A 288,358-nucleotide genomic window follows, 5' to 3' on the forward strand; every position below is an offset into this window, starting at 1 on the left:
AGCACTAAACCAGAGGTATGAAGTCACAGACTTTATGCTCCTACAACTGGATGGAGGATGGAAGATAAGAGAAAGGGCCATCCAGGCTGCGGAGCTGCATATCTTTTTTCCCTGCCTTGCCTCAGTTCCCACGTTTTGCTGTAATCCGTTCCTGGATTTCCATATGCTTTGTTCTGTGCTTCTGATTCCTTGATTCCAGTCTTGCTCTTTGCTTCAGTTCTATTTACTTTGTAAGGTGTGTCCCACCCGTTTGTTCTGTTTGTCTCAATCAGCAGTCTAAAAGTATGTCCTCCTTGGTTTTGTGTTTAGATTCAATGTTTGGTTTCAGCTTATTAGTGATTCAGTAAGCAGGGTTTAGCGTTAGGACCCACCGAATATTGGAGTACTTTGGCGTAGTGGTGGGCTAAGCATACTATGGCCATATGATGTGACAGAATCTCCAATTGTTATCACATAGTCCTAGGCTAGTTCTTGTATTCATGTTTTTCTGTCTCTTATGTACCTTTGCCCTCATTTCCCTGAATCATCTGAGAATTTCGGTTCCTCTCTCCTTTCCCCATGTCCCAGTTAAGCTGTCCTATCCTTGCTTAAAGGAGAAACGTCCGAGGATTATGGCTCCTCACTCCATCCCCTGTGTTCTTTGCCTTGTTCCCTGTCCTTTGTTGCGCCCTGTATCATGTATGTCTTGTCTGGTTATGTTTCTTGCTCGGTCTCCCTGTTCATTGCTCTGTCCTCCTTGCTTGCTAAGCTTCTGTTGATACTCTGCTTAGCTTCCGTACTCCCAGCCTGCAGCATCCTGCAAATGATTCTAGTGCTATGTCTCATGCCTGCTCCAGGGCTCTTGCAGGATATCACTAAGTTCTGCTTTGTTCGGGACAACATCAGCTGCTATGTCAGGGTGCTGGTATGTGGCTGTACGACCCTAGATGCCCACCCAGGAGAGTGCAGTCGCCCTGCTCCAGGCCCTGTCCAACTCCGCTACTGCGCAATAACTCCTGAACACAATCTTTGGGCACTCTGGGTCATTACAGTTGTCTGTATAGACCCAGTTCATGACAAAGAGAGAGGGAGAAAGGGGTATAAGGGCAGTATATATATATATATATATATATATATATATATATATATGTGTGTGTGTGTGTGTGTTTGCAAGCTGGTGTGTGCAAGGTCAGTGTGTGTGTGTGTGTGTGTGTGTGTGTAAGAGCAGTGTAGGTATGTTTGTGTTTGTAATGAGGGCACTGTATGTGTGTGTAAATGCAGGGGTGTGTGAGGATAGTGTATGTGTATATGTGTGTTTATGGGCAGGTGTGTGTAAAAGCAGTGTATGTGTATATGTGTGTTTATGGGCAGGTGTGTGTAAAGGCAGCATGTATGGGCAGTCATGTGTAAGGTCAGTGTATGTGTATAAGTGTGTTTATGGACAGGTGTGTGTAAGGGCAGTGTCAATAAAATAACCTCTGTGAAACAACCAGGCAGTACAAGAGTCTGCCGCTCTGTCTCTGCACTTATTTGTCAACGCTTTCAAGAGTTTTCACTCTTTCTTAGGTCTGAAGCAGTACCTGAGAAAAAGAGGAACAATTTTGAAAGCTTATCTTTAAAGTATTATGTTAATCCAATAAAAAAGGTATCATTGCATACTGCAATACTCTGATATTTTGGCATCTTATTTATATATATTTATTTCGTTTTTTTCAGTGGCATGATTTAGTGGTAAAACTGCTTTCTCACCAGAAGGGATGTTGATCAAAAAGAAATTGAAAATCTGTTACAGAATATCTAGCCCTGGATTAGCCATATAGCTGTTCTTACAGGATCCAAAGGGGGGACAGCTTTAATATAGCCTTTGTCACCAAATAGCTCCCCAACAATATTTAAGTATGCAATGCCTGGTTACAGCATACACCTTTCCTAAAATGCCATTTTATTGTATTTTTTAAGAATATAGTGTGATACCAAGTACAGTTTTGTGCCAAGGGTCTGTTGAGATGTAAAACTGACACTGAAAACATTATAAACTGCCCTGAAGTTTTATTGAATAAGAACTGCCCTGGTGATTTTCCTTTTCTTCTTATGGGCATATCTGGGAACTTTATACAGCTGGCCTGCTGGGACTAGAGTTGGCAATGAAGGTTAAAAAAGCACTCTTTGCAATAGTGGGTTATAGCAAAACCTAAGGGCACATAGTGATGCCAGCAGAAGTGATGTCTCAGGTAGCTGTGAAGAAAAAGAGCAAAATCATTTATAAAATGACTTTCAGTCACTGTAATTGAGACAAATATGCTAAAAGTAGATACGGATTACCTAAAAATTACCTTGAAATTAATTTGATGTTAACCCTTATTTTTCTGAAAACTTCAAACAAATCTTTTTGTTTTCATGCAACATGGCTACATCCAATAGCATAACCTCCAGCATTATTTCAGATTATTTTTTTTAATTAGACACAGTAGTTTGACTGTATAGGTTCAGTTTGTGGAGATACATACCAACAAGTTAAAAAAAAACACAAATCAGACCCAAGTATATACACAAAGGGCCAAGCTCTTCTGTTCTTCACAATTAGTATTCACCAAGCTTATGAAAGTCTTAACAGCCCAGGTATATTTTTTCATTGTTTCATAAGATTGACCTTTTAGGAGGTCCCTGTCACCCCCATGGGTACAGCCATTTGAAATTCTGTATGTAAGTTTTACACATGAAAAGTGTTACTGCACAAACAAGGCTCAATGACCTGTGGTAGCAATGAAGCTTGAATGAATAATGAAGCTTATACATTAGATGAGCTAATTCTACAAATTCAGTTGAAACACCTTGGACAGGCCGATGGTTCTCCAGAAGGTTTATGGAAGGCTGAACAAATCAGGACAACTTCAAACATTATAGACTAAAATGAGTAAGAGGCCCCAACAAAAATGGGCAATACAAGAATTGATGTAGTTATGATAAACTGGAGATTATAAAATATAGGCTACTCTATGAATCTTCATCAAAATATATTTTCAGACTGCAATCTTTTAAATGTAACTAAACTCCCTTTTAAAAGTGTTGTTTCACCTACCCCATTGTAATTAAATGAAGAATTAACCTAGTACTATTGAATGTCCAAATCCTTCACAGACATATTTTTTATCATAAAGTAAATTCATAATTAGTTCATATTTTTTTGGCTGTAAACACTGGTCATGTGATACAAAATGTGTTGCCATAAAAAACTTCATAAATGTGCTTGTGTTGTTTTAAAGTGATCCAATCTCCAGAGAAAATAATAAAATGGTCATTTGCTTATCATACTATAGAGTAGAATTAGTTTGTCTAAGTGGAATAGCAAATTTAAACACCAGTTAAACACATTCAGATATAAATATTTTCCTGCAGCTCTAGAACCAATGCACCTGTTAAATGCAGAATAACTCAAACACTCTGCAGGCAATCAAATAAGACTATTAATATAACACCATAATTGGTTCACAGTTAACGGACAGAAATAGGATCTTAGTACATCTCTGAGTAGTACTGTTTACTGAAATAGAAACAAATTTAACATGTATGGTGTGGCAGAATAATTATTATTTTCTGCACTTTAAAGTGGCTTACTTTTTACCATTTCATTTTCAATATTCTGGTTTTAATATAAAGTAACCATGAAAACATTCTTCTTATATTGAAACTAGACCTACCTTTTGTTTACTGCCCATATTTGTAGCAGACATGACATGTGACACTGTCACCGTGATACTGATCTAAAATCCAACCATGCCCAATTATCCACCATTGTTATCTCTTTGCCATTATGAAACTTTTGCACCGTCCACCAACCTAAATAAAAACAAAAACTAAATAAAAATACAGAATATAGTTCAAGTCACTGTATAATGGTTGTTTAATTGTTGTCACAAATTTTGGAAGAAGTTGGACGTAAATGGCTGCATAAAAAAGTGGTAGCGTGCCCTTTGTGAAATAGACTAGGATAGTGATGGTTCCTCTTTGAGATGGAAACAAATTCGGTTAAGATGATACATTTAATGGAGAACTGAATTGCATTAGATTTTGAGCATTTAAGACTACTTAGGTCTTTTTAGGTATATTCTTCAAGAAGCATTCAGGAAGGTGTCACTGAGTAACAACAGGCTAGCCATGACATGCATAACTGATAATCCCTCTACTACAAGCTACAAATGCCTGTCCATCAAAAGAAGTAAGACATCCAAAATATACTGCTTTTAAAGCTTCTAGCATTGTGGAACTGGGTCATAAATGTCTAGCTTGTTCATTAGTATTCTAATATGAAGAAATACTGTAACAGGGTTGATGCATATTTTATAATATACTCGCTGTTAAGAAAATATGTTTTGGTATCCATTGTACATATGTATAATACATATGAAATTCAAATTTCTGTCCCTTGGTAGTGCACCTATGCATATAATTTATTGTAGACTGAGGAGGCACATCCATATAGGAAGATAAAGCAGCCGCTTGGGGCCCTAAATGGTTTAAGGGTACCCCTCAGAGGATGTGGGAAAGGTGAAGGGCAGATCCTCTTAAGTTTATTACTAAGATGGGGCCCACCTAAATATAGGGACCCTATGTTAGCACTCCTGTGTTCCAATGGCACATCGTGTTTGCTAATCAGGGTTTAAAAGGCTTATTGATCATTAGAAAACCCTTTTGCAATTATGTTAGCAAAGCTACAAATTTCCTTGTTTTCCATAAAAGTAGCTTAGTGACCCTTAACTTTTGAATGGTTGTGTGTGTGTGTGTGTGTATATATATATATATATATATATATATATATGTTATAGGTCACATTGAAGGTGGAAAAAGTTCTGACATGATTTATCTTTGTCTCATTCTTTAACATCACAAGAACCTAGCATTTTAACAGAGGTGTGTAGACTTCTTATATCCACTGTATATACATACACTCACTGGCCACTTTATTAGGTATACCTGTTCAATTGCTTGTTAACAAATAGCTAATCAGCCAATCACATGGCAGCAAATGTATTTAGGCATGTAGACGTGGTCAAGACACTTTGCTGAAGCTCAAACAGAGCATCAGAAAGGGGAAGAAAGGGGAATTACATTGCTTCCAGTGTGAATTGCATTTCTGCCAATGTGATTTACCTCGATGCCCCTAAAAAACAGTAGCCATTCTATAGGGGAGGGGACGAGCGGAAAGGCCACCTCCCCTGGGCCGGGGACTGCCAAGGCAGCGGCACGATTGTGCTCTCCCCAACCAGCCCTGCTCATCGGGCGCCCCCGTGGGCAGTGTGCACCCAGGCACCATTGGCGCTGGTCTGGGGAGGAGGTGTCCGATGAGAAGGGTTGGTTGGGGATATCACAACCCCCCTCTAACCGTTCCAACATTAAGGAGCGCAAGGCCTCGGCTTCCATTCTCCCTAATCACTACACGTCGGCAAATGATGCAGAGGATTTTACGTCATCTCGCCGGTCTGCATCAATAGCCGGTGCATAGTGATGAGGGAGCAATAAAGCAGAGGCCTGGAGTGACAGACCTCGTGCTCCCACCACAGGATGGAAGATAGGAGAAGATGGAAGATAGATGATTGAAGATGAGAAACGTAAGAGATGGGGAGAAAGGGGTGTAAGGACTGTTTATATGTGTGTGTAAGGGCTGTGTATATGTGTGTATGGGCAGTGTGTTTGTGTATCTGTGTATGGGCAGAGTGTGTGTGTATGGGCAGTGTAGGTATTTGTGTGTTTGTAAGCTGGTGTGTGTCTATATATATGTGTGTGTGTAAAGGCAGGGGAGTGTGAGGGCAGTGTATGTGTATACACGTGTATATGAACAGGCTTGTGTAAGGGCAGTGTATGTGTATATATGTGTTAATGGACAGGTGTGTGTAAGGGCAGTCATGTGTAAGGGCAGTGTATGTCTATATATGTGTGTGTGAACTGGTGTGTGTATGGGCAGTGTGTGGGTATGGAGAGTATGTGTGTGTAAGGGCAGTGTAGGTATTTGTATGTTTGTAAGCTGGTGTGTATGTGTGTATATATATGTGTGTAAAGGCAGTCATGTGTAAGGGCAATGTATGTGTATATGCGTATTAATGGGCACGTGTGCGTTAAGGGCAGTCGTGTGTAAAGGCAGCATATGTGTGTGTTTATGGACAGGTGTGTGTAAAGCAGTGCGTAAGGGCAGTGTAAATAAAACAACCTCTGTAAAAAAGAAAATAGCTGGGGGGCACAATTTTCCATTCTCTGGGTTGTCTAAGCGCATCATGCAGGCGTTCACTGGCTTCGGCGATGCGCATAGTCAACCTCCTCTGCCGGCACTTCCGCCAGTGCTGCTCTGTCGGAAGTGCCGGCAGCGGAGGTTGTCTAAGTGAATCGCACAGACGTCCGCCAGTCGGCCCCCCTTTGTCATATGCAGAGTGGCATATGATTATGAAATAAGGGGGGACCTTAAAATGGCTATTGGTTTTCAAAATTTCTGTTTATATATAATATATGCTTACTAACTGCATAATAGATATCAAAAATGTTAAAATACATGTATTCCTGTGTATTAGGTAAAATACTCTTTTACCATTCCACTAATGTGTATTTTTGCTTTCAAAATAATTTTTTCTTTAAAATAGCCCTAAACTTTTAGGGTGCGGCCTATATTCGAGCCAATACGATATATATATATATATATATATATATATATATATATATATATATATATATATATATATTAATGTTCTTTATATATATATATATTAAGCTTCTGATATTAAACTTCTTTGGTTGTATTTGTATGTTTCTCAAGGCAGACAGTTGTTGAAGAGCCTACAGTTCCTTAGAGTATTTCTCAAGAAGAATAAGATAATTTATACAGACATTAATCTATTCTGATTCATCCTGAGACATTCATTTACATATCTGGCAGGCCTCAGTGACACCGAATGGGTTATTCAAAATTTGCATGTATTCTGAAAATGCCATTGATGTATTTTTTATGCATTCTTCGTTTTGTTATTTGCATTAAGCATGTATGTTGAATGACTGGTTAACTTGAGTTTGCAATATGTATGCTGATCATTTTTCTTAATTTTGTGTATGCATGTTTTTTTTTATTTGGGTGAAAAACAAAGTATATTGCATTAGTCTTTCTTTATATTAGCACCAATTAGTTCTAGATCACAAGAAATTGCATGTTGTCAGAATATGAAATATTGAAGATGAGTTTCTTTGTACTGGCTTCATTTTATATTCCTTAACTTTTTTTACCTGTCATTATTCTCTTTAATTTGTTAAATATACCTTTATTTTTTCAGTACTTAGAATCTATGGAATTAATTTTTTTTCTGCATGTGGAGGAAGGGTAACAGAATAAATAAATACTAACAGCATCACATTTGGGGCTTTTTTTGGTCTTTATAAGTATGGCTTGTTGTCATATCACCTTTCATATTATTTTTCTCCAATATGAATTATTATTTTTTGGCACTAACGCTGACTACTGTATACATATATAATTATGCCCTAATAGTCTAAACATTATTGTACAAGCTGGCAATATTAGTAGCACATTTATCTTATAATGTTATGTTGCCAAAATACTACTATACAGATCCTAATGTAATTATTTGAGTTTCATGCACGATCAACACACAATGCTCCCTTTTAGGGAACTTCATATTCGTACTCACAAATGGTATGATGGTCTTCAGTGGTCCATTAAGGTCAACCATTGTGTTGAGAAGTAGAGATGAGGCTGACAGGCAATAGTAAAGGATTTCAGTATCGATATTTATACAGCGCTAAGAAAATGGAGGTTAGCCTGGCCCAGCATGCAATCTTTCTCTACAGAGAACAAAGAGCAGCAGGCTGTGCCATTTGCAACAGTGGGAAAATGTGGGAAAGGGACAAAGGGGATTAATTAAATTAGATAGGTATTTAACCTGGTCCTCAGGGCCAGGTTGGTATTGCGTGCTTTTTCTGCTTTGTTTCCCACCACTCATCTCATCATGACCGGGTAAAGAAACGCCAACAAAGTCTCAAGCTACACTAACGCTTCAGTCAATTTGATTCCCAGTGGTAACGCGGCCTTCCCTTCTCCAAAGGTTGCCAGCAAACACCCTCCACAGTTTCGATTCGGGCCAGCACTGGGCATTGACTTTGTGGTTGGGCCTGGCAATGGCATACGGCTGGGTGCAAGTATACCCCTCCACTGACAGTATCGGTCACTTTGTGGTCAGGCTTGTTTCTCAGGGCTGAATGGGGATTTTGCCAACTTCTCTGGCCCCGCCCCCCAGAGGAAGGAGGGGGGAGGCAGAGTTATGTGACACTCTTCTAGCTTCCTGTTCTCCTGCCGCTGGTAGAAGAGAAGCTGCTAGCGACCAAAGCACCAGTAAGCAGCCTGGCCCCAGCGGAGGTCTGATTAGAAGATGACCTCGATTATAAGACGAGGGGTATTTTTCAGAGCATTTGCTCCGAAAAAAACCTCGTCTTATAATCGAGCAAATACGGTAATAAAGAGACTTCATTTGCCACAATCCTCGATTTCATTGGGTTTATTGTATCAAAGTTATTTCACAATTAAGAACCATGCTAAAGGGTAGACTGCTTAAGATACTCATTGTTTTCTACTACGAAAAAATCTTGTTTTATATATGTTTCAGCTATTTAGGCTTTAAATTGCTCAACTACGGGGAAACCATAATATTTTGCAAGCTTAATCAAAAAGTTGTATAGTAGTTAAGTCCCATAATATTTTTGCTGTGCCCCATAGCACTATAGAGAGAAGCAGAGAACACATAGCTTAGCCAAGGGGCGAACTGATATGGTCAGAGGGCACAAGTTGAAGTACTTGGCATTTTAAATGGCCAATTTCAAATAGGAGAGTTTATCTCTAAATTGCTTTAAAGTGGCCCTACTACCAGTTAAGTTAATCACAATCTCAAAATTGTTTGTAAACAGTTAAAATTAACATTGCCAACTGGTTATAACATATTTAAACGTTCCTTTCTTCTGCTGTAAATTTAAAACATCCCACCATGCAATGCCTTACTGTTGTTCCTCATAGATGCTCACTCAACAACTTTTTCAAAGTTTGAAACATGGTGCAGAAAACAGTAAATATGAAAATAGCACCCATATAACCCCATAACATTAAGGAAATATTTTATTATAAAAAAAAAATTAAAAACTGCCATACAGACATTTCAATGATAGAGCATATTGGTAGTTCATGATTTTGATGAAAAAATCCACAAATATTGAATATTATTGAATAAACAGCAATGTCCTAAATGTTGAGGTTTAAAGTAGAACAAGGCAAATAAAGCAGAACAAGGCAAAGTTTGTAGTAGCTGGTACAGATAGCCACATGCCCATTCACACGTATTACCCTGGTGGTTTAGGTTGTGTTTAATTTATTATAATATTTTTAGTTAGCAGACAAAAATCTAACTTTTCCGAAATCAGATTCAGATAAATGCTAAAATAATGCATTTTCTTCTATGTACAAGATTTGATTATGGAAATAAATGATTATTATTTTTTGTTAATTAATAAATAATGTTTCCCAGGTTGACTTAAAACATATCATAATGTGCTTCTGTCTCCGTTGATATTGAACTCTGATATATTATTAATGACATTGCTTTTCGTAGCTAGCATAATTAAATGTGCTTTTAGGCGTTCCTATTCAAATAATGTTATACCGTAATTTCTGACAATTCTTTCTATGCGTCATTTCTGTCATTGGAATAATTAAAGAAGTGATAATGGCTTAATCTAATAGGTTGGTTTATACAAAAAAAAAACTTTTTTAAGGGTATATTTGGCAATTTAAGGCAGTTGTGATATATAAAAAATTTGTAAATACATTTTGGCATTTTTTTGTTCACTGCTGATGAATGTTGTAAACTATTTGGTAAAAATGTCCTATGGAGGAATCGTAGGTTTAGTAATGTATTCACTATATATTTGTGACACTATGTTCTTATTGTCCTATGTCTGTTCACATTTTTATAGTGTATTTGCTGAATTATTAAGAAGTAAAGGCCAATTTTGGGCCCTCAATGCTTTCTGAAGTGTGTTGTTTCTGATTCTTCTTCAAATTTCTGATTTCCCTCCTTAAAACAAACAAATTCATGTGTTATTATTATCCATGCACCAACATGAGAAATTGTCATATTCCGGTTAATGTAAATGCCAGTTAATTTCTTTGCAATTAATTTATTATGGTATTACTAATACACTTCAAAGGTACTTTATTTCTAAGCGATCATAAAGAAGTTTTACTTTACTGAGAATGTGGTAGATAAATGGAACAGCTTTCCAGCAGATGTGGTAGATGCTAATACAGTGAAACAATATAAACATGCATAAAGCTATCCTGAATTTAACACAAGATGAATGACCGATTGTCCTGGTCTTTAAATGGACAGACTAGATGGGCTGAATGGTTCTTATCTGCTGTGAAATTTTGTGTTTCTCTGATGGTGATGGCTGGATCCTCAGTTAATTCTCTATTTTTTTCTCTGATCATTAGACAGACGCCCTCTACACACAATCTGTGGAATTAGGTCTGTCCGTTGTGTAATCAAAGGAAGTGGTTGTTCTCACTGATAAGGTGCACAATACAATGTACACACATTTATTGGTGATAATGTACAATCGTTCTGGGTCATATCTCTTCCTTTTCACTGAATCGATTGCAATTGTGAAAAATATTACCGTAGGAAAAAAGCTATTTGTTTTCTTAACACATTTGAGAGTGAAATGAATGTTTTCTCTAGATGGAACAACACCAAATTATCAGACTCTTCAAATAGAGTCTTGTGCTTACACATTGTCCAAAATGTCCAGATATGTTCCTGTTAGATATTCGTTTGTCTTAAATATCTAAACTTTTCCATTACCAAAGAGCAATCAAGACCACAGCTTCTACATCTTCGTGAATAGGTTTATTTGTTAGAACAAAGTAGTATGCATACAGTACCAATTGATAAACAGATGGAGGTTGTAGGTACTGTAGGCTCTGTATTCATACAAGATGGAAGAGAAAGAGACTTTGCCCTACTAAGCATGAGTTTTTATACCCCTTTACATTAACAGTTATGGTATACCTTCTTACCTTCTTGCTATATATGCATAATATGGGAATTTTAGGAATCTTATTGAACCAGCCACTGGCATTCCACAGAAGACCCTCTAATAGCTACATCACGTGATTGAGAACACATCTTCCTAGCACTCATGTTGCATTCAGGCCTAAAGTGTGTATGTGTATAGGAAAGAATAAAAGCATCAAAATTATTTCTTACAGTCCCCTTCAGCATACCATGACATCTTGGACATTGCTATGTTTCCAACTTTGTGGGAACAGTTTGGGGAAGGCCCTTTTCTGTTCCAGCATGACTGTGCCCCAGTGCATGAAGCAACGACCATAAAGACATGATTGGATGAGTTTGGTGTGGAAGAACTTGACTGGCCCACACAGAGCCCTGACCTCAACCCCATTAAGCACCTTTGGGATGAACTTGAACGGAGATTGTGAACCAGGCTCTCTCGTCCTACATCAGTGCCTGAGCTCACAAATGCTCTTGGCAAACATTAGCACAGAAACATTCCAAAATCTTGTGGAAAGCGTTCCCCCAAAAAAAGTGGAAGCTGTTATAGCTGCAAAGGGGGATCAACTTTATTTTAATGTCTATGTATTTAGGATGTCATAAAAGTCGCTGTTGGTGTAATGGTCAGGTGTCCCAATACTTTTGTCCATATAGTGTACATCCTTTGCCAATGCACAATGTTACCGCCACCCTTTCATAGTTCCTACAGTTTACAGAAGTTTGTACTATTTTTTTTCCACATTACACCCATTCCATGCTGTATGCAGGGCAAGACAAGTTTGGACCATCTTGAAATCAGAGGGGAAAAAAAAATAATGATAATGACAATTAAAATTGTACAGGTTGGGTCCATCCACAGAGATATTAAATGTATCATTGATTTGTTTTAACATTTTGGAAAATGTTGCATATTTTATAAAGAATCTTAAAACAATAACATGGAAAATACTAAATACTGATAGTAAGATAATCCTGGCTTGTGCTTTGCTGCTTTTAGCCACCTCTCTTTCTTTCCAGTAAACTACTAGAGAAATTGACTAGGACATACAAGACATTCTGTTATTGAGGATTCCCATCAGACATCATGGACTGATAATACATTGCACATTTATGAATATCAAGTATATTTAAAGTAACTTCGTTGTTTTAACCCTTATAAAACAATGCAATTATTTTTATTGATGTGATTTGTGAGCCTGGAGTGGGATTAAAATATATCATAATGGTAATAATACTACAACCCTAGACGATATACAATATTTGTCAGTGCCACATTCCACTAGACCATGGCTGTCTGGTGCCAGATACCCCGTGGGGCATTGGGTATCGTATTGACGCAAGACGTGTATGTATGCATATCTATACCATGTTTTTTCTTGCAGGTAACTTCACAGCCTGAGTCTAACATATATATATATATGAATGGGAATAATTATGTGTTTTTTATGTAAATCAGTCAGCTTGTTATTTTAATGCATTAATATTCTGGAATAAAGTGGCCAGGTCCTTCTGAATCTTCAATCATAGATTAACTGTAAGTAAGCTGTTGTAATCAGGGCCTTGTCTATGTCTGTTTAAATTAGATTTTTTATGTATACAGTGCTACAGAATATGATGGAGCTATATAATAAAGAATAGTAATATTCTTCATCTATTGAATGACATATTTATAACACCAAGTTAGTTATGTCATTTCTTATGATGATGTAATAAACCCAAGAACAAAAAAAAATCTCAAATCATAGCAGTTTTTTTTTAAATCTTGGAGAATTATTAAGTAAAAGCATTCAAGATTTAACACAGTGTAGAAATATTGAGCAGTCACCACCCTATGCGTCAATCAGTTTCCAGGCCAATGACCTGGACTTAGCTGTCAAAAGTATCAATATTGCTCTCCATAATCAATGGGAACTGGTCTTTGGTGAAAGCATTAAAACACTGCTTTAAGGAATAATACAGCAAAATTCAGCATTAAACGTGTTCATATCATATTAATTTACATTTATAACTGCCAATCCAAAAAGCCTAAATGATAAAAAAAAACAACACAATATTCTCTCTAATGTAGAGCTGGAATAATATGAGTTGAAATGTGAGTATTATTTAGTGAGTAAGGTTATTAGTATTGAGCTGCATGTGTGATCTATTGATGGCTCCAGAGTGCACTGAAACACAGCAATGTATCATTAATTAGCTGGATTCAATATTGCCATGAAATACTAAAATAGTATTGGTTTACAAAACTTGTGACACTTCATATACATAGAAACATATCTGATCTGCCTGTTTTTCTTGATGTAGAGATGCAGACTTTATTATTTTTGGTCTTGACTTTAAATTATCTCTGTGTTAGCCTTTACTGCTTCTGATGGGAGTCAACTCCATTTATCTACCCCCTCACTAAAATAAATCTTCCTTATATTACATTTAAAACCCTGACCCTCCAGAAGACTATGGGTTCTTGTTCTCACATTTCTTATTTAAAATAAGCCCCACTCCTGTACTTTATTAAACCCCTTTATGTATTTAGATGCTCCTTTTAATTACCCCCTCTCTCTTCTTTCCTACTATACATAGTGAGGTCCTTATGATGAAATGTGGAGTGATACATTATTATTGTTTGAAAAAGCTACAATAATGAACATATGTATATCACTTGTGTAACAACTGTGTTGAAATTTAGTCTGTTTTGAAGCTTGTGAGACTTTTTGTGTAAAATAATGTAAAATAGTTGATATTGTTATATTTGCTAGCAGAACTAGTAATATGTACAATGTAAATAAATGAATTCATGAAAAGTGTGTGTATTGGATTCAATCTGCATTAATGTCTTGCAGGTTGTGGGAATCACAGCTCCAGAGAGGCGCTGTAAGTATCACAATAAGACAAGATGACAGAGGAGCTTTTTGGGCTCTGATGATCATCTGTTGTATTATCTGTTTCCAAGATATGTCATCATGGATTAATTGTGTTACAGGCAAGTAAATTACCTCCTGCTCTTCATCTGAGGATGAAAGCTGATCAGAACCCTCAAACTCTTTACTTTGATATATATTTCAGAAATAGATGTCATTTACTTGTGAACCTTCCCAGGGTGGGACCCCCACATGGTTATGGTTTTTCTGGATGTCAAGTAGAACTGTTGCATTTCAATAGTGACTCTGTTGCTGCTAAATCCTAGAACGCTATGGGGCAGTAGAGTTTTTTTACTGCAGCAACATAACCCAACAAAACAGCAGATGCTGCGGAAATCCATGAAATATAACTTACATGGAATAAAAATATTAGCAGAAAAAAATTGAGAGAGAGAAGAAAAAAATATATTGCAGCTACGTGATTGGGGGACAGAGTGAAAAAAAGATAAAAATATGGGAGAGAAGCAGTTAGAAGAGCAGACATACAGTACCTAGTGATGGAGATGACAGCTGCATTATAAAGACGTGGCAAGTCAATGACACATCATACATGTCAACCCAGATGAAGCATAAATGAACCTATGCCTTGTCTCTAGACACTGTACGAAGGTTTAGACCACCATCAGGCTTTCAGTTTGTCAAGTGACACACATTTGGCATGATGCCAACCATCCCCACAACAGAGCTAGATTATGTGAGTTCTTTTAGAGACCGCAGACCATCCTCCAAAGAGCCTGTGCTGTAGGAAAACTCAATGTGCCCTTATCTGTATGCACGTGATGGTCAAAGCCCATTCCGCATCTCATCGTTCTGCTCTAGAATCTAAGCAATAACCGTTGAGAAACAATGTATGTGTACACACAAGCACACTGCGCCAAGGCTTATCACTGAAATCCATGCTAGAGAAGGACCTCATTCCCAATTCATGATTATAGCAGCAGTGCTCAGTCTTCATGCCCTTGATGTCTGATGGTAACATCTCAGTAAGTTCACCAGGAGCCTGCTGCTGATGGCAATGCAGTGGTTGATCTGCGCTTCCAAGTGATATCTCCTCCACCTCCACCACCATCACCACCAAGAGCACCACAATCGTCCTCCTGTTGCCTCCACCTCCTGAGATCCTTTCCTGTTGTCCTCCTTCTCCTCATCCAGCCCAGAGCTGCCAATGCGCCAGGATAGAGAGATATCGGTGCCGGGGATGACGCAGAAGAGCGAGCTCCCCCCAAAAAGTGTTTCAGGACGAAGATGGCGGCAACTTAGCACAGGACCAAGATGACTGTGGCCATCAGAAGGCAAAACCCAGGGTATTCCGCCCAGTTTGCGAAGGAGAAGACGCCAGGCTGAATCCTCACAGCCACCAGTGTGATCTGCTGAAATCATTCTCCGGCTTGGCAGCTCGAGGAAGGGGGGAAAGGCTGATGAGAGCGCTTTTGTGGGGAAGGAGAGACAGCAGCACGGTCAGGAGGAAGAGAAGAGACATGCAGTCAGTGGGAAGTAGGATTTTCTCAGGAGTTCCATGGATAATCGCGATCTGACAATGCCTGGCTTTATCTCTTTATTTCCTCTAATTGGATGGATATAGCTGATCAGCAGCGGCAGCAGCAGCAGCACTGCGAGAAGTCAGATCCTGCCCTAGGCAAACGCTGTATAAGAGGGCTGGTGGTGGGGGGTGGTGGGGGAGCGCAAAGAAAGCTAAGGAAGAGCAGAAAAAAATAGCAAATCAATCCTCAAGTCAATGAATATTGTGGAAACACTGGAAAAGGAGCCCTCACGGTGGAGTCGGCCAGAGCAGTGCGTTCTCAAAATATGACCAGGGGTGCTTGGATGTGTCGGCAGTATGATGACAGCTTAAAAATCTGGTTTGCACCCCGGGAGAACGAAAAACCTTTTACTGATTCAGAGAGGGCTCAGAAATGGCGACTGTCTTTAGCATCTCTCTTGTTTTTCACAGTTCTGCTCTCTGATCATTTGTGGTTCTGCGCTGAGGCGAAATTGACAAGGACCAGAGACAAAGAGCAGGACACCTTATTGTCACCTAGCATGGCTGATCAATCTCCATCAATGGAAGGACATTCACTTTCACCTACCCTTCAATCATCTCAAAAGAGCCTCAGCAAAGGCAAAAAAGCTATTTTTCTAGGAAATTCTACCAAACCTTTGTGGAGGCTAGAAACGTGGTTCCCACAGCACAGCAGTCCATCTGGTCAATGTTTTAGTGTTGATGATGCTGAATCTGTCTGTAGGAACTTGAGTGATGGGGTGAAGGATCAGCCTACTCACTTCAACTTGAGAGATTTTTACCTTTCCTTTTGTAATTCCTATACACTTTCAGATTTGTTTTCTGGGTTCCAAAATCCGGACACTTACAACTGTACTAGGGACGTGGTGGAAAATGGGGATATAGCAGGGTGCAGAAAGTGTGTCCAAGAGTACCAGACATATGATCGACATGCTCAGGAGAAATATGAAGAGTTTGAGGTTTTGCTGCAGAAATATTTACAGTCGGATGAGTATTCTGTAAGATCCTGTTCTGAAGACTGCAAGGTAGGAAAACGGATTAATAGATTTTAATGCTTTGCTGGGGAATTTCTATTCTCCCCCTTTTTGGTTGCAAAATGATTTGCTGTTGGTGACATAGATGGGCTGACAATTGATGATAATCAGCCTAGAAAGTAATTCATTATTATGTATGAGCTACACATAGCCATGTTCCTTAGGAATGATCTGGACTCTGGACAACCATTGAGTGCTGCCTTGAATGTATTGTGGCTTAAGAAGGCTTCATCATGGCCTGAAAACTAGTGATGGGAATCTGGTGATGGTTTTAAGGCTTTAGAAATGTATTGATGTTGTTTTATTAATCAGATAATTCTGAATTGTGATATTATTGAATTGAGTGAGTTTGCTTTCCGGATAGCATTAGGATGTCCTCAGGTGGTGTGTTGCTCCATGGCATGTAGGACTTTTATAAGAGAAAGTGTCAAAGGCAAAGGGGAAAGGGGGCATTGACTGTTAACCATGTGACCTTTAAAGGGTTAATGTAGACATTGCTATGGTAAGATTACATCCCAATATGTGTTGCTTATTCAGCCATAGCACGAATGTCAATAAAAATGCAAAGCAGAGAAGGCACCACAGTCACTTAATTGAAACCTATTACAGGTGACAGTAAGGTACACAGGAACTGAGAACTCAGCAATCTGTGGCTTCATGGTGAATACAAATGGGATATTGCAGTCAGTGTGCCATGAGTGCTGATCTGTGCTATATCTTTACCATATCAATGACCTTCGATCTTTCATTATTAAACACAGGGAAGCCCTTGCTTGTGTGGTGTTCACACTGATCCTCTTTCTGTGGAACACATATTATTGCATGTAGCTCAAGGACTCTCAGGATTTACAGCTCTGTGGACTTACTGTAAACAGACACTGCAAGAAATGGACAATGATAGGCTTTAAAAAATCCTGGTCAGTGGGAACATTCACAATCTGATCATGTTGTAAATAGTTGCTGTCACCTATGAAGCTTCTACCTGATGCTGGAGTATTGATTTACACCAGAAAGTCATGGTGGACCAAGGAGCTGAGGCCCTGTGGATTAGGTTATCTCACTTCCACTTGCTTTACATACCCATTCTTTTTTTTAGTGGTGCTTGATGACATGTATTTTGTTTTGTGGTGACATGCAATGTAGCAGATGTGGAGCTGTGGACATTTCTCACATGGCACAGACCTTGATGTATAGCAGAGCAGAGGCTTGATACAGGAAATAATGGAGATTGTTTTTTCTGGCATGATGTATCTTCAGGAGGTTTGCCATCAAAGATGGTTAAGTTAGTCCTCCTAGTGACAAAAGGTTGTTTATAGTATGTGATATATACTATATAGCTTGTAGACATATTTTGATATGTGTGTCCACCCATCACCAAACACAAGTGTGTTCTTGTATATTGTGATTAGACACTGTAAATATTTTGCAGAAAGATATTTTTTAGCATTTGAAACACAGCTGAATGGTGCATGGCTCATGTGAATAAGTATTTGTTGTGTTAAGGCCTGCTTACTCAGTGTGTAATGAAACACAGGTGTAATAATGGGCATTTATCAACCTTTTAAACACAACTCTGCAGGTTTTCATTCACCAGTGTTATATTTTTTATTTGTGACTCGTTGTCATTTCAATTTTCCTTATGGTTCCTACATAATTCATCCGTAGATACCATTAATTGTGTGACATATTTTCCATTAGGTTAACTTCTATGATATTAAGGATGCTTTAGATGTGTATTTGGATTTCTGGTGCACATCTGATTGAACATAAGTATTGGAGAGTAGATTTCTTCAGTACGATTATTGGATAGTTGTGTTAAATAATACTACTTCTAAGTATAAATCACTGTGTGCTAGCTGTCCATGGTGCTGAAGGCTTTTAGAAGCATCATGTACAGGAAAAAAAATATATACATATGCAGGGGACAAGGGACTAGTGTTTATGTGTTTAAATGACTGTATTCAGTATCCTGATAAAATGTTTTTCATGACAATTATTAGAAAGTGCACTGTATTAAATCACTAACACCTTCTGAATGAGGCTTCCAAGCAGCTATCTAAACTAAGTTCAGTGATACAAGAATTACAGTGTAGAAGTGGTGCTTGGTGCAATTTTAATGCAGGGTGTTGGAAGAGTTACTTGGATTTAATGTGCATTTCTCTGACCTTGAAAAGTTATTTGAAACCCAGAAATTATAGTATCACACCCATGCATATTTATCTATTTCTACACTGGTTTGTACATGGGGCATCTACGTATTATGTAGGTTATTTTGTAAACAGTCTACATAGAGGTATAAGCATATTTTACTGCAGAAGGTATTCTATAATAAGCATGTAAGGAAATCACATATAATCACTTCTAATTGGGAAGTGCCATCACCTGTAAAGATCTAATTGAGATCTAATTGCATTTCCTATATTTCGTATACGTGCATTTCTAAAATAATTTAAATTAAGATATTTTTGGTAAAGTAGGATGGATAATCAAGTACAGAGAAATGTATGTGCAGTGTAAATCCAAAATAACTGTAAATAGCTTCCAAGTTTCCTTTGCTGATGTTCAGATTACAACATTTTAGTAATTACTATAATTCGATACCTTATATTATTTAATACCTGTGCAGCCAAGAACATATAGCCCATATACTCCTATTGATATCATGTTTACATTTCTAGTAGCTGCCATTGGCTAATAAATATGTAGGTTTAATGCGTTGAAGCATTGAAACCAAATCATGGTGTTTCATATAGTTTAGTTTAAATATGAATTTTATTGGGCCAACTTAAAGACTTCCTGCTGGAGGCACTGACGCAGCCGTGCATAATGTATGCATCTGGGGGATACGTTTTATAAAGTCTATCCATGTTATTATCCATATGATATAGCGCTAACCAACCCCCTACAATTTACAAGATTATAAACTAATTTTAATAAGAAGAAAGAATTCTGTTGTTTGTAAAGTGGTGTTATCACCATACCCACCGATATATGGCCTATTTGACCAATGAGCCTAATAATATACTGGTGTAAAACTGTGTGGGATTAAAACACACCAAGTGAATGGAGTCTAGATGGATAATTGATGTTCTTCCTCTAATGCCTACTTTTAAATGTTATCGTGATGCAACAATATGTTTTCGTTATATAAATAATCTCATGTTTAGTGTATCACTTTAAATGTGGTCATTATGGTTTAGAGTTTATCATACTTTACATTTGCTCCTGAGCTCAAGATTATTAGATGTTCACTTGCAACTTCCCAATGATATGAGGAACGACATCATGTCATTTTAAGTCAAATGAGAACTTTTTCACGTAAAAAACCCCCCCCTTGAATTTCCTTTAGAGAATAACTTGGCGACTTCTTTGTCTAACGCACTTTGTCTAACACTCAGCAATTAGAAATGAATGTGAAAAATATTTACTTAAGTACTTCTACGCAGTGAAATAAGAACTAGGAAGCTAATAAAAACATATTCTTTATAATTCATATGCTGATTATTTAATAAGGATTATATCATTTGATTGATTCACGCATACACTGATTCATTTTATTTCCTGTTAATATAAAACTATATCATTATAAAAAGACACTGTAAAAGCTTGATATTAAAGAGCTGAGACTAATGTAATATATTTCTGAAAACAAATTATAGCCGTTAATTAAATTACATTTTGATAATGTACTACAATACTGTGCTATAGTAAATGAGTCTTAAAAATGAAATCACAAACACCAATATTTAAAAATGCTTTATTGCAAATTGTCTTTATTAGGTCTGAACTATCATGGGATATATTAATTTATTCCTGCAAGCATCCAGTTAGGCAATTGGATAATAGTTATTCAAAATGAAGCTATTGTTTCTCTAACATAATTAGAAGGAAGGCATTGGTATTTATATGATGGTGATATTATATATATATGTATATATATATATTATATATATATATATATATATATATATATATATATATATATAATATCTTGACTGTGAAAGCTGTTCACATACTTCTGTTCACATGAAAATGGAATACAAAAGAAAGCCAGGTCCCTGAAGACTTAGCTTTTTGGTGTTAGGCTGTGCTTTTTTGCTGCCAGCACACTGTGAAGACTTTAGTGGGTCTGCTCTTCTGGGGTAGGTAAAGGGGACCCTAGAAGACCCCAGGCTCCTTGGGCTTCGGCCTGGGAGGGAACAAACTGGTACAATATTTCTCCATGGGGAGTGTGGCCCCAGAAGTGGAAGACCGAGGACCTGGACCTTACAACTTTTATCCACAGGTTTTTATATGACAGATGGAGAAGCACAAGTACCTCAGGCTTCAAGGGGGGGGAAATGGATACAGAAGAAAGCAAAATTGAAACCAAAATATGAAACAGATCAATACAGCGAAGACTGTTAAATTATTTTAGGTGTAATCAGTTACTTTAATGGGAGATTTTTTTAAAAAAAGCTTTATTTATATGGTAACTTGCAATTTACTCTAATAAAGGTATAATAGAATTATCTGAGCATTTATTTCTTGTCAATTTTATTAAGCTAATTCCCTGTTTCCTCCTTTCCAACACGTATAGTTTCTTAGTGGGCCTATAGAATCTCTGTGCAAGATCTGTGTTGTGCAGTCATATACTTTATGATCAATGTGATACAAGTGCAACTCAAAGCGAAACATTTTATATTTGTTACTTGTTTGTTCATTCATTAGGAAGCTCATAAATACATAGGTATCCAAGCAAAGCTCAGTTTGTACTTTCTCAGTAAGATTTAGCAAAAGGTGAGGTAAATTTTACATATATCTATATATATATATATATATATATATATATATATATATATATATATATATGTGTGTGTGTGTGTTATATATAGAAATGTGCCAAGGTTGATTCTTTGTATTGCATAATGAAATCAGTGAATGGGACAGTTTCACCCCACAATTTAGTATTTTTAAATATTTTATCATTTGTATAGCTAGATGCTATAACTCATGTTGCTATATTTTCACAATCCAAATGGCAGGTCTCTGATTACAGACTTCTGTTCTATAGGGTGAGACCTTCACCCATTCTGGTATTCTGTTATCGCCTGATTTTCATTATGAAGAGGTTTTACGATGCTTCTTTCTAATGTAGACAATGCCTCCCATTGCCTTCCTTTTGTTCTTCCTTTCCACCCCTAGCTACCTGTGCTGCTTTACATGGGATATGGGTAAAAGCTAACCTAACTTTACCATTTACCTATGTCCCACTCCTTAGTATCGAGGGAAGTGAAATACGGTAGTTTAGATCCCTTCACCAAGCTTGTTTGAAGCTTGTAACCCTGTTTTCCTAAGGAACGCTGTTGAACATTATAAGAAACCTTGGTTTCGTTTTTTGCCCATGGTGATGTCACACGTGATCTCTGCAGCAAATGTAATTTCATCAACCGATCACAGAAGCACTTAAAGTCTCCTCAACTCTGCTTTAAATTACCCAATGTAGCCAGCGTAGACATTTATTACATTCAGTTTGATCTGTTGTACATAGTGAAAGCGGTGATATGTTAATAGAGATTAATAGGTGTTCCAATTAAACTGAATATAAGGTGCAGTCTGGGAGTCACAGAAGAACATGTTACTGCAGGGCATTTTAGAAGATGCACAAAGTAAACATTGATCAGAGAATGATGCTTAATGGTGTCTCGATATTTAGACATGCCCTAAAGTGGGTTACTTGTATAGACACATTTTATGTATTTGTATTTATATATTTATGTTAAGCAATGCCCTAGGTTGGTTCCAGGGCAGCCCTCCTGTCATGCAAAATGCCTGTGTTTAAGGGTAAACAAGGCATTTTGCATGAATTAGAGAAATTAGGAAATGTAACTTTTTCTTAGGCCACATCCTGCTATATATAATGTTATCTGGAAACCTGACCAAACCCCATCATAAAATCCAAGTCAATGAATGCCAGATGACCTGTCCTGGGTGTCATAAAGTCTTCCAGGGACCAGATACTGGGGTCACACAGGGGACACAGCACCAAGCATCTTCAGAGTTATGATGTGAGAAATATGGTTACGTTTCCATAATAGAATCATAACATGAAGATGTTCTGTGCGCTGGCCGTGTGCTCTCCAGAACAATCGGAAACATGGCAGGGGGGGTTAGACAGCGCCTGAGAAATAACAATGGGCCGAACTAGCCATCAGGTAGATAGGGGGTGTTTGGTTTCGTTTTATGTTTTGTGTTTATTCCTTCCTAATTTTAATGCTGTTGTATACGTTCTTTTTTGTATGTTCTCTTCCTAATGTAATTTTTACTCAGATTAAATATAAATTATTCAATTCTGTCTTCATGCTCTAATTTTAAATCTTAGTGTTATTCCAGTTTGGACATTTTACCCTTTTTTTGAGTAAATTAGGGGGTTTTTTTGTATGTGGGCTATCTCAGTGGGTTAGTGAAGCCTCCTCATGTATTTTAAGACCATAAATAAAACTTGTGATGACAGCAAATACAGTTTTGGGGTCATGGGGTGAACAGGTTTGGAGTTAAGGTGTAGTTGCTGTGTGCCCTGCGTGCAGAGTAACGAGCAAGCCTGCGGACTGGGTTTTCTGTTAACTCTTTCATGCCCACACATCCCTACTGTGACAATGAGAGCTGGCAGTTAGTGGCTACCTATGGTATCAGTGACACCCCCACTTATCTCCGAAGCCACTGTCCATTCTATAGGGCACCAATAGATTACAGCTACCAGAATATGCTACTTTCGTTGGAGCGGTCAGTGCATATTGGATTGACCTTAGCAAGTCCAAAATGACAAGTGGGACCCTTAGATTGCTTTAGATGGCACCAAATTCAGTTTGAGGTATTTCAAGTTGTTTATTTGGTATTGCTTTTTTGTTTCAACATATACGGTAAATTGCATGTAATATTAATAGAACAGATAAAAAGGCAGAGGACCAATAACTATGTCCAAAGACTAAAATGCTAGGACAATAAATCCAGCACTTGTATTGCTTGATTGTAGTATTTTTTAAAAAAGCTAGATGATTTGATCCACATGTGCAACGTGATAAAAAAAAAAACCTAGTTGCCCTGACCTAGATGGTTTTCATATCAATTTACTGAAATCCATATTTCACCGAACAAAAAAACAGTTAGACATACATGCATGAGCACCAGAATATTTGTGTGAATAACAGTAGTGTGAAAGACCTTTTTAATGTAATTAATTCTAATTTTAAATGGTAATGCTTAAGCAAAGCGATAAGCATTGAAATTCCAGTCCAGTGCCATATTATTCATACCACAAACTGCAATAAAGAGCATTTAATAGAGTTTCTTCAGCAGTTGCATGATATTCAGTTTTCCACTGCATGTTCTGTTATGTCATGCTTACTTTTACATTTTCCAACATTTTTCCCCTTTAGAACAATATGTTACTCACTGCTGTTATCATTAAGGATTTGTAGTTAGGATTTGTGGAAGGTCATTACTCATAATGTATTTCGGCACATACAGTTTGTAATAATCAGTATAAATCACAAGGGCAATGGTGCTTATGAATGAATATCAGAATGCAAGGACCAGATAGAACTCATAGCACAATTCATAGCACAATGAATGTGATAGTTAACTATATGTTACATTGTAGTGAAAAAAAAACTGCTTGGTGAAAAATGATTAGCCTATGCAGTTCTATATGCTATTCTTATTATTTTAAGAGAAAGGCTTGTGCTATGCGTTTCAAAACCTGTTCTTCCATAACAATGTATAAAATGTTTCAGATGATGGTTATCTGTACCATATATCATCTATATAGCTTATTCAGATTTTTTTCTGCACTCATCAAGGTATAGCCTATATATTGCATTGCACACTGTCATATTAACCCATTAAGGGAACATTTTACACTATAGGTGTGTTTTTTCAATGTCTTTTTAAACCCAATATTATCTCATTTTTAGCTTACTCCAAAAAATTGAATTTTTTCTCAAAAGTCATGTTTTTGTGATTTTGCTTAGTAATTGTTCTAAAGGTTCAGAAGGTACGGAAAGGTGCAGAATATTTTTCATTCTTAACTTCCCCTCTTAAAATGGACCAGTTATTGCTTACCCTTTCTACAGGCCAAAATGCTATATGCACATCACAGGGTTCTTTGATATAATGGAGAGGGTTGTGGGTGAGAACACATGCATATGTAGCCCACTTGGCAGCCATGTTTATATTTTTAACCTATATACTGAATTAATGCCAGCATAGACGTCATAGAGGTTAAGATTTTAAATATATCTCCTATGCACAATATATAGGTGAAAAAATACCCCATACAAAGTAACATGTTGTAATTTTCACCAACAGGTGCGCTTTAATTGATTTTTGGAGCATTTGCAAGCAGCTTGCTGCAATGTATTAATTTAAAGTACAAGAGGGCTTTGAGTAGTTATTAAGATTCCCTTGTCAGGGCTTCATTGCAGAATAATGTCCGTGTTCACTGGGAAACTATCTTGTACTTAATATTGATTCATTGTAGCAAGTTGTACTATACAACACTATGCATTTGGTTAGTTCTGATGATACTTTTGTAGCATTGCTGGCAAACATCCCAGAAATCAACCAAGGAGGAAAATTAGACAAAAAAAAAAGATACTAATCTTTTTCATTTTCCCCCCAAAAACTTAATCCAAAGCAATGCATACACGGCATTTATCTGAATTGCAATGCAATGCTGGTATGTATTCAATTTGTCTGTGTTAAGGTGTCTTTAGACTCCTCTGCACATGTGCTGTATAGGTTTTTTTAAAAAAATCTTTTTACTGTGTATTACATTACTGGTAGTTTAGATCCACCTTCAAATTTCTAGACTAACTCTTGGGCTGTCTGGTAACTTTGAGTAAAAAGTATCTAAAATTCTAAAATATAGCACATTATATCACTTAAGTGAAGTTAGTTCAGCTGATCTCTATATAGCCTTCTTTAATATTAATAATATTAGAGGTGGTTAATTTCGAGTTTAGAGAGGTCATTGAACCGCTATGTTTTTTAATCTCCATTATAGTTAATTAATGTGTAGATGGCTTATTGAATCATGCCCTTTTTCTAATTTTGTTTCACTGTGAGAAACTTGCTGTAAAGCTGGCTTTGACACAGCAGGAAGGAAGGGAATGACTAAACTTCCGTTGCACTACTGTCAGTATGGAGTCAGCAATGCATTTGTCGCCAGGTAGACGTCTTCCTTCAAGTGGCTCAATGCACTGATTTTAACCCCTGATGTACCAGGTACATCGCTGATACTCACGAACCAGTCTTTACAAAATACCTAGTAGGTTGCAAATAGGTTAAAGTGAAATGCTCATTATGTATATATGTGTGCATGTTGAACAATGCATATATATATATATATATATCGTATTTTTTTGATTATAAGACAAGGTTTTTTTCAGAGCAATTGTCTTTTTGAGGTCGTCTTATACTCAGACCTCAAATAGAGGTTTGAGTATAAGACTAAGATCAAGATCCCCGCAGCGCTGCAGGGGACCTGGATCCTCCTCTCTGGTAACCTCTGCTGCTGGCACTTCTTCTGGGGCTTCTATGACGGAGCGCTGGCGTGACATGACCTTTCGGTGCTCTTTCATAGAAGCCCCAGCGGACGTGACGACAGCAGTAGAGGTTGTCTACGCGCATCGCGCAGACGTTCACCGGCTGCCAAAGAGGGGTATCCCCAGCAGAGCTGCAGGGGACCTGGATCCTCCTCCCTGGCAGCCAGTGAACATCTGCGGGATGCACGCAGACAAGCTGCGCTGCTGTCGGCACTTGACCTTCTGGTGCTCAGTCATAGATGCCCTGGTGGAACCAACAGGCAGCAGAGGTTGTCTTCACCCATCACACAGACGTCCACCGTCTGCCCCCACTAAACACCATGGAGTCTGAAGCATGGGGGACAAGTCTATGGATGTATCGGTAAGTTGGGGGCGTATAAGGCATTTCTGGAGGCAGAGTGGCATATTGGGGGTTAAAAAGCTTATCAGGAAGGCAGAGTGGCATAACGGGGATATAAGGCATATCTGGGGCAGAGTGGCATATAGGGGGATGTAAGGCATTTCTGGGGGGGGCAAAGTGGCATATAAGGGGGTATAAGGCATATCTGGGGGCAGATGTGCATAACTGGGGGGCAGGTTGGCAAATAAAAGGAAATAAAAACAAAAAAAATCATTTTTCTCATAATCATAGTTTCTATTAAATATGAAAAAATTGTTTGCATTAATTAATATTTACTTTGCTTTTTCTTTCTTTTCTAAATTAATATTTAATTGTTGGGGGGTCTTCTTATAATCAGGGTTGTGATATATATATTTATATATATATATATATATGTGTGTGTGTATGTGTGTGTGTCATATCCATAATGTCCACAGATGATCTATTCTGTCGTAAAATGAATTGAGGACATTATTAGTCCTGTAAAATATTACACATTCGTATAAAGAAACCTTTATCAGAGCCTCAGTACTCATATCCTTCCTGATAAAAACCCCATTCATACGGCACATATGTCTCTATTTACTAAGAGCTGTGTTACTATTTGTAAAACATGTTCTGGCACTAAGCCACAGCATGTGACAGAAGTTCCCCTCCACCACTTAGGTGCTTAATCCCCAAACAATCCCAAACAATTGTTGTTTCGAGCTTTGAACAAATATTTGTTTATTGTTTTTACAGTGATTGTACGCCTAGATATTAATATACCAATGTTTAACTAATATTTTATCTCAAGTCGATAGTTACGAGGAAACAAATCTCAGGGTAAATAAAAGATGTCACAGTACATTCGTTGTGCAGGATTTTCCTTTGTGTAGGGATTGCATTTTACTTTTTATCAGTCAATATATGTAGCGATAAGTTGATACGTTTTAAATAGCAAACCACAAACGCCTCTCTTTAAAAATGTGTTAAAATAAATCATATTTGGCTCTGGCTGTTTCTATTCTTTGAATTGAAAGTCTTTTAGTTCCCACGTAGCACCCATATACTAGTAGATATCCATCTGGACTGTAAAGAAGAAGCACAAAGCAATGGGTACAGACTGAGCCATCCTTAAATTAGGGCAAATCGGGCAAGACCTTATGATCAGGTGGGCTCTGAACTCCCACCTTTGCACCTTTGGAAGTTGTCAGCCATTCCTTGAGCGTTTTTAATGCAGTTGTTAGTTACAAATCTGTACAGATCTCTGGTCAGACCTCACCTAGAGTATTGTGTACGGTTCTGGAGATCTCATCTCCAGAAGGATACTGACATATTGGAGGACTATTGAAATCGTCAAGAGTTTGCAAGATATATAATTGAATAGCATAGATCAATTTAACAAAAGGTCAAATGAGCAAAAATACATAAGTTAAAAAGAATAAATAGAATGTATTATATTGTGTTAAGCATCTTGGCTTGCATGTGCCCTATAGATTATACATTTACCATATTCGCAATACACGGTTTATAAGCACACTGAAGCTGGTATGGGCCACGGCATGACCTTAGCTGTCCATGAGTGTGTTGCTGGTTTAGGCTGCATAATAGATCAGTCAAAAGATGAAAGGAGATCAGTGAAAAAAGGAGGAGAGAGGAATGTCACAGATGCTAGGCTTATTTGCATGTCCACAGCCAGAATCTGGTGTCTTGACAGAGTATTATGATTAAAAAGCTGAAATTGGATTGGGAATCCTGAGTGAGACGTGACAGGCAAACAATTACTTTTGGAAAACAAATCTAATTGCTATAGATTTCTGTGTAACAGATAAATGAGTGTTTTCAAGCAATGCTTTGTACATTTCTCAAAACCTTGGCTAATATTATAAATATGATCTGGAAGTGCCTTAGGAAACAGATTTCTGAACTTCAAGAGTGAGTCAGGTCTATCTCATTATTATATATGATGCATTTCAGAATACTTTTTTTTTATTATTCAGGGCTGGATTTGTACTCAGTTTGTTGTTTTTTTAAAACTCCCATCATCCTTTGCCAGCACAGTTGACGACTAAGCATTAAATAAATTACTAATGTTCCAGTAATGCAGTGTTTATTAATCATAGTGTTGCATATACAATAAACAACCAATATTAATTACTTGGTTTCTAACACAAATCAACAAACGCATGTTACCGCTTGTTAAATGGAGACAAGTAGTTAAGCGGAAGCAATTTACTTACTGCTATCTGCAATGCAGTCATCTCAAGACATGCTGGAAAATATTTGTGTATTCACCTTTATAATAATTTGACATACTTTATACAAAAGAAGAAATGCACAGCATATACACTATCGATCTCTAACATGCTATGTAATGAAAGCAATGCAGAATAAGACTAAAGCATGTTTATCCTCGTATTGATTTTGACTACATTATTAAACACACCATTTTACGGAGCTAAAGGAAGCCCAAGAGGTTTATTTTTTCTTCTTTCCTATATCTGTAAACTTGACCTGTAGCTAATCTTTAAATGAAAGGAATCCACAGCATTTTATGGTGCTGTAGTATTAAAGGCTCCTTCTCAAACTATACACATTTTTTTCAGTATGGAGAAGTAGTGGTGCAACTACACAGCAGGGATCCCATGTACTCAATAGTTTGCAACGTCATCCACAGCTGTCGTCCTCAATGAGTAGGGCCAGCATATGACATCATAGCTCGGAACTCCATGGCTTAAAGGTACCCAGTGCCTTTTAAAGCAGTCTACGGTCTATCCCATGCATGCACCAGCCTCTACTTATTTCTGGTGGGAGACTATTCCACTTATCCAGACCCTGTTAGTAAAGTATAGCTGCACGTGGTCAGTATCTCTCCAGATGTCCGCACAGATCTTTTTGTGTACTGCTCAGCATTCATAACTCCCACATCTCATTTGACTTAAATTATTATATCACTGCAGACATTCTTAACTAAAATAGCCATAATGCATCGGTAATGGTTTTACTAATACCATAGTTGCTTATACAAATTCATCTCAAGGAGATGCTGTTGCTATTGATGCATCCAATTAAAGGTGTTGTTCTACCTACTTTGGAACTAAATGCAATATTTAAAGCATAATTCCTTGAAATGATGAATACCCAGAAATACAGAAATTCAAAACTCATATGAAATGTTGCCTGATTCATAATTTTTGTAGGGAACACTTAAAGACCATGCGGCACAGATGTTCTATTTTGTTTATGTTTTGTTTTTCTGTAATTAAATCATCCAACCTCCTAAGATGTATTTGCTTATCATGCTGTTATTGTTTTGCTGAGTGGAACATCACGTTTAACTAGGAGTTCTAGAACAGAAAAGCTCATCATGTGTTATACTATCCAAGCATTTGTGAAAAGGTTCCAAATATAAGTAGTAAAAGGGGACCCCTCAGTGCCCTGTATGTATAATGCACAACATTCTTCAAGCATCCTGTAAAGTATGCAAGTATAGAATTATACATTTTAACCTAATATAGAAAATAATGTTATAAACTACAGATATTCATGTAATACAAAAAGGAAGCCAAAAACTATTTATACTATTTTTAGATAAATACCGTATTTTCCGGCGTATACGACGACTTTTTAACCCATGAAAATCTTCTCAAAAGTCGGGGGTCGTCTTATACGCCGGGTGCTCAAACTTACCGAGCCGGACTGGAGAATCACGATTCCCCACGAAGCCCCTAAAACTGTAGCATATCTCTAGGGGAGGGGCGAGCGGAGAAGCCGCCTCCCCTGGGCCGGTCTTCAGGGCCGTGCCGTGGTAGGTGCAAGATCGTGATCTCCCCAACTTGCCCTGATCAGCGGGCGCCCGATGAGCAGGGCTGGTTGGGGAGATCACAACCTCCCTCTAACTAGCCCAGCATTAGGGAGCTCGAGGTCTGGCACTTCAGACCTCGGCTTCCATGCTCCCTAATCACTACGGGCCGGCTATTGATGCTGCGCGCGGGGATGAAGTCATATCCTGGCACTCAGCGTCAATTGCCGGCGCGTAGTGATGAGGGAGCAGTAAAGCAGAGGTCTGAAATGACAGACCTCACGCTCCCACAACTGGATGGAAGATAGAAGATGAGAAAGGTAAGAGATGGGGAGAAAGGGGTGTAAGTGCAGTGTATGTGTATATATGTGTGTGTAAGGTCAGTGTATGTGTATGGTCAGGTGTGTGTAAGAGCAGTGTAGGTTTTTGTGTGTTTGTAAGCTGGTGTGTGTGTGTGTATATATATATATATATATATATATATATATATATATATGTGTGTGTGTGTAAAGGCAGGGGTGTGTGGTGAGGGCAGTGTATAAATGTGCATGTATGGACAGGCGTATGTTAGTATGTGTAGATATATATATATATATATATATATATATATATATGTGTGTGTGTGTAAGGGCAGTGTTTGTATATGTCTGTGTATGGGCAGTGTATGTGTATGGACAGGTATGTATAAGGGCAGTGTATGTGTATATGTGTGTTTGTAAGCTGGTGTGTACGTGTATATGTGTGTAAAGGAAGGGGTGTATGTCTATACATGTGTGTGTGGACAGGCATATGTTAGGGAGAGCTGACCCACCCAATCCAAGCAGGCTTTGTATACAACAACCAGCCAATTACCGGTAAGGTACATCGCTTGCTGTGATTGGCTGGTTGTTGTATACTTGGTAGAGGGGTAGTCGTATACGGCGAGTATAGCCCAAACTCTATATTTTAACTGGAAAAGCTGGCCTTATATGCCGGAAAAAAATACGGTAGTTTATAAGAAGCTGACTCCTGAGAGAGATGTTACTGTGCAGTTCAAATCGAACTGCTGGAATCAAACAACTACTCTGGAAAAGTAATTCAAGAATGACAGCTTCTACTCTGACATGTGTATATATATATATATATATATATATATATATATATATATATATATATGTTTAAATAGAACTCGTAGCTGACTAGGATCAGTGATAGTGATGTGGGAAGATATAGCTCAATGAATTCTTTAGAATGCAACAGAACTGTCTCAACCAGGAAGGGCATTAGCAAATAAGCAGCGATCTGGTTCCTTACTCACCATCTGCTCCAATGGTTCACCACTCAAATCTCGCTATTGAATGAGCCTGGAACAAAGAGACAATGTGTGGGATCAATAAAGTTCACAGGTGCAAGTGGCTTTATTGGTGCATTTCAGCTACTGTATTTAGAAGCCATTTCTTTAATTAAAACACGGGTCAATCTCTATATTGGAGTTTGGGCTTTTATAGAAGAAGCTTAATTTTGCTAGCAAAGTGACTCTAAATATAATCAGTATGAAAAAATATTAATAAACCAAATTGGTACCAACCTGGTTCAAACTGGTATTTTGGTCCACATGAGCATCCATACACATGTGCAAAGGTTCTCAAACTATGCGGCAATGGCCTTTGCAGCACCAGAGTCAGCTCCCTCACTGTTTATTCCAAACAACATGAATAAATACCCAAAATGAAAAAAGGTTGCAGAACATACAATACAGATATAGGTGGCTTATAATGAAAATACATCAAATAAAGAAATAAATGCTTTAATGATTAAGAAGTAATAATAAATCTGAAATAAATATTAAATACATACATACTGAATACAGAAAACATATTACATTAAAACAATGCTGTACAACAGCAAATAAATCCTGGCAAGAATGCAGCATGTATTGACTTCATAGTTTTGTGGAAAATAAGCTATTAAATATACATTTCCTATCCTTATGTGAATTCATAAGATGTTTGAATGTTCTGCTTTGAATTACATATGATACATGTTCCAGTGAAAGGCTAAATGGCCGCATAAACTGATCTTTTTTTCAAAATCCAATCTTTAAAAATTCATGTTTACTGCAACTGTCTTTAGAAAATTCCCTTCTGAACGCATTGCATTTGCTGTCACATAAAACCTGGTATTAGCTTGGTGTGCTTTCCTTGTCTCCTTAGAAACCACACTGAGAGATTTCCTGTAAAGGAAATTATCGTCCTACATTAAGTAAACTTACAGTTGCAACTGAATAGTGTTTTGACTGAATTATCAAAATTAAATTGCACACTACAGAGCAGTATTGTATCTTGGAAATGTATTATATATATATATATATATATATATATATAATTATAATATAAATTATATATATTTATAAATATATATATATATATTTATATGTATACTGTATATACGATATATAATGTATATATATATGATATATTGTAAATCTATATATAATTTACAAGCACTTATATGTTATATGTTGGACGAGAAGGATTATTGTGTTGCTTAGCTGAGAATTTTCCACTCTGTGTGAGGACAAGAGCAGAACCATTTTGAGAAATATTTAACTTATTATTTTAGTCAGCTAATAGCGAAATGGGCGGCAGTAGAGATCAAAATGGTTACAGTGAGACAAAAAGAAGCGCAAATGGTAAAGCGTTATAAAGTATGTGAACAGTGAGGATTAGTGACTGTAGAAAAATATGATCTACAATATTAAATTATGATTTAGACCAATACTAGGATGACTGTTATTCCCATAACAACAATGTTGATGTAATGTGGGGATAGATAGTAATTTTGACACATATATATATATATATATATATATAATCAATGTACTCTTGTAGAAATGTTTGTAAAATAAAAAGGAAAATAAAATGGTAAGAATGACATAATTCTTGGCAAATAGGGGCTGCACACGAACTGGAGTATTTGGTTAAAGTTAACCTTTTTCACTTTATGTTTATTTGCATTACTGCCGCACTTTTACTAGAAATGCTATAAGTTAGTTAAACACACAAAAAGGTTATTTGTATCAACTAAGCAGTAATAGTATGACAAATACATGTAGTGAGTTTAGTAATGTATTTCATACTGGTTAGGATAAGTTTAAATAAAAGTAACAACAAATTAAGGTTGATGAATTATAGCTGTCGCCACCCTCTGGAGTTTTGCAGTTTAATTTATGGTGTTGTGATTATCTCCACCACACTAAGATCTGGCTATATGCTAGATGGCTCTGGACTTATTTATTAGACCTTTTTACCCCAACCTAGAAAAAATCTATGTGCAAGTCCATCTTTAATAGACTTGTGCAGATGGACCAAAAACGATTCAGATGAACTTTCATTTAGCTTTTAGTCTATTCGTTTTCAGACAATGAATTTTAATTCCTGTCCTTTTAGTTTGGACAAAATTTGGAAAGCCTTTCAATTCAGAAACAAACCCATTGTCATTCACTCACTCTCTCTTACAGTCTCTCATGCTTTCTCACACTTTCTCACGCTCTCACAGAATCTCATGCTCCTTCTCAATGTCTCCATCTCCTTTTTTCCCGCAGCTGCTCTTCTTCTTCTTCCCTCCTTCTGCCTTCTTTCTTGGTTCGCTTTTCCCCACCATCCGCTGCGTTTACCAGGTCCCATGGAGAAAGTGAAAAAAATGAAATACAAACTAAAATTTGAAGCTCCTTGCTTTGTCTTTGTTTGTTCCATTGCTGGCCTCTCCTCCTTATCGGACATTTGTACAAATTAACAAAATTGACAAATGTCATTCAAATTAAAATTTGTACAAATCTGGATGCAAAAATCTAATCTTTACAGTTGCTGCAAAGGAACTCTCAAGAGACTCACTACATGGTGAGCAATAGCAGCTTTGTATGTGTCCATGCTAGCAGAACTAGCCCTTAAAAATGATTTTAAAACAATTTTATAATATATAAATTATAATTAATTCTAAAGTTTACATAACACCAATCTTGGAGCACTACAGAAGATTCTTACTTATTTTATTTGACCTATTTTAAACTTAATATCATCTAAAAAAAAACAGCATTATTTTTAGTAAAATTTATATATTCCAATAATTCTAACACTTATTCCTTTCCATATAGCATGCTGCCTTTTGGCGACTTTTAATGCTTCCAATTGCCATAGTGGTTATTTTAAAAAAAAATGTCATGGTAAATCTAAAAAGAATGCCAATAAATTGCATTATTTCCCTAAACTAAAATATGAATGAACATATAATTCTATCTAGATGTTAAGACCAAATTTTGGCAAAGTAAATCAATTATACTAGGTCCTCTAAATTACATCTTAAATCATTTGGCTGCGCCTTTCTAGTATTAATTAACTACTGGACTTTCAGGGTCTGAAGCAGTGACTGATTAGTAGCCAACCTTGCAAATGTGGTAGAATGTTTTTAACTCCCTTTTATTCCCTATAGACAGGGACTAGTGTTAATGAAACATCCTCAGTTTTCACAGAACTGCTTTGTTTTTCCTGAAATAAGTTATCTCATGGGATTTACAAACCATTTGAAACCACGCAGGTTTCAAATGAAACCACGCAGGTTAATAAGAAAATTTTCATTAATAAGAAAAATATGAAATAAGTTTTAAAAAAAAATGTCTGTTTTATGTTCATGAAACTACAAACCTCACAATATTGCGGTTATGATTTGATTTGAATAATGTTCTTTTGTATTAACACTTAAATGGAAGAAAAAAGCCACAGAGTTTTTAAAGAAAGCCCATAGAAATTTAGATGCAGATGCTTTTTTGACTGGCTGGGAGTATTTAAATAGAAATAATAAGTTCAGTGCAAAATTAAATTATATTTGGTTAATATTGCACAACTTGGCTTTCTTGTGCCATAAAGTTTTCCCAATGAGGTGAATATATTGTTGTTTTCAAAATATGTGCAGCAGAAATAGAACTAGATAATAACATTACTGTTATTAGATAAAATATCAGGTAAAATGGCATATAATGTATGCATTTGATTACAGATATCAGGTTTATAACTCAGTTTCCTATGGTGATGTTTTCTCCCCAGCCTCCACCATTCTAGCATGGCTTTCCACAAGATTTTGGAGCATTTCTTTGGGAATTTGTGCCCATTCAGCCAAAAGAGTTTTTGTTAGCTCAGACACTGATGTTGGGTGAGAAAGCCTGCCTCGCAATCAGCATTTTAATTCATCCCAATGTTGTTCAGTAGGGATGAGGTCAGGGTTCTGTGCAGGTCACTCGAGTTCCTCCACAGCAAACTATGTCTTTATGGACCTCGCTTTGTGTACAAGGGTAGCGTAACATGAAAGAGCCTTCCCCAAACTGGTGCCACAAAGTAGTAAGCATGAAATTGTCTAAAATGTCTATGCTGCAGCCAACACTTGACATTGCACATAATGATCTTCGGCTTGCGTGTAGCTCTACAGTCATGGAAACCTATTTCATAAGCCTCCCACCACACAATGCTTGTACTGATGTTGCTTCCAGAGGAGAGCAACTAAAATGGTGAATGGTCTACAGGGTAAGGCATAAAGCTACCCTGAATCTAAGACAGGACTGTGCTGATTAAGGTCTGAGTCTTTACATTAGGAAAAAATGGGCAGACTGATGGGTCAAATGGTTTTTATCTACCGTCAAATGTTATGTTTCCCATTACACTTATAAAAAATGTAACATATAGAAAACATTGATTTTAATAAAGTACCTTGGTTAAAGGACCAATTGAGTCACCCTATGACCATGTTGGACTTGTGGAAAAAGAAACCCTGGCACTTTAAAGCACATGGTGTGCAGTGGCAGATCTGCTCCTTGTGAAGCAGCAAAGTTAAGTGACCCATGCCATTTGGCACTGGCCCACTGGGCATTGGTCTGGTTTGATAGACGTCTAGGCCTGCCCTTCTGTCAAACCAGACCGATGCCCAGTGGGCCAGTGCCAGATGGCATGGGTCACTTAACTTTGCTGCTTCACAAGGATACTAATCTGGAAACTGTGCTACATGGGTATTTTTCATATGTAGAACTGTGACATGTATGATTTATGAAAAATGATCAACTATAAGTGTGAAAGGGTTAGATGAATATGAATTATAAATGTTTTATACACGCTGTGGAATGTGGAATTTTGCTGAGTTTTTTTTTGCAGCAAAATTGTCAGCTTTGTTAGATAAAGATTGGGATCTTCAAGTGTAGAGAGAGACACAACAGTTAAAAAAAAACTGACATGTTTTGATTTGCAGCTGTGTATTGATTGGTCTCCTGGTGTTTCAATCCAATGAGAACAGAGCAGTGAATTCAATCAAGAACCAAAAAATGTGCAAACCGAAGGAAACCAATGGTATCCTCTTTTTGGTCTACAAATGTGAAAAATTCATTGAGCAACAGTATTCATCGGCTTTTTTGAGACATATGCATATTCATATTTTTAAAGGACCAGTTAACGCTTAAACATTGTTGTCATGAACATGAAACATATTGTATAAGAAATATAATTGGGCTTTCTTGAACAAAAACTTTTCTAGTTTCATATATTTTTGGTGATTTCCTGAGAAAGATCTTTGAGCGGCATGGAAAACTACTACCCCATTATTTAAACATATTCAGGTATGTTGTAATGCTACATTTGCATGCTTAAGCATAGAAACACAGAATTGGACAGCAGATTATTGAGCTCATCCAGTCTGCCCATTTTTCTAAGGACTTAAAACCCGATCAGTCCTTGCTCTGGTTCTATAGTCAGGGTCGCTTTGTGCCTATCCCATGCATGTTTAAATTCCCTCACTGTGTTAGTCTCCATCACTTCTGCTGGGAGACTTTCCATATATCTACGACCCTTTTCTGTATAGTATAAGTTCCTTACATTGCATCTAAGCCTCTGACCCTCTAGTATTAGACTATGCCCTCTTGTTCTAACATTTCTCCTCCTTTCAAATAAACTTCCCTCCTGTACATTGTTAAAACTCTTTAAGTATTGAAATGTTTTTATTGCACCTCCCCTCTCTCTTCTATCCTCCAAGCTATTATTATCAATATTATTTATTGTTTTATATAGCACCATCATAACCCATAGACCTGTACAATGGGTAAACAGCACATTACAAGTAGTATATAACATAATAATTTGACTTACAGAATCATCAGGGGAAGAGGGCCCTACGAGTTTACAAGCTATACATATTAAGATCCCTTATTCTTTTCTGATTTTTATAATGCAAACTATCCAACGTTTTTGAATCCCTCCTCTGAACTCTCTCCAGTGTTTCAATTTCTCCAGAATTGCATACAATACTCTAAATGAGACCTGACCTTGATATGCCTCTCGTTAAATAGCCCAGAACTATGCTTGCTTTTTTCCAAAGCTCTACTGCATTGCTTGCTTATTTTTAAATCTTCTTAAAATAATTAATCCTTAATCCCTCTCTTCCATTGACAGAACAGTGCCCCCAATGCTATATTCTGCTTTATCATCATTTACTTAATCATTTGCCATTTGACTTATTCCACCAGGAAAGTCTACCTTGTTGCAGATATTTGTATCATCTTAAAACCGTACCTTGCCATTAAGACCTTCTGTAATATCACTACTTAAACTATTAAATGGTTAAATAAGTTTGCTAGTGGTTTTGCCAGGACACCCCAGAGCTCTCTTAGTAACTTTGGGTATATCCCATTGGGTCCCATGGATTTAGTTTGGAGAGTTTTAGAAGAAACGTATTTCTATGTGCTAGCAAGGGTCCCTCACCTTCACCTTGCGCTGTAAAAACAGAACAGAAGTATTTATTTAGATCTTTATCCACATTAATGTAACTACCTTCATTTGTCTTTCATTTAATGATTCCTGGTGTATTTCTTTATATATATATATATATATATATATATATATATATATATATATATATATATATAGTCGTATTGCCCTTTTTGTTAACCTGGCAATTTTCTACTCAGTGTTTGTTTTGTCGCATCTAATAGCGTGTTTTTCCTCCCTACGCTTAGCTTTACATTTGCTCCCAATTTTCTCATTTTGAGTCTGTTTTTAGTTCCTAAAAGCTACCCTCTTCTCCTTCAAGATATGTGTCACATCTGCAGAGTACCACAGAGTTTTCTACTACTATAAAGTGTCTATGCGTTCTGCGGCCATTCCTAAAACAAGACATTACAGCTTTCAGCCTAGATAAATGTGTAATTATTACGGTTACTTAGTGGGTATGTATGTGTATATGTAATTATGTATGTTTTATATATATTTTTAATGTATCCACATTATTTTAATAGACAAGATGCGCATCATTTCACAGACCTAAGCTGCCTGACATTTTACATTCATAAAAACGAATTCCATTAAGTTTCTGTCAATCCATCCAGTGTTAATTTGCCTAAAATGTAAACAGCCTTTCATAGTAGCGAAAAGAATGTCAGTTAAAGCTTTAAATCAATTGACCTGTTGTGTATTAGGTTATTAGTGTGACAGTGTCTTTGCGATTGCTAATGCCAATTACGTTGATTAAAATAAACATTAAGAAATATAGGTAAGCTCAATACATGGTATATCTTATGCATAACTGTATAATAATACATACCCATGTTCATAGCTTGGCCAAAGGCCCCCATTCAGTCTTCATTTGGCAACTGAGAGAGGTTGAAGCCAGGGCGGGTTAGTTCACATAATGGTGTAAAAGCAAGACTAGAGGCTTTGGGTGAAACTTTACTTACCAAATTCCATTCCTGTTTCCAGCCTGCAGGGAGACGTAAAATGAACTTTCTGCTCAGAAAATTGCACTTGAGAACAAATATTTTATATCTTTTGATAACTATAAAATGTATTAACAACATTTCCATTTACTAGCAGCAGATGTCTTGCTTTTTTGTAAGTAAAAAGAGTTCAGATACACTCCAGTGCCCCATGCTGCCTTGCCAATGAAGAATGCATATTATGGCTGGAGTGTCCCTTGAACCCTGCCACTGGATGCATCGAGAGTAGTCAGTTCTTCTGATTTTCAATGCTTGCCATATTTATTATTATGATATAAATGTAAATTACATTTTTCTACACGATATGTTAAATGCCGTCGACACTATATAGTATCAGTGTGCAAAAGTTGTTTTTCCCTTTTAGAAATAGCAATTTGCTCCATTCCATGGTGCATTGATACATTTAAACTTCTGATTTTAATAGAATTGTTCAATAGCACAAGAGAACCGCATGGTTTAATTATTTCTTCAGTCTTCAAAGAAGCCATAAATGAGTTTTACTTTGCATTTGGTAAAAAAAAAAAAAAAGCCAATTTGTTATTTTAAAGCTGTCATTAATTAACCAAGCTTCAAATAATTCTTTTTCTTACTGCAATTTTATAAATTGTTTAAATTTAGACATTTAGCTAGCACAGTAGGATTTCCTTTTTGTCAGCGATAAGGTCAAAGGGTTTACATTATTGCAAATGCAGATTTTTGGCTTATGTCTCTCTCTTACTCATGGTCTTTTGGAATGGTTTGTATCTGTCATCAAAATCTCTCGCTCTCTCTCCACAATAAACTACATTTTCCAACGGGCTATATTCTGACCGTACGCATCTGATCTTTATTTTTGGGATAGCAAACATTAATCTCACCATTTGCTTTTATTGGCTAAGGATTATAGAAGATGCTGGAGAGATACCTGTTGGAAATACCTGATTTATATCTTATGTCACTAAGTTTCAAATTAGGGAATTTGTAAATGTCACGAACCCCTTCTGTACAGTGCTAGTCAATATGCTATTTTAATGTGCAACCAGTCACTTGAGAAAAATCTTGATAACTTGCTTTATCTCATACCAGAGAGAGAAGAAACAATTGAAAACGGTATTGTCATACAATTCATTCAACCCTGATGTGTTTATAAGAAAGTTAATTGTGAGATACAGGGGTACCAAACTGCTACACTGCCAGGCTACAGCGCTGGGAACTGACTGGGTGAAAACAATGTTTCTTGGTGACTCCAGATGATGCTCCTCAATCTCCAGCTGGGGCAGCAGTATTTGGTCATCTCCACTCCCCAACTAGGTTCTTCCTATTGCCTAGTCTAGCTGGGGCTCTGTTTATGGCAAGCTCTGCCCCTGAGCATGGCATTACCAAGTTCCAGCCTCCTGAGACAGGTATATAATATGGTGACCACACTGAACTGTGCCCAATAACCCTTCACTTCCACTAAATGCTGTTTAATTGGGCAGGTGTTGTCTGTCTTCTAGATCCATGGGATCATAAGCTACACTTCTGCCTCTAAGCATGCCCTATGTGTGCAGGCATATATCCATAATGTGGCCACATATCTGTGATCTATGATCCTTGATGTATGGGCTGAAGGCCCGTTGTTCTTGCCTGCCCAGTGATTTTTTAGGTTTTGCTGCATATCACCTTCTATGCATATAGAAAAGTAAATGACCCATATATTTATAATGGAAAGCATATCAGTTGTATATGTTATTTTCAGCACTTTTGCCTTTTTGTGTAAAAGAAATCAGATTGCTGAAAAAATCTCAAGAAAAAGGGATTCTTGTCTGCAGTCAAATTCTATGCTTCCTAAAAAATGTCTTCAAAACCTTAATGTTTTCAGTGAAGACAATATTAATAGAGGGTAGTAGTTGATAATTTTAATAGTTGATTAAAGTGAACCCATCACGAAAAAGACATTCATATACTTTACAGGATTTTACGGTTTATCTCTATTTTCAAACAAAATTACATACACACATTTTGATTTGCCTGCCTCTGTTATAGACAGTGGACTGAATTCGATGCCAGAGATTAATGTAACATTAGCAATTCTGAAATGGATTGCAACAGAAAAGACTAAAGAAAACCAGTAATACATTTTATACCAGTTGATGATCTATAGTATGGATTGAGGGCTGGATTAGTAGATGGACAGACACCATCGTGTTTCAACAACAGGAAAGCCAAGGGTTAAAAGAATGCAAACCTTACCTTGGCATTTTTAAAAATATATATTTTATAAAATATATCTGATATATTTATCATTTTGATATATCTATATCATTTTGTTTCAAAGTGTAACATAACATTTTGTATTTTTTTGGAGTAGACTGCTCTTATTGCCTCATAAATGCCCTAAATAATAATTTCTTATATATATATATTACAGTCCGGTGTATATGGTGTTTAGGTAAACAGTAATACTCTAATGGATTGACCATGCCGTGGTAGATGTACCTGTATTGTGAATTGATAGAAGTGACACTGCAGAAAATGTGCATGCATTTTAATCTAGAAATTGTCTCTTGAAAATATGTGTTTATGGAACAATCTGCAAATGGTTCTAATGAATTGTTTTATGCATCGTCCAGTACAATTAACAATTTGAACACTGGGTCGCTGTTATTTAGAAACAAAATGCAAAGGGAATACAGCCTATTAAAGCTGAAATTGTACATAAATGTGATTCTTTCACAGAAAAATCGCATAGCAGCAAACAATGCCTAATGAGGGATACTGATTCAAAATACATTTCAGTAATGCATTGTTTTCTTACCCAGTATTTAATGATAAATTAAACCATGACAAGCTAGTGGTAAACATCAAATGTCTGCAAGAGATTTTGTGTGCTAATTAAACCAAAGACACTAAAAGACCAAAGGTTGTACTGAGTATAATAGGGCTGTCTAAAGGAGTTTTGAAATAGGCAGATCAAGTAGCTGTGTAGATTTCCAACATCTGGAGTGCTGGGAGCACTGCTTGTGAGCATAGTCCGCACCTGATGGTTGTGGAAGTGTTAGCACCAAGGATAGGGAGAGCTTTTTTTTTCTTCCAGTTTTGAATACAAAATTGCAGTTTATTTAAAATACAAATAATACAATAAATATAAAACTTCAACATAGGTATATATATATATATATATATATATATATATATATATATGAGATAGATATAAATAAATCCTTATTTTTAGATGAGTTAAGGAACCAGGATGAAGGTTTATCCCTTAATGAATATTCTCTGGTATAAATAATTTGATGGGTTGTCCGTCTAACTGGTGCTCCTGGGGAGGTCTGCATCACACTCCTCAGACCAGCTCGACCAGATGTGGGACCAACAGATGGCTTGACCTGGATGATCAGGAGGGGATGGAAACAAGCTGGAGCTGAGACAGATACATCTCCTCCTCGCCTTCCACCTTACAGATATCTGCAAGGACCTATGTATCTGCTGGGCAGCTTGGTTAACCAGAGTCGGGCTAAGGCTCTGTAGACAGCTCACCCATCTTTCTGTTCTCTTTTCCTTTATCCTAAACTAACATAGATTTATTGGCATGCGTAGCATGCAGTCCTGATCCCAAACAAAGTAGAGTAAGGAGTAATTTCAAAACAAATATAAAAGCCCTGAAATTTCATCACTGCCCTGGCACAATCAATGCCGTTCATTTACTATCTGATCTTAGGTTGTTTTTGAGACTGGAGACAAAAACACATATCAGTTATGGAAATATGTTCATCTGTACTCAATACTATTATATAATACTGTATAATGTATTTGCTTGGTTATAAGATGACCCCCCCCAAAAAAATTTGGATCTTAATGAAACAAAATAAAAAGTCTCTATTGGAATAAAAACAATGTTGTTCAGTTTCTATCACATTCTCTGTCAACCTGCTTTCCGCTCCAACCACTTGCCCCATGTCCCTGTCTCCTTTTTCTCTCTCCTCTTGTCTCTTCTTGTTCTTCTTTCTTTGTCCACTCATCACCGGTATCAGCTACTTTTATCTAGGTACTTCCTTTTTGCAGGAGCCCTCCAAGAAACCAAAATATTGCAGATGGATTCACAGAGAAAGAGAGGTTCAGAAACACTTCTCTTTCTCTGTAAATATGTCTGCGATATTCTGGCCCCATGGAATACTTCTGCCACAGGGACAGCCTCTCCCCAGTTCCTCCAATCAAGGGAGAAGTACATGGATAACCAAGAGGATACTGGGGAGTAGTGGATGAAGAAAAAAGGCAAAAGAAACCAGACAGAAGGACAAGAAGGGGCTAGAGAAGAAGTGGAGCTGCGGAAAAGGAGACAAGGACATGGAAACGGTCAGTGGAGACATTGAGAGAGAACATGAGTGAAAGTGTGAGAGAATGAATAAGAGCGAGAGGGAGTGTAAGAGAGCATTTGAAAGTATGAGAGATTGTGAGAGAGTGTGAGAGTGTGAGAGAACGTGAGTGTGAGTAACAAGCCCCTAGGCTTCTGAGGATCTGAAGTCTTAATAAAAGACAACCTCAATTATAAGATAAGGTTGTTTTTCCAGAGGAATTTTTCTGAAGAAACTCATCTTCTAATAAAGCAAATATGGTAATTGTCTTGTTTTGGGGTGTTTTTTGCCCACGTGCCAATGTTTTACTTAAAATGTTTACTTGAATACATAAATGTGCTGCCTACAAAATGACATAAAGACCTTTTGTACACTAAAAGTTGCACAATATTAAATTGTACTTCTATGTATGTTTTCAGATTGAAAATGCTGCATTGCATTGAAAAAAATCTTGATGCAATCTGCCATACAAAATTCACGTATGACCTTGTCATTCAGACATGCAAGGATCAATTTAAATATTGTTCATTGCATTTTACACAAACTAAACTTTGCGGCCAAATTTCATGTTTCAACTGATGTGTTTCACAAAGTAAAATGTTATTACAGAGTGTGGCAATCAAATGACAATTACTGTCAACTCTATGGTGATATGAAATGAAAAAAAAATTATCATTTCTGAGTCCGAGGCAGTAATTTGCAAATAGAAATGCATTTTTGGCAAGTTGAAAGAAAGAAAAGTATTAATGAGGATTGCTTATATCCTAACTCTAACTTTATTGAAACTTCCTTGATCAAACATGGAAAACAATTTAAACAATAACACAGAACAAAGCAGAAGGAGAAGACATTTTTAAAACAGATGGAACTTTTCTAGGATCTCATATTTTATAGTTCTTTATGCTAAATAAGCACATGAAAATGGTGCATCCACTGTGTTTACAAATAAACAATATATGTGTATTAAAAATGTGTATATCTAGAAACTCTCCAGGTTTAACCCAGAGTCTCCAAGTGAGCCCTACTATACCTAGGGCTCAGAGTCAGCTTCTATGGGCACGGGAGCCCACTCTCTGTCCATGTTTTTCCTCCTCTGTGCTCACTTTGCCTGCTCCCCACCACATTCTATCCCACTAAAGTCTGTCTGGGAGCAGCACCACACCTACGTGAAGCCACTTTCCCAAAAGAGAACTCGCTTGGAGCAGCCTACCTTGAAAAAATCCAAGGTATTGAAATGTCTATAAAACGGGAGCAGCAATCTAACTTCATTCTCTAACGATCTGCATCATCTCTATTTTTAAGTTGTGTATTGTTGTTGAATGGTGAACCTCTGTAATGGTGAAGTGAGGAGAAGAGAGATCATTTTTTAAACAGGAAAATGCTTATATGTGCTAGTTTCCCACCTTTTGTGAAAAATAGTAGATTAAGTAATGTAAGACGAAGTGCAAACAATGGTTCATGATGTCATGATAGTTCATTGTGACATATTGCATTTTTAGTAGCATTCGCAAAGTTTGTTCCTTGGAGTGTAAACCATAGGTTACTCCGTATACTGTGTAATGGTACAGCATAGGCTCTCATCTATGGTTTACCTTTGGATATGCATTCATATGTGTGACAATGAAACTGAAACATCTACTCCAACCATTTAACTGACATCACACATTCCGGTAGCTTCTTCTTTGGGAAATGATAAATATATTCCTATTCATTCTCACTTTTTCTCAGTGTAAAAAGCTTGTCTGGAAGCTAAATATTAAAAATGAAGAATTAAAATAAATAATGAATTTTATATAAGTCGCAGCAATAAATAATGAAACTTGGTGCTAGGAGGTTAACTTTTCTGTTCCAGTTAAAGCTCCGCTCACTTTCAAGCATGTTACGCCAATTTGTCCTTATCCACACGAGGTGTTAGTACTTACGACTTCTGGAGATAAAAATCCAGCCCTGTACATTATGCATGGTTTCCTGATCGATACCATGACATATTTATTTAGAAAATATTTTACCAGGAGAAATATGTAGACATTTCTCTCATGTTCCTCTATGCCCTGATAGTTATTGACCATTGTTAGAATAGTTTCCTGTGAATATGTTAATTGCAATAGAAAGAAAGCATACAATATATGCTGTACTCCAAAATACCTATAAAACTAAAGGCCACACAAACAGTGAGAATAAAAACTTTTCCTGGAAGAATGAGCTTGAGATAAGATGACCACTGTGGAATGTTTATCATTGGGATGAAACACAGTACTCAACACTGCTAGCTAGCTTTATAGATTTGTTCCCCTGTATAATATATTTGATATTGCCTTTTGGATAATACCTTTAGATCTCTCTTTTCCAGCTCTGCATGATGTTGTCAAAGCTTGTTGCTGGCTGCAAAATGGAAAAATACTGAAGCTGTGTTGACTCCTTCTGCTGAGATGATTTTGTGCTTTTGGGGAATGGTGTAATTTTCACCTCAGCATCCGTTTGTTCTAATTTTTCTTATAATGTACAATACTCTGTTACGTTTCTCAAAGGTGGATTTATATTTTTTGAAATAGGTTGTAGGAATGATAACAAAACACTGATATTTATTCTTCCCATAATTATGTTTTTAATTGTGCTGTCTAGCTTTTTATTTCCTGACCGGTGTTCAGAGAAATTCCAGTGAAAAAAAGAAATACTGGAAATATTATTTTAGTGTCAGGATTCCACCCTGTTAGCCCCGACGCTGTATTTATGTCTAGGTGTCATATCCGTTGTGGCCTCTAGAGGCCACCTGTCAGATCACAGTACCGTGTATGCTAATGACCTGACCAGCTGCATCTGCTCACCTGGGTGCAACCCTTCCCCTTAAATACCTGCTTACTCTTCCATTCTGGGCCTTTTGCATTGTGGTGTATCTGCCTTCTGCCTGGCCTTGCTCTCCTGCTAGCAGCACTCTGATTTGGATTACCCGTTGTGACCTGGCTTGCTTCTGACTCCATTCCCTGGTTCCTGATTTTGGCCCTTGACTCTCCTCTTGCATTCTGATTCGGCATTGATTTCATCCTTCTGATTCTGACTCAGCCTGCCTGACTACGTCTGTCCTGCCTGAGGCCTCCCTGCCTGTGTCCAGCCGTCTGACCTATCTGAGGGCTTCCAGCAATATGTCCACCCATGTGCCCTATTTGAGGGCTTCCAGCCGTATGCCCTGTCTGATTAGATATTTAATATAAATGGAAATTCAGGAAAATGATTTACAGAAAATACTTGGATTTACTTGTACTTGTACTTGTATATTATTTCATATTTATAAAAATTATATTTCCATGTCATAGTACACTTGTAATGCTTGCTGGGTTCAGTAAGGGTTATGGTACCAGGAGCATCAAAGAGGAAGGCCCTAGCTCCAATGCTTTGTATACTTCTTGTAGAAAATATATGCTTAAGTACAAGGGAGGCTGAGAATATCAATTTTTTATTAAATACAATAAGCTGTAAAACATATTACCGTTCCTATGGTTGTGTGTTTTTTTTTTTTAATTCACAAGAAACTCAGACTCTTACTGTGCATATGTAGGTGGGAGAACAGCAGCCCATTTGACCAGAGCTGACTCTAGAACATCTGGCAAAGCAAAGACACAAGTCAGCTCATCCTCGGGAGACTTCAGTTCCCACATTCATCTGTTAGATTGCCAAGAAGACCTACTCTTCTAGTAAAAACTGATTAAGATGGTTCCAGTTTTGGTTCCGGATTAGTTTGTCAATCTCCCCAGATTCAAAACCTCACACTTGTTCCTCTAGATATTCACCAGTTCCTAAATATATAAGCCAAACAGAAATTATTACTACGATTTACAAATATCACTCTTAAAGGGATCTTAAAACAAAAACAAGCCAAAAACAAGACAAGGATAGATAGGTTGACCTTTAAGACTTTATTTAGTGTTTTGTTCACCTAACACAGTTAAGACATGACCAGATTTACATCCCGAGTGTCTCTAGGCATAATGATGCTCACCACAAGAAAAAAAGGATTGTATAGCAAAGGCATACAGTGAAATTGATAGTAGATTGTAAATAGGTGGGTGGAGGTGGTCATAAATCAGTGGAACATCCAGGCCGGAAGGGGTGGCATAATAGCAACAACTTGTCCACAGAGATACACAAGGTGGTTAACCCAGAAATTAACTAGTAGCAGGCAAAAAACCTAACATTTAAAATTTTTTATATAAAATGGCCATTCATAATTATAAAATAAATATAGGAGGGGGTGGTGAAAATGAATAAATCTCAAATGCAATAACTGTAACCCACAGGCCCTATATTGAGCTTCCCACCCCATTTTCAGTGAGCTAAGGAACCAGGGGAGAAGAAACGCTAGCTATTAGCAAAGTGCCCTGTATATTAATTTCTTATACCCTAGCCTTAAATAAATAAATGCAATAGTTGCATACTACAACACCCTCCTATGTATTATTTATTCTTATATATTGTATGCTGATATATTTATAATGATTATAAGGAGATCTGACTCATTGTTATTTTAATATTTAGACGTGCTTTTGCAATGGAAATAAAGAGATACTATTGAAACAGCTCACAGTCCATGCAGTGTCAGCTAAACATACTGTGTACTAGTTTACCTATAATGTTAATTGTCAGCTTTTGGTATTCTAGGAAAATCTCTCAAAGAACGGGCTCACATAATGTTTATTTCCCAGTGACAGCTGCTAAGGTGCTCCCAAACGCAGCTGTCAGATTATTACCCCCTTTCAATGCATTTCCTTGTTTTTCCTTCTATTTAGAGGGGAAAAAAACATATCAAAGCATTCCCAGTGACTCTGTTATAATTGCACCCTCTGTTTAGAGTAATTGCTCATTCATTCAAAAGCTCTGCTGCAATATTTTGAAACAAATTGACATCATTCTAGTACTGCAGTTAATCAACTATTCAGTAAAAACAGAGCAAAGGAATATCTTTCTGCATTAGCAGCGGCGCCTGGTTTTATTTCAAATGTGTAACCTAAAGGCAATTTATTACTAACAAATAAAGTATTCCCAATTGAAAAACATATATTTTTTACATGTCTTGAAAGCTCTTTTATTATTAATCGCTAGCGCTCCCAACTCTGCATTTACCGCTGAAAAGTACTGTGCTAGAAATATACTTTTAAATATAGAAAATAGGAAAAAAATACATACATTTATGTATGGCAGCCGGAGACATGGTGATTTTGAAAAGAAGGTATGAGGTCCCTTTTTTGGCCATCACTCAGCATTGTATAATCTTGGGTTCCCAGCTTGCCGGCTGAGAAGCACACATGAATATCTAGCTAGGGTACGGATTTCAGTCTACTGCTAAAGGAACCTCGCTGTCTGCCAGGAATGACCTTGAGGGAAATCAGCACCGTCAACTATCCACACACTTAGCGTAGACTGTAGACACTAGTTTTCAATAAATGTTTAGGTAATGTTATTTATTCAATATATTGTACATTATACGGCATTTACATGAGAGTTGAACATTTCAATCCAATATTCAGCACATCAGCTGCATACTTAACTAGTCCTGACCCCGGGCAGCACTACCAGCCGCCCCCCCCCCCCCCGCCACCATTGTCGTCACCGAGGAGTGCCGTTATATGACGTCATCTTTTTCAGATGGAACCAATTAATTGTTAAGTATCTGGAAAACAGACTGATTTATGCATGAATGTGGTTGATACGTGTTTGTGTATGTCGCATGTATTAATAGCAGCATTTTTTTACACAAGCCAATTAATCACAAATTATACATTTTAGACAGGTAGAACTCATGATAATGCATGAATTATGTGGGGATCAAGATAATACTGGCAAAGGGTATAGATGACTGCATAAAGTTCCTTTTGTTCTTGTTCACTTGGCTGCTATATGAAGGTTTCACTCAAGATAGGAATACAAGTGTTATACATTTTTTATAACCCTGACAGCTAGCCAACCTTTTTTTGAAAGTATTAAATTGATCCACCAAAACGATTTTGGATTTTTGCGCTGGCAGCAACAGCACAGCCTAGTTATAAAATAAAAATCAGAAAAATAGGATATTTTCTTAAAACACTGCCATGTCTCACTTGGGAATATTGCATCTCAGACCCAAACATATATATTTGAATCTGACGATTGTTCTGAGGAGCCCTTGATTTAAGTATATCCACCATTATTTCTTAGATGTCCTGGTTAAAGAGATTTTCTATGTAAAAGTAAAAAGATGCTTTAAAACAAATTCACTTAACACTTGTTTGGGAAACACTTGCAACAATCCATGGTCTCCTAAATGTGTCCAGCTAAACATACTTGATGAAAACTATTTGTCAATATATTTGTCAAAAAAAATTCATTTTTGTTATTATATCTATATATTTATAACTTTCATCTATTTTATAGCTAAAGTATTCTTGTTAACCACTGTTAGGCTAGACAAAACAAAATTTTAGAGTGAATATATATATTTAATCACGACCGGCGACCCCCCCGGTTTTGTAGCAGTGGGATTGCTGCCCCCCTAGACCTAGTCAGCCTAGGCTAGAATACGTCACTGAGGACAAAGAATACAAGGAATATCAGAAGATAGGAAGCACTGGAGGGTGGAAAGAAGATTATTTATTGCAAATGCTTCTTGCATTTTATTAGCTTGAAGAATATAATTCCCCTAACTTTCACTCCACATTGCATAATAATCTGCAGGCAGAAACATCCAGTGGGCTATATCCTATTTTTTCTTGGAAAATGTGACGATTATGAAGGATCGTTTAGATGGGACTTAGCACCGACCACAGCTAATTACATTTACAAGGACGAGGAAAATTATTGGTACCTGATAATGTAAGAAATAATGTGTGGAATACCTTAACGTAATGCATGCCACATAAAGGAGCTCCAAAGCATTCTTATTTCCTTTAGGGTTTTTATGTGTTGTTTGTGAGCCAAGTCATGACTATTTTTGAATTACAAAGCAGAAATATCCAGTATTGCAAGAGAATGCAATCTTATCATGTAGATTTTATATGCAATGCTCCAGCAAGGCACATTTCAACAAAAAAAAGTCCAAAATGTTAGTCTTAAATATGCTGTTTCATCTACTCTGGTTGAATTTAACCCTTTTGGAACTAAAAGCAGCATTATGAGCATCATTCCTATTACTTCTGAACATCTAAACCCTTCCTTGAAATAATTCTGCAATCATGTAACATATTGCCTTGTTCATGTTTTCTGACAAGGACATTTAATTGTCATGTGTGCCAAAGCAGGCACTGATAGGGGGTTGCCATAGGAACTGAAAATTATTTTTAAACGCCTCTTTTTACATCATTAAGCCTTCATAGGGAAATGACGGATCTGCTAAGGTTTATTTGCTTAACATACTGGAGAGTGCAATTAAGTTCTTGAATGCAATGTTGTACAATATGTAGCTTATTATACAAATGTGTAATTTATAGTGTAAATGAGTTAGGTATCTGTACACATGCCCTGTTGTTACAATAATGGGGTTCGGGGAAAATAAAAAGGCCAACTGCAACGCTTTGGAAAGACATGCTTATTTGGCTAATACAGCCAGAACATATAATTTTGTAATAAACACAGCGATCAAGTAATGTAATGATTGAATTTCATAACAAGTCTATTTGTTATTTCCCTTGGTTGCTATTGTGTATCAGTAGCTGCAGTAATTGTAAAGTATGCATGAATTATTTCTTAGCTGCTTAGGGTTCCCTATTAGTTGTGACAAACTTGCTAATTAGATGTTAGAGGTCATCATCAATAATAAATGTCGTATACAATACATTCCAAGTAACCAGTTACTTTGAATAATTATTATTAAACACAGTAATTGGGTTTTAAAAAAATATAGCACATGGAACACACTAATCTAAAGGCAAAGAGCCAAGCTGTCTATAATTTTAAGATAACTGTTGTTATTCTTATTAATATGCTGATGTCACCATACCATCTGCTAAATGTTATTGTATATGACACTGTCAATCAAAACATCTTTGTCCAGGATCTAAATGTACGTAGATCAGTCATGAGTGTAGTAAACTTTCTGTATTTTTAGTTATCATTACACTTACAACGAATCACATTGTTGCATTTTATTTCTGTTGGTATCCCCTACACTAATAGAGTGTACCCAGAGCTATTCTGTGGTATTGATATTGCTTAAGAAAAAGCCAGATAGGGGATAGACAATTAGGTGTTAAACCTGACATAGGTATCATAGGGATTCATTATACAGGGCCAGCATAGGGCTTACTACGGGAAACTCTCATTGGGATTTTTTTTAATTAGTCTTCTGTAATTAAAGGGACACTCCAGCCATCATATGCACTTTAATGCATATGATAGCTGCGTGGTACCATTTAATTTTTGCGTGGTCCATTTTGCAAATGTGAGGAGGGATACTGCAGAACTATCCAAATGCATTTGGTGCTTTCACCACCCCCAGCTAAATGCCCTGTAGCAGATGCATTCAGCTGAATGGACCTCCCTGCATGTGATGAACTTACCTCCATTCAGCTCCAGCACTGGCCCTGGTGGACACTGCATGCAGAGGACCCCAGTGTGCATATGTAAAGTCTCCCTACTGATTTCAATGTGAGTACTTTCCTGCCACTGATTGACAGCTTCAAGCAGCCAATCAGTAGCATGAAATGTCAGATCATGGATGAAGACAGCTGCAAATTCTGTGTCAGGTTAGTGCTCTATTTTTATACATTTTTAGTTTGGGTACAGACTAAATGCTGATCTTTTGAATCAGTATTTCTTATTTCATATACACATAACACATTAATTAATATAAGTATAATGATAAGTATAACTATAATACAATATTCAAGGCTATATACACATATTATTTTTTACATAACAGCAATGTATATACTGTACAAAATAAATAACATTATATATGTATATATATATATATATATATATATATATATATATATATATATATATATACACACACACACATATATCTGTGTTATTTATTTTCTCACCAACAGTAAGCATACCCTATTTGTTATTTTGTTTCTGAAATGTGATTAATTTCCTCATTGTGGATAATCTCTTCCTTTCTACTTGAAGTGTCTTCATTTCTAATTAAATCTCATTAATTAAAGTTTAATAAGTGTCTGTATTACCCTTATTCAGCAGGTTAAGTATTTCTCATTAGCACAAAGTTTTGTTTTGTTCTTTAGAAAAATGGAAAAAAAAATGAGTAACTGAAGAATGTAATAGAAAAATATGCTATTTATTTAGTGGCATTTTCCAAAATTTCACAACATTCAAAATATTTATATTTGTTACATTTTAGGTTGGTAAGTAAAATGCACTGTGCAAAGCGCACTCGTGATTAAAACAGACATGTAATGCATTTACTGAAAAGTATTTAAAACTGCTTCTTGAAATTTCTGATACACAGGGCTGTTACCTTTCCTCAAACCAGCATTGTTTGAAGATGAATAATGTTTTAAGGATATTTATGGGCTGTTATAGATCTTTGTGCGCATATTGGCTGCCTACCTGGACAGTTTGTTATTTTATAGTGTTTGGGACATTAGGTCCTGCATCGCCAAGCTCTTGTGTCTGTGGTTAAAAGCGGCAAGTTTCATGCAAACCCTCCAGCCAACTTCAACTTTATTGCATAGGCATGTTTTACTTATACAGTATGATATCATATTTATATTTCAAAACTTTTTACCTTGAGAACTGTGGTCATCAGAAAGGTTCTAGTCAAGATATTTGCTCTGTCCTTAAATGTATTGCATCTAATTAGCCTACAAATAGAGTGCATCACTTGTTTTTAAGATACTCACCTTTCTGGCGAAATTCCTACCAGCCAAGCAAGATATGTAAGTCAGTGGGCAATGGTTGTGTGTCCTCATTATCCTTCAAAGTCTTACCTTAATAAGCCTTTAAAGTGTCTAGACTCTTGGTGTGTCCAGCCTTCACATCATTATCATGAAATACTTACTGGGAACTCAATACATCAATTCAGTAATATTTCAACAGCTTAACTATATCTCTAAAACTACATTCCATTCTACTTCTATTACATTACTACACATTGACAGACAGTTACTTATACCCAGATCAACTATAGCATCCGAAACTAAACACCATAAAAGTCTACAAGAATCACTCACAGCTAGAAGACAATAAAGACAACAATTACATTAGCACAGAAAGCTCATGGTGAACACTTGCTACATTACTAGGGGAAATAACAAATATATTCTAAAACAAATTAGAATTGTAATAAGTATATAATGGTTGTAATACTTATAATCGTATTATTATTATTCTTTATCGGCTGTTAAGTGGTGTAGAATCCTAAGTATTCCAAAAGAGAATCTTTATGTGTCATGCACAATATTTATCCAGCAAACATGACCTCAGTAGTGCCACGGAGAATCAGGGAGACAGAAATGTAGACTGCAATACATCTGAACATTGTGCCAGGATATCCTTGCAAAAATTGCTTTAGAAAAGAAATACATACTTGTTTATAGTAATCATTTTACCACAGCCAACCTCAACACATATTTATCATCTTGACACCATAGCAAATAGTGTTTCATCTCTCTTTTGGACTTCTCTCACTTCGTAGGCATCCTCATTAATTACTTCATAATTAAACGGTTAATAACATGACTCAACTGATTAACCTCAAACCATCAATAAAGTAGTATTTTCTGTCCAACGCTTGTTTATTATAAAATGTATCAATTTTTTTGTTCTTTGGTTCACATGGAAATCACAAGTGGAATAGACTGTTACCATTAAGAACGTAAGCTTACCAGGCCACTTAGATAGCTGATGTAGTAGATTTGAATCTGCAAAAATTAGCTAAAAGAGCATTTGTGAATATTTTCAAGTTTTCTGTCTAATGTGCTGTCATTGACCTTGGACTTTGATGGGTTAGAAATAGAGCAGTAAAACCATGAAATTAGTACATAGAAAATAAATTTATACTTTAATCATTGTGGTTATCTTTTAAAACAATATCATTATAAACACATTTAGATGTCCATATCATTATGTATTATGTCTAAAACCATCCACACAAATGTACATATCACCCTGTTTCTATGTATCGCATACTTCCAGCCAACATCTTCCCTTTCCTATTATCGTAACACCTTTTTTGAAGGCCGGTCTGGACTGGCCAGAGAGGAAACAGGGCAAAACTTCACAAGCCAACATAACAAGGTCCAAATCGTGTGTCTGGATTAACACAACATCTTTACATTGTACTATCAAGACCGTTTAGCGTCCTGCATAAGCATGTTCAGAGAGGGATGTATTTATGTAGATCTCCCACTACCTACCTCGTGTGTCCACCATCCTTTCTACTGAGTGAGGTGATATAGCATGGCGGAGCACCCAGTAAACGTCTCCTGTGTTGGTCCATTGAACAGTGGTGTTCTATGACCTGGTGACATAGCTCATTTTACAACACTACAGAGAGGACCTACTTGTGGCATCAGATGCATCACAGTCTGGAAGTATGGCATGATATGTATATAGAAAAAACTAATATACTTACGGAGCCACTTTCTTCTTTGGGTGTAGTTCTTATTCACTTTTTTCCTGGCACCTTGCATCCTTTTGTAAATGTATTTGACAAGCGTGTTTTCACTAGGAATTTGTTTTTCCATGCTCAGAAAAATAATTTTTACTCAGTCATTTTTCTAAAATTTTCAGGATGACAAAACAGGCTGAATGAAAATTTCTGCATCCGTGTGAACTTTCTTCGATGATTAATGTGGTTCAAGTGAAAAATATGAAGCTAGGAAAAAAGGATACGCTATTATATTTGACTCTGGGTTGGCTTCTATTACCTCGGATAAATGCATCTGCAAATGTTCATATAAACTGAAACAGAAATATCCGAGATTAAAAAAGATGAAAAGGAATATCTGTATTTAAAAGTCCTGGGATAGCCCAGTTTAGCTGGCAAAAGTGGAGGGTGAACAACAAAGTTCCCCTGCCCCACCCTTCGTGGGCCATTTGCCCCTTCACTATGATGCTGCTCAATGGGCTGGTTATAAGGGAGAGCTTTCATATGCCCAATGGGCTAATTTACCCTATGGGCTGCTACAGCCTTCATATGATGCATTAAGAGGAGCTGTGCGCTTTTAAGACATGGAGTGCCAGCAAATGTTCTCTGCAGTAAAAATGGTGGTCATGGAGGGGAGGCTTGAGGCTCTGCCCTGGGTAAGGCTTAGGGCAGCTCACAAGGTAAATATGTCCCTGAGCCTGAGGTCAATGTGGCATCCATCTGCAAGCTGGACTGAGCTCTGACTTCCCTATCTGCAGCTTCCCAATCTGCAATTACAACTGTAGTAATAAAATTAGGAGTGATTTATTAGGTGGTGAAATAGTAAATATATTTCAGTTCAGTTTAGACCTGCTAGGGTATTCGAAGTGTAAACTTGCTACACTGGCTATACAGGGTTGCATGCGAGTTAGAATGCTTCATGAATCCCCCCCCAAAATATATACATTTGACCCTTAGATTTCATGTGTCAGAGGCATTACATTGGCAGACATTTAACTGTAAAGGGCTACTTCAGTCATTATATGCATATGCTGGCTGAAGTTTTTGCTTAGGTTTGTGCATAAGTAATATATTCACCACTAGCAGGTTCCAGGGCTGGCTCATGCAAGAGTTCAAGAGTGCCTAATGAGACGCCCCCCCCCCAATATGCTTGCTCAGAGAGGGCTTCCATTGATTTCAAATTGGTTTCCAATAAAGGAAAGTGGAGGGGACTCTGCACTGCAACTCTGGAGTTGTTTTTTTTTTTTTTATATATATTTTTCTAACTGGTAAAGAATAAATATTATAGTACATACAGTGTACTTTAATATGTACTTTTCATTTGTTGACGTTTGACTGTGCCTTTAAGCAGCCACGGTGTCTTCTTAGTAAGCAAATCACTGAGGTACATCTTAAACAACAATTTTTAACTTGAAATAATACGTGATTATGAAAGAAAACAAGAGGGTTGTTGTGACTTGAAAAGAGATATGCTGCTTTCCCATATGTCCCCATTACAAGTACCATAGAAATGTATTTGTATCCCCTCCTACACTATACATGAAAGTTGCAAAGAGAATGTGGGTTTGATTTTGTTTTCTACTGTTGTAAGAAAACACCAAAGAAGAATTCCTCATCCTTGATAAGCCAGTCTGACAACACGAAAGGCATAATACTAAGAAAGCGGCTCTGGAATAAGAAAGCCGAGATCTGATAACTCATCCTGATGTATCAAAAATAAAATACCCAAATTTAGACAGTGCTTATTTTAGGAGATAAAAATAAAGTCACACAGTTACAGCCCTATAAAAAAAACTGCTTGAGGATTTGAGAGAAACACTTCTATTATTTTTCCCACCACCTTTATTTTGCTGAAAGCTTCCTGTAAAATAGAAGCTAAGATTAGTTACCATGTACTGGTGGAGATCTTAGTCATTTGGAATTTTGTGATAAAAGAAAGCCAGTCTCAATGCAACTACATAATTATTTCTACCTGCCTACTCTACCTGCTGTTTATCTAGTTGTATAATTAGATTTAACAGATAAGACCAAGCTTATCCAGGCTACAATTTCCTACCTAAAAAAAGTTCTAACAGATGGTTTCACCTGCTCCTCTGGATAAATGAGTTGGTATGTATATTTTAGACAATACTTAACCTCTTTGATACATTAGACCCGAAAACATTGCAAAAAACTATATTCCCAATTACCCCCTTATATTGTCCTCAATAACAATGTGTAAGAAGTGGGAGTGTTTATAAAATCTGTGAAAGTAAAATTCATTAGACGCCAATGGTTAAAACCAGTAAATCTATTAGTCCTTTAAAATTAAGAACAGATGTGGGCAAATACAAACTACTTGGAGGGTGCTAATTGTACTTGCATCAAAAACCACCTTTAATCATGTGGGAAAGGAAAAACAGTGTATGTACATTACCCAGAGCACTTCGTGGATCTAGATGAAACACATAATTGGGATGGCGGACTTGAGACAAGCCATCTTTTATTAATAACGCTAGATTGAAATGTGCTGAGGGTTTCTCAGAGCTAAGAATTACAATGTCCATCCAGGTCGGACTGGCCCTTGGTGAACAATTTTAGACTGGCATGGATAGGCAGGAATGCAGCAGGCTCCCAATAGATGTTATGTGAAATGTTCTCATTTGGCTGGACACAACTCACTATGTCCTTGAACCAGGAATGGTAAGAGTTTGAGAACCCAGACAGACAGGATAGGGAGTGCAGCATGATAATCCTGTTGTTTTTTTAATTAACCACAGGATCTATAAACAATTGTTAATGAGCACAATCATGTAGACACATATTTACATACAATCTCATGTATTTCTAAAAGGTATAAAAGTTGGCCCCTTCCAGCAATGATAAGACTCTGCCACGGACTAGCGCATGGTGTCTGGCGTTAGCCCTGCAACCCGTCTCGCGCTGTGAAGCTGTGTATAGCTTTGAAGGTCATTCCTCTTTCATTGCTGATTATTATGCATGTATTTTTATTTGGTTAATAAACTATATGCATGATTTCATCCATTGAGTGAAAGTGTCATCTCTGTAGCCTCTAACCTGTTAACCCCTGCCCGTCCACGCAGGTGTGGATTAAAACAGTACGTATGTAGTTAGGATGAGAATGTAAGTAAGTGTGTGTATGAGCATGAATGTGTTTGTGTGTGTTAGCATGGATGTCTATGTGTGTTTGTGTGTTAGCATAGATGTGTATATGTAAGTGATTGTGTGTTAGCATGACTGTATATTTGTAAGTGTTTGTGTGTTAGCATGAATGTGTATGTGTAAGTGGCGTGAGAATGAGCGTGTGTGTTAGCATGTGTTACCTATCAGTGCAACATGTGTTTAGCAGGTTATTTCTACTGTGGTGTCAGTGGGCTTGACCGGCTGGTATGTCTATTGTTTTGCTTTGTGATTTGTTCTACTACGGGACTACAGACCCAAATAAATGTCTATTATAATTTTTTAACAATAAACTACATGTTTGTCTCTTCTATGAAGGAGTGCCAGGGCTTTCTTACAATTTTGTTATCATGCAAGTGTGTAAGTGTCTGTTAGTGAGTATAAGTGTATGTTAGTATATGTGTAAGCATGTCGATTTGTGTGAGCATGAGTGTGTACATTTTTGTAAGTGTGTGTACATATATGAGCCAGTGTGGATATCGGGGAAGGCTGATGGGCCCACTTAGCTTTATTTGCCCCCCGGGCCAGAAAGAGACATCCACTCCACATAGAACCTACTGCAATTCACATACACAAGTACACAATGCTAGTTAATTTTCTAAAGTTTGTGTTTGCAAGTGAGTTTGCAGGAGAGTTGCAATTTTTAACTCACCCACTTCACCTTGTGTTATGAATGGCCAACCCCAGCAGGTTTCTCCTTTGAAAAACTTTGTTGTCCTAACATATAGTTATATTAGAGAGAATATTTCAAAATCACTCATGTAGGGCTCATCTACATGAAATGCTTACTGTGGTTGGCCCTTCATAGCACACAGTGAAGTTAGTGGATTAAAAAACCTCACACTCTCCCAGTTTAAGGAATAAATCCCAGAAAGGGCGGTAAACTAATACCTATTTAAACAGAAAATGTATTTAATTTATTCAATTTCTTAATGAACTCCTAACAAATGACTACTCTTGACTGCCCATCTCTAGGAAAGGTTAAACTGAATGAACCCAGGTCTACTCTGTGGTGATTAATTGTGTACATTACAATTAATTCATTAATTCTGTACATTGTGAATGTCGGCATACCATGTGGCACAATTAACTAGCTCTGCCTTTGGGCTATTAATTGTAATTATAAATAAATAGTAAGGTGCAAAGCTTTCATATGAACAGCTACATATTTTGCACATTAATCTGTAGATGCTATTTATCTGTTTTGCACATTGTATGCATTGTCTGTCAATTAAAGTAAAATATGTATTTGATTGAATGCCTTATTAGAAAATATATAGTATTTGTGACACACATCTAGTAATCTATATAAAATAGTGAATTGTTTTCTGCAGTCAATGTATTTAACTGACCCAATGGAGGGCTGGAATTTTTTTGTCTGAAGCTTTATTGTGCATTTTACTTGCAATTCCGTATACAGCCACTAGGCTGAGTAAAAAGGCCTACAGGAAGAATTTACTCACCTTTCTGTTTTCTTTATGTTCTCCTTATGTGTTTCTATGTATTATCTTTATGTTAATCTCTTGTGGAAAGTATAAATTGGATGCGTTGCTTCCATATTTTGCTTTATTAATGGGCCACTTGTCTAGGCTTTCCCATTGGATTGAATGTTGCTAATCCTTCCCTGCTCAAGCCTTACCCCTATATAATTTCAATGTGCACTCCTTCTCCCTTCTCTGTTTGCCTACCGTTCCTAGAGTGTGCCAGTGGTTAATGGTTCTCCGTGTGTTCTTTGTGGTTATGATATTGTATCCAGGGGCATTCCTTTTGATTTTTAAAGAAGGTTGTGATCTAATACAGGGCTCGACAAATCCCAGGCGCCAGGTCGCCATGGCGACAGAGAATTTTGTCCTGGCGCCTAGGTTTTGTCAGCCTCTTACATCCAGAAAAAATTGTGGATGTAAGAGGCTGAGTCACCACACGGGGGCGCTGCTGAAGCACAGCCACTCCGAGCCCGCCCCCGAGCCTGAGATCACTCCCACGGAGTGAGCCTGTAGGCTGAAAACGCGGTTGCTGGAAAAGCAGCAATCGTGTTTTCAGCTGCCACAGGCAGCCTCAGGGAAGGGGTTTGTGTGTTGATTGGGTCCCCACACAAGTCTGGGGACCTCACCCAACACCCCCCAGCTGCCTGATCGCTCCATGGGAGCGACAGCGCAGCGTTAACCCCTTCAATGCCGCGATCGCGGCATTTAGGGGTTAATTCCCGTTTTGGGGGCTTTGCTGCTGGTGGTCTGCCTGGAAGCCCAGGCAGACCAGCAACAGCAAAAACGAGCCCCCACAAGCCCTTTGATGACTCCTGTAGGTATGGAAGCCTACAGCAGTCATCAAAGAGACTCCCTCTGCAATGGCTGGTCCATAGACCAGCAATTGAGTCCCAGCTGCCAGAGGCAGCTTCAGGGACAGGGGAGAGGGTTCTTCGGTCTCCACATGAGTGTGGAGACCAGCCCCAACACCCCTCTGCTGCCTGATCGCTCCCTGAGAGCGACAGTGCAGCGTTAACCCCTTCAATGCCGTGATCGCGGCGTTTTAGGGGTTAACTCCCGTTTTGTAAGGGGCTCTGCTGCCGGTGGTCTGCCTGGAAGCCCAGGCAGACCAGCAACAGCAAAAAAAACGAGCCCCCACAAGCCCTTTGATGATTCCTGTAGGCATAGAAGCCTACAGCAGTCATCATAGACTCCCCCCTGCAGTGGCTGGTCTATAGACCAGCAATTGCTTCCCAGCTGCCAGAGGCAGCTTCAGGGACAGGGTGAGAGGGTTCTTTGGTCTCCACATGAGTGTGGAGACCAGCCCCAACACCCCCCTGCTGCCTGATCACTCCATGAGAGCGACAGTGCAGCGTTAACCCCTTCAATGTCACAATTGTGTATGACACATTCGTGGCATTGCAGGGGTTAACATTTGTCCCCACAAGCTTGTGGGGACTAAATATCTGTCAATGCTGTGCTCCAATGGAACATCAGCATCGAAAGAGTTAAAAAAATGAAAAAAATGTATTTAAAAAAAAAACCAAACAGCACTGACCTGAAAGTCCAGGGTGCTTCCAGGTCAAACGCTGTGAGTTTAGTAAGTGGGCTGATGATGATCGGATCCCTCCTGACCAACTGTTAGTTTAAAAAAATCCTGGCTCCTAACTTTTTTACCTGGCGCCTAGATTCACAACAAATTTGTCAAGCCCTGATCTAATACCATACTATACTATATTATACTGAGGGGATTTAATAAATTGTTATTTTTAGTATTTAGAATACTTACTCTGGCTTAAGTCTTCAGTTATGTTTGGTGCAATTCATCAGCATCTGTGATTCTGACAAGTTCATAGTAAAATGAATTGCTGGCTTTTTATACACATCATCTTTAAAACATTATGAGCTCCTAAAATATTGGAAAAAATCAGGCACGAAAAGATGGATATATCTATCTATGAGCTTATATAGCATGTAAACAGGGTAAACTTAAGGGTAGAGAGCAGGGTGGAGGATTGTCAAGAAGGTAAGAGACATTAGAAGGTGATGGTTAGGAATGCTTTGTTGACAAGCCAAGTTTTTAGTTCCCACTTGAAAGTGGAGTGGTCTTCTGTTATCCTGAGATAATTGTTTGTTGCTTCAGTGATAGCCAATGTAGTGTCCTCTTTTCAACAGATACATTATCTTCTGATTCTGGCTGCAGTAATTTGTATTGCCTGTAATGAAGAGAACTGTTAATCTGGCATGCCCACGTATAGGACGTTGTTGACTAAATGAGTAGATGAGATAGGACTAGCAATGTGATGACTGTTTTCAAAAAGTCAGACATTATATATATATATATATATATATATATATATATTTATATAGATATATATATGTGTGTGTGTGTGTTCAAATGGCTTCAAAATGTTTGTATGGAGTCAGATTGCTTTTGTAATGTCTGTGCCATTTTAGACATTAGCATGCCAAATTCTCACACTCTTCTGTAAATAAGACTACACGACAGAGATAGTGATAATTATATACTGACGTATGTGGAGGGTATAATACAAGGCTATTCTGTCATTTCAAGTGCCAGAAAAAACCCTATTGCCCTTCTTTGTAATTTATAAGATGGCATATTTCTTTTTTCTATTATGTTTCGGGAAGTATACCTGCAAAATGTATAATAGAAGAGTTAGAGTTGACCATACATCATAACAGATACATGTCCTCCAGTAACTCCCTTAATTTACAGTATTTTGCTACAAATGCCAGTCTCTGTGTGCAGTTACATGTCGTGGAATTGCAGGTCTGATAGAACAGACAGATGAACCATGTCTGGGTGGTTATCTTTCACGGCCTAACACAATGAATCATTTTGTTTCCTGAGATTAGCAAATTTTTACTAAGTATAATAAATAACTACTATAAACTCATTTTCCATATAAAAGATCCTTTTAAGTTTTTAACATAGAATAATCGAATGTGGTTTCACTGTTGTTTCTCTTCCAAAAGAGAATCCTTACCTAAAATTATAGATGTGTACTCTGTTAGCCTTGAAGTCATCCTAGTCCAATCCCATCTTAAGGTGCTCAAAGGTTATGGAAAGTTTGAAGTGCTGGTTATAGTTGTTTTGGGAAATAAGAAAATCACGCATCCAAAAAACAGCCACTATTACGGCCATAGAAATTTAGAAGTTGCGATATTGATTGTAATCTGAGTGCACACCCAAATGCTTTATTGCTTATTATCTAGCCAGGCTCACAGTCATGACAAGAAGGAACGGGTTCCAACCACTCAAGTAAAAGTGAATTAGATAAAAGTAATTTACTTTATCCACGCCTTGCATACCAGCATTTCAGTCCTCCTGGGACCCTTATCTGGAAGGATTCGCACCATGGATGCAATAAATTAAATTTATCCAATATATATCTGTTTAATAGCATATCAGGGTAAATTTGCCTTGTCATTGAACAGTTCATTTGGCTCAAAAATGCCTGTTTTTCTATTAGATATGTAACGCTGCGGAGTAGTTATTAATTTTGTTTTATTATTCTAAGTAAACATTTGTTGCAATCATTAGGAAAGCATGAGCCAGCTCTGTTGTTATTAGCAGCAGATCATACATGCAAATATCAGTAACCTATCAGGGGATTTCTTCTGCATTACCTCCTAACAAATGACATTTAATTAGTCTATTGTTGTGGAGTACTCTGCATTAAATTACTTTATTAATTAAATACTTTGATGACTTTACAGCCAAAGCATATGGAATAAACATGTTTTTTTTTATTTCGCAAGTTATTATATTTGTCTTCTGACAGACAAGAATAATACGATTTAGCATAAATAGTTCAAAGGGCAAATTACTGAATTGGTCATATTTACACTAATCTTGCATTGCACGTTTCGAGTGTGCAGTTAAATGCATAGAGAACATGAAATCTATTTTATTTATATAGCGATCCCTTGACCTCCTGGTGGGAAACCAATTGTCAACACTGACCACCTATTATATCTCTCGACTGGGCAGACGCTTCTTCCACTGTGACTACTTATTACATGTGTCTTGTGACATATGCAGTATATTATGGTAAAGGCCGAGACCAATATAACAGTAACCGTTCAGCATATCCTAAAACCCAGGGATTGGGGGAAGAACTGAGATCTGTGTCTGGTATGTGTTCTATTCTTGTTTATGGATAGATTATAGTCTTACATTAATTAGTTTCAAACAGCTTAAAACCTTCCTACCTAGTACCCTGAAAAGCACCATACTGCTTAGAGCCAGATATCTGACCCTTGTTTTAGATGTGCATATATTTACTATATGAAATGGAATTTATAGATAATTAATCAAATATAGTACCAATTAGCCCACTCCAATCTCTTAACACATGCACACAACATATGTGAAGGGTTCTTCAGGTAGCCATTAGATCAAAGGTAGCCAATTAGCCTCTGGCTTCCATTGAATCACCATGGTCCACATTGCATGTAGTATAGGTTGCTGCTATATACTCACTAATGTTTACTGATGCCTGCAGCAAGATCACACACATTGGCAGAAACCTAGACTGATAAAGGTTCATCTCTCTATATAAGTTAATATAGAAGAAGTTCTCATTGTATTTGTAGATTTAAATATTTTATTACAATTAGTGAGCCGTATTCATGGGTTAACTGTTTTTCTGGTTAACACGCATTTAGACAGGTCTTCCAATGACCAGTGACGTACATTTGAAGATTATTATTCACAGATTAGAGGATACACGGAATATATTAATGGAAATACAGTCTCTAGAGATATTGATTTATGCAAAAAAACCATGCAATTTTAAAAGGAAGGGTAAATGACAGATCAAAAGCTAAGAATGAATTCGAAGTCATGAACAACTGAAACTAAACAGAATGAAGAGGCAAATTATGCTGTTTGGAAAAATATTCATGCCTGAAGGACAGGCTAAACCACCAAGCAGTCTTCTTGATTGGTCTATCCTTATCAAAAATATCATTCATATATATATTTTCAGTTTATATTATGACACTTTCATATTCATGCTCTAAATTTTTTACAACAAACTGAACAGGTTTGCCGGAAATTGTAGTGAAAGCACACAGGTCATCAATTTTATGTGTACAAAATACTTAGAAAAACCACTCTCCTACAATAATCTAAAATAGAACTAGGAACTGCTTATGATGTAAAAACTAAATCTGTATTTTTCAGAAAGCTACCTGGGGTACTGTTGTCTCTCATTTCATGCAGGGCTCAAGAACCTCGGTTACAAGTAACCATCATTTTACATCAGCTTAAATCTTACATTCAATCATTGTATTGCCTTCTCCTTATTATGATGCTTTGCCATTTTCACTTCTACTTAAACAATGTCACTGCACTGTGTAATAGAAAGAAAAAAAAACTCATGTAATGGTATCCTGTGTCCTAATCTGCATGTCTTTTGAAGAAGAATTTGCATTTTAATGAATTCAGAACAGGATTGTTTAAGACATACTGTTATCGACATAAATGTATTTCATTTTGCTTGTTCTACTCTGTACGATAGTGGGGTTTTTTATAATTGTATTATGTATTTAACTTTTACTTTTTTTGCTCACCACAAGCATATTGAGTATGTGCCTTGTTGCTGTTCTCAGTTGCATGAGTGTTCCTGTCCTACACCGATGAGATCTTGCTGTGTCATTTTGACTTTAGATCCCTGGAAAGCAAAACCTCAAAGGCACTGTGTTCCTCTCCTAGCGCTAGAATTAGTACGGACTCTTTCCAGGAACGCACACTTGCACAGGCTGATACTCAGCTTCCTCAAAGACTACTCCATCATTGACAGTCTAGAGGAGCATGATTAATAACCAGTCCAAACTCTCCTGGTCCCCACAGTCCTTGGACATTTGTCATGTCCCTTTGCAACCTAACGCCAACCTCAGGTACTATTCTTGAAACAATACCACTAGTTTGTGCCGCTGGAATATTTTTATGCCATGATTACTGTTGCTCTTTGTATTTTGCATGATTGATGGTTTCAGGTGTACAATTTCTATTATTGACTGGACACAAATGCTATATATGTATACACTTGGTTATGAATCGAGGGCATTGCCATGTCCTTATCTGTGTGGCTTGACCTAGAATTCTTCTGGTGCATTGGAAGCTTTGTACTTGTGTGAATTTAGAGCAGGGTTGTTTTTAGACATGTTGGCATTTGTTTAATTTTGCTCTATAAAAGTATAGAAGTCTGCCATGTTTTTATCTTCTACAAAGCAGTATGCTATAACCAACTATATACTATACCACCCAGTGAATATTCCTTATGCTGCTAGCATAATTTATAAACACTATATGCAGTGCATGATATATTTCCTTTTATAAACCTCTGTTTGTTTTTTGTGTCTTTAAGTTCAGTTGCCAGTGGTTTACAATAAATCAATGCGTTGTCTAATAAAACTAAATATATTGGGAAAGACATTACATACAGAATTTAAAAAAAATTTAAAATCATGACACGTTTAATTACAAATTAAACAAAACAGCTGGACCGTACACTTTTAGGGCACACACTAACATGCTAAATATTTTGTTATAAAATAAATAAGTATATAAATAATTTAATGAAATGGTAAATTCCATACAACAGCCTCTAAGTGCTATTGAAAGTTAATAATAGCAACATCGTTCGAAACAGAATAAATGTTTTTAGTTTATGTTAATTAGGGATATCCCTAACATTTTACTTACATGGATAAAATAACTTTAGAGTAAAAACATTAAATAGCCTTAAGCCTTATTATTAAATTAAATTATCTGTCACTGGACGCAAAATATAATTTAACCATAAGGAAAATAAACATAAAAAATAGTAAATAGACCCTGTTCTTGTGGGTTTGTATTCTGATGAAGGACAGATACAATCTGATTGCCCTCCTAACATTTGTTTGTCCAACATTTTCTATAATATGTATGTATACATGCAATTCATATTTATGATTGCATCTCCATGAGGTAATGCTAAAGTGATTTACTTATTTTTCTTTTACTCAGTCCTTATATATTGTCTATATATATATATATATATATATATATATATATATATATATATATATAAACATGTGTGTTTAAATCCACTACAAATTAATAATGAATTTTCTTTTCTGTATAAACTATGTACATCTAGCACTAGGCCATTCTATTGGGAATACAAAAATAGATATGTCTTCTTCTGTAACTGAGAGTGAACAAAAAATGTATAGGAAATATAAAAGTATATAAGCAATTCATTAAAGCTAGTTGGAAGCTGACTATCCAACTTCAGGAAGTCCAAGGTTAGTAGATTATTATTGTTATTATATTTTTTTACTATTGTACTCCAATTTTGGTCAATTCTGCTAGTTTTTAAATGAGAGTATTGGATTAACAGGATAATATTCATCATGTATGCGACCTGCCAAGAGCATTGGGGAGCTCCTCTGTGGACAATTGGGTTAGAAGTGGAGTGGTTTCAGGAACATCCATTCTTGCTTGTCTCATCCTCAAATAAAGAGAATGAGCAGTACAGGTGTGCTTTGTAGTGCTTCGCTTCAGATCTCTGTTTCCTCCTCCTTTCTAGAAGTATTGATTGAGTTCCAGCACTGCAGATACCTTGGTTCTTGTGGCTCTATTGCAAGTTGAGAGATGCCCAGGTGGAGATGATACAGAGTAGCAGGATTGAAGGCTACATTTGGATACAGTTGTTCTGCTGAGCTGTCACACAGACAAAGTCCAGTCTTTTTGGGAGGTGGGGGGCACCAGAAGTTTTAGGCCCTTGAAAGAACAAAAACCTAAGCAAAACTGAGGTTGTATACCAAGTGTTAATTCAACTGCCAACACAACTCTTGTGTACACTTGTCTTGCAAAGTAGCAAATTACCGTAATACTCATTAATGTTTGAGTAGCTTTGTATTTAATGCAAAACAATATAAATTACAGTTGAGTTCATGAAAGTTTGTCAAGTTCAAATCAACGTCTGACATGCAAGAATTTCACAACAGCAAATGAGAGGGATCCAATAAAAAAAACATACGTTATAAAGAAAATAATGGGGCCCTCCTTTTTTTCCGCACACTAGGTACATTCATACCGGGCTAGACTCTTCTATCTCATGTGTAGGGGAAATGAGGGATCCAATTATATAAAATGGGATGGGATATGGCCGCCTATCTTCCATCCCTAATGCTGTGGTATAGAGGGGAGAAAACACAGAAGAAAAAAATAATTAAGAAAGGAATGATTCAAAACAACACACAGAAGCATATAATAGCATAAACATTGCATTTCAATACGTTGGACTTTGGTTATTTTTCTAATAGAAGGCAGTAAATTATATGGATGTACACTATATGGTGAATAGTACAGCTAACGCCACCTCTGTCTAGGGACTATTGATTTAACACTTTCCCTCTTGTACAGGAATGTTCTACACGATCTCTCACACTTAGCTTTTGATTTTTAAACGTAAAGGAAAATATTGTACCAGAAACCAGAACTTGTAATGCAACCTTTACAAGCTATCTGTATTGTCCATTTATCTAAAGCTCCAAGCATTATAATCCTGAAGATATGGAGACACACTGGGGGAAATTAAGTGATGCTGTGAAAGGTCACCAACAATTGTGACATTGTTCTTTTCTCCTAATAGCAAGTAATATCGTTTACATAGATTAAGTATTTTTTCTGGTTTTTTTTAAAAAAAAACTGTATTTGTTTACCTGAAAAAAATATTGCATTTGCTATTAACGTATTCATCTTATATGCTCTTAAAATGTTACTATCAATAATGTAAGGATGAAATGTAATGTACGCCGTGCTACAAACATGTTTGTTTCACCCATAAATGAACAGAAATAGTGGTAGCCTTTTAAAGCCTATTTTTGTTAGTGCGGGTCAAGACAATAAACAATAGCAAGACAGCTATGCAGTGGGAATCTTCTGCATTGAGCTGTGCAGATTGCAGAGGGTAATTCTCCATCCGTGGAACAATAGAATTAGAACAGCATTCACAGAGGATCTTGTTTTCCTTAGTATGACTTATGTTAAATACGTGTCGCTCAACATGAAACAATGACAAAAGCATATATGGAAGCTTGCATTCCGCCTCGTGGGAGTTCTTTCTTAAATTTATTTTAAAACAGATGGCAGATATTTACATGAAAGAGAAACAAACCATTGCTGTAATGATATAAATATCAGAGTGTGTATGTTTGGTTGCTTGTCAATGCTAATGTGAAGCAAAGCAGAGACCGCTTTCATAATTTGGGGATGACAGGGTCATGGTTACAGTAGTGTGCATGACTGCTTAGGGCCAGCTGCTACAGAAGGACCAATCCAACACCTTCGCCCACCTACCCGAAATAAAGACATGAATCACTGGTGTGGGTAAGGGCATTGGCCAAAGCTTTATTAACAATCCCCATAATCACAAAACAGTCACATTACCAATAACAACTAAGCCCAGCAGGCGGTTCCAAGAGTTCTGGCCCAGCAGGTGCCATCAGGCCGCCCGCTGGATCTGCCTCCCCAATGCCCATTTGGGCGCAGCTTCCAGATACCACCAAGTGTATGGTGTCTGAATGTGTGTGAGCATTTGTGAGTGTATAGTGTTGTATGTGCTACTGTATGGCTTTAGCCTGTGTGTGTCAGCATATGGTGTTTGCATGTGTGTCACTGTAAGGTGTTAGTGTTTATGAGCATATAATGTTAGCATGTGTGTATATCTAGTGTATGATGCCAGTGATTAGTGTTGTGTGTGTGTTAGCCAGTTGTGTTATAGTGCCAGAGGTGAGCCTACAGTTTGTGAGAGAGGGAAATAAGAGCAAGAGAAAGAATGTGTGTTTGTGTATGTATGTGTAAGTATAGGGTGTTAGAGTCAGTAGGTGTAGTTGTGTGATAGTATATGTCCATTTTAGTTATTAGGAGGGCTCTGAAGAAATACTGTACCCAAGTGTCACTAACACTTGGCTCAGCTCTGGACATACACATACTCGTATACCACAGCTTAACAACATGTGCTCACACACATACTAACACTATACACACTCTGTCACATACAGTAATAAACACTCACCCTAACACCATAGACATACACACATTCCCACACCATACACTAAAATGTTCTCACTCTAACACCACGTATACATACATATGTACATACACACCATCTTAGTCTCTTCCTCAACCATCATCCATGCAGCTCGCTTTGCCCCTGCATCTCACCTCACACAGAAACCTGCTTCACTGCAGCTCACAATCTCGTAGCACTCTCTGTGTGCTCACCAATTGTTTATTAAACATGATTCTATTTTCCTTGTCACCAAAAACTTTAGGAGACTCTTGTGTGGATCTGTCACTTTCTATAAATTACACATTATACCAATTCAGTACAGAAAATTAAATAAGATAATAGCATTAAAAGATCACAATAACCAATATGTATCAGAAACATATATTACGGGTATATTTTAGGGGGCAGCCACCCTAACTTCCTGTTCTTGAAATTTGCATGATCATCCCACTACATTAGAATGATGTTTCTTCTTCACTTTGGTGAAAACTGAGCATAAGCAAGAGGAGAAATTGAAAGAAGATAATTATTATGTTAGTTTTTACACATACCTCAGCTTTCCTAAAGAAAAATATCTACAATTTCTGAAGAAGAAAGAAGCACCAGATATATGTGCTGTTAATACGTTATTTTAAGCTAAGAAGGCAACAGTTCATCTCTAGCCAGTTTTAGACAATAGCTGTTATGAAAGCTCTCTTCTCATTCTAGGTGGCATGTGCATTCAATGCTCTTATACTCGGATGGTCATGTTTTCCATGTGCAAACTTCAGGTGCCATAAATCATAATTCTGACCACTTATCCATCCATTCCGTTCCAAAACAAATAGCTATTTTGAGACTAGCATGGCATTTATATAATTTATTTCAACGTTAAACGTATTTATAATATGTTTGTAGGCAATCGATGCCAATCACCGCAATGTATTTTCCACTGTATGTTTGGCATATCTTTTTTATTATTCCAAAATGACTTCTAACCTTTACTGTCATCAGTCTCAGATGGTAGTAAATGTCACATTTATACTGTCTTTACTCCAAATAACCCTTCTCTTTGCCATTCCTGACATCTCTTTAAGTCTAATCTCTGTGGATGACCTTGTGTCATTAGTACTGCTCTTGAGATGAAAACATCACTTGTACATTTCTTGAATGAAGGCAAAAAAACACATAACACATAAAGATAACAATTTCGTTTTCATATAAACAGCAGAGCATATAAGGAAATATAAGAAAAAAAATTAAACTTTTTTTTTAATTTAACAATGCTTCTTTCAATTTATTATTGAAATAACAGTGTTTTCTGGGTGCAGCAAGAGGCTTTTTGTAAAATATTATATAAAACAAGAAGTTACTTGTGGCATTCATGACATCCGAGCTGATATTTATCTACAAGCAATGTCAACATGGCATGTCTTGTCATCATATGGTATACTAGAGTAGCAAGATGGCCACTCACAGTGGATTTGGTTTGTAACTGCATGCCTTGATGAGCAAATACTACAAATGTTGATCGTTTCTTACCTCTCTATTTCAGTAGTCTGTATTTGAAATTTAAATTTACATTTCCCTTGTTTGAAGGAACAGTTGATAATATCTATCTATCTATCTATCTATCTATCTATCTATCTATCCATCTATCCATCTATCCATCTATCCATCTATCTATACCACTGACCCTTAACTATGGAGCCCTTGACAACTCTGCACCCCGTCATAGCTCTACCCTCCTATCCAAATATACCCCTAACCTCTCTATTATGACCCACATTTCTCTTCTACTGTCACTACCTCTTCTCACTCTTTCCCCCCATGCTGTACCCCTTCTGTGGAATTCACTTCCCCATCCCATCAGACATTCCCCCTTATACACAATTTTCAAAAGCTGTCTAAAAACCGCCACTTTGTTTGAGAAGCCTACCTCCAAACACACAACATCCAAATCAAGCCATCTGAACAACCAACAACCTCTACAGATCATCCTGACTCAACCAACTCATCCCCATCCAAGCAGTCCTTTCCTACTATTTCGTCTCCCCTCAACCACCGACAAAATTGTAAGGTCACATGAGCAGAGCCTCTTCATCTTTTGTACCAGTTTGCTGCTGTTTGTAATTTTAATTTATTTTACTGTTGTAATCAGCCTCCTGGGTCTTTACCTGGTTTGGCTGATGGCCACTCCAGGCCTGCTAGTATTTTAAATGGACAGACACTTTTGTGTTGGGGGTTTAGTAATAGAGGTTACTAGGCTTATCAATATTATTTATTGTTTTATATAGTGTCATCATATTCCATAGCTCCGTACAATGGGTTTAACAAAACTATTTATAATAGACTAAGGCATTTGGATGAAGAATACTATATTACACTAACTCATATTTTCTGCTGTACACTGCTAGCAAACCTGACCTATGTATTACTGAGTAATACCCCTTTAATGTATATGTACATAACCCCCCCTTATTTCAGTTGCCTCTCTTTTTGCAGTCAAATGTTACACAGTGTATATAACCAATGAAATGCGTATTCATTTTTCTCTTTCAATGCATAGTCAGAGCAGATAATTAGATTCAGGTGGATTTTCTAGTTGCTATAGAAATATGCATCTGAATAGGAACGTATTCTTTTTCAATATATTTTACTGTGAAATTACACAAAGCAAATATATTACAAGGAAGACTATTTGAAGATATATTCCTCACTATGAGTTCAGTTGTGTGAGGAGTGATTTTACTACACAGTTCTAATGTGTGACATGACTGAAAATAAGAATTCATTAGCTGAAGCTAATAGGAATGTTGTGGTATCATTCAATATACTGTTAATTCTGTTGCATGAAATTGCAAAGAAGAAAATATGTTCAGTGTCTCTCCCACACTTACAAATTTGCTAGTACAGGATACTTCATTAAACTGCAAACTATTTAGTTGATTTAAGGTAATTTTTTATTTTACAATGTTCTGTTATCTGGAAAAATAATAATAATAATAATAAAAATATATAAAAAATGTTATTTATTTATTGGCATTTCCCCAGGTTTACTGTGTTGCTTTGTAATGCTCCATAAGAAAGAACATGTGATAAGCAACTGTATAAATCTCAGGTGAGGGGTAGGAGGACCTTGTGTGGCAACTGTACCCTGGGGCGCTCTAATTCTGAAGAGTTTGGTAGCATTGGAAGGAATAAAAAAAGTGAAGCAGACTCAGTAAATGTTATGTATAAAATCCATGTATTTATAAATGCTGAAGCCTGCCCAACCTGCCCCTGACAACTCTTAAAGTGTTTTGTCGTGCTGCTTTGTCAGTGAAGGACATGGCATAGGTTAATTGAACAAACCACAGCTGAAAAGTATTGTCAAGTATAAAATCCAAATAAAAAAAGGGATTTCCCATATACCCATAACAAAGTATTTTAAATCATTTTAACAAATATAAGTTTGTAAAAACAATGTGTTATTCATATAATTTATATCAACCACTAGATATATAAAAACCATAACAAAATAAAAAAAGCATAACAAAAAACGCACATACATCCTCCGGTGCTGCGGGGAACTCTCCTCTCTGACAGCCGGGGAAGGTCTGGGTGATGGACGCAGACAACCCCCGCTGCTAACGGCACCTCCTTCCAGCTGCAGCGGAAGTTGCCTACGCGCATCGCATAGACGTCTACCCACTGCCCCGACTACACACCAATGAGTCAAATGCACCGGTAAGTTGGGGGGGTTGTTAAATGGGGGGCATAAGACAGGAGTATCCAGGTCCCCTGCAGCGCTGCGGAGAATCTGGATCTTAGTGTCACAGTCAGACCTCATTTAAGGTCTGATTATAAGACGACCCCGATTATAAGACGAGGGGTATTTTTCAGAGCATTTGTTCTGGAAAAAAACCTCCTCTTATAATCGAGCAAATACTTTAATAGTGCACTACATTGCATTGATTTACTTCTATATTAATAGAGTTCTTTGAGTACAGTCAATATAAATGTGTGTAATGTATCAATTGTTGTGGGCAATGTAATACTCTATGCATGTCCAGAAGGGGGTAAGAATTAACAAATTGTATTGCATGTTCTCTCTCTCAACAGGCACCTCAATAATTAGAATTTTGCACTAGAATTGCTCCAAGACTATCTTGCTTAATATGGTACCGGTCATACGATTTTAGTAGTTCAAAGGCATAAGAGGCATTTATCACAAAAATTAGGATGAGTTAATTTTGCAACATAATTTTCTGGATTATGACGCAATCACACCAAAAAGTGTGAAATAAAAGGTGACATGTCAGATGATTAACTGTCCTATATGTGAATGTATTGCATTGGCTAATAACATCATATGCTGACACACACATTCATGTTGACACCATACACTTATGCATTCCACACACACACATACTTACACCATAAACTACCACATACACTCCAACACAATAAAGTAAGACATACACACTTCCTATCAGCATGCACATTGTAACACCACACGCGCACAGACACACAAAATGCGTTGGGCTTCTTGGTTAGCAGGTGCCTGCTTTTCAAATGTAAAGGTATCTGGAGCTAGCCCTGCCCCCACAAAAAGCCTTTTTTCCCAGAAGAAGCAACAGATCTGGGTGGCATGCCCTGGGAAGCTCCCATGTATGAATCTTATTATGCTGTAACCAGCAATTTCAGACAGTCTTATGCCTGTGATGCAACATCTACATAAATCATCTACATAGTATCCAATGAAAACCATATTGCATTTGTTGTGTTCTGCAACAATTGGTAAGCAGCAGCGTAGTACCCAGATTGTAGATGTGTAAATATATGGTAAACTACAAACAAGGTCATCAATCAATTTTACATTATCATTTTTTCGCTTTCATTTTCTATATTTGCAAAACTATTATAAAATTATAAGTGCAGCAATGTAAGAGGCTTGCTGGATGACTGAGTGATTTATTTTCTCCCAGCGGGTCATTTCACTTTCATTTGAACAAGATGGCCAGTACAAAGACTTTATGCATTGGTTTATGAAGCATGAAGACCTCTTCAACCAAACAGATCTTTATAATAAATGTTAGGCTGTTTGCCCTGGTTTAACTCATGTCATTCATTCTATGTTTACAGTTTTTGTCATTTGTGATAACCAAATTGAAATCAAATAAATACCACAGGCATTTTATCCAATTCCCTTGCTTTTGTACATAATAATGCTCTATAATAATACTAAAAAATGGAATTGAATTTTATGTAATAAGGGTTCTCTTGAAATAAAATGTCTTCATGTACTTTGGAGCAATCAGTTAGATTATGTATAGTTGAGCATTATGAAGTGTAATTAAATGCAATGATTAAAAGTATAAATCATGATGGAACCAAATCTTAGTTAATTGTAGTTCTGGCCACTCTCTGACTCAGTTACAGCATTAACATGTTTTATAAGATACCCTTCCCCCTGGTGTGGAGAAGATGTTTCTGCCAAGTCAAGAACTATCGAAATCCAATGCATTTTTTCATCATTAAATGCCAGAAGGGCTAGCAGCATATTGTTAATCTGCATATGAATATTATATACAGTTTGGATTATGATGATGGAAGAAAGAGTAATGCATAAATTAAGTAAAATTGGTATCTATAAGAAATGTATACTGTTATTCTACTAAATAATGTATTCCTCAGCAATACATTTTTAGTAAGAATATATTATTGCAAATTGTAAGGTTGCAAGAACAGAGCCATCTTCTCTGTCTGTGCTAGTATGTCAGAATGTGCGTTAATCGTATTGTCGCATTGTATGTTCTGAATTTTTTTGTCATTTTTTTATCTGCCCTATTGCAATAGAATCGGATGGCGCTCCATAACTAAAATGTAATGTAATTAATACATCAAGATCATACAGCATAAATTGTAATATTTATAGTGTAACAATTTATTGTGTTTTGGTAGACAGACTTGCATGTCTGTGTATGTGACAAATGTGGCCATCCATGGTTCAACCATCCTTCAGGCAGTTTGTATTACCTCAGCTGTTCTATATTTACGGGATGATTAATAATAGGTAGAGTTAACGTTTAGTGACCATTTTAAGGTTTAAAGGTGTAGATGTAGAAGTATGTAGCCTCCACCTCTAGTTCTTACCTCCAGTCACAGTATGACATATCATGTGGTTTATTCCAAAATAGTTCAATTTTCATCTCGCTGACCTTACTATGCATTTTGAAAGGCCAGCTCCACCAAGCTTTTCATAATTCGAAAACATTATTGGTACTGCATACTAAATAGTTAAATCTGCCACATTCAATCAGCTTACTGATTAAATTGTGAATAATGCAACGCCAGCTCATCCCTTCCTGCAGAGGTTTTGGGGTGGACATTTGTAGCAAAGCTTAAGGCAGCTACAGGACTTATGGGGTTAATCAAGCTACCTGTGTACATTCGTGCAGAGTTTCTAATTGTGGTGGCTAGCGGTCACTCTGGACAACACCCCCCCACACACACACACACTGGTCTCTTTCCTAGTATATCCTTTAGTGCAATTGGTTGCTTTTTATAATTGGTTCCCTAGTTTGCCTTTAAGTGTATAATTGGTTCCCTGTCCCATTCTTTCCCTTCTCATTAGGGGATTTCTAATTGTTTAGAAACCCAATTAGAATGTTTTTGCCTGTTCTTAAAGCCCTGTGTGTTTGATAATACGGAGATTTTACTCTGAGGAACAGACTGGCTACCCGTCTTGTAGGCGAGTATTAGCAAGAGGAAGACGTCGACGACTTCCAGAGAAAGATTGGTCACCTTGGTTCCCGTTACAAAATTCATAATGCACATGGAAGTTGGACTGTTGGAACAATTACCCTGCAAATTCCACTTAGTGAAGTGTTACTCAAAAGTAATAAAGTAATCAATGGTTGTGCTCCATCCATCTCTCTAAGGCGTTTGAGTAAGTCATGGATTCCTGATTCAACATGGTGGGGTGAGTCAGTAGCTCAGATTAAGACTGAAACTGTTTCATCATTTACTAGAAATACATGTGATGTACACATGTTTCATGACACAGTATTACATTTAAAAGTATCTACATTTTATGTGGTCACTTTAAATTCTATAGAAACTATTTGGTTACATTTTATGCTGTACCACTCCAAAATATTACATGCTAGAGCTGATTTGCATGTGACCGTGTTTATAGAACTGGAACTTTTTATAAATTGTTCATTCATTTCCTATGTTACTAATGAATTTCAGTGTGTGATATACTGGGGAGATCAGCCTACAGTCACCCTGTTACGGTACCACCATATTACTAGACATATCAGTGGGATTGTCTCCTTAGCTGATGGTTGCCTATCTGCCCCAAATGACACAATAAAACAAGGGGGTGTACTTAAATGTGATATGACTCTCAAATCCAGTATAAAACACACTTTCCAGCTATAACGTGCTACGGAACCTCTATATTAGATCATCTAGAAGAGCTTTAAAGAATGTTCATAGAGCAGCACATGATTTGTAGAACTTTCATTCATGAGATCATACCACACAACTAAACTACTTTTGTAGGTTAAGAAAACATCCATATTTGGTATTTAAATTCCTCTGTTCTTGATTACTCAAAGTCTAGAACATGTGGTGCGCATTACAGAAAAACACACAATAAATGTAAATTCTTTCTATGGTGTCCATATAAATAACACTTACATGGTCTGTAAAACATCTTGCAATTTAAGAAGTTTTATACATATTGGTATGAATATACAAGATCTCAATACTATTTTAAATTATTTCCGAGGAAAAAAGCACTAAAATTTAGGAATAATTTTATGAATAAGGTGCAATTTAAATGTCTAATATCCATGTCCAGTTTTTTTACAAATAATTTTATAAATAAAGTGAATTATAGCAATTTGATATATTTCCCTTTCTGTATATCACACCTTTATACATTGTTTAAACAAAACCCATTATTGTAAAACAAACATTACAGCTAATTTAGTAAGTTACAGTGATAATCAGTATCTTAAATGAAACTCATAATACAAAGGGGCAGATTAAGTAGGTTGCCATGGTATCAAAACATCTGCAAAACAAAATCAAAGTAATGATTTAAAAAAATTGAGATCTCTTGGTTGTTGAATTTGTTTCCAGATGCACAGAACTATAAAAGAGCTAGTTTCCAATTCAAAATTATTTCAAGTTATTTTCAAAAATCTGCCAAATAAAGTTGTACTTAAACAGGACAATTTTTTTCTCCCCATTTGTAATAATACCGTATTTGCCCGATTATAAGACAAGGTTTTTTCCAGAGCAAATGTCTTCTAATCAGACCTCAAAAAAAATTCTGCTAGGGCCATGTTGCTTACCTGGCTTTGGTGGTCGCAAGCAGCGTCTCTGCTTCTAGCAGCAGGAGAACAGGAAGCTAGCACCGTCCTCACATAACTCTACCTCCCCCCTCCTTCCTCTGGGGGCGGGGCCAGAGAAGTTGCTCGCACAGCCGGGCCCCTGCAGAAGTCTTCGAGTGAGATCTGCAGTTCAGGTAAGGGGGTGGGGGAGGGTTTTTGTGATTAATGTGTGAAGTATGTGTGATTAATGGAATGAATGAGTATTTAAATGTTTGTGAATGAGTGTGTGTGTGATAGCATGGATGTGTAAGGGGGGTGGTGGTGGTAGCATGGCATAGGGAGGCTGTAATCCCACTACTATCATCCCCAGGTTCCAGCATGTACTGGCTGCTTTGGCTTGATAGGAGTGTGATTGCTGTTAGCAGTTATATATATATATATATATATACCTCCAGAAATGTGCTTTAACCCCCTATATGCCAGAGTGGCATATAGGGGTATAAGGCATATCATGGGGCAGAGGGGCATATAGGGGGTTAAAGGCATATCATGGGGCACAGTGGCATATAGGAGGGTATAAGACATTTCTGGAGGCAGAGTGGCATATAGAGGGTTAAAAGGCACATCATGGGACAGAGTGACAAATAGGGGGGTATAAGGCATTTCTGGGGGCAGAGTGGCAAGCCTGGGGGCAGATGTGCATAACTGGGGGGGCAGGTTGGCAAATAAAAGGAAATTAAAAAAAATATAGTTTTCTCAATCATAGCTTTTATTAAATATGAAAAAATAGTTTACATGAATTAATATTTACTAGTAAAATTTTTCCTATAGGGTAGTCTTATATTCAGGCTTTTTGTTTTTTTCCTAAATTAATATTTTGATTTTGGGGGGGTCTTATAATCAGGGTCGTCTTATAATTGAGCAAATACGGTAATAATAATTATAATAATAATAATAATTATAATTCTGAATATTATGTATTGTCACAAACGTATAAGAATGTTATCAACTCAATAGATTCATGCCTAGAATTGCTATCAAAAGTTAGCAGATCATAGAAATGTCTTATCCAGTCTTTCATACAATTTTGATAATACCATCAGATATCTATAAAACAGAAGCCTCCAGATCAATGCAATCACCTTTAAAGTAGTTGTTTGAACATTTTGCTGTATTACATTTTTTTGCTCACCTTTAATGATGAGTTATTATCTGATTTTACATGAGATAAGATTTTGCTTACATAGTTATAATTGGAGGTAAATGTAAAACATTTTTCCACATACGTACTGTTAACAAAACGTATAGGTTAAAAGTTACCCCATAGTTTTTCGATGACAGGCACACTTTGAATGAAAGATGATCCCCCTTATATTGTGAGGCTACTGATCTCCAAACACATTAGGATAACTTCATTGTCTCTCCTCTAGAAAAAAAAATGCTAAATGAGCTACATCCAAATTGGTATCAAAACATCATTTCGAATGTGTATTGTTTCATAAGCTGCGTTATTTTTTCATTCCCAATGTTTTCGGTGATTGCAATTGCATCGGCAAAATCTGCATGTCTATTGATGTGGATATTACTATGGCAGAGATTCTAAACAAATTCTGCGCTTTCCCTTTGAGAAATTGCTCATGTTGCATGTTAGAATACTAGATTATAAAAATCGATATTTTTATACCATTCTCTCAAATACTTACAACCGCATTAACATAACCTTAAAGCAGTGAATTGCAATTTTTCAATTAGTCTCTTAAGTGTCCTTAAGTAGATGAATGCGCCATTATGAGAAAAACAAGATCCACTCTTCCAAATTTCATTTCAGAAGTATAAAAAAACAACAATGATGATTTCTAATATAGATTATTTTTCTTCTCTTTTTTTTTGTAAGAAGAATGTGTACTTTCATTTACTGATTTAATAACCTCTGCCTTCTTAACAAAAGATAGGCAGAATGACACAAAAATCTTGGAAGGTTATAGAATATAGACATTAAATTGGCATTTGGATTATTAATGTTATAACAAATAAGCAGCAATGTTTAAGGGAATACAGCACATTAACCATTAAATATAAATTATGTATGTGTAATGAGTGGGAAAAATATCTATATTTTGGCACTTAAGAGTAATATTATCGGTATGGTAACAAACCTCCCAAGTTTGTTGGCATCACAAAGCTGTCCCGAGTTGCTGTCTTACTGTTCCACTTTCTCTTCTGTTCTTTTTTTTTCTGTTCTGTTCTTTCTTAACTTTTTTTTTCATTTAATCTTTTCCTTACCATATCTTCTTCCCTATCTTCCTAATTTTTTATCCTCTTTCTAACTTCAATTCTGCCCCACACATACATATACATACATATATACAGGGATATACTGTAACTATACAAGGTGCTTAGAAGCACATAAAACTAGTGTGGGATAGTTGAAAACACAGCTAGTAAAATATAACAAAGAATGGATAGTGCACATCAAAATAGGGTAGAAATATATACAATACTTTCCCTTAAAATTTTTAGGTCTGTTTCCCTTGAGAAAGCACAGAACAAAAACAAATTATATTGTAGTAAACCCCCCCCCCCCGAAATGTATGTCCATATATAGATGAAGTGACGGGTGCATGCCTTTGTTGTGATGTTAATGTGAGAGACAGAAACCCGGGATAAGGATATCATTAATGACTTAAAAAAATAAAATTAAAATGTCCAATTTTACATAAAAGTTTTAAGTTCGGAGTGGTAAAGTTGGAAAATCCCCAATAAAATGGATCACAGCAGTGCTACTGCGATTCTCAATTCACACTTTGGCTCCTCCCCGCTTGCTGCTTTATCAGATGCATGATTTGCCTATCTGGCTTTGTCCTTAAATAACCCACATCACAATATCCAGAATGTCTCTAAACACTCTTAAAGGTGCATAATATGGATAATGTTCATCAAGCATATACTGTACACATTTGTTTAAATACTGCAGAATTCATATTCTAAAAAAGAGAATGTTTATAAATAGGTAAAGAGCCTCCAAAAGGAAAAAAAACAATAAAATATGTAATACCTGTTGTACATGACATTGAGTTGATATGAAATATATTAAATATTAAAAAAAATAATTAAATACTCAATATAAGCAATACAAAATAAACAATAACAAACAAAATAAAAAATAACATTCTAAACATAAAATACTAAAATATATATTGATTGACATATCTTCTTTTCTTTTTTTTGTTTTCCCCCATTTTATCCTTACCTCAGTTTCTGCCTTTCACTACAAAGACATACACCAGTACTTCATGTGCTGTATACCGGATGGTTTAGGAGACCCCCATCCACTATACTCCTGAGGGTTGTTTGTTCCGTACCTGCCTACAAGAGCAGTGTCTGCTATGGATAGTGTGAGAGTCTTTCCCATTGCTATGTATATCTTTACATATTTTTTTGAATTTCCAGCATACCTGGGAACTTCTTTACTCCGGCTACCCGGAGCCTTCCCTTGCGGGATGCGGCCAGGACTGCCCACTGATGTTGGTGGGCGGTCCCGCTGATGTTAGGGGCATTCCCACTGATGTCAGTGGGAAACACCCCCATTTAAAGGGCAAATAAGCAAGGAGTGGGGCGTGTCAAGACTCCACTCCCGCAACACATATTTTCTTTTTTTGTCTGAAATATAGACCTTACATATAGATCTAAAATATAAATGTTCCTTAAAGCGTATCTGTCACTTTTCCTAAATATAACAGTCTGTAGTACAGGCAAAAAAAAAAACAATATTATATACATACATCACTATATTTACTATTTTAAGTGCTATTTTTCTACTCCCTGCCCAAATAGCACCAGGCAGGGAAAGCATTCTGGGTCACGGATGTACCAGTTATGTGTTTGCTGGACTTTTTAAGGGTTGTCTTGGAGGTTAAATACAAAAGAAATCCCTTCTATAAACTATTCCGTACATGTAATGCAGTAAATAATTAGATGTAGGTATTCTGTAGCATGAGCAAAATGTAGACCATGTTTAAAACGTGGAGTAGAGGTTTGAGTTGGCGAGACCTATATTTAAGAATGGCCAACCTATGCTATTAAAAACAATACTTTGTTGGGAAACATATATATTGGCATATTTAACTACAACTAGTGTCTTGAAAAAGTTGTGTCTTATTTTCTATGGAATCCAGAACACAAGTTGTCCAATAAAGGAGCCATTGTTTAAGCTTATTAGGATGAAGACTTCTCACACTTACTGCAAACATTTCTATTACTTTTGCTATATCTGCAATTCCCCTATCTCAACCGATCAACAATAAAATTAAAATTAAATTAAAAAGGTGGGCAAAAACTTACTGAAGAGCTTCCAAACATAGGAAATATATTTGTAAGGGAATTCCCATGAAATTTGTTTTGGAGATGTAGTAGCAAGAGAAACTTGCTGAATGTTCACATTACTCATATGCTTTTATTTTAACCACTGATTTTATGTTAAGAGCAAAAGGTTTCATTTAAAATATATTGCAGTTCATACCTACCCAGCTCATCAAAAGACCTAATTACTTTGGCGTGCTCCAAAGTACAATTTAACGTTAAGAGTTGGATGAGAACCATGTCCTCTAATGAGACCTTCACAATGTGATCCTTAGAGAGTGAATTAGAGTCCCTCACCCCATTCAATCTTTATAATGATTTTATTTCATCTTAGAACTTGCTTTTACAAGCAGGCCACATATGCCTAGCAGAACATCAAAATAAAATGAAGCGCTACGAAGACTTCAAGCCGAAGAAATGGAATTTGAAATGGATCATTGTTAACATTGTTTACGGCACAATTTAGCGCATGATATGTTTACATAGTATGTTAGGACAATAGCAAACACATTAATACAACAAATGTTCATTATTTATGGCCTCTAACCCTTTGTGACACCACATGCAAATTCATGCTTATGGTGCTGGGTGGCAAAAAAGCTGGATTATTTGATGATGATCTTGCAAAATTACTGTATAGTATGTTTATTACCTTAGTTTAGCCTGATTTATAAGTACATTTTAATTATGTACATTTACATAATTGTAAGTGACAAAGTGTGTTTATGAAATAACACAATTTTGTTGGCGCTTTAATAATGGCCATTAACAGTGATTGTGGTAAATAAAAAGAAGAAAACATCATTTTGTTAACAATGTAAAAAAAAAAAAAAAAAAAAAAAAAAAACAGGCCATACATGGGAGTTATTTTATAACATCAGGCAATGAATAGAGAGAAACATAAACAAAAAACATAAAGAAAGACAACATCCTTTTTGTAGCATGAAATGTATGTTACCTTTCTGTTCATTGCAGTGTTTCTATAGCAATGTGAAGTCAACAGGATTTTTTTTTACAGAGCAGATCTAGATCTGCACTGGTCTGGAAGAACGAGAGTGTTTATTCACCAGGTAGGGGAGTGTTATTTCAATACCCAAACCCTGCAAGGCCAGCAGCCGTTAAATCTAGCGCAAATTAGAAAAGCTTCTTTGGCTTTGTGTTGGAAGTGCCTAGAAAGTTAATTCAGCTGATTTTTAAAATAATTGTACGCATTTTTGGTTATCAATACAAAGAATTCCATAACCTAAAATTAATTTTATCAATATCAATATTCTGTTTACTTTTACACTAGTTAGAGGCATAACATTTGACAGTTGGATCATATATTCAGCCAATTTGTGTCTATTTTAGAAATTCACATTTCATCGATCCACCAGATGGGCTCGTGTTAATCCTTATATTTTTTAAAAGAATATTATTAATGTATTAGCTATTACCAATTATTGTTAGAAGAATAATCACAAAATCCTATACATACATACATACATACATACATACACACATGCATACATACCTTGGACACTCTTATAAGCTTTTAAATGACTTCTCATACAAGACCCTCCAGGGAAAATCCAAAAAGGTGTATTCATTTTATTCTTTAGTAATTGTTCGTTTCCAGAAAACTATTTTCTTGAGATATCCTAAGAAATAACGTATAATCATATAATGGTATGTACTATACCGTATTTATCTGTGTTCTAGAAAAAGTGAATGCAAAAACTACCCCATGTGTGAATCCCAAACATATGCAATGGTCAAGTATGAGGTATAGGAACTAGACAAGCAATAGTGTCTAAATTAGAATCCCTGATTAATTTGATGTTTTTTCTGACCCCATTTCCAACTCAAAAGATTCCACAACAATCTAAATAAATTGCAAGTGATCTAACCTATGAGTCAAAAACTCGATCTACTATTGAAAGTTACAGCATTGTGAGCCTCAAGATGTTAAACATTTGACTATTTTCTATAAGTCTTTAGAAATATGGCAGGTTAAAAAAGAAGGAAAGGTGTAACAAAGAAACGGCTGAACTGTATCCCTACTCTGAAAATGATTTGCCGCAGACAAATAATTAGCTTGGATGCATCATCAATTACAAAGTGAAAATGTAGTTGCCTTCTCAACAACAACTGATAAACCGACTACATGTTTTGGCTTCTTGGAGTCAGCAGGTTGGAACACATCACATAAAATATATTGTTTGCTTTGTCATTTAGGAATGTATGTTGCATTTCACTTCTTTGATTAACTTTTCAGTGTCTCAGGGATAACCCCAGGAATGAATAAAACAAGAAGTCAGTTATCTTGGTTGAAATTATTGCTTACAGTTTCAGCAAAATTGTAATGTTGAAGTCATTTCAACAAGTAAAAAGATCATTTATCAAATAGACAGTACACAGTTTTATTCACCTTCATTGTGTTGTAGTGGATAATGAAAGTGAAAAACAGCCTCAGGAACATTAAGGAAGGGTCATAGGGGCTTTAGGAGTCCTAGGACTTCATGTGGGTCCTACCTGGACTATGAGGTTAAGACATGGAATATATTAATATTAAGAGAAACACCATTATTATCTTCTGTAGGGTTTGGCTATCCTTATTGCGGAGAATGGGTCCCATGGGTTACAAAGGTCCTACTCTTGACCTTTTTAAGGCTTAATTATAGATTAAGATGTTTCAATCTGTCCTTGGTGGATTGATGTAGGGACTGACAGAGCTGAAGTTCTAGCCTGATCATAAACTGTTGATCCATCACTGTCCCTGCTATTCCCTAAAGTGCTTGTGAAAATAGATAAATAAAGGTGAGATGTGTTTTACAGTGGACTGGCACCAACAACTGTATGCTTGCGGTGGATCCAGAGGTGTAGGTATGATCTAGAATAGATTGTCAAAGCTATATGCCCTAAGTGCTCTTAGCTTATAATAAGAAACTTGGCTCTGCGTTGTTAAAGCCAGTACTGGCACACAATTTAGGATTAAGGTGCCAAACAGATTGTATTACAAGCCAGAGAGGATTATATATAATAAACTGTCTCTCTTTCTTTCTCACTATATATATCAAGCAGCAGTAGCATTTAAATTTACCATGTCAGATCCTGGATATTTACCAGCAGGATAACATCGTGGATTAATGTTTTAGGCAAGCAGTTTGCTCATGAATTATTGTAAACCATAAATATGTTTGTTTTTTGTTTTTCTGAATCTTGGTTTCGCAAACCACTACAGAAACGCTTTCTAATATTGTATACAAAATAAATGACTTATCTATATAATGTCCGTCATAGTTTTAAATGTTATTACGATACCTAAATATATATATATTCTGCTGCAGAGGAGCTGAATTTAAAAAAAATGCAATTTTTTCCTTTTTTAATAAGCCAGTGTATTCCTATTCCCAGGTCCTGCAGAATAAGAATAAATTATTCATTTACATTATTATACATTTTCCTGTCTGACTGATGATCTTCATTGCTGCACCATACTTGATTTCCAGTCCAGTGCCTCAACTTCAGCACTGAAATATTAAAGAAAAGAGTCATAAATATACTGCAAGGAGGCACAAAATGCCCGAGGCAGTTAATCGAATGGAAAAGTGCATTTTTGTGATTTGAAATTAAAGCTAACCACTTTGTAAAAAATATCGTTAATTTATTTATCAAACCTATTACGTAATAATACTAGATAAAATAATAATAGAAAATAATGCTTAAATACCTCCTGTCATGAAAAAGGTGGTATTTAGGGTATATGTCATGTGTATCTGCTCAATACTCTCTTCAGTGACAGAGGTATGACCGCTGTAGGTGTGTATGTATATATGTACTGTATGTATATTAGACTTGTGCATTCAGATTAGTATACATTTTTATGAATTTTGGTTTGGATTTCTTTATTTATTTTCACTCGAGGCGTTAGTCGCATGCACGTTGCCAATGACAATGGCCAGGGCCGGACTGGCCCACCGGGATACCGGGAAATTTCCCGGTGGGCCGACAGGTCCGTGGGCTGGGACCAGGGGCGGGCTGGGCAGCCCAGGCTGCCCGAAATCTAATCTGAGCGGCCGCTGGGTGCTGATGCGGCCGGCGCTACTATAATACTTTTTTCTTAATTTAATATGGCAAGCTGGTCCGGCTTGCCATATTAAATTTTAAAAATGTATTACAGTATCGCCGGCCGGCCGCATCGGCACCCAGCAGCCGTGTGCGATGGCCGCCTAGTGATGGGAGCAGCGTGAGGGGTGAAAGCTCCGCCCCCTCGCACTGACCTTTCACCCCTCACGCAGCTCCCATCACTATGCGGCCATCGGATTGTTGGGAACGTAATCTAAACGGCCGATGCGTGCTGATCCCGCCGGCCGGAGCCACTTTAATACTTTTTTTTACTTAATATGGCGAGCCGATCCTGCTTACCATATAAATTAAAAAAAAAAGTGTTAAAGTAGCTCCGGCCGGCGGCATCAGAACGCACCGGCCGTTTAGATTACATTCCCAGCAGTCTGATGGCTGCATAGTGATGGGAGCAGCATGAGGGGTGGAAGCTCCGCCCCCTCGCACTCAGACTGCTGCAGCACCGGATGTCAGGAAAGAGAAGAGAACAGTGTGCAGCTACCAGAGGACGGAAGTCAAGAGAAATAGAAGGTGAGTAAAGTAATGTATTTTTTTGTACAAAATGTATAATATTTTTTTGTATGTGTTAAAAACAAAAAAAATCAGCATGTGTGTGTATGTAAGTGTGTCCCCCTATATGCCACTCTGCCTCCAGAAATGCCTTTTACCCCCCTATATGCCACTCTGTCCCATGACATGCCTTTTAACCCCCTATATGCCAGAGTGGCATATATGGGTATAAGGCATTTCTGGATGCAGAGTGACATATAGGGGATTAAAAGGCATATGAAAGGACAGAGTGGCATATAGGGGAACATAAGGCTTTTTTTGGAGGCAGAGTGCCCCATGATATGCCTTTTAACCCCCTTTATGCCACTCTGCCTCCAGAAATGCCTTATACCCCCTATATGCCACTCTGTCCCATGATATGCCTTTTAACCCCCTATATGGCAGAGTGGCATATAGGAGGTTAGAAGGCATATCATGAGACAGAGTGGCATATAGGGGTATAAGCCATTTCTGGATGCAGAGTGACATAGAGGAGGTCAAAAGGCATATCTGGAGGTATAGTGGCAAAAGGGGGGTTAAAAGGCATATCACGGGGCAGAGGGGCATATAGGAGGATTGAGGCATATCAGGGAGGCAGAGTGGCATATAGGGGATTAAAAGGCATATCATGGGGCAGAGTGGCATATAGGAGGGTATAAAGCATATCGGGGAGGCAGAGTGGCATATAGGAGGGCATAAGGCTTTTCTGGAGGCAGAGTGCCCCATGATATGCCTTTTAACCCCCTTTATGCCACTCTGCCTCCAGGAATGCCTTATACCCCCTATATGCCGCTCTGTCCCATGATATGCCTTTTGAACCCTATATGGCAGAGTGGCATACAGGGGGTTAAAAGGCATATCATGGGACAGAGTGGCATATAGGGGGTATAAGGCATTTCTGGAGGCAGAGTGGCATATAGGGGGTTAGAAGGCATATCAGGGGGGCAGAGTGGCAAGCCTGGGGGCAGATGTGCATAACTCGGGGGTAGGTTGGCAAATAAAAGGAAAAAAAAACAAACATGTCTCAATCATAGCTTATATTAAATATGAAAAAATAGTCTACATGAATTACTAAAGAAATAAAAGTTTCTTACCAGAATATCGTGAAGAATAATGTGATCACTGTTTTGTTCCACTGAACTTTTTCATCTAAAATGTTCGTAGCAAATGTTTTGATCCCATTATGTGTAATGTATTTCATTTATTAGGGCCTTTTAACACTTTTGCTTTCTGGCATTTTAATACAAATAATGAGATAAAAAGAATGGCGAATAGTGTGACTCGGGTGTGTATAAGGGGTGTGTGTGGTTAAAGAGCGCGACCGTGAGATAAACTATATGGGGCTGGTCTCCAAATTTTTCCAGGGCTGCTTTTCAGTCCCAGTCCGGCCCTGACAATGGCTATCAACATTGCTGTTGACATTGATCGTCGCCCCTGTCTCTGCTTTACATTGGCCTCTTAATCAGTGGGCCAGTTTGGGGAGATTTGAAATTTAAGCAGAACGTTTCTGCTATTGAAGTCTATGCCTACCCAATGCAGCATCTATTGTGCCTCTTACCCAGACTAGGCGTCCTTCAGAGGGATGTGCCTTAATCTAACATCATATTCCAACACTAGGTACTTATCACCCTCAGCACCAAGAAGTCAGGGAGATCTTGGGGATCTGCCCTGGGGAAGGCTTGGGAGCTGCACCCCACATAAATACTGCACCATGTGAGGAGGTTATTCACTGGTTATGTATTTTTTATTTAACCCTTGCATAATTTTCCTCAGTTTTGTAAACATTTTAAACACAGGCTATTTGTCTAGACTATGAAGAATAACTATTCATTGTGAGATTTGTGACCCACATGTAGTACAGTATTGCTAAAGGTGCTAGGTTATATTTTTAGGATTTATTTCTCTGGTAGCATCCTGTCCTATTAATTCACTTATGGATATTGCCTCTAGAATTGTCTGTCATACGTCAGACTGAGAGATCTGCAGTATCTATACCCATTAAGTATTCCAAAGTAATATGACTATAATTAGGAGTCAACAGGGCTATCTTTAAAAAATGCCTTTTCAACGTATTAGAAACATATAGGTAATATACTTGCCATTGTGTCCTGTGATTCAAAAATCTTTATGATATAAAATTCCTCATCTTAATTGTAAATTCAAATTCTCATATATATATGAAAGCATACAGGAAAGTATTGATAAAATTGAATAGGGTAATAAAATCTTACTTTTATAGCTACCTTTAATATTTTATTTTCCAGTGTGCTAGACACTAGCTTCATATGTTACAGAGGAAAATGTTGACAGATAATGAATGTCGATTAAACACTCGTAGAGATGTGATGCTGAATTGAGTGGAGATGTATAACTGAAATAAAGATTAATGATATACGTTGTAAAGATAACGTATGCCCACCCATTTTATTAATATCTGTCAACGTATTACATTTGATAACTTCACAAACTGTTCTAAGTGAGGCTAATAGAGTTATCGCTTCCCTCTGGGAAATACATTGTTTGCTTGGACCAGCCATGTGTAATAAAAAAGGAACATCTTCAAAAACATCTAAAATACTGCATAAATCAAAAGAGAGGAGAAAGTATAACATTAAAACTTTACTAATCTATTCCATTCTGCCTCTGAAAGTTGGTGAATTTCAGTTGCAGCTAATTTTGCTAGAATGCTCAGTGATTAATACAACGTGTTTCAGTTGAGCTCCCTTTAAGTCTAGGGAAAATGTCTTTGAAGTGATCATGGGGAAGATTATTTGATACACTGAAACTCAGAACAGCTTCTTGTGTATTGCATTGGTTTTCCTGAAGTAATGAGGGCGGCTACCAAGGAGGATCTTGTGGTGGTCAGCTTGGCCCCAAACCACGGTATTCAAAAGCCTAGCTAATTGATCAAAGGCATAGCATACCCTGAGCTGTAACAGTCATCATGCACCAAAATACCGTATTGGCTCGGATATAGGCCGCCCCCTAAAAGTTTGGTGCTTTTTTAAAGAAAAAGTTTTTTTTCTTTAAAAAAGCACCAAAAAAACATGCTGCCACTCTGTCCCCCCCCCCCGAGATATGCTGCCACTGTCCTCCTCTGCCCCCCCCCCCCCCGGCTTACCGGAGCAGACTCCCGGGTGTCTTCCGGGGCCGGCAGGGGACATCTACGCAATACGCGTATACAACTTCCGGTGCCGTTGTATACGTGTATACGTGTATTGCGTAGATGTCCCCCGCCGGCCCCGCAAGACACCCGGGAGTCTGCTCCGGTAAGTCGGGGGTGGGCAGAGGTAAAACGCATCGTGCGGACGGTCCGCACGATGCGCTTAGACAACCTCCCGTGCCGGCACCCCCCGTGGGAAGTGCTGGCAGGGGATTCTGTCTGAGCGTATCAGACAGTAGGATACAGGTCCCCTGCACCGCTGCGGGGGATCTGTATCCTAACCCCGCTGCCTGCCCGGCTTAAAGTGGGGGAAAAAAGTGCGGCCTATATTCGAGCCAATACGGTATATTAACAGCTTACAGCTGGTCAGATTGAACCCTTAATATATATGTTAAACTTTACTTAACAAAAATTTTAGAAACAAATTCAAACACAACTAACATAACAATGCAATAACAAAGTTTAGGTTAATATACTGGTATTTTCTTTAAAACCAAACATTTTATTTTAAAAGTTTCAGATAAAGAAATAATACCCTAAAGCAGGTGTGATGGTTCCATTTGCAGTTTTAATAAAGGCAAGAATTTAATTTGGTAGCTGTTAGTTTCAGAGTATATTTTTTCTTTTCTTACTTACCGTGACTTGTTGTGACATGTTTTCTCTTGGTGACACGCTATCTCTCATGACTTAAATCGGTTTTTAAAGCACAAGCCTGTTACAGGGGTTTCTGTTTGCAGTAGTTGTATAGTAGTTAACTGTATAAAGTCCACTTTAAGTATAATTTACAAGTTTTAACCCCTTAAGGACAATGGGCGGTCCCTAAACCTATTGAAAACAAAAATACATGTACGGGCTTTGTCATTAAGGAAAATTACATAATATTAATCTCAGAGACACTTCAATAATACAGGACTAGAAAAAAAAAGAAAGTTTATTTCTTGCAAGTAAACAAAAGCAGAGTTTTAAGAAAAAAAGGTGTCTGGTCACTGGGATTGAACTGAGCTGAATCTACTTGACCCAGGTATTGCCTATAGGGTTCTATTTATTTTTAACAAACACCTTTTCTCGAACCTCTTCCCCCCCAATAATAAAGAACATAATTAGTCTTTGGAATGTGTAAGCCACAGAGCTTTATTTAACATGTGAAAACACACTGTGACACTACAGTAAATTTATACAATGGGCAACTTGTCCTGTAACTCCCCCCACCCTCTGCCAATTTGGCCACATCTCCTCGTGACTTGACTGACCTGGTTACCAATTCCTCAATAACAAAAAAAACAATTAAACAGATTTGAACCACTGCTACCCAAAAACCAAAACACCTATTCCACATAAAAACAGAGAGGGTGGGTGGAATGCTCCAAATTACCACCTTTCACACCTACAGCCTTTCCATTGGTTAACCTTTTATTCACCTAAAACAAACCTATCCTGCTGCTCTTCATAGGCTGACCCTAAGTTAACTTTAAACATAACCGGGTCCGGAATTCCCACCAACTAGCTGTCTCTTCCTTCACCCTAATTCTAAACCTGGTCATGCCGCCCCTCCCTTCATTTTGGGGTCAGGTTCAGGCCACTGTATATGTAGTATATATTAAATTATTCCACTGACTGTAACAGCGCTACGGAATCTGCAGATGCTATATAACTACATTTTTGACTAAGATCGAGTGAGAGAGGGAAAGCTTGGTCCACTGGCCTTGATGCAGAGTAGGTACATGAAGATGAGGTGCTATTTTGGGAACCCTCTGGTTTTGTCTGTGGGGTCACTAGTTACTTGATTTTGAAATCACATGATTTTGGGGTTTTTTTCTACTGAAAAATGCAACAGTGAAGTAGGGTCCTTGAAGACTCTGCTTCTTTTTTTGGGGGGGCAGTGCTTTTTGGCCGCCTTCCTTCTTGAAGACTTTAGCGGGTCTCTCCTAAAAAAGAGAGCCTAGAATGTCAGGAGAAGTAAGAGGCTGCATAGTGCATTAAAAGGATGAGGCACCCGGGCTTACGGAAAGAATAACAATAATACAAATATACATATATATATATATATATATATATATATATATATATATATATATATATAATGTGTTTTTACTGTTTGATATTTTGTATTGGAAAAGTCTAATTACTTAAATACAAATTGGACTGGGGGACCTATGATTTCCACATCAATGAGAAATGACAGGATGTTATCTCAAGCTGTTATATGGGAGATAATTCACTTTTCACAGAACATTTGTGTAATTCCAATTGAATTAATCTTTAGGATATGTGTCATGTCTTGTTTAGAATATCATCTGCCTGCTGCTTTTAGTTCAGAGTAGGGATTTTGTTTACATCCCCCAGCCTACATCTGAGCATACAGACTCTACTTTTTTAAGCCAAATTTTGTTTGACTCTCGTATGTGCAGCATCAGCATGAATACGGACAGGTCACCATTAGAGAACAGCTCGGAACCAATAAAAATGTGCGTGTCTAAATTGTCTTATGTAGTAGGTTTCAATCAGGTTATTTTTTTTCAAAGAAGATTATCTGTGTCTCTTTTAAATGAAAGCCAGTGAATAGTTGTGTATAACAGATAGTATGATAACTGGATGACGTCAGTAGAAAGTACTACACAGCCCTTTGTGTTGGACATGCATTAAAGCATCTGCTAAACAGAGCCACAATGCCCCGTTAAGAACTTCAGAATATGTTATCAACTGTAGAAGTTGCAAATCATATGGGCTATATTTTTCTGTTAACAAATTACAGACACACCACCATCTATTCTTTATTTAGCTGAAATACATAATAGGCTCATATATATATATATATGTATGGGGGGGAAATCACCAAACAATGCAATTTAGAGCAAATGGCAACTTTGGGAAGCAAAGGAATTTAACTTTACTACAACCACTATGTCAATATGAATGTCACCGATAGTGCTTTTCTAATATCCTGTTGGCACGGACATATTAAAAACTATCCTACAAAATGAATCGCGGCATGGTAAGAACCATACCTTTTTAAAACCTCCACAATTATCTCTCTATTTCTGGTGTGTTTTCAAATGTTTGTTCGGAAAAAGAATAAACAAGATAATTATTATTTGTTCATTCTAATCAGGTTTAACTCACAGACACAATTAACAGAAATTAGAAACCTTTGTTTCAGCGATGCACAATTCTAAAACTTTATATATGTTAACATGAGTCAATACTGTAAAACAAAACATGTTTAAATTGGCCTCATGGTAGAACTTTACAAAAAATGAAAATAAACCGCTAGATTTATTTAATCCCTCTGAGCGAGTTAAGCTTTTAATGAGCTTTTGCACCATTGAGTTAGCTTTCTGAATGCCACAGTTTGACCACATCCACTCTTTTATTAAAGAAAGTAGCATTATTTGGCTCATTGTTTTGTAACCTTTACTATGAATCAAGAATATAATTTTAGTCTTGCTGGATACAATTTAAATCTACCAATTTCTAAAATAATGCAATTTATGAAAAGCAGATCTTAAACCTTCCAATTTGATTTTTCAAAGGGTTTTTTTTTGCATCTATCTAAGCATTGAATGGTAATAAAGAATAACAATTGTGTCTATTTTTTCATGTGTATCTGCATACTTTGGTTGAAATCTTTGTTGGAGAGACAATTCTGGAACAGCCCCACCTGTGACATCAATCCTCTAAGTCCCACCAGTCTTGTAATGTTGACGTATAGTGTGTGACTTAGTTCGTGAACTGAATTAACGCAACAAAATGCCACTGACAACAGACACTGAAAAACACAACTTCTTTTTTGTTTATTTAGTAATACAAAATAAAACATTGTCCATTCCACCAACCAAGATATGCAGTAAGAACGTTCTAGAAAGTTTCTGAATTATTATGATTGAAATTGAACTATTCTTATGAGAGGTTTCAGAATAAAAGTCTGGCATGTCTCACGGTCAATATAAGTCTAGGGGCTAAAAATCAACAAAAGCTAAAAGTAACCTGGGGACTACTGGGAATACAGTTATATGACATGACATACAAGCACACACTTCTTCATTGAGAAGCCAAGATTTCACGAAAAAGAGTAAAAAAAAGGCATAGTCAGAGACACAAACATCAATGAAACATTTCAAAAGAAAATCTGTCCTAATATAAAACCCCATTATGCCATTATACTTTTAATGGTGCATTCTGTGATAATTGTCACGACTGTCACTACTCCATCTGATTTCAGTGAGAACTCTTTCATGCTGAAAAAAATGGACTGAAAAGTTCAAAAAAACTATATTGGCATAAAAGTGACCAGTTTTAGTGTTTTACTAGTAACAGAATAAAAATCTGTTTTAAAAAATGTGCTTTTTTCTTTTTTAACAGTTCTAGTTTTTACATAATGTCATGTTTTCAAAGAACTGGATAATATCTATTTATATATGTTATATCCCTGTTATCTCAATCTTCTAAACACCTTGACTCCTTATCATACTACCTGTGTTAGTCCATTGTAAGCATATTGTAAGTGTATGCTGGAAGGGACTTCATAGCATTGCCATAAAAAATCAGCTCAGCTGACCTCATACAACCTATGTTACTGAATGCATCACCACGCTTAACTTTAACTTTTATTTACACATTTTAAACATTAAAAACAAGTGTCTGACCATAATTGTTACTGGTATTACCTATCCAAATCAGGGGGCAGCTGGCAGCATTCAGTCCAATAGTCAATGCCAGCTAAGTGACCCAGTACTAAAGCAGCTCAAAGCACATAATGAATACAGTACCCCGTCTTGATTATTCAGTCTGAAAGAGAACACTAACAAAAAAGGGAATGCATACTAATCCAGAAAGGATACAGTTAATTAGTGCATTGTTTCTTAAAGGTCCTGTTTTTGCTAGACACCCTGGTGGCTGTATGTGGAACTACAAGCAAAACCACAATAAGGCTTCAGGGCAAGTCAGTGGGACAATTGCCCCCACCACACCCCCTTGCCAGCCCTGTTATAATTTAAACAATCAGGATCATTAACCCATCTCTGATAGCAGCTGCCACATATTTATTATTTGTGTATCCTACATTCTTAAAAAAATAAAACAGAGGATAGTAATATGCCCTCTACAAATATAATATATATTTAATTGAAGCTAATTATTTAGGTTTGCAGATTAATTAATGGTTTGTATGACAGATTACATTTATGCTTGGTTATTATGCTTGGTTGAGTTTTATATATTTTTCGTTGCCAAAAATGCAACCTGCTAATTAATGCAAAGTGCCAAAAGTCATTCTGTAAAGCTGTGTTGTGTAGGTGTAGAACTGAGATGAGGATGGTTTGCAAATCAGGCCAGTTTATGGGCTTTGTTCACATTAAAGAAATGCATTTTCAAAACACTTCACTGCTACTTTATTACAGAACAGTCAGCTAAAGTATGTTTTAACATAAAACTTAATGTGTTTAGTTAATATTCTGTTGCTGAGAAATTAATCTTTGCATTATGCAGAACAAAAACTTTTATTTTTCTATCATAAGCTTGTTGCTATAACCACTATGACGTGCTTTGTCTATAACTGCTAAGTCTAGCTTTTAATATAAGTATAGGGAGCTAACATAAACACTATGCACAAGGTAAATGTAATTAAATGGTCTCCAGCATACTTTGCTTTTCGTAGTTTATCTCAACTTTCTATTCTGTCAGAATAAAAACTAGAGAAATCGTGGAGCATATGAAAAAAACAAATAATAGTGTAAAGTCTGAAAACACTTGGACCATAAGGACAGTTGCACTCACAAAATCCCATGAAAACACGTTCACCTGTAAAATATCTTTACTTCCATTGATTCTAAATGCATAAAGAGGAAACACCAATGAGGCATTATTACAGTTAAACTGTGAGTCTGAGAAAACTTCAGATCACGGGAGCAGCACGCCCACTTCCCCTCCAACTATGGCATGTGTCCTTCGTCTTCAGTGGGACCACTAACTGATGTTAGTGGGACTGCCCACTCATGTCAGCATCCCACAAGGTGGGGCTCTGGGTAGCCGGTAGGTATAGGGCGCTAGAATAATTAGGAACCATGAAAACCTTTAACCCTGGTCACAGATGTTATATTGCCATTATTGTTGGCTCATATTTGTGGAATCCTAGCCCGATAAATGCTTTGATGTCCCAGCCCTTGATAAATACTGTATCACCATTATGCCCCCCGCCTTGCATATATTTATATTCAATGTCTATGGCATAGGTTAAAATTCAAAACTTTAAGAATAAATCTGCCTCTCTATCACCCCCATTCTGTTCTTGGTGGGATGATGGGGGGGGTTAAATTAAATACACCCATACCCAACTTTTCCCCTTCCCACTGGAGTGAGAGGGGGGTTAAATATCAGAAAAAAAACTTTGGAGAAGTATGTTAAATCATAAGTTGTGGTATGACACGGAAGGTAAGCCTTGCATTTGGGAATATCCTGGTCAAATGAAGACACATCACAGATATGTGTGCAATAGTTTTCTTTCTCTGCTTAATCAAAATGTATTGTAGAACATGTGTAGCAGAAATGAATCTTTTAATTTCATTTAATGCATTTTTTTAATTACTTCTTACATAGCAGAATCGGAACTTAATCAACACCGACACTGCTCATATTAAAGTCTCATTTATATTAGTGGATCTTTTTCCATTTTATATCATCTTGAAACTGATTATTTCATAAGAATCATATTGTAATATTAAAGTAACAATATATTAATTACATTCATCCTTCTAATTTTGAGCCGATTTACAATTAAAGGGACCTAGTGAGAAAAGCAATGACAGATACATTTCAAACAAATGCTAAAGATTCTAATGATAAATAATTTAATTAATTAAACGTTAATAAGTTTTTATTAAGCAAAATATTTCCATGTATTATTAAATATTAAATATTATTATTAATGTTATTTATTATTATTTATTATTATTATTAAATATTTTTTTAAGCAATAATTGTACTAGCACTTCTAATAATTGAAATATATTTATAATCTATATAAATTAAAGTAATAATGTGGATTTATTGAAAAAACTGTAATATATATATATATATATATATATATATATATTTATATAAACACAAACATACTTATAGAACAAAGTCAGGGTAAAAAATAAGCGGACAACTGAGAGTCTTTGATGAAAAACAATAACAACTGTAAAAAATCAACAATATGCTATATGTGTTACAATGGCATACTGTATACTAGCTATAAATTAACATATTTCCAAGATTCCTTGTTTTCATAATGTTATATTTCTAGATTTCATATGTGTCTAATTTGGAGCTTCAGCAATTTTTACTTTTACTTCCTGTAGAAAATGTCCAGCCAGAATTATTTTCTTTGTCAGTCTGTGTGGCCCAAGAGTTTGGTTAAACACTGATCCAACACCCAGCTCCCTATCCATGGTCTTTGCAGCCGAGTAAGACATAGGTAGCATCTGCACTGTTATTATCTTCCACTATAAAAGTCCTATGGAAGATTTATGCAGCAGTCTGGCCCACAGGTTCTTATTTTGAGATGCAGACTAGGATCCCAATACAAGATGCCTTTTGTCGATAATTCACCTCAGGTAGCACTACCTTCACCAAAGTAAGGGTCTGAACAAGTGCAGCGCTGCCTTGGTCTATATCAGGCAAACCGGGACTGTGTAGGGAAGGTGACATATACTAGCTGCTGAGTACCAGTGGAATTAAATGTATTTTTTCTTATTAGGTACAGGTCCCTTATTATCTAAGTGGAGACAACCATTGATGACACCCCCAATCTCTCAAAAGCTCTGCTGAGGCTCAGTGGCTGTGAGCTGAGCACTAGTATGGAGGCAATCAGTGACAGGACAGGTCTATGGGGTAGGACCAGCACCAGAAGGCATAACACGTACTTGCAAAAGAAAAGAAACAGAATGAGACAAGAGAAAGCAGCACACAACAATGACTAGATTTTCACTTACTGAGTGGAGAATGTTTGGAGGACAGTTATTTTTCCAAGCATTAGTGAGACCGTGAGTCTCTTCATTAATATAAAATGTTTTGATGCTTCTAATGATTTCTCTCCTAATAGCAGTAATTGTATTTGTGGTTATACAGAGTCTTACTCATAGAAACACACTGTAGAGCAAAAGGGAACTGCAGGGTGGGGGCAATAGATTGTATGGAAAGTCATGTGAAAAAATGACATGATTTATTTGTTTAAATGCACAACTGGGGCAACCTTAATCATAGTTGTTGCAAAACAACAATAAAGTTCCTATTGATAGAAGATATAGGTTTGACACAGATTTGACCTGTATGCTACTCCACGTCATGTAGGTCTATTCACTAAAAAGTCAGGTTATCAGTCAAGTTGAAGGTGCTCGATGCACATGCTAGCACTCACAAGCAACTTGCATAGTCTGTAGTATACATGTTGCTGACGAGTACATGCGAGTTGCAGGTGATTTCATGCAGATTGAATGATTCCCTGATTTTGAAGGCCCCTTTCCATGCGCCAAAGATGAGGACTGAAAGATGGTATGGATTATCACTAGATTGTATTGAATAATAAGTAAAAAATATTTTTTACAGTTTTTTCCCCTTTGGGTGCTAATGGGATAGAATAATCGAAACATAGAATTTGGTGGCAGATAGGAACCATTCGTCCTGTCTAGTCTGTCCATTTTTCCTGATAGTCTTGTCTTAGATTCAGAAGAGCATCATCCCTATCCCTCACTGTATTAGCCTCTACCACTTCTCTTGGGAGACTGTCCCACTTATCTACATTCTCACAGTAAAGCAAAACTTCTTTACATTACATCAAAACCTCTGACCCCTTAGTTTTATGTATGACCTGTTGTTCTAACAGTTCTCTTTCTAGAAAAAAGCCCCTTCTTTGTTAAATCTCTATACGTATTTAAATTGATGGGTCGTGATATTACCTCTCTACTCTCCTGGTATCCAAAGGGTGCCCTGGATGGACCTCTTTCCCCTACTTTGAGGTGTAGGTGTGGGTAGGTGTAGGTGTGTGTGGGTAGTGGAGTAGATGACTAATCTAAAATACTATTAGGCAGGGGATGGGGATTATCTGTAGGTTCTATGCTTCCTGAGGGTATTTTATTTAACCACTAGGTTTGGGATTGTGGGTATGGGACTAGTACAAGATGGGCTTCATACATCCTATGAGTAAGTAAGTGGATGTAGGTGGGCTGTATTCTCCCAGGTCAAACTTGATACCTATAACATGGGGTATGGGAAGAGGGCTATTGTGGACTCCCTGTAGGTTAATCGGGTATATGTGACCACTGTTTTTTTTTCTTGTTTCATTAATTCATTTTTTTTCTTGACGTGTTAATTGATTGGGAGGATGAGTTGTATGTCTCCTTATATCTTCCTTATGATGACTTTTAAGTGACTTTTTCAATTTGACACTTTCTTCCAACTCACATTTGCAACTCACAAGAAACATGTGGGTTAATCAATATGCAGCTTGCTTGAGAAACAATTTGCATGAACTCAGCTCTCTGTCAGTTAGGTGTATATGAGTGCAAATGCAAGCTGACAATAAACAAAAGGTCGAATATGTTGCATACTTGCATTTTTTGCCAACTTGCATGCGCTCTCTGTTTAGTGAATAGAACTCAATAACTGGTTCAGGATTTTAAAATCTACTGCCTCCAGTGTTGTAAATTATTGCAGATTTGGTAATTTATCTTCCTATCCAAAATATCCCTAATACTGATTGTATCCCAATGCATTTACAAAAGGGGCACCATGAAACTTTAAATGGGCCACTTATTAAAGTGCATATAATGGCTGCAGTGTCCCTTTAAGTAATAATACACAAATGACCTGTTATTTTGGGTTGTGCTATATGTGAGATATTACATTGCTTCCTTCTCTATGTTATGCGTGATGATAATTTTACATAGAAACTGCGCATTTAAAAAAATGTCCAGGCAGTCTCGTATAACTTCCTAATGAGCAGACAGGAGAATTTCAATGTATTTTTCATTACAAAATCCTAGGATATAAGGGGACATTTGCATGAAATGCCTCTGGTAAATATTAGGACGGCAAAAATGATGCACTTTATTTTAAGCTAGCATTCCCTTACTATGACATTAAAAGCCGAATTGGTCAAGGTTTCATGAGTCACATGTACATTTAAAGCTGAAGCTCCTGACTTAAACTGTCACAGTTTTATACTGCTATAAAAAGTATGATAAAGCTTTTATGTCCATGGTTTTAATGCAGTAATGAATTCAAAGAGTGAAAATGCTAATTTTACATTTATCTAAAAAAAAAAAAAAAAACAACTTTCCTGAAAAGCTAATCAGAATTCTATTATTGTTTAGTATGTTTATTATCAGGGCTAAAACGCACACATATAAATAACACGCAGACTCGCTCTAACACCATACACATACATACATAAATGTTTAAACAATATTGTCATATAATGGAGTCGGTGGCTACGTACTAAAGCTGAGTGAAAAGGATAGCACTTTCTGCCTGGAGAAATTCTCGCGGGAAAATAATTGTTGCTGCATGTAAGTTTCTGTATAACTTACTGCACTTCATTTTAAGACGCTTGTCAGTGCTTTTGTAGAAAAAACTCCCAAGTAAAGCTGGAAAAGCCATGTCTATGTGCAAGGTCAGAGATTTTATTTATATTATAAAGAATTTTTTATATTATAAAAAAAGTCTTTTATATTATTCTATGGCATCTTAAGACTGCGTGATATGAATCTCAGGGAGAAAGAAACGGGTGCGAATAGCTGGGAATACTATGAGATCAAGAAAACCTATACAGGCTTTCTTAGATATTGTGTGGAGTATTTAAATGTTACTCATTTCGGACATCTGGCTCTGAAACGATTACTTGTCACGTTTCAGTAGCAAAATATCAGAATCCAATAGAACTTATTATAAAATCTAGCAGAAATAATTACCAATAACTCATTGCCGAATTACTGAACGTTCAATACTTATGTTAGATGATCATCATTACCATACTCCTCCTGGACACGGAAATAGGGAGAATATATTACTACTATTGATTAAAATGGAAAAAAGAACATTTTTATGTCTGCCTATAACATTGTAGGAGTGACCTATCCAATAGGTAAATCATTCCTTACTTTTTACTCATCTTGAGTGAAGACCCCAATAATGTGAATATATATGTATATTTATCTAACTGAAGCTAAGAAATGTGTTCATAACACATACAATTGAATAGGGAAATAAATCATTTTATCATACTCCCTATTTGTTTCTTTGACCCAACACGATAGATTTCATGCCACCTGTATGTTCCCATCACACCTCAATAGAATAGTTTTATTGCAGCGCTCTAAACATACAACTGTAGCAGTCATCACTAAATGCAGCAGTTGGTTTTTAATTGCTTATTGTATACTGTAGATGTAAAGCAGATCTGTCATACTTAGAAGCACAGATACACTCCCCATAACCCCAGTAACCCACATTCTAAAAAAACAATCAAAAGGTTGTCAGAACAGATATCAAGGGCTTGAACGACTACAGTCCAAATCCGTATGAAATTCTATATGAATATTTATATATATATATATATAACATTATGTAAAAGTGTGTGTGCTTGGAATATTATATATTTTACCTTCTGCTCTCTATAGATATGTTTATGTCTACATGATTAACAAATATAAATTTAACCTCAGTAGACAGACTTTTCAACTACTAGCATATAGATCAAGACTATCCATATAATATCACTGATCACTGATACAGAACATGATGCCGGTCATGATTATTAAGTCATTCAGGGGCCTAGTTCTGCTGGTCCAATGAAATCAGTTGATAGATCTCGTCAAACTGAAATTGGAGCAATTTTTAGTAAAGTATTGCCTCGTTTGATATTTTAATTGGTCTATTTAGTCTTTTCTTTAAAGGTTGACTGAATTCTAGTTAGCAGATGAAGAGGATTTGCAGAGGCCAACTTGTATGAGATGGACAAAATGCCAGCCTCGCATACCTTTGAATGGCAACTAAGATTTACTCTTGACCAAGAGTGAACATGCCTCACAATAGTCAGAAAAAAGAAAAAAAAAGGCCGGCCCTACAATGGAGCAGGGTGGGGCAATTGCTCCAGGCGGCACTTTTGAAGGGACGGCACTTTACTGCCCCAAGCGCCTTTTTTTTCGCTTACCAATTTGTCAGTACCCGCTCGGCGCCCCTCTCTCTCCTCTGCGAGCCCTCTAGCTCGGTCTCGGTGCCGGCTTGTAATGCTGAGCACCGGAAGATGGCGTCATTTCCGGCGCTCAGCATTACAAGCTGACACCAAGACCGAGCAGGAAGACTTGCCGCAGGACTGCTGAAAGGTAAGTACAAAGAAGGAGGAGGGGGATAGGGTAGATGATAGGGAGGGAGAGGAAGGGTAGATAAAGGGGGGGCGGCAGAGGAAGGGTAGATAATGGGGGGGGGCAATTTAAACTTCGCCCCAGGCGGCATTATGTCTTGGGCCGGCCCTGAGTTGATGTTACTTACAAAAACATCTTTGGAATTTATTAACTCTCAAAGTTGCTACAAGTGTGTTAAAATTGTGTGAAAATTAAAGAATATATGCATGACCTAGCTTCTTAGTGAATAAGCCCTACTGATCTTAAAATCTGTTAAACTACAACTAAGTCTGTTTAAAAACTACCATTCCCCAGACACTGATGGCTACAATGCTCACAAGCTTTTATTTTGAAATGATAGGTTTAACAATTAGTCCTAGACTTTGAAAAGTTACCAAACGATATATGTAAATTAATGTTTAATCAGTAATATTAAAAATGTTAAAAACCAAAAACTCTACATATACGTATTGAGTTCTTCATTGTGAACTTTTGAAATAATTATCTGGAATTTAATTAAATTTAGTAGTGTTTTTTAATTGAATTTCTTTCCACACCATTTCACATCATGTGGACTTGGGTATATACAGTAAATATATCCACACACCAGATAATTAAAGAGAAATTGAAAGGATTCTCTAGCCAAGGGCATATTGTGTATAATCTTAATATACAGTGTCCTGAACTTCTTATGGGATTTAAATGTTACTTTGCTTTTATATTGTGCATTATTATATTAAGAATAGTGTCTCAAAATCCAGTAAAAAAAAACATTCAAGATATAGGTAAAAACTGCAGTGCAATTACACCCTTTCACATATAGATGAGAATAGAAAAAAGGGGGCAGTCCCTGGCTATTTCAAAAATCTTTTGTGTGAATTTGGAGCAATTCTATTTAAAGTAGGGTGACCACATGTCCTGAATTGCCCGGGACAGACCCACAATTGGACTTTTAATATATAATGTATGTTATGTGTATGTAATGGTGTGTATATGTGAATCAGTGTGTATATTATATATATATATATATATATATATATATATATATATATATATATATATATATATATATATATATATATATATATATATATATATATAGTATAAAATGTATTTTATACTATATATAAATAAAATGTGGTCACCCTAATATAAAGAATCCAAGTATCAGAACATTATGCAGCATTTACACTTTACCTGTATCCTTTCTATGATCCTTTTATAAACACAGTCAACCATGGTTTTTGAAGGATAAGGTTTAAAACTAAGCTGATTCTACTGCTTTCTCAATGCTCATCTTGATAAAGCTGACGATCAGTGAATGTTTCTTGAGCAGTCTAGAATATCTGTCTTACTAAACTGGAAAAATATTACTAAATTAAAGTAACATAAAACTAATAATTAAATTATAGGATTACAATGTATTGTGAAGTAGAGAGAGGACAGGTTTTTATTTCCCATCTAAAATATTGACAATTACTAGTAGGACGTTTTAGGCTAGAAAACCGATATGAGTGTTTGCAATTGGGTGCATAGTTTTCAATGAGAATTTCTGTGTTGTCACCGTGGATGGAAGATTAATGAATAACCGCCATTGTATCATTTGGACTTTGCACTTGTAATTGAAAAAGAATCCTTGAGTTCCTGTTAGCATAATGTTACCGGTTTTAACTTTATGTGTATAAACTTTATTTGTCAATTGATTTCCTGATAAACATAATAAAATAATGTTGCTTTCACATGGTTGTCACAGGTGATGAGCATTCATCCTGAGCGCAAACAGTGTTTATATGAAGTTGATAATGAAATATGATATGCAGTTTCTGCATTGAAAGCTGCTTTAAGATAGTATATAACATGTGATGCTAGACTCGGAGACTATGTAATACATTTTCAGCGGGAGATAAGAGTCTGTCTTCACCTTGAGAATGAATGGTTTAGGATCAGCAAGACTCTCTGGGAGAAAACCTAACTTCAATGACTTCATTTATCAGTTTCGTTCTCATTAACGCTTAAAAGGTGCTCACCTATTCTTCTGAAATGAACACTTTTATAATTGAATGCGGTACTTAAATCATCACTCCTGGTACTGTTGGATCCCCAGACCCTTCCCCAAAATAATTATTTAATCATGTAAAGAGTTGGGTGATTTATCACTTTTTCAAGGAACGCGTAATTGTCATGTTGCACAAAAGCAGACACTGATAGATTGAAAAGATCCTTATAAATCTCAGTTGTTTTTGATATCATTAAGACTTCAGAGGAGGGAACAGAATTACAGATCATCCGGGATTTCTTTGCTCTTTTGTCTAAAATAAATAGCACCTCTGTTACTAATGAATAGAATGTGCATCCTTTTGGGAAAGAATTGTCAATAAAGCAGAATAACAGGTTATGTTTATACTCTTGTCTCATTTGAGACCATACTTCCTCCTTCTACCCATATCCTTACTTACAAAGCTTATTTTTATTTATTTGATGATGTGAAGATGACCTACTGATGCATGTGGTGTGAGCTCGGCCTTCCATATTGCCCCATTTCATCTCTTTTTTGCTGTATTCAGGCACTGTGAGGACCCTAAAATGCGTAATCAGAAATTTTTTGGGAGAATTTTAGAGAACTGAAGATCCTCAGGGATTTTACAATAAAAAAAGAGATTATTTTCTTAACCTATTACTCTTATGATTACACATCAATATAATGCACTAAAAGCTCGTTATCGACCAATCTGGGTTTTTTCGCAGCAAATTCTTATATTTTATATAATAACAATTGTGACACTATATTTGTAACTATACCCCAAAATTAACTTTATTAATAAATATTTTAGACTCGTTATATGTGTATAGAATTATGGTGTATTTAACTATAACCTGTCCCCCTGTGTAAAGAATGAATAAATGTAGTAGAGGGAAGAATTCCGTAAATGCTGCACTTTTTCGGTGACATCACTCTTATGTTGCTGTCCATTTTTCTGGGTTTTAAACAGCCTTGCATATAACTGTAAATCGTGATCATTGGTTTAAGCTGCATTGCTGTGACTCGCAGTTTCTGTATATGTGTTTCTCTCCCTGTAGGCACGATTTTATTACATGAGATAAAATGCATTGCTGGTTTTTTTTATATCAAGAAATTTGTATTGCAATGTATGGAAGAACTTGTATTCAATTACCAGATTCCTCTCGAGAGAGGGGTTTCTACCGTTCTAGAAATCAGTGGCCTGTGCTAGCAGAAAGAGCAAGCTCTTTCAACATAGACCAAGTTGCACAGTATAGGTACAAATTCAGTAATTAAAATATATAAAACTTGTCCAATCTCTATTTAATCAAATTGAAACCTTTATTAATGGAAAGAACATTATTAAGCATTCACAGTCTGAAAACATTCTGTAATGATGTCACTAAAATGCAACTACATAGGACTCATGTAAGGCACCAAAGACAAAACAAGATAAAATCAATTAAATGAATAACATATTTTATTTCCAATAAAAAGTTGTATCTTCATTTGTCTTATAGTAATATTAATTAAAACACATAAATTATTCTTTATATGTTAACATGGTTACAGTAGGTGTGATTCACGGTTACTGACAACAGTAAGTAAATGATGTTTAGAAAAAAAAAACATTACCGCTATGCCTACATCTGTAATAATGTAATTTCCTCGTTATTAATGGCTAAATTTATCATCGATAGTAATTCATGTAAAGCAGCTATTTTGAGTGTTTTTCTTCTATACTTAAATGTGAAACATAATGCTATTTTGTACATAAATATGTTTGGAAACAGTATAAACAATGGCAAATATTTCAACTATTTTTTGTACCTATGAGGTAAACTTCTAGCTGTAAGGAAAGCGTATATTGTTTTTAAATGATAATAATGTGGTTCTTAATATTTTACTGATTTAAAGAGTAATTACGAGGTTACAAATCTATCCATCACATGACTATGCAATTATTTTTTAATAATATACCATTTGCTTTTTTCTGAATTTTATATCGCATTACTGGTTATTAAAGAATATTATTTTGCCCATTCCTCCAATACCAAATAAAACCTTTACTATGACCACATTTGTTAAACAGACAGCTGTTGCCTTAGGGGTAATCCAAGCTCACTAATTTCCATCAAAAACATCAATAATTACTTGATTATTGGACCTCAATTGAGTCTGATATACTTCTCTAATCAATTGTACAGGTTTATTTTCCACAGCTTTTCCCTATTGGAACACAATAAGGGAAATAATAAAACTTTAATGGGAAATTCAATACAATCGTTGCTTGATGCATCAACAAATTGTTGAACATACTGTGTGATCTTGATTGTCTCAAGCACAAAGTTCCCGCTATGTGTATGTATATGTATACCAATTATTTGTAAATTAAACTAAATGTTATGGAAATCTATCCATATATAATGGATTCCACGTGTCTTAGTTTTATTTAATTCTAGTTATAATGGTATTTGTTTTTTTACAAAGATATCATGACAATGAGTGCACTATAGAACAGTTGGTGCACTATATACTAATAGTAAAAACGGTCAGCATTGATTGCACTAAAACATGAGCCTAGAAATGAAAACAGGAACACTTTCAATTAATTATGACAAGGTCCGTAAAGACACTCCCAGGCCTGATAAAGGAAAGGGTGGAGGTGTAGGCTTCCTACTCTCCCCAACTTGCACCTTTTAATCTATTTGCTCTGCTCCATCATACTTTCTCCTCATCTGAGATTCATGCCATTTGGTTATTTAATCCCATCTCTTTATGTATTGCTGTTGTATAAAGCCCCCCTGGCCTTCCTAATACCTTTCTTAACACTTCTCATTGCTTCCCAACTTCCTCTCTGTCATCCTTGGAGACTTAAACATCCCAGTAAATACCCTTTTGAGCCCTGTGGCATCACAAGTCTTTCCCATTACCTCCTCTTTTGGTCTCAAACAGCATACTAACTCCCCTACTCACAATTATGGTCATACCGAGGACCTTATTTTTTTCCTAACATGTCCTCTCTCCTTAACTTCTCAAATTCCCTTTCTTTCTTCCTGACCATTACTTCCTGTCCTGGTCTCTTACCTTGCCTCTTACCCATCCCCTTTCCTCGCAACAACCTTGTCTAACCAGAGACCTTAGCTCGCTTAATCTTCACAAATTCTCAGCTGATTTACTCCTTCTCCTCCCTCCCATTTCAAACATGTCATCCCCTAACCTCACTACATCTCTTTATCATTCCACCCTGATATCTGCTCTTGTAGCCCTAACAACTACTTGCTCTTCACGATGCTATTGTTTCCAACACGACACTAACCCAACACCTTCAACGCTGTTCACACACTGCTAAACATAGTTGGGGAAAGTCTCATTCTATGTCTGATTTCCCGCACTATAAATTCAAGCTACATTCTGACTGCTCTGCTTTTGCCCTTGCTTAGGAAACCTTCTTCACCTCCATTATCTCTTCCCTGTCTCATAATCTCAAACATCTCTTCCATTCTTTCAATCCCCTTCTTCGCCCTATCACAACTACCCCTTCCACTAAACTTAGGTCCTCCAATGATCTCCATCTGTCGTGTGCTTTGATTTCTAGTTCTTATGCACGATTACAAGATTTCTCAAAGTTTGCCCCTATCCTCTGAAATGCTCTCCCCCAACCTATCTGTCTTCCCCCTGCCTTCAATCCTTCCAAAAATCCCTCAAGACCCGCTTCTTTAGGGACGCCTACAAACTTACGCCCTCCCTCCCATCTTTGTTTGCAATACATTACATTTATTTATATAGCGTCAGCAGATTCCGTAGAGCTGTTACAATCAGTGGGATACTTTAAAGTCATACACAATAACAAACTGGTACCAATGGAGAAGAGGGCCCTGCTCTTGCGAGCTTACAATCCTCGGTGGAAGAGGGGGAAGTGAAACAATAGGAGAGTACTGCTTAAATGAGGATGAGTTTATAGGGTCCAGATGATCTGTTGAAGTTGTTGTACATTCAGATGGCTTGATTAGGAGGATGGCTGAGAGTGTTAGGAAGGTTCTATCCTTCTCTAAAAAGGTTGGTTTTGAAAGTTGCGTACAACGGAGAAAGGGAATTCCACAGAAGGGGTGCAGTGCGGGTGGAATCCTGCATACGGGAGTGAGAAGAGGTAATGACAGCAGAAGTGAGGCGCAAATCATGGGAGGAACAAAGAGGGCAGTCAGGGGTGTATAGGATAGAAGGGTAGAGATATAAGGGGGTGCAGAGTTGTTAAGGGCTCTATAGGTCAGGGTCAGAAGTTTAAATTTGATTCTGAAGGGTATGAGGAGCCAATGTAGTAATTTGCCCAGTGGAACAGCATATGAGGAATAGTGACAGAGAAAGGTTAATTTAGCTATAGTGTTGAGGATGGATTGGAGCGGCAAAAGACAAGAGAGGGGGGGACCAGTTAGTAGAGAGTTGCAATAGTCCAGAAGGGATATCACAAGGGAGAGGATTAATATTTTTGTTGTTTCTTGTGTGAGGAATGGGCAGATTTCAGACATGTTCTTCAGCCTCTTTATTACCTCTTGTGTACTATACCCCAATACAATACAATTGTAACTGTGTTCTACAAGAATGAAAAAATATAAAAACAGGGTACTTAGCTTTTTAACCCTCTATTCATTCCTCGGAACACATATGTGGTAGCTTCCCCAAGGACTCTTCCTTCAAAAAGCCCCTTATAACAGGTATATGGATAAAACAGAACACATTCTGGGGATACAGCTTTAAAAATACTCTGTAAAAAGAATAAAAACCACAAATGGTGCAATAATGTTTAAAAGGTTTAAAACAGCCCCCACTAGTTCCTACTACAATCTTGTGAGTGTGGCACAACTAGTGGGGGCTGTTTTAAACCTTTTAAACATTATTGCACCATTTGTGGTTTTTATTCTTTTTACAGAGTATTTTTAAAGCTGTATCCCCAGAATTTGTTCTGTTTTATCCATATACTATACCCCAATGCCTTAGATTGTAAGCTCATTTGCACAGGGCGCACCTATTTCTGTAAGTTGAATTGTTACGTTATTTACTTGTTATGTAATGTTTACCCATTATACAGCACTGCAGACTATGATGGCACTTTATAAAAAAGTAAATAACAATAATACTGAATTTATACTATACATACATTAAGTATACTGGATAGATAGATGTGATAGATAGATAGATAGATAGATAGATAGATAGATAGATAGATAGATGGATAGATAGATAGATGGGACAGATGGATAGATAGATAGATAGATAGATAGATAGATAGATAGATAGATAGATAGATAGATAGATAGATAGATAGATAGATAGATAGATAGATGGGACAGATAGATAGATAGATAGATAGATAGATAGATAGATAGATAGATAGATAGATAGATAGATAGATAGATAGATAGATAGATAGATAGATACGCTTTAAATATCCAAAATGACCTGGTTGCCCTGGTATTAACAAGTGGCTCTCTAAATTGTTTTGCTGATGATACTGGATTACGCATTTCCTCAAGCCGAAGGTTCTTCATCTGTAATCAATTGATGCTGTTTTAATGGTGATTCCCTGCTAATCACTATTGCAGTTGTCAGATAATAAAACTAGTTTTATTATGGCTACCAGTGCTAATCCTAAAATTTTTTGCTTTTTCTAGTGCCCTAGGAGCACTACGTTTCAGGAGACCTGGTGCTACATGCATTTGCTTGTAAACGTACAAAATGCAGTCTAAAAGACTGATTAGAATAAAAGAATAAATAGCATTTCTTCTCTTATTGAACTAGAGACTTAGTGAAAAATACCTTTGATATTCAGCAACAAGTTACCCATTAGAAAATGGAATGTGACTATATAATGCCCTTTCATCACACTTATAATATATTTATTCTTACTCTCTTATGATGCATACTAATATAATTAGTAAAACGAGGCAGCCATATTGTTTTATGAACACACCTCTTATGACCATTACTCATAATATTCATTCATTCATAAAGCATGCTATACTAATTGCAATTTGTTTAACGTAGAAAGTCCATATAGGTCAAAACATAATACGTAAAAGTGAATCAAATCAGCCAACCAAACAAAATACAGTTTTGTAAGGGAAGTGAATGGAAAGTGAAAGGAAATGCAGCTTAAAGGTAATAAGAGAACGGGTTTATTGTTTTCAGTCATTTATTGTGCTTGACTATTATCAAACAGATGGCATTGCCTGTGAGCGAGGTTCTTAGGGTCCTGTAAGCTAGGAGCAGGTGATGATAAATGGTTAGTAATTTCCAGTTATAAAAGGACAGTCAAAGAGGCTGCAATGAAATGAATAGAGTTTAAAATGGAACATTAGTTCAAGATTATTCTTCTTCTTTTCTCACGTCTTTAGAGTCAAATAATATACATTTTTGCAATAAATGATGAAAAAAGATAAGGTCATAAACAAACAGTAACAACTAATGGCTGGTGTACACAATCTTGATTTATGATTATGAAGCTAAAATGATAACCCTGCTACAACTTGCCACACATGATCTGTTGACTTAGATTCCCTATTTAAGGAGGTGAGGTTATGTAGCTAGGAATGACAGCGCTTGAACAGGTTCCTAGTGTGGGTGTTGGAAGTTAAGATGGACATGGAGGTCAGTAGTTTAGAAATAACATGGGAGTATTCTGACATAATAGCACCAGTTTAATGACTTGTAGTAACCTTAACTGAATTTGCAAACCACATCTTAATTGTCAACGGTGGATTATGACCAGTGGTTTTCTAATATAACCTTATCGCATTTTGATGCAAAGCTCCTAGAAATAACGACAGTCTTTAGGAAGTATGGCAGTAATTGAGACAAAAGGAGGTTTAATGGAGGCAGTGGAGAAATCAAAGCTGTTGATAACAGTAGTCTAGTAGTGGTTAAGTAATCAGAATAAGAAAAATGGGAACGTGGTAATGCAAACAGATGGGAAATATAGCAGGTTAGCTACTTGTAGCAGTAGTTAGTGGTTGCATGGTGTAAAACTGACTATAAATAAAATGAACAGAGTGGTGGGGGGAGTAAGAGCTTGTGGGAAAGTTATGAATTGCATGGAAGCCTTGGTTAAATAACAGGAAGTCTGGAATAGTGGTAAAAGAAAGCTTAATTAAACTGTAGGAGTATTCTAAGTAAAAAGGGAAAGGCGTTAACAGTTGTATATTTACTTTTGGCACTGGCCTAGGCCTTATCCAGGGCAATGCCGCCTGCTGCCCCATCCATGCCATTGTTCTTTCTACTGGGTGTGGGGATATGACTTAATGGAAGTACAGTTTGGAAGGATACTATGTCAACTTGCACAGCCTTCCATAGTGTTAATGGACCATTTGGGGAGATCACTGATCTCACTTTTAACCATCCCATTTATTAGTGGCATTACAGGGAGTCTGAACGGCCAGTAGAGCAATCAGGCTCACTTTTATGCGGAAGAGGGGTTGCTGCCTCCTGGGCCTCCGACCCTAGGCCAGAATATGCCACTTGAAGTTACAACAACAAATAGGGACAGAAGTGGACGGGGCAGGAGGGAAATAATGTGCATTCAAAATGGTAGACAATAGGTGAACAAAACAAAGTCCCAAAAAATACACATTTGATACACATGCATAATAAAAAGAAAGTGAATTATGAACCCGTTTGCAGGTCTGATAAAGTAATTTAAATTGGGTTGAATACCGTTCTTGCAAGATGCTTGTAAGACAGAAGCATGAAGCGAGTTGCAGTCAGGGGATGGTTTGTAGCATTCAGCCCATGAGGCAAATGCTACCTAGCTGGGATATAATTGCAGCCTTAAACCCTTGTTACTCTAGGCATCCTGGTGAATAAATTGCAGGTAGGTAATGGACTGAAAGGCTTAAATCAGAGCAGCCCATGTTGGGATTGTCCTTCTTCCCCCCTGGTTGCAAGGAGGATTTCTTTTCTTGTATGGTGCTTGTGGAAAATGGTGAGTTGCTGGAAGGAAAAATCAGGACTTTGTCGGAACTATGACACATCTTGTAAAAACAGTTACATTAAGTAATATTGCATTGCATGAAACATCCATGCCTGGCGTCTATGCCTTTTGGTCAAATACATATATAATAGCCGGTATAAGAAGTTTAAGCATTTCCTCTTCTTTACTGCCCTCAGTGAGTCATTGCTTTTTGAATTTAATTAAGACTTTTTGGGGAGATCCATGGTCCTTCTTCGCTATGGCACCAAATGTACCATAGTCTATCTAAACTTTACGAAATTGAAAATAAAAAAATGTATTTTCTTGAAAAACCCTGCATTAGAATAAGCCTTCGTAATATAAACATAATATTTGATCAAATGCAAATTTATTGAGGACCAGTATCAATCAGGACTACTAAGTTTGGCCCTCTCCTAGATTTGTGTAAATATCGATCCTAGTCACAGACAGTGCTAATGATGTTCAAGCCATAGAATCAATGGGCTGGATTGATATGAGAAATAATTCTGTGACAAGATGTCAATGTGATCTATGCATAGATTGTAATGTGAAAAAACGAGAGATAAACACAGATATATTGGACCAGATTCCTCAATTGAATTAACATATATCTTCTTTGTTTATTTCACTTTTTCATTGCAGTCTGTGCAAGGATTTATATTTGATTTCTTGCCTGTCTTTAGTGAAAGTTGATATGTTTCTTGAACCAACGTAGATGTAAAGTCACATAAACCTTTGGGATCAACTTTTTGGGTCCATCATCTCCATTGACTCCATCATCTTTATTTAATTACATTTAATTAATTGTATCTGCTACATTTAATTCAGCCTAGTGACTGCTCAATTTTTCCACATATTAGTGAACATACCTGGGAACGCTTCTATTGGGAGTCTCCAGGTGAAACACTGCTTCCCGGAGTCATTCTGTCCTTTCTCCAGACAGGGCCAAGAATGTCTGGGCCTAGCCACACCCCTGTGTGCAGCTAGCTCTGCTACATGGACAGCTAGCCCCACCCCTCATAGGGCTAGCCCCGCCTGCAGAACCCGTTAGGTCTGCCTCGTCGCGATGAGTTCAGGGCAGCCCACCATGGAACGTTCCCATAAAGTTGCTTACAAGAATTTTACTAAGCAAAAATAAATTCTTATTTGTATACAAAATTTTGTTTGTATAGCACAGAACAAGTTAAAACAAAAATTTGCTTTATGTATAAAACATAATGGATATTCCACCATACCACCATGTCTTTTAAACTGGCAGATTCATTATACCCCCATCATTGCCTATTTTGTTAACGTAAACATTTTAAAATGTATACAGTAGCCGTCATATTAAAATAAAGGTGTGGTCCAATGGTACCGCAGTATTAATTAGAAGTATTGTACATCATAATCCATTGTGATTTAAACGTGTACCACATTTGGCTTGGTTTACAGAAGTACAATCTGTGCTTTATCTCTATCACAGATTGTAAGGTTATTAACATAAATATAATTTATACTTTTTCGCTCAAATTAAAAGTAGTGCAGCTTTGTTGTATATTTTAAGAATTTAGAAAAAAAAATGAGCAATCAATATTAGGATCCCAAAAGAACACAGACATACAAAATAATGATAATCGAAAGTGTTTCAGCATATGGAGATGTAAAACACAAGCCTGAAAAATCAAATTAGCTAAAATAAATTCCAAATGGTAGCATTTTTTTTCCATTTTTTAACATACCTCTGTGCAACCATAATTCCCCTTTTCCATGTTTAATATATACACACAAATGATATATTGTTTTCTTTTTTCAAGGACAGATAGGGCTTTCTCTTTATACCACTTTTTTGTATAGGCTTTCATTTAGTATGAATAATACGTAAAAAAAAAAAAAAAAAAAAGGAAAAAAATAGAAAAAAATTGTTCCACAAATTAGGAGCCTCTAATAAAAATACCCCGGATTTATGTCAAAGAATCCCATGAGTAGAATAATATTCCACATGCATATTTTTAATCTTGCTGAGTCGGCACAGCTTCCATAGGCCTCCCCTGTAAGCGCCTCACTCAGCAGAGGCACGGTGGCAACAGGGTAATCTGCTCCCCCCCACCCGGTTTTATGCACCCCTGGACCTGCTGTATATACTTTTATATAAGTCTTTGTCTGCCACATGTATCTTTTTTAAAATTGTAACTTGTGTGAGAAAAATACCTTTGTGCATCTTGGTTCCCCTTAGCATATTGTAAGTTGCCGTCAAGCAGTAACTGTGAGTTTGATAAAACAATGCAGCTCAAGAAGTGTGTTAAAGCGTCACTGAGGATTAATTGAGTCTTTACAGCAGGAATAATGGACATACTAGATGGGCCGAATCGTTCTTATCTGCCGTCAAATCCTATGTTTCTATGTAATAGGAAACAAAGGTTTTCTTCACATAATGTCCTAGGAAGCAGATGTGATGTCAGAGCTAACAAATTAAATGTGAATAATGTAATGTAATGTTGACACATAGTAACAGAAGTGCTGGTTCAGTGCTAGGTTTCATGAGTTTATCTCAGAAACTAAAGGTTTGTGTTGTTTAATAAATCTAAATATACATATATCAAAACAAATATACCTGATGTGTTGTTAAATGTGTTACAATGTATTTTGGAATAAATTGTAACGATTTCCCAACAGGTTAAAGTTGTAGTTTAACCTATATATATATTATATCCGGCATCATGTTTGTATCTTGTGTGAAAGCAGTGCAACTGTAAGAATAGTTATGAATATGAATGTATGCCAGGATTATGAAATGGAACAAAAAAATCCAGCATTTTTTAAAGTAATGTAATATATGCAGTCAAGAGTTGAGGCTTTAAAGCAATTAGAGCACTATGAATTAATCAACATCACTTTATTTTTTTAAAGGTTATCTGTATGACATGCTCAGTATGTATTAATTTGTGCTATTTATTGAAGTCCGGATGGATAAAACAAATAGAATTAGAATTATACGAGCAAATGCTATTTCTAAGACCTTCTAGCAGAAGGAAATAGCTTTATAACAAAATTACATAACAGCTGTTATTGCTGGGGACTGTACAATAATATATTTTTTTTCCTTTTTCCGTCTGTCTCTGCTACCAGAGAGGGTTATTTAACAGTAGTGACTTCAAGGACATGAGATGTACATCATAGACCGGGAGAGGAATGCATATGAGAGCTTCTTCCATAACATAAAAATGTTATGTTAAAATTAAAGATGAAAAGATACACAAAAAATCCTCTAGAAGGTGACGTAAATGCCACAAATTAAAAATCTAATTAGAAATTAGGATATTAGATGTTTAATGGCCATAATCTTTGGACAGATTTTTAGATTTAGTATTGGTATTATGTGTGCACCTGTTGCTGCAACTGTCACATATCCTTTATGTGGACCTGTGAGATCTGTTACTTTGCATTCCCAATGGATGTTTCCTAATGCTGTGTGCAAGCCACGTACTTTGATCCATTTGAAATGTATTCCAAACGTGTTTTCGTGAATATGGAGAAATGAGAAAATGTACTAGTGCTGCGGTTATTTTTTTAAGCAATACCAACATAATACTACCAGTAATAATAATTATTATTACGGCAATAATAATAATAATAATATGGTAACATCCAGGATCTTTTAACAACCAACCTCTTAAATGATAGTGGAAAAAAGTAGCTTTATATTTTTAAAGAATAAACTAAGATTGAATTTATTGGTATTAACAGAATATTAATAATCCAGGATACACATTTTATTTAATATGTGAGATTTTAAACTATTTGACAGTTAGGCAACAACCTGTTTAAATTAGTACAAAGGATGAAAGGGGGGTTAAATATTTAATTATAATAGAATAAGCTATAAAACTATAACACATCCATAAATTGCAATGTTAATGGTAACAATCTCTGCCTTATATTTTCCTTAAAGCTTCTGATGCCAAATTCTCTGTAATAAACTCACCTCCATCTTCAGAGCTCCCATAAACAATGAAAAGAGTTTTCGTGAATAGGGAGAAATGAGAAAATGTACTAGTGCTGCTATAAAAGGTTATTTTTTTAAGCAATACCAACATACTACTACCAGTAATAATAATTATTATTACGGCAATAATAATAATAATAATAATATGGTAACATCCAGGATCTTTTAACAACCAACCTCTTAAATGATAGTGGAAAAAAGTAGCTAAGATAATTATGATTCATTACATCTGACTATTCCCTTTAGTTTTCCTTTTTCCATATTTCGCACGCACACTCTAGGGGAAAGAATGCAAATTGGTGACCTGTAAGAATTCTCTGATGAATCTCTACAAGGTCTCTGACTATCGTGAAAATCCAGTAAGAATAAATCTGTTGATTTGTGCCTTACCTTTTATAGTACACGGCAAGATATATTAGTAATTTATTCCAACACATTACAAAATATTTATAATCTTAATTAACATATTTTCATCAGCAATGGATAACAAGAGTTTTTGGTTTTTATATTGTAACTTTGAAAGACTGTACTGATCGAAAAAGTCTGAAAGAAAGCTGAATTTAGTCAGCAATGTAAAATGCAGATTTGAAGATTAGGAACTTGGCAAGTCATAGCTAAATACATCTGTTGGAGAGGCGAATAGTTGTACCTGCTCTTTCATCAACAGTGTCATTACATTAACCTTGTTTTCCAGCACACATTTTCACATAGTACTGCCCAGTACATGTAAAGTGCTGTCTTGCAGTATATGGGATGTGTAATCTCTTGTAATAGAACAAGTTAGTCATTTATGCATCTCACACACTGCAAGGTGGCGCTATGTCTGTGCTAGGGGCGTACTTTGAGTATCTGGCCCCTATGACGGATCCTGTATGTGACACCCCCTCCCCAATTTTAAAAATAAGATTAGCAAGAATATTTCACAAATTTGCAAACTGTTTGTCAACTAGGGTGACTACATATTATTTCTGCCATTCAGGGACACACTATGAAGCAGATGAGATTACACACACAGGCATATATGCAGTATATATGTAACACGAATAGCTAATCAGCCAATCACACGTCAAGACAACTTGCTGAAGTTCAAACCGAGCATCAGAATGGGGAAGAAATGGGATTTAAGTGACTTTGAACGTGGCTTGGTTGTTGGTGCCAGACGGGCTGGTGCCAGTATTTCCGAAACTGCTGATCTACTGGGATTTTCACGCACAACCATCTCTAAGGTTTACAGAGAATGGTCCGAAAAAGAGAAAATATCCAGTGAGTGACATTTGTGTGGATGATATTGCATTGTTGATTTTAGTGGTCAGAGGAGAATGGGTTTGAGATGATGGAAAGGCAACAGTAACTCAAATAACCACTCGTTACAACCAAGGTATGCGGAATATCATCTCTGAACGCACAACACGTCAAACCTTGAAGCAGATGGGCTACAGCAGCAGAAGACCATACCGGGTGCCACTCCTATCTGCTAAGAACAGGAAACTGTGACTACAATTCGCACAGGCTCACATTGGACAATGGAAGACTAGATGAACGTTGCCTGGTCTGATGAGTCTTGATTCCAGATGCGACATTCTGATGGGTCAGAATTTGATGTAAACAACATGAGTCCAACCCGGTACTAGCGAGGTATACCTAATAAAGCGGCCAGTGAGTGTGTGTGTGTATATATATATATATATATATATATATGTATACATACATATATACATACATATATACACTGTTAATTTGCTAAGTTTCCTGGATGTGGCTATGCAGACACTTAAAAAATTGCAGTTTAAATATTAAAGAAAACGTAGGCTATAATTCAATACACATCTATATACATACTAGCCAGCCCTAAGCAATAAACATTCAAGAAACTAAACTATCTACAGCATTCTAAAGTAATCACACGTACACGTCGTTTTTATGCTTTCCTATTTATTGGCTTACTTATCTATACAATCAGGTCTACACGTCGCTGACATGTTATTCTCTATTGTAAAGAAGATGGCCCAGATTTGATGGATTCTTCTATTTCTGGAGCACCCTAAAATTAACGGGTCTTCTTGCCAGCTTTGCCGAGTTTTTCGGCTAACACAATCAAGTCTACTCATCGCTGACATGTTATTCTCTCTTGTAGAGGAGATGGCCCAGATTTGATGGATTCTTCTATTTCTGGAGCACTCTAAAATTAATTGGTCTTCTTGCCAGCTTTGCTGAGTTTTTCGGCTAATTTTGGCCAGATTTTTTTAGCGGCCTTTATCTTCAGAGATTTCGATGCAGGTTTCTTCTCGTCGTTGAGGTGTTTAAAGATCCACTCGAGGTAGAACTGGGTCGAGGTGTAGACTCCAGGGTTTTGCTTCTGGCCACAGCCGGAGCCCCAGCTGGTTATGCCAACCACAGCATAAAACTTAGTTTTGTGGTTTTTGCACATCAAAGGTCCACCACTGTCACCCTGCGTGATTCAAAGAAAAGAAAACATTCCTTAATAAAGACTTTAAACAATTACCATTTCCCCAGCTGTTCCTCGGCACAGTTTTATAAAACAAGTACTGCCCAGGATGTTGAAAACATTAACAATGCATCATCGCTGAGTAAAAAAGATATGCGGGGGAAAATTGGCTTACCTGGCAGCTATCAATGCCTCCCTGTTCATATCCAGCACAGAGGTTGTAGTTACCCAAAGCTCCGTTATACCAGGTTGGGCTGTTGCAGCGTTCCACTGGAATCAGGTTCACAGGAGCTTCCTGGAGGATATCCGATGCTTCAGTGGCTGAAGAGAAAAAGAGTTATTTAATGCAGAGTTGGCCTCAGAAATCTTTGGACCAATAGAAACCTACAAATGGACTCCGTGCCATCTACCACCCCATGTGCCTCCCACCACACCTACAATGGGGCCATCTGCTCCCAAAGTCCAAAAAGGCACCAAAAGAGCAAAACGAGAAAGTCTATACATATGTACAAAATCTACGGATAAAGCTGTGCTTACATCCTTCCTCAATGACACCCCAGCCTGCGATGTAGCAGTCATCCATTTTACTCAGAATCGCCTGTTTGGCAGGGAGACACGCTGGCTGAGTGAAGTCGTCAAATATGATGGGCTTGTTCAGCTTAAGCAAAGCGATGTCGTTGCTCTCCGTTTTAGGATCATATTTCTCATGCTGAATCTTTTCTGTTATACTTCGGGTCTGAACCTTTGTCCCCATCTGTGATAGTTGGTTGGCGCCAAACACAAGTCTCCAGGAAAAATATTCACTGAATAATCCAAGGTACATTTTATTAGTTCTGTTACTTTTTCAAGCATTCGAGTTTTTTTTGTTATGTTATAAAGGAACGAGCCCCCACATAAAGTCAGGGGTTTGAGTTTCCACAAAAATAATTGTGTACTATTCATATATTCGGGAAATAAGCATATCCATGGTTTCTCCTAAAGAATAGATGACTAGGGGTCTGATTATGGGATTTATGTTAAATGTTTCTATTAAAAGATTCCAGTTAGTTGTAATGTAATATGCACTGGCCACTGTCTCCTAAACCATTCTAATTCTGCAGTTTCTGCCATAAAACAATTAAGTTACTTACTTGCCGATATCCTTAAAACAATGGGCAGCTGTCAGAACCCACGAAGGATTCAGGACGACACCTCCGCATAAATGAAAATACTCTTTGTCGATTTCCTCCTGGATACTCACTGTCCAGGGCCAGTTACCGGGCTCCGCATCCTTTCCCCCAACCACGCGGGAGCCACGGAAATCCTGCACTAGGGGTCTGTTTCCACAGACTGAAACGGAAAGGACAAGACATTTGAGAAACAGGAGATTTTGGTTTAAAGTAAAGTAACACGCAAAAAAATTTACTCCTTTATATTTTTAAAGAATAAACTAAGATTGAATTTATTGGTATTAACAGAATATTAATAATCCAGGATACACATTTTATATAATATGTGAGATTTTAAACTATTTGACAGTTAGGCAACAACCTGTTTAAATTAGTACAAAGGATGAAAGGGGGGTTAAATATTTAATTATAATAGAATAAGCTATAAAACTATAACACATCCATAAATTGCAATGTTAATGGTAACAATCTCTGCCTTATATTTCCTTAAAGCTTCTGATGCCAAATTCTCTGTAATAAACTCACCTCCATCTTCAGAGCTCCCAGAAACAATGAAAAGAGCCCAAATTATAAATCCGATTAGGAACAGCTTCATGGTTAGTGCTGTGCACTAAAAAGCTGTCATCTTATGCACAGACTGCATAGAATATGTGTACCTGTGTGTATTATGACATTGTCAAGGCCTCTACTAGGTCACACAATAATGAATCTCAGCCAATCACAGGCACACATTAAGGATCAAGGCAAGAAAAATGCAAGAAAAAACTGTGCTTCTTCTCTATCATTTAATAAAAACTATTAATTTGCTGCTTTCATAATACAAAAAGTGATCATTAAATGCAATTAAAGGAAGTCATTGAAACGAGTACCCTGTGTTTGTTTATTCAATTTACCCTTATATATATAAGTATTAAGCAAAAGAGTATGGATCATGCAAGTTTGGGATCACAAGAATGTCCCTGTTTTTAAAAGAAAAGCACATTTTGTCCATTAAAATAACATGAAATGGATCAGAAGTACAGCGCAGACGCTGTTAATGTTGTAAATGACTATTGTAGCTGGAAACAGCGGATTTGTAATGAAATATCTTCATAGGCGTACAGAGGCCATTTATCACTCCCATCACTACTGTGTTCAGATGACTTGTTTAATTGATCGTTAGAGAACCCTTTTGCAATCAAGTTACAACTAGAAATATAATAAAAATATTCACACTCCTTTACACTGAGCCTAACAATGGGGCAAATGGGGCAGTTGCTCCGGAGCCCTGGCGGTTGGGGCCCCACCTGCTGCAGTGTAGTTGAAGCATCTGTCCAATACTTGGGTGGGTGAGGTGAGGGTGTAGATGGAGACTCACTTGCTGTATGGGGCTCCTCTTCCAGCAGGGGTATTTGCCAAGACACAGACTCCATTACAGGCATCAGAGATGGCAGAGTCAGTTTCCAACTTCCTGTCATGTGATCCTGTGACAGATCTACCAGTAACAAGCTCCTTTAGCAGTCACATGGAATAAGTTAAAATGGAGTCTTCATAGTTCTGCATGTAAGGAAAAGGCAAGGATCCCCAGCCATTAACCTGCCACTACAGGAAGAGATGCTCTGCAGGTAGGAGCTGTCAGTGTGTATACTGCTGTGTGTGTGAATATATGTGGGGATATCTCTGTATGGATGCACATGGTTGTGCTATTCTGCATGTCTGTCTGTGTGTGTGCATGTATGTCTGTCTGTGTGTGGGCATGAATATCTATGTGTGTGTGTGCCTGGATGTCATGTATGTACTTGGTTATATGAAGTCATGCAGTAGCTCTTCATGGAGTTTTGAATAACAACTTGCTTTTCATGATAGTCCCTCTGGCTTTGTGGCCCCTTCTGGTCCTCTTGGATATGTTTCACGGGGATGATGCTGTCTGTAGGTTTTTAATCCCAGGTGCTCTGGCTGTCTATGGCTGAATAAAACAGCACCATATATATAGAAGGGGAATGCAGTAATCCTATTGAGCAGCCAATGACTAGCTAGTGCACTGTGTGTGTTTTGTATATATACCGTATTTGCTCGATTTTAAGACGACCTCCCATGCTTGCCACTCTGCCCCCCAGGAATGCCTTATGCCCTGCTATATGCCACTCTGCCCCCAGGAATGCCATATACCCTGCTATGTGCCACTCTGCCTCCCTGATATGCCTTATACCCCCCTATATGCCACTCTGTCCCCCAGAAATGCCTTATACCCCCTATGTGCCACTCTGCCTCCTCAGAAATGTCTTATACCCCCTACATGCCACTCTGCCCCAGATATGCCTTATACCCCCTACATGCCACTCTGCCTCCAGAAATGCCTTATACCCCCCCCATATGCCACTCCCCCCCATCGACTTATATACTGATGCCGGACGAGCAGCACTGGGGCGATGCAGATGTCTACATGGTCCAAACAGGAACCTGGGCAGGAAAAGAGTTTCCTTGCACAGTGTGCAAGCTCCACAGCCTTTAGGCGGCCATTCCATTTCCCTTTAGGTGGCACCCCCCAGATGGGTGGCACATGGGGCAGACTGCCCCCCCCCAGGTACTATACTGGTTTGTGCTGGTCAACAAATGTGTGAAAGGTACACGTGCCCTTGAAAACATAGCTGTGTTGGTCACCCTACTTCCCTCCTAGTTTTGTTACCCGTCATTGATCTGCATTTAATGTTCTAATGCCAGCTGTGAGCTTCAGTGGGCCATTTGTAGTACACAGGGCACTGTAGTGACTCATTGTACTATTTGTGTCTAACCTAGCTCAAGACGTATTCCCTAGCTCAAAACGTATTCCCTAGCTCAAGACGTATTCCCTTGAATTTATTGTTGGCCCTTCTGGAAAAATGCTTGAAAGCATACATGACCATAGAACTACTACTTCTCCTTTTTAAGATGGTAGACCCCTTCCTGTGGAGTAACTGTGAACCAAATGTGGCTACATGCAATACAAAACAATTTGCCCCTTTTAGATGAGTCACATTGGAGAAACGTAAAATCAGTATATCAAACGATATATATAAATAATGATATCATACAGTATATTGTTCGCTTGAGGTTAAGTGGAATAAAGATCTTGTATATTTAGATACTTGTTTACATTTATTTAAATATAGATACACACACACTCTCATTGACCAGTCCCATTTATGCAAATACATGTGTTTCCCGATTCTTCATTTTCTCTTCATGTTTCATATATGATTTCTTCTCTCTCAGCTTACTAAAGCTATTATTGTCTCCCTTTTGTGTATTCCTTGATGTCAAGTAGTTTCTCAGAATCCTCTGACAATTCTAAAGGTATCAGAACAGCTATGATAGGGGACAGTGGAATCTATAAACAGGAAACGCTTTATTCTGCAACGGTAATTAAACTTAAATTAATCTAGATTGGCAAGAAAGTATGTCACTTTCTCCTAATTATTAAAAAAATTGCATTCTACTATATATATATATATATATATATATATATATATATATACACTGTATATTAGTTAATTATTAATTAATTATGTGTAAGGCAACATGAGCATACATATCACTAAAAAGCATTGGAAAAGGTTAAAATACCACAAGCTACATTCTTTTTTTCATTACATAAGTAATTAGCAATCCGATCGATTGGTTCATCTTGTTTTTCCACCAGTGATAATTATAGCACAGTAGCAATCCAAGCATCAGATGACTTTGTTAACAGTATAAAGGCTTCCAAAGAAAACACCTGTAACAGTAGTGCAAAAAAATATATAATTCATTTCAAAATACCTTCTACTGCCCTATTTCCTGAACAATTGCGTACGTGGTGAGAACCATCGCCTTTAATAATGTCTACCATGTTTCTGAGGAGATGCTTGGCATTCCTTATGTTTTAATACTTTGGTTACTCTGCTATTTATACATTCTACACGGTGCTGCTCCCGCACATTAAAATTCCATCCCCGCAGTCAAACTGATTGTGTATTCTGCTAGAGCAGGGACCTTCACTCCACTTCACAAATGGCAATATTTTTCATTATGCCCTTACACTGCAAGCAGCAGAAGAGAAAGCCACCCAAGCACCTCGTAAAACTGTGGGCAGAAATTCTCATACCAAAACAATTACACAGGATCACATCATATAAAGAGGCAGCGGGATTTTGGAGATTGCTACGGGTCATCCTGACCCAATGGAGTAGAAGTACCTTGTAAATATATTAGTATTAGATAGATATAGATGGGTAGGCAGACACAGATACATTATATTTATTTCTAGGGAAATATGTACAAAACAATCATCTTCAGAGATTTCTTATTTGTAAAATGTTTTTACTATTGTTATTACTTAGTGCATAACGTGTTTTCAGATTTGACATGTATGCATTAATTACCTGCATGGAAACCAACATTTAATATAGAGTGAGTTACACATAGGAAAAGTACCTGTATTGACCTGCTTTGGCATAGATAAAGGACAACATGTTTCAACTATATATTTCTGAATGTGTCCTTCCCTACTTTATACTTATAAATTGATTATATGTACAAACAAACAACAAACGTTATTGTGATATATATATACGAGATCTGAATCCAAACAGAATGACAATGTTGACAGTGTTGGCTGGATTCATACCTGGGCAAAATGTTGTGGTCTAGAATGTAATTCTTGGGCTGACTTCCCAATAATGGGGAATATTAATTTAGAGGGTGATTTAGGGTCTGCTCATTCAGCATGGCACAGTCAACTGTCCAACCCACCGCTAGCTGGATTACGTTTATGTCAAATATAATGGCCACAATTTCTACTCATAGATCATTTATGGATGTATTCAGGACAATTTTATTCCGCATTGCTGTGCAATTGGTAAACGGGACATTTAGTACATCACACAACAATATGGACTTATAGAAACAAAAGGGGTTGAGGACCCTGCTCAAGCATGCTTACAAGCTTGAAGCCTGTCATCCTTATAGTTTAGAGAAGAAATAAGAACAAAAATTCTGTTATTTAGTGTACTGCTTGCATTGACATTGACAGTAAAGGAAGACGATTAGAGTATGACAAGTACATGAGGGAGCAGGGGAGAGATATGTGCCAAGCTATCTTGCGGTTGATACCATGGACAGCGTTTGTACAGTGTGCAGTTGCCTTCACAAATCAAAAGCTCTGCAGGTCTGCTATCAGCTTATGCATGAACCGGGTGCTGTCACCATCACAGCTTTTGCCGTAGCTAGATTCTATTATTCAATTCAATTATTATTGTTTTTGAGATATTCACTTTAGAAGTCCACAGTGGCAAGGACAGCATTATCTAATTAATTTCCTGTAACAAGGTTGTCTCTTTTCTCCCCATTCACCGTTACAAAGGCTGCTGGAACCAATAAACTACAATCAGAAACATGCGATAGACGACTTAATGGGAAAGAATAATCATACGGGTCCTAAGAACATAGTTATGCTGGCTTCTGCCTTGCTATACACATAAGCTGGGTTTTTAATACATTTATATTGCTTATGTTAATCTTCAAAGACTATATATATTTTTTAATGTACTGAACCGTTAAATGCAGGATCTGAGGAAAGTGACATCACTACTTTGATAGTAGTTTCATTAGTTTGGAATTATCTTTTTAATGTTAGGAACAATTGTTAGATTGTAACACCCTTCTGCTGCCATAACCCGATTTATGGCGCATTACATTTTGTAGAGACACTACAAAATACCTAGTGGAATTAAGCAGATTGAAGCCACATTATCATGCTAACCAACAAAATTACCATTGTGCACATTAATTCAAATATTGTTGGTGTGAATTATTTTCAATTGTAAGATTTTGAGATGTGTTGAGGAAATACAATTAACATAATAATTACAATAATAGATTTATTGCAAACAAAACTAAACAAGCATTTCATTAAGAATTTGTGAATTACTGAATATTTTGACTGTACAGGTGGTTAGCCAACAAAAATGCAAATGATCAAAACTGAACTATATGGAATATATATATATATATATACATGAATTTCATTGTTTCCATAAAGCTGTACAATAACATTGAAAATACGTTACTATTATTATAACATCTTAACTGGAAATGATATAAATATGAAATTTTTTACATTCTGCTGCTTAATGCTCCTTAAATTCTTTAATTGAGGTCCCATGCCATTGGTAACAATTTGCTTAATTTTGCATAATAACATTTTACAGTTCGAAAAATGCTGTCAGAGAGCAGACAGTTTTAAGATTATTATCTTAGGTATAATAAGATTATCTGTGGCAATATTTTTCCTTGCACTGAAAAAAATAAGTAAAAATTAAATTAGGTGGAATAAGTAAAAAAAAACCTCTAAATCATGTTTACCATTTCATGTTTTTAAAAATATTATTATTTGACACAACAAAGGTGTATCAGAGTCATTTTAAGTGATATAAACAGAGGGATACAGTATATAAATGGCAAAAGGTTTTCACAAATGAACAGGCTATCTCCAATCTTATGCAATAATAAAAATATACCGTCATTCATTGAAAGAAGTGGTGGGCAACGATTCGGCAGACCCATTATAGCCTTTATCAAGACAGAAACGAAGACAGAACGTGAAAGATCATAGGTGAAATAAAAGCACATGTTAGTGTACATGCTATACATCAATGTTTCCGTGTGAATGCAGAAATAGAATAAGACACTAATATTTTACATGGGAAGTACTTACAAAAATGTGTATATATTTTCAAAATCCCAGTGGTTCAGTCCTTAATGGGTCATTATTGCATTATATATTGGCACCACCAGTATCCCAGTGATCTCCCTTACTGTGCTGTCATGTTACATTAACAGAATAGGGAAATACATGATCTACAGAGTACATCTATGAGATATGAAAAGAAACCATTAGATAAAAGCTGAAACCGAGTCACAGTAATCTAATTGAAACTTTTTTACTGGTCTCTTGTATACTGGTTAAATGAGAAGGTCACGTAAGCCTCCTCTCTTTACCTCAATGATCCGCAATGAGAGAGTATGCCACTTGTAATCTTTATTTGATTTCTCTCAAGAGGGAGATTTGTTTTTATTACCCCTTCACATTCTGTTTCTTTCGCTATATTTTAGGAGCGCCGTAGCTTAGAAACAGAAACATTGAGAGCAGCCGATTTAGTCTGAATAAGATTTGGCAGATGTGATACATGTCAACTTCTCCAACAGGTTCCGCTGCATAATGCTTATTAACATAAGGGGAAGAGTGCAGGAAAGAAAGGCTTAGCATTAAACAATGATTGCTTTTTAAATGCTGGGAACTACGAGGCTATCGTATCACCTTTCTCATAAGGCCCAAGCAAAGTTTAAATATAGGCATGGAATGAACTTTGCAAGGTGGTTGCATTGTTACCTTACTCTACACAAAAATGAATATGGCAAGTCTCAAATATATATTAAACCCTTAATGACAAAGCCCGTACATGTACGGGCTCAAAATGCGTTGTTTTCAATGGGTTTAAGGGCCGCCCATTGTCCTTAAGGGGTTAAATATGCTTGTTAAGTAATCATAAACTATTAATATTACTGTATATTTCTAAAAATAGTGAATAATAAACGGAGTGAATAACCCGGGTGAATAATAATATTCTTTTTCCTTTGTTAGGATATAAAAGGACAGTATATTGTCCCAGATGGCCTCTCACACAAACAAATGCATTTTAAGGTATGCATAGTACTTTATGAGTAATAATAATAATAATAATAATAATAATAATAATAATAAAGAGACATAGCTTAGAAACCGAAACATTTCAGTAAATTTAGTTCGAATATGATTTGGCAGATGCAATACATGTCAACAGGTTCTGTTGCATAATTCTTATTAACAAAAAAGGACAAATGCAGGAAGGAAAAGTCTAGCGTTAAACAATTAAAAAAGGGTTGCAGAAAAATAAAGACATACACAAATTGGTGGACTGGTGATAGATAGGAGCAAAGCAAAGGCTTTTGAGAAGCCAATAGTATGACCTTGAGAACAGTTACATGGGTGGGGGAGGGGATGGTCAATCCATACATGCTTAGGAACCCTTCTGATTGAAAAATAATCTTTGCATGCCACAATTTTTCAGAGCTTATCATGTGGTCTGTGATCTGAGCCATATTCTGCTCTCCCAACATTGCTTCAGGATTTCTTTATGGCAGAGAACAGTCTTTAGTCTTTCCACATATACCTACATTGGTCCTATTGGAAGGCCAGAATACAGTGAGATAAGAAAAAATAGATAATAAACATGAATCACTAGGTGGTAGTATTCAAAAGGGTCTACAAAGTTGACTTGCCTTATGGCTATTGGTCCCAGGGCACTGGAGACTCATAGTGGCCTGTCCAGTGTGCATTCATGAGGTTCACAGACTTTTTAATATTTCCTGCTTGCCTGCTGACTTAAAATGCATTGGAAAAGTGTTTGCATGCAGTACCAACCTTTAACCTCTGTTCTTTTCTCATAATGAGTTACCGGAGAAACTGAGCCATGCAGTGAAATCCATGAAGCAACATTAACATTGACTATTTGGTTACTTTTGGTAAGGTGGGAGCAAAATAGTGCTCAATTGTTCTTGGCATCTGGCCGAATGGCTGAGAATTCTAGTGGAATGAGATGTTTAGAAATGATGGAATTGTGCGACATTGTATACTAGCCTAAATGGTTAGTAATTAAACATATCTAGGGCAAGTGTGGTTTGATCATGTAGTATACATACTATACATATATGCATTGACCACATTTATCACTTTATCACCAAGACACCTTTATAGATTCATCCATCCATTGTTTAAAGAATCATTTAAGTTTTTTCCACTTCATAAAATGTTTAAAATATTTCTTTCTCATCTTACTCATATTTTTTCCTTTCTTTTTATAATAGTAATATAGCAACTTCCTTTTCATGTTCACTTCCTGGAATGGGTCTCTTCTCAGCACCGGCAGTACAGTTGTCGGCAGTGCCCACACATGTACTGTCAGATCTTCGAGCCCTGCATTTACTGTTCTAGCAGATGTCGCGGCTCACATAATAGCACCAGCATGCTAATTTGTCATACAGACAGTACATTCTACAGCACACGCATTAACAAGATTTTTCATGTCGACCATGTTAAAAATGGCAATTATTTGCATATATATGTTAGCCCGGGCATGATAACAAGGTTAAGATAATGCTGTCTGCATTTAAGTATTCCCTACTTTGTTAAAGTAGGTAATACTTAAATGGCCCGCAATATACCTTTTATACAAAGAAATGCTGATAATAATATTAACCCCTTAAGGACAATGGGCGGTCCCTAAACCCATTGAAAACAATGCATTTTGAGCCCGTACATGTACGGGCTTTGTCATTAAGGGGTTAAACTATAATTGATAGTAGATCCAGCAGACATCCCTGATAAGGAGGAAGTGGGGCTCCCATCCCAGGCCCCTCACTAAGGATTTTTTGTAGTTTCACTGCTTACTCAACCTCATGGTCTCTCCACGTCTGATTGAAGCTGTGCATTCGCATATGATGTCATATCCCAGCACTGGACTTCTCTCAACAGTGCAAAGACCACAAGGATGGTTGAAAGTGGGAATTCATCTTCCCCTTAACCCCTTAAGGACAATGGGCGGTCCCTAAACCCATTAAAAACAATGTATTTTGAGCCCGTACATGTACAGGCTTTGTCATTAAGGGGTTAAAAATACTCTTTCTGCCAAAATGTTATCAATTAGCTATGTATTTAGTCTACTGGGAAATATAGCCTTGATTTATCCCTGCAACATCAATAGTCATGAGGCTCCTTGCGTTAAGGACTGGGATGGAAATCTCCTCTCCATGGGATCAGTTAAAAAAAAAGATATTACACAGATGTGTGGACACTTGTTTATACTACTTATAATCTAATACAATCATATGGTTACGTTATGGTTACAGTGACTAAATGACAGGTTTATTATATATGCTGTGGCCATTTTGTACTTTATGATGTCATACCTTAAATCACGTATATTTACATAGTACATTGGTACATAGTGCACTGTAGAAATGAATGCCATTGAATTACCAGGCTGCCGTGCTTACCAAATTGGAGTCATATTTCATTGTTTAATTTTGTTCCTAAAAAAACCCTTGCACGATAGGTATGTTTATATTTTTGTGTGAATGAGACAGCATATGTATTCAGAAATAATGTACTTGCGTCATCGAAAGCACAGTACTTACAGTATTTTTCACAGCTTGAAATAAAAAACAGGGTTATTTATCATGATCATGAAATCAGAGTAATGGTGTATTCAAGTCCACTGAAGGTATTTATATGTCATGATTTTTGTGAGGATTGCAATTAGTACAGGGCCCTATTCATCATCATGCACTAATTTAATTAAGTAAATTGCTAATCAACTCATTAGCATTAACACAGTATGCCGCTATAGTATAATGCCGGTAACTCACTAATGAGCCACGGTTCATTTAAAGAGCACAGATTATATACACGTTCATCAGAAAAGAGATTAGAACGCAGCGAATATCTCAGCAAAATCAGTGCATGGGACAATCTGGAGCGATTCCAGATCAAGGATTATGATCTAGCTTTAGCAGCACAAAAGGACTCTTTTCTGTCCCCTTCTTTGTTAAAATCTAGCCGGTGCCGTCCGGAGTGATGCATTGCTAAGGATAAAAAAGGGAATGGGTCAAGGACTGCTTGTGATGCCTTATTGTAAAAATACAGACATAACAACTGAATCACTGTTAGGAAATAACTCTGTTTTAATGCATCTGTTTCTAGTTTACTGGTTATATGTTTATGTGTATGTACATACTTGGTATCATGTTGTTTTTCTGATGATATTTGTTATCCCTACTACCGTCATGATTTTCCATGTCCGTGACATACTGAGTAGCTCTTGTAAAACTCTGTGTGATTGAGTTTGACACCTCTGCTGCGCTACAAACATTCAGACGCAGTCAAGTCCAGGCTGTGATCTGGGGACGGCGAAAGATACATATCCCCAAATACAGTGCAAATCGATAATCAAAACTTTCATTAAGTCAGTGCATATGGGTGGTAAAAGTGTTCTCCAAATCTTCCAGATTTTTGTAGCTCAGGCAATTTACACAGATTAACAAATTAAGTGATATGATGCAGCACCTCCACCTAAAGTACTGCATTAAGTGCACTTATCTTTCTAAACAACTAAGCCTCCAGGAAAATTTTAATCAATTCTAATAAGCATAAAATTGAAGTTAAATGCACTGCCAGGTACTGCAGGAAGAAACCTCATGCATAGTTTTAAATACAAGGAAAATAAGTAGTATATACACTGAAGCAAGAATGTATAATGTTAACCGTATCATGCTGATGTGTAACGGGGAAACTCTACATTCTGTGACTTTGGCTTTCAATGTAAGCATATTGCCTCATAATTAGAAAGTTACCATGTTTTTCACGTTGATTAATAAACCTGGATAGCAGTTAAATGTTACACTTGTTACTCAATTTATGGAAACATAGCTATACTTAGGGACAGCTGTGTATCTCATGCAGGGAATAATGTGAAAAGTATGCTCAGGCCTACTGACCCATTAGGCAATAGCCCTACATGCTCTATGGCCAGTCTAAGCCGGATGTCGATTGTACATTGCTATCTATTGATATAATGTCGTATGCGTGCCATGTTCTGGTTGGAAAATTGATGATTTTGAATGTTGTCCTCCTATACCAATGAGTAATTCAGTGCCTTCCATTTATTTTACAGAGATATTAGTGTAATGTAGTTTGCCCATCTAAATAACCACTTAACGCCATTAGGACATGCTATTAGGTCCCAATTGAAGTGGCCCAAAGACCCTTAGGCCTGGAATCTCCCTTGTTAGGTGGCTTCATGCTGACTGATCAAGTGAAATAGCACTCATTACACTTGAGATCAGCTATAGTTCAGTCATTCTCTTCCATTGGTGACATGAGAAAAACTGAATAGAAAAAAGAGACTGCAGAGAGTATATCCAGACCCTGCTGGCATCTCTGCTGATCACATGTAGGAATTATAGATCCCTGCTTCCTTATCACTGTGTGGTCAGCTGCAGTGGGAAAAAGTGAGAAATAAATAAACATATATTTAAAAAAACAATAAAAAGTAACAAACAGTAGCAATAAAATTAAAAATAAATATTCATACCCCATCTTTGCCACCACGGATTCTTAAGGATTACTGTGTGAACAAAGAATTACAAAATAAAAGAAAATACATACTATGGAATTAGAAAAGAATAAATATCCTACTACATCCTAGTGCATGTCTTTTACCTAACATTATATGGTACTTTGAGTTTTTATTGATCCAATGTTTGCGTTTTCATATTTTTTTTTTTTATGAAAATGAAACTAGATAGTCTAATCACCATTTATCTGCAGTACAGTACTTGTATGACCTACAAAGCCCTTCATCATTTGCTAATCTTTTTTTCTTGTGTGTTGAGCCACAGATTTTCTCACTTTATTTATAAATTTTTAAAGAAATGTTCTTTATTGCGATGTATTATGAGTATGCACTTGGCCCTATCAATCTTGCGTTTCGGAATCCAGCCTACTACAATTTCAAAACTTAGAATTTTTGTTCTATTATATACCATTGGAGTCTTGGAAACTGATTTTTTTTTACATTATGTATCACTGGATTTTTTGTCGATTTTTTTTTATTTTTTATACTGATTAATACAGTTGAGCAGGGTACAAAATGTCCAAACGCTGTGTTCTAGAGTGAACAACTATGTGTTATGGATTTTTTTATTAGCCTTCAAGTAAAGGTAAAGACATATTCAAAATAGACACAAAGTGGTTGAAAACTTTTAAGAGAAGGGCCTTCTTCTCTTTCTACACCAGTATTAAAATGTTCATGTTACGGATCATTTTTTACATGTTAAATGTTAATGTTAAGTAATAATGCTAGTTTTGCATTCCTCCTATTGTAATAGCGCTATAGAATCTGCTAGCTCTTTATAAATAAAATGTAATGTAATAATAAATATTAGCTAATTTTACTTAAAGGGACATTCCATTCCTGATTTGTCATCACTGTCTCATACAAACGTAATGCACACTTGTAGTCACGTATATTTTCCACACACTTACAATTATTCCATAGCATGTACACATTTCACAGGCAGTGCTCATTTTATTCAAAAAAATAAAGAGTTGGCACGTATAGTGCTTATTCACTGATAGGCTGTACAACTTATTTTTCAGTTTGACATTCAGATAATTGACCTACATAGAATTCCTGGTCTAAATGATCATGAATATGACTCTTTTGGAATATTTTCTAGTGATATCTGTCATAATAATTAACTGCTATACTGTGACTATAGAGATACGTGGACAATAGAATCAATTGTTATGGGATTTTATCATGGGTGCCGTAATTAGCAAGGCATTGTTTCTTGGAAAATGTGCAGCGAAGGAAATTGCTGGAGAAAACCAAAATTACAGTGACAGGAAAATATATCTTGGAGCTCTAACCAGATAACATGGTTTATTAAAGTATTAAAGGGATATTATAAGGTTAAGAAACAAGTGACAACATTTCTCAGGTGCATTTGAAATTTCAGGCTTTTTCTATGCCTAGATAGCCCTTTTAATAAAAGTTGTTTTTTTTTAACATCCCTTTAAAGTAGAATAAAATTATTTTTTTTATTTTATTATTTTCTATTTTATTATTTGGAAAAAATATTTTACATTTTCGATTTAATTGGAAAAAATATTTATCAGATATTAAAGTTGTAAATTGCAAATTTAAATATGGACTTAGTGTAAATATTTCACTTAGTGTAAAATGCAAGTGTAATTAAATTGGCTATTCCTGGCTTTCGGTCTGGGAGTGAAAATCAGCCCTATAACTTTAAGAGCATGGATGGGGTCTCCTGTAGAATGCAAAATCAACACTTTTACACCCAGCTCTGTATGCACCATAGAACAGGGTGGCATGCCCTATGGGATAACATGGACTGTTTGAGCGGTTATTCCCATGAGCGCTATTAGGAGGGGGACACTTGGCCAGTGGCCTGCCCCAGCTTTTCTCTTGGTCTAAATCAGATTTAGAATGACTAAGACTACAAAAAGCAAGAGAAAGGGAGCTTTTTTAAACCAAAAGAAGAGATGACCTTCCCTTCTCCTAGCATACCATCTGGTCACATGGTGTACGTTTTTAGTTCATTTTGTATACATTTTGTACACGTAAGGCTTGTTTCTTCTTAAACGTTATGTTTTGTTTCAAGGACAAGAGCATCTAGAAAATCAGCTGTTACAAACACTTCCCATTGTGCAGCAATATTCTAAATATAGGGTAAGCAGATTTCCAATTTTTGTAAAGGTCACTTATGAACAATGCATACAATAGGGAAGCAATTATTTAAATGCATATTTTCCATAATGTTCTCTAGCAGCAGGTGAAGTCCGGTCAATCTAAAATGCGATGGGAGTTGATACCCCATCTAAAGTTCAAAGGTTGTGTATCATTGAACTGGCTTGTGTGGTCACTGATTTCAACAGAAACAGACTTATGATTCTGTTCACACCCTTGACCTCTGTTCACACCCTTGACCTCTGTGGAGTATCTACCAAACAACCAATCACATTTCATCGGTAAAAGTGCATTACTTTCAGCCTTTAGCCTTGAATTATTTATCTGTAACTACAGATGAAGGGCATGAGTGAATCCATTAGCTGTCTATTTATAAGTATAATATATGTGCAATGCGACTTTTAAAGTCCACAACAGTTTTTGCTCTGAAGAAAGTTTGCTTTTATTAGATCTAATTTTGGTTACCTTTTAAAATGTGTTTGATACTTATGAGCTTTAATTTAACCCCGCTATGGACAGAGCACTTCTATCTGTTAGACCGGTGCTAAAAAAAACTTTTAAATAAACATATTAGCAGGCAGTCTAATATGGCTGCCTGCTACCATGGTAACAGATGTTGTAAGGGGGTGGGGGATTAAAGAGCCAGAATGCAGCCGAGGTGCATGCATTATTGAAGTATCAGACCAACTAGCTACTAAGCCTGATCCCTGCTACATTTATAATGGTTGGGAGCATTATAATGGTTGGCACACTTATACAGCAATACGGTTAAATAAATTTAGGTTAGTGTCACCGATATCTCAAATCCCCCAGAACCACAATTTTTATATAAATATACAACTGATACAGAAGGCCAGAGAAAAAGGTCAAAGAAAACAAGACGTTTCTTTTTTCAATTAAGAGAGCAGAATTTATATAATGAAATGAAAGAGAAGCTTTGGAGTGGCCATCCCAGATCTGCGCTCAGTTATTGATGTCCTAACCTTTTGAAAGTCATTGTATTGAGTATTTCTGTGGCTGGCTCCAATACTATTTCGTCTCCACCACAGAAAGCCTACTTTGCAATATTACCTTTAACTTGGCTCCTGAAATCTGACAAGCTCCAAAGATATAGATATATAGATATATATATATATATATCTATATATATATATATATATATATATACACACAACGTTTAATGTCTACTAGCGCTCATATTTCTATTGTTTTTAGTATAAAACTGTACTTAAATTATTTAGAACTAAGATAACACAATTGACCAATTTCTACAGAACACACACTTCTCACTTGTTAGATGCATAACTTATTCTTTTCTGTAAGATTATGCTTCACACATACTGCAAAGGCAGAACTTTACATATGCTGCTCAAAAACATGCGACATGAATAAAAAACATGGGAAAAAAAGGCTGATGTGGTCATCTTGGGGCTTCTCGAGGTATTAGGAGGGCCCTCAACAGTGGATCTTATATACATAGCTCTACCTCAGATTGTTCCTTTACATTCACTCTCCAACTATGTGTATTTCAGAGGTCAATCTCAAAATAATGACTACATATCTGTCATATTATCCTTTTATTTTCTCTATCATTTATTCAGTTAAATCATCCAATAAATATCACATATCTAATTTAATCTTAGATAAAGATGGCTTAGTGCACATAACTAAAGATTAATCATACATACCGGGGTTGTCAAGCACAGTCCTTGAGGGTTATTAACCTGCCGGAGTTACACACATTATCTAATTAATATAAATTTAGACAATTAGCTGTGTGCAACACTGAGCAATATGATATAAATTAATCTGAACGCTGTGCGTTGGATGCATTTGGAGACCAAAGTTAGATAGTGGCATGAATACAAACATACCAACGAACCTTTTAAATGATTTGACCCTGATGTTATGTTCTCTGAACATAATTTATACTGTATCAAAATAGGGCTCAACTCAGACTCAGTATATATATACCGTATTGGCTCGAATATAGGCCGCACTTTTTCCCCCCACTTTAAGTCTTTAAAGTGGGGGTGCGGTCTATATTCGGGGTCTAGCGCCCGACGCCCGGGACATGCAGTCCCGGGCGCCAGGCAGGCAGCGGCGTTAGGATACAGATCCCCCGCAGCGGTGCAGGGGACCTGCATCCTACTCCCCGATACCCTCAGACAGCCTCCCCTGCCAACACGGGGGGGGGTGCCGGCACGGGAGGTTGTCTAAGCGCATCGTGCGGACCGTCCGCACGATGCGTTTTACCTCTGCCCCCCCCCCCGACTTACCGGAGCAGACTCCCGGGTGTCTTGCGGGGCCGGCGGGGGACATCTACGCAATACGCGTATACAACTTCCGGTTGTATACGCGTATTGCGTAGATGTCCCCCGCCGGCCCCGCAAGACACCCGGGAGTCTGCTCCGGTAAGTCGGGGGGGGGCAGAGGAGGACAGTGGCAGCATATCTCGGGGGGGAGGAGGACAGTGGCAGCATATCTCGGGGGGGGGGAGGAGGACAGTGGCAGCATATCTCGGGGGGAGGAGGACAGTGGTAGCATATCTCGGGGGGGGAGGACAGTGGCAGCATATCTAGGGGGGGGGCAGTGGTAGCATATCTCGGGGAGGGAGGACAGAGTGGCAGCATGTTTTTTTGGTGCTTTTTTAAAGAAAAAAACCTTTTCTTTAAAAAAGCACCAAACTTTTAGGGTGCGGTCTATATCCGAGCCAATACGGTATATATATATATATATATATATATATATATATATATATATATATATATATATATATATATAATGTGAAGAGGGCAAAAAAAGTGGAATAAGTGCTTAAAAGGCAAAGTTTTAGCAGTTAGCTGGTCTGTGGACATCCATTGCAGCCAGTTGTATACTTCTCTACCTCCTTAACAATCATTGGCCTCCAAACATATGCTTTGCTTGTTGGTTTAGTCTCCCTGGATGTCCTTCACACAGCCAATATCTGATGTATGGTTTTGGGTACAATCACTGTTTCTTCCCAAAGAACACAACTATCCGACAAAGTCAATTTGTTTGTTTTTTTGTTGAATAATCTTCAGGTTTTGAGGAATTTTTTAGGCCATCTGTGGCTTGTATATGTTAACACCAAGACAAAATCTTTGTGTGTTTCTCTCGCAATAATTGTTGATGTAAGTGATGACAGAGTTGTAAAATGACAGGACTTGAGATTTGGTGTTTCCAGATTTTGCCATAGCATTAATTCTACCACCAGCCTTTGTGAAAGTTTTCACAAAATGTGACAAAGCCTAATGGTAGAATTAGAGCATTTAGACTACCGTATTTGCTCGATTATAAGACGACCCTGATTATAAGACGACCCCCCAAAATCTGAATATTAACTTAGGAAAAAAAGAAAAAGCCTGAATATAAGACGACCCTAAAGGAAAAAAGTTTTACCAGTAAATGTTAATTCATGTAAACTATTTTTTTTAATAAAAGCTATGATTGAGAAAAATATTTTTTTTTTGTTTTTATTTCTTGTATTTTCCAACCTGTCCCCCAGTTACGCACATCTGCCCCCAGGCTTGCCACACCAATATGGCACTGTGGCCCATGATATGCCTTTTAACCCTCTATATGCCACTGTGCCCCATGGTATGCCTTTTGACCCCCTATGTGCCACTCTGCCTCCAGAAATGCCTTATACCCCTATATCCCATTCTGGCATTTAGGGGGTTAAAATGCATATTATGGGGCAGAGTGGCATATAGGGAGGTATAAGGCATTCCAGGAGGCAGAGTGGCATTAAGGGAGTTAAAAGGCATTGTATAGAGCACTCTGCCTCCAGAAATGCCTTATACCCCTATATGCCACTCTGGCATTTAGGGGGTTAAAAGGCATATTATGGGGCAGAGTGGCATATAGGGAGGTATAAGGCATTTCAGGAGGCAGAGTGCACTATTAAATGCCCCCTTAACGCCACTCTGCCTCCTGAAATGCCTTATACTTCCCTATATGCCACTCTGCCCCATAATATGCCTTTTAACCCCCTAAGTGCCAGAGTGGCATATAGGGGTATAAGGCATTCCAGAAATGCCCTACACACACACACACACACACACTTACTTACTTACTTGCTGGGGCAGCGGGTTGACGTCTCATTCCGCGGCAGCCGGAAGGAGGTGGAGTTGGCAGCGGGGGTTTGTATGCGTCCGTCGCAAATACCTTCCCCGGCTGTCAGAGATCAGAGTTCCCCGCACCGGTGCGGGGAACTCTGATCTCTGACAGTCGGGGAAGGTATTTGCGAAGGACGCATACAAACCCCCGCTGCCAACTTCACCTCCGGAAGCACCGGTAAGTGTGTGTGTGTGTGTGTGGGGCGTTAAATTGGGGGGGGCGACGACAGGAGGATCCAGGTCCCCTGCAGCGGTGCGGGGGATCTGGATCTTAGTCTCATAATCAGACCTCTATTTGAGGTCTGATTAGAAGACGACCCCGATTACAAGACGAGGGGTATTTTTCAGAGCATTTGCTCTGAAAAAAAACTCGTCTTATAATCGAGCAAATACGGTAATTCTGTTTATACATATTGTGCAGAAGCAGAGTTTTCAGCATTGTACTTATCTTGTGTTTGTGATACCTTTTATACATTACCCCTTATACATTTTTTAGTTAAACCGTATGATGTTGTTTGATTACAGGCATATTTAAATATCATCTTACAGCCCTGCAAGTATTAATAAAGGGATTTTGGACTTTGCCAAAATGTTGGGCAAACAATAGTGTTTCATTGGTATTTTTTTTTTCAAATGTGACATTATAAATTTAAAGGACCTTGTTTTAATTACTTTATTGTTTTAGTTTCTGGTTCAGTAACATCAATGGACGCTTCACATTCTGCTTGCAACGGCAACTGCTTGCTCTATACAGGCTGCAAAAGCATAAGAATATGCTGCCTGCTGCTGGATAAACATATAGTGATTACATCCACCTATCTATACTACGTGAGCATGTGTATTTAGTTGGTGGCAGCACATCGTATTTATGACAATAAAAGTAAGTGTGAGGTGTAAATGGCCAGTTTTGCTCCCTACAACATATCTTGAGGTACCCCACTCTATGCATGTAGCATGTTTTGGAAATGAAACGCTTACATGTGTGAAATGGGTTTATACTTGGGTGGTTACATTATTAAGCAAGTAAACACATCTTTGCACAAAATAAGCAGCTGATTTGATATCTATGTGCAATGTGTCTCGTTAAATCCCCTGGAACTCTCACGCAAGGCAGAGCTGGAGCTTGCTGGAGGCAAGTATACCACGCGTGAGCTTCGGGAGGCCCAGCTGAACACATCTCTTGCAAGCTTAGGAGCTAAGGGGAAAGAGGCTGGGGATCCAGCAGAAGCCCTTTACAACGGGACAGAATTAATAAACAGTGAAGATTTTACAAAATGATTCAATTACGGTTCTATTTTGAATATGTATGAATATATATATATATATATATATATTCAAAATTGAACAGTAATTGAATCACTTATTTGTAATCATCATACACAGCCTGACTAAAGGCATTTTACTGATTGCTTTGAATGGCATTGTTTGACATGCTTTGTCTCTAAGTGTTCTGCATTAATTTTTAACATGTTATCTAGCAAACAGGCTAATGTCCAAAAGTGATGTAATTCGATTGCTGTAGCATTAGCTAAGGAGAGCCATCTTCTGCACATGAGAGGAAGCATACTCAGTTATTCAACCACAGTCAGACTATATCAGTGCCATGCACATCTGCCCAAGGTATATATTGCAACAAGAAACACATCATAAGAGTTTTAAGAAACAAACATTTTAAACATGATATTAACCCTTTGTGTGTCATTGAGATCAGATGTATATAAATCCACAAATGTCAATTCCGCAAACCTCTACTAATGTACGAAGTTTGAAATGATGCAACGCACCCTCCCCCCCGTGCCGACGCCACTGCTCATTATCTAGCCTCCCTTTTACTTCACTTACCTTTCAGCAGTCCTGCGGCGAGTCTCCCTGCTCTGCCAAGGTGCGGGCTGCTTTACTGCTGAGCGCTGGAAATTATGTCATATTCCGTCGCTCAGCTAGAGGGCTCGCAGAGGGGAGAGAGAGGGGCGCCGAGCGGGTATAGCAAAAACCACTTCAAAAGTGCTGCCTGGGGCAATCGCCCCACTCTGCTCCATGGTAGGGCCGGCCCCTGAATAGAGGGAACATACAGTAATTTGACTTCAGGTTTAATTAAAAGTTTGAAATACATACATTAAAAATAGATGTAAACCAAAAATTACCAATTTCTATCTTTTTGACATTAAGTATTTTTTTTGGTATTGTCTTCGATGACTTCTTTCATCGTTAGGGTACAGTGACACTTGGTAGAGGGGTTCATTGAGAATGTGACTCGCTATTTAGAGACTTATGCACAGTAATTCAAACATATACATGTATTTGTCATACAAAAGCAACTTAAATATACATTTAAGTATGCACAACTTCCCTCTACAGGCAGCTTATCACTTTGCTCATCAGATGGTAGCTTATCCTGAATTTGACTTAATATGTACACAAGCACCTCTATGGTGGTTCTCCATCATCATCTTGCAGACGTAAGTGTATGTGAAATACGTGCTCACTCCGAACACATGCAAGCTGCTCAACACATTTTCATTCTAGGACATTCCATTGAGCTAGACCGGGATTTCCTGGAAAATGAAACAGGTCTGCTGATACTAAGCCTGTCCCAGATCAGCAACCACCCTAGTATAGTCTACGTGTGAGTTATATAGTTACCATTATTATACCAGTCTGTGTAGTTAAGACTCCAGTGCTCTATATTGCCTGCCCTTTCTCAATTTCCAAGGTGCCATTACAGTGGCAGATATTGATTCTTGCATTTAATATTTGTATAAGTACCTGTATTGCTGAATCACCCCAATGTATTAGCACCCGTTACTTCACTTGCAGGTGCATGTATTGTTTCCCCAGAGTATTTCTGCCTTATGGAAAGACTCAATAAAACTTGTGAAACAGGGAGTCTTTACACAAAGCATAGTATTTAAGATTGGAATATGGTGTATAAGAAAGAGTGAGGGATTTCACATAAAAAAATGAACAAAAAAGAAACTAAAATGCAAAGCAACACCCTTGAAGTATCATTAAGCGTTCATCTTATCATATGTTAAGTGTTAAGCAGTTATTCATTCATAATAAAACATATTTAAAACCTTCTTAGGACCATCAGGTGCAATAGATCCAGATGATCTATTTGATAACAGTGACAGTGTTCTTTTGATGAAAAATGAACAAATAATATTTAAAGCTGATTTTCCTGTAGTTTAGAGTCACCAAGTTTTAGAATCCTGTATCAAATTACTTATTTAACTTCTAAAATATATACAAAGGTTAAAGTTACATTTTGCATTCAATTAAATCTCAGTTCTTACATCTGTTTTGTCAATAGATTTATTCCAGTTCTCATCTTTAAAATGTTGGGTCATATTTTTTTTAAAGGAATATTTTATTCTATGTTTTACTTTTTTCAACATATCAACTAAGCAGTATCAATAATTCTTTTACTACGTATTTCAAATTTACTAGTTATCGACAATATTTCCTAAAACCAACTTTGTCCTGCTATGTACTTTTTCTTGTCTGGAAAGTGGCCTTTTAAATTACCTTATTAAACAATTAAACATCCCAGAGGCATTGAATAGCAACTGTGCCTTGCTGATTTTTTTACGTGAAGCATACTTTCATGAACTGTGTAATCTGATATATCGAATCAAAGACAGATCACCTACCCTGTACTGAAAGAGAGTGGGGTAGAAACATGGAAAGTTCTTCAACTGTTTACTTATTAGTTTTTGGTTAATGCTTTGGAGCATTAATAAAAGTTGTGAATGGGACCCCTAAAAGAGGCTAATGAAGCCTCACTCATCTTCTTGAATTTGTAAACCGAAAGATAAGATTAGTGACATTGTTTTCAGGTATAGTATGGCATGGCAGGTCTTTTTAAATGACTATGCATTCTTTAAATATGATTTTTTTTTTTTGCCATGCCTTACACCAGACCAATTCTTGTAAGGATGCTGGGGCAGGTAGATCTGGATGGAGGTGCTTCTGCGCCTTGTTAGTCACTCCAGCACTTTTCATTAGAGTCCCATAGAATCTGGAAACCAGAGGAATAACAAAACCGTGTGGACATATGGTCCCTATAGGTACACTTGGTAGACAAGTGAGGCATCAATAAAATTGTTTTTTTTCTTTGTTAAAAAAGTCTTCTTCTTGTTTGCCCAGTATAAGGTGCATCACATAGCAAGACAAGAAATGATAAATGCATTAAGGAGAAATATTACATTTTGATATGATTATTACTTTTTTTCTATTGGGCCAAGACTTTTTGTTTTCCTTTATGTAAACTTTTTACATTATGAGTCTATTATTCTATGCAACTAGTAGAATGAGTGTGGGATGCAATGAAACCTTTGGGGGGGAAAAAACCCTCACCATTCTGAATGGACAGAAATGTCCCTGTAGTGCTCCTGCTGTTACTGTTTCCCTAACCTGAAATTGTTATAGTAAATTAATTCAGAACCAAGGAAGCAGAAGTTACACAAAACAGCTGGTGCAAAGCAACTCATTTACCAAAAAAAAGAAAAGAGAGAGAAGGCAAAATTAGCTTATTTTAGGTGCAGGATGGAAAGCAGGTCACATTTTAGATCAGATACCATGTTATATATATCATGAGGACCCTACTTGACCGCAGGTGTTTGAGAGAGCAGTATACTCTCTGGAAAATGTGAGTGATCACTCTATTGGTCTAATGTGGATATACATTATTTTTGATTGGATATACTACACTATATAGTATATATATATATATATATATATATATATATAGTGTAGTATATCCAATCAAAAATAATGTATATCCACATTAGACCAATAGAGTGATCACTCACATTTTCCAGAGAGTATAGATATATATATATTGTGTAGTATATCCACCGCAGGTGTTTGAGAGAGCAGTATACTCTCTGGAAAATGTGATATATATATATCTATATATATATATATATATCTATATATATATATATCTATAGATATATAGATATAAATATATTATAGTATGTTCCCAGTATGTTCCTGGGTCAAATACTGTATTATTCCACTTTGATGATACTGTATGTGTGGGTTGGAGCAGAACAGTTTTACAAAGAGGATGAAAAATATAAAAAGCAGACAATATAGAAGAAAACAGAGACAGACGATATATAAAAAGTGAGAAAAAAAGATGTCAGATGTGAGGTGTAAAAAGAAAGCAGAGAAACAAGGGAAAAGAGCTTGGTAAAAGCAGGAAATCCAAAGAAGGGGCCCTTACTGTGTGATTACTGCAGAGCCCAAAGCTCCTTAATTCAGCCTTGGGGCAGGGACCACTGCATTCACCTGGAAAGGGCTCACATTGCAGTATTAACCCTTCCAGGCCACTAGAGTAATCCATGTAGAAGCTTCCTTTACTCTTTGTATATGTTTATGGGTTGTTCCAAGTGCTGATGTTACTTTACTTCACTTGATATTGTTTTGCATTCTATAAACGATATAGAATACTAATGTAAACAGATGTTAAAATAATGTGTACAAGAGTCATCCTAGCAGATATAATAACGCTTTTTGGGCTAGTCAGACTATTTCTCTCTTGTTGATCTTTCCTTCATCCTTGGGTGCAAGAAGCAATTTCTAAAGGCACTTCTCTGTGTCTCCAACATAATCTGAAGCTCCAGGGCTCCTGGAAGGAACTATGATTCTTGACTCAGCTGGAAAATGTTAGAAATGAAATATAGCCCCTGGAGAGAAGTAAGCTGTGAAATAATACACTCATTAATAACACTTTCATGGTTTGCATTGTGTCTAATGAAAAATGATAAGGGCAAGTATATTATTAAAATAGCCCATATTTAGCACTCTCCTGGGGTATTTACTGTAGGTTTACTCATTCCATGAAGAAAATGGGCTCAATAACTCAGTGTATAAACAGATTATACGCCAGAAGACATCTATTTTACAGCAGACGAACAACAATCGTGACAATAAAAATTTAAGACAAAAGTAGTTAGCTTTGGTATTTTCCCTCAAAAATAACACTCATTAGTTTCCACAGGATTTATTATCAAGTTTTTCAAGGATGCTATGGGGTTAATGGGTGATCCATAGAAATATCATGATGAATTAAACATATTTTGTCCTTACTCTACTGAGAAACCATTATTTTACCGTTGGGTAAAATCAGAAATGTAAACTATGTTACATTCAGGCTTCTTTAGTGCCAGTATATAATCTAGATGTGTTCTTCATTAACTATTGTTTGCCTTCCACAGAAGGACGGTATATTGATTTTCACAGACTTTTTTTTTTTGGAGCTCAGAATTCTGGTTGATAGAAGTACCCTTCAGCATTAAGGGTCACAATAATGTGTATGTAAACCAAAAATATAAATAAATTATAATGTATAAATAAAACACATAATTATTCTGCTAAATGCCTTACTCCAATGCATAAATAGCTACCAAGAGGTTATAAAGTCATGTAAAACCCTATATTTGATCCATACCTTTAAGCATACCCCCTAAAACAAAAATATGCCTCTTTGCATATTTCAACTATTGAAAGTTATGGGGCAGATTTACTCTTCAGACACCAGGGTCCTTGTGAGCATTTTTCTCGATTTGAGTACCCCAAAAAAGAAGGGGAAGGGTAGAATTCTTAGATAGCTATCTGCTCTTGCCCTTATGGTGAAATCAGCCATCCAGGTGAAATCTGGAGAGGTGGCAACCATCATTGAACTCTAGTCCCCATTGGCTTGACTGGCTTTTGCCATTTTTTTTAAATATATCTACATTCTCATATTTATTATTTTCCTAGTTTTACTTACAAAAACTATTAATCATTTAAGTAATTACTGTACACTATGGGTTACAGTATGTGCCGTATTAATGATTCAATATTATTATTATTACTAGTTTCACAAATATCAGTTTTTTTCACAAGGACATTGTATAATCAGCATACCTGGGAACCTTCTAGTTGCCCTTCCTCTTCACGGGAAAACTGGAGAAGCAGTGCTTTTCTCGGAGACTCTTGGTGAAACCCGGAGAGTTCCCAGGTATTCTAATCAGTACTTGCAATTATGTTGTGCCTGGGCTGTATCATATTCTTCAACTTTACTGAATATCTATAAATATTAATATTTGGTTCCTTCCTTAGCTGAAAGTTTTACATCAATGCAGGGAATGTCACATTTTCTTTGTCATTTAAGAGAAAACCTTTCACTTGTACCGTGATTTTTCCGTAATTTGCTATTTCAGAAACCATTATAAAAATACTATGAAAAAGACATAATTTGCAAACAAAAAAAGTGACATAAAACAAACTGTATTTTTGTGTACTTACTTAGAACCTCTTTTAAAGACATATTCGTTTAGTAATCAAATGGACTTTGAAGAAACTATCTGTTGACATTTAAAATAACAAAGCCCGAAAAAGGCCAAAAAAAAGAAAAATCAAAACAATACATTCTGCAAATGGCAAATTCAGAACAAATACCCGCTTCAACAGTCCTTGATATAAGAGATTTTGTGACTTAACGATCATAGTACTTTTAGTTTAACATCACATGCAGATGTGGTTATAACTGATCTAATAATATCAAAATCTATTCTTGTAGGTTAGAAAAAATATGAAAAATGTAATTTGTATTTGAGTTTAGGATTTTATATAAAAAATGTAAAAAAAATAATAAACATTTGATGTCCATTATACTGGGCATGTTGAAGTGGAGCATTGGTACATATCACTATATACTTTGATATTAAAACTTCGACATTACACTCAATTTTAACCACTCCTCATCCCTTGTTACACCAAGTACTTGCAGATTTATAAATTATATGCAGTAGAGATTCAAAATATATATATATTTTTTGCTTTATTATCTCTCAGGTCAGTTTAGAAACATAATCAAAGTAATAAACCAGGCTCTCATTCCAACTAAAACAAAATTATTCAACATCATCATCTTTTCCCCGTCATTTTCATTACAGTCATATTAAGTGTTAAGTGTCATATTAACTTGCGTTTTATGTCACATTTGCTATGCATCATTTATTTTATTTTTTACATTTTATTTTTATACTATATCAAAAAATGTAAAGGTAAAATCTACTATTTTATTTTTCGTTCTTGTAATCCACATTACACAAAATTGGGGATTATACCTGGCCTTTGCAAACAATCACGTAGAACTCAGTAAAAAGTGCCAGCTACATGAGTAGGCATGTCTTATGTTATGCTATCCTTATCATGTTTGCCTAGGATGAAGAAATTCCTTAACTTTATCTGTCTCGCTGCTCTGGAATTTCACTTCTGTGCAGTATGCGTCATATTGCTTCTGTTTATATCACTTACTTCATAGTCTAGCTCCTATGTAAGTACATTTTGTTACATTAGGGTGGAAATGCTAATTATTTGAGAAAAAGTAATGAAATTAACAGTTACGTGAAAATATAATGTACTTGTCTGATTTAGGTTATAATAACATGATACATTTATATCTGGGATTTTTTATTAGGTTTTATTTTAACATCCTGTAAATGTTACATAATAAAGTATAAAGTAAGAGTGTGTGTGTGTAGCGCTGTGCAGACTTTAGAAACAGTAGAAGTATGGGATTCAGCTGCATTTTTGCAAAAAATAAAGCAGGCACAAGTCAGATGCTTAGTTACAAAAAAGTGGACAGGATGAACTGTAAGATTACAGAGGTAGAATTAGCCCACCTCAAACCACCCTCTTCTATTTTTTCATAACATTATTCCTTAAAACATTGAGCGGAAGGTGGTATCTTAATCTGTTAAATGTCACAATGTAAATTTAGTTCATATAACCAAATCCCATATACAGACATCGTAGCCATGCTGTTATGCTGTTAGAAATATTGCCTGTTTTGTAATGTACAATCAATAAAGACCAGACGCTTTTTATACTTGAGTTATGAAGTCTAATGTGGTTTAATGTCTATAAACTCAGCAATCACCTGTTTGGGTTGACTGTTTATGAACTGTAAGATAAATAATCTATTGCGGCCCGTTACTAAAAAACATTTTGGAAACATCTCTTACTCAGTGATTACATTCAGTATTTTATCTTTTAATATTATCACTACTAGGAACTATCGCTACAAGGATTTTCAAGTATCAATAGACATGTAAAACATGTGTGATCCATTCAGAATGTGACTGAGTGGATTTTATTTACCAATTATCTGTTGGATCCTTATATATAACTCCATAACTATATTCCTAAACAAAATAATTTTGCATTTTGAATAAAGCTGGATTTTGTTTTTAATATTAATACTGGCTTCATTTCCTGATTCTGAATAGATCTTGTCATTTGTTCTCAAATTCAGATGGGATATTCAGTCAACTCCAGTTTTATGTGTCAGTTTGACGGTAAGGTCAATTGTTTATTTGGTAAGGATACAGTCCGTTGCAACCTTTAACCATTCATCTTTTTTATCTAACATGAATTCTGTAGTCAAGATATAGGAGTTTTTCTAATTTTTCATTTTGGGGTTTAATCACTAAAATAAGTTGATTGGAGAGTATGCCGGAGAGTTGTGGTTTCAGCTCATTGACTATATATTATATGTATTATAAAAAGCCAACACTGGCAAGTTACCGATAATAAGGGCTGAGCTGGCCCTCCAGATTGTTTATTTAATGGGTGAGGAGACCAAAGAAATGTCACAGATTACATTATTATATGATTACAACTACACATTATACAGAGCCAGCTAAGTTATTCTTGCAGCCAAAAGCCATAAATGAAGCCAGTTAAATGTTCCTTATAATTTAGTTGGTGAACATGACTAACACTTAAAAAGATCTCAATGGAACAGGAAAATATGATTCTTAGGCAATGAAAGTAAAATAATTATGTTTTCAAAGGACTTTGACCTTTGTTCCCGTCTAGTGAATATTAGAAATGTGCAAATGGGCCAAAAGCGATTCAGACAATTTTTTTTTTTAGTATTTGGCCCATTCGTGTTTGGGTAATGAATTTTGTTCCCTGTCCATTCAGTTCTGACAAAAGTTTGGGCATTTTGGGGACAAAATTAATTGCCCAGTGCCCATATTTACTCTCACTCACTGACACTCTCATTCTTGTTCACTCTCTCACACACACTCTCTAAATGTTTCCCTACCTGCTGACCACTTTAACATCTCATTCATCTTCTATCTTTTGTCTTCTCTCTTTTTTCTTCTATCTTCAGTCTGCTATCTTCGTCGGCATCTCCGCGGACATAACCCAGCACTTGCTGTGATGTCCTCTGATTGGAGGATCAGAGGAGAGGACATCACTGCTAGCCCTGCCATATTGCCCCGTGTTCAAGTGAGGGAAAAATTACAGCAGTTTCAGTGACCCCTTCTCCCTAGGAATCCAAATGCACAAGTCAATCAAGTCAATTAATGAATTCAAATATTTTTCTAAAACAGATGCCATCTGATGTTGTGTGGCTACCCCTGGTGTTTGTGTGTGCAGTATAGGTGACAAGATAGACTACAGCTGTTTCAACTACCATGATATAGAAGGCTAGGAATTGTGGGACTTGTACATAAATAAATTACGGTATTACTTCTGTTGCATTGTCTGGTTGTAAGCAAGTGCACAGTAAATTTATTGACAAACCTAAACTAGAATATTGTTTAACAGGTGGCAACTTTCAGTATATTTTGAGACTTAGTTGGGTTACTTATAACTTGAAAAATAGATTTATCACTAAGCAAAGAATGCAATGGTCCATTTTGACATTTACTTCTATTGTTATGAAAGACAAATTTCCAAGGGGAGCCTTTGTAAACAGTTTTTTTTATAATTGGCCCCATTTTATCACAGATAAGTTTCATTGCCTCTTAAATATTTCAGAAAATATTCTAAACTAAAAGTTTTGTTAAAAGTTATGTAATCACTTTATTAGAACAAATGCTTCACACGTACACAATCTAATTAATAACATGCATTTATTCACATATACTAGGCCTGTTGAAAGCTTGTTACAATCCATATGCAACAAATAAGGAGGGTAAGAGGTTCAGTGGAAGTTCTGGTAATACATAAATTATACCCATCTCAGCCCACTTGTTTTCACATTTTAGAGACACGTCTAAGCTAATAGTACATTTTTAGAACATTTTCTCCTACACTGTTTTCTGTTTAGCAAATGGAAAATGCCACCTGTTCAAAAAATATTTTACTAAACTTTTGTAGTATTTTACATAAAATAGCACCTCTTAGGCAGCAGCTGCCAATTTTCATGATGCAAATGTTAACAAAATATAATAGGTATGTAGAATAAACACAGCATAAAACTTTAGTCACATATAATGAACAAAACAGACACACAATAACGGGTGATTACAAAAATCGGTGTGTATTTGATATATATTACTAGAGAATAAAGCCTGCGGTACCGCAGACACAGTGGATGGGATGATGATTTATTCTCTCTTCCTCTGGTAAAGCATAGAGAAATGGGCATTGTCCACCGGCAACCGAGCAACTCCCGCATGCTGCTTCTCACCATAGGACAAGCTCTTCCCTTTGAAACTAATGCAATGAAATACTGTGTTTTTCACTTAATTACTTACACAAAACTATTCTTGATTCGTTCTTTCCCTGCACCACACTGAGTTGACTGTTTATGGCAATGCTAATGAAACCCTTTCCTCCTTAGACTTGTAATGGTCAGAGCGTTAGTCTCTGGGTGATTAAAAATGAGTCATTCTATGGCTTACCACAAGCCATTATGATATGGAGACTAGAACACATACACACATGGCTAAAATGCATCTGCCTGAAATAGGTAATATTATGAAATACTAGAACTGTTTAAAAAAAGGAAACAGGACAATACCTTTGAAGACTAATTTTTAATCTGATTGTACTGAATTCTCTCAAAAAAGTAAATGGGGAGAAATGTGATTTATGTGTTTTATAGCACCGTGGAATTAATTAACACTATATTAATAATAATATAAAAACAATACGTCATAGGAAGTAAATTTGATACCTAAGATTTACTGTAACAAGCTCTATTAGCCTAAGTCTTAAAGGTTTTTAGCCTTGGCTGTCATGAAGATATATTCTGCGATACAAGTGGTGATGCTGTGTGGTGTCAGTGATGCTATATATATATATATATATATATATATATATATATATACATATATATATATATATATATATATATATATATATATATATATATATATATTTATTGCCTCTCTGACAACCATCATTGTATTGCAGATATATACACCTGAAATATAATGTTCAACCAACTATCTTTTCAGCAGTACAAAACTATTAGAACTATTATGTTTTAAATTACCGATTTAGTGCTGGTCACATTCATCCCTCTTTCATTTTATTACCAGCGAGCTTCCTGCTATGTAAAAGTGCCACTTTAGTGTATCTCTGCATGATATGCGGCAAAGTATTTTCTGCGTCTCAATTTATTACTCCTTTCAATGAACAGAATGAGCAGCTCAGTCTTCACATATTGTTACCTTTCTATCTGCTTTAGTGCTAGCAGTCATGAAAAGCAAGGGCCTGTAAAGGACAGGGATACATTTTTTATTCAAGGAAAATTAAGACAAAAAGTGGTCACTTTAAGTATTCTTGTATCATCTCTTGAAGCTTCAGCTCTCTGCGACTGGGGCTGCCTGGCAATGCAGTGTGAGTGCTAGTTTGTTTTGGCCCTTTTAAAATGGCATGAAAAAACTGAACGATGCCAATGGCAACTGACACCGATGATTAATATGATTTTATGTAAGCTGTGATTTAATCTGCATCCTCCTCATTCATTTTAATGAATGTAAGCCTTTCCACACTGCTACTAAACAAATTGGTTCTACAATCTGTTTCGATGGACTCTGCTTTGCTGAACACTTATTAAGTTAGCATGCGGACTGGTGGGCAGCTGAGACATTCTGGTGTTTGGCACACCATATATTTTTTTCTTGTTCAAAAGTTATAGAAGATCCAGGTTTTGCCATTCATATAATCGGTACGAAAGCAGTAATGCCATGCTTCGTGTTCCAGAAGCCACAGTGTATCGCATAAGGAATCAGATAATACAGTGGCATTTGGACATGCTACAGCCACACCAAGTTGGCCAATATACAACATATCACGTAAACAAAAATAAAATAAAACGTATTTGTTGGGAAAATATGTCAAAATGCAAATATAAAAATCTGGATTTCCATTTATAATTTTACGATTTGCTATCCAAATTGGTCTAGCTGTATTACAAAAAAACTTTTTATTTTCTATTAGACATTAATGTGTAAAATTGGAGCAATTTGAGGGGCAATTTTGAATTTACATAGTCTGAGATATATTCTCTTTATCATACTGTTCATGTTGATCATATCCAAACACTTTTAAGAATTTTGTAATGTCTTTTTGTTGGAAGTTAGACGTAAGCAAATGGACCAAAAAGTATTGGAACAAGATTTTCATATAATGTTTGGTCCATTCGGACAACAAATTTCATTTTCTGCCCTTTGAGTTTGGCAAAAATTTAGAGGGTGTTTTAAATTCAATCTCTAAACATCTAAAATGTGAGATTTTGACATCACACATAGTTGTAAGCCTTTTTGTGTGTGTTATGTGCAAATATATATATGCAATACCGTATAATTATGTTAAAATCTATGCAATAAAAACAGTATACCTAATTTTTTTTTTACAAAAATCTTGCGCTGTTTTGTTGTGAGTCTTCATCGTAAGACTCTTACAACAACAAGCCATATGGAGGTCTGCTAATCACGGCTAAACTGCGATGCAGTTCTGTGAGTTAAAACAAAATGAATAATTTCATGGCTGGCTAATCAAACTTCATGTTCTAATGTAATCTTGGAACCAGCAGTTGAAAGGGGCTAATGTTCCAAAAAGGAAAAAAAAAAAAAAGCAAAACAAGATTTCCAGGTCTTATGTTGTACCTTTATACGATTAAATGCTAATTAACTATTTCAAAGATTTTTTTAAAAATAGCTGTTTGTCTGTATAAAATGAATTATATGTGAAGAAAAATGTGGCAGCATTCACTAGTTAAACCTGGTTTATATATGTTTTATAGGAAACAGTTTTTGTTACAATATGGACATGTGCGATTTATTCATTAAAGAACTATTCGTGCAAATATAGTATATTTCAAATGTTTCCCAATATGATTTTTAAGAGACATCATACAGATATATGCTGGGAACATTCCAATATACTAAGGGTGCCTTTTCCAGAAGAAGATCATTTATATGCTTAAATCCATACTCCCTCAACATTTTAGGTGACCAAATCAGGACACCGGTGCAGTCTCAAAAGTAGTTCTAGAAGAAAGACAGCACTAGAAATGTGTGAGACAGGAGATGCGGTAACCTTACCTAAACAGCCACTTGCCATTGCTAGTGTCATGAGGATGTGATATGGGAGCTGCAGTGCAGGTCTCTGCTGAAACTACTCAGACTTCCATTAATTTTCGCCTCCCCGTGCTGGTCAGGGGAGACCCCAATTGGAACATATTCCCAGTGCCCGCAAAAGCAGGACAGTTGGAGAGTGCCAGAAAAACAAGATTATCATTTGAAAACCATGGCTGTTGGGAGGTATGCATAAATGTAAGCACTAGGCATCAACAAGATGTCAATTGTGGGTATTGGTTAGTGTGTTCGTTCATGGGGAAATTGAAATTAAAGGTGGAATGGAAACTCATGGGGATTTTAGCATTAACCCTCAACTTTAAAACAGGCTAGTTGGTTCAGCAATTAAAAGTATTATACAATTCCTTGAGACTTATGATTAAGTCGTACTTACCCTCTTTTCTTGTTTTACCTGACCTTGTTGGACATAAATGGGCCGTGGTATATTAATACCTCTCTCTTTGTCACCCACAATCCACCCATTATGCTTGTTCTTCCAAACTTCACCTTTCCCTTCCCATGAAGGTGGGAGCTCTGCGAGTCTCCTTGTGGTTCTTGGGATAAACATTATGTGTTGATGACATGACTTGAACTACTTCTGTAAATCCTGATGAGGGTTAAATTAGAATGGCAACAGCCAAGTTTGCCAAGATATCTGTCTGCTTGCAGTGGGGACAGAATGTGGTAGGACATAGTCGGTGGGTAGAGCTGCAACAGTATATTATGTTCCATTTGTATGGATAGAAATTCTGTGACAATGTCATGTCAACACTGCACTTACAAAGCCAATGAAGGCCATCCTGTTAGGACACTGGTCGTCACAGGTCACTATTAGGACACTGTCCAGAATGTAATTGGAAGTTGGCAACGACACAATAACCACAATAACCTTTCAGCAGTTAGTACAAATTTGTGCAAGTCCATGGTTTTCTTTGGCCTTTCTCCCAATATTTCTTTCTTGCAGGTATGCAGTTATGTTTTTCTTTTTTTTTTTTGTAGCTATGCAAACTTCAATCCTGTGGTCAAAAATTACCTATTCTGAGCTTGAAATGTCTTTTCATTCCCACAAAAATCTATTACTACATTCTTGGATTTTCCAATTGGGTACACTCGGCAAGTAGTTTTAAAAGTCATTCACTGTTTTTTCACTTTATTGTATTGCAGGAAGGTGTTAGAAAATGAGCTACTTGCAAAGTGATTAGAAACTATTGTACTGAAAGTATTAGCAAAGGCATTACATTTTATTGAGATTTTCTGAAAATGAGTGAGCCAGAATTCTCTAAAGTAAGAATAGATTTTGCAGAGCTGTGAAAATGTTGGAATAGGTTTATAGCTTCTGCAGTAAGTTTATATTATTTTTTTTGAAGACAGTATATTTCAAATGGTTCTTCCTTTTGCGATGTCTCCAAAAAATTCACTCACGGATAAATGTTTCAAAGAGATATAATCCCCGATAATGAACAGTAATATCCACTTTAATATGCAGCCATTCGGAACTGAACCTTAGAGAATATAACAATTTTAAAAATACGGATAGGAACTTAAGATCAAATTTACACAGGTAAACCTAGTGCAATTTTTGGGGCAGAGTGTAAACGCACATTGTCGGAAACACTGCAATTGTTTTGATGGATTTTTGTATGCTGGTTTCTTAAAATTAGGTCTGGTTTTTATTCTCAATATCACATACTGATACTCCTAAATGTGATAATCAGAGCACAATAAGAGAACCCCACAAACAGGCCTGGACTGGCCATCTGACACACACTGGTCAGCCACACTCACACAATCTGCGGCTCCAGTGCGCCCCCCCCCCCCATTTTGGTCGGTCTGTGCCTATGCCCTATGTTTGAGCCTAGCCACTCCAATTTACCCCATCAAACCATTAATTCTTTTGAATTAGTCACCCCTTGGGTATTTGAAATGCTTTTACTTTCCATGTCAAGATTTTTGGGAAGATACTGCGCTAATTTTAACACTTGCTCATAATAATAAACTTTATTTTATTTATTTTATTCTTTTTGGACTTTTTTTTTGAAATTATTTTTTAAATATTTTACTAATCACATTGTGATTAGAAAGCTGGGCTCCATTTACTTACATGGTTGAATCCAGTACCTGTATTCAACCTGTCTGGAGACCCTCTAGTGAACTTTCCCAACTCCTTTATTGGCGGATGTTGACGCCCCAGGGGGAGGGGCCAGACATGGCCCTTGATGCTGATCTCGGTGCTGATCTCGACACCGAGGCATTACAGCAACACCGTTTAAGCGAGGCAGCCCTGGGCCGTCATTGGGCGTTAAGGAGTTAAACATCCTATAAAGCTATGTTGAATCTGAAACCAAGCCAAAGTTTGTTAATGTCTGAGTCCTTACAGCATGCAAAATACAGGCAGACTAGATGGCTCGAATTCTGTGTTTCTATCTTGTACGTGTATCTATTAACAAAAATAAAAAACATATGTACATATGTCATCTTAGTTCAATGTATTTCTTTTCTGAATATATTAGAAAAAAATGACTAGTTCTATATTAATACAGCCCACAGATTTTTCTTCACCAAACAGAGAGCTTGTGGGAACTTATAGCATCTTCAACAAAGGGACCAATTACTGTAGCAAACTTAAACCTCCGGTGAGAAACGTTATGTAGTTTCGGATCAGGTCATGTTAGATAGTAGCGCAAACCAAAAAACTATCCCACAGCTGGCTTAACCGAACGCATTAGGAGTGACCCCAGGCATATGTAGAGCATAAGTTGTCCTTAGAGATATGGTTCATTCAATTGAAGTGCTTTATTTTGTTATGATGCAATGATGGCAATAAATGATTTGTGCTCAGATAAGGACATTGACCTTTCACAGATTTTTTGCCGGTTATATTATTTTAATTGGAGCAAAATATTTGATTAAAAAACATAGTCTGTGTTCTTTGAATCTATTTCAGTCGTTCTATTGTTTTTCTGCTCTAACTATAAAGTAAGGTCTGTGCAACAGAATTTACCTATGTACATGACCTTTCCCCAGTTATTACCAAAGAAAGGACATTATTGCCACACCAGCTGCTGTTTGAAATAACTCCTATAACACTTAGACGTCTGAGGCTATTTGGGGTTCTGTAGGAGAAAGCTATTATTTGGAGGGCATTTCGCTGCATGGTATTATGCAATAGCTATACCATTGAAACTCATGAAAGATATTCATAGTATTATCTGAAATATAAGACTCCTTTTTCAGAAAAAAGTCATCATACAAAAAATACTACTAATTATCATTATTATTATGATATGAATGCAAATAAATAGAAATTGCTTGGAATTTGAAAAAGGTAATAATTGTACTGATGCAAAGAAGTTAACATTTCCCATTCCCACGCACATGGGGGTCATCTGTCCCCACTGAGTGTCTGTCAGATTTAATATTAGATAAGCAGCTTTAAGCATCCTTGAAATCAGCAAGGAGGTAAAATAAAGGTAAAGATGACAATGTTTAAATCCCACCATCACTGGCTTATTCTCAAACGATCTTCATACTTTTTTGCCTGGTTGTTATCTGATTCTGGTCTATATCACCCCCAACTTCTAGCTTTTCTGCATAAATGCCATTTTATTACTAAGTCGAAATAGTACAAAAGAAGAAATCGATTTCTGATGCTAGACTTGTTAATTATAATACAATTTTGCACTTTATTCATTCTTGTCTAAAGCTTATTTTCTAAGTGTACTTCGACATGATGCATGTTATTAGCTGACATGAAGACATTTGTCATACCTCTGTGTGCTTTTTATACATATATATATATATATATATATATACCTAGAATTAGTATTTTATAAATATATTTCTATATTTGTTATATAATGGAAGAAAAATGCTAAATAAAATGTAACATTTATTAATTCTGAATGACTCTAACATACTTCAGACAGGCCAATGTCTGGGCTACATGCCAATATCTGTCTGCTACCCTAGTATTACTCGCTGTATCATACGTTACATAAAAAGAGATACAGGAAAAAACAGTATGTAAGTAGACACATAACGTAATGTACCATAAACACATAGTAAAAATAACACAAATACAGCCCACGTCTAATTACCGTAATTTATGATAAAAAGTGGATGAAGAGAGGCTATAATGTGCTTGGCCTTTTTTCCCAACCACTTTTTGCCCATGCCCATTGTCTATATATATATATATATATATATATATATATATATATTCCTATGACCTAAAAACTAAAGCCCGTAGGCAGAATGAGGCATAGGCTGTGATCCCTATTAACGAAAAAAATTCACAACCCTGTATTTATTCCTGACACTATATGGCATCATGTGATGACTGGTGGATATAATACAATTATTAGCTGCAATGAATAAATTAAGGTAAATGTTCTCTCATTCAGATGATTTGTTCTGTTACTGTTTAAGATTAAATAAGATGAGGAAATTTGGTTTTTCCTTCCTGTTCTTAATACGTTAAATACTTATTCCCATTACAGGGATCTTCAATCAATCTGATTTGTTCACAAAATGGTTACTGCTCTAGTAGAAGCATATGATCGATATTCATATTATTGTCAGGAGTCCGTGGTATCCAAAGTCCAGAGCAGACGTATGAGAGCACTGAGGATTTTCCTTTACTATCCTTTACTATCTCACCTTGTAAGCAGAGGACAATCAACTATATTGTCTCCTTTTGACAACTGTTGGTTAATGATTGAAACAAACTACTTAATGTGTGTCACATTTATTCATAATCTCAGTACTCTGAATGCCAAGCTTCATCACTTATTTTAGTTTATGCCATTCTGTTCATGAAATTGTGAAAGGTATTTGTTAAAAGACAGCTCAGAGCTAGACAGAGAAAACAAACAAGTGCCACTGCTAATAAGATAAAGGGTAGAAGACCCAGGAGCATATATTTTGAAAAGGGGTCTCTTTCGTAGAGATCCTAGAAGCAGACAAAATTGCTCGCTATTCTAAAACTATTCTAGATTATCTAATAAAATGTAGGTTATAAACGTTTGGGCTTTCCGTCAAACTTTTTGTCCATAGTCCCAGATGACACAGTTTGACATATGCTTTGAAATATATAACATATAAAAGCTACATAAATAAACTCAGCAGTGTTATAATATGAATACTTCACTAATCTCCTATTAATAATGGTAATTAGGTTACAGATTTGCCGCCATACAATTTTTGTAGCATTAAACTATGTCAATGTAGTTACGGTAGTTGTTAAAGGCCGTGATACTCTTGAACATGACAACAACTAAGTTGATGCATAAAGAGAGGCAAGCTCTGGGTAAAATAGCCAGGATTGTTTAATGATAACACCTTCAGATAAGGGAGGAAATATAGTACTCATGGATCAAGATAAATATATTGATGTATAATAAAATCTTATTGGATCCCAAAGGATATGAAATTCTTAGTACAGATCCTACTGATATGTTAAAGAACTGGAAAGCTTAGAGAAGTGAAAGGTACAATAGTATATATCGAAAGAAGACTTCTCAAGATCCTTAAGAACGTATTGAACTTATTAAACCTATTGTCTCCAGAAATGGGTATATAACAACAATTAGCATTTATGAGGGCAAGTGCTATGTCCCATTGTCATCTCCCTCACCACAGGAATGTGCATGTGTAAGTATGTGTTACAGGGAATGTGTTTTAGCATGAGTGTGTAAGTGTATATGTGTTAATGTAAGTGTGTGTTAGTATGCATGTGTAAATGTGTATGCTAGTGTCTATGTTAGCTATGGGAAGACATGGGGCCAATGGGGTACATTGGCTTTATCTGTTTGTATCTGTGAAAAAGTACCAGCTTCCCCACTCCCATTTCTAATATTTAAGTTTATAAAGTATTTTTATGTATTAAATAAAATGAATATTTATATTAGACACAGTGTAGTTCTGTACTTCTACAACAGCAGGAGAAATGCTTTTTGTTTTGTTATGACCTAGAGCAAAAAAAATGGTACATTGTTTAACGCTACAAATATTTAAATATGAGAAATACCTTTTCCAATGAGACGTCCAAGTTCCCAGTAGGCCAAACTGTGCAATCACAAACTACAGTAACAATGTGCCGTATCATGGATACAGTTAGATGGCAAAAAAATATTAGATTATTATTATCATTATCATGATTACACTCACAAGTTAAAAATCATATTGTGAACGGGTCTTCATTATCAACAGAATTTTCATATATCAATCTGACATTACAGTAGCCATAATTCAGTCCTAAGAGGCCTTGCCAATTTTTTTATTTAGTACCAGGGACTCTATGACCTACTTTTCATCGCCTCTCTTATTTGTTTGCTTAAGCACGCCTAACCCATATTTTGAATGAACTCCTTAGGGAAAAATCTTACAGTCTTACACAGGTTTCAACAAATGGATTCTACCCTTTAACCCAATTTAGATTTCTGTAACAATATTCCTGTTCTTTTGGCAAATAATGTGTGCCCTATCTGAGTGTATACGTAATTGTCTTTGCAGTTGCTTTTTTCAGTAAACAGTAAAAGGGTTCCTCTGTATTGTAACTCATTTTATTATTCCAGTATCAATGTTGTCATTGAATCTTATGAATTTCTTAATTGCATATCACATCTTTGGCAGAATCAGCACAAATCACTCTGACTTTTCTCCATTATAGAACTGTAAATATAATTTAATTCCTAGACTAGCGACAAATTCATTATATAGTGTTTGCCTAAATTTGTATGTATTGATTATAGAATGAAAGAACCACGGTAATGCATCAACAGTTAGTTCCTAATATGGAATCTTTTTTCAGCAGCAACATTGTTACAGTTGCCTAGCAACTAGAAAGACGGATGATAGATGATTCCAGGACAGAGATCAAATATATAAATTGAAGATCAAACGTCAGTTTTGTGGAAGCGTAGAGGTTGCCAATGTTTTTATGTCTCTTTCTTTCTTGGATCTTTTTTTTTTTAATTAAAATAAAATACCTTTTCAGCACCATTGGATACTGGGCTAACTCTATATTTATATTTTATGTTAAATGATAATAGAATTATGTACAAGACATTAGTTAGTATAAAAGATCAGTAACAGATGGGGTGGTTACTCCTAACAACTTGTAGCGTATGCTGCAGGCCTTCTTCAGTAATATGCTGGTTCTATGGATTCCTGGGATCCCTTCCTCTTTGGGTAGCCTCATGATGTTGATGAGCAGGACTGATGACATTGGTGGGTCTGACATCCTCGGTGGGCATGACTGGTGAGTGGGGCCGGTGATCTTGTGGGGGCTACCCCAACCGCTTTGGATTTCTATTGGGATAGGAGGAGGAAATGGCTATGGGCAGGGACTGGGACCTGGAGATTTCAGAACGTGACTCTAAGGCCTGGAGAAGCGGCCCTTCAACCGGAATCTCCTGGCGAAACTCATTTCATTTTAGTCGCTTGCATGCAGTAAACCACTAAGTTATACGGGTGTAAGAAATAATAATCTGAAATGTGAATGGTTGTGCAGTTGAATATTTCACACTTAGAATAACCCCTCTGGTTCCATGTGTATGTAATCAGTAATAGAATGTTCTTACAAAATATCAATACGCCATTTATGACACAACTTAATTATAATGCATTAATCTGAGCAATACTTATTATACCTTAAAATCAAATATAGGTGATAAATCAACCCGCTGGACCTGTTATTTTTTGGCAGCAACTATTTGTAAGTCGGATGTAAATTTCCCAAAAATCACTATTCCCCCGTAGATGGACAGAACTGTTATCACGCTCATTTTTTAATAATTGGACTCCAGAAATGTCTTCATCTTGCAGTGCAAATATTTGGTCTTTCTACTTTACTGGGTTTTTTTGGATGGATTTTCTTTATCACATCTTCCATGAAAAAGAGAATAAATGCTATAATGTGCACACATGTTGCTTTGAATACAATACTCTATTGAGGTGTAGTTGCCACATTGATGTCTTGTAACCTCATACTGCAGGTTGTCAGGTTTCTGGCTGTGTTTACATGGATACATGGTGTTGAGCATACGGGGGTCACACTAATCTACTGCTGTTCAATAATAATGCCTGGAGCTGTACTGTCTAATTTTACAAATGTGTAGGTTTTGTGAACATAATCTCCTAGTGTTTTTATTCGGTATAAAAAAAACATTCAAACTCCTTATTTATTTGTATCCAATTTCTTGAAACTCCCAAAGACATTTTTTTTTATTTTACTATCGCTAAAATCGCAAAATGAAATGCTGTCCTACTACTTACCACTTGAGGTCACTGTTCTTTTTTTGGAGGACTGTGTATCTCAGCAAGCATTTCTTCTGGCATCTGGATTTAAGACTGAGAACAATGGAGCACTGTCTTATGAGCCTAATGCCTTACGCTCTTGTATTAAGCAGGCTAGGGTCTGGACTTAAACAAAGAGGAAGTGCTTATATTACATTTATCATACTCCTCAGCATTTTTGGTGTCCTAATAGGGAAGGCCGACCTGTTGGGTATCGGGAAAGCTGGCACTCGGCTTCAGAGTGTTACAAGGTGACCATGAGCTGCAATGGTGGCTTGTGGTACAACAGCACAAACTTCTTTAGATTTTACAGCTCACACTGCCGGTCACAGAGTTCACCAACTGATTCATGATTCCCACCATTTGCAAAAGCAAGACATTGGGGCCGCTACCTGAAAATTGGGTCTGTCTTACTCAGGCCTACCTTAAAATAACATATAAATAATACTGTTTATGCATACACACACACATACACACATATATACTTACAGTAAACAGTATTTAATTTTGACATTTTGATCTTCACAAAGAGTTCATGTAGGTCTCTCTGCCTTTGTGATTCATATGGAATTATGATATAAGCTTCTGAAACTGAATAATTTTTATTTATCTTGTGCAATTTAAAATCTCCAGTGAAAATGCAAAACGCTTAATCTGCACGCAATACTTCCACTTACCAAATATGTAAGTTCCACCACTTGGGCACAAATCCAATAACAGCGATAATCTTGATTCTGCATTAATAAACACACATTGCTATTTTTAGTAGGAAAGGCGGAATGGGAGATGCATTCAAGAACAGCTCTAGCTCAATGACCCTCTTGAAATAGAAAATGCATTCGTTTTGTCTTCAAATTTACTAAACCAGTCTGGCACTTTTATAAGAGCCTGCAATATGCAGCTGACTATTATATGGGAACACAAACAACGTAATGTTTAAAAGAGCTTCTTCTAAAGTGTTGGTTCCCAAACTTTCTTTTGTGGCCAAAAATGCATATAGGAATATACTGGAGATTCTTATAGGCCATGTTTCCCACTGCAAGACCAGTATTCAGTTTTAGCTTGCCTTATACTTAGAGCAGCCTTGTGCCAAGCACATGTATCTATTACCTTACTGTATTACGCTTACACTGGTGCTCTACTTTGTCCGCGAACTAGACTGCTCTTGTGCAGTTACAACCACAGTGCTTTTCACTACTGTTTACAGTTGGTGACAAAGTTCATTTCAACTCTTAAATGGAAATACCTCATTTCACCCTAAATCCCCTAAAATTTATTTCTGGAGTAGGTATGGATTAATGACTATGGCTTTTATATGCGCTGTTTTCCAGTGGATTAGGCTTCACTATTTTATCATAACATTTTAAAATGCTTAGTTTAATTTTATATTGTTATACAATTTTGGTGCCTACTATCTACCTGATAGAGGATTCATTACTCTCGTATTTAGAAACTTCATATCTTTAACAAAAAATAAAGCTTTTGATAATTTACAAAAATTGTGTCCGTTAGAACAAAGGGAAACAAACTTGTAAAAAACAGAGGGATTACCTTACAGATGCACCCGTTGTTATTTTTTCTTTTCTTTTTGGCTCTAACCTCAGATATAGTTGGGTGAGCCACAAGATTTTGGGTCAGTGAAGGGCTAGTTTAAACACCTGATATGTGGCCCATGTGCGTGACTGTATAAACATGCATAAAAATGTTCCTTATGCATTGGGGGCTAGTCACGTTCAGTTAACATGTTGCTCGATGACCTAAGCCAGGTCTGGCTTGACCATAGGCCTGTTTCCTGCTGTGCCACTGGCCTGTTCACCCATTAACAACAAATATTCTTGCGTTTATAAAAACTGACTCAGAATACATCAGTTTTTTTGTAATATGTTTTTTTTCCCACTGCTGCTTCAGTACTAAATGTTGGAAGTTTTTATACATTTTTTATACATCTTGACTTGAAAATGGACATTACCAGTGGAGCTGACCCACCTCAATGCAATGATATTAGTAACAACATTTGGTTCACCAAGATTTCCAGGATGATGCACCAAATTCTGCTGAAACTGTTCGGACCTATTTAAGCGTCTACTTCAGTTCTGAAAGCTACGGGGCGTCTCATATTAGGAGGTCATGTTGACAGCTCCTAAATTAAGAAGAAAGTGATGTTCCTGGAAGTTACAGCAATACTGTGAAATCTGCTTGAGTTTCTGAGCATCCTGATTTAAGACTATAATTAATTGTATTGGACATAACCGAGGCAAGTCTCTGCTGCCCCAATGCCTGGGATTATAAAATCTGAATACAGAAGTACATTACAGATGTTGTTGCTTGCTTGCCACTCAATGTATGTTTGCTAAATTCCTTGTGTGTCAGGTTTTCAACAGACAGAAGCTACGTGGCTAATGCTTCCCTATAAAGCCAGGATTAGAAATACATTATGTAAAATGCACACTAATCTGTTTGAAATTAGTTTATTTTACCTTTCCTTTTTTCAACCAACCACCAGAAAGGACACATTCCATTCGTGGTGGAAATGAGGAATATATATTCTATTGCAATTAACAAAGCATCAACTACAATTAAAGATAACGGTAAAATATCTTAATACATGAATAATACATAATAATGACTAAAACTGATATGAGTAGCCTTTCCCATAATAATACATTTTTTTCAATGTTAACTATTAGGCCTCAGAAGTATTGAGCTTCTATGAATGAAAAAATGTGCAGAAGAAATTCAACTTGTCCCCCCCCCGCACTTCCTATTGATGTCTGCAGAAGACATTAACAGTGAGACTTCATTACTGAGAGCTCTGCACATTACCACCTTGTATTGACATACATTAAAGTAGCACTTAGGTTATATTAATATATTTTCAAGTTGTTAGATCATTACATGCATCGATGTTAAAGAAAAAAAGCCGATGAGAAATGTCTACGGAAAATATTGTTTAAAAATTGTACATATTGTTCAAAGAACATAGACAATTGAATTGTAAATGACTGTGTGCCATTCCGAGCAGTACATTGATCAATGCTCCAACTGTTCCTAACAAGTTTGCATTAAAAAAAAAGAACACTTGCCAAAAAGAGCATTTAAAAATAAGTACCCATAATACGATTACAAGTGCAGTCCAATGTTATACATTCAATCAACAAAAAGAATTCAAATTATACTTCACATTTAGGCTTTTCAGTGCCAGGTGTGCGTACAATGTAGTCACGCACCACATCTATACTTTTGAAGTATTAAAGATAATAGTATTGCAACTCTAGCTCATGCATCTCCAGGAACCACCTTAGTAAAAGTTGAATTCCGTACTAAGCCAGCTGTGTCTGCATTTGCATGTCGTAGAAAACAAGAGAAATGCTTTAAAGTACACTGACTCGATTTAGACGTTAATGTGGATGTCTGGAAACCTCCCCAAATTCCTTTTCCACATACACCTCAGAGATTTAATCCCTGTGATTTTTCTCGAGGAGGTTTTGAGTGACCATTAGGCAAATTGGGCAAATGCCTGGTAGGCCAATGCCTGAAGGTGCCTCAGACACACTTTTTTTTTTGCCACTTGTATGGCAGATACCGTCTTCCGTGTGCAGTCACTGGCGTGTTTCCAGCAGGCAGTAGACAATTTTACTGGGAACTGCTGGGGCTGATTTTAATCCACAGCCTACCCTTTATAATTATTGCCTGAAGCTCTTTGCTTTAGTTGCGAGACCACAAGGCTAGTGGCCATTCCCACATATGTTCATATGGAACCCATTCGTCTTCCTTTATAGCAGTGGTTCTTAACCTTTTTGGTGTCACACCTCCCTTTTGAAAGATCTTATGACTTACGCCTCCCATGTTTTAAATGCCCAAAATTTAGGCTTAGGCAGGATGAGTTTGCATAAAACTATTTACAGTTGAGAGGCTACTTACACCTCCCCAGGAGCTGTTCCAAATTTCCCTAGGCATACCCCACCCCACAGGTTAAGAATCCTTGCTTTATAGCATTGCCTTGAGAACAGGAAGAAACCTTGTCCATGGCAGATGGTACAGGTGATGTTGCATCTATCCTGCTAGATTTAAAATGAATACTAAAGGTAGCATTAAAAGCATCAATCCTACTACTTTTGAATGCTTAATCCCTTTCTAGAAGGGAAAAAATATCTTATTTCTTTGACTCATTCATAGTTTTTCAAGCAGCACTTAACTGTGTGACAGAAAAGCAGGCATTGATAAGTTGTTGCCATAAAAATCAAATATTTTTATGGATTGACTGTGTATGTGCCTAAACCATCTCGGTGAAAAAGTAAAATGACAGACTTGCTAACGTTAATTTTTGTGATTTACAAGTGTGGTCCACTAGTGGTCTGTCTATGTGGAACACTTCTATGGAATCATATTTTCCTATAGATTTTAAAGGTGTTTGTGGTGTTATGTATAAGCATTTAAATGCAAATGATCAGTTGCAATGTGTTTATAATGGTTGATCAAACAAGATTAAACAAGCAACTGTGAAATAATGCATTGCTAATTAGGAAGGCTTTTTGCTAATATTTCTGAAATATTGTAAATATGTTCAGCAGTGCTTAATTCAAAGAACTTAATGCACCGTTTATCCACTGGAGAATTTGTTCATTACTGTTATTTCCTTATCAGCATGATTACTGCATACGTCTATTTTTGGTTTTTTTCCATACTAAATGACAACTAAGCTTCCCCCAAACGCCTTACTACCTGAGCCAAAACACTTGCACGTAAAACTGACATTAAGGTCAAGTCAGCTTCCTCTCTTGGTGGACAGAGGTTCACTGGTTTGCCTGGAAGAACTCCCACCACCTCCATCAGAGTTCTTCAAGGTACACCATGCCACCAAATTACTGAAAGAACAATAGTGTAGAATGTCGAACAATGTGACAAATATATAGTGTATGGTTATAATTAGGCTTGGGCGCCGGCCAACTCTTCGTGTTCGTCTTCATGTTTGTGGGGATATATACCACGAATATTCACCCGTTCCTGTGTTCGGCTTGGGCGAATATTCCTGTACATTCTTTGTGATCCTTTTTTGTCTTCGTTTTTTGTAGAAGGTGTCATGATTAACTCATATAATGTAGTGGATGCATGGAAGGGTAACCCAGCAGAGGTGGTTAGTTTCTTTGTTTAAGCATTCCATGAGTTAATCTGAGGTTGATTTAATGTGTTTCTTTGTGAATGCCCTCTGTATCTGTTCTGGCTAGAGGTGTCATCTTCCCAAAGGACCCCTGTGGTGATTCATGGCCTAACAGATAAGGATCCTTAGTTATAGGAATTCCATTCCTATCTTAAGTGGAGGGGTTTCCATCACCTTTACCCCACCATAACTTATTGGCACATCAAAGATGGGACCCGATTCTTGGGGATGGTGTCATATAATCGGTCATGTGGTCAGAGGGGGGTTTTCTTGAAACAAAGTCTGATTTAGGGACAATGCAGCGACCTCAAAGCAGAACTCCATGATATACTCTGATTGGAACAACATCGTAAGAAACCATCTGGACTTAAGGAGTTCCCACAGGCCTGCTTATTGGAGAAACTCGTGAGTGAGGGTCCTGTGTTTAAGTCCCATTGTTTTTAAGAACTGTTTGCTGTTTTACTTTTATTTTGTATGTCTTGTTTTTTGTAATTCTGGCACTGTGTAATCTTTGTCTTTTTGTTATTAAAATATTCAAAATCTAAGTCTGTCTTTGGGCTCTAGTATCGATATCCACGAACCCTAAGAGAGGATAACACGTTACCGTATTGTTATTACGTTCTACAGGATATATATATATGTTGTTTGCCCGGGGTGGGTTGAGATATATATAACGATAGATGTTCTAATTCGGATTTCTCACGAATCCGGTATCAAAATCGTGAGTGGTGGCAGACTACCTGGGGGGATACAGGCAGGATTTGGGGGTTAATTTGGTATAGCTTATGCCTTGTTAAGGGGTCAAGTTAGTAAATCCAGAGGCCTGGTGCTATTAACCCCTTCATGCCCATGCCCTCCACACAGTCACGGCTTGGCAAGTAGTCCTGACCGTGACAAACTTGGTGGCAGCTAGGTGGGATATCTAGAGTTTTTTTAGTGCTATTTGTATTGCCCGGTTTGGTGATTTTAGTACTAGAAGAAATTACATGGGTTTTGTGTAATTTCCCAAAGACATTACTCAGTGCCTAATTACAGACATACAGTGCAAAACAGTTCGTTCCTCTCCTTTTTATTTTTCTCTACCATACTGCATTATGGAGGCATATCGACGACAGCCAAAAGAATCTCTGGAGCTGGTTTGTCAAGAAAGGAATATACAAATTTTTGGCAAAAGTAAAGAGCAGCTGATTTTGGATCTCCTGGAACATGATAAACTCTGTGCAGAGCAGGCCATCGGAGCAAATGTGATTTTGGAAGAGCCTGTGGATCAAGGATGTTTTCCTGATAAAGTTAACGCCTTGAGTGTAATGGACTCTGAGTTACAAGTGTTACTAAAGGATCTGGGGAGCGTGGATCCTCAGCTAAAGTTCAACCTGATTCTGCAGTACAAGGAGAGAGAGAGGGAGGCTGCGGAAAGAGAGAAAGAGAGAGAGATGGAGGCTGCTGAGAGAGCTGCGGAGCGGGCTGAACGAGAAGCTGAGCGGAGGTATCAGCTGGAACTTCTACGGTTAAAGCAATATAGTCCGTCTCCCCAAAGCATTGTTAACGGGGATGGATATGCTAACCGACCTCGCCTGGAACACTTTCCAATGCTGGAAAAGGACACTGACTTGGATGTGTTTTTGAGAGGATTTGAGAAAGTGTGCCGGCAGTACCAGCTGCCCAAGGAAGAGTGGGGAAAGTATTTAACCCCACGTCTGAAGGGGAAAGCACTGGATGTGTTTGCTTCCTTACCAATGGAAGTTGATCAGGACTATGAGGCCATAAAATCTGCCTTGTTAAAAAGTTTTAACCTCACCCCTGAATTCTACAGGAAAAAGTTTAGAGAGATGCAGCAAGCTACATCGGACAGTTGTACCGAATATGCGGGACAGCTTCGGACTGTTTTCCGGCAATGGGCTGGAGGCCTACAAGTTACTACATATGAGGCCCTGGAGGATCTGATGATTCTGGAGCAGTTCCTGAGGACACGAAGTCTGGAGGCCCGAGAGTGGATTCTGGACAGAAAACCTAAGACCACGGCAGAGGCGGCAGATCTTGCTAACGATTATGCCAACAACCGTACTCCAACAACCAAGCGGGTACAAGCATCACAAGGACCATCTACTTGGAAAAGAGCAGCCTACCAGCCACCAACTCCTAAGCCAGCCGGGAGATTATCACCAACAGTTTTTCTAGCCAACAGAGCAGGGGCCACATCGGGCCAGGGGGATACCCGCCGGTGTTATCGGTGTAACCAGATTGGGCACTTGAGTGCCACCTGCCCTTCTAAGAGACCATCTCCACAGACAAATGGAAATGGAGGTACAGCTGGGGGAGCTGCACCTGTTTTATTTGTGGCTAGACCAAAGGAGGCACAAGGAGACAATTTGCAGTGTGTAGCAGTTGAGGAACACCCAGCTGTCTTGTTTGTTTCCAGGGTTCAGGGGAATGAAGATGAGAACCTACAAAGAGTGACTGTAGGTGACTGTGTGACTATGGGACTCAGGGATACGGGGGCTGCTTGCACTCTGGTGCGGCCTGAGATGGTAAAATTGGAGGATCATATCCCTGGGAAGACCATGTCCATCCATGGAATTGGCGGGGTGCGCCCTGCAGTGCCAGTGGCACGTGTGTACCTTGATTGGGGTGTGGGCAAGGGTTTGCGGGAGGTGGGGATATCCGAGGATATTCCTGTTAATGTTTTGCTGGGCAAGGATCTGGGTCGACTTGTTTGCCAGTATGCACCAGTTGAGGAAACCTGCAAACCTGGAGGGCTGGTAGAGAGCCCTGTCCAACCTAAGGTACTGTCTGAAACTTTGGGAGTAGTGGGTAGCTGGGAGGGAGCCCAGAAGGTAGAGGTATGCCTGTCTGAACCAGCACCCAGGATCCTGTCTCCTGAAGGGATGAAGGGGGATGTGCACCAAGGGACCAGACCTAGAGAGCAAGCTCTAGGGGAAACTTGTGGTTTGACCTTTGGAGGGGCAGAGGTTCAGGAACAGGGAGTCTGTGGTGGCTCTTCTGGTTCAATGCCCCCTGATACGGAAAAGCATAGTGTTACTATGGGTGATCAGGTAGCCAAGGGATTTGGGCATGCTGGGGGTACTTCTGTCAACGTGTCTTCAGAAGTTGTATGCCCTGAAGGTATTACCCCTGGAAAACTAAAGGGGACTGGGGATGTGTGCCCAACTGTGTCTACAGCACCTGAGTACTTAGATCTGGGTACAGGAGAAAGTATGCATGATGTTGGGATGTCTGAGGATATTCATATTACTGACTTTTCTCAAAGGGTAAACAAGGGATATATGGACTGTGATGTTTCTGTGTGTCAGCCAAACCCCTACTTTCATGCTCCAGATGAAATGCTTAATGTAACTCCTAAAGTGCTGGAGGTTAAGAAGCAGGAAGGGGATAGTTTCTCAACTGTGCTTAAGACCCCTAAAGCTGTAAAGTCTGGAGATAAGGAGGAGGGGGAGGAAAATTTACACCTTGTTATACCTTTTGTGTGTTCACTGAGTGGGCAATGTGAGGGGCAGAATATTTCCCCTGTAGCTGTAGTGACATACCAGCAAGATGATGGGGCAACAGCTACAGAGGATAATATAGAATGGGTTGATGAAAAGACAGCTACGTTGACCAGTCAGCAAGAAACCCCTCGCCCTGTGGGTGTAGGTAAAGCTAAGAGCCTGGGATCCACACCGGATGCCCAGGACAATGGACACCCGTTTGCTGTCTTGCTTGGGAATGGGCAGCGTTTAGCAATCCTAAGCAAGGCAGAGAAACAAATGGATGAGGCCTTAAAACATCTGAGTAACTTATCGCCAAAGAAAGAGGCTTATTCAAGGGTTGGCAGAGAGTGCTTATCTATGGTGCGTGCTTTGCAGGAGTTACAGCCATGCTTGTATGGTTGTGACTTCACTGTTATAATCTATCACAACCCTTCTCTTCAGGCGGATAGAGTAGATGGGAAGCCTAGACTGTTGTCCATATGGAGTCCGGTGCTACAGCAGTATAGTTTTACTGGGCCGTGTGACAAGTCAGCTTCTATGGGAATGCTGACAGTTTGTCTTGTCAGGGGGAGACTAGAATTTAGGCAGACATAGTAGATCAGCGTGTGCTGACCTCCTCTGTCCACCATCTTAAAGGGGGAGGTGTCATGATTAACTCATATAATGTAGTGGATGCATGGAAGGGTAACCCAGCAGAGGTGGTTAGTTTCTTTGTTTAAGCATTCCATGAGTTAATCTGAGGTTGATTTAATGTGTTTCTTTGTGAATGCCCTCTGTATCTGTTCTGGCTAGAGGTGTCATCTTCCCAAAGGACCCCTGTGGTGATTCATGGCCTAACAGATAAGGATCCTTAGTTATAGGAATTCCATTCCTATCTTAAGTGGAGGGGTTTCCATCACCTTTACCCCACCATAACTTATTGGCACATCAAAGATGGGACCCGATTCTTGGGGATGGTGTCATATAATCGGTCATGTGGTCAGAGGGGGGTTTTCTTGAAACAAAGTCTGATTTAGGGACAATGCAGCGACCTCAAAGCAGAACTCCATGATATACTCTGATTGGAACAACATCGTAAGAAACCATCTGGACTTAAGGAGTTCCCACAGGCCTGCTTATTGGAGAAACTCGTGAGTGAGGGTCCTGTGTTTAAGTCCCATTGTTTTTAAGAACTGTTTGCTGTTTTACTTTTATTTTGTATGTCTTGTTTTTTGTAATTCTGGCACTGTGTAATCTTTGTCTTTTTGTTATTAAAATATTCAAAATCTAAGTCTGTCTTTGGGCTCTAGTATCGATATCCACGAACCCTAAGAGAGGATAACACGTTACCGTATTGTTATTACGTTCTACAGGATATATATATATGTTGTTTGCCCGGGGTGGGTTGAGATATATATAACGATAGATGTTCTAATTCGGATTTCTCACGAATCCGGTATCAAAATCGTGAGTGGTGGCAGACTACCTGGGGGGATACAGGCAGGATTTGGGGGTTAATTTGGTATAGCTTATGCCTTGTTAAGGGGTCAAGTTAGTAAATCCAGAGGCCTGGTGCTATTAACCCCTTCATGCCCATGCCCTCCACACAGTCACGGCTTGGCAAGTAGTCCTGACCGTGACAGAAGGGGTTAATACGGGGTTAACGCAGTATGCACTACGCAGCAGCTTTGGCGACAGGATTTTAGAGGTCCATACGAGCAACTCTATTGGTCGCCTGCAGGGGCCTCCTCTGGCATCAACCAAGAGTTAAAGGTCTTTAACTTGTGACGGCTGTGTTCGTTTTCATGTTCGCCTGAATATGAATGCACAAGTCTAGTTATAATGCACTCACAAACTTTATACATAACCTTTTTCAAATTTTTTGTACACATGTTTCCACACACACAAATTTGTTTCATACAGTGCTATGAGTACCCATCATCCCACCAGAACCAGAAGTTACTTACATTTAACAATTGTAGCTTGTACACATACTGTAGGTTACATTTAAAAACTGTAGATTGCAGTCTTTGTTGTGAACTGATTACAAACCGCTTATTTTACTTACATCTAAGAAGTTAACAAATTTAACAAATTGGTATATAATTAGTTAACAAATAATGGGAGGGAATATAAATGGAACCAAGAATCATCACAACACACGTCCATTTGAAGATGCTCATTAAGCGAAATGCGTAAAGTGATGGAGGCTGGAGGAGCCAGATGGAAGCAACTCAAACTACAACTACACAGAGCATGCACTACACCACTTGGACATTTAAAAATATTCGTCAGCCAAAAGGTTGTGATACAAAGTGGGTTTGAGGGGATGGGTAAATAAAATAGTCCTATCACAATATACCTGGTAGATGTAGTAAAATAAAGATCCATCTAAAAGACACTTGATTAAGTACATATTGGAGTTTATCACCAGTACTGAAAAAAATGAAGAGTGCTAGATTGAAATCTAGCCAAAGGGTTGTTTAAAAGAGACACGTATGCCTGAAGCAATTGAAAAGATAACAAGCACATAAAGATAATTGGTTATATGTATTTAACATACACCGATGGGCTTGACTTCTGGACATATTTTTTTTAAATGCTCGGAAGATGATATAAAAATGCTAAGTAGGTCTTTCCTTCCTTGAGGATACAATGATCAAAATAAACCCGCTCAGAAAAGGAAGGATGCTGGCTTAGGCTTTATTAATTAAAATGTTAATTATTACTAGAATATTTTATATTTGGTCCACCTGTGACTTACAGATCTTGCTTCTTTTTACCAAACATAAGAACTGTACAAGGTTGCCTGCAGATTAAATAATTTACAATGGGTTACAGTAAATGTGGGCTTCTATATGTGTATTCATTTGAATGTTTGTGCATGTGTATTCACAAGGTTCACAAGATTGTAATATAAATAGATAATATCTCCTGCGATATATTCAGAAAAAATAAGACTTAGACACCAAACCACATATGAATTGTTATTGTTGTAGTGATGGTTTAACCCCTTCGTGGCAAAGGCTGATTTTATTTTTTTGTCCCCTTTGTGACAAAGGCTGTTTTAACATTTCTGCGGTGCTCATGTTTAGCTGTAATTTTCTTCTTTCTCGTTTACGGAACACAAGTTATATATTGTTTTTTTTTCAGACAAGAAGTGCTTTCTTTAGATGTCATTGTTTTGATGCCCAGGGAGGGGCCAGACATGGCCCCTGATGCCGATCTCAGTGTTGCTGAATGCCTCGACATCCAGGCATTACAGCAACACCGTCTGGGTGCAAAAAGCGAACATAGATCACTTACTGCACCAGTTTAAAGCCATGACGGTCCTAGCATGTCAATTGTCACCAACCGGATGTTAGTGCATGATGTGCCAGAACCGGCAATTGTCATTAAGGAGTTAAATATACACTATAAAGCATCAAAATATATATGTATGGACAAAAGTATTCGGACTCCTGATCATTACATTCAAAATGCATAGACATTAATGTGAGGTTGGTCCCCCCTTGAAGTGTTTCTGTGGGAATTTTTGCCAATTCATCCAGTAGAGCATTTACGAGGTGAGGCCTTGATACTGGACAAGATGGCCTGGCTTACAATCTCTGTTCCAGTTCATCCCAAAGGTGTTCAGTGGGGTTGAGGTCAGGGCTCTGTGCGGGCCAGTCGAGTTCAAAAATTAAGCTCAGAGCCCCAAATTTTTCACACTCTCTGACATGCCCTGTTACACTCTCTGTAACAGTCTCTATCTCAATGCATCCCAACCATCTCCGTCTCCTTTTCCACTGCTTCTTGTTCTCCACTTCTTCTCATTCTTTGTGTTTTCCAAGTCCTGGTGATCCGCTGCATTACCCTGGCTTACTGGGGCACTTCCGCATCAGTGCGGAGCCTTGGCGTGCAACGATGGGGACAACCTCTTCCCTGATTGAAGGAAAAAAGGAGAGGTTGTTCCAAGGGGCTTACCTAAAGTATTTGGCACTCAGAGCGAATCCTGTATGTGGCACCCCTAGACACACACAAAAAAAAATAATGTTGGCAAGAATATTTATTTCACTAATTTGTAAACCGTATGTCAGCTCAAAAAAAAAATCGAAAAGAAATCTGGAAGAAAAATATTAACTTAATAACTTAAAAAAGTAAATTCAGTATAATTTACTGAACAGATATGGTACAGCATAACTCCTATAACTTTATATACTAAGCCAGACATTGATAGTGGTACAGCGTAACCCCCATTACTATACACTGAGCCAGACATTGACGGTAGTATAGCGTAACCCCCATCACTATATACTAAGCCAGACATTTACATGTTAGGCCTCTTCCCCTGAAACAGGTAGCCTGTCTGTGCCACCTCTTTCCCTGAAACAGGCAGCCTGCCTGTGCCATCTCTGTTCCTGAAACAGGAAGCCTGCCTGTGTTATCTCTGACCCTGAATCTAGCAGCCTGCATGTGCCACCTCTGTCCCTGAAACAGGCAGCCTGCCTGTGTCACTTCTGCCCCTGACATATAGTCAAAATACTAACCAAATACCCTCCAAGAGAGATCAAGGGTTGTAAATCCCAAAGAGAAACTATCCCTTCTAGACAAGGACATTTCGGAGGTAAATTTGTATTTGTGTCCAATCTAATATATTTCATTAATTTAAATATCAGAATGCAGCAGGCAAAGTTAATGCAGATGTTTTATTAATTCTAACAACTGCTAGCAGTTTAGTTATTGAATATTCATGCAACTTAAATAGACTTTGTCAGACAGTTCTCTCTTTATCCTTCTCCCAATTTAATAACTAAAGTGACAAGAAAAGTTAAATTTAGCAAAGAAATGTGATTTGACACATTTCCATCTAGAAACTGTTTAAGCGCAGGAGATCTGAGAAGATTTAAATTAAAAATTAAATAGGCTTCTGTTTGCTGATATTTTAGTTTTAGGAAACATATTATTATTGATCAAACATTGTTATCACCTCATCTTTAAAGATGCACAGCACCAAATACTTTTTAATGAATTATCTTTATGTCTTTATTATCTTTATGTTATGGTTTGTCTAAGTCGGTCAGTTCTAGTCTTGTCATACCCCTTGAATAAATGTATGGCAAGAAGCGCTGCATAAATTGTTGGCGCTATATAAATAATAATAATAATAATAATAATGCACAGATCAGGATATTTGTACCTGTGGTTATCATTTTAAATGTTCAGTGGAATGTCAAACAGATGGCCTTTGTGAAATCAAGAGAATACCGTATTTGCTCGATTATAAGACAAGGTTTTTTCCAGAGCAAATGCTCTGAAAAATACCCCTCGTCTTATAATCGTGGTCGTCTTCTAATCAGACCTCATTCTGCTTCGGCCGTGCTGCTTACCGGGCTTTGATCTGGAGCAGCGTCTCTGCTATTAGCAACAGGAAACAGGAAGCTAGCACAGTCCTCACATAACTCTACCTCCCCCCTCCTTCCTCTGGGGGCGGGGCCAGAGAAGTTGCTCGCACAGCCGGGCCCCTGCAGAAGTCTTCGAGTGAGAGATCTGCAGTTCAGGTAAGGGGGTGGGGGGTTTGAGCGTGTGTGTATGTGTGATTAATGGAATGAATGAGTATTTAAATGTTTGTGAATGAGTGTGTGTGTGTGATAGCAAGGATGTGTAAGAGGGGTGGGGGTGGTAGCATGGCATAGGGAGGCTGTAATCACACTTCTAACATCCCCAGGTTCCAGCATGTACTGGCTGCCTTGGCTTGATAGGAGTGTGATTGCTGTTAGCAGTATATATATCTCCAGAAATGCATTTTAACCCCCTATATGCCACTCAGCCCCATGATATGCCTTTTAACCCCCTATATGCCAGAGTGGCATATAGGGGTATAAGGCATATCATGGGGCAGAGGGGCAGATAGGGGGTTAAAAGGCACATCATGGGGCAGAGTGGCAAATAGGGGGGTATAAGGCATTTCTGGGGGCAGAGTGGCAAGCCTGGGGGCAGATGTGCATAACTGGGGGGGGGCAGGTTGGCAAATAAAAGGAAATAAAAAATATATTTTTCTCAATCATAGCTTTTATTAAATATGAAAATTAGTTTACATTAATTAATATTTACTAGTAAAACTTTTTTTCCTATAGGGTAGTCTTATATTCAGGCTTTTTGTTTTTTTCCTAAATTAATATTTTGATTTTGGGGGGTCATCTTATAATCAGGGTCGTCTTATAATCGAGCAAATACGGTAATAAAGAAAGAAAGAAAGAGAAAAAGAAAGAGAAAGAAAGAAAAAAGATTAGTATGTTTTTAGTTTAAGCTAATATTTCTTCGCTATAAAACCGCAACCCTGTATAAGGAGATAAATAGCACTGAAGCAATGAAGCAGCCAAAGATGTGGACATTTATCAATAACCATGAAATAGTGCTAATAGACAAATGGCCTGAATCAATTTATATGTCACTTTTTTTTATAGCACTTAGTCATATTTTGGAGAAAAATGCAGGGCGAGCCAGTCTGGGTTCTTACATAAATCAGTATAAAGTGACATCAGTTTTGATTTGGTGCTTCTCCTAACCTCTTGATAAATATCCTGCGAATGGCAGAACTATTGATAAGCTGTTGCAGTAACAACTAGAACAATGAAACAAGTTGCAAAACAAGCTCGTCTTTATACACGATCAATTGCCAAAGAAACAGATTACTGAATGTGTTCAAAATCTAAAAGTAAAAAAAAAAAAAAAAATAGAATATGAATTTAGTATTGTGGTAACCAACACTCAAGGCAGGGTATTGTGACACCTAGGCCTCAATCATACATCATAGTACCCAGGATACCTATTAGAACCCTGCAGTCCTGTATCTATAATATCTCACCACCACACTGTTTTACATTTTTAAGATTATCCATACTTCCCTTCTTAATTTGTCCAGTTTTGTCCAGTGCATCTAAGTTTTTTTCCTTATATTTTTATGTACCCCCATACTTTAGCACCAATCATTCTTGTTTGTTTCCCATGCCTTGATTTCAGTTATTTCCCTCTTTTTCCCCAAATCTCATCACTGACCCTATCCTACATTAATAGGGTTTTTTAAGAGGGACAGTGTATGCTGTAAGGGTTACTTTGCCCACAGTACATTCTAATGGTGTTAAGGGGTTAAGTTATCTGATTGATTACTTATGTCTACTAAGTGATTGCCCAAAATTGATAACATGGTACCCCTGTTGGTGTGTGGACATTGATTTGCTTGTTTTACAGAATTTAGTTAAACATTTCCATTGTTGTGGAACATAGGAATCATCTGCCTGTGGTTGGAAAGTCTTAAATAACCAGGGAAACTGTTTGGATTTCCTATGAGGGATAGCGACAAGAAAACACATGCAACTACCTCCGATTGCAATTTGCTCATTTACACTTTAATGAATAAATTAGTATTCTGCATCAGTTCTGCTTAACAGTCATGACAATACTTGCATTTATATAAGTTGTAATCAGTTTCAATATAGACACAAGGGAGAAAGCATATTTTTAAATTGAAAACCAGAAATATTTTTTTTTGTATTATCATGATTTTATAATTGAAATGACTTGTTGAAATGTTAAAAAGAAAGGCACGGCACTAGTAACAAATTTAAAAAACAAACAATTGCTTATAGCTTTATTGTTAAATGAGAATCAAAATCTGCATATTTATTTTACTTATGGGATTTCCTTTTTGTAACAATTAGTGAAATGAAAGATTTTTCCTTGTAAAAAAAAAAAAGGTCCAAATCTACATAATAAAAAAACCCTTAAAACTTGGTTCAGTTTCTAAAGTTCCAATCAGAGCAACAGCACCGAGGTCACCAGTGAACTTTTCTATGCTCGCTAACAAAGAACCCACAAGTGCCTTTTACAAAAATGAGGTAACCCAAGATGTGATAAAGAATTCATGCATAATTGGTGTCAATTCTTTTAATAATTAGTGGTTTAAACATGCATATAAAGTAGAGTCCTTTGATCATGCTAGTCTAGTAGATTGCGCTAAGATTCAGGCTCTTAAGTGAAGTCATTTTTATGGCAAAGTCCATGTTAGCTCTTTACAGAGTGCTTGAAATCCTCTTTAATACACTGCTTGAAATCTAGGCAGATTGTTTTAGGTCTCTGTTGCATATACTTGATTTAGAGCACAGTGCTGAGTTAAATTCTACACGACTAAATATGCTTCATAAAAATGTACAGAATGGAAAAAGGGTGACATTTTGACACAATTTAAAACCTTGGTTATATTTGCACCACTTCAATTGTCCTACCAATGCTGTTATGTGTCACCAATGTATATGCTGGTATATTTTATATTGGAAACCAAGTATATTGAAAATACAGAGATAATTATGTTATGGTGATCAGTTTTAGTTAGAATAGTGCATAAATAAGCATACAGTAAGTATACAGGGTGAACAAATTATTTTATGGGAAAACTAAATGCAGGAGTAGGGTTGCCACCTTTTTCCCAAGTCATTGGTAAAACAATAGATAAAAGGGATATATGAGAAAGGAATGAGAATAGGTTAAGAAAGGATAGGGTAGATTGGAAAAAGAAGAGAAAATGAGAGATGGGGTGGATGAGTGATAAGAAGAGAGGAAACAAGAAAAGAAAAAGACAGAATAGAAAAAATGGAAGGAGAGACAGATGAGACACCTGAGACTCACACCAACACACACTAACATACACATACCCAGACATTACCACATACCCTGGCGATCTCACTAACACACCCAGACACTCATACTAACACACACCCAGACACACACACACAAAGACACTGACACTCACACACACACTGACGCACACAGCCAAAGACTGACACACAGCCACCAACACACCAAACACACAAACATACCCAGACACTAACACTAAGAAACCTACTAACATAAACAGACACTCACACTAACACAGATACATAACACACCCAGACACTCATTCTAACACACATACTCAGACATAACACACACATACACACACAAACATACACACTCACACTAAGACATGCCTCACTTACCTTGCACGAAGCCTCAGCCCCTCTTCAATACAGCTTGCACAGTGCAAGCTGCTGCACTACTATCACGTAAAGGCACAATGAACGGTTATTTATAAACCTCAGAAGAAGCAATGTGCCAATAATTCTGTTCCACTATATATACCATATTGGCCCGAATATAGGCACTTTTTTCCCCCACTTTAAAAACTTAAAGTTTTTAAAGTGGGGGTGCGGCCTATATTCGGGGTCTACCGCCCGAAGCCCGGGACATGCAGTTCCGGGTGCCGGGCAGGCAGCGGGGTTAGGATACAGATCCCCCGCAGCGGTGCAGGGGACCCGTATCCTACTCTCTGATACGCTCAGACAGCTTCCACTGTCGGCACTTTCCACGAGGGGAGTCCCGGCAAGGGAGATTGTTAAAGCACATCGTGCAGACGTGCCGCAGCGGAGGTTGTTTACACGTATCGCCACAGCCGGTGAACGTCCGCACGATGCATTTTACCTCTGCCCCCAAGACTTACCAGAGCAGACTCCCGGGTGTCTTGCGGAGCCGGCGGGGCACATCTACGCAATACGCGTATACAACTTACGGTGTTGGCACTTCCGCTGAGTGCCGGCACCGGGAGTTGTATACGCGTATTGCGTAGATGTCCCCCTCCGGCCCCGCAAGACACCGGGGAGTCTGCTCTGGTAAATCGGGGGGGCCAGAGTGGCAGCATATCTCGAGGGAAGGAGGACAAAGTGGCAGCATATCTCGAGGGGGGGGGCAGAGTGGCAGCATATCTCGAAGGGGGGAGGACAGAGTGGCAGCATATCTCGGGAGGGGAACAGAGTGGCAGCATATCTGGGGGGGACAGAGTGGCAGCATATCTCGGGGGGGGCAGAGTGGCAGCATATCTCGAGGAGGGGAGGACAGAGTGGCAGCATATCTCGAGGGGGGGCAGAGTGGCAGCATATCTCGAGGGGGGAGGACAGAGTGGCAGCATATCTTGAGGGGGGGACAGAGTGGCAGCATATCTCGAGGGGGGAGGACAGAGTGGCAGCATATCTCGGTGGGGACAGAGTGGCAGCATATCTGGGGGGGGACAGAGTGGCAGCATATCTCGGCGGGGGCAGAGTGGCAGCATATCTATTAAAAAAAGTTTTTCCTTAAAAAAGCACCAAACCTTTATGGTGCGGCCTATATTCGGGTGCGGCCTATATCCGAGCCAATGCGGTATATATATATATATATATATATATATATATATATATAACAAAAAAATGTGAACACATTACTGGTACTTAAAGACAATGTTTTTAGACTAAATTATCATAATATTAGTTATATGAAAGCAATTGATTAAATATACAGTATAATCCAGTAGGCTGTGTTAGGTTAGGATTTCATTAGGTTGTTTTAACCCGTTTGCATTGGGATTTAGCCAGAAATACTGAAATATGTTTATGGAATTCTTGTAATACAAGGATGAGTGATAGCCTTTTAATAACGCATTGTTCATATTCATTTTTAGTCATTCTGTAGATTCAATAAAGGAAAAACAATGCAAATTGTTGGCAAATGTGTGTCGGTGAATTACATCCATTTTAATTCAGCTTCAGAAAATAACAGGAAATATAATTGACAGCAAGGTCCATTGCTTCAAGGACAGCACGTCTTACTATAAGGTATATTCTGAGATTGATATTATACAACATGTAGCATTACTGATTATTGTTTACTATGGTACATCAAGGTCACATATGTGAATACTCAAGGTTATTTATGGTAAGCATGTAACAGAGCCTTAATTGCTTTAATAAAGCTTTCATAAGAATGTAGCATGCAAAACAGTAATATTATTTTATATTATACAATTATATAATTATTATAAATAGTTTAAGACCTCATGTTGCTTTAAAGGAACAGTCCTATTTGTTTCCATTAGGTCCCTCCAAGCCCAGGAGAGTTTTCCAGCAAACTGTCATGGTTTCTCAGGTTAGCCTCCTCAAAGCTTGATGGAATAAACCTGGTACCTAAATAAGGTTTTAATTCATGTTTAAACTTGGTGGTCATTTTACCTAAATTACTATAATGCTATGTTTTCTTGAAATACCTTAATTTAAAAAAAAAATAATAATACATGTATTCAAAATGTATAAGGAAAACCTATAAAAATGTGACAAAAAGTAGTCATATAAAAAATACAAAATAGAAAAAGGCTCCAGGCACTCAAGGGTTCCATCAGGCAGATTTATTGAAGGAGAAGGACAACAACGTTTCGACCTCACGATGAGGTCTTTATCAAGTTTATCAAGTTTTGGTGACTATATAAAACATACAGTCAGTTAAGTTACCAAAACTTTAATACTGGAACATTGTAAACGATGTATGATACTAAAATTGAAACCGTATTGACAATATAAAGTGTATAGGGTCATATGTGACATAGTATATTTTTTTAATTCAGTTAGTTAATGCAGGTAACTTAATTTCTCAACATAGCTTCCCACACAGTGGAGGGTTTTCTTTATCATCTCACAGGATCAAAAAGGTGGCACAAGAGAAACTGACAATTATTTCACCAACTTTGCTCATCTGAAGAGCTAATGCTGGGACTTGAAGAGGTGGTTAACTGCAACAAACCTACAGGAACAAACACACCAGCCCTCAGAGGCCATGGGTAGGGTATTTATTAAAGGATGATGAAATGCTGCTTTCTCTACACATTGGAGCACGTTGGAAGCTTAACAGCCGTTAAGTCTGTTTTATTCAGCCAGTGTTCCAGAATGATCTCAGTTGCCCGCTTAAGTATGTAGAGGATGGTTGTTAAGACAGGCACACGGTAAGATAACTACAACATATTCTAAGTATTGGAGGAGCATTGGTGTCCTCAGCCTTTGAAGTCAAATAACCTTAACTAAAAGAGCTTTCACTGGACAGAGTATAGAGTCTAAAGGTACCATCTCCTAAAACAAAGAAGGAAGAACATAGTATGTGCTCTAACCATACTTACTATACTTAATAAATAAACAAATGCAACCTTATGTTTAGTTAATGGATGGCTCTCAAGTCGCAACCGCATTAAGTGAAGTACCCACATCTGGGTTAGCAGGAAGACAATAAGGCAGGCATTAATCAGAAAATGAGTTATAGTGCATGAACAAATGGAACAATTTGTAATTATTTCCTGAACAATATTTTACATATTTCTAGAAATCATTATATCCTGGCTTGGACATTATGGGGAGATTAAAAATGCATGACTCAACCCATCCTGCTTTAATCTCGTCCTGCTTCCTAGCTACCAAACTAGTGCCTAGCTAAAGTTTAACTACACATACGCTATCCACTAGAACATAGTTAATAGAAACAAATGCTGAACGTATTTGTTACATTGTGAAATGCGTCATTGATAGTGGTCCATTTATTTAATGCTCATTTATAGCAACTAGTTTGTTAAATGGAATCTTTAGCTCATAGCTTTTTATATATACCGTATTTGCTCGATTATAAGACGAGGTTTTTTTCAGAGCAAATGCTCTGAAAAATACCCCTCGTCTTATAATCGGGGTCGTCTTCTAATCAGACCTCAAATAGAGGTCTGATTAGGAGACTAAGATCCAGATCCCCCGCACCGCTGCAGGGGACCTGGATCCTCCTGTCGTCGCCCCCCCCCCACACACACTTACCGGTGCTTCCGGAGGTGAAGTTGGCAGCGGGGGTTTGTATGCGTCCGTCGCAAATACCTTCCCCGACTGTCAGAGACCAGAGTTCCAGAGTTCCTGATCTCTGACAGCCGGGGAAGGTATTTGCGACGGACGCATACAAACCCCCGCTGCCAACTCCACCTCCTTCCGGCTGCCGCGGAATGAGACGTCAACCCGCTGCCCCGGCAATACAGCAGGAAATTGGAAGCACCGGTAGGTAAGTAAGTAAGTAAGTGTGTGTGTGTGTGTGTGTGTGTGTGTGTGTATATGTGTAGGGCATTTCTGGAATGCCTTACACCCCTATATGCCACTCTGGCACTTAGGGGGTTAAAAGGCATATTATGGGGCAGAGTGGCATATAGGGAGGTATAAGGCATTTCAGGAGGCAGAGTGGCGTTAAGGGGGCATTTAATAGTGCACTCTGCCTCCTGAAATGCCTTATACCTCCCTATATGCCACTCTGCCCCATAATATGCCTTTTAACCCCCTAAATGCCAGAGTGGCATATAGGGGTATAAGGCATTTCTGGAGGCAGAGTGCTCTATATAATGCCTTTTAACTCCCTTAATGCCACTCTGCCTCCTGAAATGCCTTATACCTCCCTATATGCCACTCTGCCCCATAATATGCATTTTAACCCCCTAAATGCCAGAATGGGATATAGGGGTATAAGGCATTTCTGGAGGCAGAGTGGCACATAGGGGGTCAAAAGGCATACCATGGGGCACAGTGGCATATAGAGGGTTAAAAGGCATATCATGGGCCACAGTGCCATATTGGTGTGGCAAGCCTGGGGGCAGATGTGCGTAACTGGGGGACAGGTTGGAAAATACAAGAAATAAAAACAAAAAAAAATATTTTTCTCAATCATAGCTTTTATTAAAAAAAATAGTTTACATGAATTAACATTTACTGGTAAAACTTTTTTCCTTTAGGGTCGTCTTATATTCAGGCTTTTTCTTTTTTTCCTAAGTTAATATTCAGTTTTTGGGGGGTCGTCTTATAATCAGGGTCGTCTTATAATCGAGCAAATACGGTATATATATATATATATATATATATATATATATATATATATACACATATAACAGGTACTAAGAAGACTTCAGTAGAATTCAAAGCACTTTTGGAAAAACAAACCTTCAATAAAACCCATAAAAGCATTAAGAAGGGCAAGGAAAAGAAAAGGAGATTATTAGGGTAAAGAAAATGAAAGAGCATATATAAAACTGATTATATCATAAATGTGTGACTACATTTACACACATCGTATATGTACAAGCTGCTTGCTGCTCAGCATGTCCGTGAAATCTAAATATGAACTTCTGGTTTGCTTACTTTAGTCCTTCCCAAAGCAATCTGCATCTTTACTATATTCTATATATCCTGACCATCAATTCTGCAGACGTCTCCTCCTCATCTCCATAGGACAATTTAATCATGAGGAGGAAGAGTTCTGGTTTCCACTGTGATTGTTCCACATCCAGAACTTTCTCCTCAAATTGGTCTTTATAAATAAGACCCAGATTACAAATCCAAAAATGTTACAAACTATGTTCCTGATAAAGTGCGTGATTATAAATACTGCTGTCAGTAGGTACAACAATGGCAATGTCTAGATTAGGCAATTATTTAGGCAACACAGATTGAAGGTAGAGACAGTAAGAGTAGATAAAACGACACAAGGATGGATAACCCATTCTCTACCAGATTTCTGCACCTTCAAATTGTATTGGGAAGCACATCCTGGACATACGGTAGTTATTTAAGCCGTGCTGACCCAGGCTCACAATATTACATAACAATATACCTTTATATGAGTCCATATGGATGTGCGTTAGGAACAAAATGCTAAAGGACAGGAGGAATTGGACTTTGCATGACTCTGGCTTGTACTTATTTTCTTCTGAGAAGCCTAAGTGGCATCAAGCCTGGCTCGCACAGCTATACTTTAAAGAGTCACTGGAGCCCCTTCTTAATGTTGAACACAGATTGGAGTCTGTCTTGCATGCTTCTTTTAAATATGTTAACTTTACTTACCACAGCGGGGAGAAGAAGGTATTTGACGGTATGCTAGGGGTATGTAGGAATATGTAATGTGATTTAGTTAATTAGGCTGCATAAACATATGAAATATATTTTGAACTGAGCTTGTTTGTGATCATGCATTACAAAAAACACAGTCTCCAGAAATATGCAACATAAACATAGCAAACATGATGTTTTGTTTGTTTCATTAACTGGATAATAATTGCACAAAAGAAAGTCCATAACCCATATCCTTTGCTGGATAATCAGTCCCTTCCAGACACTGTCGTACTTAATGAGTACTTCAGATATATTAGGATATTATTAATGAAGGGTACAGCGTCGTCTCTATACCTGTGGGCATACATTCACATTAACAGACAATGGTAGAACACCTTTTGATGGGTATTATATACCTAGTTTTTAAAGGGACAGTTACCTTAAAAGTCAATTAAAGTGAATATGAAACAAGACTCAAGGTTGTTATGTAGCGAGAACACAAATTTAACTTCCTGGGTATGTGCGTTGTTAAATGTTTTCGAGCAGTGCTTTGGGGGGGGGTATCAACTTTTAAATTTATAACTATCCTAAATTAAACATGAAATGTTGTATGTACTAAAATATGTATCTGCCTTAAACCTCTTTACAGTTTCATAATTATCGCTAGGCCTCTCATATCCAACTGCTGGCATACTGATGTTATTGATGGCCACCGGAATTAAAGTGCTAGGGTTACCTTGTCGCCCCCAGTCCAGCCATCCTTGTTACCATTAAGAAAGTTTGTGAGCTACATGTTATGAACTAATCCAAACTAATCATTATTACTAAATAATAAAGTTATCTTTAGACTATAAGGGGAAAGTGCAGTTAAAAAGCATGTAATGTAATTTATAGGTATATAAAATGTACTTACGGTATATCACATAAAACACTTACTGTACAGTCATCATTGTAAACACACTGTATACTTGCATTATTATTTTTTCATCACAGTAAAAAATATATCTCCCATTGTTAGTTTGCTGATTGATTAGATAATGCTTCTTACAGATTAGCGTCCCTTACTTTAAAACTAATTACAATCTCTAAAAACAATTACACTCACTGACAAAAGCACAAGCCTTAGATATTTTGATAAATACATTTATTTATGCTAAAAGTTGCAAAAGTGACAGTTTTCCTTTGACATCATGAAAAACATAATTAGTCTATTATAGCTACACACTTCCTAGCTGACATTTGGACCAAAAAATTAGGTCTATTTAATTAAATGTTTAATGTCTAATAACAGGCTTACCCAATGGTAACAGTTTCCTATCTAACAACTCAATTGTTTACCCTATATTGCCATTATCTTTACTATTACTATAAATGTGTTGCTAATATTGGTATACTAAGGTAACAAGGTAGTATCCTTTAGAAATCAATACATTCTTCATAATTTATCAGCTGTAAGGAGGCATGTTTCCAGGTCACGTCTTTCTTACAGCATAGTTTGTTTAGTTTAGATGATAATGGTATTTGACTACCATAAATCTAGTATGTGAACTGAAAAAATGGGTATTTAGTTTAGAAAAACAATTTTATTTTATCCTCTCTGGTGACATATGTAGAAGATAAACTGTACAGATGGATAGTATGCACAATCCAAAATAATACAGAAAAAAACTGCAAGTTATATTTATCAAACAAATAAATTGTGACTTTCTAGTAATTCTAAAATACACGTCTTGTCAAATTGGTTTTACATTGTTTCTCTATAAGATCCGGAACCCAAGGTTTTCATTGACATACTGAATACAATAGTTGCATTCAAGAAGATATTGGGTCCTCTGAATGATAAATGTTACTGATAACATCTGTAACAAAACAACTAAAGCCACTTAGAAACTATTAGGTGTATTAAGTAAATAAACCCTAGCAAATCTGTCATTTTCTTCTGTAGCAACAGCCTATCACAACTTGCGTTACTATCACATGACAATTAATCCCATCCAGAAATATTTTACTTGTCTAAGGCAGGGCTCGACAAATTTGTTGTGAATCTAGGCGCCAGCTAAAAAAGTTAGGAGCCAGGATTTTTTTTTTTAAACAGTTGGTTAGGAGTGATCTGATCATCATCAGCCCACTTACTAAACTCACAGCATTTGACCTGGAAGCACCCTGGACTTTCAAGTCAGTGCTATTTTTTTGTTTTTTTTTTTATTATTTTTTTTTTTGATAAATATATATATATATATATATATATATATATATATATATTTAACACTTTCAATACTGATGTTCCATTGGAGCACAGCATTGACTGATATTTAGTCCCCACAAGGTTGTGGGGACAAATGTTAACCCCTGCAATGCCACGAATGTGTTATACACAATTGTGGAATTGAAGGGGTTAACGCTGCACTATCGCTCTCATGGAGCGATCAGGCAGCAGAGGGGTGTTGACATGAGTGCGAAGACCAAAGAACCCTCTCCCTCTGTCCCTGAAGCTGCCTCTGGCAGCTGGGAAGCAATTGCTGGTCTATAGACCAGCCATTGTAGGGGGGAGTCTCTGATGACTGCTGTAGGCTTCCATGCCTACAGGAATTATCAAAGGGCTTGTGGGGGCTCATTTTTGCTGTTGCTGGTCTGCCTGGGCTTCCAGGCAGACCACAAGCAGCAGAGCCCCTTACAAAACGGGAATTAACCCCTAAATGCCGCGATCGCGGCATTGAAGGGGTTAACGCTGCACTGTCGCTCTCATGGAGCGATCAGGCAGCAGGGGAGGGTTGGGGCTGGTCTCCACACTCATGTGGAGACCAAAGAACCCTCTCCCCCTGTCCCTGAAGCTGCCTCTGGCAGCTGGGACGCGACTGCTGGTCCATAGACCAGCCACTGCAGGGGGGAGTCTCTCTGATGACTGCTGTAGGCTTCCATGCCTACAGGAGTCATCAAAGGGCTTGTGGGGGGGGCTCGTTTTTGCTGTTGCTGGCCTGCCTGGGCTTCCAGGCAGACCACCAGCAGCAGAGCCCCGTACAAAACGGGAATTAACCCCTAAATGCCACGACATTGAAGGGGTTAACGTGGGAGTGATCTCAGGCTTGGGGGCGGGCTCTGAGTAGCTGTGCTGTCTGCCCAGACTTCTGGGCAGACAGCAGCAGCAGCGCCCCCGCGTGGTGACGCGGGGGCATTTTTTTGGGGACGTAAGAGGCTGACAAACTCCTAGGCGCCAGGACAAAATTCTGAGTCGCCATGGCGACCTGGCGCCTGGAATTTGTCGAGCCCTGGTCTAAGGAAATGTTTATGAGAAAGTTTTGGGCATTAAACAGTGCTAGTATTAATTGTTTATGCCCATTATTGTTTGTTAAATAACAAAAGCTAAGTTTTATTGATGCTAATATACTTTTTGTTGGCCAATTCAAAGCTGCAGGGCATAAATCAATATTGGTAATGGTTAAATTAAATTACTATTCAAAATAACTCCTAATCCTAAATGAATCCGGAATATTACAAAAGCATATATTCTTGTTATGCAATCCTTCAACAAATATGGCTTTATCTATTAAAGTAGGTTAAATGTATTATTTATAGGGCATCTCTTCAGTGAAACAGCCATGCAATTTTTCTTTCAGTTCCAGAACAGCTTTACTGCATGAAATGTTATGACTTATCTGCTATCAGAGACTTTATTTCAGTTATCCTGCCGTGTCAGTAGCAGATATCAAATATATGTGTAACAATCTAATGCTAGCCAGAGACTTATGCCAACTGATACGTGGTTTAATTAAATCGGCACATTTTTTTCCTTCTGAAAGCAAGTTTGCTTATTTTACAGCAAGAGTTCTGCTTTAGGATCTTCATTCTCTGGGTAGCTTTTCTCAAGAAGTAATTCAAGTACTTTGAGACAAATGGAATGAGTAGTTGTTCTCGTGGTGATTTGTTGGAATTTCTAGCCTTAGGTTGATGGTGTGTGTACTACAATTATAGTACAGTTTACAACATATAAATAGTCCCAGAATATCTGAGATTAATATTCAAACTGGAATTGTCAAATTGGATGGCTACTTGTGTTTACCGACCTGGCAATATGTCTAAAAAAGGAGTAACCAATGGGTAGCTCCCCAATGTTGACCATCTCCGCTCTTATGCCTCATGTGCCCTACTTTTACAGTGTTTGAAATACAGTTGTACAGCACCGTGGGATATGATTGCTTTAAATTATAGTATTGCCATCAACAATAGTAATATTTAGTAATATTTATAGAGTGTAAATCTTACATTATGAAGTTACTGTATTTGCTTGAATATAAGACAAGTTTTTTTCAGAGCAAATGCTCTGAAAAATACCCCTTCTCTTATATTCAAGGTCGTTTTATAATCCGACCTGAATAGAGGTCTGACTATAACACTAAGTAACATATAGGGGGTGTAGGGCATATCCGGGGTGCAGAGTGGCATATCTGGAGGGCAAAGTGACAAGCTTGGGGGCAGATGTGCATAACTGGGGGCAGGTTGCCAAATAAAATGATTTTTTTTCAATCATAGTGTTACCTACCTGAGGAGATGGGGGAGACCTCCCGCCTCCGTTTCACAGCAGCTTCAGCCACTGTGAAGAAGCAGGAGACCCCCCCGCCTAAGTTCCACAGGAGCCTCAGCCGCTGGAAAGAAGGGGGAGACCCCGCCACCTCCGCTCCACAACAGCCTCAGCCGCTGCGAAGAAGGGGGAGACCTCCCGCCTCCGTTTTACAGCAGCCTCAGCCACTGTGAAGAAAGGGGAGACCTCCAGCCTCCATTCCACAGCAGCCTCAGCCACTGCGAAGGAGGAGACCCCCGCCTCCACACAGCAGCCTCAGCTGCAGCGGAGAAGGGGGAGACCCTCCGCCTCCACACAGCAGCCGCAGCTGCCGCAAGCTGGAGACAGGTCCGGCTCCCCCATCCGGACGCGGTCCTCTTCACACATCATTCATATAGGGAGGTTACGTGCACGCCACACTCAAGATGGCCGCGGGACGGAAGTGCCGTAACGGGACATTTGAAATTTGGCGGGAAATTCAAAATTGCCACCAGGACCTTTCTACCTATTTAACACACTCAGAAACCCTCAGACCTGGCCATCTGATGGTCGTGCCTATTTCTCGGGAAGCGTTTCTGGTTGTTTTCCTGTTGCTGATCCGGCTTATTTATTCATTGCTCCTGATTTCTGGTATCCTGACCTCGGCTTACTCTACGACGTTTCTGCTCTCTGGTTCCCTGACCTCGGTTTGGGGGGGGTAGTCTTATAAACGAGCAAATGTGGTACAGTTTTTCTCAATTTAAGGGCATTTAGGTATTTGTATTATACTGAAATACAAAATGGCACAATCTGTATATAAAGTTTTCCTTAAAATGTAGGTCAAAGCTATGCATGCTTATTATATATATATATATATATATGTGTGTGTGTGTGGATTTTATACAGTACTTTACACTATATAAAACTGTATCCTATTTTTATTGATGTCAATTGAATGCATGTCTAACATCGTCCATTTGAAGTCTGAATATACTTAATGCAAAAGAGCTCTTAAGGGACGTCTTGGAAGTGTTTCAAGACGACAGTAAACTGTATCATTTTCTATTCAGGTTTCAATTTTATGGTGCACGCTTAGCAATGTGAACTTAGTTCTTAGCAATAGAAAAAGTAAGTGACAATCTTCCATTCAGCTCAATGATAGTATTGTATCGTCTTTTCTTATTCCCTGTTATTGAATGAAATTGGTTTGGAGAGTCAAGTACAAAAAAAAAAAAGTGTGGCAAGAAAAGTTCATTTATTCTGTACATTTAGTTCACTCATTATTTAAAGATGTATATTGTCTTGGCACATACTCACTATTTATTAACCCTCTAAGCTCCGAAAGGTTTCAGAATCCAAAGCAAAACTGCATTGCTTGGCTAGACATGACCAAGGAATATCACCTTCCAATACAAAGTAATGGGAAACTCTCATGTTGTGTTATATTGTTCATAAGGATTAGTATTTCAAGTGTGCTCTGAGTAAAGAAAAACATGTTGAAAGTCCTCTCATGATATGTTTACTCATACCTTACCTATATTGGCCTGTCTTTCTTATGTTTTGGCATATGTTGTGAAGCCTGGATCCCATGGACTCACATTATGGCCAGCTCTGCACATATATTTTACTAGGACGAAAACATTGAGACTTCTCTCATTTTCATGCACGTTCATACAAGAACAAAGTTGCATATACAAACGCAAAAGAACAAAGTTAAATTGAACAATCACAGAGTAAATACAATCATTTCCAAGGTTCTGGAAGAATATTTAGGGTTGTTGGGAGGATTTTTCCACAGTCAACTCAATTTCCTTCTTTCTTGTAATTTGGAACTGTGACCAAAGATTGTAGACTTTAGGTTGACCATACTGCTAAGGTAGGGAGGGTAATAAAGATGGGCCCAAGACAAATGTCAGCCACTTTAAATAACTTGGCATATCCCAATAATGGGTACTATTATCACACTGGGACAAAAGTAAAGTGAGTTTGTCAAGATGCACTTGCAGCACAGATGCTTATACTATATCCCCATAGGCAATACTTCACATGACATTTGTTGCAAAATGTGTTTTCTTGCTAGAGGATTTTAACCAAGTTTTTGTACTAGACACCTATTCTGTGATAGATTTTTCCTGATATTTTATTAATACTAAGACTGTGTGAGAGGTTTGGGTGGTCTAGTCACGTGTCTAGATCTGTCAAAAAACTTTTGCAAGTTCATTAATTTACTTTACTTTGATATCCAACTGGGCATTGTTTAAGTGCTTTTTGCATTGTTCCAAAAACCATTCATAAACCATTATATCACCAGTTTGGAATAACTTGTTTTTGGCGATTCATCTTTTAAACTTTGTAAACTAATTCAGCTTCATGCTGTGATATGCTTTTTTTTGTGTGTTTATTATGGTGCTATCTGTATACATATGTTGTGTTCTTTCACAGTAAAAAAGACACAACATTTCCACTGTATTCAATTAAAATATAACTTCAATTGTGTCAGTAAGACAAACAGTTTTAGGCTATAGTTTTAGGCTATGTCGTAACATCCTCTGTCTAACTAGCTCAATAAAAGTCACATTTTGGTTTTAATATGCAGATGTATTAGGTCTTCATTTTGCTTTTCAATTACATTTTTACAGGCTGCTGCATGTCTGTGGCAGAAACAGTGGCAGATCTACCTATTGGGTTATCAGGCTCCCCAGTGTGCCGCTGCTATATGGGCTGATTGAGGGGGATCTCTGATCTCCTTAACCAGTCCATGTACACTATGGAGGTCGATGCTGACCCAGCACAGCTTCCATAGCATGCGGTTCCATAGGAACCGTACATCCTTTATAGGCAGAGCTCTTGGATATGAGCAGTAAGGCAGTAAGGGCGCCAGCCGCAGAGAGGGCACTACCTCAGGTCAGGAATAGGGTAGCGGCAAATATAAATACGTTGTTAGTTAAGGCAGGTCGATGGACCACTGTAAAGTTATGAAGAATACCCCAAAAGGGTTTTCTGTTTTGTTTTCATATAGTACAAATGGCAGCATAAGTAAAATTCAGTAGAAGTTTGAATGTGTATTAGATTTGTTTAACACCAGTCAGCAATTCTGTTCTAAAATTCATGTAATGGGGTTAAGCACAGGAAAGACAATTATTATGTTAAGGAATATTCGAAAGAGAAAACTGAAATTACAAGCTTGTATGCAAACGTTTTCATTGTATAATAAAACCTAGAAGGTTACCAGTTTACCAGGAACAGAAGAGTTAAGATAAAGTGAAGCTAAAGGACAAAAGAATTGTGTGGGAACATCTGTAAAATATAGAATGTGTTCATGTTTTATAGACACTCCAATGGTAATGGAACACTAGTGACTCAGCACTCAATAGCAACCAGGCATGAGCCAAATTCTTGACATGTTACATGTGTGTTTGTCATTAAGAGACCAAGCATACTACATAGACAAAATTACAAGACCTAAATAAGGATGGTAAAATGTCCCATAAAAGTGTGGTAAAAGGGCAAAATCACACAAGATCCCTTATTTGACCAATGGATTGAGCCAGCCACATACTGGCTCAATTAGCTGGTCTAGGATTTAGCCGAGCTCTGACAGAGTTTGTACTGTCCTTCAACCTACTTGCTTACGTCTACCTGACAGGTACGTTTCACCAATATTTGAAAAAAGGACGCTTTTTAATTTTTTATACTTCACAAAAAAAGTACAACAGAGGACATCCCTTATGTGACTAAACATAAATAACAAAAACAAACCCTACCTATCAGAAGAAGCAAAGGCAAATCTATTCCTGTAACAAGAACATCCACCATTTCCAGCATAAAAATTGGTTATTTATTCATGGATAATGCAGCAGACTGAAATGAGGAATATAAACTCAAGTATAGATGCTTATGGTAAGACTCTTTAGTGTGAGATTCTAATCAATCTATAGGATAATATATTGATGGAATATGTCATTGAACTTTTAATCCTGGAAATGGAACAGCTTTGTGTTTCAGCCTATCAAAAGAACAAATACAGAATAAAAGGGCAAAGCAGATTACGTGTTCAGTGGTAAGGATTTTCCCTTGTCACATTCTTCCCAAATGTGACATTGTCACTGCATTTGTTATTCAAATACAACAACTGAATTCAGTATACAATCTAAAATCCGAAGGATTTATATGAGCAAGAGTGATGCTACCAGCAGTCAAAATATATGTAATTTAGCTTAAGAAGAAGACATGTCCGTGTTTCCATTTATGAAAAGGCTCTGTAATTCTGATCATCTACAATCTGAATGGAGATAATTACTTAGATTGGCATTAGTGGTGTTTAAATAAGATAAATGTCAATGATAGTTGGGGATTATGTCACACTGGCTCCTTTGAGAAAAATTAACTTAGCTACGAGTTGTTATTAAATGGCTTGTTCATTACTGCAGAAATAATGTAGGGAATAAGTCAACAGGTATTTAACATGAATAAAAATAGCTGCTGACGGAAGAATGAAAATTAAGCATGGCGTATCACAAATCAAATCAATCCATGGTAATTTTTGCTGGTAAAATTAGGGTGGATCACCTTTATATGAATATTCAAAGGAACTAGAGGCATTAGAGACATAATTCCTAGTACTGTAAAATGTAGATACATTCAGAATTTTTCAGGGAATGGTTAATTGTAATTGTAATTAAAGAGTACCCCTTGCTTATATAAAAAAATGAGAAAAATAAATAAAGAATTGGGCATTCCATATAATCGCATGCTAAGAACCTTCCAATTATCACATGATTTCTAAAGTGGTTATGTCATAACTCAAGTAAGTGAATTCACATATGAAACATCCTTCAAAATGTAAAATATACAGGCAAAGATTACCGTAAAACCAGAGACATTACAGTAAATCAGAGTAAACGAGGAATCGTTGCTTTACCTCAGAGTCACCTCTGCTGTAAGAAATATAAGTGCTGTCAAGGGACCTGTCACTTTGCCAAATTCCACAATTTAAAAGAGAATTTTGAAGCAGTCTATCCCATGAAGCATTACAAACGTAAATCTCTGTTTTTCATAATAATGTGTGTGGGGAGTGAATTTGTCCTCTCTCAATAAAAATGTTCATTGCGTACGGTTCTCTGTAGTGAGAATAGTTTCTTTAAATTCTTGAAACATTCCTATACCAAAGATTTACTGCAATTACGTAAATAAATTTTTTTTCGGCTTCCACACTTTCCATACAGCATGCTAGGCGCATTCGTATTACATAAAATATGTGACATTTCGCACAAATGCAGCAGCCATTTTCTTTTATTGGCCTAGGCATTACAATGACTAGCAGTGGCCATTTTGTTTATTGGCGGCTGTCGTTTTGCTGATGACTTTAAAATCCATGTGATCTGCAAAATGGCCGCCGTCAGTAAACAATCTTCCGTCTGATCCAAATGATATTTTATGCAATATGCATGTGTCCAGTATGCTTTATGGGGAGTGTGGGAGCTGAAAAAAAGTTATTTTCAGTATCATTTTTTTAAGTTTTACTGCTGTTATGTTGTTATTAGTGTTTTAATTTGCCCTTTTATGTTTTGTCCTTGGATATTTTGAAGGGAAACAAATATTTCTTTTGATTTTCTGTTGGATACTTCACCACTGTAAACTGGGCCTGCAATGGAAATGCATTTAGACATTATTAACAATTGTATTATTACATGAGAAGAATTTGCCGTTATGCTTCAGTTTGTAACACACGTGGTATATTTGGCAAGATTTTGCTCAAGGTTTATGTCTAAGGTCCAGTTATAGAAGCATAGGATTTGACATTTTGTTCTTGATGCAAAGATCATAAATCAGTTCTTGGCCTTTTCTTAGATTCGGGATAGCTTTTTGCTTATCCAATGCATGTTAAATTTCTCGGTTACTATTGCCAGATAATTCAAAAACATTTGCCAATCTGGCAAGTACGCAGTTATCTACATTTTTTGCAATGAGGCTAGACAAAGATGGCTTCTCTTTTAGTCGATCACAATTTGTTAACAAATAAACCCAAACACAAACAATCCAATAAAATAACCTTGCCACATAATGTAACAAAAAACATTGTTTCTGCTACGGAACCCCCTTAACCATTTGTGTAAGGTCAATTTTGTCGTCTCTGTGCACCATCACCTTAAAAAAAAATTAAATTGTGTTTGAAACGCATGTAGTTCTATGCTTTTAAGGTCAAAGTGGAAATAAAAAGGAAGGTTCTCAATGGTTGCTAAACTCCTCCTTGTCCTCTGTCAACTTTCCAAGCATTTTTATACATTGTCCATTTCATGTCTATGCATCTTGTACAAGTCCTTATTAATGTTTAATGTTTTGTTAAAGGAACTCCAAAGGACTTTGTGCCTGGGGTGTGTTGGGGTTTTCTACAATGATATTTAGATATAAAAGCACCTTTGTGGTCTAGTTCATTTTTCATAGATATCACCTATGTTCTGTTATGGAATACATGAAATGAATTTTAAGAGGCTGCATGGAGTTTTGTGTTCAGTAAATGGGGGAGGTAACAGCATTTAAGATATGTTTATTATCTTCCTTGACATCCCATTAACCTTGTGCAACCTTTTGATTATCTATTTACCGAGAAGGTAATTCTAATCCCATGTTAGATTAACCCAACTGCTGTTCTTCTAAACTCTACGCTGTAAAGAAATCAAGAGGATTTTGCTGTAGTCTCTGTCATTTCCATGATGAAATAGGATATGCATTTTTAGATTAACATCACTGCTTCTCATACGTGTTTTGATTTGTATTTTATGGAGAATAATCCGTAGGGCTATTGCATAAACATATCTGCTATGAGTATTCAAAACCTTTTTTTCTTAATACCCAAAATGTTATAAAGTATTGCATTTTAACCCTTTCATGACCAGGGGTTTCACCCCATTTTTACCATACGTTTGTTGATCACGGTTCTTCTTTTTATGTTTAAAGTACCCACACATGTTTTCCTGGCTGTTTTTGTTGTCATGGACAGATAGGGAAAATTAATTTGTATAGCCCAACATTTAGTATGAATGTATGTGACATGTGTCCACATAATGCCCTGTCTCCTTTTTTATAGCCATGCAGTTTTCTTTTCGAGCATTATTTATGCAGGTCCAGTTGCCAGGACTGCTCAAGCTAATACTGGACTGTTAACACATGTTTTGTAAACAATATGTATTGTTACCCCCTCAAAATGAATGTTAAATCTGCGAATACACATAACATACAGCTTTAAAATCGGAACGTCAAAGCTATGAAGCAAAAAAAAAATGTCATGGCTCTTGTCACAACCAATCCGCTCTTCCTAACAAGGGCTGTCTCCTTCTTCACTAAGCACTGGATGAATAGCCATTTATGTGTTCTTGGCTGAAAATCCTGCCTTTAACAAGTACATTTGATGAAGCATGTATATGGTCTCCTGGCTGTTTGTACTCCTGCCCATCTGTTTAGATGGCAAGATGCCGATGTGAGTTAATTTCACAAGGGTAAAAGGAATGAAGAACTGCAATTTCAGCTGCATAGTATGCAAAATAAACAATATGCATCCTTCCAAAGACTCTACATGTGGCAGGGAGTAATTACACAATTTGATAAATATTTTCTAGTGTTGCGTGAAACATTATTAAGGTTTATGTAACTACAAAAATCTAAATATAACAAGGTCTCTCTGTACCTACCCTGAGAATACATTTCAAATATAGGACCCTGTTTCCAAGGTAGGCCTTGGTTGGGTAGAGGCAACATTTCTTAATGATTTTATTTTAAGGTTATAAAATACGCTTTCCAAGGAATTTTGCTGGAATATTAATTTGCTTGCCAATCAATGTACAATCATTTTATTAACTGCTAGGGTTTTTTATCGTCACCAAAAGCTCCAAACCTATGGTGTCTAGTCACAAGGCTAATGTAGCATTGTCTCAAGTTGTTTAGCTCCGCTTGGCTACGTAGGATGGCTAAAATTGAGCAACTTGTTGATTCCCTGCATTCAATTAAATGTTTCACTGGAAAGCTCCTGTGTGCAGAGCAACAATGACTCAATTCAACCCAGAACTTGACAGCACTGAGTGATCAATTGGTCTTTTTACGTTGATTTTTCAATTTATCTTAAATTTGTTACCAGATATCGAAAAAGCATTTTAGGAAAGTAGAAAGTAGATTATAGTCCATAAGCATTGAAATATTATGCTATGCATGGGATATCACAAAACATGTTTATTTAATGTGGACATCATCAAATAAATTGAAGCACTTCAATTTGCAGAAACTGCAGATTACTGTTTTATAATGTTTATTACTACAATTTAAAGGGCTCATATGTGGGTTTGTTGAATGCAAAATTAGTTTGCCTTAATTAGCCAAAAATATTTCAAATGTATCTGGAACAAAAGGCAATATGAATATGACAATATCAGTCCTGTTTTTATGATCTATGTTTCTTGGAGGAAACATGTTTCCTCCAAGAAACTAGCTTCTAGTACATGTTACATTTTTCACAAGTATAAATCATCCAGCCATGCTCTGCAGAAAATTGCAGTAAATATTTGGCCCTATCGATTACCGGCCCTGGTTGGCCCACGAGGCATTTACCTGATATGCCAGGTGGCCAGCCCTGTCCTGGATATGGCCAAATATTAGCCCACTCTTGTCCAAACCCATTGAAGCATGGGACCAATTTTCATTGCTAGGAATTAACTGAAAGATAAGTTATTGGAGAAAACTAATGCCGGTCTGAGACGTCAATAAGTTATAGATTGTAGGCAGGGATCTACTTTTCTAGTGTTTTCATCACTATTGTACCCTGATCAAAATGTCTGTAGATTACTGTTTTTTGTTATATGGTAACACTTATTGTACCTACCCTGTTATTATACTTTAAACTGTAAATTGCATCTGCTTAATAAAGAAAAATATATATTATACATATCACTGTATGTATAACATATACATGAAATATATATAATCCATTAAAAAACAAGCTCTGGTAAAAATAATTTCTAAGGCTGGTGGAAAGCTTTTACTTTAAATTCAATCAGGTATAGCGTAGTATTAGTGCACGGAAAACACCAGCCCTTGCTTTGAATATAGCTTGTTTAGCTACATGAATCCACTTCACTTTAAACTGTTGCTTAGAAATCCGGTTTGACAGGCAAAGAATCTTATTCATTGAGCACTTTAAACATGTTTTCTTTACACCGGGGAGCAGTGCTATCAAGAATATTTCATAGGCTACGCGAAGAAAAAAAACATCAAAAACGCCTTATTTACACTTCATAAAAGTTCATTTAAAATATGTATATAGAAATTTGGCAAAATGATACATCTTTTGAATTGCATCTGCTGTTTCCGATGAGGCTGGAAAGACTTTTCCTTCTAGCTATTACAGAATTACAGAAGAGACGTAACTAAACAGCTTTGTCTCTGTATTTTAGCTTGTGTTTTAATGAGAAAGTCCCTTTTAAAGGAATAGATCACACTAATGTTTTACAAAAAGACTTCTTTTGAGTGGCAGACATGTAACTCTGAGACTCATGCGTATGCTTTATCTGTCAGTTCTAACCTTTCCGGTGAGTGTCAGAGGCACAGTTAATGGGCTGTGCGTTCATTTCCAGCTCATAACGTCAATTAATAAGTAATCAGCATTTCCTACACAAGTAACAAGAATCAGAGCCCAGATGACTCGTGCTACCATGTCGACTAAATGGGGCCTTATTAACAGTTTTGAGTATTTTCAAAACATAGTATTTTCATTGTACATTTTTTTGTTTGTTTCACATATTTTAATTAAAGGATCAGGAAATAATATTTTTGCAGTAACTTTGTGGACGTTAAAGACTTGCGGACCTGAGAGGAACGCGTGGACAAACTATACATTTATAAAGTCACTTACAAAGTTTATTAGATTTCTTGTCATTTCTTATGCCATATTTTTTTTTTTGCATTAAAGTGTGTAATCTGACATTAGTGCCGTAATGGATTCTCTGTCGGATTCTTGGCCAATGTCAATGATCTGTGTGATTTAGTTAATGATGTTATAAGTATATATTTATATATATATATATATATATATCCCATGTGTAGTTTTGTCAAGATAGCAGGAATAGTTAGGGTTCACTGAAGCAATTTTTATTTGCTTCTGCAGATAAGCCAATGGAAGGCCGAAGATGAGAAGAAAGGGATGTGAGTAAACCTGAATTTTATTTTCATAATTTCTTTAATAATTTAAAATTAATTATTATTGAGTATATGTGGCTTAATAAAAATCATGGTTTTTATATAAACCTCACAGCCCACTACCAGGGACAGGACCCTCACAGCCTGCTACCCATGTCTGGGCTCTTGTGGGGTTTGGAGCCCAGATTGCTCCCTTTCTACGAATGGGGTGCAATTGGCCCCTTTCTGGTCTTTGGGACCTGGTGGCACTATTGCGAATATATGGGATGGGGTAGTGGGAAGACTATGGCGGGAAGGGGCAGTAAACCCCTCTTATTAGGTTTGCACTGGGCCTAAAGAGTTTTAATGGCAGCCCTAACACGGTTTAGTACATTATAAACATCAAATGCTTAAGAATATGTGAAATTTGTGGTAGATATATTTAAAGTGACTTAACTAAGTATATGAGGGAGGTTTATTTCAAAGGAGGAGAAATGTTAGACCAGAGGTCATAGTCTAAAACTAGAGGGTCAGAAGGGGTATGTATTGGATGTTTTCTACTGTACAGAGAGGGTGGCAGACAAATGGAACAGTCTCCCATCAGCATGGGATAGGCATAAAAGTATCTTGAATTTATGACCATGGACTGATTAAGGTTTGACACGGGCAGACTAGATGGGCTGCTGTGAAGTTCTGTGTTTAAATGTTTCTGGCAATTTCGACACATAGAGAATTAAGCACACAAAATGTTGGCTTGCCACATAAGTTGGTTTGCTTGCATTTGAATTGAGGGTCATCAAAACATTAGCAAATTAACACGGTAAATCAGGGAGCCCACTAAAAGTGCAACCCCTACCCCCACAGCCAGTAGATGCAAAGCACTAGCTCCGTGGCCACCACGCTCCATTTTATTTTATTAACCTCAGCTACCGATACATAGGGTTGCAACCAGACCTGAATGACGATATGCTTCTCCTACCTTAAAGGTGGGCAAGAAAGTTCTTCTGTGTAAAAGATGTAGAAGCCCCTGTTTACATTCTATTTATCTATACATATTAGTCTATACCAATGAATCCCAACCCTTATACATTAACAACTCCCAGATTAATGTTTAACTCCCCTGTCCTTCCAAGCCTTCCTCCCCTTTCATACAGCCCTTACGCTTGGAAAAGGAATTACGACTTTTTTGATGGCTACACGTTTTTAGCTGTATCAGATAAAACCAATTTAAAAAAGTGTTTTACAATACACAATGTCATACATTTAGCCCCCCTTAATTAACTGAGCAACCTATAAAATACAGGTTGAGCATCCCTAATCTGGAATGCTTGGGACGACAAGAGAAATAATCTGATGAGACACCTCTTTTCGGTTCCCCTTCAGTAGTGAGTATACTTTATCTGAACTTCCCTTATACAAGAAATTGGATAAGGCATCAAGTATATAATGTGAGGTTTCAACAGATAAAACAGATATGTTTATATGCACAGAAATTACTACAAAGAGGCATGATTCAACCAACCAGGGAAATTAGCTATTATCTGGGGGTTCAGGACAACTGCCTACAGGGTGCTATGGATGGAAGGTAATAGGCCAAAAGAATATATTGTTCTTGCAATTTCACGTATAACCATAAAGTTCTAGAATATCAGATTGTTTACGCAGTGACTAGAGCCTTACTATGCTCCTTTCTTGTGAAGTCTATTTAGTAAATGCCTGGGCAGGATAGTGTATTGTCAGTGTGTTTACTAATGGTTGCGTTTTAGGGTTATTCCCCTGAGCTGAATTTTATACATGTATAATTTAATAGATAAAATGCACTGGGACATTGTCCTCTGTCAATGACACTCACAAAACGCTTACATTTTCAAATTCCGGGTTAGATGAAAATTCTAAGTCAAATCACGGTTGATGTGACAGGGGCAAAAATAAAGTTAGAGGAAGGATAATTGCATCAGAAAGACAATGAGAATGTAAGAGGAAATTCTAAAAAGATCCACATTCTAGTTTTTATACAACTATTCTTTTATTCAATAAATTAAATTATACTGACATGCAACATATGTCCTGTCTGAACACATTAACTTCCAATAAATCTGTCCTCTGGAGTTTTGTATTCTCTTATAGTATAAGCAGGTGAAGTAAACTTCACTGAAATGTTAAATCTAACAGATTAAATATTTTGTGGTATGACAGATGTAAATATGTATGTTATGTTATATAAATTACTATGTACAACATATGGGACTGCATACCAAAAGTATGAGTTGAATTTTTCTCACCTTATTTGACTTTAGATTAAGTCTCTAGAATTGCTCAGCAGGAGTACTTTTTTGAGAATCAGTGATTACAATTTTCACTGCAGTATAGTAGTTTGTTATTTGAAAAAATAAATTGGACAGGCAATAAAACACTGCCGGACTGGATCCAAAGACTCCCAAATTCTATGATAGCATGTTATAGCTTAATCTAGAAATTTGCCTTAATTCTAATGTAATGTTCACTGGGAATAGTAACAAACTGGCTGCTGTTGTGGCTTTAAATGCTGGTCATTTATAAAACGTCTAAGGGAAATTTACATTCAATTGTGTCTGCTTCCCTAGACCACCTGTCTTTAAGGTAAATTAATTACAATTTTTTCGGTCAACATATGGTTGAGTTTCCTTGAGCCTGAGCATTCTCATACATTCCACAATTATGAATGGACAGTCTAATATCTGCTTAACACAATCTATTTAGAATTTTAAGTATGGAGGGAAACATCAATTGTAATACTATCCGAACCATAGGTAGATTGAAAGAAACTTAATTTAACTTCCATCTGCCTGCCCCATGTCCAGCCCATTGTCCTACCCATTGCTCCCCCATCACTCCCAATAAGCACACTTTATGACAACAGGGGTGAGCCTATGGCTAGTGGCGCCTGGGTGTCATATTTCCTCAGGCCCCCCATTTAACTAACACGCATGCATACTATCATGCAAACTTGCTATAACATCCACTCACTCTAACACAGTACACTTACATAAACACTTACACAGTCTTTCTCCTGTTCTTCTTCTTCCTCTCCCAAGTAGAACTAACCCTCTGTTTACCCCTGACACTTCAACACCATATTCTGACACACTAGCTCATAGTAACATCATACATTGACAACCAAGCACGCACATGCTAACATCAAATACTATACACACTCTACTTCCCATCCCCCTCATACCTCGCTGAGTCTTGTTTCCCATGTAGCGCACACTGACTCCCACCCCCCCGCGAGACGTACTGTTAAGACTCCCAAGATCCTCCTACACACACAGAGTAACACACTTATACAAACACTAACATGCTTTCACAGTAAAATGCTTACACGTACTAATATACTTACACACATCAACTAACATATTTACACGCACGTCAAAATACTTACACACAGTAACATACTGACATAAACACACACATAATAACATACTTATTATTACTGTGAGTTTTGAGCTCTGATCTGACACAGACAGTTTAATAGCACCTGTTGTGAGCTTAAATACCAAATCGAAGTATGAGCCTTTCTTTGGTGTAAGTGTTGATACAGTGAGAGGGTTACATCAGTGTAGTAAAAACTCTGGAGACCCTTCTGGAGTCTCTGATGACCCCACCTGTCGCTGATTACAAAGAATAGGAGTGGGAGGTATCAAATAATTAAACAAAAATAGCTAAAAAGTCACCAAGTGCCTCTTATAAGCTCAACAGAAATACAGAAATAAAAAATTCCTGGCTATCAACATAAAAGTGAACAAACTCGTGGTAAAATGTGGAAAAGGGGCTCCTGTCTTTAGAGTATGAATGGTTAATTAATGGTTTTCCATGTGTATGGATCGCTTTACAGCAAATAAAACACTTAAGATATACGCACAGTAATATACGTTAATGATGATGATTGAATATAGCTTTTTATGGATTGATTGGTGGATGTTTTGCATTCTTCCTTTCACCTCCATTGACTTGTAACGTGTCCTTATGAGCAGCTGTGCTTAGACTGTTTACTGTACATGGCAATTTAAAATGAATCTGCCGCATCCCAGCTGGGGAGGCGTATTATGAATTTTCACAAATAGTTCTTCATTAATAATTTTGTCTTGACTTTCCAATACTTAAAAATTAATAATCATATTTTCAAAAGTGTCACTAGTAAGGTCATGTAGCTTTTTTAATGACTGAGTCAAGTTAGCAAGAAATTAATTTGTGTTTCATTACAACATGTATTATTGCACAAATGAATGAAGTGGTTTATTGGGATTGTATGAAATACCCTTGTAGTAAAAAGTAAATCATAGCAAATGCGAGTTACCATAAAGTGAAATTAAATTATTCCAACAGACATAATTTATTCCTGAATTAATTACGAGTATTAATTTGGAGTTTTTCTAAGAAGGAAGTAAACATAAAAAAAAAACAAATGCAGATAATATTGAAGTGCGAATGGAAGAACTGACTATTTACCTTGGTAAAACCCCCAAGTAATTTAATTGTCGAAGTTGGGATGTTAAATCCCTCCTATGATGTCACCACAGTAACCTTCCTGGTCAACATGGACAGCATCATTGAAATATTGTCTGTAGTTGCATTAAAGTGTGTTTGGGGCAATGTCCTTACACACAAAAAAAGTCATCTTTGGTAAACACTATTTTGGGGGGTTTAAACTCATAATCGGTATAAATGTCTATATGCATAAGGTCCAGGCATTATAAGCAAAACAACCATGCAGAGATATCTGTATAAAAGAAAAATGGAAAGGCTAGAATCAAAGCTTTTATTGGAGATATCCAGTCTTAAGTGCCAATGACCTCAAAGGAGAACTCCCTCAAACTCTTATATGCTTTATTGGAACATTTTCAGTGCCATCCATGAGTGGGATACGCAGTTGGCAAAGTGGACTTCAGTACAATGAAGTAAATTACAAAAAAGACACACCACAATTCTATTTTTGTTTTCCCCACATCCCTAGTATTTGTTTCCTTTTCCAACATGGTCAAAATGTTAATTCACATATACTGGTGGAAATAAATCAATACTATTACATCCATTTCTTCGCTTTAGATCTTCTAATTTCATAGATTATTATGGTGTTTGATTTTGTTTGTATACATTTAAAATGATCACAGTTATTGCCAACTACAATTACCTGTTGCTTGATGGCATACCAGTACGTATCATAGCTACACTTTGTTTTAAATATGTTTCTCTATTAGACAGGTGAAAGGGTGAGTCAATGTTAAGTCATCATCTGCAATTGAAATTAGTGTTTGTTTGATTTCAGCTGTCTAAAAAATGAATCAACGCTTAATTAGAAATGTTTCTTAAGAAAACAGAGCTTAAAAATTAAAAATATGTAAGCTTTGACTTTTATCAAGACAGTGTAAATTTGACAGTGTATTATTTGTGGGATAAATATTTAAAGAAAAATGAAAAATATCATATATGTGACAGCGCTACGGAATTTGAAGGCACTATATAAAACAATAAATAATAATGTTTCTACCTGCCAATGAGACAGTCCTCTAAAGTATTTTGGTACTGAAACAACACATTTACATAATACATTTTGTTTACTTACTCTTTTACAAAAAAAATAATTTTTATAATAATTTTACTTTAACCTCTTTGCGACATCTTGAAAAGATGTCCCTGGAGGACCAATGACGTACTTGCCTACCTAATTGGTATTGTTACTGTAATCTGTGATCACATGGTCTACTCTGCAGCTAATGCTCAATCGAAGGCGCGATAAGCCTACAGTAGATCCCCTGCACTTCTGTGCGTGTGATGGCTGCTACAGCCAATCAAACTGCCTTTGTCTCTGTTTCTCTCCTTTTCACTTTGATCGTTAGCTGGAGAGACACAGAAAATAATAGGTTCCAGGACCCAGGTTTAATTTTTTTAAGGGGTCATTTTTATTTTGTAATTTTCAATGTATATTGGGTAGTTAGTGTAGTAGAGGTTAGTTAGTGGGGAAATAGACATGGTTAGGGGTAGATTTAGGTTAAAAAAAAACTAAATAATGAAAAAATAAAAACAAAAGAAATCTAAAATAAATGCAGTTTAAATAGGAATATAGTGTTTTTAAAATTAGTGCAAGTTAATATGATTTTTTCACATTTATACTAGCTGTGGTTAATGTATGTAATAAATATTATATGATGATTATATGTGAATAAATGTCTTTTAAAAAAATGGCCTACTTGTCCAGGAATAAATACTTTGTATGGGTATTCTAAAGGAAAAAGAGGAAAATAACAGTTGAAGAAATAAATATCAAAAACACAAAAATTGCTCTGGTCCTATAGCCCTGTTTTAATCTGACAAAAGCCCAGATCCTTAATTAGTCCTTCTGCCAGTTTATCACAAGCTAATCACAGTTAATGTCAGTGTTACTCTTGTTTTGGTCTTTGACCCATTGACTTCTTTCTTTCTACATAGTATCGCTAGGATTCGCATAAATGACTTAAATGTGTAGATGTAGATTCTGTGTAAGTATTGCTTAAGGTAGACATAGGAAGTGGCAGTAAAGGGTGACAGGAGCTCTTGCAGAGAATAATAAGTTGTTTTACCTTCCTATATAAATGCAGTAATAGAGCAGAACAATTTATGTCTGTAGGGATACTAACAAGCAGATGAGGCATGCAAGATTTTCTACACATTGTAACATTAAACACACCGCTGCCTGAGGGGCTGAAACACTATGTGAATGAATAACAAAATGCAGGTAGATGATTTGCATCACATGGAATCAGCAAATGAATTAAATACCTTTCTGGTTATGCGATTTGCTAGCTTATGCCAATTATGTTTGTCAATGAACTTGTTAAATGCCTTGCTGCTTTTCTAGTTCAGAATTATTTTCTGTCAGCTTTTTTCTATACCTATACTGCTATTTTTGTGAAAAGGTTATATGTTGTATTTTTCTTTACCCCAAGATATACTTTGAAGCTCAGGTTTGTAGATGATCACCTTTCGGAATAGGTACAGCAATGTCAAAGGGTGACCATGTAAGATTCTGTATTCGCTGATCTGTTCGAATAAGAAACGCCGGAGCAGTGTAGTGAATACTAATAGACCTTCAGAGACAAAACAACAGACACACCAGCAGAATGAAAATGTGCTAAATTGATTCAAGGCATCTGCTTGAAATGCAAGAATGACTTGCATTATAGACACAATGAATGAGTTAATAAGAGAATTCAGCCCCATAACAAATGTGTACAACGTACACTTCAGCAGTCAAAGCTTGACGTTAACTGATTTAATGTGAAGGAGTCATTAAGTAAAAGAAGAAGGTGCTGTGTTGCCATCCCTGATGTTAGTTTTACGCAAGAAGCTCATTAGGAAATGTCATGTCACACACAGTTGGTTCAGTCAGAGAAAAGGATTCAACCAGCCAATCGCGGTTGTTGCCAATATTATGAATAGAGCTGTAACATTGCAGTAATGTGATTTAAGAATATACGGGGCATAAGGAGAGGTCATATTGCAAGGGTGGTATTTTTATATGTTAGAGGGGCTATTTTCCTAACCTGGGATGCCTTGACCAGAGTGGCACCAACAGCGATGCCATAAAATGCACCCCTGATGTGTAAAAGTCAGACTGGTACCTGACAGAGGTGCAACAGAGCGCTCCACAATTTGTACAAGAGATCTATACCTACACTCAGGGCCGGCCCTATAATGGGGCAGACTGGGGCACTTTGCCGCCCCAAGCGTTTTTTTTTTTTGAAGCGGAGGAGAGAGAGAGGGGCACCGAGTGGTTTTCGCTTACCCGCTCGGCGCCCCTCTCTCTCTCTCTCCTCTGCGGCGAGTCTCCCTGTTCGGTCCCGGTGCCGGCTTGTAATGCAGAGCGCCGGAAGTGACGTCAATTTCCGACGCTCAGCATTACAAGCCGGCACCGTGGCAGAGCAGGGAGACTCGCCGCAGGACTGTTTAACCCCTTAACGACAATCCACGTACATGTACGGGGTTGCCGTGCAACGGGTTAACGACAATGCCCGTACATGTACGGGCTGCCGTTAAATAGCTGCATCGCCGCGATCGCGGCGTTTTCGCCGCGATCGGCGCCTTTGCAGCATCCACGGAAGCCTCCTAAGTGAGGCTGACCGTGGATCCGGGGAGGGCAGCCCTTGGCAGCCCTCCCCGGAAGAAAAATGGCCGCCGCCGCACCGATCACCAAAGATCGCGGCGGCGCCCGGCTAAAACAGCTTAGGAAGCGAACTGAATCGCTTCCTAAGCATAAATGGTGTTACTGACATGCCTCGATATCGAGGCATATCAGCAACACTACCCCCCTACCCCGATCACCTTGTGATTGCTCCGAAGAGCAACCACAAGTGCCATCCTGTGAATGACGTTGCCGTCATTCACAGGATGGCATCAACAATAGAAATGAGTTCATAGAGGGTCTATCCAGACCCTCTTGTGAACTCTCGAGCTCCTCCTGCAGGTTGAATGCAGGTACTGCATCCAACCATGCAAGGTCAATGGAGCCCAGCTCACTAATGAGTGATAAGTAAAAAAAAAAAAAAAAAAAAAAATTAAATTTTTTTTTTAAAAAAAATGTTTAAAAAATAAAAATAATATGGTAACATATAAAAATCCCCACTGTCACCAAAAAAATAAAAAAAAAAATTAATAAGCAAGTCCTAAAATTCTTTATCTTTACAAAACTTCCAACATGGAAAGAGTTAAAATATTGGCATTACAAATGCCCATAGGGTGTCTCGTATTAAAAAATGCATGAGTGGATGGGATAAATTGAATTGGCCGGGTTCAAAGGTGTCCCAAATATGGGACATGGGGGCAGTAGGATCAGATGTCTAAATGGCCAAAAAATACACACCTCACAAAGGCGGCCTTTTACCTCCCAAATAACCCAACAAACCCATGCATGTGGGGTATCACTGCGCTCAGGAGATGTTACTGAACACATATTGGGGTGTTGTTTGACACGGACATATACCAGGAGCGATAAATTTATACCTGAAGTACAACGTGTGTGAAAAAAATACAAAAAAATTTACTACCATAAAGTTTCACAAAGGCTGGTGGTAAAATTAGTGCATGGAAAGGGTTAAATTACCAGCATGTGAAATACCTTGGGGTGTCTAGTTTTTAAAAATATATGACTTGATGGGGTAAATTGCATTGGCCGGCTTCAAAGATACCCGAAATGGCACATGGGGGGAAGAATTACCAGATTTGGAAAAAAAGGTTTTGAAATAGCAAAACGCTACCTGTACTTATTGCCCCATAACGTGCAGAAAAAAGCAAAAAAACATAAAAACATTGGGTATTTCTAAACTCAGGACAAATAGTAGAATCTATTTAGCAGGTTTTTTCATTCGTTTTTGCAGATGAGTAAAAGTTTTTTGTTTAAAAAGTGAGAAAAAGTATTTTTTTAACAAAAAATCCCCATATTTTATCATTTTTTTTATAGTAAATTAGATGATATGATAAAATTAATGGTATCTAAAGAAAGCCCTGTTTGTCCTGAAAAAAACAATATATAATATGTGTGGGAGCACGAAATGAGAAAGAAGAAAATCACAGCTAAACAGGAACACCGAAAAATGTTAAAATAGCCATTGTCCCACAATATACTACGAGTAATAACCCCTATTGTCCTTAAGGGGTTAAAGGTAAGTACCGGGGGGGGGATCGTGGATTATGGCGTCGGCGAAGTTTAAAATGCCGCCCCCCCCGGCGTCGGCGGGGGGGGCGACGTTTAAAACGCGTTAAGTCTTCGGCCGGCCCTGCCTACACTGGCATTCAGTTCAAAATGTATGAAAAAGAGATGACGTTTGTGTATGCGGGGTGACAATGGCGCTTCTTACCCGCTATTTGGTCTTCAATGTGCTTTGGGCCCTGTACATTATAAATAGATAGATAGATAGATAGATAGATAGATAGATAGATAGATAGATTGGGTTGACTCTAATAAATATCAAGTCCATGAAATACCTAGGTTGTTTAAAATAACTTTTCAAGAAATGGCGAAATTATATAAATCTAATTACTGTATAGCATTTCTCATCTAAAAAGTATCTTATAACGACATGCACAATTACAGCTTATATTTAACAGTTAGCAATGTATGTGCTTTTCATCATATGAAAAATCAGTTCAGTTAATTCATTATACCATATTTCATTATTAATCAACCTGTTCAATATAAATTTCAATATATTATCCACAAGACAAAAAAGCTATATATATATATATAAATATATATATATATATATTCTGGCTCAAACACAGATAGTTTCAGCTTTTTTTTTTCTCAGCTTGGACTATATTTAAGGCTTTAGCATTAGAGATCACTTTATCTAGCAATGAATGAGCGCATCATGTTTCTGGTACCAAACGGCAGGTTCAATCAGCAATTCTACAGTGGTAGGATCACTTGGTAAAATGAGATTCCTGTTTCCGATTACCATACATTAATATAAAGTAAGTCTCTCAGGTCACTTTTTCAACCTTGTTTAGTATGTCATTCCATACAGAAAACCTTGTTTCAGACATGAAAACATGCATTATGTTCACTGCAGTAGAATTATGCATCTAAGCGCTCAAGCCAGCGTGATACATTGCAAAGTACTTGGTATGCATGTGGCTTTCCAGTGACATATATGTATCAGAAAATCTGGAATCAGCTTAGTTTAAAAGTGGCAGTGTCTCATACTGCCTTCTATACGTAAGCAGGGACTATCAATCTATTTATCTTTAAACTGAACATGTGAGAATGTGGAAACTATGATAAGCTAAAAATATGCAATGAATAAAAAATATATATCATAGGTATACCTAGGAGCTCGCCAGAGGAAGCCCAGCTTTCCTGGGTCTCCAGGTCAGTTTCATGTTTCTTTGGGCGGGGGAGCAATATTTGGCCACACCCTCTCCCCTCCTACTTCCCACCTACTCCCCACCTAATTCTCTCCTACTCCCTGCCAATTAAAGGCTCTTTACCTCTACCTGAAGCCACTCCAGTTAACCTGTGTAGTTCCCAGGTACGAACAAGGGTAGTGGTATGTGCCCCCCTCTCGCCCATAAAAAGCTGCATTGTTGGGCTCCTTTTCTATCTGTATATGCTATGTGCTACAACATGTTATCACACCTGTTTATAACTGGTACTCAACCATGTGAAGTTATACTGTGAAGCAAATAAGCACAACATGTACATTTTGTCCAAATAAAAAGCCAGTGATATTGTAACATCTTGTGCATGCTTGTTATAATTACAGAAGGGTCTCTTAATATAGAATTAAAGGAACATCTTATTGTATACCCTAGAAATCACCAATTTATCAGTAACCAAATATTTGTCGTTACTCATTAAAAATCTAATATGCTTAAGCTGTATTGCGCTGTGATTTATGGTGATATTTTTTTTAAAAAATCAAGCTTTAATTCTTCTCAGCATCAGATCAGGGAAACATGTTTCAATGAAATATGTTACTTCTCAGCTTTGGCACAACTGTTTTAGATGATTCTAACTATATTCTATCTATTTTCACAACATGCTATTACCCATTTATTTTGTCAACTGTTGCATTTAAGGCAAATTGTATTATTTAGAAAAAAATATATAAAAAAAGATTATTAATATTCTTTTTTCTAATGAACCTGAGCAGAGACCGGAGCAGAGCCATACTGCAACCGTATGTGGATGGCATAGAACGTTAACATTGTAAAATGATACATACAACGGTATTCCGGACACATCATCCTAACCTGTTTCAATGGCACATATTATTTTGAGTTGAACTGTTTCCTTGATAGCTAGAACCATCCCCTTAGGCGCACAGACTCTCTGATTGCATAACTAAAAGTATTTCTTTCTTACAAAGCACCCGCTGCGTGAACCACAGCCTGTGGATATAAGCGGGCTTCTTTCCTAGATATGGATACGATTTTAAGGAGGAGGATGACATTGTAGCAGTATGTATGCAACAGATGGGAAAATCTGCAACCTTTGCTCCAGTATGATCATCATCTCTATAAAAAAAAAAATCCATCACAGCCTAAAGACAGCGAATGCTTACAGTAATCCCCTTCTGCCATACAATTGTAAATGCAAAAGTCTCATAATAATAGCATTGTACATGGATTTGCAGAGTATTTAGCTGTTTTTCTACCTGTCAATGCTGTCAGGAAGGTTGATTTTTTTTTAAGGATAATCCATGGTATTTTTAACCATGATTGTGCATGTTATTTGGAGCGAGTTAAATGAAAGAAAATTAATGAAAAATTGCTAGGCCTGTGCACAACTATTGATTGTTAAATAACATTTTTGCTAGCAGCCATTTTTTGTAGGTTATAATCTAGTGTCAGAGTAAGACCTCCTGTGCCCCTAAGTATATAGCTTTGGGTAAGAAAACACCAGACACTAAAAATAAATAAGAAGGATGTCAGCATGCTTCATGTAGGGATAAAAGACTCAGGACTTACCTAGTGCAAAAGAGGCAAGGTTGAGCAAGGTCACGTAGCATCCCATTACGTGACCCTGCAGGAGTAGCCTGGCAGCTTGTACCGTGTCTACGAGCTGTGTTGAAGACAAGCGGAAGACAGGGATAAATGAGATGTGTGTGTGCCTGACTGGGAATGCTTGTGTCTGGCTATGTTAGTGTATGTGTCTGGGTATGTTAGTGTGTGTCTGGGTATGTTAAGGTATGTGTGTGTGTCTGGGTATGTTAAGGTATGTGTGTCTGTGTATGTTAGGGTTTGTGTGTGTGTATCTGGGCATTTTAGTATGTTTGTGTGTGTCTAGGTATGTTAGTGTAAGTGTATACTATTTGTACTATTTACTGAAAACCAATAACCTTTTATCTGTACCAGTGCTATAAGGTAAATGTGTTATTTGGGAATGTTGATGCATTGATGAAGGGATTGGTAAAGTATATATGGCCCATAATTCTTCTCACTATAGTATTGTACAAAATGACATTGTAAAGACATGTAACAATAAAATACAACATTTTCAAATTTTTACACTGTGTTCAAACATAAATTTCAAGCTGTATAACAACGTACACCAGGGGCGTAACTAGTGTTTGTGTAAAAAAAAAATATATATATATATATATATGTTTTTTCAGTGGTATGATTTAATGGTGGAAATTATTAATGCCCCCCCCAGTTTGACTGTGGTATCTTGTGTGCCCCCCTATATATTGTTTCTAGAGTCGCCACTGCCACCAGAGCTTCTATGGTGGAGCACTGGAAGGTCATGTCACGCCGGCGCTCCATCATAGAAGCTACGGCAGAAGTGCCAGGCAGCAGCTGAGGTTGTCTGCGCACCTCGTGCAGACGTCCACCTGCTGCCAGAGAGGAGGATCCAGGTCCCCTGTAGCGCTGCGGGGGATCTTAAGATGACTGCGAATATAAGACGAGGGGTATTTTTCAAAGCAAAAAAACTCATCTTATATTCGAGCAAATATGGTGTTAATCTACTTGTGGTGTAGACATCAATGAAAGTGAGGTCAGGAGTAGAATTAAAATACTAACGCAGGAACTAGATGCTAGATTTTTTGTTATGAGTCTCTGAAATACTAATCATAAACCTTTTCCTTATTTTGAAACTAGATATTTTTAAATCTAATATAGATACAGTAAATTGATCCATTGATATTTATTTATCTAGAATATCTGTCTATCTATACACATAGATACCTATACCTACACACTTTAAGAATAGCATAGGAACTGTTAAATGTAACTTGCTTGTGCTTAGAAAAGATTAAAAAAAACACAACCTCACAAATAAAATCAGAACCAAATATGAGAATCTGACTTTAACAATAGTCATATTGCCACTAATTATTTTTTAATGTCCTTGAATGTATTTAAAAATCATTGGCAAGAAAAGTTATTGTTCTATTTGTTGAATCAAAACTGCTTTAAAGTGAAACTTGTTACAGAGCACGCTTAGAACTTTAGCTTTTCTGTTGCATGCTAAATGTAAAATGTTTCGTGGTAATCGAGTGGCCCTTAATGCTCTAAGCTGACAAAGTCCCAGGGGAAAATGAAATTTGTAGTAGTCGTTGTCAGATGGAATCAAAATCTTAAGCATGTTGCCTTTGAGTGTTTTAGTAAGGTAATCCTTGTGTTACAGCACGCTATTGAGTTTTCTAAAGAGAAGATGCTTTCAATGTATTAATACTAAATGACTCATTTTATGATTATATGAGAATAATAAAAAATACAGGGGGTGTTCATAGTTTTAGGTCTGAATTATGATGTTTATTATTGTTCTGGTTTAAGAAAGAGGGGATCTAGCATATGCTATTAAGAAGAAGACAGTAGCTGACCCTTTATACATTTTCTTATAGATTGGTTTTCTAAAATGCATTACATTAATTTATAGAGAGCCAGCAGATTCAGTGGTGCTATGAAGATAGGGTAGAGTGAAAATTAAAAATGTACAAAATTGTCGAAATCATTCACAAATGTTAAGATAAACTGGTGGAGGTTTCTCTTGTGAGCTTACACTCTAATAGGAGGTTGACAGTGGATGGTTAGGGACTGCTTGGGGAGGATGATTTTATTGTTGAGATGGTCATGTAGAGAAGTCAGGGAATGTGGAGCAGGGGCTGGCCTGAGAGGCAGGGGGCAATTGCCAACAAGAGCTGTTCCAAAATTCTTCAAACTGACCAGATCCGACTTGGATCACCCACTTGCAAAGTCCAGAATGTGGTGGGATTATGCAACATGATGTTATGTGACCCCTAAGTAAAAGCACAACTACTTGCAATGTGTGCAAGTAGCTATTAAAAAAAGTCTCCAGACAAGATAAAGGGACAATGGGGTGAGTGAGTATGTATGTGCATATGTAGGTTAGAATGAGTCTGAGGGTAGTAACATGAGTAAGTGTGTGTTAGCATGGGTGTGTCAATGTGTGTTAGCATGTGTGTGTATGTTTATTTGAGTGTGTAAGTGTGTGTTAGCAAAAGTATGTCTCTGTGTCAGCCTGTGTGTAAGTGTGAGAGTGTGTATAAATATGTGTGTTAGTATGTATGTTTGTTACCAGTGGGCAAGGAGCCAATGTGGTCACTTTACTTTACCTGCCACCCTTGGGCCAGAAGGTACCAGCCCACCCATGGTGTGGAGGTGACAAGAACAGGTGGTTTCTTTTCAGACTTCAGGTTGTTGCTTTTTTGTATATTTCTGTCATGTCAAAACAAGAGAGATTATCAACACAAACTGATATTACATGACAAAGATACATGGAAAGAGACATGGCTTGTAAATGCTGTGACATGTTGACCAGACTGGCAGTGAATTTGGCAATTCATTATAGTGGTATTAATATGGTATTAGGATATATTATATGCTTCATTGAACTCGCCGGCTCTTAGTGAATGTTTAAAGCCAGAATAAGTAAAGAGAGTCTGCTCTTAGACTCACATACATAGCATTGATAGATAAAAAAAATTGCCTATTGAATTTAGAATCCTCCTGCAAATTCCAATTTTAGTGAATAAACCCCTAAATACTGTATGTGATGATAAATCTCTAAATATTAATTTATTCCCCGTATATAACATGTATAAATGACTATGTGTAAATATGTAAATGAGTATTTGTGAATAAATATGTGTGAGTGAGTAAATGAATGAGCATTTTTGAATGGGTATTTGTGAATGAGTAAATGAATGAGTATGTGTGTGATAGCATAGATGTGTAAGGGGACAAAGATGGCACAGGAAGACTGTTTGGGGGAAAGATGGTACAGACAGACTCTTTGGGGCAAAGATTGCACAGGGAGGCTGCTCGAGGCAAGCATGGCACATGGAGGCTGTTAGGGGGCAAAAAACAAACAGGAAGTCTGTTTGGGGCAAATATGGCACAGGGAGGCTGGGGCAAAGATGGCACTGGGAGGCTGTTTGGGGCCAAGATGACTCACGGAGGTTGTTTGGGGCAGAGATGGCACAGGCAGGCTGTTTGGGGCAAAAGGTGGCACAGGCTGTTTGGAGGGCAAAAATGGCACAGAGAGGCTGTTTGGGGCAATGATGGCAAGTTCTATGCATTTAGTCTGGGTGCTGGGCAGGTCCTGTAGATGCAATCTGGGTGCTAGGGCTGGCTTTTGTGGTTTGCGACCTGTGAGTTTAGGATGTCTATGCATTATTTATTTGATCTATACCTTCAATGCTGAGTTTGCTTGTGATTTTTCAGTTGATCTATATCTTTAAGGCAGGGTTTGTGTGTTATTTAGTTTCTCTGTACCTGCAATGTTATGTTCCATGTGTTATTTATTAACACCTGTAAATACAGAGTTTGTGTGTCTTATTCAGTTGATCTATACATGCAATGCTGTGTTTCCATCTGTTGATCTATACCTGAACTACTTGCGGGAGGAAAAGACAGGTGTGGTACAGTGAAGGAAGGGGAAGTAAGGGACAAAGGGACTCTGGGGGTGATGACTGGGGAGGGGTGACCAGGGGTGGCCTGCACAGGGTGCCTGAACACCTAAAGCTGGCCCTGATCATGACTTGCACTCCCTTTTCAGATCATTTGCCGGACCTGCACCATTCATTTGCTATGCTATCTGCATAATATTGTGCTCCTCCCCTGTCCTGCGCGTGTGGTGTGAGGGCATCTCACGCGGAGTCACAAAGAAGGGAAGACTGCACTGACTCTGACAGTCTCCTCCTAATCTGCAGAGTCAGTGTGGCAGGTACTTTTGTTTTGTTTGTATGTTTTTTTGGTGTTGGAGTGGAGGAGATTGTATGCCAGGAAGTGTGGGGTGGCGGGGGCCCAAGCGAATGCGTTCCCAGGGTCCAATCAATATTAGAGGCGACCATGAGGATTATGACAGTTTGATACCTCTCTCTCCCTGTCTATATATATATATATAATTTTGTCATTTAGGGAAATATTACTACAGTAAATCCTGGGTAAAGTAGGGACACTAAAACTACAAGTAAAAAATGATTTTTACTAGTAGTTCACAATTTATTACTGGAATAAAATGTATTTATGTGCAATGGTTTGGGACCTTTTGCCAGCTCTTCTACCAAACTTGTCTTTCCCTTTCTAGCTATCTACCTTTAATTAACTATGACATTGAAGTGATTAATGAACCATGTTACAGGGAAATATTGTACAACTGAGTTTTTATAGCCTGAAGCAAACTTCCCTTGAAGATTTCACAATTTACTGCTTTTTTACACCAAAGATTGCACATAACTATAGATCTCTCTACTGGGCCATTAATACAGTGATCAGATGTTATAGTGCAGATTACCTGCAGGGTGGGAAAGCAATGATACTGTACACCACCCTAACATGTTATTACAGCTTAGCCAGCAATAAAACAGCAGTACTAGAGTCAGTCAATATGTCTCAAGGGTGCATATGTGTTTGAGAAGGATGGTCCAAGGGAAGTTTAAAAGATGTGCCCCACCTTAAATATTATCGTCATCTTGCATGACATTGTATTCAACAATAGTTCTATAACGAGGTTTGTTTTTGAGCCAGGTTCACACATTTTGTTTTAGAAATGAAAAGATATTGCAGCAAAATTGTTCATAGCCATAGTGTTCTTTATTCCACATCCGGAATCAAGTGCACTAAATGCTGTGGTTAGTTAAAGGTCAGAGAATAGTAGATTACATGGATCAATAAAAAGTCTCTATCAGTAAACCACTATCTATCTATCTATCTATCTATCTATCTATCTATCTATCTATCTATCTATCTCATATGTGAACACTCATTTTCTATGTTTATAAAACCTGCTTGTTTTATAATAAATATGCCCGTTGGATAGGAGCTCGACAGCATGTTGTTCTGTGTTTCTTATATTTTGAAATATTACAGCCTGGGGGATTATTGGGGTTTCTGTATTATATTTTGTTTCACATTATGTTAGCAATGGATATCTTATTGTAGAAACAGTTCACATTCATACTGTTCTGTAATCTAAAACGGCTGCTTACTGTAGGTACTGTGTTCCTTCTGTTATATTATTTATAAATATATATATATATATATATATATATATGTATATATATATATATATGTATATATATATATACGAATGATCAGCCCTCTTTACAATAAACACAGTTCTAAGTAGGGAATAAACTACTGAAGGATCAGGCAGAATCTAGAAGTTGCAACTGAGTTCATCATATAAGGCAGTTCAGTAATTAATGTTTCTATTAGTATAAAAGTTGTAAAAGTAAAGCAATTGTCCTGAAGCATTTACTGTATATGCCGGTAAAATGTTAATTTGTGTGTAAACTATATATGAAACATACTTTCAGTGGCGCATGATGTACAGTACATTCCTTGTTAGAAATACTAATAAACTGTAGGGAAATATCATTTTACTTATTTTTAGCAGAGCTTTATTTCATAGTTTTTTCTTAAAAGTGCAAGGATAACATTGGCACATTGAGGCTGAATTATTAAGGCATTTTAAGTGCATAATTTGTATAAAATGTATTCTTGTTGTGAAAATTCCTACTAAATATCTTGCCCCCCTCCCCCAAATATGATACATACATACAATGCAGTTGTGCATTTTGTGCCAGTGGCATATTTAAAAACCAACCCTTACCATTTACGTTGTATTTGAGTATACGAGCCTTTACATTTTGTATTCAATCAACATTTTGTCAATTATACCTCTTACAAACAAAAGCACCTGTTTAGTGCACCTGAATCTAAAGCACTTTGCCACTTGTTTTTACATTTATATATACAAATTGATATGCAGTATCACTTTTTTTTCTGTTCATTTTCCAGACTGTCTACAAATCCTGGCTATGTTCCCAGTATTTTGAAGTCACGCAATCTGAATGCAGTAGCAAAATCCCTTGCAAGCAATACTGTTTGGAGGTACAAACAAGATGTCCCTTTATATTACCAGATAATGATGATGTCGTCTACGGAGGACTATCAAGCTTCATCTGTACAGGTAAATATATTACTTGAAAATACGCTAATTATTGTTTTAAAGGGACAGTTGTGCCTGTTAATTTTCCAGGCATTGGTGAAGATACCATGCTTGTTACACTGATGCCTTCCTTTCAGAAAAGTGAGAAGGGTGTCACATGTTTATCTCAGATCTCGCTGGTAATCTTCAGGTGCACTTCCAATACATTTCCCCAAGGGGCACTGTTCCACAATGAACCCAGATTGGATACCGTCTTCTTTTATGAAAAGTGGTCAAGTGGCTCAAGAACACACAGGGTCATATCAGAAACAGGACAAATAATTATATGGCTGTTTCATTAAAACCCTCTTTAGTTGTATTTTAGTTTAGGTTTGCCATATTAATAAATACATTAGTCTTTGTTGAAGAAGATAGGAGGGAGGTAGAGTGAAAGGGAGGAAAGGAGAGAGGGAGAGAGAGTGCTCCAGTTTAAATTGTATTTCTGTTTTGCTTTTAACAATCAATAAATAAGGTGTTGGATGTGTTAGTCATTGTGGTAATTATTTTCAGTGAATTAGAAAAGGTTATGAATTCCATGAGGGATGCATCGCGATACTTGTCAGTGCAAGCCTGTAAATAATTGTGAAAGCAGGACTGAACATTACAATCAATGCATTCCCACAGGGCAATAATATATTCACTAATCTGCAGGACATATCACAGTTTGTCATGCATAGAGACTAGTTCTAACACATCATGAAAATAGAGGTTACTTAAAAAAGCAGTCTTTGTTTTTGCTAACTCCTAAGGAAGTGGGCAGATTTTGCCATTTTCCAACTACCACCTACCCACCTTCCACAGATGCAGGAAGCTCTAGATTTATCAAATTAAAATCATATCTCTTGGTAAAGCCCCTGTTTGTTAGGGATTACCATGATTTTCCATGAGCCCTTCATTAGGATGTTTGGGCATCACTGAGTGACAGTCCAAGACAAGGTGACCAAGTATTTTTTTATTGTAGGGAACTACATCACCACTTCTCCTATGGAATCCCCCAAAATATAGGCCACATAAGTGCCTAGTCTGCCTTGTGGATAATCCAGTTTTAAAACATATAGACTAGACCATTCTCCAAAGTTTCATTCAGTAAAGCTACTCAGGCAACCCTCTTCATTTCACATTTTCCGTTTAAAGTTTTTATTGGATTACATACATCTTGATTGGAGAAAAACAATGTTCACATTTTTTATGTTTCTGTAATTCTCATTAATTAATAGCATGCATAATAATGAAGATAAATGTTTTCTACCTAAACAGGACTTCTGTCCTTGAGAATGTTAAAGAAACTTACATTCTAAGTATGATTTTAAGCATATTTGTATCTAGGTCTCAAACACACAGAGTTAAACGTTATTAGTGAAAGAGAGTATAATCATGATGTCAATCTTTCTAACTGCATAATGTACAACCTTATAAAAATATATTATCAGAGACAACATTCTTTGAAATGTCTTAGAAAGGTCACGAGCCTGCATGTTGAGGTTACTGACATTAACTGTTACTATGACAGATGTCCCACAGCTTTGAATGGCAGCTCAAACAAGACACAGCAGTGGCAATTTGACCTCATCATAGTTTACTGACCTTTAAAGTATGCACCTTTCTCTAATTTTGTCTAATGAAGAGCACTTCGCTTCTATCAATAATACATTACATTTGATTTTTACTGTGTCAGAACATAGAATGTGTACAGTATGTTGAGTGAAGAGTTTAAATAACTTCTATGAGATTCAATATTCATTTGGATCACCCGAAACTTATAATGTTACCAGTTTTATAGCTTGCAGAATGAGATATTTCCTGAAATAATTATTGCTCTAACCATTTGTGAAAATAAGAAATTACTAAATTTCATCCACAATACAGAGCTTAAAGAAAAACAAAAGATTGCATAAATATTTTTTCATTAGATCTCAATGGCGTAAGTTAACCACAGTGATGTTATTCTGGACATAAATGACCCCGAAGCCTATCGCACACACAGGACTTTCTGTAGACGATAATTAAACACTCAAGATAAACTTGGGAGAAGAGCTTAATTGTGTACTCCATTGCCCCAACATGAACACTTACTCCATTTACTTTCCTTCTAGTATACAAAATAAATTGACGGCTATTGTGTGGAGCACAGGTAATGTGTAGGAGGAAAAAACATGGCTGGGCAGCCACATTCTATCTGTGGGAGTAATAGTTATCTCTTTCTGCTTATCTGCTTTGCTCATCTGCAAGCTCTACAAATACATGAGTATTTAATGAAATAGTGACAACTTCTCCTGAAAAAAGGTAGCAAACAAACAAAAAAGGACTTGTCATATTGAGAAGACCTTGCAAAAATTTTACACGCATGCCAGCAATTGTGGATTTTTGTTATCAATGGCCAAAATTCCTTCATTTACTATTTGCTCTTTCATGACCCAACTCTCAAGGGTAGATGGAAATACGCTTAGGAATTTTTCTTGAAACAAAAAATAGGGTTTTGGTGTGGTTCCTTATAAATTAAGGAGGGATTAATCTTACCTAAATTAGTAACTTAAATAAGCTTTTTTACCAAAGGTGGTCCTATCATATAAGAAGATTTTGTAGTAGGACCTTTAGAGGACATTGGAGATGCTGTAGATCAATGCCACATTATATCTGTATCATAATGCTACATTATGTTTTTATATATATTTATAAATATATATATATATATATATATATATATATATATATAAGAAATACAGAATATATTTCATACTTACTTGTGTATCCACAGCTTCTGTCAGGGGTGCACCCTAGTGTCCCCTAAAAAACAATTGATGAAGAATATATATTAAAGTATGAAGTACTTTAAAGTATAAAGTAGTAAGTGCATTCATTAACCAGTAAGGAAGAAAATAAAGTATAGATAAACACCAGAGCGTTTGAAACGATTGATTGCACAGTAGGAAAACTACACTTAATTTCATAAATCTGAAACTTTTATTTAATCCCACAAGAGTCACAGCACAATCGCCAATGGTATTTCAAAGACCCCCTTGTGTCCACAGCAATCTTATTACAGTGACTGGAAGTTGACCGCAGATAGGATAATTCATGCAAAGCAACTTTTGTCCCCACAAAAATGCATCAAAGTTTTTATCCATCCAAACATTACCATCTGTCAGAGAAGGATAGAAATAATACTTTACATATGTCATGGTCATGGAAGCAGACATATTACTTCTTTTCTTTTGCTGCTATGCTAATATACATAGACACAAAAAAGTAGACATCAAGGTATTTTTGTAATATATAAAATATTAAATGCAAGTTAAGCCTAAAGGAGGAACCTCAGCGTCTTGAAAGCTTGCACACCTTGATGCCTGTCCTTGATGCATGTCCTTTCTAAATATTAGATGACTAGCATATGTGGCCCAAAATCTTTTTTCTCTTTCTTTCTCCTTCTCCCCTTTCTCTTTCTCCCCCATTATGTCTCTCCCCATCTTTTCTAAATTGTCTCATTCCCTCTCTCCCCCTTAACCCCTCTTCTTATTCTCTCCATCCCCTCTATTTTTCCCTCCCTCATCCTCGCCCTTCCTCTCTACACTTCACCTCTCCTACCATCTTTTTCAGTTCACATATCTTCTCCTTTCCTCCACTCTCCTCCACTGGCATCTGCTTACTACTCCTTCCCTTGCTTCACCTCAGCTCCTCCCATATACCCTCTTCTTTCATCACTTGCCCTCTCCTCACCTGATCTCACATACCCTCACCCTCAGGGGTGAGATTAGTCTTAGTAGTTCTTGGGCGCAATATTTATTTGGTCTCTTATATAACTAAAACACATGCACAAACTTAACTCGCAAACTCGCTCTAACACCCACTCACTCTAACACAATACACCCACATTCTCCAACACTACACACTAATGCACACTCACTCTAACACTTTATGAGACAGTCCAATTTTTTGAGTAGCATCCTACCCAGATTATGGGCCATTTAGGGAATATCTTCCGTGACTGACCCACTGAGATGTAAAATCCTCCTTATGGTACATTGAAGGTGTAAGGTACTAAGGTAATTCCATATCTTGTCACTGCCTCCGACCATACCCCGCACGGTTGGGACCTGATTTAGGAACCTGAAGTGCAGAGGGGCAATTGGATCAAGTTTAAATCATGGAGGATTTCAGTTACCTAGATACTGACTAGAATACTGGAACAAGTAGTCCAGCAAAGGGTAGCTAGTATTTGAACCCACTAGATGACAGCTTAATGTGTCAATTGGAGAGTACACCAGCTTAAAAAAAGACACCTGTTTGGACCTGCTGATAAATAACAATGTAGTAAGGTAACATTTGGGGAAAAGTGACCATAGAATGGTGAAATTGAGTTTGGTTCAAAAAGCACATTTGAATTTTAGTAAGGCCAAGTTCCGCAGGCTAAGAATTTTTGAAGATCACTGACCGGGATTAGCTGTTCTCACAAAAAACAACAACACAGGAGATAAGTAGAATATCTTCAAACAAGCATTAATAAAATACACTCAAGCATGTACCCTTGGGTAACAAATACAAAAGAAGCAAACTAAAATCAATGTGGCTTAACAGAAAGGTCAGTCAGGAAATAAAAAAGAAAATGGCATTATATATATGTCAAAAATATAAAAGTCAAAAGGATCAGCAGCATCATTTATAAAATACAAAGATGTTAACAAAAATTGCAAAAGGGCAAGTAGATGGGCTAAAGTAGAAAATGAGAAATGGATAGCCATTGACAGCAAGACACCCCCCCCCAAATTTTTAAATACATCGATTAAAAATTTAAACTGATGGCCCATTGAAATTTGAAATGTATATGTTGGTTAGTGAAGATCGGGAGTTTTAAAATTAAAACATTTTAAGTATTTTTTAGCTTGTGTGCCAATAAACAACCAAATGACTGTAGGATTGCAAATTAATGCAGCATACATGTGATTGGCTGACACAAAAAAATAGCTAGACTGGTGCTTTTGATATTAACATATCCTCTCTTGTCTGGTATGGTGCCAAAAGATTGGCATAAAGCAGAAGAACTACCGATATTTAAAAAGAGATCAGATTCTCAGACAGGTGATTAGATACCTATGATCTTGACATCTGTGGTGGGGAGATTATGTGAAAGCTTGTTAAGGGATAATATTCAGTAATACATTTTGGCCAACATATAATTAGTAGGATGCAAGGCGGTTTTATGAAGTAATGATAGTTTCAGACTAGTGTGACGTTTAAAAAATGGGGTAGATATGTCAGGAACCAGACTTATTATTAAAAATAAAAAAAATAACATTTAATATAATAAAGAATACTGACATACAAAATACATCTAATTTTATACATCATATAAAAAATGAAATAGTCTACATTTCCCCTAAAACACATTTACATTCAGCTTTAAAGTTATTTAGCAATTCATAAAAAAAAACTTTTAAAATATCTGTATTTTTATGTAAAAATGTAATATTCGATGCATGTACCTGACATCTAGTTTGAGTTTTGTTGTTTTAAGCAAGATAAGCTGTTTAAGGTCTTAAAAAAATGAAACGTGTCGAAAACAAAAGTAGGAAAACATTTTGTACACTGAAGATTGAACTTTTTTGAACTGATGAATAGTAAAATTGTCTTAAACATTAAAGACAAATTTCTAATCTTACTACTGAGAAAGCTATAATAATTAATTATTTTTTAATATTGATGGTTGCATTATTACTAGATTTCATAGAATTTCAAAATGAGCAGTCATTTACATTTCTCTAATCCTTTCAAAGTAGGGAATCACCTAAATTTGACATATTTTCTGGAAATGTATTTTTCTGCAAACTTTTGATTTGTATTTCTTTCCAAGTAACAAACCAATTCACTTTGAATGGGCCTAGCACCCCCTTGTGGCTAACCTCATAAAGGCACTTTAGCAAAGCTAACATATGATATATGTAATTTCTCCATGCTATCTGGACTATGACACACATTTACACAGAAAACAGTCTTATGTCACAAAACAATGAACTGTTCTAGGATTCTTTATTATTCTCCAGCAAAGGTTACAATGGGTTACATATGTTACACCAAATTTCTGTTACTCTATTCAATTTAGACACACATCATTGTTCCATACCCCACTTAAATTTTGACTATACCCTTTGCAATTGGCATCAACGGTTTTTGAGCCTAGTGTCTCGCTTGGTGCATGTTTCTGTAAATTTGGAGGATGCTCACACATTTTTATGTGTAACGATGCCTGGGAGTTAAATCAGGCAGTGCTGACAATTCGTCTTTCTAAGCAACACCTCGGATTTCTTCCATGCAGCATTTCAAACATTGTGTTCGCTCATATACAAAAGGACAAGACATTCTATGCACCAAATGTTTTAGTGTTATGTATAGAAATGATAGGGATATTGGAAAGTTATAATAAAGGTTAAGTCGATCCTTTCACTCAGGCCCGGACTGGGAGAAAAAATAGGCCTGGGCATTTAAGCCCAAGCAGCCCATATTTATTTATTTATTTATTTATTGTTAAAGCCCACCCTTCATGTACCATCTTTGCATTTACTCATTCACACAAATCATTAACACATTCATTAATGCAGTCTTACAAATCATTCAAGCAATTCATTCACACATGAATTCATTAATTGTCATACGCATTCACACAATTCATCCACACATTTATTCATTCATTCTCATACGCATTCACACTACCCCCTCTCCCCATCTTATCTGCCCCTTCTCACTATGTTCCCCCTTTTCACTATGTACCCCCTCTCACTATCTATCCCCTCTCCCCATTTCTCACTATCTAACCCCCCTCTGCCCCTTCTTACTGCACCCCCCTCCCTCACCCTAGTTACCTTGTTGCCGGAGCAAGCAGCAACTGCGGCCGGGCCCGCGGCAGGACCGGACTGACTGGGCCTATGCGGCCTCTACGGCCGCATTAACGCAAGGCATAAGGGGCACCTGCCCCTTAAGTCCGCCGCAACTGCGACCGGGTCCGCCACTCTAAGGGGCCGGGAAGCCCCCACCAGGACCAGCCTTAGGGGTGTGCGGCCGCACAAGGCTTACATTAAAACATCGGGGGGGGGGTAACTTTATTTAACATCCTCCATGTTAAATAAAGTTAACAAAAACTTAATTTAACATGGAGGATGTTAAATAAAGTAAAAAAAAAAAAAAAAAAAACCCCGATGTGCGGCCGCACACCCATAAGGCCGGCCATGGTGGGGCCTTCCCGGCCCCTTAGAGTGGCGGACCTGGTCGCAGTTGCGGCGGGCTTAAGGGGCAGGTGCCCCTTATGCCCTGCGTTAATGCGGCCGTAGAGGCCGCATAGGCCCATTCAGGACCTATTTTAAGGTAGGGGCCTGGAGCTGCAGCTCCATCAGCTCCTAAATCAATCCGGCCCTGCCGCGGCCCGGCCCACCACGGCCCGGTTTGCCCGATGGCCAGTACGTGCCTGCTTTCACTATATGCCTAGCCTAACCTGAGATGCACAAGTTGGTGCTGTTAACGTTACTCAATTATCGTTTATTTACATGGTGGACCTGTTGTACTGAATAATCAGTCATTCAAGTATAATGCTACATTCAAATAGTAGTTGGCACCTCCACATTTGTGGGCCCTAGAGTAACTTACTTTTTGGTGTATTGCTCATTCATGGTGTCAATGTAATTAGAAAGCACTGTAGCTATAAGTGCAAGCATGACTAGGGATACGAACAACCTGTAGCCAGGCCACTAAGATTATGCGTGTCTCACACGTGCTGCCAACAATCCACAAAAGAAGGGAGCATGAGAATAAGAAATTATAAACAGTGCAGGTCGAGCTGCAGGGGAAATGTAACGTAAGGTATTTCTATGTGCAGATGATATAAAGGTCTGCAACAGGGTAGACATTCATGGTGTAAAAAGATGCATGATTTAAGTGAATTAGAAGAATGGCAGCTGCAGTTTAATGTTGATAAACGTTAAATAAAGCAGTTGGGATGTAAAAAGTCCAAGGCAGAATATAGCATGAGTGTAACTGTTTCAAAGACAGCAAAAGAGAGGAACTTGGGAGTAATTGTCTGTGAGAGCTTGTAAGAACTTGCAATGCAATAAAGTGTTGAAAAAAGCAAGCATGGTGCTGGGTTGTATAGCCAGAGTCATTAGTCGCGGGAAGCGAGAGGTGGTTCTGCCACAGATCAGACCACACCTTGAGTACAGTGTACAGTGAGACCCCATCTCCAGAAGGATTTTCTACATGGTGGATTGATTGAGGGAAATGCTACTATAGCTTAGTGTTATATGACAACATGTACATACTTTCTAATCAGACACAACAGAGGCAGGAAGAATTACTGACCTCGTAGAGAATATGGCAGTCCAGGCGTATAATTTGGAGTTTGAGGCAGTCCTAATTCTCAATGGTGGATGTGAGGGCATGGTACTAACCTCAAATGGTGGTAGTAGAAGCATTATTAACACTCATCTACAGACACCAGACACGCCAGAAGGCTTGTTTTTCCCTCAGAAATCTCATGGTGCTGCCACAACCACAAAGGGATTCTGGGTAGGCGCATGCAAACAAGTTTAACAATTATCACATTTTGCCTCTTTTTGGGATGGTACTCTTTTTCATGTATTTTATATACACATACTGTGGCAATTATTACTCTGATGTTGTGTCTGAGTAGTTATGAATGTCTAGAAATGAAACATTGCGATTTTTATTTGCCCTTATTATTTTGTCTTGCAGGGCTGTATGAAAAGTATCCAACCAATGCAGAACCAGAATGCTGTGATGTCAGGTGGGAATTATTAGCAGATAACCAATCCAAAGGGACTAAAAAAACACATGACTCAACGTTGTGCCACAGGACATCACTCACAGCTTCATCAGCATCCAGACTGTGTAACTGCAGACTCAAGCTGTGTGTATTTGTACTCATACTATTACATACAGTTCTAGTGGTCTCAGCAGCACAAAACTCAACAGGACTGGGTTTTGGAAACATAATTTTGGAAGACAATTCAACAAATGAGGAATAGAAGAATGGAATAATTTCATCCGAGAGAAACACAACTGGCCCATTCCAGCAAGCTACGAGAGTCACGTTATTGAAAAGAGGTGTTTGTACCTTCAAATTAATTTTTACATGGCAGTCTGGATAAAAATGAAAAGAGACGGGCCAATCTCTATATTTCAAGGACACAAAGGGACAGCTTTTTATTGACTAAAAGGCTGTGTGATGACTGAAATTTATCACACCATTTTATACACTGTGTTTTAATGTTCAAATTTGTTTGTTTCTTTGTTTGTTTTTTTATTTTTTATTTTGCACAGGATTTTATTTTTATTCTTTGAGATGATTTCTCGAAGCTAAACTAAGTCTTTTCACTATATATTTCTAGTCATTTTGTGTATTCATCTTTACGTCCCGTCAATTTTTACTTTTCAGATGAGTACTATGAATGCATTCACAGCAAACAATATTGAAAACTGTCCATTCTATTCATTATCTTTTTTTACCCATCTCCCCAAACCAAAAATGAAAAAAAAAAATACAACAAAAAAAGAACACATTTGCTTGGTTCTGTCTGTGTAATCACAATGAATGGGTACACACTATTGTGGTGTGTCTACCGCAGATGCACAAATCAGATGACTGAGCATACCCTATATATTTGGGCTTGGAGAGGGTATATACAGTGGAAACAACAAATAATCAGAAACTATATTTTAAACAAGTTGGACAGTTACCCAATTTCTGTGTGAGCCTATAACAAACTGTGTTGCTCCAGTTCCCATATCCAAAAACGTCCAGTCTTTTCACTGGTCAGTTGAACAGGAGCAGCCTTTAGAAATCCAGTATGTGGAACCAGTTAAGCTCAGCGTGTAATATAGTTGAAGAACCTTCACATTGGAGGTAATTTGGTGGCATTCATTGTGAATTACGTTTTATTTTCCGTTGCAGTCACCTTTTAAAGGTGCTGTTCCACCTACTTTGCTGAATCTATCATTTTTCTCTATTTGAATGCAGCATTAGAAACATCATTAAAACATGGAAAAGTGGGACAACCTCACCTTTAACCAGCGCATATACGTGCATATATAGCGGTAACATGACTGTCCAAATCAGACAAAAAGGATGAGGCCTTCATGCAACCTAAAACACGCATTAAATTATTTGGCTTGGTAAAACACTGATGTCTATATGTCAAACTCAATAAACAGTGTATAGCCTCGTATGACGGAATTACTGTGTATATATATATTATTTTGACAGAAAAAAGTTACATAAAATATGCTTAAGGTCCACGCACAGTGGTTGGCAGATACTTAATATTTTTCTTTACAAAATAATTGTTTATATTAGCTCAATATTTTAAGACGCTGTTAATTAAGCTTGATGTATAGACAATATAGAATTTGTGAACATTTAGTCGAACACTGGCCATATCGTCTTTTACATAGAGCTGCAAATTCTGACACGGAAAATTGTACTCTAAAAGACAATCGTTAACTGAGAATCGGCCTGACTTTCTCATAAACCCCACTGAGTGCGACAAGAACACACTAAGGACTAAATGCAAATGAATGGCTGAATACCAGGTCATTCGAGATCAGATACACTCATTAGTGCTGTCTGTGTTTGTTTAATTTTTTTTGTTGCCACATTTTATCCACTGAATGAATGATATATTTTAGTTCACAGGAAAATAAGGAAACGTTAAATAAGGGCTGTAAACATAAAAAAAAAAAAAATCACCTCCCTTCGTATTCCATAACTACACTTGGGAAGTGCACTTCAAAGATGTTTGCTGTGTAGTTGGAATATAAAGGAAAACATATGACAAATTATTTTTTCAACAAATAAAATTATACGACTAACGATAAGGCCTCCCCTTTTTGTATACATTCAGTCTTAGCTTCAAGTTTCTGTTTCATCAAATACCAGAAAAAAAAAACCTAAATGAACCAATACTATGCATTTTTTTCACATGAATACAAGTCTTCTGCTGAATTTTTAATCAGAATAAAAGACAAGCTTAAATGTCATTGAGGAGGTATTTGTACATAATAGCGCAATAGTATGAAAAATGCACCAAAAACAAAACAAAATGTATTGTTTAGTGACACTTTTATTTTTCCATATCCAGTTTTGATATCATTTTATGTTTGAGAAGACATGGTGCTTTTTCTTGGGGGAGGGGGGGACATAATTGTAACTTCATCTACATATTGCAAAAACAAGACTTATAGAATGAATATTAAAATAAAGCCTTAAATAGTGGTAGAATGTAGACTTAAGTAGATAGTGTATTTGAATATAGTGGAGCAATAACTGGGTGGCACTGTTGGAAAGATGGCGCTGTATTAAAAGCACTTAATAGGTGAGCTCTTGTTCAACTGATCTACTATTTAAGTGTGTGTGGTCAGTAAACAGTTTGTTATAACCTTTATCTACCTCTGCTGGGCAAAGGCCATTATTCAACAGTCCTTTCTTTATGTGACGTGATGTGTATATTTTGTGTCATATCAACTCCATGTCCATTTACCGTTTTACATATTGCACCGTTGCAGTACTGGTAAGGTTCTTGTAAACCACATCAATAAACTGGTACTTTGGATTCTCAGAATACATACAATAATATTTTCGGATCATTTTGGAGCTGCTGTATACTTGTACGGTGTTTTTGGTAAATAAGACTGTGATTATATTCCTTGCTTCCGTGCAACTTCTTACTGACTACAGTAATTCAGAATTCAGCTAAAGTGTCCTTGCATATTTAACATAGCTCTAAATCTATTTAAGACTGAAAGTGCTGTAGCATATATCCAATCATGGTATGATTTATATATATATATATATATATATATATATATATATATATATATTTATGATATGGTGCACTATGGCAAAATTGTTGACCAACATAAATGTCCTGAAAAAAATCACAGCTCCTCAGCAAATAGGATAAAGATGGGCGTTTAGTTACTCTTTTGGACATAAGATCTGGGCTGCTAGACAGACTATGCATATGCCTAGAATGTTTTTTAGTGGAAAAGTAAAAATGCCCATTAAAAGATGGAGCTTACCTAAAAATTAAACCTTGACAAAACTAAAATACATGGATCTGCTGACATAAAACACTATATGATACAAAAAAAATGATCATTTTGATCTTTTGTAAATTTATAATGCTTTAAGCTCAAACGAGCCTTGCATTTCTCAGTACTGTATAGGACGTTTCAAAAGTTAATATGGGATTACTAACAGAAGAAGGAACCAACCACAGTCTTTCTTACCAAAAAGAACATGTCATGATAAAAATCTACTGCCTTCTAATGTCTGATCACCAATAACGTTATGTATCATGAATGCATATATTTCTATTGTATGTTTGTCTTATGTTTTCTTTATGTTTTTTTTTTAAAATGTAGTTTTATGTTTTCCCGTCTGCTCTCTATTTATTTGTTTCCCTTAATTCCAAGTTAAAGGGATGGCTACTGCTGTATTACGTGTTGTCTTTAAACACAATACTTCCGGTGTAGCAGTGCGGTATGCATCTCCATTTTGGAGACAGCTATAAAACTGTAAGCAGACAAGTACATGCATTTGAAATGCGACAATAATAATCATGTATGCTGCAGATTTCATTCCATCCCTTTGGCATCAGTAACCGTTTTTAAAGGCACAGATCTGAGCATGCTTGTGTTGTATGCATCTTACTTTGCCAGAATGAATTTTTGCATCTTGCCACCATTGTATTAACTGCCATCTTTTTTTCCACTTCCCCTCATGCTGTATGCTTATACATACATGATTAAAAATGGTTTTAAAAAATCAAAATACAAAACAATATTTCTGCAAGTCATAATAACGGATTTTATTTTTGTATTCTTGTGGTACAGAATATTGCAATGTCTCTTAATGTCTTATTTCTCAGCAATAGGGAAAATCCACATTTTGTGCAATATGTTAAAATCGCTAAGCCAAATGTCATGGATACACAATCAGAGCTATATGTTATTATTACTTGGCATTAACATTTGGTATTACATGATACTGGGATTTTTGTTCATTAAAGAGACAGTATTCATTTTTCAAATGTAGCAGCTGAAGGGTGTCCTTGATTACAGTCACATATCAGAGCTTACTGGTTTCTAGATGCAGAAAACTTACCAAGAGATCTATAATAGACAGACACGACATAGTATTATTATTCTATCTGACTCTAGAACAGTGTGACAAATTCAAAGTATGGGTTCTATAGAAAGTATGGGTTCTATAGAACATCACAACATTTTTAGTTATTTTATTGTCCTGTCTAATGGAAGTCAAACAGATGTTAAGTATATTTTGCTTGAAGCGAAGGTATGTAAGTAATGAAATGAAATTTGGAAAGGTGCAAGATGATGTGTGTGAGAGGTGCGTGTGAGACACAGCCCAGTGGCCTCCAATGTACGCTTATTGCAGGTTGTGCATACAGCTAGGAGTATCCAGCGGTTATACAAAATTGGCCTAGGGTGCAAGGGCTTATTTTCATTCCCAGTCCTACCCCGCTTCTAGGAATATACACTACATTGGAAAAAATAACTTTTTTTGGAACCTAAAAATATACTAAAATTGTTGTTTTGGGAAACAAATAATATACCAGCCTTTCATGTAGCATACGGCTTTCTTTTCAACACGGGCTCTTTAATATACAGCTTGTTCCACTAGCAGTCAAAGATTGTAGGGTTTTTAGTTACCCTTCACCCCAATCTGTTGAAATCCTATTTTTGACACAAATATGACACAAATATGAAAAATGGTGTTGATTTTTTTTTAAATGAAAGGATTGCTTCACTATAAATATTGCATATTGAATTAAGGAAAAAGTAGACACATTTTATCATAATCAGCAGCCCGAACTATGTATTTCATTGTTAATTGTTTTAATTTCATCTTTTCTTTACAATACATAGTGGAGGTATAAGGTTTTGATTTAATTTAAATGGTAAAATTTGAAAATTTTATATTTCACAGAGCATATTTGTATGATCGCTTATAATCTTTAATAATATATAAAGTATAAAGTTGAAACATTTTTAAAATATATACTGGAAAAAAAATATAATTCAGGAATATTAGTACTAATTGAATTTGAGTAAATTCAGTAAAAAGCATAATGTATTCAGTCTGAAGTGGTACTTTTTAGTGGGTCAAGGTATTTAAAGATAAGAAGTGGAGTCACACAAACATTCAAAGCCCCTAGACAAGTAGCCTCCATAGTAAGTGCTTTATTATTCATTTTTCTAGTATAGTATACTTAGCCATTGTGCTTTCCAAATGTTATCGTTTGTTCATCAAATTCATCAATGAGAATAAGATAAAATAATATTTTCAAGACAATAGGGACAAAACTGGTAAGTAATTAGGATATAGTGTAAATTTATAGGGAACAATTCATACGGGCAAGGGTTGAAAAAAGGGGGAATGGTGAGCATGAGTGGTGGCTTATTGGATGGGAGATGTTAGGATGTTAGGAGGAAGAATAAGTTGAATTAAGAAGGGTTGTGATGGCTTGGAATCAAAGTACTTAAGTTGGAATAATGAGCAGAAATACTAAAACTCAAAAAAAGATACCTATGCTGATACAATAGTGGAACTCTGACTAATAATCCAACTATTTTGTCTTGATAAATGTTTCAGCCTTGACCAAAGACATTATTATTATTATTATTATTATTATAGTACCAATAGTTATAGCTCCCATGGAAGCAGTAAGGGTATACTTCACACATGGCTTCTCTATTTCAGCTTTATTTTTTGTTGAATAAATCATGACACAGTGTATAATATGTAATATGTTTTTGTTCATCTGAGGTTGTATTAACCTAATTTTTAGACCCGCTAAGGAACAGATCATTGTTATGTCCTGCCACAGAATTCAAAGTGGGTGTACTTTCTTTTTCACAGGACTGTATATACTGGGACCGTAAAGTCCTTGAAGTTGGACCATGAAGTTCGAAAGCTCTGTCCTAACCCCTATACTTGTCCCCTAAATTTAACTGCATGAATAGGATTGGAGAGATGAAGGAGGAGGCCTGGCCTTATGCAGAATCAAGCAGAGATTCCTCCTTGGGCCTGCACTAAATGCTTAGGGAAGACACTTACTGCTTTTCCACATACTGATGGTCTCTTCATGTCTGAATGAAGTAGAGATGTAAGATATCATGTAATCCCAGCGTTTTTTAGACTTGCAGAGACTATAATCATGAGGGAGTTCTGCTTGTACCTCCCAAAGTACAAAGGGGCTCTGAATATTGTAATTGCCCCATAAACCTTAAAGTGAACTCCCAGCAGGAGTAACACATTTTCCTATGCATGTAACCTTTACTGGGATTGTTAGGTTAACTGTTAATTTGTCATAAACAAGCAAAATACCCAACCAACTGCTGGAAATTCAGTCTTTTGTACCTATTATATGCACATTAAAGCTTTTTCTTAAGGAGAAACATGATTACAACAGTACAATTGATAATGTATTTGTCTAATGGGATCATCACCTTTTAGTAAAACTATGAACACATCGCAGACTTAATCCTTGGGGTACCTTAAGATTCAAGTAAAACCAAAATGGGCCCTGTGTATCATAACGTGTCCCTGTTATCCATGTACAGTGCCATGAAGATCGTCACTAAGATAATATCAATCACTCATATTTTAGGTAATGTTTCCATAGGCTCAGACTCAAAATGTATTTTTTTTGAGAATTTTAAACATATCTTCAAGCTGAGTTAGTTTTCTGCATTAATTCATTATAGTTTTCTTTTACAGAATAAACCGCTAAACCACAAAGTTGTAATTTGGATGAAGCTACCAAAAAGTGTAAATGATCTCTATGATTAAACCATGTTATGAAGATTATACTGCATTACCTGTGCTAGATGCCATGAGCACTTAGCCAGTAGCCTAGGTTGACTGGTGGAAATATGACTACAAAAAATGATACACAGTTGTTTACAGTATCATGGATACCATGTCGATTTGGTACCCTCGTGGTGATTTCTCCTTTCACTTTTAAACAAAGGCAATTTTGATATGTAAGAATTATCAACCTATCCACTGTGTCTGGGGTGCTGTAGGCTTTATTACCTAGGAAATCCATAATTCCATAAACCCACTTAGTAGGTGAATTACAAAGCTTCCCCCAAAAAACAGACCCAGGATTTAGCATATTCAAGAAAAAGAATGTCTACAAGGGCTATCCAGGCATCTTCATAACATGGCCAGCTCATCAATGCTACACAAAAATGGAACAGGTAAGAAGAATAAATAAAAAAAATCTGTCTGGAAGATGGTAACAGCATGTCCCCATTCCCATCTGTACCAGCGTGCCTTATGTGTGTTAATGTTATTGCCAATGTCAAATGTAACATTGTTAATGTTTAATATCTGCTGATGCTTGAAAAATAAAATGAAATGTTCTGTAATGCAATAATTAATTTCAAAGTATTGCATGGTAACTAAAGGTAAGTACTTTATCTAGAGTCCTTACATATCCCAACTTCATCTAGTAGGTTGCCACTTCTGTAATGGAGCACTTGTTAGCAATATAATCCTACATTCTGTTCAGAAACCTGTTGTGCACATTTTAGTACCCTAGTTGTTAGTCTTCTGTTTTTGGCAACAGAAGGGTCAGCAGATGCAGAGAATTCCAGTTGCCAGTATATAATATTATTCAATGCTAGAATCTTTACTTTACTAAATTTGCCTGTTTTCGTGTGTTCATATGAATCTCCAATAACGAGGAGGGTTCTCGACAAAGCAACCAAACACGAATCGCAAAAGCACCACAATTTTGGTAAGATTTATCCAATTGTTTGCCTCATTTGGTCGTTGTCGTGCCTTTACAAGACGTGTTGGCGCTCTTTAAATATAACTGGGGCAAAACCTCTAATTTTTGGTCAAACACGAAATAAAAATATTTGAGACAAAGTTGGACATTTGACTGTGTTTCCACACACTGTGTTTTTTGTTGTTTAAATTATAAAAACTATACTTTGTGGACACCACAAAAAATATTATGGGCTAATGTGGCTGTGTTTTAGTTGCCAAAATACTGTTCCTGAGTAGAGTTTAATACGACTATTACCCATTTGTGCTACAAGCCAAACCTCTAGTTTATGGACAACACAAAATATGATTATTATTGTGAGGGGTACTACCGCCAAACTGTGCTTCCTTAGCCCAGGATGACACTCAGAAACTCCACTAGCCAGGAACAGCAGAATCCACAGACAAATCGACTGAAGCATGAGAAATGATTATAGCTCAATTCCCCAAGTCACTGGCTGGGGGGGGGGGGGGGGGGCTCACACTTATTAGATGCATACAGAGGAATTTATACACATAAAACAGTATTAACATACAATAGAACACTGTTCCTATGCGCCCAGTAGTTCCACAGAGTTTCTAGGTTTGTTTCTAGGACAAAATATATTCCTGTTCATACACATACATATATACATTTGCATACGTGGGTGCCATTGCCTACTGGTTGAATGCAAAAATCCTTTTTAAACAAAAAATAAGTCAATCCTATCTTGATGAAGTATGATGGTATGCAAACTACACACATCCATAGTTACTAATCATAGGTCAAGTTTACTAAGTTGGCCCCAAAAAACTGGGGTGACTTTCACATAAATGGTGAAGACAATGCTGTAAGTTCAAAATGGAAATGCAACCACTTTGCTATTGGTTCAAATAAGCTTCCTTTTGCCGCCATGGTAGGTCTTCCGAGAGGTGAATGTACACTTTTATGTAGTTTTGGTAGCGCGTATAAAACCTGACACCTTGGATGTTGTTCACATAAAAACTGTTTTGTGTCTTCAGCATTTGAACCCTTCAATACTCCAAAATCTAATCATTCACCAATTTTCTGGGCCACTTGTGCACATGGATCATATGATATTTTTCTCTCGTCTCATCCAATAATTTTGGCGAAATTTCTCGTCTATAATCTTGATAATTAAACACTGTATTGCTCTGCCTTTATCGCTTGGGAGGATCACAATTGTAGGATCAGTTTCTCACAATTTAATATCCATTTATAGTGTTTTTCTGTGTTACTCATTTCCTATCTGCATCAGCTGATAAATAATGGCAGGAAGGAGAAGTACAGTACATTATTCTCATAAATGTTTAATAAAATGCAGTAAAAACAAAATACATTTCTACCATTGCTGTTGAATTGTTAGCAGCAGGACATCTAGTGGTTAATCTGCTAAATACACCTTTACAAGAAAACTCAATAATGCCCACAAACTAGACATGTGCAGATAAGCTAAAAACAATGCAGACAAATCTGCTCATTCTGTACGGGCCAAAAATGCAGGGGCATTTTTTCATTCTGTGTTCTATCTTCTTGCTTTTCTTCTGTATTCTATTATCAATCTAGTATCTTCTTTCTTCTTCACATCTCTGCAGACATAACCCGGCAACTTCCACCAAAATGGCGGCGCTGCAGTGACGTCCTCTCCTGACCCTCCATTCCAAGGAAAGGACTTCACACGAGGCTTTTTGGCCTTGTTTTCGGGGCTTCTTTCAAATCATCGAATTTACCAAAATTTGCTATTCGTACAAATCCGAATGCACAAGTCTACCCCAAACTGCACCACTGATAAAGAGGGAAATTTCAAACTGACACTTCTTTTAAAAGACTTTGACAAGTAATTATGGAGCCTTTAGCTGAAGTTGATACATTTTATTGGGCCATCGAGGATGTAACGTTACATACCCTTTTATCTAATTTCCATGTGAAAATTAGACCTCTGAGGTCCAGAAAGCATTTGCATCTTTATATCGTTTCTCCATGTAAGCCCAATAAAAGGTATCAACTTCAGCTAAAGATTTACTTTTTTCTTGGGCTAATACAGTTATTTCTTAAGAAGTATTTCTGCAAAGCACCTGCATACATTAATGAAACAATTTAATAGGTGTTTTTTTTTTATTTAATATGTATTTGGTGTTTTCCTTTGATTGTAATGTACAATTAACTGGATTTACTGTTTGTTTTGCAATTTCTCAACAGGAGGCTGCTGTGAGACACAGGGACAGAAGTACGTTTGGAAAAAAACATTTTAATGGCACCTCTTGATGCTTGTAATGGTTTTACAAATCAGGCTGTTGTCCCATGACAAGTCCTCTAAAGTAGACCTCTACGGAACCTGCTGGTGCTATATACAGCATAAAAATGTAATGTGATGCTATTATATGGATGGGGCATAACTGGCCATCTACTAAGACTTTAAGCAGTAAAGGGAAGCATTTTACAAGCAACTTTTTCACTGATGCTCAATGTAGCCTCAACACAGGCATCCTTTGTTGCAGGTCTTAGCGCCTTAATTAGATATGTTAATGTAATTTTTGGTAAAGTATCATTTATACTTGCTCATTAGTCTTGATGATCAATAAAGATGGAAAAAGATAATGATATTCAATCCAATACATACATTCATAAATCATAGGCTTTTAAGCAGGTATTTTAAGCTCATCTTTCCCCTAATAAAGCTAATAAAAGCTGAAGTTAACAACAAAACTAAGTTGCTGCTAGTGATTCTTGTATTAAGAGAGACTGCTCTTTTGTCCCATTACCTGCCTCTCCCTGATTTCACTGATGTGCTGAAGAAGTAGCTACAGTGGCGGAACTACCGGGGTCGCAGGGGTCGCGACTGCGACCGGGCCCTGGAGTTCTGCCAGTCAGGGGGGCCCAAGGGGTGCTGAGCGGTTGCTGAAAACGACCGCTTGGCAACTCTTGGACCCCCCTGACTGACAGAAATCCAGGATGCCTCCGCTCCCCGCCGCTGCTGCCGCCGTCGCCGCTGCCGCCGTCGCCGCTGCCGCTGCCGCCGCCGCCTGCCTCAGCGCTGCCCAGAGTGCAGTGTTGGGAGCGTGAGGTGTTTGTCTCGGGTGCCGGCGCTTCCCGCTGAGCGCCGGCACCCGAGACAAACGCCTCACGCTCCCAACACAGCACTCTGGGCAGCGCTGAGGCAGGCGGTGGTGGCTGCGGCTGCGGCAGCGGCAGCAGCGGCGACGGTAAGTGACCTACAAAGTGGGTAGATCGTGAGAAAGGGGGGCAGGGAGGGAGTGGGTAGATCGTGAGAAGGGGGGGTAGGGAGGGAGTGGGTAGATCGTGAGAAGGGGGGTAGGGAGGGAGTGGGTAGATCGTGAGAAGGGGGGGTAGGGAGGGAGTGGGTAGATCGTGAGAAGGGGGGTAGGGAGGGAGAGGGTAGATCGTGAGAAAGAGATAGATGGGTTGGGGGGGGCCCTTAACAGATTCTCGCACCGGGGCCCTGAGGTTTCTAGTTACGCCCCTGAGTAGCTAGCTACATGTTGTACAACACTTTGGAATAGGAAGGTGCTATATAAAAGACTTCAGCATATTGCTAAAATATTAACTTGATACGAACATATGTGCATATTATCTAATGAAACACATTGTTTGTAGTGGGTTTACAAATAACTTATAATTGTATAAATGTTATTTAAGAATAAAATAAAAATAGCTTTGAAATGATCATTGGAAGTGTGTGGAGTTCTTGACCGAGGAATTGTTGATTTTGTGGGCCCCAGGGTCGGATTAATGTAGGGGTTGCAGCTCCAGTCCCCTACTCGAAAACAGGCTGGCCCACCAGGAAATTTCCAGGTGGGACTGCCGCACACTGAAGTGGCTGAAGCAGCCGCACGATCACTTCCACAGGGGGCCTGCTGCTTACCCATGCGTTGCACGCACAGACTGTGCGAGCAACGTCTCTTGTACCGCCCTGGGGAAGCAGGAACCCAGCAGTCATGTAAATTTACGTTACATGACCCTGCTTCCCCTGGGCAACAACCCAGAGGCACGCAGCGCCCCCCTGTGAAAGTCTGCGGGTGGCACCGAAAGGCCATAAACACAAAAGGAGGGGTCAATGACAAAGGAGTGTGGAAAATACTTTTTTATTGTTGTAGCTAAGCCCGTCCCGATGTGGGCGTTAATGTGGCAGAGCTTGTCCTGGTGTGTGTGTATGTGTGTGTGTGTTTGGCTGGGAGTGAAAACACAAAAGGGGGTCAACAACAAAGCAGTGTGGAAAATACTTTTTTTTTGTTGTACCTTAGCCTGTCAGTGTCGCAGAGCCTATACTGGTGTGTGTGTGTGGTATGCTCTGGCATGGTCTCCCGCTACAGGAGTTAAAGGTCCGTACGGGCAACCAATAGTCGCTCGTACGGACCTGACGGCAAAACTCCGGAGGGGGAGACCCGCTCCAGAGGTTAAAGGTCCGCACAAGCGACTCTATTGCACTTCATTGTTTGCATTGTTTGATGGCAGACGAGCCCCATGCTGGCGACCACATACTTGTACAGACTTTTAAAATCCTGGTGCCGAAACTCGGCCTGGGGAAACTGCTCCAGGAGATAAAGGTCCTTATGAGTGACCAATAGAGTCGCTCGTACGTAGGGTCACCGTCAGGGGTTAAAGGACCGTGCAAGCTACTCTATTGGTCGCGTGCAAGCTACTCTATTGGTCACCAGCAGGGGGTTCATCTGCCATCAACCAATGAAGTACAGGTATACTTCATTGGTTGATGGCAGAGGAGGCCCCTGCAGGCGACCAATAGAGTTGCTTGTACAGACATTTAAAATCCTGGCGCCAAAGCTTCTGCGTAATCCATACCGCATTAACCCCGTATTAACCCCTTCTACAAAAAAAGGCAAAAAAGGAACACGAAGAATGTACACGAATATTCACCCGAACCGAACACAGGAACGGGCGAATATTCGCGGAATACGAAGATTTCCCCCCACAAAGACAAACACGAAGACGAACACGAAGTTGGCCAGCGCCCAAGTCTAAACTAAACCAAAAACACACTATTTCCTATTAACCAACCATTATTCCACCCCCATATCACCTTACACTGACCAGACCCACCACTGTGACACTGTCAAAAAAAAACTATTCGCCACACTAATAACAAGGAGGGAGGGAAGATTCAAGTAAGAAAAACTGGTTAAACGTGAAGGGACCTATTTATACAGGACCTCCCAGTCCCTTAACCAGTGTCCCTTAGCCCCATTATTCTAAACCCACCTGTAACGGAGTGGACCTTGTTGGATGAAACACCAGCCAAATGTATCTTTCCTGTAGTCTTTTATTGTATGGAGTTCCCAACTCCTCTTCTCAGCACACAAATTATGCAACACGGTTGCATTCACAGTGACATACAATATACAGGTTACTTCACCGCACTCATTTTTCACTGAGAGAAAATGTAGCCTTTTAGCTTTATAATGCATTAATTAATACATGCTTTTTCATTGGCTACATTCCATGTTTGACCTACCCTAAAGCCCAGAACTTTTTTATGCTTGTTAAACCATAATTCCACTTTGTTCCCTTCTGGTGGTCTCTTGTGGATGTCATGTTCATATATTATAAATTCCATACAAAACAGAGAATAACCCTACATAAAAGTATCTTTTATAAAAGTTCTTTGTGCAGTAAATATCTAAGTATTTATATATGTTCTTACAACTACATGTGTTGTCTGGAAGGAACAGACACAAACATCACTTTGAACTTTGCAGGTAATTAAGAAGTGATCACTAGAACACTGAACATTAATTATAATGGGAATTGAAGGCCCAAGAGATCTTAGACTAACATTGAATTAATTGCTATGTATTTCCTTGTCTGTTGGTGATTCTTTAAATCAAAGGCTATTTTGCACTGCTGTCTATTTGTTAAGGTATTTTTGATCTCCCTTTATGTTTCATGTCATTATGCCTCCAAAATAAAATTCTTATTGTGAAGAATGACTGTACTGTTTATTGTCTGACACTGTCAAAATGTTCTAGTACAATAGTGCTGGTGTTATTTTCTAGTTTGTTAACCAACATAGCCAATTACGTAGGAGCGCCACTCCAGTACAATGCAATGAGAAATAGACAAAGAAAAAAATTCCGAAAGCCATAAAAAATGAAGATATGGAGAAAATAATCCAATGCTGTGGGGAATGAGAACGCCAAACAGAAAATAGTCCAAACAAACAATAGTATAAATGCTTTTTGAGTCTCATGGCTCTTAATCATAGGCTCAGCCCCCCCCCCACCGTGTCTATCGCTATCATTAAGTCCTTTTTGTATCCGGTGTTGTTCGGCCTATTTTGTGTTTGGCAGTCTCATTCCCCACAGCGTTGGATCATTTTCTCCATATCTTCATTTTGTATATCAAGCTTTGGATTATGCTATTCGAGTAGCACTAAATGTTACATTGTTGATTATATCCTTGTTATTTTGATCCTGCATTGTTAATGCCAGCAGGGTGGCCCTATTTTGGAACTATTTTCCTGCACCCACAAGTTTGCACAATCCAAAGACTTTTGTCTTTACTAACACGTAGAGGACAGCATCCAAGTGCTTGGAGTCTAGTTGCAGCTACATCGAGACTGAGTGGTGTAACTACAGTGGCCACAATGGTTGCAACTCTAGAGGGCCCAGGTAACCCCTGCAACCACTTATTCCTGTCTCTTTCTCCGTACCACTTAAAAATTGTTCAGAAAGGGCTTTTCTGACCTGGACTGCACTGGTCCAGGCTAGAAAGGCCCTTTCTAAGCATTTTTGAGCTGGCACGGAGAGAAACATGCACACAGCGGGGTTGTCATGTGACTCCACGGTGAAACCGAGGCTGCTCGCATTACTGAGAACTGCTGGAAAGGTAAGGAGTTGCGTGCGGGCTGGAGGTAGGAAGGGGGTATGCATGTTTGTATGTATGTGATCATGCATGTGTATGTATCAGTGTGTGTGGACATGCATGTTTATGTATCAGTGTATGTGAGCATTAATGTGTATGTATGAGTATGTGAGCATGACTTTCTATGTATAAGTGTATGTGAGCTTGCATGTCGATGTATAAGTGTATGTGTGAGCATGGATGTGTATGTGCTGTGATATGGAGTGTGTGTTAGCGTGAGTGTGTACGTGTGTACGTGTGTGCTAGCCTGTGTAAATTTGAGTAAGTGTATTTACATATGTGAGCCACAGTGTATGTTGGAGGGGGGCAAGGGGCAATGATGGCACAGACAAGCTGTTTGGGGGCAAAGATGGCACAGAGGGACATGTTGCTTGGTGAAGTTGGGGGCCCCAGGGCAATTTTCTTACCAGGGCCCTGCGGTTTCTAGTTATACCACCTAGATATTTTGTTTGCAACTTTCCTAAATATTTCAATAATTATGTACTACTCTTGTATACGTTAAATAAACATATTCCTGATTGTAAATAATGTACCATTTTTCTGCAGATTCTTGTTGAACCTTTCAGTTGTGTCTCTAAATCGTATCTGCTCTGACTGCTTGTCAATTTCTGATATTACACAAAGGGTATTTGCTTGAAGGTCTTCTAGTTTGAAGGAGACTAGGGTTGTAGGAGGTCAGACTTCTGTAATGCAATACAAAGAGTAGGGCTTTGGAAGGATGGCAGTGTAACAACTCTAATTGTCTTAAGTACAGTTTTTAAGTGACAGGTAGCACAGAGGAGAAAATGTTAGTTTTACTTTTCTTTGCAATATGCATTAATAATTAGACTTGGGCACCAGGGGGCTCTTCGTGTTCGTCTTCGTGCTCGTCTTCGGGGGAAAAAAAATCTTCGTATTCCGCGAATATTTGCCTGTTCCTGTCTTCTCTTCGGGCGAATATTCGTGGACATTCTTCGTGTTCGGTTTTTCTTCGTTTTTTCCGGTTAAGGGGTTAATACGGGGTTAACGCAGCTCTGGCGCCAGGAGTTTAAATGTACGTATGAGCAACTCTATTGGTCGTCAGCAGGGGGCTCGTCTGCCATTGGTTGATGGCAGACGAGCCCCCTGCTGGCGACCAATAGGGTCGCTCGTACAGACGGTTAAACTCCTGGTGCCGTAACTTGTCCGGCAGATCCCACTGGTCTCCCTCCCTGTTCAATTAGTTAAATGTCCGTACGAGCGACCAATAAAGCCGTTCGTACGGACATTTAACTAATTGAACAGGGAGACCAGTGGGATCTGCCGGGTAAGTTGCAGCATTGGGGTTAACTTTTTAACTTTTATTAGGGGTTAACTTTTTTTTTTAAAGGGTTAAGGGGCCGTGCGTGTGAGCCAATTGGTCGCTTGCACGGCCCTTTAACCTACAGATTTCCGCTCCCGTTAACGCAGCATCGAAGGGGTTAACGGGAGCGGAAATCCATAGGTTCGCTGTCAGGGGTTACAACTTACAAAGGCCGTGCGAGTGAGCCTATTGGTCACCTGCAGGGTCCCTGTAGGCGACCAATAGGCTCATTCGCACTGCCCTGTAACCCGTGACGGCAAACCTGCCGATTTCCACTTCCGTGAACTGCTGCGATGCCGCTAAGACAAGGTAAGTTAGAAGGGGGGGAGAATGGTAGACGAAGACGATCACGAAGATCTTCGTGCTGTGTGTCTTCGTCTACGTTTTACCGCCGCTGTCTTCTCTTTGGCGTGTCTTCGGAACGAACACGAAAACGCACTCTTCGTGTTCGTTTTCATGTTCGCCCGAAGACGAATGCACAAGTCTAATAATAATCTGGTGATATTCCTAAAACACCCAAGGTGGGACACACCGCCTCATACAATCCTATATACTTTCAAATATATTGTCATTATGCGTAAAAGGCACTAGATGGCAGTGTTGCACAAGATTTTTTTATTTGTATTTGCATATCTATAAATCATTATACAACTCAAATAGCTCAAATACAGATGATAATTACCGGCTACAACTTAGGTCTCCAGAGAAATATGGGCATATTGTGCAAATGAAAAAGGAATTGTTAAGACTGATTGCATCAGACATTATTTTGTTCAAGTTCTCTTGATATGTCTTTGTTTAAAACTTTATTCCAAAATTGTATTGCAGAAATAAAAAAAAAAATATCTGAATCACAGAGCGCCCGAATGATTTGCAATTTCCACTACATTATAAATTGTTAAAATTCTAAATAGTTTGCCAGTTAAATGTATTGGTCCATACAAGTCTTATCCAAATCTGTTGGTCTGTGAGCATTCACACAGTGGATCCACTTTTTTTTTACTACATTTTTCTTAATCCCCCATGACAGGTTAGATTACTTAACTACTTTCTATGGCGTTAACTGTTTTTGAAAGGCTGGTGCGGCTTTTGTTAGGAAGTTTATTTTGCTTTGCATGTTGATAATGTGCATCTATTAAAAGCCCATTGAAGCAGAGTCAGATGAGGAGAGACGGCAAAAAAGAAGGCAGACACAAGAACATTCCTGGCCTGAGATATACTGCGACTGACAGACAGACAGCAGAACCTTCTTATCTAATCATATGCTTGTATTTCTGGACAGCTGACTGCACATGTGTGTTCGCTTCTTGTTCTTCAGGAAATTGAGAAAATATATTAGCAAAGGTTGTAAGCAGTCACATTTCCTGTGTTAACTATGTTACATGCACATTAAAAAGTAGTACCGACTTTGTACTATATAGCACTGGATACAAAACAGCCAGAAATAATATTGTCAGAAATTCTCTACAATTGTTGAGCCATCATTGCACCTTGTGTTTTTAAGGCTGGTTTCAGTTATGAATTCATAGCTAAAACTACCATTTTCATTCATAAGACAAATATATGTGTTTAATGCATCGCCTCCCATCACCTCTTAAATGTGCATTTTAATCCCATATGGGTAAGCAAAACATTGTACGACACTGGTACAAGCTGGGTTAAAACTGCAGATAGTACCTGCATTAACAACAGTAGCCCAGCGTTCAGAATCACCAGCCTGCACGTTGTGTGGAATCGTTCTAGGTAAACTAGCTTCAGTTTTACAAATAACTGCAACTGGAAATATCTCTCTGTGTTATCATTCCCTTTATCGACAAATGGTCAATATATATATATATATACGCCAGATCATAATGGAAGTTGGAATCCCATTTTATTTCTCTTGATTTTCTTATCAAAATGATAAATTGTTAGAAATGCACATTCTTATGTATTATTTGTTCACCTTTTTAATATATTGTATATTTTTATCAGCATTACATATTTATTGTTTTTATTTGCAACTGTCCATATCCAGGATTTGGGCAAATGATTACGATATACGGGTACACTCAAGGACAATGCAAGGTCTGTAGACCTTTTCACTGAGTACTTTACAGACAACACGGTGACATATAACTTAACTTCATTTAACAATTCTTTTAAGGGAAGTTAAGGTGTGGAATGTACTGCCAAGTAAAATGTGTTTTGGCAAATTCAGTGAATCCTTCAAAAAAGTTGGATACCTTTAAAGTGAACACTGGCATTTCGGATTATCTTAATTTAACTTTTCCACAGGTAATGTTGGCCTAGGGAAATATTAGAATTTTTTAAAACCTAGTTTGCCATGTTTCTGCAAACATAAATAAGTCTCTTTCTAAACCCTTTGGATTCATTCTCTAAAGGTCAAGTTAATGTAAGCTGGCAGTTGATGCACATTTTGCAGGATTCACACAAAACTGAGTTGCACTTTATCACTGCTAACTCAAATGCACACTCAACTGAAACACAAATTGAAATACAACAGGATTTGTTAACCACCGTTTATCTAGTTAGTCAATTGGGCATTTTATTATTATTTATATAGTGCCATCATATTCTGCAGTGCTATGCAATGGGGAAGTAGGACATAGTAAGTAGTGTATCACATAAAAATTCGGACTTAGAGAAGCCAGAGGTGAGGAGTGTCCTGCTCAAATTAGCTTTTATCTTTTACTCCCCACCACATTTTATTTTTAACCTCACTGCAAATGTTATGTGGTGGCAAGGAAGAGACATGGGAAGAGATGTCTTTTTTAAACACCCATTCCATTCTATAAAAAATAGGGGAGATAAGGGTTCCATGCTCCCCAAGGGCAAAGACCCACACTCCTTCCATATAAGTTAACTCAATTTCCAACGTACAAGTCTTCAGGCACATGCAAACAGCTCACTTTACATGCTGTGACAAAACCCAGTTAGCTGAGGGCAACAAATGTCAGTTTTAGTAATCTCAAGTACATTCCTATAGGACAATAAAGCTCAGGAACACTGATTTGCAGAAACTTTGTGATGTATTTACAAGTCCACATGAAATAAAAGAATCCTCTCCCCTGATTGGATGTCACCGAGAGGTCCACCATTTTAGGGGAAGTTCGCCGGGAGGTTATGTCTGCGGAGATAAAGGATAGAAAGGAGAACAAGCAGATGCACAACAAGAATATGCGAGACACGGAAGCGGAGGTGTGAGACATGAAGTGGAAGCAGTCAGCAGAGAAGTTAGAAAGACATTCAGAGAGCATGAGAGATTGTTATGAAATGAAAATGAGTGTGAGACTGTGTGATAGAGTGAGTGAAAATAAATGTGGGCGTCGACGTATTTTGCTCCTGAATCTAAAATGATCCCAATTTTTCCATCTGAAACGAACGGGCTAGAAAATGAAATATCTTGTCCAAAAACAAACAGGCCAAAAAAACCGAGCCAAAAAATGAATCCAAAATGTTTTTGATCCATTTTTACATGTTTACAGCCAATGCTAGTTCCTCCTCTTTCACAAGCATGGTAGTCTTCATATGCATTAGCTGGGCTTCTGCGGTCCGTAGCTGATCCTCCCATGTTTATGAATGAGGGTTTTGTCAAATGAGTTCCTCAGCATCTCAACTTCTGAACCTCCCACTTTAAATACCCAGTTTGTTTCACTTATCTATAAAAGTAACGGCAAAAAAGGCTGCCCCGTTAAGGGTTTATTGTGTTTCTTGGTCAGCATACTTTAATATGCATTCTTTAACCTGTTAAAGAAAGTTACTTACCTTTAGGAGAAGTTACTGCTCAGGAGGTGCTTGAAGCCAGTCAATCAGTAGGAACACTTTCTGCACATGAGGGGTCTCATTAGACCCCGTCTCCACCAGAACTCTTGCTAAGCCAACTCTGGGGGTTACTGGTGTATATGAAATGGGCACAGCTGGCAGCAGATGTATTTTGTCGATCCCATCTCATGCAAGCCTAGGGGCTGATAGTATGGCATTTGCAAAGGGGAAAAAATATTATTTAAAAGGACTACAAAACGATCACATGTAAGAGCATATAATGGCTGCACTGTCCCTTTAACATACTTAAAAAAAACTGTGGTATATATAATTTCATGTTTTTATCATGCTTCTCAGCTTACAACTCTGATGTTAAAATTGTTGGCTTTGGAAATGTAATTAAGTCAATGATCTGTGAACCACATAGTTTTCATGTTATTGTAATGGAGGATATACTTTTTCTGCATGTATTATAAGATGTGCTTAACATAAAGATATGATTCAAATCATTAAACACACAAACCCTAGTTGATCTAGCTTCACACATCAAGTTTTTTTTGTATCACAAATCAACATGTCATATCATGTCTTAAATGTGAAGCTGTAGGTCTATGGTACAATCACTGGCTGGAACCTGCACTCTTACATTTTGCACTACGCTTCCCTTATCTTTTTCCGAAAAGCTGGGGGATTACAATACAGACCTAGAAAGTGTCTCAAGTATTTTATTCAGTATATGTAACGGCATATATTGGCCATGACAGCGGTGGCCTCCGTGCTGTTTCACCAGGACAGACCTCTTTATTAGCGTTTGCTTCTTCACACCATACCTCTATTAAAGCGATGTTCTACAACAGCCTCTCCAATGATAAATGTAAGGCTGGTCATCCACCAAACAGCAGCCAAGGCAAGAGGTCTCTCTGTTGCCTAGTTCCATATACACATAATACTGTTATTTTACTTTTTTGAATGCCAATGCAAGCACAGACCTCATAACAAATTAATTATAAAATTAAGATACAAAAATATAGCTGCACATATAGCATTGACAATGTGTCCTATGATAACTGACTGTTAATTTTAACAAAGGAAAGTGATAAAATATAGTGCTAATTACTCAAAACATGATGAGAAAGTGGTGTTGCAGATAGTACTGACGTAAAGTGACGCAGTGCTGTGAAGAGAAGAATTGCAGCTGAAAGGTATTCACAGTATTAATAAGGAAAAGGATATAGCATAGACTTATTCTTTAATAACTTTGTCGCTGCTCCTTTGTATAAGACAGCAAAAACCAGAGCAGTGTTCTCCAGTTTACATTATAATTAATGTATAGAGATTGTGTCTGCAGATATACATACAGAGATTGACATTGACAAAATATTCACTTTTTGTTTTCCAAAAAATCAATCTCATTAATCTATTTTTGTCAAATGTATATCAGAACCAATATGTACGACCTGGATACTGATAATACTGTGCGATGTTATTGTTTGGGGGGATTATCTAAAAATGCAAGTGAAAAATGATAGTTATGGAATATTTGACACATGCTTTGTTGAATGCAAGAGACTATACAAAGACACATTTATACCACACTGGATTAGGATAGAGACAGCAAACATATTAAAATTGTTTTAATGTTTAATTAATGTAAACATATAAAAAGAGTTTCAATGTTTAATTAGTGTAAACAAAACTGTTTCTTCATAGAAACCCACTGCTTGGGAAATACTGAGAGTGTGTGAACTTCAGACCATTAAAAAAATAAAATGTAAAAATATATGCATAAAGAATAAAAAACACAAACAAAGTGAAAATGCTATTGGACCCTTTTTTATTTTTTTAGCTTAAAGCTAAACTATATGTTCACATAATTATGTAACTGGACTGGGTGTATATATATTGGTGCCGGTGAAGTCTTCGTGTTGGTCTTCATAATCTATAAATATTCGCCCATTCCGGTGTTCTTTTCGGGTGAATTTTCGTCTATTTTCTTCGTGTTGATTTTTTTTCTTCTTCTTTGTTTTTTACCGTTTTTTTAGTGGGGGTTACTACGGGGTTCACACGATAACAGTACGACTACGCAGCAGCTTTGGCGCCAGGAATTTAAAGAGGTCGGTAAGTGCGACTTTATTGCTCGCCGACAGGGGCCTCTTCTGGCATCAACCAACGAAGAGCAGCTGCTCCTCATTGGTTGAGGCCAGCCAACCCCCTTGGCGGCAACCAACAGAGTCACGCTTATGGAGCTTTAACTCCTAACGCCGAAGCCATTAGTCTCCCCAGGCCAAGTTGCCCATTCCCGTTAACCCCTGATGCTACGTATACAAGGTAGGCCAGAGGCATTGACATGTATGGGAGGAAGGGACCAGGAAAATTAGCTAGGAGATATTAACGTAGACGAACACAAAGATTCTTTGTGTTGTGCTTCTTCATCTTCTGTACATTAACATAAATATTTGCATGGTTTAAACATGTGTGAAAGCTGTCACTTTCACTTAATACTATTGATATATTCGAAGTAATGGTGTTTATAGACCGAAATAAATAATAAATACATAGCATTAAGAAGTCTATTCACTAAGTTGAGTGTTCAGTTGAGCAGTCGGGTGTAGATATTTGGAGGAGGTAGTGATTCACAATTCACGTTTGATCTCTGTGAGGATATAAGGAGAAGTTTGCAAGTTGGAACTTTTTTGCTTAATTCAAATCCACTTGATTCTCACGCAGTTCCATTGATGCTAGTCAGGTGTTAATATATGCAAATGCAATTTGGCAATATTCAATACGCTAATTGTACTGCAAACTCACATTTTTGCTAATTTACATGGACTCGCAGTTTAACGGATAAACAGCGCTCAATCCTGATTTACTGGGAGACAGCAATGACATGAAACTTAGCATTATTCAATAAACAAACAAGAACAAATTACTAGCTCTCAAATCCAAACCAGTCAATACACATGTTGAAAATGAAAGGATGAAAGTGAGAAGAGAAAAGGAGAGGAAGACAAGAGAAGAGTAGAGAGAGAATCCCTTTACCTATTACATCTTTAAAAAGACAGAAAATCCGCTCAAGGTTCTAGTGTTCAAAACATTTTCAGTCACCATCTCCTCCCTACATGATCTGCACTGAGAAGACCATGGGTCATCATCATAGGTTAGAAAAAGCTAGCGCATGCATACCTCAATACTGTATCTCATCTTTCCTCAACTAACCTCGGACCACCTAATCTCAAGCTTTCTGTCCCCTTTCTGTTAAGTTGCTTTTGGAGCTTTTATATCTTATGTATTTTATAACCTAATAACATAAAACACATGAACAGGAACTACAGATGTATTCTCCCATATATACAGATAAGGTGTTCTTACTACATCTATATTGCTGTTTAGTGTACTAAACTGGAAAATGTGATACTTGGTAAAAGTGACTTATCTGCTTCAATTTACTATTGGAACATGCTATTTTAAACTAGTATACTCTAATTTTGTAAGTATAGATGAAGTTCACAGGAGAAACATGTATTGTATAAACCTTCTATATCAGACAATTAAACAATCAACTGTTAAGTGAGGAGACGTGGAATTCCCCTCGGGTATCTCCCACAAATATTTCTCTGAAATCATTAGTATATAGCACTGCTCTGCAGTTTTTCAAATTTATTTGACAGAGTGGCTATAACATTATATATCTTCCCTATGTTAAACAGAGATGATCAGTCAAAAATGCATAATCTTTAGACTCCACTGAGTTTTAATGGCATAAGTAGAACATTTGAAAGATGGATAATGCAAAATTATTGTCAGCTATAAAACTAAACATACTAAAAATTATAAAAAATAAAAAAAAATTAAAGGTACTTAAAAGTGTTGAAATGGCTGCAGAAAATATTACCATGTAAGATATGAAAATATTTCTAAACAGCGGATGATGCAGGTATCACGTATCAAAAATAAATAAAATGTAGCCTGCCTTCTGATATATACAGTTGTGATCAAAAGCTTGGAGAATTGGTAATATATGCACAACATGACTGAGCAGGCAAAACACATTTCTTTTATTTCTTAAGGGATTCATATTCAATTGCAGGTTATAGCAGAATAGCACAATAATACAACAAAGCAAGACAACAACAATACAAATGAAATGACCCCTGTTCAAAAGTCCGTATACCCTTAGTTCGTAATACTGTGTATTGCCTCCTTAAGCATCAATGACAGTGTGCAGTCTTTTGTAATAATTGTCTATGAGTCCCCAAATTCTTGCAAGTGGTATAGCTGCCCATTCGTCATGGGAAAATGCCTCCAGATCATGCAAAGTCTTTGGTCGTCTTGCATGAACTGCACATTTGTGATCTCCCCAGAGTGGCTCGATGATATTAAGGTCTGAAGACTGATGGGCACTCCAGAAACGTCACCTTAGTCTGCTGTAACCACTGGAGGGTCAACTTGGCCTTGTGCTTAGGGCCATTGTCGTGCTGGAGCATCCCATGCACAGCATTCATGCTCAAGAATGCTAATTGTCTGCCAGTATTTTCTGATAACATGCTGCATTCATCCTGCCATCAATTTTCACATGATTCCCTGTGCCTTTAGAGCTCACCCCCCAAAAAAAACATCAGTGAGCTACCACCATGGTTCACAGTGGGGATGTTATTCTTTTTGCTATAGGCCTTGTTGACTCCTCTCCAAAGTGCTTATGGTTGTGACCATAAAGCTCTATTTTGGTCTTGTCTCTTGTCACTCCAAATTACAGTGAGCAATGGAAGAAGGTGGCCTGGTCTGATGAATCATGTGTGGAAAACACATGTTACCAGGATGCACTATGGGATGAAGGCAATCCGGCTGAGGCAGTGGAATGCTCTGAGCAATGTTCTACTGGGAAACCTGTGGATGTTACTTTGACACGTACCACCTACCTAAGCATTATTGCAGACCATATACACCCTTTCATGGACATGGTATTATTTGATGGCATTGGCCTCTTTCAGCAGGGTAATGCATCCTGCTGAAAGAAAAGGAAAAATCATTTAGGAATGGCTTGAGGAACAATGAGGAAAAAGGTGTTGACTTGACCTCCAAATTTCCAAGATCTCAATCCAATCGAGCATCTGTGGGATGTGCTGGACAAACAAGTCCAAACCACAGAGGACCCACCTCTCAATTTACAGGACTTCAAGGATCTGCTACAAACATCTTGGTGCCAGCACACCTTCAGAGGTCTAGTGGAGTCCATGCCTCCATCTTGAAGATTGCCTTAAAGTCAGAGTATTTATACCAGGAGATTAGGTGAGTTGAATGGTTCTTATCTGCTGCCAAATTCTGTGTTTCTATGTTACCCTACTAGATGCATGCATCTGCACACACACATACATACATACATACATACATGTAGCATGCACACACTCATACAAAAATATTCACCTTAGCTATTGAGCCCTGCTTGTTCATTACATTGTAATAAGCACAGATGGGTCAGGAGAAAGGGGAAAATGAAATAAGTTATTAAAAAAAAAATAGGGATATAATGAAATATAAATAAATAAATAAATAAAATATATTGGGATCATAAAAGTATGAAAGGTCCCCAAAGGTATCTGGAGCCATATTGCACTGTGAACAAAAAACACACTCAATGTTGCTGTTAGAAAATTAGAAATTAAAAAAGATAATAATAATATTATTAGAACTTTTATAATAACATAAGTCTGTCCACAGTTCAATACATACACAAGTTTTGCTATTTGATACAATACAATATGTTTTTTCTCTAAAATGTAAACAAAAAACACAAAAATTGTCCTAGGTAATAAAATAATGGTTATTCTTATTTAATTGTTTATGATTTGTATTGGTGGGTATGCCTTTTTTTCGGCTGTACAATCTGTAAAATATTGGGTATGAAAACATACAATATGCATGCATGATTTAAAAATTTAATTTTCAGGAAAACTTTAGATAGTGGTCAAGTTGTTTTGTACTTTTATATAGTGAACAGTCCTAAAAAAGGCAAAAAGTTCAATTGGGTGCAAGTTTTACTATAATTAATGGGTAATTGGAGGTTTTCAATAATTTTTACACTGTTATTATTCCCCTAGTCTGACCAACCTGTATCTCAGGTACTGTGCTCCAATATGAGGTTGCCTTCTAAAACCCATATTAAAAGCCACATCAAATTAGCAATAAAAAAAAGTTATCCAGAAAGTATATTTTTAAGCATGTGTGCAAAAAATAAAAAGATGGAAACCAGACAGAATCCAGCTAAAGAAAACAACAATAGAACAGTTGTTCTTTCAAAAAAAAAAAAACCCCCAACAAAAGGCCGCCTCTGTCATCAACATTTGCCAATCTGTTAGTTTTTGACAAAATACATTTCCTGGCTTCCATTGCTCTGATGCATAGTTCTTCTAATTAGGATGTTTAAAAAAATGTATTCATGAACAGACTACTTGAGACAAATTGTTGCTTCTGGGTTTGTATGAGACAATATGGTTTATTTATGGTGGAGTATAAAGTGATATTTTCTGGTAGCCTTTGCTTACATAAGTCATCTCTCTACTGCCAGATCATTTGTAAAACAAATAAACCTTACACAGCCGTTTTTTTTTTCTTTCTAAGAGAGCTCAATTAAGTTTACTATATAAATCTTCTGCTAAGGAAGAAAGAAATATTAAGAAATCAAACGATAGCACTCTGTAAGAATAGTGAAATATACAAATAGCAATACAGTGTGACTTTTATACCATTGTATGCAAATTTTTGATATTCAATATGAATATTTATCAAGGGCATAAAGTAGGCTCGTGTCAAATCAGCCCTGGGGTTGCTCCCAGATCTCAGTGGGGCTCCTATCCCTTATGATCCACTGAAAAAGGCTTGTAATACTGGCATGGCTGTTAATGACCTTTGTTATTTACCGTATTGGCTTGATTATAGGCCGCACCCGATTATAGGCCGCACCCTAAAAGTTAGGTGCTTTTTTTAAAGAAAAATTTATATTTTTAGAAAAAATACACATTAGTGGAATAGTAAAACACTATTCTACCAAACATACTGTATTTTAACATTTTTGGTATCTATTATGCAGTTAGCCAACATATATTACATACAAACAGAAAACCAATACTTATATTGCTTACTTACTTATAACCTTACTTATAGATATGCCCCTCTGCCCCCAGATATGCCATTCTGCTCCCAAGATATGCCACTCTGCCCCCAAGATATGCCACGCTGCCCCCAAGATATGCTGCTATGCTGCCCCCGCAGATATGCTGCCACGCTGCCCCCCAGATATGCTGCCACTTTGCCCCCAGATATGATGCCACTCTGACTCCCCCAAGATATTCTGCCACTCTGCCCCCTAGATATGCTGTTACTCTGACTGCCCCACAGATATGCTGCCACGCTGACTCCCCCCAGATATACTGCCACTCTGCCTCCCCAGATATGCTGCTACTCTGCCCCACGGATATGCTGCCACTTTGCTCCCCCCAGATATGCTGCTACTCTGCCTCCCCAGATATGCTGATACTCTGCCCCACAGATATGCTGCCACTCTGCCCCCCCCAGACAACCTCCCCTGCCAGAACTTCCCAGAGAGTAGGATCCAGTTCCTCTGCAGCGCTGCGGGGGATCTGGATCCTAACCCTGCTGCCTGCCCGGCGCTTGGAACTGCATAAAGATTTAAAGTGTGGGGGGGTCTATTTTAAAAAATATGGTACCTTGATATCTGCATTGACTTGTTCCAAGAGGGGTGCAAGATGAGTATTTGCCTTGGGCCTTGGCATGGGGGGGGCAATTGCCCCCGGCCCAACCCACCCCTGGCCAAGGCACAAGGCAAATACTCATCTTGCACCCCTCTTGGAACAAGTCAATGCAGATATCAAGGTGTTGGGCAGATCCTGTGGATGCAATCTGGGTGCCAGGGCTGACATGATACTAAAGGGAGGCATTAAGGGGGTGCTGGCTGGGGACATCACATAAATCAGTACTAAAGGGGGGGGCTGGGTGGTGAGATAAATATACAATGTGGGGCTAGCTGGGGGTGGCCATATCTGCCATGTTTTCCAGGACACATTTAACTTTTACATATTGCTGACCAGATAAAATGCTGCCCTGCAGTATGGGGGATGTATAGACTCATGAAAGAAACCAGTTAGTCAAATATACATCCCTCATACTGGAGGACAGCATTTTATCTGTGCTGGCGGCATAAATACACAAGGGGGAAAGCTGGGGCCGTTATATAAATCAATACTAAAGCGATAGGCAGGCTGGCGGCATAAATACTCATAGTCCTGGCTGGCGGCGATACACAAGGGGACAAAAACACAAAAAGGGGGGGTCAACAACAAAGCAGTTTGGAAAATACTTTTTTTTTAATTGTTGTAGCTTCGCCCGTCTGGATGTGGGTGTCAGTGTGGCAGAGCCTGTACTGGTGTGTGTGCTTGAGTGTCTGCATATTTTATTAAAAAGGATTACTGGCACTAAATTGTTGCTTCAGGTCCCGTGTATGATGACTTGATTTTTAGTGTATTGAATTCCAATCCCGTCACATAAGATTGTATCCTAAATTATCTGCATAGCACTGATGTCATCTTTATCCAGTACTATGTGTACCATGTGATGCCGAGGAGTTAAGATTCTGTCTATTTTATTTATTTCCATAAAAAGGCCCACCAAAATTCTCAGCACCAGGCCCATGATGCTCTTAATCCAGGCCTGCCCAAAAGATTTTTTTTTTTTATCTCATAGACAAAATGTGAGAAATAACAATCACTTCATAAACACATACCAAATACACTGCATATACAGTTTGAAGAAATTATGTTTATAAAATAGGTTTTTTTTACCATTTACCAATTTAAAAAAATGGCCCCGGATATTATTTTAAAAATCTGGTCACTTTACTTAAGAGTTTGTAAAGTTTTGAAAATGTCTCTTGCCATATACAGAAGCCTGTATGCTGACCAAAAAACAGCAAGTGTCTAGAGAGAGGTTTGTGCCAGCAGCTGCACAGACCTTCACCTTGTAGTCAGATACAGGCAACCATGGAAAGATTATAGCAATCAAGACCCCAACCGACAAGCCATTACCTCTTTCACCAGGACACACCATGAAGTCAATCAAAGCACAGTAAGTAGGCGAGTCTCCAACGAGACCTGTCTACTTCATGTTCTTTGTTCTTTGACCATGGAAAGAAGCTTGCCCAAGCCGACAACTCTACCTGGAACGTATTCAAGGTTTGACAGCTGCAGAACCAACTTAGCCTTTGGTAGATACCAAATGTCTCTTGCACAAAGGGCTCAGCTGGCACAGAATAATGCATTAATCCATTTGTGATGGGACTTTTAAGAAATGTTAAATGTTAATTAAGTTAAATTAGCAAGTATCTTAAGAACTCATACTTTAGTTAATAGACCACTCTAATAAGAACCAATTTTTCTGTCTCCTTAAGAAAAATATCACCCTTGGGCTCCCTTGTTCACTTTGCTTTTTTGTCAGTAAAGTACTACTAAAATCCATCAGCATTTATAAAGACAATGCTATTTATTATGTAGGTAATGCATTTAAGTAAAAATTGCACTTTAGTTAAGATGCTTTTGCTTAAATTATATTTATGTAACACTGTTACTTCCATGCTTTTGACAAAGCTAATAATTGATAGCGTGAAAACAGCAAACTTTACAAATTTTCCTTTATCCAGAAGCATTATTAGAAAATATGTACACACGTCATGACAGCATAATTCATCATCATGTGGCTTGCAACGAATAGCACATATATCTAATCACTGCTTAACTTTACATATATTATATATTGGCTGTGGATGCCAGGCAAGACAAGGTTTGACATGAACTCTACGTGACTCCTGTGTTTGGCAAACATTTTTGTGTATTGCAAAATTTTGGTTAACGTAAAAGAAAAATAATGAGCACCTGGATTCTCGGAAAACAAGCTAACTACTCATCAAAAGAACAAGTACAGTTAATTAAAGCTATGATGTGCCAAAAGATAAAGCTAGGTGCGTGGGACACAAAAGGTAAAATTGCCTAGTGCCAAATGATCTATGTTCACAAACATTCAAGGAAGTTTCTTTTTAAAAAAAATCAAAAAGTAGTAAACATGCTTTGTTTTAATATAAATCAGCAAGTTGGGATATTCTCAATGACTAAATATGTAGGCTTGTACTTTAATGAGTGTGCATCTTTTTCAAATCCAGTATAAATATACATAAATATAATATAGATGGGGATTCCCCTGAAACCAAGTTTTAAAAAACACAACCACGATGTGGTTTATACTCTGCTTGGCTACTGAATGAAGCAGTTCTGGTTGAGTTTGCCAATGATTTTGACGGACATTCTGCTGAAGACAAAAATATGGAGCCTATGATTATATCTTTATATTTACTTTCATCAATTTTATGGAGGAAATGTGACTTGTGCAGGTCCAAGATAGTAGCTACAAGTAGAATATTTGGAAAGTAATAGCACACTGCTGAAAGATCATTTTTTTTTAAATTAAACAGTGGTTGGCATGCAATTATGAATAAAGTGTCTATATTGTGATATTGCATATATAGACATCTAAAATCAGATCTTTTTTTATGTGTTATATCTTGATAACTCGAACATTTTAATGTTAAAAAATGTTGTATAAATTCATCACCTTGGATGACAATATCTGTGCTACTTCCCACCTTCCTGGGAGTGACTAATGGACTGAATTATATACACGTCTATTATAGAGAAACATTTTATCTTTGGCATTTTACAAGGAATTTCATAAATTCAACATATTAACAAGAATGCTTTGAAGTATTTATTTAAGTATTAACCCTCAGTAAAACTGTTTAATGGCATATATAAACATTACAAATAAATGACCTAGGACTGATGATATAATCTGATTTTCAGATAACAAATCAATGCACCGAATGAAAGTAGAACAGTAGCAGAATACTAGCCAGAATCATCTCTGAGAAATGCAAATTTGATCACATATCTGTTGGACTGAGGAAACTTAATTGGCAATCAACATCGTTCAAACTCCTCACAATGATACACTTGGCACCATATAAAAGTAGACCATTACATCATGAGATGTTCACCATACGCCTTTCCTCCACTGCCCTTGCAACAAGCAAGACATTCTGCAAGGAAAAATGAGGAGGCCGTTCACCTTCTGTACTAGGTACACAGTTCTGGAACGTCTGCCTTCCATATATCAGGACAACAGAAGACCAACCCACGTTCAGGAGGAAACAAAAAACATGGCTGTTTGACAAGGTATTCCCAATCATCACCTCTTAATAGCTTTTAAGTTTATCTGAAATTCCACCCACATACACCCCAGCCTTTTTTCTGGCCCCCTTAAGCAGTTAATGCAATATGTAAGCTGATGATGAGAGATAGATAACTAGGTAGATAGATAGATAGATAGATAGATAGATAGATAGATAGATAGATAGATAGATAGTACAGCTACTCCATACAATACATTGAATACACTGTACTTCATATTGTATACACTAAATGAGTTTGACAGGAACTTGTGTGATTGCCTAACAATCTGCAGGGGGATTCTTTTTCTGTATATGTGTCTACATATGAAAACTCTTTTAGACACCTTAAAAACCATACCTTATATCCCCAAGTTGTTTTTGCTTGCCTCTCAGACCATCAGGTAGTTAGAAGGAGATAATGAAATAGCATTATATGAAACATTTAAATCAACTAGTTATAATAGAGTTTATCAGTGTATCGTCCCTCATACGAAGAGTTCAGACAAGTGTCATCTACAATTAATGGTTAGAATATTGAAAGGCAATGTAAACATACTATATTCTAGAACGAGTAGTTCTTGAAGTGTACTAGGTAAGCACTAAGCAGACACTGTTAGTAGCTATTAGAATAAAGGGAGAAACTATAGACCACATAGCAAAATGAAAATATTTAGCCTAGACTAGAAGTGATTTTTGGTATTCACGCAACATAGGAAAATGATCAAACTTTACGCTACCTTATTTTTTTTTATTTAAAAAAATACATGCTTATCGACTATGTTTACAAAGTGGAAGGAAGTGGCAGAGTTGGTTTTAAAAATGTGTTTTTAAGTTAAAAAGAGAGCACAACTGACCTCTTTGTTTAGTTCTTGACAGTGTCAAAGACCTTTGTGACCTGTTGGTGTAGAACAAGCTAGCACAAAGTGATAAGGAATGTGAAAGACATGGTAATATGGATGCTGTCTTTTTAGAAGCCTTTCAGTCTAGGAATTCCCTAACATTTCTTCCTCCTGTGTCAGTACGTACTACATCTCTCAGGAATTTTGTAGCCATGCGTAGAAAAAAAATAAATAACCTGTATTTTGGAAACCTATATAGAAGCATTCTTGCCATATCTGGATGCAATCCTGAACAGTCACATTTGTGCTACTGTTGATTTAAGCCATTCTTTAGTTTTTAGCTACATTAAGTCATTGTTATTTTTTTCTTTGTTTTATTTTATATTTCATATTGAAAGGAAAATGAGGAATAGATGCTTGGTTTACAATTATGTATGTTTTTAAAAACTTATTTTTCCATTCTTAGTTTATGCATTGCACAATTAACCTTGTAATGAACCTTAACACAGAAATTATAAATAGCACTTAAATACCTTTCAAATATACATGCGTCGTTTCAAGTGTTTTAACACTTACATTGTGCACTCACACCTTTATATTACACTTTATCTTTACAAACATGTGAAGTTTGATCCAAACTATACCAACTTCTTTTGCTGACATATGATATAAGCATTTTTTTTTTCAAAAGCTTCTAGGATTTAAACCAGCACCAGGGTCCAACTTAAGGTTTAAATAAAAAGATATGCAAACCATGTAAATGTGGCTGGTATCACTGCTTACATCATAATATATGTATTGACAGCCCCTTCATGTCTTTTTAAAATATTTTTTTTTTTCAAAGAGACATGAATATTAGCTTTGTTTCTTAACACAATAACAAGACTTCTCTGGATGCAGTATCCAAGTCAAATATTATATTCTTCCTGTATATTTAACTTGTTGAATGGCACTATATATTTTTTTTTATTATTTTTTATAATAATAACCATACCTGGGAACTCTCCGGGTTTGCCCGGAGATTGCCCGGGTGAAACAACGATTCTCCGCTTCTCCGGGTCAAGACCGGAATCCTCCGGTCACGGGAGCGGGGTCTTGTCATCAGCGGGACCGTTCACTGATATCAGGGGAACGCCCACCGATGTCAGTGGGACCTCCCACCGACATCATGGGACCGCCCACTAATGTTAGTGGGCAGTCCTGCCCGCGACCCGCAAGGGAAGGCTCCGGGAAGCCGGAGCCCAGAAGTTTCCAGGTGTGATAATAACAATAATAAAAATGTGATCATGCTATGGAGGCAGCAATGTATGAACACAGGCAACTATTCATATAAATTAGGCATTTCCATTCAAAATACTAGATGGCTTGTAATTATTATTATTGTTGTGAATTGTTTTTTATGGTTATGTTTTAACCATATGCACAGAATTATTTTTATACATCTAATCTATACACATTATATACAGTGCCTTGCAAACTTATTTATACCAAATACTTATTCACTCATAGTTTTGAATTACAAATGGTACGTTTGTATATTTACAAATATTGAAATTATTAAAATGCAACAATGGTTTTATTTTGCTAAATTGTATTGAGAAAAGTACTATAAAAAAGTTAAGTATTTAGTAGAGCCAACTTTTGCTTCAGTAGCAACTTTATGTCTTCTGGGGTAAGTATGCACCAGCTTTGCACATTCTTCTTGACAGATTTCCATTCAGTTGTTCAGACTGGTTTACGCTTGTACGTATACGTTGTTTTCGAATAATGCCACAGATTTTTAATCGGATTGAGATCAAGACTTTGACATGGACACACAAGGATATTCAGTTTTTCCTCTCAAGCCACCATTGCTTTGGCCTCGTCCGTGGGATCATTACTCAAGCCTCTTACTGGTAATAAGTTTACTAAGAAAGCTTTGGCCTCAGGCGGTGTTAGTGGACTCTCATCTGGAATATAAGGTGCAGGACATTCTTGATTTTAGAATTCAATTCAATATCTTGTGCATTGGAAGGGTTATGGTCCAGAGGACAGGTTGTAGGTTCCATCATGTGATATATTGCAGTCTTTGGCTGGTCATCAAGGAGAGGCTAATGCCACGTATAGGATACTCGCTTGTGACAGCCAAGCTAGAGGTCGGCAGAGCTCGGTCTCTGTTCAGAACTCACTTTTCCGATGATTGTCTCCTGCGTAGTCATTTTGAGTCACGAGCAGGCCAGGAGACGCTCCCATGACGTGCACTAGGGGGAGCGTCCATGACAAGTTTTTTGGGGGAGGTACAGGCTCAACGCTTGGGTAGTTTATTTGATTGGCACTTTATTGGCTGCCCCAGTGGCTGGAACCTTAGAAAAAGTGGGGTATAACATCATGCCATTGCTTAATATGAACAAAAATGTCACAAGGAATGTAGAATAATCTGCTATAAACAAAGGATTAGTCAGTTATTTTGGTTTTATTGCCCAAATGCCCAAAGCCCATAGGAAACAATGTACTAGGCATCCCAGTTGTGAGAGGTTTCCATGTTGCGAGAACTAGCTTCACAAACAGAGGATCATGAGTATGTGATTGCTTTTGTGAAATAAATGACAAAGTTACTATGTATGAGACCATTAGTGATATATGAGAGCATTTCATATATTCCTTAAAACCACAGGATAATAACTCGAGGATATACAAGTATAGTGACATTTCCCCTTCAATGTGCTTGGTTCAAAGATGTGAATTAATAGGGTTAAATACATTGACACACTCAAAAGAAAATGTCGCTGAAGGCTCGCCAGTATGTGATATCAAATCTCTATTGTGCACATTTTAATTTCTGAACCACATAGAGTACTGGGTAACAAAACAAACCTGTCATCTGTAATCTGCAAGGTTTGCGTATTGTTGTCAACAATTAAAGGATTACATTCAAACCACAATAGGTTTTCCTTTTCTTCTTTCGTTCTTGGATATCTGCCATCTTTTCATAGCTTTCCATAAGAAAACACCCTGGTTACTGGCATTATGAATATTGAAAAAAAATACTGTAAAAAAATGGACTTGCCTACAATGTTACAAATATATCTATAGCTAAAGAATATACCGTATTGGCTCGAATATAGGCCGCACTTTTTTCCCCCACTTTAAGTCTTTAAAGTGGGGGTGCGGCCTATATTCGGGGTCTAGCGCCCGACCCCCGGGACATGCAGTCCCGGGCGCCGGGCAGGCAGCGGGGTTAGGATACAGATCCCCCGCAGCGGTGCAGGGGACCTGCATCCTACTCCCCGATACGCTCAGACAGCCTCCCCTGCCAGCACTTCCCACGGGGGGGGGGCCGGCACGGGAGGTTGTCTAAGCACACCGTGCGGACCGCCCCCCCCCCTCCCGGACTTACCGGAGCAGACTCCCGGGTGTCTTGCGGGGCCGGCGGGGGACGTCTACGCAATACGCGTATACAACTTCCGGTGCCGGCACATCCAGTGCCGGCACCGGAAGTTGTATTGCGTAGGTGTCCCCCGCAAGACACCCGGGAGTCTTCTCCGGTAAGTCGGGGGGGCAGAGGAGGACAGTGGTAGCATATCTCGGGGAGGGAGGACAGTGGTAGCATATCTCGGGGAGGGCGGACAGTGGCAGCATATCTCGGGGAGGGAGGACAGTGGCAGCATATCTCGGGGAGGGAGGACAGTGGCAGCATATCTCGGGGGGGGGGGACAGAGTGCCAGCATGTTTTTTTGGTGCTTTTTTTAAAGAAAAAAACTTTTTCTTCAAAAAAGCACCAAACTTTTAGGGTGCGGCCTATAAACGGGGGCGGCCTATATCCGAGCCAATACGGTATATATTTTTTTACAATTTCCTCTGTAATTCTAATACATGACTTTGGGTTTTGGATTATATTATATCTATTTGTAAATTTGTGATGCTTACATTTAAATTGAAGAACTTATTTGTACTATAACTGAAACTCAAAAGTTGAAATTCATATTGTTCCATTCCTTTGAAAGCTGTATTCAAGGCTAGATTATACCAATGAATTATTAGATTTTACATGCCAGAGTGGCTAATTGAGGTTGCAGTGGTTTATTTTTGTTACTTCTACAAACTGTTCATTATGGAGTTAATCATATATTTTATACTTTTCCTTTAAATTTTACTTTTTGTCAATGATATCCATTGAATTACATTTGAACAATATTGAACAATGATTTTTTTTGAACATTTTTTGTACCATTAAACTGAATTTTGAATATTATTTTTTTAAAAATCATACTAAAAACATCATGTACTTACAGTATTTTTTTACATGTTGAGACTTTCATTTTTGCATGAATTTAATGATTTAGTGATTACAGTTTACCGTTTTAGGAATGTAAGCAATTTAATTTGTTTGTAATTGTTATGTAATTATAAATCTTACTCATTCATCATATCTATGCAGTAATATTTGGAGTGTTATTACATTATGCTATTTTTATGAAAATAGATGAGAAACAACACTTCCCAAAATCCAAAAGGTGTATTTAAAGTCTCAGGTGGCAGTGTGCTGGAGCTTTAGAATAAATCGAGGGTGTTCCTACTGACCTCTGATCCGTTCTGCACACACTAGGATAATTACACATCTCACTAAATTATATGGTCTGTGATATACAGTAAGGTATAATTTAATTCTCTCTTCTCATGCTCTGTGTTTAGGTACTACCAATCAACAATAAGGTCCCTACTTGTGATTGAGGTGAAATCATCACCGTTAGAAAGAAAATTAAATAATAAGGAAAGGCTCATTGGTTTTTGAAAAGTCTGATTAATTTATACCTTCATTCTCTTTATTAGACTAATTATCTTTTCTGATTATTTATATATTTGTATTCCTTTGGAACAATGCAGTTGCTAATTATTAGAACATGAATATACTGATTATTCTTAACTGCATATATTTTGAGCAATCTCTGTGTCCAGCGATCACATTTATTCGACATACTAAAGGTTACAGCTGGTGTGGGCAAAATCTTCCCAATTTTACATAAGCATAATGGTTTCTTTTTAATGAAATTGTGAATTATTCAGGTATCAAAAATAATTGGTTTTAATGATGACTGCAGGTTAAGAGCATGAAGTGATGCTAATCTCCGAGTAATATGCTTCAAAGTCCATTTATTTTAAATGTGCAGTATTAAAATGTGGTGAAGCAGCGTTTAGTCTAAAGCATGTCTATTAAATTAAAGTGCTTATTGTAGTTTGTAGATATGAATATTTGTCAAATATAAGAGTGATTAAGGATTCTGTGAACGTCTGTGCCATAAAGCAAAAGAAGTCATAGCTTATTTCCAAGAGTAGAAAAAAATACCCTCAGACTGGCCTACAATTAAGTAAGTACTTTCTTGCAGGTATGGGGAAGAAGCTACTGACTACCTCTATGCGCCTCCTGAAGAAGCCACTTGTTTTTATCCGGCGAAACACGTTGAGGACTAAGTATTTGGAATACGTTTTGGGACATTTTTATCATTGACTTTATATTTTTAAGTATCAATTTATTTATGTATTTATTTATTAATGTATTTCCTTTTTTTTTTTTTAACCTATTGAATTAAATTGTTTTTTCACAGCGCCGGATATAGTTGGGTAGGTCATTTAGGGCAATAACAAAGTACTTTAAAAGTAATCTACAACATTAATCAAAAGTAATCAAGATAATCTACAAAATTTGAATTTCTAAACACAGTCCCAGCAGCACATACACACACACACACACACAATCATTACATAGTGATATACAGATTTCACACACACACACAAACTTTGCAGATAGGAGAAATACGTTAAAGATAGACAGCTTTGGGTCTAACCAATGAGCTATCCTTATGTTAGAAAGCCATTTGGGAGCTATGCCTACTCCAAAGTAAGTGTAAGAACTTTGAGTTTGAGTTGCATATTTGTGTAAAGTTCCTACCTTCCTACTACCAAAGCATATGCATTCCCAGCATTATTACACTGTAATGCTGTAGCTGTATAAAGTAAAAACAAGTCAAAGAGATTTACTGGGAGGAAAGACAGCAATGGCCTTTTAGTAATGAGGTGTAACCTATAAAATTCTGCTGCAAACACTAATATCAAATTAATAATCTGTGAGGAGGCTAAGTTTCACATGCACAGAAATTGCTTTTTTTCATAACTGTGTGTCAAATGTACCATACCACACTCTATAATTTGATTTATGCAAACTTAAACACCTCTCAAACATTCTTTAAATCACTTGTAATTAAGCAAATATTTTATGTATATATATATATATATATATATATAAATATTTTTTTTATATAATATTATTTATATATATCATCTCATCAAGGAATGTAATAATAATAGTGTTAAAACATACTAATATCATTAAAATGTGCATTTTTTTAAACATCTGATATTCACATTTGAAACATCTGATATTCACAGATATTAAATGGGGTTGCTAACCCCATCTAATATCTCCTATAGAACAAAAAAAAATAAAGATATATATATATATATATATATATATATATACGCATGCTTGATTCTGAATCTTGAAGGTGAAGAAAATACATTTAAACCATTAAATACATTAAATCTTATACGGAAAGAAAGGTTATAGAAGGTACCTCATACCAATCTACCTGTGAAGTTGTTTGGAGGTTAATCTGCTGCTTGAAATTCATTGCAGTAGTGGTCATTGGCCCAGAATTTCAGAGCAGGATTATGAGCAATTCCATCAACTGATAAGTGTATTACAATGAATAAATGTGCCACTGAGCCATGCTTTTAACAATATCATCTTATAAATGCTTGGAAAGCATTTAACTGTGTTGACTATTTTTGCTCAATTCCATTTGCGGTATGGATTTTAGCTACAGGAGGAAAGGTTGGACTTTGCATTTTGGGCATCTGCTTAGATCATGCCAAAAACATCCAATAAAGAGGCATAATAAACTGAAATGTAGTAGTGAATTAATCAATATACTCAAATGACACATTCTTAAACACGTGGAAAGGTTGTGGTCAAGTACAATGGGCTGAAAATCAAATATTTTAGTGCTCGTGGAAATCAATTCTTCATGAGGTAAAGAAAAGATTGCACGATTAATTTGTAAAGGGAAGTTTCCAGCAGCAAAATTAAAATCTTTTAAAAAAAAGAAACAATTTAAAACAGGATCTATCTAAAGGCCATAAAGATATCTAATTTGAATATAAGATACACAAAGCGCTTGGGGCCCTGAAGCAGTAATAAAAAATCTGGTTATAGGAGATTCCTTTGAATTGTCAATGATGTCAAACCTTGTCCATATCAAGCATTGGCATCCCATGCCTCCCAACTGTCCAGCTTTTCGGGACAGGGGTAGAGCCCGGAGGGACACGGGGACAGAGAAGAATGCATATCACGCATGTGCAGTAGCACAACCTCCCAAGCTCTACCTCTTGGCATCACATTTCACCGGGTATAGGAGTTGGGCAGCATGGCATCCCATTATACCCCACCTAATGCAAACCATACAATAGGCACTGTGTGTGTGTAGTCAATAAAGTGGCAATCTGTTATGACATTGGACAGGACTGTTGGCAAATAGTGCATAACTCCTGGTCAAGACTATCCTATTCATATCAGGATAATTGGCAAAAATAGAGGGGCAAAACATAATTTTACATAAACCACACAACACAGGGGTAGAAAAAATAGTTAATTAAGCCCCTCTAAACTGGTTGCTTATTGTCTGAGGGTTTTAGTGTTCTCACCAGCCGAGTACAAGCTCCTGTGCATCCAGTGACAATCCCATGAAGAAGTGGTGAACAGCCAATCAGATCACACTCTGTGCCCTAAAGCTCTCCCACTGTTCCTGCTTGGGTGTAGATGAGCACTGGGAGAGAGGAGCCGGCTCTGCACTCGTAATCAGGTGACATTCATAGCTGCTGTAGAGCCAGCTACTCTCTGCTTGTGTTTGACTGCCCCTTATATAAATCCAGAGCTCACAGGTAGCACAGGTTATGACAGCAGTGGAGCAGCTCAGGCTACTGCTAATCAAGTAAGTGGAGCAATTGCTTCTGTGCCCCTTGATTATTCTAGCCCTGCAAATATTTGGGAATTGGACTCAGTTGTTTATGTGTATATATATATATATATATATATATATATAGAGAGAGAGAGAGAGAGAGAGAGAGAGAGAGAGAGAGCTCAGTCCTCATCAACTTGTATTGTCTGCAAGTGGGAGACATGATCAATATGCCCAGCTACTACACAGAATTTAAGATGCTTTTGAGGAGACCCAAGCAACAACAGCTTCAGGGCACCTGGTGTATGGCTGGGGCCCTGGGCAGTCACCCCTTTTGCCCAGTATCTTAACTTCATAAAAACACAAGGGTATACAACAAACATTTATTTCCGTCCATGTCTTGCTGTTTATCTGTTCATTAAACAATCATTTGTGCTAGCCTCCAACAGATGCCCTGCATTTACATACATGTAAATGTCACATGCACGGACACAGCACTGTTGTAAGCACTGTCTCTGTTCTTTGCTTGTCTCCTTCTCACTGTGATTATGAGCTGAGGAGAGGAAGAAAATTATAAAAGTGATTCTCTGGTACCCACGGCCCGTGTTTGGTTGTTTTTTATTTTTTTGGTTTTTTTTCATTTTTACCTGACTCTAAGGGGTTATTTTATGTATCCCACGCTATGGTGGGAGTTAGGGATAGTTGGGGTTTGAAGAAAAAAAAATCCTAAAAAAGATTACAACATTTACTATAAATGGACATGATATAGGACTAGAGGTTCTTTTTCAAATTACGGCTAGAATTGCGGCTAGAAAACAAATTTTAGTACTTTATAACATTTATATATACCAGTAAAATTGTTAATAAATATGTTTTATTTATTTACATGTATGAATATGGTTTAAAAAAAATAAAAGCCTCACTTGTCCTAAATTGTTTAATATATATATATATATCTATATATATCTATATATATATATAGATATATATATATAGATATATAGATATATATATATATGAGAAAGAGAGAAGCCATGGCAGAAGAAAGACACTCTGGTCCTATAGAGTAAAAAAAGCCCTGGTCCTTAAGGATTACACATCCAATATGTTCACTGCTACAGCTGTCTTAATAGGCATGTAGTTCTATCAACAAATAAAGCCTTTCAGTGTGGATGCAAACAAATGTGTTGAATATTCGGTAAAGAGGGAGGTTTTAAGTGAAATGCTTTCCAAGTCTGGGCACAAATAAACTTTCCTGAATTAGACTTAAACACCATCAGTCTTGACCTGTATTTATTCATTTGCTTGACAACAATTGGCATTTACATATAAAACATCATTGAAATGCAACGGGTTAAAAGTAACCCACCTCATGGTCTCTAATAATTTTTTTTTATTGTTTGTAAATGTATCTCTTACTATATACTTTTGTACAATACTCTGTCTAGGTGTTCTGCAATCATTCTTTATTCCGAGCTGGTCTTCAAGTTATATTATAGTGGTAAGGATTTAAGGAATTCCCATCAATTTTATTATGTAGGTGTTCTTAAACAGTTGTGAAAGGTGCAGTAAAGGGAGGATTAGAACTTTTAGCCATTTTTTTTATTTCTTTATAAATTCACATCGGGAAAAAAGCTTGTCCTTTTAATAGTATGACCAGATTACTCTCTGTAGTATAAATAAAGGAGATTCTCACCATAAATTTGGGACATGTGATTCAATAATTTGCTATAATGTCTGGAAAATATCCGTGTTATTCTGACACAGACCACCATCTCAACTTATTACATGGAACTATCATGCTGTGCATCTCTGGATAACTCCTCTGCGTTTTCACTTATGTTAAATCACTTACTGTAAATCTATTCGTAGTGCTGAGATATTCTGTGTGGATTTGTAAATGATCCATCAATGCATAAGACAAAAGCACATAATAAATTATTTTAACACGTTCTTTGTTGGAATATGTTGGTTCCCCACTATCCACTTTTATTCAAGTTCTGTTGTAGCCAACCTATATAGATTTATTATGGTTTTGACTTATGGGTTCACATTCCTAAAATACAAAATATAAAGAAGAGACACCAAGAAAAATGTTAAAAGATTAAGGTGTGATGAAGAAAGGAAGAAAGGGTGATTCATAACTGTGCTTTTTTATTAGCTTGCAAAGTAAGTTGGTCTATGGTTTTATGTTACTTGTTAAATGCTGCTGATTTTATTTCCTATTTGCACAGGAATTAAATCATATCGGTTTTGGGTCAATTTAATAAGAAGTCAAGTGGTCAGGTAACCTCGCATTTCTACACAGGCAAAAACTAATCTGCAAGTTATTTGCAAAGACATGCAAGGCCAATGTGAACTCACATGTCTCCACCTCTAACTTGCAAAACTAACCCACCATCATTAAAAAAATAAACAATATAAAAAATAACTTTTTAAAAAGAAAATGACAAAACAGGAGTCCTCATGAACCAGATTGGTTCTATTACACTTAAAACAGAACGCTCAGGAGGTATGGTACACATATTCAGAACAAGGATATAGCACTAGGCTTTTCCAAGAAACCTGTACCCTTGTAAACTAATAATGATACTAACAAGAGCTTGAGATCTTGAAATTATTTCAACAGAGGATCTACTGTGGTTTCCTACTAGAAGTAAAAAGTGATGTCCTTATTTAATAAAAAGGTGTTACAGCTGTATGTTTTTATTGTTATTGATGCAATGAAATGTATCTTATCCTCTTTTTGTTCCTGAGCTTTGTATAGCTCAGTATAGCTATTGGGCAAATCAAGCTCAGTTCACGAAGAGCTCTGTGGCCCAGCATGAAGTCTGGCTGGCCCCAGATTGGAACGTGCTACCCCATGGCTAGGTCATCCGCTTCTAATAGTGTGTAGATTCATGGCTTACAAATGAACATCATCCATATATACAGATGAACATCTTGCGCAATAAAATTGATAATATTATTTAGGATAATTATGCAATAGGAATATAGGAGTATATGCAGATGGTGATATAATGTTAGAGCATGCATGCTGTTTTTCTTTAATAACCCTAAAGACCTACATATGTCTATTTTCTTAATGAAAACCATGCTTTATTACCCTCCCTAATATGAAACTGTCTACATTATTTCCTTTTAATTTAGTATCAGTTAATCTACCATTACAATCTCCTATTAAATCAGATTGCATTAATGATACAACATACAGAAGTATTTTTCCATTTAACAATAGCACAGCTCTGGATGTCCCTAGCTCCTCATTAGCCCAGAAGGCACCATACGTGATTTCAATTTCTAAAAAAAATGTGTTAGGTTTTCAAGAAACCTTGAAATAAGTCTGTAGTGATTTCCTGCAACAACAATCTCCCTCTCAAACTCAGGTGCATGTCTAATTTGGTGTGTTGTAACAAGACACTTTAAATCTATACATTTTTGGTCGCCAGATGTTCCCACAATATTGCAGCTTTAAACATATGAACTATATTTTAACTCTCTTGCAGTGTTCTGCCAATGGCTCTATGTTGTGCATCGATCCAGGCACCTGAAAAAAATATGTGGAACACACAAGTGGCAAAAGGCATAGAGCTAAAGCAGCAGTTTCATGTTGTTCTCAACTTCAAACAAAAAATATTTTTCTCTTAATAATGCCCCTTCTGCATAACTGCTAAAGATGAAAGTGACCAAATGAATTTCCAGGTATGAAATGCCAAGGGCACCACTGGAGCATCATAGGGTTGTAACCAGAGCCCATCAGCTGCAGGAGAATGCATTGAAATATTCCCTTCCATAACATTTTATTTTGCCTTTCAGTCCTGCTAATGGCGATGGGTGGTCCTGCTGATGGAGGTTGACGGTCCTGCTGACATTGCATCTGGGTCTATCACGACGCACAGAAAGAAGTATTTTTCTGTAGGGGAAGTAGGCGGGGAGTGGGGCCTGCGAAACCTGAAGAGTTTTCCGGTATGGTGATGATCTTAGCCAGTACAAAGTTCTGTGGAGTATTTTTTTTCCTTCTAATTTTACCTACACTTTCATGTGACATCCTAAGAACAAGAAAATGTAACATTGTATTTCTGCACACTAATCATGTTATATGTGTTTCGCCTACTACAGTTTGGTCTAATTTTAAGTATTGCTTTAGAACAATGATGATGAACCCTTGAAAAGTGCCTCTGTTGTGGCACGTGGCCAGAGTGTTAACTGCCGACTGAACAGAAGGGGATTGGACTGCCTGCCACTGGGTAAAAAGAGCCAGTTAGGGAGATCATGGATCTCACTCTACCTGGCCCAAAAAAATAAAGCGTGAGGTCTGTTCCTGCGGAGCGTGCCGGCTATTGTTGTTTAGCACTGTATGAACAAACCTCACACTGCCGCCACAGCACTTTAGAAGGGCGAGAGATGGGGAGAAAGGGGAAAGATAGTAAGAAAGGGGAGAGATAGAGAAAAGGGGCAGATGAGGAGAAAGGGGAGAGATAATGAGTAAGGGGAGATATGGGGAGAAAGAGAGAGATAATGAGAAGGAGGATGGGGAAAAGCAGGAGATAAAGAGAAAAAAGAGAGATAGAGGTGAAGGAGAGACAGAGAAAGAAGAGAGATTAAAAGAAAAGGGGAGATGAGAGAAATAAAAGAGATAATTCAAAATGAGAGGGATAATGAGAAAGGGGGAGATAAAGGGAAAGAAGAGAAATTAAATAAAGAGAAAGGGGAGAGGTAGGGAGAAAAGGGAGAAAATGAGAAAGAGAATATGTAGGGAAAATGGGCGATAAGAGATAGGTGAAAGATGAGATAAATACATAAATAAAGGAGAGATAATGCGAAAGGGGGGCAAAGAAAAGGGGGATTAATAAATGGGAAAGTGGAGAGGCAGGGAGAAAATGGAAAGATAAAGATAAATATATAGGGGAGAGATAATGAGGAGGAGATAACAAGCAAGAGGAGAAAGGGGAGAAAGGGGAGAGGCAGAGAGAAGGGGGAGATGAGAAAGATGAGAGATGGTGAGAAAGGGGAGAGATAGTAAGAGGGAAGAGATGATGAGAAAGCAGTGCAATAACAAATAAGGAGAGAGATAGGGAAAAGGGGGAGATGCATTAAAATGTTCAACATTTCTTTTTTTCAGCAGCTGAGAAGCCACCAAACATCTTTCACCCACCCTGTTTAATCTAAATATGTTTAGATGTTTAGATTATACAGGATAGGTGCAAGGTGTTTAGATTTGTTGTCCAAGTTTCTTTAGATCTTATCCCTTTTTACAATCATATTCAGAAGGATAGCTGTATATTGGAAATGAGAAGAATATTGTTTTCAGTATTCAAGAAAAAATATATAATTTTGGAGATTGGCGTTTCTCATGTTATATACTATATTTATACCTTAAATAAAAAATAGGAGTGTTTTTCGCAAAATGTTCATTCAGAGAAGCACAGCTGTAAAACGCAAATGGCTCCAGTTTCCTAAACTGGGTTTGGCAACTTGTTTTATATTGGCCTGTAAAAGTTATTAGAGGATAAGGAGCAAGAAAGGATTTACTCAGACCTATAACTTAATAAACCAATGCATGTTTAAAATAAAATTATTTGAGTTAAAAACAAAGTTGAATAATAATAACAACAACCACAATAATAATAATAATAATAATAATAATAATGACATGATTGAAAAAATAGTTATAAATTATTAGAGTTTATTTATAGAGAACAGTTCTTGCTCAAACAATATTTTTAGCACCATCCAAGCAGGTATACCACAAACTGGATATACACAAGTCTTTGTTTTTGGTATTATACATTGGTATTATATAAGCATCTCTAAGATACCTTAGATCATACAAATTTACCAGGGAGCATGAATAAGTGGCAGGGGGATCTACCGCACATATCACTCAAACACCTACTCGCACACTTCAACTCATGCCCTGAAATCCATCTCCTTTACTTTTTTCCACAACATCACCCCAAAATTAGCGAAGAAAATGGGAATTAGCACAACAGACACATGTTTCAAACTTAAAGCCCAGGCGGCAGACCTGCTACGTAATTTGTGGATATGCCCCAGGGTTTAACCCTGAGGCAACATTGTAAACCCTTACTAGACTTGGGGATGGATGTCTGTTCCCCAGACTTCATCTTATAACACTTGGGAACGCTTTATTCAAATACTTGACATTCAGACGAGACATAACATTCAGACGAGCTACCGTTGAGTGGTGGAACATTAAACAGATACATCAAACAGTGTCACTGGGTCATTAAGGGGGTCCAAAACCAAGGAGGTCAGATGAGGTGAACCACTTCATTGTACACAATTTCTAGCTCCCCACATAGGTTGGGAGCGGTGGATTAATCATGCCTTTTTAAGATCAAAACGGGGAGGGTCTCACCTACTCTTCCCCAGTAAGGATCATTTACCTAACACGATGCCTGGAGAACACTACAACTCCTATAATAACAGTGAGACCTTGGGAGGTGGGGAGTTGGCTTTGGGTTTCTTTTTTTTGTAAGAATAATGGAAATTCATTCTACTGTAAAGCCTCATGTTGCTATATTTTACTATACTAATAAAATTACAATAAAAAATCAATGCTAATAGCTACATTTTACGACTTTGCCTAATAGAGATATGTTTGAGAGATGGTGAGCCTAGGTTTAGTGGCACCTGGGTGCAGTGTTTCTTTGGTGCCCCTCCCCATAACAAAGCACTCACACATATTAACATGCAAACTCACTCTAACACTATACACTTCCACACGCATGCACAGTTTAGTATGTATGTATAATTTTATGTAGTGAGCACAAACAGATGTACTTGGTGCTTTAACATTTACAGTATAACGGGGGAGTTACAGTAAGCCCAGCTATATAATAAGTACAGTAGTCTATGATTGGGTTGCAATAGGAACAGTATTGAGTACATTAGTACATCTATTAAATGAATCTTAGCGCTTATAGTCTTGTATTTTGCTGCAGGTAATCAGATTCATAGACAAGAGTTCTCTACAAATAGGATTTATAATTAACCTGACACAGGACACAGACAGTCAGAATTATAGTTAGCAATCTCTAGACAAATCCCTTTCTGATAGTGTAGTCTATGTTATGTTGGTTTTAGTAAAACTCCTTCTCTTACAGACGCGATGGCTACAACAGGGTAACATTAGATAGATGATTACCTAAATAGTAGCATAATTGTGTTGGAAAACAGCCCGTAGTACCTACAGTAAACACTGATAAAAAAATATGAATATAGAGAAACAAATATGCACTAATCCCACTTATTGCAAGACATGATACAAGAATGATATAAACTAATACAATAAAACATATTCTCTGAGACTATGTTCACTAGTGAATATAAATCATCAGTAAGAGTTCTGTATTTCTGTATTCCCGAGGATAGCTGGCATACTGTACCTAAACTTTTTTCAGGAGTCATTGTTCAAGTTTTGCGGTTTTCTATTTCCTTTTTTAGCTGATTGTGTTATCACTGCCAAGACACTCTTGTAAATTAACAATGTAGAAGTGTCATCATCACAGCCTTTAACATAGAGCAATTCATTTATTGAAGCTACCTAGAACTTGTCCTGTTTGTTTGCCATTATATGTAATTGGTTTGGTAATATTTAGTTTAGAAGTTTAATGAAATCTTTTAAATTGTGGCATCTCGTACCATTATCTAACTCTCTCTCTTCTTCTCCACCCTTACAATGGCAGCCTAAAGCGATCAACAAGATTTTACAATAGGGCAGAGATGAGTTAATAGTAAGAAATAATATGAATTCAAAATAGCCAGGCTCATGTTATACACATAAGGTGCATTTCTAATTCATATTGATTGTCTGTTTACTTTGTAAACACAATTACGTGAGTTATCTTACCCCTATGGATATATATATATATATATATATATATATATATATATATATATATATGAACTAGTGTAAAAAGGTCAAGATTAAAGACAAAATCTCCAGATGTAGTATTTTTGTTACTACAAGGTAAAAGTCATTGTCTGGCTCATTTAATTAATGTACGTATGTATGTATGGATTAAAGTAAAGTCTGTGCTAATAAGGGCAGTTAGAAGGCACCAGAGCTGGGGTGATTTGATCCTGCCATGAGTAATAACACTAACCTTTAACAGCAGGCTCGGCTTGTTATAAGCAATGCTTTATTTTTAAAGAATAGCAAACTCCATAACTGCAAATCAACGCTATTATCAATTTTATAATAGCATTCATTTGCAAACAATGCACAATTGAAGAACCTTGGACTGATTCAAATCAATCCTTTTGGCTAAATTTAGCAAGTGTGCGTTGAAGTTTTAGATCATTCACATATTCAACAAGACATTATTTGGGGATTATTTTTTTTTTCCCTTCCTTGTGAGTCTTGTACCACTTGATCTCCCCTGTTGCCAAACAAGACAAAGACAACTGTCTAAGACAAAAATTAATTTTACCAGTGAACATATCCCTACTGTTCATATGTTTTGGGTCACTGAGCTGTTTTCAAACGAAAAAATAAAGAAGGGCATTTCTAGCTGTATAACATAATTAAGCAAGGGGTTTCTTATGATCAAGTAGCCCTTTAAACTTAAACTTGGATGGAACCCAACGTGCCATTGGAACACAGGAGTGATGGCTGCTGATAAAGGGCCTCTGTACGCCTATGAAGATATTCCATTTCCAGCTACAAAAGTCATTTAGAACATTAACAATATCTCTGCTGTATTTCTAAACCACTTGACAATATTTTACCGACAATATTTTCTTTAAAAAACAAGGACATTTCTGCGTGACCTAAAACTTTTGAATGGCAACGTCCAAAGACTATATTTTGTAAGTCACAAAAAAATAGTTTTCCGCACTTTCAGCGCTTGACATTTACCATTCCTGTCACAAAGTGCGCGATGTATATGGAAATGACCACGTGCCAGGACTTTCTGTTGCCACTGTCATGCTCATCATTGTTTTTGTAGGAGTTTATGAAGAACCAGGCAAATAATTCTGAACTGGTGAGAAATGTTTGTGAAAATCAGCTTTATCTTTCTTCAATCCCTGGTTTAAAGCAGACAGAAATATAAAGCTCTGAGCGTGTGCTTAAGTTGCATTTGAGAGATGCCTTTGTTCAGGCTACACATTTGGAATTTGCTTTTAATGCTAACATTACTTTTCCCCACTAAAAGTTATTTTACTTTGTTTTTGAGAGGGAAAAAATGGACTAAAATGTCTCATGCTCGCTCCTCCTTGTGATTTCTTGTCTTGTATCACCTCACTATAATCTTAGGCTGAAAGCGCCTTTATTATAAAACATTTGCACTGCAGGGTGCATTATATTATCATTAGTTAACAGCCATTTTAACAGCATTTATAAGCTTGTCAAAAGATAGCCAGATTAAGATGTTCTATGTGATCACATCTGGTAGCACACTCTTTATTTTAAATCAAAACCTTCACTTACCTCCAGGTGACATGATAATAAAGGTTTCGTACCACGCTCCATTTAATTTGCATAGTGTCTTAATTAAGCAGATATTTCTGTTTTAAAGTCATTCTCAGATATTATTCCTTTGGTAATTCTGAATTGGAGAGCATGACATTTATCAGATGTCCTCTTGATATCTTTTAGTTAGCAAGCATTACCCAGCCGTGTTCATTTTGCATTCCCTCCTCTTCAGCATGCTAGACATTGTTTTATTCTGGATTTGGGCGATACAAGGGAATGGCAAGCCCTCTACTGCATAACTAGGGGCCAGTTATCTTGAATTTCTGTGTATTTAATCCAACCTGATCTAAATTCTCTACTGAACTCATCTTGCTTTTCACTTTGTTATTACCTACATTTTGTAGACCAGCAACAAAGTCTTGGCAGGTTCAAGTTACCTTAAGACTCAACCACAGGAGGCTGCCATGGGTAAATATCTGTACAGGATCAATGCTTGGGACTAGAGCCCTGCACGGGACTGCTTTTTTAATCCCGCTCCCGCTGATTTTTTGACCAATCCCACCCGCTCCCGCCACATTTGTGGCCAATCCCGCCCACCTCCTTACCTGAACTGCAGATTTCCCGCGCAGTCCCGCAAGGCTGCCCTCGAGTTTCTCCCTCACAGCATCTCTTCTCTTGCTCCGCAGCAATCTTGCTGATTGTTCTAGGTGCCTTTTTTGACTCTTACCTTGTACCACTACATTTTCCGGCTCCCTTCAGATTAACCAAAGGGCAAGCTACTAAGAATTACACATTCTTGGTTGATCTGATCTTGCTCTCACTTGCATTAAGGCATTCCCTTGAGTCAAAGGGTAGTCCAAATCTGGAGCATCTAGAGCCATACCAACTGCAGTTCACTGATAAGGCTGAATTTTCTGCCTGGTGCTGTCTGTTTCCTTGTGCAGACAAAATTTCATTTGCATTTTGAGTTTGTATTGCCCTTGTCTGTTGCATTAGCCTGACTTTTTCCCTCTACAATGGCAAAAGTGACAAACATTTCAGACTCAATTCTCTTTTCTTAGACAACCTAATCTAATAGTTATGTTTTTCATTCAGTTTGCTTGAAAGAACTTCCACTGATATCAATGGGAGTGCTTTCTCATGTGCACAGGGGGAGTAGGGCACATTATACCACGCTGTAAGGTTCACCTAGCCAGCGCTGGAGATGACTGGTGGTAAGGATACAATATGTGAGGAGATGTGTTCTGCAGAATCGTTATATGAATTGGCAAGGGAGACACCATGATGATTTTGAGGAACCTTTTGGCTAGCATATGCATTAAAGTGCATATTATGGCTGATGTGTCCCTTTAAGGCTGTCTGTGTCCAAATTTTTATGTACGAAAATGTTTCAAAATAAAGAGCAAGCTCTTTATTTTTAATCATAAAAAAACTGGCAACGTGCCAAGGGCTTTCAACCATAGGTAAAATCCAAAGTGAAATTATGATAATAATTTTCTTGCTGAATCCTTTAATTTTTTAAAACAATTTTCTCAGTGGCAAAATGAAGACGTTTGGAACCATTGCCTGGATTTCACATGATGCACAATACTACAAATGTGACTTTGCCACCACTATATTATTAAGCAGCTGCTGTGATCATGTAATTACTAGGTTTCAGTTAACATGATTATTTTGTGCGAAACCCAGCCCTAATGATTATTTGGACAATATATGACCTTGTTGTGCCTATATTTAGGAGTCCATATGTTGAGATGATGGAATGCTTTGTAGTATTGCATATGATTTCTTGTTTAGTTTATGACAATGTGCACACCACAATCAATGAACACCACATAAACTGATATTTGTATCACTTCAACCATAGAGCAGTGCAGCGTTTCAGTGCAAGTTGCCTTTTAAGTGGTTATTATTTAGATTATTGCATATGCATTAAGATGGAGATGCTCTCAGCCACCCATGCTATAAGAGTACAAATTAAAACAATAATTGTCATTTTAGAAGCATGAAGTCTCATAGGCCCATGATGTATTTTTCCCTGTGCTTTTATAATGAATTTATTCCCCATTTAACACACATTATGTATTAATCAATTTAATTATCCTGCCATATGTGCTCTTCAGAATAGTTCAAATCATGGAAATATGCTAAATTTAATAGCCTATTATAAAGATATTTACTCTCATCATTTATGCTGATTTCACATCTCAATTCATTATTCCTTGATCTCTTGTATGCTGTGACCCTAATCATTACATCAGCAAAAACAGGCAGACCAGATGGGCAGAATGGTTCTTATCTGCTGTCAAACTTTATATGTTTTATATATATATTTATATATATATATATATATATATATATATATATATATATATATATATATATATATATAGATATATGTCGATTGGACAAAATGTAGTTTCATTGTAGAGTGACCACATTTTATTTCTGCCATTCAGGGACACACTATGACGCACATGAGATTACACACACAGGTGTATATTATGTATATATATATATATATATATACCATATTGGCCCGAATATAGGCCGCACCCCCCACACACTTTAGATCTTTAAAGTGGAGGTGTGCCTATATATATATATATATTCGGGGTTTAGTACAAGGATCCTCCTCTCCGGCAGCCGTGGACATCTGCGCCATGTGCGTAGACAACCTCCTCTGCCGGAACTTCCGCCGGGGCTTCTATGGTGGAAAACCAGCGTGACATATCCTTCCGGTGCTCCACCATAGAAGCCTCTGCGGAAGTGCCGGCAGCGGATGTTGTCTACGCGTATCGCGTAGTGCATTGGTATGTGGGGGGGGGGGGGAGTGGCACTTCTAGGAAGCAGAGTGGCATTTCAGGGGGGCAGGTGGGCATATCTAGGGGGCATAAAGCATATTAGGGGCAGAGTGGCATATCTGGGGGGTAGAGTGGCATATCAGGGGTTATAAAGCATATAATTTATCAAGCCATATCTCTATTTTACTTACTCCCTGTAGTTCAGGTATAGATCAAATAAACAACACATGAAACAGAACTTGTATGTATAGATCAACTGAATCAGACATACAAATCCTGTATTGGCAGGAATACATAAATAATGTATGGAAACATAGCATAGCAGGTATAGATCCACAGAACACACAAACCCTGCATTGCAGGTATAGATCAACTGATAATCAGATGTAAACTCAGCACTGAGGGTATATAGGGTATATTTCACAAAATTCTCTCACTCATTCACACAATTCATCCACACATGAATTCGTACTCTCACTCATTCACACAATTCATCCACACATTAATTCACTCTCTCACTCATTCACACAATTTATACACACATTAATTCTTTCATTCTCTCACTCATTCTCACTCTTTATTTGAATATTCTTACTACCCCCTTTCTCATTATATACCCCCTCTTCCCTCTTTCTCACTATCTATCCCCTCTAATCCCCTTCTAACTATCTACCCCCTATCACCCCCTTCTAACTATCTACCCCATCTCCTCCCCTTCTCAGTATCTACTCCCCCCCTTTGTATTTCACTTACCTGTAGAAGTCCTGCGGTGGTGGCCTCTGTCTCATTGGTCTGCCGCGGTGGGCGCTGCTTCAATGCTGAGCACCGGCATACAACGTCATATTCTGGCGCTCAGCATGAAATCCCAGCACTGAGCCAGAGCCCTCGCAGAGGAGAGTGAGGGGTGCCGAGCGAGCCCTTGGCGCCCCTTTCTTTCCGCCGTGCAAATCAGTGCTCCCTCAGCTCCAAAAAAAAAAGTATGGCGTTTCAATCTGCACCCCATTGATGCCAGTGATTCCGGGACTGTCCCGGCAATCTGGTACATGTGGTCACCGTACTCGGTTAATTTGCCTTAATTCCTAATATTCACATTGTACTGAAGATAAAAACTACAATCAACTTGATTTAAACTGATATTGGTGAAACTGATAAATTCAGCAATTACAAGCAATTACAAATGTAACACCCAAATAAACCTAGGAGATGTTGTGTTTTCTTCGTAGGATTGAGATTTGATATCCTTATGTATACTTGTCAAGATGTGATACCAACTTTGTCTTGCAAATGTGTATATAAATATATATATATATATATATATATATATATAATCAATAATAAGCAAATAAAGACAAAAGGTATGTTGTTGATTCCTTACCCGCTGGTGCATGGGCGCCCTCATTTGCATCTACCTATTCAGGCTCGGACTGGCCATTTTTGTTAAATCTGTGAATTATTGGAACAGCTCTGACCCCTGTGAGTGAATCGGAGATGAGCATCTAGAAAATGTAATTCATAGCTTAAAGCTAAGTCATACTTTTTTAAATATAACCCAATGTCATGATTTGTTATCAAAGGTTAACATTTTATAACTGCAGCTGCTTCGTATCTTTTCTTCCCTAAAATTTACCCACAAAAGTCTGGGAAGATCTACCTTTGAGACATGGATGCATCTTACTGTCAATTTTACTGATAAATTAGGTTTTTATCTTAGAATGTTCAAGGGTTGTCTACAGTAGATAAAACCAGCGATAAGTTTACGTAATCAAAGGTCACAGAAAGGGAACTTGTGTTCAAACCAAAGAAGCTTGATTTAATTGATATGTTATCTTCCTAAGACATGTCAGTTTATGTCATCTACCTGTGCCCTTAGGCATTTCAATAGATTGTAAGCTCTGCGCAATAGGGGTCTACGCATATGTACAGCTAAGCACATATTTTGCAGAGAAATATTTACTTGGAATTATTATTATTACTACTACTGTTTTTTTTCTGTAGTAATGTATTTTTTTGCATTTAGGATATGTATTATACCACTGTTTTTCTAAGAGTTTTGCTTCTGTCCAAAACGCAGGCTTTTCTGTCATGAAGAACTTTAAGAATGTGACCTAACTTTCCACCTAGGTATTAACTGGATGTTTACCTTAGGCATTGTTTGTGTAAGATTAGCTCTAGTGATCGTATACAATGGAGAAGCAATGACGATAGCTTTCAACTGCAACCCATCAGCTGTGTCAGATTACATGCTGTGGTTCTCTCTCTCCAAAAGGGTGTGCACAAGGTCTGCTTATGAATTTGCTACAACTTAAGGTGATGAACTCTGATGAAGCATGATGCACAGCAAAAGTGATATTAGCACCTTATTACAGCATATGTTAAATGAACGAGATCATTAACGTACCATGACATTGTCTTTCTCTTTTCCAATTAAATTTTAACTTTAAACTAGAATTAAAGTTAGTGTTATATACAGTTTTCGTAAAGTGACAGAAATATTTAATTTGGTATAGAATAGAACTTTTCTATTTTTATGCAGCCCTATTGCCTCTTGTTAAATTACAAAATAATACATTTCCATAAACATAATAAAAACACTATACAGCCGTTCATCATCGTTTCAGACAGACAAACTCCTCCATCCAGAACCTCAAAATTAAAGTGTAAAGATTTCCCAGAGACAAAGACATTAAAACCAAAATAAGATAAACTGGGAGAATACACAATGCTGAGTTGCGTCCCAGAACCAAATGACCTGGTATCTTCTGTTTTAGAAAAGAGTCCATACAGGGCCTTATAGCTGCCAAAACAATACATACTTCTGGACAATTCTATGTCTCTGGAACTGTAAAGTAAATACACTCCTCAAAAAAACGGGGAAAGTTATTATGGTCTAAAGTCTCCAAATCATAGCCTTCTAGGAAGAAAATAAAAGTTCCCCACCCCATTGCCTGCACCAACCTTAGATCAAAACCCAATAATGTATAGGAAACCCGGCTCCACAGTCTATTACCTGAAGTATTTCTGTAATTACTTTGGCCAATTATGGGCCACAGTATCTAGAGCTGGGCAAAATATTAAAAATGGTATCTGCGGTACCTACTTTTGTTAAAATTGATACTTCTCACTTATTTATAAGATTACCCTTTTCAGGCCCACTCTAATAGTTTGCTTATAACCTGGTTCAACATGCATGAAATTACACTGCTCCTAGAAGCAGCTTTGCTATGTAAAAAGTTACTTTCCTCTTATCTACTGTATTACAGTGAAAGCTCCTTTGAGTTAGCCTGTGAGAAACGACAGAAGAAGGAGGGGGGGTGTCAGAAATATACTCTAATATTAACTATAACTTTTAACAGTAGTAATTCTAGGGTCCAGCTTTATAATCATGGCATAGTATAGATGTTCACACTCAGTTGTGAGACATTTGTAGATTTATAACAGCTATTAAATTTGTATTTAGAGCCTCGTCTGCACACTGTGGACAGGAAATGTGCTGTTAGTCACACACTATTCATACATCCCCAACTAGAATATTCTAGAGCTATATGGATGCATTGGTGATAGAACGGATAGGAATCCTTCATTAAGCAACTGAATACAATAAAAGAAAATGTTACTGGGCATGTCTGGCTGGGGGAGCTTGATATACTGTAACACCCTGTCACCAAAGCAGTTTTCTAAACTTCAACCAGGGTGGAACATTTGGTTCTCCTGATTTCATTCCTGACCCCTGTGTCTATTGCCCTACCTACCTAGCTAACCTACTCATAGCCTCCAAATGAAAGTTGCCCTGAATTGTGTAACTATCCCCAGTGGATACCAAAATATTGAGGGACTGGGAATCTCTAGAGAGCTCTTCTTGAAAGTCTCCAGGTACAATAAGCGGACACGATGCTTAAAAGACAGGATGCTTGTTCACTCCAGTATGATGATACCAAAGACTTTAAGATACCATCCAAACAGTTGGAACTAATTGCAAATACAGTGAGCTAGTCAGGTGTGCACTAAAGACAGGTGCTGCGGATGCACGGCTCCCAAGCACCCAGCTAACTGAGGGGCCTTGATGTAACAGTATGGGACGGAGGGGGAACTGACACGCTGTATGGATGATAGGAGATGGAGAGAGAGTATGAATGAAGGGCAGTGTATGTGTATATGCAAATCCCTTTTCCTAAAAGCTCAGTATGTTCACTAGGTACAAATTTAATAAAGGGCTCTACAATCCTAAAGGTTACAAGCATGTGTACATAAAGATCTTAAAATGTGTTCATGAATGAAAATGTGTAAATAAAATACATTATTTTTCTTTTCAATACCTTACTCAGCTACACAAATAGCCAAAACTTCACAGAAAAAAAAAACTGGTAAAGCCCTGCCTTAAAGTCATGTCTTAACCTATACCCCCTAAAACAAAAGTGTTTTTCTTTGGTTACCCTAATCAAAGATCTTATGTATTAAGATGCAATGAAATTTGATGGTAGTCATTCAGTCGATATAAATATTGTAGTTAAAAAAGTAAAAATTAGAGATTAAAAATGTTTATCCTGTATAAAGTTTTTTTTTTACTATTTATAATATATAAGTATTCCATAGCTTCTTTTCTTTTACTACATTACACCCATACCATAAGGCTATGGAGTAGTGGGAATAAGAGGCATAATTACTACCATACTCTACCACCCACAGAGAAATGAGAGTATTTTGTTAACTCAGGACCCATTTTCTTTTATTTCATAAATGTTAACATTGATTAAAGTTTGGCTACTGTCAGGTTGTATAAAATCTCTATACTATAACACTAAAAGGGTGGGTTTCTTTCTTTTCTTTAATTTTACTCTATAATGAATTCAATTCTTATAAAAGACATTTTCATCTGGCTATTATTGATTTGTAATACAAACAATTTTTTCAGGTTCCACTTCTGAAATTGGGCATTCCAAAGCACGTGTAATAGCAGTGGACATAATATATGCTCATTATCATACAAGAACTATGTGAATGTCAAGAAACCACCATGGAATCAGTGCTCATTGTTTTGTTTCTTTTTTTTAAAAGCTATGGCACCTGAAATTTCACTACAATAGTCCATTGATACTTTGTGTGAAAAAGTGAAATACCTGAGAAGCAAATCCATGTCACACATTTTTGGGGTATTTTCATCAGATAATGATGACATGTTCTATACCATCATCGTAAGGAGATTAGTTCTTATTATGTCAGTCAAGTGCCAGAACTGGAACCATAAGTCATTAATAATGCTGATGAGTTCACCCATGTGGCCTACTGACCCTCATTAAAAAGATTTAAGTCACATTAACATAATCTGCTGTTTGGTGGTGATGATTTTGTATAGCGTCTGAGACAGACTGAAATTTGTAATACACGTATCACGTCTGCCCTTTTTTGTTTATTTTTGCATATTTTGGGAAAAAAACTATAATTATGAGAATAAGCGATATACTATATCAGGGGTGTCCAAGTTTTTTCTGCAGTGGGCCACTTCATCAGAATTGTATACGTGCGCGGGCCGCACTCATTTTTCACTGTGACAAAAAATATGGCCTTTAATAAAATATGCAAATTAAAATAAAGTAAAATGACACAAAACCTTTACTCTTCCTCTCACTGATTTCTGGGCCTAGAAAGTTTTGCGACTACAAATTCAGGATTCCCTAGATTTATTCTAGGGATGAACTAAAATGAAAATTCTGGACCAAAACATTCAGGGTTCACTTAGCCAAAACCGAAAATGGCCCCCACCTTTAAAAATAATAATAAAAACTCACATTTTTAATAAAAGTAGGTAACACACAACTGGACAAAATTAGCAATATGACTTGGCAACCAGTAAATGCTGGCAACCCAGGCAACCAGTAAATGCTGGTACCTAGGCATGATGGGACTGTGCTCGCTGTGATTGCTGTTAGCAATCACACTCCTATTATGCCAAGTCAGCCAGTACATGCTGGTACAGGGTGGCTGTAAGTGATGTGCAGACCCCATACTGCTGGCAGCATCACTACACAAGGGGGGCAGCTAGCTAGGTTTCAGCATGTACTGGCTGACTTGGCATGATAGGAGTGTGATTGCTAACAGTAGTCACAGTCCCATCATGCCTAGGTTCCAGCACTTACACATCCATCCAGTAAATGCTGGAACCTAGGCATGATGGGACTGTGATTGCTGTTAGCAATCACACTCCTATCATGCCAAGTCAGCCAATACACACTGGTACAGGGTGGCTGTAAGTGATGTGCAGACCCCATACTGCTGGCAGCATCAATACACAAGGGGGGCAGCTAGCCAGGTTTCAGCATGTACTGGCTGACTTGGCATGATAGGAGTGTGATTGCTAACAGCAATCACAGTCCCATCATGCCTAGGTTCCAGCACTTACACATCCATCCAGTAAATGCTGGAACCTAGGCATTATGGGACTGTGATTGCTGTTAGCAATCACACTCCTATCATGCCAAGTCAGCCAGTACATGCTGGTACAGGGTGGCTGTAAGTGCAGACCCCATACTGCTGGCAGCATCAATACACAAGGGGGGCAGCTGGCCAGGTTTTTAGCATGTACTGGCTGACTTGGCATGATAGGAGTGTGATTGCTAACAGCAATCACAGTCCCATCATGCCTAGGTTCCAGCACTTACACATCCATCCAGTAAATGCTGGAACCTAGGCATTATGGGACTGTGATTGCTGTTAGCAATCACACTCCTATCATGCCAAGTCAGCCAGTACATGCTGGTACAGGGTGGCTGTAAGTGCAGACCCCATACTGCTGGCAGCATCAATACACAAGGGGGGCAGCTGGCCAGGTTTTTAGCATGTACTGGCTGACTTGGCATGATAGGAGTGTGATTGCTAACAGCAATCACAGTCCCATCATGCCTAGGTTCCAGCACCTACACATCCATGCTATCACACACACACACACACACTCATTTATTCATATAATCATTCATTCACAGATTCATTCCCTCAATCACACACACTCATTCAAACACCCTCCCCACCCCCTTACCTGCACGGCATCTCCTCGATGCCGCTTACAGACTTCAGCAGGGGGCGCGGCCTCCCTCTGCCTTCTCTGCTAAAGCACAGAGGAAGTAGGATGTCACGTGAACTCCGCTTCCTCTGTGCAGTCCAGAAGACCCTCCCACAAGTAAGTAGCAGGGCTTGAGGTGCGGCCGCATGTTGGACGCCCCTGTACTATATAATAGTATATAATAGAGGAGATCCTGTTCTGATATGTAACACTAAGTGTCAAGCAACCTCGTGATATTACATTGTAGCACAATTATATGTATGAACTAAATTAAGCAGCCCCTGTAGACGTTGTAGATGCGATAACGCCATTTTAGATGTGGCGGTTAAAAAAACATAAATAAATATTTTTTACATGAAATGCAGTACTTCATGTGGCTTTTTTCATTGAGTACTTTTTAGCGTGCTTCGATTTCTAGAAAACAATTACCCAACATGGTTTATAAATTGCCACAATGGTAGTTTTAGACACAATGGAATGCGTTTCAGTTTTCATGCCTGTGGCATATTTGTGAATGGCCAACCATCTTTGGTTAAAGATGTCACTTTTAGTATAGATCATGTGTTTTTACCTAGAATTTTTGCAGTTATAAGCATTTTAAAGTCTTCAACAATATTAACATATGTTTACAATCTTGGCTGAGTTAATAGTTGCTGTCATATAGCTAATATACCTAAACCTATTTACTTTCTTTAGCAAAACATAGCATTACGAATAGTTATACTCTCTGTATTCCGAACTCAAGAGCTATTCATATAAAGATCTTCAAATATGATTATGGATGTTAACATTTTGTTTTGGAATTGGTCAAGAAACAAACTATTTAGTTTTTTCTCTGAAAAAAAAAGAGATATACTATATGTCAGTTTAGCTAAATGCACAGGATAATATCACCATTAAGAATATATAGTACTGTACAACAAATTCCATGGATAAATATGCTTCACGTTTTGCTCAAAATGTGGATCTGGTTGTATAAATTGTTATGGTTGCATGTGATCATTAAAATACATACACCGTTCCATTTGTTATATATTAAGTATTGTTGAATCTGTTCTTCATTCTAAATAGCAAGGGATGTCATAGAGCAACTTGCAGGTGATTTCAATTTAGCAAGATAAAATAATAGCCCCATTTTCACATTTCAGGTCTGCAGCCTTAACGAATACCCCTCCCCCTCCTTAAGCTGCAGGACATAAACATGATTTGTTGAATAGAGTACTGAATTTTTTTTTATCTGAATTTTTCCAGCAATCGTTCAGTAATGATGTAACAATCTGAAAGTGAGAAGTTTTGAATGAGGTTACCACATGTGAATGGTGTATGCCACACACAACTGCAGGGCTTCTGGCTGCAACTGGGATGCATTTTTTTTTGTTTATACAATAGCTCTGCCCGAAAAAAAATGATATGTAGTCACCCATAAAGAGAGTCAATAACCCTGCCCTGTGTTTCTTCTTTAACATTAACATTTTTAAATAACATTGGACTGACAGCTGAATGGCGGCATACAAGAGCTAGTGGTGTTAATGTAAATATTAGAATCATATTAATATTAGAATAGTATTAATAGTAATATTAGAATCTTATGGGAGCTTCAGAGGTAGTTGTACTTTCCTAGACTTTGATGATATATTGGGGTTATCAGGATAGTTGTGATTTTAACTCTCTTGATTGACTATTCATTATCCACCCTTTTGCACCCCTTAGGACTTACCAGTACATCTTTAAAAC

The 288,358-nt window shown here is 37.3% G+C and overlaps 2 protein-coding genes across 2 annotated transcripts; one reads left to right on the plus strand and one right to left on the minus strand.

Moving 5' to 3' along the window:
* The first annotated feature begins 15,097 nt into the window (after positions 1 to 15,097).
* On the plus strand, positions 15,098 to 228,585 carry NALF1 (NALCN channel auxiliary factor 1). The gene is made up of 3 exons (XM_053455271.1): positions 15,098 to 16,549; positions 218,173 to 218,344; positions 227,093 to 228,585. The coding sequence occupies exons 1-3, from the start codon at positions 15,812 to 15,814 to the stop codon at positions 227,383 to 227,385; spliced, it is 1,203 nt and encodes a 400-aa protein (XP_053311246.1). The 5' UTR covers positions 15,098 to 15,811; the 3' UTR covers positions 227,386 to 228,585.
* LOC128475256 (acrosin-like) lies at positions 118,637 to 120,843 on the minus strand. The gene is made up of 5 exons (XM_053457728.1): positions 120,691 to 120,843; positions 120,127 to 120,325; positions 119,534 to 119,799; positions 119,172 to 119,317; positions 118,637 to 118,999 (listed from the first exon to the last, which is right to left on the minus strand). Exons 1-5 carry the CDS (start codon positions 120,758 to 120,760, stop codon positions 118,736 to 118,738), a joined length of 945 nt encoding a protein of 314 aa, XP_053313703.1. The 5' UTR covers positions 120,761 to 120,843; the 3' UTR covers positions 118,637 to 118,735.
* Positions 228,586 to 288,358: the final 59,773 nt, after the last annotated feature.

This window comes from Spea bombifrons, chromosome 2 (genome assembly GCF_027358695.1).
Source record: "Spea bombifrons isolate aSpeBom1 chromosome 2, aSpeBom1.2.pri, whole genome shotgun sequence".
Classification (NCBI taxonomy): domain Eukaryota; kingdom Metazoa; phylum Chordata; class Amphibia; order Anura; family Pelobatidae; genus Spea; species Spea bombifrons.

Coding starts and splice junctions, on each gene's coding strand:
- LOC128475256 (XM_053457728.1), bottom strand. CDS start 120,760: ATGAAGCTGTTCCTAATCGGATTTATAATTTGGGCTCTTTTCATTGTT. Junction 120,326..120,690: donor TGGGAGCTCTGAAGATGGAG/GTGAGTTTATTA, acceptor TTTCCGTTTCAG/TCTGTGGAAACAGACCCCTA. Junction 119,000..119,171: donor GAGGCATTGATAGCTGCCAG/GTAAGCCAATTT, acceptor TGAATCACGCAG/GGTGACAGTGGTGGACCTTT.
- NALF1 (XM_053455271.1), top strand. CDS start 15,812: ATGACCAGGGGTGCTTGGATGTGTCGGCAGTATGATGACAGCTTAAAA. Junction 16,550..218,172: donor CCTGTTCTGAAGACTGCAAG/GTAGGAAAACGG, acceptor TTCATTTTCCAG/ACTGTCTACAAATCCTGGCT. Junction 218,345..227,092: donor ATCAAGCTTCATCTGTACAG/GTAAATATATTA, acceptor TTTGTCTTGCAG/GGCTGTATGAAAAGTATCCA.